This window comes from Indicator indicator, chromosome 11 (assembly GCF_027791375.1).
Source record: "Indicator indicator isolate 239-I01 chromosome 11, UM_Iind_1.1, whole genome shotgun sequence".
NCBI classification, from domain to species: Eukaryota; Metazoa; Chordata; class Aves; order Piciformes; family Indicatoridae; genus Indicator; species Indicator indicator.
Window position 1 is genome coordinate 30,088,878 of NC_072020.1, and position 288,358 is coordinate 30,377,235.

The window sequence follows — 288,358 nt, forward strand, 5'->3', positions numbered from 1 at the left end:
GGTTGATTAGATAGGGTTGGGTGACTGGTTGGACTTGATGATCTTGGAGGTCTCTTCCAACCTGGCTGATTCTGTGATTCTGTGTGATTAGGGATGTTACTACCTAAGATACTCAGACATGGAGGAATGGGTATCTGTTGTTAACACAGCAACAGGCAGGTGAAGATAATTGTAAAAGACCATTTTTGCCAGGGTCAACCATCTGACAGCAAGCTCTTTCCATCCTAAAAACTTAACTGTATCAAAGGCACACTGAGGGACTGGGGTTTTAAAAGCAGTTAGTAGCTAAAGGAAGTCTCTGTGATTCTGATGACTGTCAAATACCACCACGCTAATGCTTCATTTAAGTCCAGATAAACATTTCAAGCTGGTTATTTGTTGTTTCAGTGAGGCCTTTCATCACATGCAAAAGGAATAAATTAAAATATAGCAACTGCCAAAATGTTTCAGACCAACTGGGAATAGGCTGGAGTTTGATCTCTGACAGGTTGTCCTTGTCCAAAACCCCTTCATCCTTCTGTAAAGGCTTACTTATACTCCCCAAAGATACCAGGCCCTCTGGTAAAGTTTGAGTTTTTCAGCCTAAGGAAGACTATTTAAAGTCATCTCATGTGTAAGAGTTCATTGGTATTCTTTCTCAGAGTTTCTAAAAGGAGAAATCCAGATTCAAACACCTAAGCATCCCACATTGGTTCTGCATAGTCTTCTACAACTCTTTTTTTGTTTGTTTTTGGCAGGAAACTGCCTCTCCTGCAAAATAAATGAACTCATGAATTTCAATAAAGTTCAGCACTTTAATGGAAAAATAATAAACCCCCCAAAATAACAAACGATGCAATGCACACAGAACTGCTGCTTTCCTCTTGCAGAATAGGTTGAATTGATCAGAGGGCTGGAGCTCCTCTGCTATGGAGACAGACTGAGAGAGTTGGGGCTGTTCAGTCTGGAGAAGAGAAGGCTCCAAGGAGAACTTCTTGTGGCCTTCCAGTATCTGAAGGGGGCTACAAGAAAGCTGGGGAGGGACTTTTTAGGGTGTCAGGAAGTGATAGGACTGGGGGGAATGGAGCAAAACTAGAAATGGGTAGATTCAGATTGGATGTTAGGAAGAAATTCTTCCCCATGAGGATGGTGAGACGCTGGAACAGGTTGCCCAGGGAAGTGGTGGAAGCCTCATCCCTGGAGGTTTTTGCAGCCAGGCTGAATGTGGCTGTGGGCAACCTGATGTAGTGTGAGGTGTCCCTGCCTGTTGCAGGGGGCTTGGAATTGGCTGATCTTTGATGTCCCTTCCAACCCTGACAATTCTCTGATTCTATAATTGCAAAGACCTGGAGCTGTACTCTGTGAAAGGCTCAGCAAAGGAACCTGCTCTAAATGATTTTGTTCTCTCATGCTGCAGATGATAGATTGCACTACCTGATAGTGGCTAAATTGGCACATCACAGTGCAGAGGCTGACATAGGCAGCACTCCTTTGGATCTGTGCTGGATTTACTCCTTAATGGAAGCATAAAGCTAGCCCAGCTAGCTTTATTGCTAACTTTATTGTTAAAACCCACAAAAGTAACCCAGAGCCTGAATTCCTTTTCCAGTCACTGACAAAGGCACTGTCTGTAGTCTCCACATCAATACATGTAGGCAAGGGATAATTCAGAAGAAGTCATGCATCTATCAGCCAATATTTCCATGCAAATGCAGAATGATTTGGTGGGGCAGCAAGCATAGTCTCATCTGATTGCTTTTGTTGTGTGCACCTATATGATCCAGGCTGTTGTTGAATTCTGTGGAGAATCCAAGTGGAGAGCAGCAGGTATGCTCCCAGCACAGGAGCCACTGCAGCTCTTTGCAGAGTTTATGCACACAAGTGTGTGACACTGATGATGTATCTGTAGCACCTTTAAACTTGCCTCTGCAGCCAACTCATTTGCTTTCATTTCTAACTTTATAGCCCTCAGAAATGCCATCATCAATAAACCTGCTCCAACTATCAATCTGGAGTTAAGCAGGGCCTCCCCATTACCTAGGAGGCAGCATTCATTGTGCAGCATTAGGGAAGGGCTGCAACTATCCTCTCCAGAACTTGGACATCAGCATACAGAACAGCTAAGAGAAGCCTCCCAAAGCTGCTGGCAGTATTTGCAGCAGTAGCAAATCCCAATATCCACTTCAGTGGTATTTAGGCACCTAACCCACTCAGATGTTAACTCTGTCTGGGCTCATGTCAGCATCCCACCCACTAGCTCAGCATTACCTGTGAGGATCACATGGAATCAAGGCCAAACCAAAGAGCAGCCAGCTCCTGCTCTTACTTGGTGCAGCAGGGCAGACTTTTAGCTTGCTGCTGAGTTGTCACATTGGCCTTCTCCTCCAGCATAGCAGAAGTATTTGACCCTTTGATTCTCTCTATGGCACTTGGGTGTCTGATAGACCTTGAAGCAGCTAGGATGAGAGCAGAGCATGTTCTGCATTTCCACAATGACCACAGAGATTATAGCAGAGATGTCAGTATTTATCCTTGGATAATCTCAGACTTCCTAGTCACTGATCACCTCAGGAAGACAAACAGTGTGGGCAAGTGTGCAAAGTGGGGCAGAAAAGCCAGTGCTTTGCCTTGCATTGATTAAATGCTAAGTGCTTGGCAGTTTTCATTTGCTATGGTCTGAATCCCTCTGTTAGCAAGTATTGTGTCCAGTTTGGGGCATCTCTATACAAGAGAGATGTGGAGGTGCTGGAGCCAGTGCAAAGGAGGGCAAGGAAGCTGGGGAAGAGTCTGGAGAATAAATCTGATGAAGAGCTACTGAAGGAGCAGGGGGTAGTTAGTGTGAAAAAGAGAAGGCTGAGGGGAGACCTCATTGCTCTCTACAACTACCTGACAGGACATTGTGGAGAGGTTGCTGCTGGTCTCTCCTCACAGGTAATTAGTGATAGAACAAGAGGGAATGACCTCAAGCTGCCACTGAGTAGGTTTAGACTGGACATTAGGAAACATTTGCTCATGGCAAGAGTGATCAGGGATTGGAATGTGCTGCTCAGGGAGGTGGCTGAGTCCCCAAGCCTGGATGTGTTTAAGGTGGTTTGGATGTGGAGCCTGGGGTTGTGGTTTAGGGGTGAGCCTTGCAGAGTAGGGTTCTGGGTTGGACTTGCTGATCCTGAGGGTCTTTTCCAGCCTGAATGTTTCTGTGATTCTCATATTGCTCCCACAATGAGCTGTGTGAAAATCCAAAGCTTGGTGTAGGCTCTACTGTTGATTTAAAGGGCCTCTGAATTTACTGCAGGCAAAGTAGGATATGGCAAAGCAGCATATGGCAAAGCACAGACACTACAGGGAGAATGTCTAACTTTCTCCAATTGATTGTTAATTCTGAAGCAGTGATGGGTATCCTATCTCTTCTCCCTTCCTAAGTGGCCTATACAGTGGACAAAGAATAACAAGAATAAGCTATTAGATTCATCCTAGTGAATTACTCCTCAAGGGACAGTGCAGCAAAGCTGCTATTTCATAAAACACTTCATTAAATCCTAATGTCACTAATGCATTTGTTACTCATCTGTATGTAAATTTAATTCTTTGAGCTGTTTGGAGGCAGCTAGACTCAGCAGTCTTCACACTGCTCTCACCTTCTCTCTCTCTCATGCTACAGTTACCCTCTTTTTCCCTTCCACATCTTTGGGAAAAAAAAAAATTAATCTTCATCTAAGAAGGCAGGCCACAAAATCACAAGACACTATACAACATTAAAAATAAATAAATAAATTTATGGAACAGAAAATGTGTTCTAGTTAGTAAATGTCCCTGAAATCATCCTCCTCATCATTTGCCAAGGGTTAGAACTTGGCTGGCCACTAAACACTTTCTGTTAAAAATCTCTCCCTTCCAGGAAAGAAGAGAAAGGGAGGGTGTGAGAGAGACTTCTGGATTGGAAAAGAAATCTAGAACTATTTTAATGAAAAATTACAACCACAAAATGAGATATATACAAACCCAATATTGAGCCCAGACCCCCTTGATGGCAATTGTATTACCATCACCAATTGATGCTCTGGGCAGGCACTGGGGCAGTTCCAGACTGGACTCAGTGGCAGACAGGAGCTGGATTCAGGAACTAATGGATCAAGATGGAAGGCAGAATGGACAGAGCCCTCCATGGCCACTGAAGCAGACAGCTTGACCTTTTTGATCCCTCAGCTCTCTCACTGTGATGAATACCCAGCTGAGCAGTTTCTGCTTCTGCCTGCAGGTGTGGCCTTTAACTCTGCCTCCCCAACATGGGACACAAAGCTTAGCAGTGACCTTGGTCTCCACAGCACTCCTTGGCACTAACTAACTAACTACAGACATTGAACATCATCACTTCTAGAAGCAGACACAGCCTTTGACAACCTGCTGTTAATGTCAGGAAATGCAAGTAAAATCACTGAGCAAAACTCAGTTCTGTTCTAACTCAAACCAGGACTTCAATGTTGCCCAACCATTTTCAGTGAAAATTTAGCAATGTGAAGTGTAAACCAAGGAAATTCAAGAAAATTCTGAGCGCAACAGTAATTATGGTGCCAAAACATAGACCCAGGTTTAAGATTATCTCATGAGACATTAGCTTCTTGTTTACTGTTTAATAAAACCTCACCTGTTCAAATGCCAAAGTCAGCAATGGCTATGAGCTGCTGCTCAGCCTTTCCCCTTGTCCTGAAGGGACAAACCCCCAACCATGCCCCAGCCCAGACAATGGCTAAGCACCTGGGAATGTGCTAACCTGGACACTTCCTGTGGGCCAGATGGCCAAGGGAAATGTCTAGCAGATGTGATTAGCATTGTAAGCACCCTGAGTGTGCAAGCCTGGCCACTCCCTGGGCTCCAGATAAACATGTACCAGGTGTGATCAACTTTGTGACACAGCTGGGAGCTGTGTGTGCCCCTGGCCATGTTTGGCTATGCCCCATCCCACAGCTCCAGTCATCAGGCTCCTGTGTTACCAAAGGGCATTAATTGTCTTGGGACCGTGTTGAAACCAGGAACTTGCCTTGTGCTCACCCAGACAGCAACAAGAGCCAAGTGCTGCCCAAGAGCAGCAGCTGAAGGACCTGCTCTGGCACACCAACAACTTCACCCAGGCCTTGCACCTGGACCAAGGCAGAAAAGGGAAAAGCTCCAGGGGAATTGAATCCCAGAAGAGGCTGCAGCCCAGTGAGGGAGCCCACAAGAGAGAGGCTCCCCCCTAGCCCTCTCTGAGCCAAGGGCAAGCTCCAGACTGTGAACTGGGCACGACAAGAGAGAGGCTCTTAGCCCTCTCTGAGCCAAGCACTGCTCCAATCATAGCCACAGCACCTGGGAAGGTACCAGCCATAGGAGCCAAGTGGTGAGTCCCTGGCACATCTGCCATGGAATCCCTTTGGTGGGAAACCCACAGCTCACAGCACCTCTGTGTCCAGTTTGAATTGCTGTGTTGGGAAGGTTAGATCTGTGCTGAAATCATTGAACTGTCTTTAGATGTGCAGTGTCAAACCCACAGCCAAATAATTGAACCTGAGAATACATTTTGTAAAGAAGTTACGGTGGGGTCTGAAAATACCACCACCGGGAAATAGGAATTATAAAATATATAAAAATACACATTTTTATTACACCCCTCTCCCAGTCTCCTATCCCAAGCTCTATTTTTAATGCTGATTCAGGTCAGCACAGATTCATTCTGCTGTTGGGCATTTGCAGGCAGAGCTTGGCTCCTGCCTCACTCTGCAGAGGACCTTTGATGATGAGGTTCTTCATGCTCTGCTTACCAAAAAGCCTAGCTCAGGGAGAGATTTGGAGGCTGTGCTCCCCAGCTCATCTGTGGCTGTGCCCCAACACAGTCTGGAGCAAAGGCTGGGTTTTGGGGTGTGCATGGGATGGGTGAGGGCTGCTGCTCTACTTGCTCAGATGCAGACCTCCCCCCCCATCACTGTCCCCACTGCAGCATGGCTTGGTGGCATTTTGGTGAACTGTGAGCAGCACCTGTGGCACAGAGCAGAAATGGGTAGATTCAGATTGGATGTTAGGAAGAAATTTTTCACCATGAGGGTGATGAGACACTGGCACAGGTTGCCCAGGGAGGTGGTGGAAGCCTCATGCCTGGAGGTTTTTGCAGCCAGGCTGGATGTGGCTGTGAGCAACCTGATGTAGTGTGAGGTGTCTCTGCCCATGGCAGGGGGGTTGGAACTGGCTGATCCTTGAGGTCCCTTCCAATCCTAACAATTCTATGATTCTATGATTTTAGAGGTGGTGTGCCCAACATCAGAAGGGTCCCTACATATTTAAAAGAAAGAAAATACCCAACTCCTCCCTTACTTTGAAAGAGAGAACACCAAACCCACCCTTTAAAAGGTGCAAAGGTCCTTCTGAATTCAAGTCCCAAGAACAACTCTGTGAAGCTTGTCATCAAGAAGCTGACTAGAACCAAACCAGAAACTTTCCCTCGGATGTAGCCTAACTGGAGGACAGGTGAATGCATGAAAATCAAAATACATCAGCCTGCATGAGCCTTGGTCCCCATTTACAACAAAAGCCTTTGCAAACTTGCCACTAGTGCCACAGCAGCCCTGAAATAGTGGTTGATAATGCTGAGGGGCCAGAGAGGAGGCCTGGCAGGACCATGCTGTGGGGTGGGTGCCAAGTGCACTATGGATCCCTCAGAAGCGATGTACTTGCTGGAAAGCAGGCAGGGATCAAGTGCACTCTGTCTGTATGCTGTGAGTGGTCCTGGTGAGGCCATATCTAAGGACATGGCACTGGCCTGCTGGCTTGTGAGTCCTCTTCTAGAGTTTTCCTGAACCCAGAAGTGTCTGTCACTGCTGCTGCCACTCTTGCTGGGGTTTGCTGTGTGACTTAGTTAGCATCTGTGGCAGGAGCCAAAGGGGAAGGTCTGTGGTATCCTGCTCGCAGCAGAGGCACAAAACCACTTTTAACACAGATGTTCTATACCCAACTGTCTGGCCCCACTACCTGAAAGCTTGGCCAGTGCATGGTACCTTTGAAGACCAAGGGGTGCTTAGGGGCTGAGTCTGCAGGGAGCATTTCCAGTGACACTGGACAGGATAAGGACCCATTTCCAGATGGGTATCCTAAATCAGGACACATTCACCAGCAGCAGAGATAAAGAGGTGTTAGCACAGAGCTACTTCAATGGAGAAGGAGGGGAGAGGAGGCTCTTCCCCAGCATCTAGGTTACCAAAGTCACCAGTGCAGCAATGTAGCAAAATACTCTTGATAAGCTTAATCCTCTGTCAGTCTTTCTAAAACTCTCAAATGGGAACAGAATCTCTTATCAAAAAACAAACAAATAAAATCCCCTTGGTGGCTTCTGTGCAGAATTGTTTCTGGAGACCATTTGCACTACCTTGACTTGCTGGCTTGCACTGCCACCCCAAGTCCAGCAATGAACTGTTGATGCATGATGATCCAGGCCAGCAGATGTTGGATGCATGCCTTGATCTGAACAAGCTGCTGTGGCTGTGGAGGTGAGTTCACACACAGGAGTCAGAGCAGAACATAGAATCTATGCACAGGTCACACAGAAACACATCCAGATGGGGCTGGAAAGTCTCCAGAGAAAGAGACTCCACAACTTCTGTGGGCAGCCTGTGCCAGTGCTCTGGGACCCTCACAGTGAAGAAGTTCCTCCTCATGTTGAGGTGGAACCTTCTGTGCTGCAGTTTCTATCCATTGCCCCTTGCCCTATCCCAGGGTGCAAGTGAGCAGAGCCTGTCCCCTCCCTCTTGACCCCCAGCCCTCAGATATTTAGAAACATTTCTTAAATCCCCTCTCAGTCTTCTCTTCTCCAGACCAAAAAGCCCCAGGGCTCTCAGCCTCTCCTCCTAGGGCAGTGCTCCATTCCATTCATCATCCTGGTAGCCCTCTCTTGGATTCTCTACAACAGATCCCTGTCCCTCCTCAATTGGGGAGCCCAAAACTGGATGCAGTATTCCAGGTGAGGTCTCACCAGGGCAGAATAAAGCGGGAGAACCTCCCTGGATCTGCTGGACACACTCCTCTTAATGCACCCCAGGATCCCATTGGCCTTCTTGGCCACCAGGGCACATTGCTGCCCCATGCAGAACTTGTTCTCCACCAGCACTCCCAGGTCCTTCTCCACAGGACTGCTCTCCAGCAGATCACCTCCCAGCCTGTACTGCTGCAGTTTATTCTTCCTTCCCAGATGCAGGACTCTGCACTTGTCCTTGTTGACCCTCATGAGGTTCCTCTCTGCCCAGCTGCCTGTCCAAGTCTCACTGAAAGTCTGCTTCTGGTTGCATCCACGACAGAGCTGATCCAAGCAGGCTGGATCCATGTTAAATTGACAGGTGTGTCCTGTAGGCTCTGAAAATGGGGATTTACCTCTCCCCACTGTTGCTCTGCATGTGTGATAAAGTCAGAGGAGAAAGTGCCCAGCACCCTGCTAAAAACCTCAGGTTCTTTCATGCAAAATATGGTGAATGCCAGTCACACAGCTTATACTTTGATATTGATGCAGCATCCTCTGCCCACAGACAGATGTCTGAGCACGTACACAAAGGACAATCAACAGGCAGACACCTTCATTTGCCTCCATGGACTGTCCCTGACCATGCTGCTCCTTGGCTCTCCCAGAGGAGGGAAGTTTTCAGGCCTGACACCTCCTGCATCCACCCAGCACCAGAAAATGCCAGCCTTGGCTGTGAGTGTGCAAGCTGCAAAGCCCCACTCTCAGATTTTTGTTTTAAACTGTCCTCAAGGAGCATCCCACAGCACAGCCCCCCCCTCCTGATGCAGATTTTTCTTTCTTACAGAAAGCTCCCCTCCAGACATGTCAGTGACTGGATAAAGGGAGTTTTAAATGTCATGAAGAGAGACACACTGGGGGATTTGAAATGCATTGTATATATTTAGCTGCTTTCACTTTCTGTGAAGGATTATTTCTGAATGAAATCATTTTGAACCAGAAGGGAAATGTCCCTTTTAAAAAAATAGCACAATAGTGCATTTGAAAGTTTTAAAGTCTCTTTCTGAAGGAAGGGAGTGGTATTTCACAATTTGTTGGACTCACCTCTTTCCTACCTGATATTTCTCTTTGATCCTCTCAGCATTTTGCAGTAGCAGATGGAGTTTGGAGTTTCCTCACCAGCCCCCAGCGCCAGTATTGACCTTGATCATTTCAGCATCCACAGTGTGCATCGATGACAGGGGCTTATGAAATGAGGATCTGGGGATGCTTCTCTGTGCTTTTATGAGGTCTTTGCTGTGCCTTTGACAAACTTGCTGGAAGTGAGCCTCCTGTTTCCTGCTTTTGCCAGCAAAGGACGCAGTGCCACGGTTTTGAAACTAAAATGTAGTAGTAAAGGGAATTTTCCCGAGGTTTCAGACAGTTCCAGAGAGGTGGACTCCTCAGAGTTTACACTATAGTAATGATAAGTCCATCTAATTCAATTGGTCTGAAGAATGATAACAACAGATACTCCATTGGAGTATCTATCTTGCAGCAGAGCTTGTTTGCTTTCTTCTTTTTGCCTGCTTGCTCTGGGCTGCTCATTCTGCTTTGGCTTTCAGGCTGTGCTGTACTCCCTCTCACCTTGGGCTTCTCTGTGGTACTTCTCTAAAGGTACAGGGAGGACAGGGGGCTGAGAAGGAGTGTGTGGTTTGTGCAGCTGTCTAGGGGTCTGGGGCAGTTTCAGGCTGATGCCTAGGAAATTTTCCACAGATTGAGTAGGAAGTGGTAGAATGTAAATAAATTACCATTGGATGTAAAGGGAAAATAACAATAAGGTCTAAATAATTGGGCTGATAACTAACATAGAGTTAGGTGTATAAACTCTTCTCAGCTCTTTGCTCCAGCAGATACCAGCTGGTAGCTTTTGCTCGGCTGTTGCTGACCTTGGCTGTGTTCTTTCTTGTGGCTAAGTACTAACAAGCTCCTCTCTGCTCTTCTCCTCTTTCTCTTTCCCTTGTCTGGGGCAGGGAAGGGAGTCGAGGAGGGGAAGCTATTGGCAACCCCCTGCTTTGTCCAGGGGGGGTTCTTGTGTTGTTTATAAATATTGTATATTTTTTACATATTCATTGCATTTCATATTTCTAGAGTTTTAGTTTGCTTGTAAATAGAGCTTCATTTGCTTTCCAACTGAACTGCTCTGGCAATTTTATTTTGGAGGAGGTAATTTCAAACCACCACAGGGCCTGCTCTCCCTAAGAGGGGACAAAGAGCTGAGTCAAAGGTACAGGGGGGTCCTGTGCTGTTGGTAAACTGTATATATCTATATCTACATCTATATCTATACCTATATCATCTATATCTATATCTATATCTATATCTATCTATCTCTATCTCTATCTCTATCTCTATCTCTATCTCTATCTCTATCTCTATCTCTATATCTCTATATCTGTATCTATATCTGTATCTATATCATCTATATCTGTATCTATATCTGTATCTCTATATCTGTATCTATATCTATATCTATATCTCTATCTCTATCTCTATATCTATATCTATATCTATATCTATATCTATATCTATATCTATATCTATATCTATATCTATATCATCTATATCTGTATCTATATATCTATATCTATATCTATATCTATATCATCTATATCATCTATATCTATATATCTATATCTGTATCTATATCTATATATCTATATCTATATCTATATCATCTATATCTACATCTATATCTATATCTTTATCTATATTTATATCTATATCTATATTTATATCATCTATATCTATATCTATATCTATATATCTATATATCTATATCATCTATATCTATATCATCTATATCTATATCTATATCCATCTATCTATCTATCTATATCTATCTATCTATATGAATAAAAACTCATTTTTATTACTGATAAATTAATATCCTTTTACTTTTATAATAAAATACAAAAAATACAACCACCACCCAAAAACAACCACAACAATAAATTATTATTATTATACACACATTTTCTTAAAACCAAATAACAATTTAATTTTTATTCCAATCAAATTATATCCCACACCACCCTCCCACATCACACCTCCCCATAATAATTACAATCAATTTAATTACTTACATATCCCCCATCCAATAAATTACTTATAATTAAATCCTAAATTAAATATAAATAAAATTTCCACCACAAACCAAAAAATATTTAAAACAATCCAATCAAATCCCTTCCCAACAAAACATACATCTCCTTCTATTAAATCTTCATATCCATCCTTTATCATTCTCCTCATCCCTTCCCACCCACCACAACCCACAACCTCACCCCCCCTCAAAAATCACTCCCCCCGCTCCTCTCCTACGCACACACTCACTCTCATCTCTCTCTCGACTCCCCTCCATATCTAAATAAAAACCCCCCCCCCCCCCCTCACAAACTTACACAACTTCCACTTCTCATTCCCCAACCCCTCCTTCCCCCCCATCACTCAACTCCCCTACCATCTATCCACCCCAACCCATTCTTCACACCCCACATCCCCCCCACACCAACATCCCTCCTACCCTAATATCTTTATCCTCCCCTACTCCTCACCTAACCCATCCCCCCACCACACAATCAACACATACCATCCCCATACCATATACCCCCCCACAACCCCAACCTCTCTCACACATAACCCAACCCCCTCCCCACCATCCATCCCCCCCCATTAATTTACCATTTTCAACATTGAGTAATTGAGATAGATAAGATATTAACACACCTCTCCCACCTACATCCCCCACCATAACCTACCCACCACTTCACTACACAAAAACCTATCACCCCCATTCCCACTTCCATTACTCCATCTCGTTTGCACACCCAGCCCCCCCACGCAAGCACGACAAGCCCGGCCCTCCCACGATCAGCCCCTGCCCCACACGCAATCTCCACCCACCCCACTGTGTCCCTCCTCCCCCCTATGCAATCTCCTGCCCATCCCTCCCCAATCTCCCACCCAATCCCACTTCAGAGCAACCAGCCCCCAATCATCTCGCGAACAATTATATAGACCTTAGCATCATTTTTTCTTTTGTTTCCAAAGGTAATTTATTTTACTTTCAGTCTTTGCAGGCTAAAGTTCCCCCTTCAAACTGCAATGCATAGGCAAAGAGTTTCAGAGGTTTTGCTTCTCTCCAACATGTCTTATTAGACACTGCTTTTCTGCTCAGTGCAAGCTAACAGGTCTATTAATCCTGTCATGTTAAAGCCCCAACACTTAGATTACAAGAATGCTAAAAGTGGCTATTTCTGTCTCTCTTTTCTTCTGAATGCTTCAAAATGCCTGATGAGTGGGGGACAGAGAGAAGTTGTTGCAATTTCTCTGTGGAGAGGCAGCAGTAACGAAATTTAATAAAACCTTTAAAATACTCACATGCAGCAAGAATGACAAAATATGAAATAGAAAATTTTTCTTTCTTTTTTTTTATAAGCCACTTTACAATGTAAAATTTGCATCCCACGAAAAGAAACCACTGAGGAAAGCACACTGCAATGACTGCAGTGCCAGCACAGTTAATGATGCTTGGTAATTGCTTCCCATTTTTATTTACACTTGTGGTGGGTTGAAATTACCCCTCAACTAATTTGAGAGAATTACCCCCCAAATAAAATTGCCAGAATTAACTCAGCTTGGGATGGAAGCAAATGAAGCTCTAAGTTACAAGCAAACTACAATCTAGAAATATGAAATGCAATGAGTATGTGCAAAATATACAACACGTACAATAGAGAGATATTAAACAACACAGAAACTCCTCAGACCCCCCGTGGGTGGATCCAGGGGGATCTATTCACCTCCTCCCCCACTCCCTCCCTCCTTCCCATTACCTCACACAGTGTTCAAAACAGAGACACCCCTGGCAAAGCCACAAAAGGGAGAGAGAGGAAAGTTGCAAGCAGAAGCAACAGGAGAAGAAAAGAGCCAGAACTGTTCATGCCTCTGCTCTATATGCCATTAGCAATCCAATGAATTATATAGACCTTAGCATTATTTTCCTTTTGCAGCCAATGGTGATTTATTTTCAGTCTTTGCAGTCAGGGCCAAGGCTAAAGTTCCCCCTTCAAACTCTAACAACACTGAAGCTTAAAGATCCACACAAGGCAGCAAACATTAATTTTCATCTTTTGATCCTCCACCCTTCTAGCAACACTGCAGCCCATGGCCCTTGCAGAAGGATAAGCCCTGCACAGTGGGGATGCACACTGGTGTGGTGTGACTGAAGGTCCTGTGTTTCCTCCAAGGGCAGGCACTGGCCACCTTCTCCAGTGCCCAGGGGCACCCTGCTCCAAACACAGCCCTGGCCTCTCCTGAGGAAGATGGGAAGTTCTTGCACCAGCCTCCTGGGGCTGATGCTGTTCCACCTCTTCATGGTCTCACCACAGAATCACAGAATTAACCAGGTTGGAAAAGACCTTTGAGATCATCAAGTCCAACCTATCACCCAACACCATCTGATCAACTAAACCATGGCACCAAGTGCCACATCCAGGCTTATTTTAAACACTTCCAGGGACAGTGAGTCCACCACCTCCCTGGGAAGCACATTCCAATGGTCAATCCCTCTTTCTGGGAAGAATTTCTTCCTAACATCCAGCCTAAGCTTCCCCTGGCACAGCTTGAGACTGTGTCCTCTTGTTCTGCTGCTGGTTGCCTGGGAGAAGAGACCAACCCCCACCTGGCTCCCACCTCCCTTCAGGTAGTTGTAGACAGCAATGAGGTCTCCCTTGAGCCTCCTCTTCTCCAGACTAAACACCCCCAGCTCCCTCAGCCTCTCCTCACAGGGCTGTGCTCCAGACCCCTCCCCAGCTTTTTTGCCCTTCTCTGGACACATTCCAACATCTCAACATCTTTCTTGAATTGAGGAGCCCAGAACTGGACACAGCACTCAAGGTGTGGCCCGACCAGTGCTGAGCACAGGGCAGAATGACTTCCCTGCTCCTGCTGGCCACACTATTCCTGACACAGGCCAGGTGGAAAACCGAATTTTTTCTATCTTAAAAAAATAAAAACCAACAGCACATCTTGGTAAATCTATTATTTGCCCAGTTGTGGCCCAGTGCTTGATAAAATGTGCTGCTTTTTAGGAATTTAAATTGTACACTATCCCCCATTTATATATTTGTAAAGTTATTTCTTAACTCAAGTCCTGTATGGGACAGTAAAAATTTCAGAGAAATCAATGTTTTGTTTCAGCATTTTCAAGCCACAACGTCAGAACTCTACCTCATAACCATGCACATAGACAAAAGTCCTCAGCAAAGATACTTTACTAGGAGAGGGAAGGAGAAGAAAAAAAACAAGGAAAGCATATTTGAGCCAAGACTGTATTTTTCTTCTATTTTTTTTTTCCTGATTGTAAGGATGCCAAAGAGTGTGAATAGATAAAATATTAGGCAATAAAACTTACAACAAAGCTTACCACAGGGAAGTTAATGAGAACTGAATATGGATGCCACCTGCTGTATAACTATTGTGAGATTTTCCTAAGGCTTCAGATTTTGCAGGAGAAGAAGTTGCACATTGGTTGGGCTGGTGGCCAGGCTGCAGGCATTGGGTATTGGAGTCCTCAGATGATGAACAGCTACCTTTGATCACAGTGACTGACTGAGAATTCATTTATTCAAGAAGATTAAACAGCTGAAGTTTTTATGGGTGTCACAAAACTGCCAGATGTGCTTGACTGTGGGAAATGAGAACAAAAGGAGTTTGGAAAGGGTCTGCAGGAGAGTTTGCCCCTCACAACACACTCCTAACTTAGCAAACATTGCTCATATGCTGGAATCAATTTCACCCAGACTTTGAAAGTTATTGGCCTGAATGAGAATTCTGAAATACAAAAAGTTCATCATGGTCCCAAACTCCTACCTTTATGGTTCACACTGTGCTGTCACCTGGAGGCTGGAGTTTTCTTGCTGCATGTGCAGTGCACGTGTCAAGACCTGCAGACTTTACAATCAAAGATCAGTAAGGACAGACACACGTGGATAAAGCGTGAGGAAGGACTGGGAGGCATCAAAGTAAGCACAGAAGGCAGTAATTGGAGAAAGTAACATTCAGTGTGCTCACAACAAAATCTACCCTAATATAGGAAGGACATGGAGCTGATGGAGAGGGTCCAGAGGAGGGCCACAGAAATGGTCAGGGGGTTGGAGCAGCTCTGCTATGAGAGCAGGCTGAGGGAGCTGGGGGTGTTCAGCCTGGAGAAGAGGAGGCTCTGGAGAGATCTAATAGCAGCCTGGCAGTACCTGAAGGGGGCTACAGGAAGGCTGGAGAGAAACTGTTTGCAAAGGCTTGCAGGGACAGGACAAGAAGCTTCAAACTAGAGAAGGGCAGATTTAGATTGGATGTTAGGAACAAGTTCTTCACTATGAGGGTGGTGGAACACTGGAACAGGTTTCCCAGGGAGGTGGTTGAGGCTCCTTCCCTGGAGATGTTCAAGGTGAGGCTGGAGGAGGCCCTGGGCAGCCTGATCTAGTTGGGGATGTCCCTGCTGAGTGCAGGGAGGTCAGACTGGATGAGCTTTGGAGGTCCCTTCCAGCCCAGACCATTCTCTGATTCTAATACTTGTTCAAGCCCCAGGTTGCTGGCAGAGTATTATCTTCACTGTGCAACCCAGACAGCAGTGTAAATGGGAGCAATAAAGTAAATGATCAGATTTGAAGCAGAAAATTTAACACTTTTTTAAGCCATGTGAAACCTTTGTGTGTATTTAAACATTTTTCTTTAAAACATTTTGATGTCTTTTAATACTCGGAGCTTTAAAAATGGTTTTAAAACCAGGCTCATATTCATGTACATTTTCTTCCATGTGTGGCAGGCTGTTCCAAGTCCCCCTGCTTACGAAAAAAAGTAATGCCTGTTTCTGAGGTGTGTATCATCCAGCCAGCTATACCACAGCTCTGACAATCTGCCTTTTAATAGCTGTTTGCTTGGTATTTTCTCCTATTTTAAGGGAGAATTTAATGATGATCTGAAAATGTTACAATATTCCCCATACCCTGGATTCAACTAACACAGCAGGTGGGAAATCAAGATATTGTGATATTCTTCCATCTCAAAACTATGTAGCAATCAGTCAAATCCTGACATGGTAATTCCTAGCATCTTTGAAGGCTGCTTTGTACCAGTTAAAGACTCAGACAAATGTCCCTGAAGCTCGCAGTGAAAGGCAAAGCTGTGAAAAGGTTCTCAGCTCAAGGCTCTGTGACCGCAGGTGGTAAATGAAGCAGCAGAGTTGTCATCGGGTCTCTGGAACGGCTTACAGTGTTTCATGCTGTCACCATGGAAGACAGGGAAAGTGCTACATCAGTGGGATTTGAAGGATCACATTCTTACCCTGCACAGGAAATGGAATTACAGTGTCTTCCCACGGCAGCTCGTATGTTGCAGCGCTTCCTGCATCTCAGCTAGGCTTTGGCAAGTTCAAAAACAAGGCTAGGCTTGCACCAACCCACCTGGCATGATCAAACATGGTACACAAATGCCACCTGAAGCACATTTTTTAAAAGCCCTTCTAATATTTCATATATTTCTGGAGAAAAATGCAGGTCTTTGTATTTGGCAAGATGGTTGCCCTGTTTCTGGTGTGGCATTTTTTGGGTTGCAATTTATTTATTTAAACTATTGTTCTTCACACAGAATCACAGAATGTTAAGGACCTTGAAAGCTCATCCAGTCCAATCCTCCTTCCAGGGCAGGATCACCTAGGGCAGGTCACACAGGAAGGCATCCAGGTGGGTTTTGAATGTCTCCATACAGTTGCACTTATTTCAGCAGTGTGGGCCCCAATTCCTCTAATGCAATACTACTGCTATCAGCTGAGTTATTATAACTGGATTATACCTAACTGTTTGAAAGAACAAAACATAGTGAAGTAATGACTATATTAGTTAGCTTAATTTTGACAGCATCTGTGATCATAGCAAACCATAGCAGAAGCTCTGTACAAACTCAGAGAAAAAGATTTTTCATAGAATCATAGAATCAGTCAGGGTTGGAAGGGACCTCAAGGATTATCCAGTTCCAACCCCCCTGCCATGGGCAGGGACACCTCACACTACAGCAGGCTGGCCAGAGCCTCATCCAGCCTGACCTTAAACACCTCCAGGGATGGGGCCCCAACCACCTCCCTGCACAACCCATTCCAGGCTCTCACCACTCTCATAGGGAAGAACTTCTTCCTCACATCCAGTCTGAATCTCCCCACTTCCAGCTGTATTCCATTCCCCCTAGTCCTGTCCCTACCTGACACCCTAAAAAGTCCCTCCCCAGCTTTCTTGTAGCCCCCTTCAGATACTGGAAGGCCACAAGAAGGTCACCTCGGAGCCTTCTCTTCTCCAGACTGAACAGCCCCAACTCTCTCAGTCTGTCCTCATAGGAGAGGTGCTCCAGCCCTCTGATCATCCTCATGGCCCTAAGGAGTCTGTAGCCTAAGAGTCTCAACGCTGCATCCCTCCTGGCTCGTAGCCTGTTACCAGAGTTACACACTTTGCCTCCTGCAGGATCCTCCCACAAATCTAAAACTCTCCACATTACTGGAGCAGTGAAATGCATCACAAGCAGCAGGCAAACTAGTTGCCTATGTGCATGTTTCCAGTTGCTGTTTCTCTGATGACCTTCTTTCAGGCTCTTTCATCTCTAAGTTTAGCCAGCTACGAAAGTGTGAGTCTAGCAGATTTGGTGACACAAGGAACACTACTGCAGAGACTGTGTATTATCAGACAGTGTAATTACTATTCTATAGCCAAATGAAGTTTATTTCACACAATGGCACCTTTGGAACTCTAATAAACCATTACAGACATTCACTCAAGGCCAGCACATGAAGCACAAAATCAAAACTATTATTTAAGGGCTTGTCCTAGTTCAGAGCGGGACAGTTCCAAAAGGGGCAAAAGAATAATGCTCACACAAATGGATTGGACAGTCAGGGAAAGTTTAAATGGAAAAGCAATTCCTATACCACAAAAACTCCAAGGCATAGTGGTGAGCATAGCAAAGCACATAGAGTTCAAAGAAATCCCCCGTCTAATCTTAACACACAACCCAACACTCCCCTTCTCCCTACTCTCCAGGGCTCTTTCTTCCCTGTCCCCTCCCATCTCTCTCCCCTTCCCCCCAATTGCTAGGATGGTTTCAGGTTGGGCAGGCTTTTTTTTTTCCTGCTCCCCACTTTTTACCCTGGCATTAGGCCTGAACAGCCCAAGATTGTGCAGGGGTAGAAAAAAAAGAGTTACCCAAGCCAAAGAGGCCTCTGATACTCCCCCACCATTACTGGATAAGAGAGTCTCTCTCCCATGGGAGCAGAGAGGGAAGCAAAAGAGACACAATAACTTTGCAGCCAGATTGATAAGGGTGCAGGATTTCTGGGTAGCAGTACACTATTGCCTGTGTCCACCCACTGGGCTGGGCACTGGACACTGCAGGTCTCGACTCTGTGGCTTCCTTTTTGGAGGCACCAGGGCTGATACCCAGAAGTTGGAAATCTGTTCACGTTTTAGGATTGCTGTGTCCGTGTTCAAACAGAGGACATTGTAGCTGTCAGGCACAAGTACACCCTAAATCTGAAATTTAATCTTTTAAATAGCTGCCTCAATGACATCTAATGAGAAGAACATACTGGAGAAGAGCAGAAGACATTTAAGAATGTGAAATGAAGTGGTGAGATTCAAAGAAGTACCCTGCAGATACTGGTGCTGTGACTGGGACACAGCTACACGGAGTTTCATGAAACCACAGAGAAGTCATACCCTGTTCAGTTCTGGTTTGGGACTTGCAGATACACAAACATGGTAAAATTGGGAGTGTTCTATGGTGTTTGGGTAAGACAAACAACAAGGAGTTTTATTCCCTGGATCATATATATATATACAAAATATGATCAAAATATGAATAAACTTTGTGCTTATATGGATAATGAGTTAATTTGTTGCAGCCACTGTTCTGAGGGCAGCTGCTGGACACGTGCAGTGTGCATGAGATTGCGAAATGCTTTCTAGCTGACCAACTGCAAAAAGCAAAACAACAACATTCCATGTGTGCCAAGAACAACATCTTTACATGTTGGCACCTTTGGATTGGAACATGCTGCAGAAGCCACCTCCTTCGACATGCTGGCACCTCTTACTGGGAGAAGATTTTAGCTTAGGTATGTGGTTGGGTTTTACTGGTTAAGTGATCAGTAACAAAGTATAGAAACAGCCACTCTGAGGAATAGAAGAGTTTGGGGGGGTTAGTGCTGCTTGGGACTTCTGTTAGTTACCTACTTCTTCTGGCTAAGGTTTTGGTTTAGGGATGCTGCTAGGGATATACTCAGAACTTCTGTTAGCTGCTTCGTCTGTTAAGGGCTTTGGTGTAGGGATGCTGCTAGGGATTTACTCAGGACTTCTGTTAGCTGCTTCACCTGTTAAGGGCTTCTGGGATTTCTGCTGTTAAGGACACCCTGAGACTCTGCAATGCTGGGGGTTCTACAATGCAGCAATAAAGGACTCTGGGAGGACTTCCGAGATTCTCTGCTCTCTGCATTTCTGGAATCTCGTTGCTATACAGCCACAGGGTTCATGACTTCATTCGTCACCCAGTGGCCCCTGAACTGGGATGAACAACAACAAGTTAAAAATTTTAAATCATCCTTGTTCAGAAATCAGACTCCCACTATTCCAGTCACAAAGCTTTCCCTCCTTTCTGAGAAAACAGCACAAGCACACCCCAGGAAACTTGATAATTCTTTCTTTAATAAAGCGGGCTAGATGTTCTTCCAGAGTCAAGATACAAAGTTGCACAACTAAATGAACACCCAGTCAAAATCTGATCCTGCTTTTCTGCAGTACATACAACTGACATGACATGCAAAGAGACTTCAACTCGTCAGCCGTTACAGACGTGAGATACACTACAACAGTCTCAGATACATATCTCAGTCCTCTATTAGTTTCCATCAGCAAGTTGCAATGCATACAATTTTTCTATCTGATTATTGTTACCCATGAACATTATGAGCAGGTCATCTTCAGAGAAAAAGAATAATATTATATATAAATGACAATTTCTGTCTCAGGATACTCTTAACATAACACCAGACAGGGTGATAGTTTGACCTTTTTTCTAACTTACAAGTTTCTAACTTAATGAATATACAAAATTCTAACTCTCCCTGCACTATGATGAAGTATTGGAGACAACATAATTGAGATATGGAAGGACATGGTATAACCAAAGCAGATTCATGCACTGGAATTTGCTCTGATCTTCTTTGTATAATCATTTTTCTGCTTCTGAGAATTTTTATCATAGCCCACGGTATGATAGGTATTCAGCTCACCAGTGTCCACTGATTAGAAGTGAAAACTTGTTAGAAACTCCCAAGATTTCTTATATACTTTTAGTGGTTTTAAAATAAGTAATATTAAAGATACCAGTAACTTACAAAAATAAAAGAACTGTACAAATCACTCCCTTGCATTGGCAATGAGACTGCTCAGGAAAATAGCAATGTGATCCCTGAAACAACCAACCAGAACAGAAATCAAAAGATTCATGATTAAAAAAATTTTAAAATTAAAAAAAAAAAAAGAAGGAAAAATATTTTCCCCTGCCAAAGTACTGGAATCTTTGAAGGTTTATATAGCACAGAATATAAAACTTTTCTCTCTGTCCCCAGAATACTTCTTCCCTCTTCCCGAAGGTACTTCTTGAACAGATTCTCCTTTGTTGGTGGTGTGGCACAAGCCTTGTTGAACGGGTTAAGGCTTAGAAAAGCTTGAAAGACTTGAGTAAATCAACATCCACCTAATCCCCCTGGCATTCATGCAAACCCAGGGAAATAAAATAAACCTTAAGGCAGGCACGCATGCTGAATTCCAAAACTAAACCCAAATAAACACCTCTCCAAAAATGTTCTGCATTGAAGAGATCTTTCATTTAAGCACTCATTTAACTGCTCATATCACTCTGTCACAGAGAGGTATGATGATGCTATGCCTGCCCATAGCATTCTGGCATCTTTTTACCCTACAAGGCACAAATGATCTCAGAAGAACAGCATGGTGGCTTCTGAACACGTAAGAATATGGCAGCTACCACGTGACAATGATCTCTTGGGTTCAGCCACTGACACAGACCTTGTCAAACCTAAACCCAGCAGAATACGTGCCACCTCACCTCTGGAATACAGAACTGAAGTCCACTTACAACTACAGAGTAAGCAGCAAATAACTACCATTTCTTAACTCCAAACACACACAAGCCTTGCCATGCAGTTAGGAGGTTGTTGCATGGTATGATGTATATGTATGTGACAAGTAAACAATGCAGTTCTTTTTGCTGCTCTTACAGGGTGACTTCCGAGCAGTCATTCCTCAGGCTACCTCTTGTGGAGGTTCTGCAGGAAGTATCCACTCACCACAGGTTTCTTTTTGTGAATTCCAATGCAGTTTAAAGGGGTCAGAGATCACAAAACTCTGCTCCTTATCTCCTTGAAAAATCTGTTATTAGATGTACTCCGGACTTGAAGGGAAAGAAATACACCTTCCCATAGCAGAACAAGTCCCAGAGTCGATTGGAAACTTTCTGTTGGTTCATGCTGCTGCACCATTCAGTTTTTCTTGACTAGAAAATGTGGAAATCATACAGGAATATATGTAAACAGAGTCTATAGAATATAATAGTAATGAGACATAAAGTGCTTGTTCACAATGAACATCTCATTTTGCTTTGCACCTTTCCCTGGTAAGTTAGCATACTCAGGCTAGTTTTAGCTCAGCTGGCTCAGGTCTACACTATGAAACACTGTAATTTCCCTTGTACCTACTGTTTTAACAATGGTAGTCTCAGTAAAATAAAAAGAGAATTCATGGCAGGGAGAGCACAATTAGACAGAAGTAAGGAGGGAAAGGGAATTCTCAAGGGGAAAAAAAAAGTAAGGAAAAGGAAATAAGGCTCTGCCATATAGGTCCCTGTTCTCCAGGAATTTGTTGCACGTTCTTCTGTAAGACAGCACTGAAGAACAAGTGCACTAATCTCTGCCTTGAATGCACCTCAGGCTACTGAGGCCTGATGAAAATGAAGAAACTAGGATTCCTCAACTGAGAACAAGCTTACTGCCAGGATGATGCTTTTAATCTTTCTGATATACATTCCTTACTTCTCTTATCACAGTCTCTGAAGAAACTTTTTCTACTTGGAAGCAGGGTACTCTGAAGTACCCTTTTCTACTTAGAAAACCCAGTCAAGCATATTGTTGTAAAAAGATGGTGTTAAATCTAGCTTGCCTTTGCTGCTTCAGGTCTGATGCCAACTATCTACCTATTTCCTAATCCATAATAGTACCTAGCACATACTATTCTATGTTTTGGGAAAGCAACAGTTCTATGGCAACAAAGCTCCTAAGTAAAATAGTATCTGTATATTAGAACTGGGTTTTACTGGATCTTTATTTAAGGCAGTTTTCAAAAGGTGTCTGTTCTTTTGGAAAAGTTGCAAATTGCCCTTTTTTTTTTTTAATTTTCCTTTTCAATTTAGGCTTTTGGCAGATGAAATGAGTTACCTTTAACTATTTTCTGACATTCAAATCCAAAGAACTATCCAGCCTGTGGAATCATAGGAATCTGAGCCGAGTTGTAATGATTGACATCCCAAACTCTGCCAACCTGCTTCTTTAGATGTCCAGAGGGCTGACAATAGCAAAGTCAGAATCCTTGCTGTTGTTACTACTGTCATCATCAGGGCTGGAGCTCAGGTTGCTGGAGGAGGCTGAAATGGAGCCCATCAGTGGGTCAGAGAACACCAAAGAAGAGCGAGATGGAGCTTCTGGCTTCGCTGCTGCCTCCTTGTGTGCCTGAAGGGACTGCACCGGCTCAGGGACACCACTTCTACTTCCTTCCTCTTCTTTAGAAACCATAATATAGTCATCAGCACTCTTGCTCTCACCTGTGCTTGAATCAGTTGTAGTCTGTGAGACAATGGCAGAGGAAGGACTCAAGTTAGTACCAGTTTTACCACTTAACAAGGTTTATGATGCAAGGCAGTGACATGACAATTGGACAAAGGAATAACCATCAGCCAGAAGCAGCAATGCCCAAATCAAGAAGTAAAACAATAAAATGAGTATTAACTTCTGATGAAATTAATATTTTTTTTTTTTTAACAAAAGTGTAAAACCTAGCACTCTAAAAAAGCATTATTTGGTACAGTAGTCTTACACAGTTCATCATCACAGTGCAGCTCGGCAGTGATTGCAGCAGTTAGGCAGCATCTAACACCTACATCATAGTCACAGAGGTTTGCAGTGATTTTATTCTCATTGCTGCTAGTTTTCTGTAATAATTAATGAAGTTGTACTGAGGGATACTTTTGCCAGTTTGCATGTACAATGAATCAATGAATCATAGAATGGTCCAGCCTGGAAGGGACCTCCAAAGCTCACCCAGTCCAACCTCCCCGCAGTCAGCAGGGACATCCCCAACTAGATCAGGCTGCCCAGGACCTCCTCCAGCCTCACCTTGAATATCTCCAGGGAAAGAGCCTCAACCATCTCCCTGGGAAACCTGTTCTAGTGTTCCACCACCCTCATAGTAAAGAACTTGTTGGAGATTGCCAGAATGGTTTGATATAAAATTACCCATAGTAAAACCCTGGTCTGTGGAATTGGAGACATACATAGAATCATAGAATCAGCAAGGTCAGAAAGGACTTCAGAGATCATCAAGTCCAACCTATCACCCAGCACCTCATGACTAACTAAACCATGGCTCCAAGTGCCACGTCCAATCCTTTTTTGAACACCTCCAAGGACGGTGACTCCACCACCTCCCTGGGCAGCACATCCCAATGGCCAATCTCTCTTTCTGGGAAGAACTTTCTCCTCACCTTGAGCCTAAATTTCCCCTGGCACAGCTTGAGACTGTGTCTTCTTGTTCTATTGCTGGTTGCCTGGGAGAAGAGACCAACCCCCACCTGGCTACAACCTCCCTTCAGGTAGTTGTAGACAGCAATGAGGTCTCCCCTGAGCCTCCTCTTCTCCAGGCTAAACACCCCCAGCTCCCTCAGCCTCTCCTCATAGGGCTTGTGCTCGAGACCTCTCACCAGTCTCATTGCCCTTCTCTGGACAGGTTCAAGTGTCCCAAGACACACAGATCTGGTCTAGTGTGTACCAGTTTGGATTTGACAGATCAGGGCTCCCAGGGCTTCTAGGCTTAGTGTCATTGAGTATTTCCTAACTCTATCAGAGAATGAGGGATTGGACGCGGCACTTGGTGCCATGGTTTAGATAGGCATGAGGTGTAGGGTGACAGGTTGGACTCGATGATCCCTGAGGTCTCTTCCAACCTTCTTGATTCTTGATTCTTGATTCTTGATTCAGGAAACCCTCTTCCATCTGCTTATGCCTTGGAAAATGTGTCCCTTAGCACTCAGGTAGTGGATCAAGATTACATTTCAGTGTACCAGAATACTCTGTGAGCTCACAATCTTGTATTCCAAATAGCCACATTCAGGAGAATCCCAGCTTCTTTACAGTCAGAGCTGTATGTAGCCAGAAGGGAGGACTGCCATATACAGCAGAGTGGGATTTCTGACTTGTTGACAACTGCCAGCCTACTAGCTTGGTTGCAACCCAAATGGACAACACTTTTCTTCTGCAAGAGATGCATTTGACTCCTGTCCTGGGTAGTGATATGTGCCTTTAACAAGACTATGACTGCTTTCTTAGTTGCTCTCACACAATTTTTTTCCAGAGGAATAATGCAACCTGGCAAGCAGCCTGTGGGGACAAGCATCTTGAAGTTGTATGATACTGAAACCAATCTATTTGATCACAGTAATGCAAGACTGAGCAAAAGAAGTAAAGGGGCAGCTGGGGAAATGTGTTATGTCAATGTGTGTCAATTACAAGCCCTTCATCTGTGACTCTTCCACCAAATAAAAAAAAAATGTAAATTCACTTTGGGGTAAAAGAGAGAATGTAAGTGTTTGAGGAAAAATGAAAGGAGTTATAAAAAAGAATAACAGGAATAACCTGGATGAGATAAAGTTAGACAAATTTAGCACAGTGCATAGTATACTGGAGTATGGAGGTCATCACAAGTACCAGCAAGACACAGCTTGGGAGCTACAGCATCCATGGCCCCCAGAAAAACTTATTTAGCCAAATTCATTACTGCAAACAGAAAACAACTCTCTATTGCTCTGATTACTGATTATAGATCAGAATGTTCTTGAAAGCAGAGCAGCTCAGGGAGCAAAAGTCAGTGGTGATTAAGAGTGACTGTAATATGGAACGAGGGAGCTGGAAGTCTTTGTTATTGACAAAGTTGTTAAAAGCCACAAACAAGATACATGTCAGTTGAGTGTGAAAATATGGCCAAGTACAGAATTGTGACCTGTTCCCTTACACAATTCATATGAACAAGGACTGCACTGAATTTTTAAAACAGCCTGTATTTATAATTTATAGTCTTTGGGTGTTACCTACATAATATCTAGGTAAATAATATTATGATCTAGGTATAATAATCCATAATATTCTGTTTTGTAATTAACCCACTTCAATACTTCATCAACAACTTCAAGCAGTTTCCATTAAGTTAAAACAAAACAGATCTGTCCTACATGGAGAGATCCTTCAGTATTTAAGCACTTTTGAGCTGAGAAATCATTTGTTATTAATTAGACTTTTGCTTTCATCTAGTCTGTTTGAAATGCTGTCACCATGAGCTGTCACTCAACTGGCTGCCATCTCCAGGGAGCTGAGGACACAGGCAGCACACAGCTGTGGCTCTGCTCCAGCACAGAATCATGGAATCATGTAATAGTTTGGGTTGGAAGAGACCTTTAAAGGTCACCTGCTCCAAACCCCCATGCAGTAAGAGGGATAACTCAGAGTCCTGTCCAGCCTGACCTCGAATATCTCCAGGGATGGGACATCTCTTACTTGTCTAGGTAACATGTTCAAGTGTTCCACTGCTATCATTGGAAAAACAGTCTTCCTTAGATGTAGTCTAGATCTCCATTCTTTTAGTTTAAAATGACTATCCCTTGTCCTGTTGCAATAGACCTTAATAAAAAAATTGACCCCCATCTTCCTTATAGGGATGACTGAAAACCCATAGTAAGGCCTCCCCTGGAGCTTTCTCCAGGCTGAATAATCCCAACTCTCTCAACCTGTCCTCACAGAGGAGGTCCTTTTATCATTTTTGTGTCCCTGTTCTGGACTTGCTCCAACAGGTCCATGCTCTTCCTGTGCTGCAGGCACCAGAGCTGGACACAGCACTCCAGGTGAGGTCTCCCAGAGCAGATGAGGGGCAGAACTACCTTCTTCTACTTGCTGGCCACACGTCTTTTGATACAGCTCAGGATGCAGTTGGCTTTCTGAGCTGCAACCACACACTTCCAGTTCATGTCCAGTTACCCCCACACCAAGCCTCTCTCAATCTCTTCATCCCCCAACATGTTCTGGTGCCGGTGTTTCCCCTGCTGGACCTTGCCCTTGGCCTTGTTGACCCTCCTGAGGTTCATGTTAGTAGTTTGCTGGCTTTGTAGGCACCCAGTACAGCCACAAGAGAGGGCCAGGCAAAGGATTTTTGGAAGCTCTAAACGCCATATTCCAAATTTCAGCACTTTGTTTCCCCCTACAATAGAAATCCACATTCCTTTAAACAACCACTGCTGTGCAATTCACGTGCCTACTTTCTACACTTCTCCTGAAAAGCTCTCAGGAAGTGTAGCAGAATCTCATTTTGCAAAGTTATGCACTATAGCAAGCTATCAAGATCATGCTGCTTCAGTCCTCACAGACCTCACATCTGAGATGGCTGGGGAAGAGAAGACTGAGAGGGGATTTAATCAATGTTTCTAAATATCTGAGGGCTGGGGGTCAAGAAGGAGGAGACAGGCTCTGCTCTGCTGCACCTTGTGATAGGACAAGGGGTAATGGATATAAATTCCAGCCCAGGAGGTTCCAACTCAACATGAGGAGGAACTTCTTCACTGTGAGGGTCACAGAGCACTGGAACAGGCTGCCCAGAAAGGTTGTGGAGTCTCCTTCTCTGGTGACTTTCCAGACCCATCTGGATGCATTCCTGTGTGACCTGTGCTAGAATCTATGGTCCTGCTCTGGCAGGAGGATTGGACTCAATGATCTCTGAAGGTCCCTTCCAACTCCTGTGATCCACCTTGTGCAGGGCAACACAGATCAGTATTTTCCCTGAGGGATGCATCCCCAAGGATGCTAACAGGGTGTCTTCCTTTCGACAATGAGCCCCAGCAAGCTCCTCCATCATAAACACTTTGCACTGGTGTTGCAACTTCCTAAATTCTGCTTCCAAATATGTGCTCTTATGTGATTAAAAAAACACACTACTCATCTGAATATCTTGTCACTAGTGCTGTGTTTTGCAACACTACTCCTTCTAGCCACAGTCCTTGGTTCAGTTAAAGAGACCTCTAGCTTACTGAAGTATCAGAGAAGCTGCAGAGTATAGATACTGACTCCAAAATGCTCTGAAAGGGCCTTCCCTAAATGTTTGTCTACCCCTGGCACACACCAGTATTTTGCTACTGATATTTCCAGAGGTAAAATACCTCCTCCCTTCTTCTCCTGCCTGTTTCTGCTTCAGGAAACTCAGGCTGACATGAACCATGTTTTCTTCCATCTGCTGCCACCACAGAATAAATGAAAAATGACAGAATTATACTTCCAGTAGCTTTGAAAGTTAACAACCTGACCCCCGTTGCCATATGGCTTCTCCAAACATTTTTTTCCTGATGAATATCAGCTACTAGGACCAGGCTTATTTCAACTGCCTTCCTACTGTGAAGGAGTTAAACCTAACTGTAAGGATATAAATCAAGAAAGCTTAGAAGAACAGCAGCTCATTTTGCCTCCTTCTTGGAGCAGACATAAAGGCAAGATAATGTGTTAATTACCCTTCATTATTTTGCAACAGAAGTCTTCTGTTTGTCAACTGAAGGCTGCTACCAAAGGCAAACATTAAAAAAAATATGCTCTGTTTCTTTGAGCCTTTATCTTCATCTGTTTTTTCACTTTTAATTTTACAGCTTTCCTATGCAGAGAAGGGCTGTATCCTTATCCTCACTTTCCAGAAAGGGATTTGGAGGCAAGAAAAGAGAAGACCACTTAAAAAAAAAAAAAAAAAAAAGTAAGGATGATAAATAACAGACAAAAGGCCAGATTTTAATCTCAATTACACAATAGCTAGCCCTATAACTTTTCCAGCTGTCCTAGAAAATATCACTTATAATTCCACTACAGTACAAGTCACATCAAACAGAATTATATGCATTACCAAAGTCACTGAAATTGTAAATACAGTAAAATTTATGTAGTAAGAAATGCATTAAATGGTCTAGAATGGTTGGAATTTTGAATCCCCTTGCAGTTCTCAGTAAGCACTCCTGGCTTGACCCAGGGCATCAGTACAGTCCATTTTCTTCAGCAGAACTAAAAGCCTGGGCCATGGCCTGGTTTGGGGCAAGAAATGACCCAATCAATTAACAGCTGCATGTCACAGCCCACTGAATTCAGCAATTTTAGTCCTCTGTGTTTTATTCAAATGGGACCAAAGACCCTATCTTTTTGTTTCATTTTCGACACAGCAGTTAAAGCCTGCTCACAAACAGGAACAGAATGTTGGGATACTAACAGTCCTCCTGGACTGCCATTTCTAACCTTAATATTTTTGTTTCTGTTAAAGGGGCTGTTGCTCATTATTATAATTAGAACTTCCAGAAGATAAGAGGAGTAGAGGCTAATCCCCAGGCATGTACTGCACTTCCAAAGGTAGACCAAGCAGTGCTGAAGCCTCAACAATGCTCTGCAGGAGCTCACTTTGGGCAACCTCTACTCACATTGCCCATAGTTGGCTTATCAGTAGCCTCCAAAATCTTGGGACCCCTCAGTTCCTGGGGCTAGATATATACACCCTGACTACACCCTGGGGCAAGATCGGACCTCATCACACATTGCCTCAAAAGTTTCCAGTGAAAGAAACCTACACAGATCAGGATTCATAGAATCATAGAATAGTCCAGGCTAGAAGGCACCTCCAAAGCTCATCCAGTCTGACCTCCCCATTTGCACTCAGCAGGGACATCCCCAACTAGATCAGGCTGCTCAGGACCTCCTCCAGCTTCACCTTGAATATCTCCAGGGAAGGAGCCTCAACCACCTCCCTGGGCAACCTGTGCCAGTGTTCCACCACCCTCAGAGAAAAGAACTTCCTGATATCCAATCTAAATCTGCTCTTCTCTAGCTTGAAGTCATTGATTCTTTGTCTGTCACCACAGTCTCTCTCCATCCTTCCTGTAGCCCCCTTCAGGTACTGCCAGGCTGCTATTAGGTCTCCCTGGAGCCTCCTCTTCTCCAGGCTGAACACCCCCAGCTCCCTCAGCCTGTCCTCATAGCAGAGCTGCTCCAACCTCCTGATCATTCTTGTGGCCCTCCTCTGGACCTTCTCCATCAGCTCCATTCCTTCCTCTATTGAGGGCTCCAGAGCTGTACACAGCACTCCAGGTGAGGTCTCCCCAGAGCAGAGCAAAGTGGCAGAATCACCTCTCTGGCTCTGCTGGCAATGCTGCTTTGGATGCAGCCCAGGCTGGGATTTGCCTTCTGTGCTGCAAGCTCACACTGCCTGCTCCTGGCCAGCTTCTCATCCAGCAGCACCCCGAAGTCCTTTTCCTCAGGGCTGCTTTCTCTCACCTCCTCCCCCAGTCTGTGTTGACAGTGAGGATTGCTCTGGCCCAGATGCAGAACCCTGCACTTGCTCTTGTTGAACCTCATGAGGTTCACCTGGGCCATCTCTCCAGCTTGTCCAGGTCCCTCTGGATGCTATCCTGTCCTGGTGTATTGACAACACCACACAGCTTGGTGTCTTCTGCAAACCTGCTGATGGTGCATTCCATCTCACTCTCTAAGTCATTGATAAAATATTAAACATATTCACCAGCTCCATGCTCAGTACTCCAGGAGCAAAGCCCCTCAGCCTCTGCTTAGTGACATATGATTTAGAGCAGCATCTGAGTAAAGGTTTCTCCAGCACAAGTAGGGGCTGCAGACACTCATACAGCACATTCTCATTTTATATGGCATTCTACTTTCCAGCAAATGAAGTAAAAGTCCAAAAATCCCAGTGAAAGTCATCAAAAACTACTATTTGTCATTTTGGCAAGAAAGCTAAAGGTACTTTGTATAAAATGCTAGGAGATAAAGGGCAGATAACAGGAGGTCATCAGATGAACACTCCAATATGTGCTATCAGTTTAACCTATGCCTTTATTATTGTAGAAAGCAATAAAAGGTTTTTAGCAAAGCTTTGCTCTTTGAACCTACCATAAATAAGTGGAAAAAGGGAAAGTTTGGTATTGCTTCTGATACAATACAATCAAATGTATTTGGTATTGCTTCTAATACAACACAATAAAAATAAATACAATTAAAATAGAGCACTTGACAAAGAGTGCTCTAACTTAGGGGGATTGTATGCAACAAGGCAAAACAGTCCTGTGTTCATTATTTGAAAATTAATAAATATTTCCAGTAGTTCTGAAGTACTGCTTGTCAAAAGTAAACTGGTTGCAGACTCAGTTAGACTCTGCCACTGATTTACAAGTGTTAGTATCAGGGGTGGTAGACTTAACAGAACTCTAGTACAGAAATGTGCATATATAAAAATACTTTTTTTTAAGTTCACTTTTGAGTCAGGCTGAGTCTTGGACAGAGAAAGGCCTTCTACCATGAAAGTAAAACACCTCTCTCTGTGTATCATCCTGTCCTGTGACTGCATGCTCCGTATGTAAAAGCTCTGTTTACTGTTCAAGGAGAAAGTCAAAACAAGGGAGTAGAAGGTAAAAGCAACTTCTTTGCTCTTTCCTTTTTGGCATGAGCCATGAATACACTGCAATGCAGATAATCAGCTCTTACATAAGGGGGTTCTGGAGGACATGGACAATGAGAATAATCATATCAGAACATTTGATGTGGGAACATTTACCTCCAGTTTGTACATCTTATTGTAGGATCTGTGACTCTGTAATTCAACAATGTGAAAAAAGAACCAGCCTCCCCCCAAACACTGCAGAACACCTAAACTTCAATATCTGTGTGTAGAGTATAAGACTATATTAAAAACAATTGATGGGGGTGGGACAGGAGCTGGAGAGACAGTTTAAGCCATGGCTCCCTATGTACCAGGACTGCTGGTGTGCTCCCATGTAATGTCTGGACATGCTAATGGAAGTCTTCAGAAGGTGTAAGACTAACTCCACCAGTGGTCTGTGTGAAATGTTCTCATCTTACCTGTTGCTCTGAGACAAACTGTTGCTTTGTCATAACAGGTCCCTTTAGGACATCCCCTGTCCCCTTGTTCTGACTGTTGGAACAGTAATGATCATCAGCTATAGTGATCTGCTCGTTTTCCTCAGCTTCCAGCTGGCTCTGGTTGAAACGCAAGGACCCTTTCAGGATATCCTTGATCTGAATGGCAGGAGAAAGGATGCAAGTTAGAGATTTGTAGGAACTTTAAACTTCCCAAAGCTCTGTGCAGCATGCTCTCATACAACAGTTCCCCAGAATATTTGCTTTGAAGAGACAGAGAGCAAGTCATAGAATCACAGAATCAGAGAATTGTCAGGGTTGGAAGGGACCTCAAGGATCAGCCAGTTCCAAGCCCCTGCCGTGGGCAGGACACCTCACACTACATCAGATTGCTCACAGCCACATCCAGCCTGGCTGCAAAAACCTCCAGGGATGAGGCTTCCACCACCTCCCTGGGCAACCTGTTCCAGTGTCTTACCACCCTCATGGGCAAGAATTTCTTCCTAACATCCAATCTGAATCTACCCATTTCTACTTTAGCTCCACTCCCCCCAGTCCTATCACTCCCTACCACCCTAAAAAGTCCCTCCCCAGCTTTCTTGTAGCCCCCTTCAGATACTGGAAGGCCACAAGAAGGTCTCCTCAGAGCCTTCTCTTCTCCAGACTGAACAGCCCCAACTCTCTCAGTCTGTCTCTGTAGGAGAGCAGCTCCAGCCCTCTGATCATCCTCTTGGCCCTTCTCTGGACACATTCCAGCATCTCCAGATCCTTCTTGTAATAGAGGCTCCAGAACTGGATGCAGTACTCCAGGTGGGGTCTCACCAGAGCAGAGCAGAGGGGGAGAATCACCTCCCTTGCCCTGCTGGCCACACTTCTCTTGCTGCAGCCCAGGCTCTGCTTGGCTTTCTGGGCTGCAAGTGCACATTGACAGCTCATGTTGAGCTCCTCATCCACCAGCACTCCCAAGTCCTTTTTTTCAGGGCTGCTCTCAAGCCAGTCCCTGCCCAGCCTATATCAGTGCTTGGGATTGCCCCAACCTCTCTTTACAGGTTAAAGATAAAAATATCAGTGAAATTAGGTTGCATTGGAGGCTGGAGAACAAGAAACCTACAGAGGATGAACCTCTTAAGGTTATTACCTACCTTGTTACAGGTTTAACATATGCTGCATAAAATGTATTTTGAGGGAGCTGAGGGCAGTATAATCAGAACTACAGATGGTCTGCAGCATTCTCTTTTGTGACCACAGTATTTTTAATTTTAATTCAAGGACATTCAAGTGTTGTCACATTTAAATAATGGGGACACAGGCATGATTATTGCCTAGTAGGTACCTTTTGCATCAAGAAACATGACAGTGGTGCACTGCCTCAGTTCTTGTTGATGCATTAGTATTAGTAAAACAGTCACTTCAAGACAGCAGTATACATAAAGAACAAAAAAGAGAGAGGCTTAATAACACTGAAGGGTACCAGAAAGCTAAGCTAAGCAAAAGTTATACCTGCTTCAAACCAGCCAAGGAAACTAGAATTTCATCTTCTTTTTCCAAATGTTCTTGTAATATGACTTCCTGAATATTTCCTGCAACATTAAAAGATAAAAAAAGTAAATAGAGAGAACTCTAAATACTGTCTAGAATGATGCCAATCTACCACTGACTTATGTTCTCAAAATAGAATCCTGGGAGCTGCAAACATAATTTCAGCCACAGACCTACAGGGTGACAATCTTATTAGTTGTGGAAGTGAGGCCAACCCACTGTGGCCAGAAGGTCTCCAGCACTGCTGTGCTGCACCAGGATTTCTGCTGCCACAGTGCACCAATGGATCTAGGCTACTACTGGCCCCTAGAAGAAAACACCAGCCTCTGTGGCTACTGGAGTTGTGTACATCTTTGAACCTGCAAATGCTTTGGAAACCACTCAAGAACAATCACCAGAACCTGTTGCAGCTCACAGGAAGACTTAGGGTAGAAGTGCAGCAATCTTCATCATGATCCTAGGACTGCTGCAGATGCTAGAATGCTCTTCTTTAGAAAAAGACTGAGTTTCATTCCCTTTCCAATTCCTTCTTTTAGGTGAAAGACCTAGGGCTGAGCAAAACTTATTCAACAGGAAGAACAGTGCAGCACAGTTGCTTTAGAAGGTTCCTGCCTTCTACAGCTATTGTGCTGTCCTCCAAAGATGCATTTCAATACTCTGGTGTGTGGTGTTTGCAGGAGTCAGGGCTGGAGGCTGGCTAACTCATCTGAGCTGGAGCTGTGGTGGTCTTCCCCGTGTCAGGGAAATCCAAAGCAATGCTGTAGTACACACCAGCCCAGAGCAACTACAGCTCTAGTAGCTCTGCAGACAATTTAAACTGTGTCAGGTCCTTCTCAGGCCTTCTAGCTCCCACCTTCTTCCTCTTAAAGAAAACAACCAAGGTTCCCAGTGACAGATTTACAGAATGAGATGATATCTGTCAGCTGAGAATGACAGGATCCTCTTTGGGGCCACTCCTGTCCTGCATACACAGAGCTGTGCCCAAATCCCTCAGTGCCACTTGTCTGGGAACAATGCTTGTGAACATCTGCATCCCAGGTGCTCACAACTACAGCTTTGTGCCAATCCAGGTGCTCACAACTAGAGCTCTGTACCATCAATCCACACCTGCAGTGCATATGTTTGTTTTTAAAAACACTTGACATGTTCAGGGCCTGAACCAGGAAAAATCCAGAACTGTTGCTACAGATTAGGCTGACAAGGACACATAGGATGACACTGCCAGCTTTGACACAAGAAGAAGTTTCAAGTAAAAGCAATTTGGTGGAATGGGGCTGGGCTCTTTTCAGTGGTGCCCAGTGCCAGGAAGGAAAAAGGGGCAACCAGTACAAACCAGAACACAGGAGGTTTCACTTGAACTTAAGGAGTGTGGCAGTTTATAGAATCATAGAATCATAGAATCAGTCAGGGTTGGAAGGGACCACAAGGATCATCTGGTTCCAACCCCCCTGCCATGGGCAGGGACACCTCACACTACATCAGGCTGGCCAGAGCCTGGTACAAGTGGACAGTGTCTAGTTCAATTTTAACATCAGATAGACACTGCATTATGAAGGCTAGAAATAATGCAACACTAAATCTTACTGAAAGTAGGTAGCATCATGAATTGAGAGAAAGAATATTTAATCTAACATCTGACTTGCCTTTTTTCCCCCACACTTATGTCTAAATTGTCTAGCCTTGTAATTTGTGAAATAAAAATATATTAAGATTTTTTATATATATATGTATTTATATATAATACTCACAAAATAATACTTTAGATCCTGATTTCTGCTGTTTAACAAACAAGGCATGATTTCCTGTTTTTTCCCTACTTTTAAAAGGTTCAGAACATAAAATGCTGGAAGTCCAGAGCCTTCATAGGCAGGAAAGTAATCCTTCATCACAGCCTGAATCACTGAATACAATTGTCTTTTCCATTTGTCAGCATTAGAAAGAAAAGCATTTCTGTAGTGTTTGGTCCCCACATAAATTGAAATAATATATTAAAAAAGCTATGGTATGCACACTGAGTACCAAGAAAACAATTCAAAACAAGCCTCCAACCTGATTAAGACTAAATGAGGGAAAGCTAAAGAATCAAGAAAAGAAGTGCTTCTCCCTCCTAATGCTTCTATTTTGAGCTGGTCTCAGTGGGGCCTTTCCGGGAAGATGACTCCTGCTGAGAGGAGCTAACTCAAAATAGCTGCAAGCTTTATTATGAATGCTGCTTTTCTACTACTAGCTCCTGATCAATGACTTGTGAACAATCAACAGTGCCAGAGTCACATTAAGTTGACTTTTTTTTCCCCACCCTTGCTTTCCACTACTGAGAAGACAGCTCCAACTCACAAAGCCTAAGTACCTTCTCATTGCCAAGGCAGGCAGCAGTAAGGAGAGAACTGAGTGTGTTATTTCACCTCCACTTTCCAAAAATGGAGAGCAAAATAATCCCAAGGTTCCCATAGATGCCAAGGCACAGTCAGCTCTCTAGACTCATATTCCAGTCCTTTTGTATGACAGTTTTCATGAAACTGGGGGTTGCAGAGAAGGCTTCCAATGTTCCCTGCACAGTGTATTGGTGAACAGCAAGACTGCTTCTTCCCTAACATTAGAGGGCTGGAAAGAAGGTCTTTTTTTTTTATCTTTCTGCAACAAATACCTCTTTCCTACCTGAACTTGATCTGACTGAGCAGGAAAATGTACTCTCACTTGAAAACTGGACATAATGATACTGCTGTTTAATAATGCAGCTCAGGCTACTTCCAAACGCTGCATTTTCTTTCCAGCATTAGAAATGCAAAGAAGAGGAGTTAAACTTCCTCCTTGAGCAATAATTTGTGATCTAAGTGGTTATGAGGACAATAGCACTAAGTAGTCCAATTTTCATTTAGCTATCTCAACTCTTATTCTAGCAATTATGCATTATATTAAAAATCACTTGGAAGGAAGCAAGAGGCCAATGGAAGTCAACACTGTGACAGGAATTCACTGAAATGTGCACAAGCTTCACTATTTTAATCTTCTCCTTTGCATCCAGCCTACTGAAATCAAAGTGTCTGTAGGTGTCTACCAAATCAAAGTGTCTGTAGGTGTCTACCACAGCTGGACTTTCAGGATTGGCACAGTTGTAGAAAGAAAGGAGCTCTTTATCAGCTGAACTCTGTGGTTTTGACCTTAAGAGTTACCCTTGAGGGACAAAAAGGTGCTTAAAATTCATGGGGCATGAAGAATTACACTTTTGTTCTTTCTACCTGTATATACAGCATGACAATAGGGGAGCCTGAAAGTCAAGCTACACCACAAATATTTCTCAGTAGCCATTCCTATATTCATGTTAATTAATTTGTTAATGCTCTTTATTTATAAGTTGGTTCCTTAACATAATTATTCTTAACTAAAGAAGTATTTGTCTTAGATCCATGGGGCTGTGTTTGATGTGGCCTTTCTTACTTACACCATCTCTAATCTCACTGGGTTTATAAACTATAGATTATTTTATTTATGGCCCAAGCATATGGAAACTCATGTAATGCACTTACTTCCTCAACAAATGCTGAAGCACTTCATTTCAACCCAGGGCAGCAGAATAATTTCCATTTCATTTGATCCTTATAAAAATGTCATAACCTTTCATCTCATCACATGCTACATAAAATAAGAATTCAGTACTATCTTCCATACATTTAACAAGTACTGCACCCAGATCTCCACTGGGCAATATATCAGCCCCTAAATAATAAGCAATTAAGTCAACTCTGTCCCCTCCCTCCCCCACTGCAAATGAACCTTATAATGTAATGTATCCTTGTAACAAATGCATTGATTGTTAAGAAGGATGGTTGAAGCCTGTCTAATGAGGCCTCTAAAGGTGCTATTTCATGCAATAACTAGAAATTATAACAGCAACTGTATCCTGGAAGTTTTAGTTCCTCTCTATTTTCCTTCCTTGCTCATGGGGTTTGCAATGATCACAGTGAAAATGTGGCTTTGAACCGTGTTTAATAGGTTTCCCAAATAATATTTGTCAGGGGGATGTCAGGATGGCAGTGGTAAGTGTAGATAAATCATGGAATCATAAAAGCATAGAATAGTTTGGGTTGGAAGAGACCTTTAAAAACTTATCTAGTCCAACCTCACTGCCATGAGGAGGGAATCTTACAGCTGTCTGCACTGCCTGATGGCTGTGAGAGGGACATTTCCTGTGATCCCCCCCAAAGAGCTCTCAAAAGACTAGCTTTTTTTTTGTTACTGTGATGCCATAATTTCTGGGCATTCTGTACATTTATGTACAGGCTACCTGTGAAAGCCAAGAGCTGATGTGTTATTCCAGTCGGGAGAATGCTGGTGGTGGTTAGAAGAAAGAGGTATGAAAACTTTACTTTTCCACACCCTTTCTACAAAGCACTGTGGATGGGCAGAGATGTAGAAGAATACTGGTGAAGGGCATGGCACCATATTACAGACAGCAGAAGTCACATGAGAAAATGCACCATAAGGAGAACTCAACCAGCTCTGTGTAGGGAGCTCAGAGAAGGATTTATTTCCTTGGTCTTGACAGAGACAGTATGCTTAAGCATAAACTTACTAGATGAGGGTCAGACCCAAGAGGTTTTTGTGATGCTGCCTCCAAGATGAAGTGATTTAAAAACCTGGATTTTGAGCAATGCACTCCTGAGATCCACCTGAGTATGTCCCTAGGAGCTGGCTCAAGTCTAGCAGTAGCAGTACAAAGATGAAATTAATAAAACCAGGCAGACTGATGTTTCTTCTGTATAACTGGGTACCTCTGCACATATTTCTAGGGTGCTGTGCAGAACCTTGTGAGCTGACTCTTTGCAAAGCTGAGCCTGCAGGGCTTATCAGCTATGGTGCTACGGTGTGAGAAAGCAGCTAAACTCCTTCTGAATCTCAGCTGGCTGGAGAAGCAACCTTCTACATTTACATAGTGCTGCCCTTGAGCAAAAGCAAGGGTGGAATGACCTTAGATTCTCTACTTTCATAACCTGATAAATTGCCTATCAAAAAAGAATAGTTTCTATATAAAGATCCCCACATCCAAGTTAATACTGAACCAATGTTCCCTTAAACTGCCTCTCATGAAAAGGACTTCCTGTACCACAAGTGTAATTATTTGGTAAACTTTCACACACTTGGAGGTCTGAATCTATGTTGGAAGCAAATGGTAGGTTCTTCTGCCTTAGAGAACAGTGATGGATAGGGTCCTGCCTCTTCTAAACAGACAACATTTTAAAATTCAGCACTTTTCTCTCTGGAGCAAAACTGACAAGCTCATAAACATCCTCCCCAATCTCTCATGCCAGTACTTGCCTATGGAGGACTGGTACTCCTCCAGGGTTTACATTTACTTCTTGTTTAGAGCCTGTGCCTTAATCCTGAGCCAGTGGTGACAAGATCCAAACCCTGAAGATACTGGAACAGCAGATGGTGTCAGATTTAAATGTCATTAACTGGGGTCACTTGAACAGCCATTTAAGAGCACTGTCCTGACTTGAGACGGGGATGTAATGAAGCTTTGCTCTTTGAGACCCTCCAGATGGACTTTAAGTTGAGCTAACACCTCAGACTCAGTTCTATGTCCAATGTGAAGGACAAGCTTGGAGCAGATACTGTGGGGCCTTTTGGGTGTTTTTTGGGTGCACATATCTTTGGCAAATTTCATGATCTGCTCTAAGACATTAAAGAGAAGTCAAATTTACCTGGAGAAATATTCTTCTGAATGCACTTGCCACCTTTCCACATAGTGAAAGACGGCAGGAAACAAACTTCTTCACAAAGTAAATAACATTATGACAGGTTATAATGTTGTAATGCTCAACTGGTATGTTATGGCTTTCTAAATTATTAAGCCTTGAGGTATTCATTTTCACTAACAGAAAAGTACCTCACAGAAAGAAAAAATGCTGAAAAATGTTATTACATTACTGAACACATCAGAGACAATATGATTTCCTGCAAAAGGCCAATGTATGTGAAAAAAATAACATCATGGAACAGTATTTATGTTGAGGCTGGAGTGCTAACAGCTATGGCAACTGTACTTCTGTAGCCACTGAGGAATCACAGAATCACAGAATGCTAGGGGCTGGAAGGGACCTCAAAAGCTCATCCAGTCCAACCCCCCTGCCAGAGCAGGATCACCTAGAGCAGATCACACAGGAACACATCCAGGCAGGGCTTGAATATCTCCAGAGAGGGAGACTTCACAACACCCGTGGGCAGCCTCTTCCAGTGTTCTGGCACCCTCACAGGGAAAAAATTCTTCCTCATGTTCACATGGAACTTCCTCTGCCTCAACTTCCACCAGTGCCCCTTGTGCTGTCAATGGGCATCGCCCAGCAGAGCCTGGCTCCAGCCTCTTGGCACTCACCCTGCACATCTTTATAGCCACGAGTGAGGTCACCTCTCAGGCTCCTCCTCTCCAAGCTAAAGAGCCCTCAGCTCCCTCAGGCTCTCCTCATAAGGAAGATGTTCCACTCCTTTGACCATCTTTGTGAACTCTTTCAAGCAGTTCCCTGAGGTCCTTCCTGAACTGAGGGGCCCAGAACTGGACACAATATTCCAGATGCAGCCTCACCAGGGCAGAGTAGAGGGGGAGGAGAACCTCTCTCAACCTACTAAGCACAGCCCTTCTAATCCACCCCAGAATGGCATTGGCCTTCTTGGCCACTTCATTTATACTGTGGACAAAGCCACAGGACAGGCTGACAAGATTGGATGCATCTTCATTTCATTAATTGAAAAACTGAACACAGGATCTTTTTTTTTTTTTTTTTTTTTTTTGAAAGCTATGACAGGCTTGTGAAAAAGGGTGGAAAAAGAAGTAAAATTTGCTTCCCTGTCTGGCCATTTTACACATACAAATTTCAACATTGTCTGCGGAGGCATTAAAGGGAACTGTGCTTTGGAAGTTCTTCAGTTGTTAAGGGAAAGGGGGCAAAAAAGTAAAGCTTGTTCTGATGCACAGCCCTGTGAAGGAGACAAAGATCACAGAACCACTTCCCCCTGTTTTTCATCACCAACCCCTTATTTCTCATTTCTACTCTTAGTGCTAAGTGGTAATATTTTGGAGCCATCATTCATTCCCATGGTAACATCTCCTGATATTACAAGCAGGCAATTAAGTTGTTGCCGTGTGGTATGCTATGTGGTTTGCTTACAGAAGGAGATAAACTAATGAAAGCAGCTTTGAATGTATGAAGAAAATTAAAAACTCCTCTTCTGTCCCTTTGGTCTTTCCTCATGGTCTGTGCAAAGAAAATGTGGTATTAGCAGGTACCTGTTGAAACTTACAGACACACAATGCTCTCAATAAAGAAGTGTACTATCATTACAGGACAAATAGGAGAATTTTTTCACAGAATCACAGTCAGGGGCTGAGAGGGACCTTGAAATCTCATCCAGTCCAACCCCCCTCCCAGAGCAGGATCACCTAGATCAGATCACACAGGAACTCATCAAGGCAGGTTTTGAATATCTCCAGAGAGGGAGACTCCACAACCCCCCTGGGCAGCCTGTGCCAGGGTTCTGTCAACCTCACAGGGAAATAATTCTTCCTCCTCATGGAACTTCCTATGCCTCAACTTCCATCATTGCCCCTTGTGCTGCCATTGGGCATCATTGAGCAGAGCCTGACTCCATCCTCTGGACACTCACCCTACTTTATAAACATGAATGAGGTCAATGAAACAAAATTATTTTCTAAAAAGATATAGTATAAAACTATGCTTAGTATAGCTGCATTTGATATAAATAAAAGATAAACTATTAGGGATTGAAACCAGAATAGATGACTTTGTTGTCATTTTGATGCTTTCTCTGCTACAACAAATGCCAGATACAGGGATCTACTTGAGAGAGTCCCAGGGAGGGCTACGAGGGTGATGAAAGGACTGGAGCACTGCCCTGTGAGGAGAGGCTGAGGGACCTGGGGCTGTTCAGTCTGGAGAAGTCTGAGAGGGGATTTAATCAATGTTTCTAAATATCTGAGGGCTGGGGGTCAAGAGGGAGGGGACAGGCTCTGCTCACTTGCACCCTGTGACAGGACAAGGGGCAATGGATAGAAACTCCAGCACAGGAGGTTCCACCTCAACATGAGGAGGAACTTCTTCACTGTGAGGGTCACAGAGCACTGGAACAGGCTCCTCAGAGAGGTTGTGGAGTCTCCTTCTCTGGAGACTTTCCAGACCCATCTGGATGTGTTCCTGTGTGACCTGTGCTGGATTCTCTGGTCCTGCTCTGGCAGGGGGGTTGGACTTGATGATCTCTGGAGGTCCCTTCCAACACCTAACATCCTGTGATGCTGTGATCTCTGTCATGCAGCTACTGCCCTTCACTGTCAGCAGTGTCCCCTTTCTAAGGGAAAGAACTTGAGAAAAGACAGCCAAAAAATTGCCTCACTGGAAAGCACAAAAAGACCATTTTACAACTGTCTGAGACTCTGATTTATAGTGCCAATTAAATAATTCTGGTGTGAATGCTCACTGGATATGCATTTTTATAAGCTTGAATTAATCCTGCTTTGTTAAAAAGTGGCCTGCAAATATAATGCATGCAATACAGGATAAAGAATATTAGTTGAATAACAAAGCCTGAAAAAAAAAAGTTTAAAATGTCAGTCCAAGAAATTGTGGGGTTTTTAAGACTAAGAATGTAAACATTATGTAATTTAAAAGGCAAGCTTGAGACTAAAAACAACTAAGTTATTGATGAGTTGTGCCTTGAGTTCTTAACAACAGTTCCTTTACAAATGCTAATTTTTTGCTAAAGGAATTAGTTCTGCAAGGCTCCTCAAATTTTATACACCCCTATGTTTTTATCAATAGTTTAGGCAACCATTAAATGTATGATGGTTAACTACAGTTAAAATGGTTACAGAAAACAAAGTATGTTGCAGTTACCTGAATTATTTAGCTAAAAAGCCAAATTACAAGGAGTGAATTTTTTACATAATCAAATGCAAGGAACATATACAGAAATAAACATTTCCTGCTTTTACCTACAGGATAAAATCCTCTGTTTAGAAAGCTGTATCAAGGAGCACTAATGTGAGGCTGCATCAAAAATGTCTCAGAAAAGGAATGCTACCTAAGAGCAGAGAGATGTCCTTCCCTTTGCTGAGTAACCACTTTGCTGAGCATAGTCCTGGTACACTGTATCCTGATCTGATGAACCCACTTCAGAAAGTGTATGAGAACTCTGAAGAATTCAAAGGAAGACCACAGAAATAATGGGGTGTAAAAATCAACTCATATAAAATGAATCTTAAAGTGTCCTACCTAGCAAAGAGAGCATTGAGAGATTACTTCATCAATGTGTATAGGTAAATTAAATGAGGATTTTCAACCATGATCTCAAGAATGCTACAAGAGCCAAAAGCTGAGTGATGAAGTCAGAAAAATTCAGCCTCACAGGATGAAGTAATATCCTTGAAGTTAAGTGTCCTGACAGATTATAAGCAGTGGTATCACTCATCTCTGCTCTGTGGTTTCTGAAATGAAGCAATTTTCATGAGTAACATACCTGAGGAAGAATCAGAGCAGGAGCAGTAGCAGCCTCTGCTCACTTTTCCCTTAACTCAGAAATGAGCAGATATGCTCTGAATTTTATATTGCTGCCATTTCCTGAAGCCTCTAGCAGTGGATGGACACTGGAGATCATCCTCAGGGGGTGTTCTGTGGTGCTACAGGAAATCCCTTTCCTTGGACAGCCTGATAGCACATGCTGCTCAGATCAGCAGGACGAAAGTGACGGACAGGCTTCAGGTCAGAGGGATTTTGCACAGGTCAGACCAGCAAGAAACCTGGTGTTTCTTTCTTGCCTTCCCATGAATCACCTGCTGGCTTCTTTGGGGATACCTAACCTCTTCAGTTTGCTACAATCACAGGAGCTGTGAAAGTTGGTGGTATCACAGTCTCTCTTGTGCTGTTTATTGTGTGGAACTGTGAATCTCTAGGGGATTTAAACACATCACTGAAAACCAAGTTGACAAATGCTGAAAGGATATGCAGGAATATTGTGAAGAGACAGAGTGGGTGGAGTGGGACTTAGAAGAATCTAAGCTGGAAGGCTCTAAGAGCGCTGCAGGGCTGCCACAATGCACCCAGCACAGCCCTGCAGCCAATGCCGTACAGGGGATGGCTTTCCCTGTCCTGTGAGAGTGATGAAGGAAAGAAGCCTCAGCTTTTCCTCTTGACACAGTCATCTGTGCCTAGCATTTCAGTAGCTAATGATTTATCAATTTTGCCTGCTTCTAATCTCATTATTACTCACATAGCCTCACAGAAGCAATACATTGAATGAAAGCTGTTTGGGTGAGAGGTTTGCACTTCACCTTTCACACAAAATCACAGAATGTTAGGGGCTGAGAGGGACCTCAAAAGCTCAGCCACTCCAACCCCCCTGCCAGAGCAGGAACACCTAGACCAGATCACACAGGAACTCATCCAGGCAGGTTTTGAATATCTCCAGAGAGGGACACTCCACAACTCCCCTGGGCAGCCTGTTCCAGCGTTCTGGCATCCTCACAGGGAAAAAAATCCTTCCTCATGTTTCCATGGAACTTCCTCTGCCTCAACTTGCACCCATTGCCCCTTATCCTGTCATTGGGCATCACCCAGCAGAGCCTGGCTCCAGCCTCTGGGCACTCACCCTGCACATCTTTAGCAACATGAATGAGGTCACCTCTCAGGCTCCTCCTCTCCAAGCTAAAGAGCCCTCAGCTCCCTCAGGCTCTCCTCAGAAGGAAGATGTTCCACTCCCTTCATCATTTTTGTGGCTCTGTGCTGGACTCTTTCAAGCAGTTCCCTGAGGTCCTTCCTGAAGTGAGGGACCCAGAACTGGACACAGTATTCCAGATTTGGGCTTACCAGGGCAGAGTAGAGGGGGAGGAGAACCTCTCTTGACCTTCTAGCCACAGCCCTTCTAACCCACCCCAGAATGGCATTGGCTTTGTTGGCCACAAGAGCACATTGCTGGCTCATGGTCAACCTCCCATCCACTAGGACCCCCAGGCCCTTTTCCCCTTCACTGCTCTCCAACACCTCAGTCCCCAGCCTACAATGACACAGGCTGTGGTCCCAAACTTTCAAATCACACAGTATTTATAGCTTTGTCTCAGCTCATAACAGTAGCTACTAAAACATTCACATAAAAGAAAACGAAAATACAAGTATAATATGGCTTTTATGTCTCATCCTTTTGACCTTAGGTACCATATACCTTGTTCTACCCACCAAACATATTCAATTCTAATTTATTTTGCGTTGATGTTGCAGGATGTAAGGTGTTGCAGTTGTGCCCTGATGTCTTAACAACAGTGTTTTTCTCATTTAACTGAATACACTCACTTTGGGAGTTCAGTTTTGCACAGTTTAAAAATTTTTGTTTATTTTAAAAAACTTGATTTTACCAAAGCAGCTAACAGAAGTCCCAAGCATATCCCTAGCAGCATCCCTAAACCAAAGCCCTTGTCAGAAGAATTAGATAACAGAAGCAGAAGTCCCTAGTAGCCCTAAACCCCCAGTCTGTTCCTAAGTCCCTAACCCCAGTAACTCTTGCTCAGAGTGGCTGTATCTATACTCTTTGCTATCAATCACTTAACCAGTAAAACCCAACCACATATATAAGGTAAAATCTTCTCCCAGTAAGAGGTGCCAGCGTGTCAAGGAGGTGGCTTCTGCAGCATGTTCCAATCCAAGGGTGCCAAGGTGAGGTTGTTCTTGGCACACATGGAATGTGATTGTTTTGCTCTAGGCAGCTAAGGAATTGATTGGTCAGCTAAGGAATTCTGCACTCTGTAGGCATCCAGCAGCTGCCCTCACAACAGTGGCTGCAACACTGTACTACATAAATATTCTCCTAATACAAAATATTTTAAGGCAAGTTCTAGCACAAACTAGAAATGAGCCTTTGCAAAGATTTCCAGATTAATAGAGGGTCCTGCACTCACCAAGATGTGTGTTCATCATCTTTGCACAATATTTGCACATGGCTTCCAAGTCGTTTAGTTGTCCCTGGAGAAACGAAATCTGGGCCTCCAATTCCTCCTCCTGCAATGAAGAAGTTATTAGGATAAAACTCCACCTTTTTATGATACACAAATTGGTAACCCTTGACGTGCTCAGACATCTTCTGTTTTGTTCTTGAGACAATATTGCAAATGAAGTGGATCCCCTCCCAGCTGTGTTTATCAAAAGACTTTCAAGTTCTTTTAATTCATTGGATGGAAATAGGGTTTGGTGTTAAGGTTTCAGTATTTATTAATGCTACCCTTTTACCTTCTAAAGAGTGTAAGAGAAATCTGCCTAGGTTGATCTAAGGAGGATTAATTAACAATCCATATTTCTCTACATGTTAGTTACCAGGTTTTGCAGGTTCAAAGACAGTACTGCACGGGTGCCCGAAAAAACTCATGACATGAGAAAAAAAAAACACCTCGTTTTTGGTGGAGTCACTTCCACAGCAATTCCTTTGAAATCTCAGAAAAAGATTTGATGAGGCACTGGGCAGCCTGGTCTAGTTGGGGATGTCCCTGCTGACTGCAGGGAGGTCGGACTGCATGTCCTTTGAGGGTCCCCTTCCAGTCTGGACCATTCTATGATTTCTTTTTTTAATTTTTTTTTTCTTTAATTCTAAGGCATACATTTCATGAGACTTAATACTATACCTCAAGGAGGAATTACTGCCATATATTCTAGCATATTCATTTGTGTAACATACCATGCTCCATCTGAATAAAAACCATGCCGAGGCAATAGCAATTCTACACAATGCCTTACATAATAATTAGGTGAAAACTGTTTTCAAATTGCATACTATAAAGGGGTTACTCTAAATTACTAAGTTGTGCTTAATAAACAAGCACTAAGGGTTCTGCACTTTGGCCACAACAACCCCATGCAGCACTACATGCTGGGGTCAGAGTGGCTGGAGAGCGGCCAGGCAGAGATGGACCTGGGGGTGCTGGTTGACAGCAGCTGAACATGAGCCAGCAGTGTGCCCAGGTGGCCAAGAAGGCCAATGGCATCCTGGCCTGCATCAGGAATAGTGTGGCCAGCAGGAGCAGGGAAGTCATTCTGCCCTGTGCTCAGCTCTGGTTAGACCACACCTTGAGTGCTGTGTCCAGTTCTGGGCTCCTCAGTTTAAGAAGGACATTGAGATGATGGAATGTGTCCAGAGAAGGGCAACGAAGCTAAGGAGGGGTCTGGAGCACAGCCCTGTGAGGAGAGGCTGAGGGAGCTGGGGGTGTTTAGCCTGGAGAAGAGGAGGCTCAGGGGAGACCTCATTGCTCTCTAGAACTACCTGAAGGGAGGTTGTAGCCAGGTGGGGTTTGGTCTCTTCTCCCAGGCAACCAGCACCAGAACAAGAGGACACAGTCTCAAGCTGTGCCAGGGGAAATTTAGGCTCAAGGTGAGGAGAAAGTTCTTCATAGAGAGAGTAATTGGCCATTGGAATGTGCTTCCCAGGGAGGTGGGGGAGTCACCATCCCTGGAGGTGTTCAGAAATAGATTGGCTGTGGCACTTGGTGCCACGGTTTAGTTGTCAGGAGGTGTTAGGGATTAGGTAATAGGTTGGACTTGATATCTGACGTCTTTTCCAACCTGGTTGATTCTGTGTGATTCTGTGAGGTATAATTGGATTGGATATTAGGAAGAAGGTGGTGTGAGACACTGGAACAGGTTGCCCAGGGAGGTCATAGAATTCTCATCCCTGGAGGTTAAGGCCAGAATGGATGTGGCTGTGAGCAACCTGATGTAGTGTGAGGTGTCCCTGCCCATGGCAGGGGGCTTGGAACTGGATGATCCTTAAGGTCCTTTCCAGCCCTGACAATTCTATGATTCTATGATTCTAATTTAAAATATGAAGTAAAAGAAAAAAAATCATGATTTTAAAGGCCTAGAAGCATTATTACTTGGTCCCATGTCCTGTACAAGCAATGGGAACTAACTCAGCTAAGAATTTCTCTTTGAACTCCTTTCGTTGCCAGTTTACAAATGCATCCAGTCCTGACTTTGAAGACAATACTGCAGAGAAAGTTCATCACCCCTTTAGAAAAATTTCTTCAAAGCTTAGTCATATGCAGTATTAAACATTTTTTTTTTTTTATTTAAGTATTAATTTGAATTCAAGCAGATGAAGGCAAAGTAACTTCTTAGCCTCCTGTTTTTCTTAGGAGTGTTGCAGTTCTGTCACACTCTTGCTTGATGGAGATTGCTGAACATTACAGTATGGATTACATTTGAAATGAAAAAATTCCCCAAACCCATTAGCAAGAATAAGGAGAATGAATGGTTTAAAGGTACAAGTGGTCTTAATCTCCATCAGAAATGGAAAGGAAATTTTGCACTAATATAGCACATACCCAATATCAGCTGATAAATAAGAAGAAATGAGGAGTATTTTGCAAGATCTACCAATATTTCTTTTTTCCCTACATGCTTTTCCCTCACACTTATGATCTACAGGCATTAAACATTTTCTATGCTATTTCCTTAAGTTAATACACACTCACCTTCATTTTACTCTAGTGAGACATCTAGTGTGAGGTGTCCCTGCCCATGGCAGGGGGGTTGGAACTAGATGATCCTTGTGGTCCCTTCCAACCCTGCCTGATTCTATGATTCTATTCTATGATTCTACTCAACCTTATACATCGACTACTTAAGCCTCACAGGGATTGAGTCTATATTGCCAGCTTACAGTTGCTGAATGATTAACATCTTGCAAAGTCTGCAGTTCTGTCACAGCCTGTACAAGTCTATCTACATTGCTATTTCTAGTCAAGCAATGTCCCTGCTGAACTTTTCCTGGGACACAGAGCTAGCAAGTGCAAGAAATAATCTACCATAAATTTTGAATTGCTGGAGCACTGCAAGAGCAGAAAATAGATTGGGAAAGGCAACAATATTTGAGTATTTTTCTATAAAATAACATAATAAAAGTCTAAAATCATTAGTTAGTACTGAAACCCAGTTTATCTCCTATAGGTGACTGAGCAAATTTTACTAACAATAAATTTTTCCATGTTCCCAAGACTAATTTTTTTTTCTTATTAATGGATCAGAACTGCAGCAAATAGATTTTAAGATGCCTTGGACAGCTCTGGTCACTTGGGGAGATTCTGAAACCAGCCTTTTCAACTGTGCAACAGCATCTCTTCATTTAGCAAGTGAGACTACTGCTGAAAAAAACTACACCCACCATTTCTTTCAGGTCATAAGAATCCAGCATGGGAAACAGAATTGTTCTGCAGTCCAGAAGGTACCACGGCTGGGAACTCACAGACAGTGCAAGAAGTTTCCTGCCAAGTGGGAGATCTTGCACAAGGCTGAGTGAATGCACTTTAAGTTCCTGACTTACTTGGCATCCTCAGGAACAGCACAAAGGAGCACTGCCAGTGGGATGTGCAAAGAAGCAAGTTAACTTGGCACTTGACACACAGGAGACCCAGGTGTGCTGTCTGCATTACAAGGAAGCACCCAAATGGTGATGACTTGATACAAGACCTAACCCTTGCCCCTGCTGTCACTTGTAGTGGTGTGGACACCTCTGTACAGATGAACCTCTGAGGGTGACTTTCCTGCAGGGAGGTTTGCTCTATTGTAGTGTCTACAGCAGCAAGTGAGGAGCTGCAAGAAGAGCTAAGTGTGGCTTAAGGCATCAGGGATGACAAACAAGTGATTGACAAGGTGTAAAACAGATAGAGAAGGCACAACCAAGGCAAAAAGGCAGTGGGAAGAAGACATGAACTTCTAAGAGAGTGGAAGCTTTAAGCTTGTGTCTTCTGTCAGCAGGAGGGCTGCCCAGCAATGCAGGGCCCAGGCAGGACAGGGGTAGAACAAGCCCCACTCAGAAGAATAATCCAGGTTAGACACTATACCAGAGTGCACAAGAGAAAGTGAGGAGTGACAGTGAGTAGTTGGTGACTCTCTTTCAGCCAGACTCATCAGCTAGGGAGGTTTCTTGCTTGCATGGAATCTCAATTTGTGGTGTTGCCAAAAGACTGCTTAGGGGCACCTAATGTTCTGACTTTCTTTCTGCTTATGCATGCATACACCAATGACATGGTGGTGTGAAATAATTTCAGTTCAGAAGTGACTGTAGGGCTCCCAAGTAAAAGTGAAGAGAAAAGGTCTCCTGGTGATGTTTCTCTTCAATCCTATGACGTAAGGGAAAAGCCTGGACAGAAGCAGATGTATCCAGAACACCACACATGGCTACATATTTGGTGGCACCAGCTGGAATTCAACTGTCTTGCTTGTGGACCCAATGTCATGAGGAAAATCAGCTTAAGTGTCAAGTGGAGGGGGCCAGGCTCTTTTGGGTGGTTCACAGTGATAAGCCAAGGAACAATGGGTTCAAACTTGAACAGAGAAGATTTCACCTCAACAGGAGCAGAAACTTCTTTACAGTGAGGGTGACAGAGCCCTGGAACAGACTGCCCAAGGGGGTTGTGGAGTATCCTTCTCTGAGACTTTCAAACCCCACCTGGATGCATTCCTGTGCAGACTCCCCTAAGTGATGCTGCTCTGGCAGAGGGTTGGACCTGATGAACTCTTGAGGTCCCTTCCAACCTCTGATATACTCTGATGCTGTGATAAGAGAATAGGACTATCTGTCAAAGAGAGGGAGGAACACATTTGTGAACAGATTTGCTCATCTAACCCAGAAATACATGAGGAAGCAGCACATATGGGCAAGGCATGCAGAAGGTCCACTTGGCTGAGTAAGGAGCTTCTTAATGAATCAAAATGGGAAAAGCACATACGGAGCTGGAAATGGTGGAAATGGAGAGCACATATGTAGAAACACAATGGCAGGAAACAAAGGACAAGCACACAGTCGTTGTTTGGACACAAGAACAAAACTAGGAAGGACAAGACCCAGCTGGAGCTAAAATTAATGGAGGACATTAAAGGCTAACAAGAAGGAATTTTGCAAGTATGAAAGCAGCAAAAAGGAGGTTCAAAGCAATCGTAGGTCTATTGCTTATTAGGGGAGATAAGATACTGACAAATGACACTAAAAAGTCTTCACCACTCAATACCATTTTTAACTCTCCCTTTTTAGGCCAAGTCCGCCCCTAGGCCTCTGCATGTACAGTTTGGGAAGGAGAGGGATGGCTGAGAGTTGGGGGTGGCCAATAATAACTGAAGAAGCAGGATGTGTTCTAATACAAGAGGCCACAGGTGATACACCCATGGGTTCTGGAAAGCTGATGCAATGCACTGGTGATCATCTGTGAAAAATCACTGCTATCACAGGACATCACTGATGACTGGAGAAAGGTTCATTTTCCACCCCTATTAAAGAAAAGTGAGAAGAATCATCTATGGAGCTGTAAAATGGTTGGCCTCACATGAATGCTTGGAAAAATAATGGAGCATGTCTTGTAGAAATCGGTTTCCAACATGGAAAGGAAAAGACCATACTCAAGGAAAGTCAGCAAAGATTTACTACGACAAAAGTCATGCTTGAGCACTCTGCTTGCCTGGTATGCTGAAATGACTGGCCATGCAGAAGAAGAAAGAGGAGTGAATGCAATAAAGGTTTAGATGTGGTGCTTGGTGATGTGGTTTAGGGGTGAACTATGTACAGCAGAGTTATCTGCTGGTCTTGATGATCCTGAGGGTCTTGTCCAACCTGAATGTTTCAGTGATTATGTGAATATACTTTTACTTAGGATTTTGACACTTATTTCCAAAAGCATCATCATTTATAATAGGACAAGATATGGGCTGAACAAAAAGATTGCAGGTAGGCTAAAAATTGGTTCAGACCTCCAAGCTCAAAGGTATAGTGAATAGTCTGATGTCCAGTTGGTGGTTGGAGATGAGCACAGTAATCAATGGACCGCTATGAAGATACTGCTCAGCATCTTTATCACCAGCCCGTATGAGGAGACAGAACATACACTCAGTAAATGTGAATTTGTGCAGCAGGGTGGTTCCTGTGCTGATTGGTAGAACTTCCATTCAGAAACCCTGTAAGCCTAGGTAAAAGAAGCCTTTTTGAGGCTTTGTGTTTTAGAAACTTCCCCAAGTCCAAAATTCTGCACCTGAGGAGAAAAAAAAACCCAATGCACCAGTGCAGACAGGGAAGAAGTTTGCCTTGTTTCAGGCCTGCTGAAAAGGATCTGGAGGCTACAATAGCTGATGAGCTGTTTATAAGGTAATAAAGCTCTCTTATCACAAATAATACAAACAGTGCACTGGGCTACATTAGGGGGATGTGGCCAGCAGATCAAGGAAAGTAATTACCTGCCTCTACTCAGTGCTTCTTTGACCCAGTCTTGAAAGATGGGGAGAATCTAGAGTGGTCCAGTGCAGGGCTACCATAATGGTTATAGATTTAGAGGACAGGCTGAAGGAGCTGGGCTTTCTGTTTTCATGAAGAGGAAGCCTAAGGGGGATGGGCTGGGAGCCTGCAACTACATGGAGCTACAAATATGATGTAATCAAACTCTTCCCAGAAGTGGCAGATGATATAGAAGGGGCCATGGCCCAAAATTGCCCTCCAGAAGGTTCAAAGATTTAGACCAGAAGTGCAGCACTGGAAGATCTTGAAGCAGCAGTAGAGTTTCTATTCAAAGTCACTCACCTAATCCAATCTTAGTGACTGTTCTGCTCCAAGTATCAGCTTGAGCAGAGGTCTCTTCTAATCAACATTTCTAGGACTAATCACAGAATCACTAAGGTTGGAAAGGACCTTTAAGAACATCAAATCCAACCATTACCCAGCTATTATGACCACTAAACCATGTCCTGAAGTGCCACGTCTACAGCTTCTTGAACACCTCCAGGGATGGCAACTCCACCACCTCCTGGGCAGCCTGTTCCAATGCCTCACCACTCAGTAAAGAAATTTTTCCTATTATGCAATCTAAATGTCCCCTGGCACAACTTAAACCCACTTCCTCTTGTTCTATCACTAGTTACTTTCCACAATATCTTTCTAAAACTGTTCTGCAAGTTATCAATGTTTTGATGTTTTGCAAAGGCAAGCAGCAAAATCACAAAGCCCCTCAGAAAAAAAAAAAAAAGGACAAATTTTTGCAGTATTCTAAAGTCAAATTGTTCAGCAGTAGCAGATTTAGCAGTTGATTTACAGGCAGCATTTTGTGCAGATGCTCTTGATTCCTGTCCAGAGAGTATTCACTGTACCTTTCTCCAAGTGTCAACCAAATTGTTTGACTGTGCTGAGAAAGTGAGTACCCTGGATACCATACCTCACAGATAATTAGTGATAGAACAAGAGGGAATGGCCTCAAGCTGCACCTGAGTAGGTTTAGACTGGTCATTAGGAAAATTTTTTTCACAGCAAGAGTGGTCAGGGATTGGAATGTGCTGCCCAGGGAGGTGGTGGAGTCCCCAAGCCTGGATGTGTTTAAAGGTGGTTTGGATGTGGTGCTTGGGGCTATGGTTTAGGGGTGACCCTTGTAGAGTAGGGTTCTGGGTTGGACTTGGTGACCCTGAGGGTCTTTTCCAGCCTGAATGTTTCTGTGATTCTGTGACTTTTATTTTGTGTACAAACAGTGGTGGTGGTTTGATCTCCCTTATGCATGAACTTGTACCTTTTTAAACAGGCCAAATGTAAGTCAAGAGAAAAACCTTATGGTCTATTCTTCCTTAAGAAACTGACCTTTCACCTGATTTGACACACAAAGAGTCCCCAAAACATGTCAACAGTGATTCAAACTCATTTAGCTACAGCACTCAAAGGTTAACCAGTTGACCACAAAATAAAAATCAATAATTTAAATAGCTAACCAAAAGAAAAAAAAATCAATACCAGCTTACCAAACAACATGTTCTATAAAGCACATAAGCTGAACATTTTCTAATATTGGAAACTGCATGATGTGGTAGAAAAGCAAATCAAGCAGCAAATCAAAAGTGTCACTGCAGCAGACATGTGAGACCAAGATGTGCAAATTTAATGATGTGGCCTTGCAGAAAATCAACTCAACAATACTCTCTGCAAATTTATTCCAGGGCTCTCAAAAAACTTTCCCTACCTCCAGCATTCCAGATGATGTACAGCCTTACAGATAATCAGTAACATCTTGAAATGAACACAAGAATGAAAAGGAGGCAGATTATTTGTGATGCCACAGTGATTTACATTTCACTAACAATGTAAGGCAGGCTAACATTTTTGACTCCAGCCAACACACGACTCTATTTGAGTGCCTCCATACACACATCTCCCAACTACTTTCCTTGTTGTGGGAAGACTCAATCTGCAAAACACTTGACTTATATTTGTGCTTCTCATATTTGCCTTTCTTCTTATCCACATCCAGAACTTCTGCTTACTTTGTTAAATTTCCTTTTGTCTTTTGCCACGAAAACCAATTCCTTTATGATTAATTATTTGCTGTTCCTATGCTGTTTTTCCCTCCTCTCCCCAATCTATACACTTGTGGTGCTCTCCTTTTGTCCAAAGCTTGCCCTTCCCCTTTTATTACCTTTCCTTTCATCTGTCTTTTCACCTTTACAGAGACAGCTATGGGAATAAATTTTTTATATCCTTCTTTCTCTCCTGAGATCCCAATGAGATCAGTGATACCTCTACCATACTCTGTTTTTCATCAAATTTTACTGTTTCAGAAAAAACAGCTGTGGCTAAGTGAAAGTGGTCAGCACCTGCAAGAACAGATTAGAGCAAGTTTCACAGTTTTGACATTATAATCACATCCTTTCACAGCTCCTCTCTTTACAAGCTGCAATGAGGTTTGTGGATATGGGTAAGTGCACTGGAATTTAGCATCCTACACAAGCCAGGGGCTGTCAAAATATAGTTTTGGCAGAGGCCACTGTTTCTCAACCTTGTTTTTATCAGCTTAAACTAGTTTGCTCCCAAATACATTACATGTGGCTTGACAAGAAGTATAAAGGCTGGAAAACAGGGAATATGAGCTCACCAAATCAGGACTGTAACATCTTTCTTTCATAATATCAATTAGTTTTCAGTCTTACTGTTCAGGAAATGAAAGGAAAAGTGTATTTTTGTCTGTTTTACTCATGTAGAAAGTCAAGGAAAAGCAAACTGTTGTCAAAGACTTACAGCAATGCATGTCCAAGCACTTCACTTATGAATACTCAGAATGGCAAAACTCCATTCATCTTAAAGCTGAATCCCTCAGAATATCACAGAATCACAGAATGTTAGGGGCTGGAAGGGATGTCCAAAGCTCACCCAGTCCAACCCCCCTCCCAGAGCAGGATCACCTAGACCAGGTCACACAGGAACTCATCCAGGCAGGTCTTGAATATCTCCAGGGAGGGAGACTCCACAACCCCCATGGGCAGCCTGTTCCAGTGTTCTGTCACCCTCACAGGGAAATAATTCTTCCTTCTGTTTCCATGGAACTTCCTATGCCTCAATTTCCACCAGTGCCCCTTGTGCTGTCATTGGGCATCACCCAGCAGAGCCTGGCTCCAGCCTCTTGGCACTCACCCTGCACATCTTTATCAACATGAATGAGGTCACCTCTCAGGCTCCTCCTCTCCAAGCTAAAGAGCCCTCAGCTCCCTCAGGCTCTCCTCATAAGGAAGATGTTCCACTCCCGTAATCATTTTTGTGGCTCTGTGCTGGACTCTTTCAAGCAGTTCCCTGAGGTCCTTCCTGAATTGAGGGACCCAGAACTGGACACAATACTCCAGATTTGGGCTTACCAGGGCAGAGTAGAGGGGGAGGAGAACCTCTCTCAACCTACTAAGCACAGCACTTCTAATGCACCCCAGAATGGCATTGGCCTTGTTGGCCACCAGAGCACATTGCTGGCTCATGGTCAACCTCCCATCCACTAGGACCCCCAGGTCCTTTTCCCCTTCACTGCTCTCCAACAGCTCAGTCCCCAGCCTATACTGATCCCCGCGGTTGTTCTTTCCCAGGTACAAGACTCCACACTTGCCCTCGTTGAATTTCATTCAATTTCTCCCTGCCCAGCTCTCAGCCTGCCTAAGTCTCACTGAATGGCAGCACAACCCTCCTGTCTCAGCCACTCCACCCAGCTTGGTTTCATCTGTAAACCTGCTGACAGTGCTCTCTGTGCCCTCATCCAGGTCATTGATGAATACATTGAAGAGTCCTGGTCCCAGTACTGACCCCTGAGGGACTCCACTAGATACAGGTCTCCACCTGGACTCTATCCCATTGACCACAACTCTCTGACTTTTTTCCTTCAACCAGTTCCCATCCGTCTCACTCCCTGATCATCCAGACCACACTGCCTCAGTTTAGCTGTGAGGATTCTGTGGAGATGGTGTCAAATGCTTTACTGAAATCAAGATAAGCAACATCCACCATCATCTATCCACCTGGTTATGTCCTCAATGAATTAACCTAGCAGCACTACCAAGTGTTAAATGGAGTAGAAAAGAAACTACTTTCAAGGCAAAGAGTATTTTAAAGGCATTTCAGGTGTTTGTAAGCAATAATGCCTCAATTAGAATAAATAATATCAGAAAAAGTGACTGAGTTGTATGAGAGGAAGGGCCCAGTCTTCCTGGTGTCTTGTTTGATGCTGGTCTATGATGGGTAAAGTGCAGAGGAAAAAAGATGTCATGGTATAAACATGTAATGGCACTGCCTGGAATAGTCTCCCAGACTACAAGGATTTGAGGATCAAGGATTTCTTGGATTTTTTTTTTTTGGTAGTTAATAGTTTTCCTGTATTAATTTTCCAGGTCACATTCTCAAATTCTTCAGTATTCATAGCAAGAGCACTAAGGAAACACTGCCTGAACTCTTAGCAAATTGGCAAGGCACACCAGAAAATAATTCTGATAAGATATTGAATCCTTTAGAGGAAAATAATGGGGAAAATGAGATTGATACAAGGCAATCCTGAAGCCAGAGAATTGCAGAGTCTTACCAGTACTTAAATGTACACAGAGAATACCTTTTGGATATTGCTAGCATTTCACACGTGTCAAACAAGATTCAGATACATGGCATAAACTGCTTTCTCAGGAAAGTTTATGCAAATTTCCCTGGAGTAAAAAAAGTAGTGGCTACTGTTTCCCTCCTGTGAGAATTTACTTAGTTTTCATTTCTGAATCTATCAAATAAACACACCATTCAATCTTTTAACCTTGAACCCCTGACAGCTGAATATTGGTTGAAACTCCCAACATTTTTTTTTTTTACAATCTATGCCAGCCACAGAACAGTCTACAGAGTATGCTGACATTTAAACTAGAAACCACTGCTTTTTGAACAATGAATTACACACAGTGGAAACTAAAGCAAAATTTTCCTTTATTCAGTTTGCTAATTTACCTTCTCTCTTATGGGCCCTCCTCAGGACCAAGGCCTCTCTCTGCTGGGTGCTGTAGAAACATAAATTAAAAGAGCCTGCTTCTCTAGGGGACTTAGCAGTGTAAGCCAAGAGACACCAGATGGCTGCAGACACACATATGGGGTGGACATGGAAACGATATGGCTGTATTAGTCCACCTTACAGACATGCCTTCAGCATGTTAGCAACCAAAGTGTTGTCAAGGGAAAGGTGGAATTTTTAGGAGAGTTTTCACAAGGCATTTGCTTTGCGGATTTCAGAGCATGTTTCTTCTCAGTGGAGGGGGCTATGAAATGATTAGATGCAAGTTAACCAAGCACGTCAGAGTCAGGGATGGAAGATATTTGGTCATTTCCATATTGAGAAATTTGTTACTTGTGAAATGTTTGCACAAGTTGGAATAACTCCAGGTATTCATGTTACCCTGAAAGGAAACAAAGGTCAGACACTGCCTTTGTGTATTAATGCCTGCATAAGTAAAGGTTATGTCCTGATTTCCTGTGCTGAACAGGCAGTGTCCTGTCAATATTTCTGTGTCCTTGTGCAATTAGTTGGACTGGGTGATCTTGGAGGTCTTTTCCAACCTGATTGATTCTGTGATCCCCATACTTGATACATTCCTAAACACACCTCCCTCCTGTCTTGTATTCTTCTTACATTCAGAGTTGTCACTTTTAAAAAATTTTGAATATATTCTCATCAATGTTAAACATTTTAAAAACAGTATTTGCAGATAAATCCTATAAAACAAATATGCTGTTCCTTTGGACTGCATCCACAGGGAACTTGAGTCAAGCCTGACACCATTTTAACTCAGACTGCTTCTACAATCCCAGGATGGTTTGAGGTAGCTTAATCAGGAACATCTTTCTTTCCTTTTTACTTTCTTTTTAACTCTGTGTAGAGCTAGTAGGCATAGCTGCTGAGAGCAGAAAATTGGACTTTATACTTACTGATAGTTACATACTTCTTTCAGTGCTTTGCTAGATCAGAAGCCTTGAAGCACAAACGGGTTGTCTTTTAGATTAAGAAAGTTATGCAGTTATGCACAGTAAAGAAAGAAAACAAGAAAGCTGGTGAGGGATTTTTTAAGGTGTAATGCTAGGACTAGGTGATGATAGGACTAGGGGGAATGGAGCAAAACTAGAAATGGGTAGATTCAGATTGGATATTAGGAAGAAGTTCTTCCCCATGAGGGTGGTGAGACACTGGCACAGGTTGCTCAGGGAGGTGGTAGAAGCCTCATCCCTGGAGGTTTTTGCAGCCAGGCTGGATGTGGCTGTGAGCAACCTGATGTAGTGTGAGGTGTCCCTGCCCATGGCAGGGGGGTTGGAACTGGATGATCCTTGAGGTCCCTTCCAACCCTAACAATTCTATGATTCTATGAAAACCTATGGAGACATTCCTTTTTGTCTCTTTTCTCCTCTGCCTTATCATTACCTTGACTTGTTGCTTTTTAACACAGAAATTCTGCTCTGTGGTAGTACTATATGCCTCAAAACACATGAGGGGCTATCAGAATAAGCAGGAATGAATTAGGTGAGAAGCAATCCTAGAATTCTAGGTCCAAACTGCAGTGCTGTCAGAGTTAAAACATGCCAGGGCACAATGCATCCTCTTCTGCTCGAAGAAGTGACTTCAGAAGAGTAATTGCCTATTTTAAAACCTGAAACAGAACTGCCACTGTGAAAGCTTTAGTGAACAAATGCCTGTGACAACACTCTGAACCAAGTATGGAAGTGGAACTGAGGAAAATAAGAAAACAAAATGAAGGCTGAAAGAAAGGTCAACAAAATATCCATTGTGACTCCTAGAAGCCCAGCTATATCAGGTTATGTACTGACACTGCAGAAAAACAAACTAAAGTATTTGGTTCAGAGGGCTCTGATTGAAAACAAGTATCAGAAACATGAAAGGAATTTTATGATAGAGATAAAAATGTTCAACTAGGATGAGACCAAGACAAATTTGCCAATAAATTAAAATGCTAGAAGGCAGTCACCTACCAAGACTCCTATTTTTGGACACTAATACAATCCTGACTCACTCTGTGTGCTTTCAGCAATAACTGAGAGGAATGGCACCATGTTTTCCCAGGCTATACACATGTAAACAGAACCAACAGATTCTTGGTAAAGGATTAAATGAAGAAATAAAAATTTCAGCTTTTCTCTACTTAACTTTCCCCTCCACTCCAAACCAGCAAACAAACCCTAACAAAACTGAAGGAGTTGCAGTTGTGATTCAGAATAGCCAATGATCCAGGAACTCTCCTCCAACATTCAAATGTTTAACACTCCACAGTTAGCATTGCTCAAGGAGACCCACACTCTTTAAGTCATGAAAAACTATGCTTTTCTTACTCTTTCAATTTCAAGGTGGGCTATATCTCTATCTCTATCTCTATCTCTATCTCTATCTCTATCTCTATCTCTATCTCTATCTCTATCTCTATCTCTATCTCTATCTCTATCTCTATCTCTATCTCTATCTCTATCTCTATCTCTATCTCTATCTCTCTATCTCTATCTCTATCTCTATCTCTATCTCTATCTCTATCTCTATCTCTCTATCTCTATCTCTATCTCTATCTCTATCTCTATCTCTATCTATCTCTATCTCTGTCTCTATCTCTATCTCTCTCTATCATCTCTATCTCTCTTCTCTCTCTCTCTATATATATATGTGTGTGTCTCTGTGTGTATTTTCATGCATTTTGTATCTGTAGCTTTTCTGAAATATAAGAATTACAAATTCATGTTCAGCTGTTTCCCCTCTTTTTCCAAACTAAGTGAACTCTCTGCTCCTCTTCCTTGCCTGCTGGATTTATGGAGAGAGTAAGGTAAAAAATACTTATTTATGATCAGTATTTATTTATAATCTCTACTAAGATTACTGATCTTGAGACAAAATATCTGTTTCATTATTTTGATGTAGGACTATCTATTTATTTGATTAGATATAGTTACATTTGGAAGAAAATGAAAGATGGAGCCTCAAAGGATCACCCAAGCCCCCTGACAGATCCACTTAATTTCAATTAAAATCCAGAAAATAGCTGAAACTCCAGCTCATAGCTTCTAAACAACAGGTCCTGCTGCTGAATTTCCCTCTTAAAACAGTTCAAAGTCAATTTTCCAGTGTTGCACAGTTGGAGCCAGCTTAGTTTGCCATGTCCCCATCTTGCCTGGAGACATTAGTGGCAAAGGACCATGGGCTTGGACATTTTCCAAAGCAGCTCCTACTGTTGAACCTATTATTGGAACAGCTTCCAGGTGCACCAGCCTCACTGTCACAGAGCTAGAAACCAGCAACTGTGCCAGTGGAGCACAAGCAGAACTTGTTTTTATCTAGCCTGGGTGTTTTTCCCTCTTAACAATACTTCATTCCTATGCTCAGATAGTCTCTCCTGAGCAGGAAGATGGAGAAAGGTAAACATGAATAATGGAGAAAACACTTCCCTAGAGACAAAGAAATAAGTGATGGAAAGAAGCCTCTTTTTCCAGCAGATGTGATGCACAGGACTGATCTGCTTGCTGCCTGCATGGGTCCACCTGCTGGCACTGCACTAAGGAACTGCTGACAGTTCAAAACCAAAATCCATAAAAAGCTGGAACACCTATGGAATGCAAAATATTTTGCATAATTGATTGTGGGTAATCGACAGTGAACAACTGCAAATCAGTAGTATTTTGCTTGGTAAGGGAATAGATAAGAACAGAAAGAGATGTAAGGTAATAGAAATTATCTCTTTGAACAGAAACACTGATAGAAGGTTTCTTTCAGTGCTGCTTCTGACAATTTTGATTGAATTAGATTGGAACATTTCTTTGTCAATAGTAAAACTGTGATATTAATCTAGATGGCATGCCTCTGAGTATTTTGGCAATAGCTAGAAACAAACACATAGGTGAACAAGAATCCCATTTCGGTATCACACCTGACAGACTTTCTGCCTATTTGGCACACAGACTGCATAAGCCTCCTCCCTGGGACAAATGTAAGAGAGAGAAATAGGAGCAGGGGAAAAACTTCCCCCATTTTATGATTTTTGAGCTCTCTGAAACAACAGGGGTGAGTATTTTTGAATGCCTATGAACATGGAGATGGCATGATTAATACATGGATATTCTGCAATGAATAAAGTTCATGTTCATTATTATGCCACTGAGGTATTTGGGTGAATGTTATTGAAATGGTTGATTGGGTGGGATGTACTTAGGTGACTATGTTTCTTTTATTGCTGAGTAAACAATTTAAGATACAGGTGTTTAAGGCCAGGCTGGATGAGGCTCTGGCCAGCCTGATGTAGTGTGAGGTGTCCCTGGGGGTTGGAACTGGATGATCCTTGTGGTCCCTTCCAACCCTGACTGATTCTATGATTCTAAGATACACACACTTCAAAATCTACACAGCCCTTTCTGAAGGACTCTCAAAGTATAGCCTTTGTTAAATTCATACCCAGATAGCTTTTTTAAGTATCAGTTGCAAAAAAGCCTCACCAACCCTGTCTCTGTTCAGGCTGGATGTATTTGACCTTTGATATGATTCTTAACATGACTGAGGATACAGAGCAGTGCAGGATCTTATTATTTAGGGCTTTTACAATCACTGATTACATTGTTCAGAGTCTAAGGAGGTTGAAACTTAAGTACAGTAATTATGATGGGACTGTAAACATACACCACTTATACCGCATTGTTAAAAGAACTGAAGTTTTGTTGTTTTTACAGAGAATCATTTGATTTAACCAAGCACAGACCAAAAAATCCCCCAAGCTAGTAAGCACATACCTACAATTTTTTTCAGTGGGAAGAAAATCTTTCAAACACAGAAGTCTTTTCCGCTCAAAAAACCAAACCAAACCAAACCAAACCCCAGCAACAACAAAACCCCAAAAGACAAAAAAAACCCCAAAACCTAACCCAACCCCAACCCAAAACCACAACAAAAATGATGGTCTGATTTAGAGACATGATTTCTATCCATGTCCATGGTTTTGTTGAGAGTTCAGTGCAGGTCTCTCAGCTCTACACAGAAATGGACAGTAATTTCATGGTGCTATTTTTCAAGAGCAGGAAAAAGGGACGAGATTTCTACTGAAAAGCAAAAAAGACCTGCTCAAACCACCAACACAGACCCTCAGAAGCATTTTCCTTTGCCACTGGTATGCTTAAACATTAACTTACTGATTAATATACAGAAAGACAATGCACAGCAGTCTTGTACCTGCTGCTGCCAACACGGTTGCTGAGGAGTGAAAGATCACAAATCTTGTCTCCTATGTCACTTTGACCATTTTGTAAACATTGCTGATAGTCTCATTCATTCATTCATTCATTCTGGTATTTTTAAAATTCTCCCTGACATTTTTAGAGGCCTGCCCAATAACTTTCCTACTGCTGTCATTCAAATGATATCATTCTAATAATTCTAATCATTACTGGCAAGTATAATTCACCTGCACATATCTGAATCTCTTGAACCAGAGAAAGACAACAGTTTACAGTGATATTTTTTGAGCCAGCAGTGTGCCCAGGTGGCCAAGAAGGCCAATGGCATCCCTGGATCAGGAACAGTGTGGCCAGCAGGAGCAGGGAAGTCATTCTGCCCTGGACTCAGCACTGGTTAGACCCTTGAGTACTATGTCCAATTCTGGGCTCCTCAATTCAAGAAAGATGTTGAGATGCTGGAACATGTCCAGAGAAGGGCAACAAAGCTGGGGAGGGGTCTGGAGCACAGCCCTATGAGGAGAGGCTGAGGGAGCTGGGGGTGTTTAGCCTGGAGAAGAGGAGGCTCAGGGGAGACCTCATTGCTCTCTACAACTACCTGAAGGGAGGCTGTAGCCAGGTGGGGGTTGGTCTCTTCCCCGAGGCAACCAGTGACAGAAGGAGAGGACACAGTCTCAAGCTGCACCAGGAGAGGTTTAGGCTGGATGTTAGGAAGAAATTCTTCCCAGAAAGAGAGATTGGCCATTGGAATGTGCTGCCCAGGGAGGTGTGGAGTCACTGTCCCTGGAAGTGCTTAAAAACAGATTTGATGAGGCACTTAGTGCCATGGTTTAGTTGGTTAGAAGGTGTTGGGTGATAGGTTGGATTTGATCTTGAAAGTCTTTTCCAACCTGGTTAATTCTATGTGTGATTTTTAAAATCTTCCAAATGGCCCCACAGATCAATTCTCTGTACATGTTTATTACTCATAATATGACAGCAAAAGCACTGCAGAGCCACTTGGGTATTTATTCATCTTTTATTCTAAGCAATTAACTTCCTGTTTTTATCACAGTATAGCTTCTTTGCCCTGAAATGAATCACTCCAAAAATGCTAAGAAGCATTAGGATTCAAAGCTGCCACACATACACACAGCTGTTGTTTTACTAAATGATATGAAACTTGCAAGTATTTCTAATTAAAAAAATGTCTAAAGGCAGCTTATTTTCCTTGTACTGTTGTCAGCTCTTTTATTTGAATTGCAGAATCACAGAATGCTAGGGGCTGGAAGGGACCTCAAAAGTTCATCCATCCAACCCCCCTGCCAGAAGAGGATCACCTAGACCAGATCACACAGGAACTCATCCAGGCAGATCTTGAATATCTCCAGAGAGGGAGACTCCACAACCCCCCCGGGCAGCCTGTGCCAGTGTTCTGTCACCCTCACAGGGAAAAAGTTTTTCCTCATGTTTCCATGGAACTTCCTATGCCTCAGCTTCCACCAGTGCCCCTTGTGCTGTCATTGGACATCACCCAGCAGAGCCTGGCTCCAGCCTCTTGGCACTCACCCTGCACATCTTTATCAACATGAATGAGGTCACCTCTCAGTCTCCTCCTCTCCAAGCTAAAGAGCCCTCAGCTCCCTCAGCCTCTCTTCATAAGGGAGGTCTTCCAAATTCTTAGGAAGTGTGAGAATTTTCCCTCTTCTTAAGCCAAAAGCAGGGAATATGGAGAATTGAATGTCACCCCTTAGTCTTCTCTTCGTCAAACTAAAGAAGCCTGGCATGTTACGGGAGCCTAAGGAAGGCAATAGAGGAAAGAATCACACTTCCAAAATATCAGAGGTTTTTCTACGAACTCTGTTCACACGACCTGGCAGCGTCTCAGATTTAATATTCTTTTCATCTCTCCCTAAAATCTGACAAGCACTGAAATACTACAGAAATTGCATTTTGCAGGTTTCTGAATTGGCCTGTCACATCAGCACGAGGAAGTCAAATATCTCCTAGTATCAACTGCAGCTAAACATTAAAGCATTGAAGCTCATTACACTGAATGGCACTGAGAACAACCATCATGTCTTAAGGCCTAACAAATCCAACATCCTGATCAAGGAATTGGCTCTTGCACAAAGATGCTAACTTATTCTGGGCTCATTTTTTTGATACTTAACTAAAAAAAGGCCACTGCATCACAGCATTTACATTAAAAAAAAAAAAAAAGTCTGGCATTGGCAAATATAGAATCATAGAATCACAGAATCAACCAGGTTGGAAGAGACCTCCAAGATCATCCAGTCCAACTTATCACCCAGCCCTATCCAATCAACCAGACCATGTCACTAAGTGCCTCATCCAGGCTTCTCTTGAACATCTCCAGGGATGGTGACTCCACCACGTCCCTGGGCAGCCCTTTCCAATGGCAAATCTCTCTCTCTGTGAAGAACTTCCTCCTAACATCCAGCCTGTACCTCCCCTGGCACAACTTGAGGCTGTGTCCTCTTGTTCTGCTGCTGGTTGCCTGGGAGAAGAGACCAACCCCCTCCTGGCTACAACCTCCCTTCAGGTAGTTGTAGACAGCAATGAGGTCTCCCCTGAGCCTCCTCTTCTCCAGGCTAAACACCCCCAGCTCCCTCAGCCTCTCCTCACAGGGCTGTGCTCCAGACCCCTCATCAGCTTTGTCACCCTTCTCTGGACATGTTCCAGTACCTCAACATCTCTCTTGAATTGAGGGGCCCAGAACTGGACACAGGACTCAAGGTGTGGTCTAACCAGTGCTGAGCACAGGGCAGAATGACTTCCCTGCTCCTGCTGGCCACACTATTCCTGATGCAGGCCAGGATGCCATTGGCCTTCTTGGCCACCTGGGCACACTGCTGGCTCATGTTCAGCTGCTGTCAACCAGCACCCCCAGGTCCCTTTCTGCCTGGCTGCTCTCCAGCCACTCTGTCCCCAGCCTGTAGTGCTGCTTGTGGTTGTTGTGGCCAAAGTGCAGAACTCTGCACTTAGCCTTGTTCAATCTCATCCCATTGGCCTCTGCCCACCATCCAGCCTGGCAAGGTCCCTCTGCAGAGCCCTCCTACCCTCCCCAACAGATCAGCTCCTGCTCCTAACTTGGTGTCATCTGCAAACTTACTGATGATGGACTCAATGCTCTTGTCCAGATCATCAATAAAGATATTGAACAGGATGGGGCCCAGTACTGATCCCTGGGGAACACCACTAGTGACAGGCTGCCAGCTGGATGTGGCACCATTCACCACCACTCTCTGGGCTCAGCCCTCCAGCCAGTTCTTGACCCATTTCAGAGCGAATCTGTCCAAGCCATGAGCTGCCAGCTTTGCCAGGAGCTTCTTGTGGCAGACAGTGTCAAAGGCTTTGCTGAAGTCCAGGCAGACTACACTGAACTGAACTGAAAAGTATTTTGCTTAAAGTCTTTTATAGAGAGATTTAAAAAATAATAGTCAGGGGAAACATATGTGGGAATAAAAAAAGTCCCCAAGATGTGCACTGTGCACAACAGGCCTGCTCTTCTCCAAAGGAATTTCTGCAAGCACGATTTTTGTGTGTGCTTCTCCAATACTTATTTCATGATCTCTTTTGACTTTTGTATACCACTCCTACTTGAGCAAAACTGTCCAGTTTCTATGCTTAAGATCAGGTTCCTGTATCAGCAGAGCAGATGCCTAGTTAGTTGAAAATAATGACATCCATTGATTTCCTAACCTGCAGGGGTACTCATAACTAACTCCAAATCAGTCAGAATGTATATATGTAAATCACTGACAGTAACAGTTGTTGTTACCTGCTTGTGGGGACAATAGCATATGCTGTCACACCTGATTTAATTAAAAAGTCTGTGCAATCAAACCTGGCATGATGCACAACACCTTTGCTCAGGGCTTTTTTTTTTTTTTTTTTTGCTAAGAAATAAGGATTCTGATTGACCACATTTGTAAATTATTTTAGTAAAGAAAATAAACTGCTCTGGGTTTTCCTTAGAAATCACAGAATCACAGAATCAACCAGGTTGGAAGAGACCTCCAAGATCATCAAGTCTAACCAATCACCCAACCTTAACTAATCAACCAGACCATGGCACTAAGTGCTTCATCCAGTCTTTTCTTAAACACCTCCAGGGATGCTGACCCCCACCACCTCCCTGGGCAGCCCTTTCCAATGGGCAATCACTCTTCTGATACTGGAAGGCCACAAGAAGGTCTCCTTGGAGCCTTCCCTTCTCCAGACTGAACAACCCCAACTCTGTCTGTCTCCATAGGAGAGGAGCTCCAGCCCTCTGCTCATCCTCTTGGTCCTTCCCTGGACACGTTCCAGCACCTCCATATCTTTCCTATGACAGGGGCTCCAGAACTGGATGCAGTACTCCAGGTGGGGTCTCTCCATTTTCATTAAGGAGGGAAACAGGAAAATGTTTCCTTCTGGGGAATTGTTAAGCTAACATACTTTCCAAATGGATAATTAAGATTTTTTCTTAACTTGAAACCTTTTATGTAGAAATTTACTTATTAAGATACAGAGTTTCTCTGAATCAAAACTTTCTTTTCAGTCAAACCTATCTCTCTCCTGTGTTTGCTTTATTTTTTTTTTAAGGATTTTTTTTTAATATACTTTGTGTCAACTTAAAGTTCCACCTCTGGCACATCTCTATGGTGGAAAACAACGTACAGAATATTCCATGAGAAACTGAGAGTAGCCAACAATATTTGTCAGAGTCAATGGTCAAAACAGCTTTGCTATTTACCAAAAGGAGGGGTAGACTGCCTTTAACAGTTGCTGGGATGTAAATTAAGCATAATGAGGAATAAATGGACCACAAATGCACCCAATTTCCCCACTGCAGAATTAGACAGGGCAAGAGGCAGGCTTGAGTGGAAATTTTCTTGGACTTTATTCCAGCAAGAGTGACCCAACAATGGGTACTGGAGTTCATGATACACTGAAAGTTCCTGTTCTTGTTCATGGGAAGACAGCTCCAGAAACTGCAACATAAGTTATTCCTCCCAGAAAGCTGGAAAGTATATGAAGAGATATGGAAACACCTCACTGCTGCACACAAAACAGACTTTCAAGCACATCTGGCAGGCCTCATGTTTATATACAGCTAAGTATCACTAAATAGTAACGTGATAAACATCAGGCTGCCATGGATTGCCAAAAGAGGGTCTAATATTGTGCATTCAACCCCGAGGCTGTAGATTCACTTCCTTAACTAAATAAAACAGAGGACACCTGTTTCTGACAACAGCAGTGAAAACAGTCATTCCATTGGTCTTTGCATTTGAGAGATCTAGAAGACTAAATCTTAAGCAAACGTTATTACTTCAAGAAGTCCATTATATGAGAAATGGAAACACCCTGTTCCTGGAGAAAGTTAATCAAGGTAAATAGCATTTTTGGTCACAATTCTCCTAGAGAAAGTCCAACTTGTTGCCCCATCCTTGGAAACAGTTAAGATCAGGTTTCACAGGGCTCTGGGTGACCTGAGCTGATGGAGGATGCCCCTGCTCACTGCAGGGAGGTTGGACCATTGGAGGTTCCTTCCAACCCAACCCATTCTGTGAATCTATGATTCTATGACTGGCATTAGGAAAGAAAGAACACACAGAAGTCTCATTCCAGTTTATGCTGTCACAAAAGCCTAGAATGATATAGGTTGGAAGTAACCTCTGAAGCTCATCCTATCCAATCCCATGATCAAGCAGAGCCACCTAGAGTAGGCTGCCCAGGGTCATGTCCAGGTGGCTTCTGAGTATCTCCAAGGATGGAATTGTCATAACCTCCTTGGGCAAACTGTGCTGGTGCTCAGTTACTCCCACAGTGAATAAATGTTTCCTGTTGTTCAAAGCCTCCACTGTTCCCACTGGCTCTAGTGCTGTCAGTGGGCATCCCTGAAAAGATCCTAGCTCTGTCCTCTTTGCACTCTCCCTTCAGGTATTTACACCCACTGGCAAGATCCCCCTGAACAGGCTGAACAGTACCAACTCTCTCAGCTTTTCCTCACATGTGAGGTGCCACAGTCCCTTCATTGCCTTTGTGGCCCATTGCTGGACCCCCTCCAGTATGACCATGCATCTCTTGTGCTGGGGAGCCCAGCAGCACTGGACTCAGCACTCCAAGTGCAACCTGTGGTTATGACATCCCTGTTCATGCTATGACAATGTTACACTAATGTCCTCTGGTCTGTGAAATCAGTTTTTTAAACTCCAGCTTGAAGGATGTATTTTTATGCATGCATTCCATTTCTGTTTTACTGGGGAAGGGCATTAATTAGAAGTACAGAGATGAAGGGGAAATGGATTCTCTTTCATCTCAGCAAGAATAACTGATTTTAAAAACATCTTTTTAGAAAGCCATTGATGCATGGCTGTGTTCCAACTAAGGTAATTTCCCCAATACTTAACAAAATAATCTGTATAATTATCAGAGAAAAATTGAAAACCAGTTCAGTTTTATAATTAAAACAGGGATGTGAACCCAATTCTATTTTTAAGCCTTCTTTTCCCTCCAGAAAACAGACTTAAATGAAGCAACTGTAAGACTGGAAAATTCTGAAGTGACTAATTTGGGACCTCAGGAGGAACTTTTTGGGGTCCTCTTCTCTACATGGAAGACAAAGTATCATGAAATATACAGGAAAACAAAACCCAAACACTGTCTTGAGCAGCAGAGAAGAGATTTAAACAAACGTTTTCCTCTTGGAGCTGCTACAAATTCCTTTTTCCTCTATTAAAGGTCAACCAAAAACTGAACATGAGGAAATAGATTTTCTAGCTGCTCAATCACAAAATGCTAGATGTATAAATTATATAACACAGTTCAAAGAATTACTTTCACAGCTTATGCTCTGCTTAGTCTGCCATGATTACCAACCTACTGAAAACTACCATTAGGACTATAAATCTGTTCCAATGAATAGTTTTGTCCAAAATCCTTGAACAAAATTTTAATAACCTATCACAAATTTGGACAATTAAAAAAACACATTAATCATTAATCATTAATGCCAAATTCTTCTATGTCTCCTGTTACAGAACTAAAGAGGAATTATTCTATGCAACATAGTGCAAAAAATCCAATCTCTGGTCTGGACAGAAGTTGCAAATAAAAGCTGGATTTAGATCTTTAATATTAGACTACATAAAAAGAAAATCTGAGTATTGGTGCACTTGTTTTTCTTCAACTCATGAGGACAAGCACAGAGATATTAGGTGGTTGTTTTAGCTTTAAATTCAATTTAATCTGTCTTGACACAAACCAAAACTATAGCTTCTTTTTGACTAGCCACAGAACATAGCTTCTCTTTACACAGCACCAAAGCATTTGGAACAAGAATTAAAGCTTCTCTTTGAGTGAATGAAAACTGAGCCAAGTTGTGCAAAGTTGTGCGTTTCATTGGAACATTTTAATATAAAGCTGAAAATAGGATGTAACTCAATAAACATTATGATGCTTCAAGAGAAAACTGGGGAGATGTTCAGATTAAATTTCTGCACAATATTTAGCTCCAAACACCTGAAGAATGTTGTAATATAGAAATAATCACAGTATCAGAGTATATCAGAGGTTGGAAGGGACCTCAAGAGATCATCAGGTCCAACCCCCTGCCAGAGCAGCATCACTTAGGGTAGTCTACACAGGAATGCATCCAGGTAGGGTTTGAAAGTCTCCAGAGGAGACTCCACAACCCCCCTGGGCAGCCTGTTCCAGGGCTCTGTCACCCTCACTGTAAAGAAGTTTCTCCTCCTGTTGAGGTGAAATCTTCCCTGTTCAAGTTTGAACCCATTGTTCCTTGGCTTATCACTGTGAACCACCCAAAAGAGCCTGGCCCCCTCCCCTTGACACCCACCCCTCAGCTATTGATAGACATTGATCAGATCCCCTCTCAGCCTTCTCCTCTCCAGACTAAACAGCCCCAGGGCTCTCAGTCTCTCTTCATAGGGGAGATGCTCAAGTCCCCTAAGCATCCTCGTGGCTCTCTCTTGGATTGATAATGGTATTGCAATTCCTATTTAGTGGAATCAGTGAGGAGTTACATGAACATATACTTGTGAAAACGGGATTGAAGGAAACCAGGATGCCTTTACCTTACAAAAATTACAACTTTCCCCATCTGCTATGGTTTCTAATCAGCAGAAAGACAACAGGAAACGTGTGTGTAAACCAAACAAGAATCCTCCTGCTCCAAAGCATATAAGGTTTATCAGTCTAGTGCTCCTAGAATATCTCTGATGGAATGAGAATTTCTTTGGAACACACCCATGATAAGAGCTGGTTTTCTTGGATGAGAACAATCTGTTTAAATAACAGTTTCTTGCAGCCAAATGGAAGGTCAGAACTGTGCAAGAAATAGAACTGTGACTGCAGACTACAGATGCTACAGACACTGGGAAACCTCTGAGGTATTAAGGAATTTCAGGGACAACAGATGGACATGCTTGGATCTGCTGAGCGTTCATGCTTCCCACCAAACTGTTTACTAAGCTTCAGGGCTACACCAACAGTCTAACACAGCAAATAAACTCAGAGGACTTCTCTTTCTCAGAGGCAACAGGCCCTTTCACAGTTTCACTTCAGGTAGGATTATAGGATGGAAGCAATAATAAGAGATGCCACTCAACAGAAACGGTTGAAATTGCTTATTTCTGCTTTTTGCCATTAGTGTGTGCTTAGGGAAACATTTCCAAGTGCAAGTGCTTAATGAATGGAAGCAATGATTGGCTCTAACAAGTAATGCAGTGTGACACAAAAATAACTTTAAAGAACTCACCGACTCTTTCCTGCTCATGGTTTTGCTTTGGGAACGAGAGCGTGAGATGGTGCTGAAAAAGGAGTCCTTTTTTGATGCAGACAAAGGTGGAGATCCTGTAAATTCACGTCCTCCAGACAAGCTCTCAATGCTTGGTGATGAACTGATGTTTTTTGAACTCTGCCCTGTGAAGCAAGTATAAAGTAACAGAAGAATTAGTCAACATAGTTTCTTTTCCCTGTAAACTCTTCCTTGCCTTAATTAGCATTCACTGAGATTCACAGTCACAGGATGAAATGTTGTCAGCATGCATGGTGAAGGACTGTTCTGACATACACAGAACTTCATTTTTCTATGAGAGAAAAATACACAATGTTAGTGTATGTATAGACATATACACAAACACAATCTGGTGTGGTGGGTGTCAAGTGGAGGGGGCCAGGCTCTTTTGGGTGGTTCACAGTGATAAGACAAGGAACAATGGGTTCAGACTTGAACAGGGAAGATTTCACCTCAACATGAGGAGAAACTTCTTTACAGTGAGGGTGACGGAGCCCTGGAACAGGCTGCCCAGGGGGATTGTGGAGTCTCCTTCTCTGGAGACTTTCAAACCCCACCTGGATGCATTCCTGTGCAGACTACCCTAAGTGATGCTGCTCTGGCAGGGGGGTTGGACCTGATGATCTCTTGAGGTCCCTTCCAACCTCTGATATACTCTGACACTGTGATTGATTGATATCTATCTATCTATCTATCTATCTATCTATCTATCTATCTATCTATCTATCTATCTACCTACCTATCTACCTACCTACCTATATGCTAAACTGCATGTGTGTGTGTGTATATATATATATCTATACACATGAGTGCAATCTCAGTATATATATCGTATTACATCCACATCTGAGGACCTTCTCTTCCCTGTGTGACATAATAAGCAAAAGCACCATCTCATAATGAACTAGATAATCTGATGGCATCAACACTGTGAAGTAAATCCTTTTTCTCTCAGAAAAAACAAGCAAACCAAACCAAACAGTAAAGCTTGGTAAAGATAGGTAAGAACAAGAATGTCAAATTCCAAGACTGTGTTGGACACTGAACATCTAGATGATGATGTCTAGACTTACAACAGGAGAAAGTAAGTTAAGTTTGGGAAAGAATGTAAATTCTCATGCTTTCAAATTTTAAGGCCATCCCCATCTAACACATTTTGGTGTAGTCTACTGAAATGATCTTTTTGTCATTTCATGTGGCTTTTCAAAAGAATCTAGTGTTGTCCACTGCCATAGTGAAGACATCTGGGTAGATGCCTGGAACTGTTGCACCATGACATTGTATGCAGTCAGGCAGTCTTTGGTAAGGACTATTTTTTCCATTTGAGGCTCACAAAGTGTTCTGAAATAGTTAACTTAAAATTTATTTCCATTAGCTCTAGAAGCAAAAAAAAAACCCAATTAATATGTCAGTTTGCATTAACTTCATTAAGGAAATGTTGCCTTAGGTCAGAGAGATGCTAGTTTTAAAAACCTTTCTATTACATGTATGAGGAAGTCAATCCAGAGTGACCCAATGAAATTCTAGAATGTTCTTTTTTTCCCCATTCCTTTGTTTCTGATGTGCATTTTATTGCTACCATCTATAGCACAAAGAATGATCCTCTGAACCTAAATCACTCAGATGTCACAGGTGCAGCTTCATCTCCTTTGCAAGGCTGTGATCAAACATGAAGCCACCTGCCTTGCAGATGCCAGTGTTTCACCCTTCTTTGCTTTGAGCTGCTCCTACACTATGCACCAATTTTACTGACAGATATGCCACATACTATTGCATGGATCTTACAATGGATTCAAAGTTTTGTCTTTTTGGATGCACTACTAATTCTGAAAATACAAAACGGACTCCTTTTCTGGAATCTTCATCATGCATTGTGGTCTTCCCCCATGATGCAGGTTTCTAGAGAAACAAAAGAAAACTAAAAGACAAAAAAAATTGAAAGAAAATAAGGCAGAAAAGGCTGCAGAAAGCACAGAAAGAAATACAGATTTAGATACAAAAGGAGACTAGATCTGTTGAGATCCAATATGAAAGGAAGCAAAACCTACTTGTACAGAAACAACTTAATTCAGTCATTTAAGATCTAGAATGGTCTGCAAAGTGGTGTGGAAGTCAAAGGTGCCATGCTTGGCCACCTGCTGGGTGAAGAGAAAGCTCAACTCAAGTTCCCAGTGAACTGACAAAAAGACAAGATCCAAGAAAGCATCTGGGTTAATTTATGTTCTTAATGTTTTCTGGAAGAAGATCAGCATATAAATTGCTTCCCAGCTTCTCCTTCATTATCTGCTGTCTTATTTTGTTCATCTCTCCCACAACCCTCTCATGATTTTGTCCTTCTTCCCCTAGTCCTGTGGACCTTCCTCTGTCTGCCTCTTCGTCTTCTTCAGAATTCTCTCTTCTGCAGCTTCCTTATTCCAACTTGTTCCTTTACATATTTTCCTTCACACCATCTTCATTCAGCTGTACTTTTCTGCTTCTTCCCAGCTCTCCTCTAATCACTTATTACCTACCGCTTAGCCTGAACAGCTTCCTTAAAGGGCAGGAGATGAAAGCGGTAGATCTCCCTTAACTTTTGCCTCCATCTTGTTTAAAGAAATGGGATATGCATTAATCAGGTGAACATGAAATCTCCAATGTTGTAAATAATTTCAGAGGTGGAAAAGGAGAAATTGCTGCATGGCAAACAGCAGGAATAATTCTGTCATAATAAAGTTTTTAGAAGGTATCTAATTTTAGGATAAAATCATGTCACTTGGCAACACCATTATCCTTAGAGTTGCCTTTATGTAAGAAGGACACTTTCAATGTATATCATAGTGGCAAATTTACAATGGAAATGTGGTTCTACAGGAGGTAAAAATTAAAAATAGTTTTGGAACATATGAAATTACATATTTTAGCAAATAAAGCATTTATAAAAATATTCACACAGCTAAGCCAGAGCAGAGCAGCCAGTATAAATGCAGTGTAAAAGAATCTATTTGGTGGGCAGAGTACAATGAAAAGATATTTTATTATTTATAAACCAGACTAAATGCCCTCTCTTTCCCATCTTAGTAATAAGAAGATATCTTCCAGATAGGGTCAAGATTAAAAAAAACACAAGAACAAGAAAAGTTAAACAGTAAGCAGCCTGTATTTGTCACATACTCCTCCTCTGCATGGCTGGCTCTTAGTCTACTTCACCTGCAAATAAGCAGATTATGTGGTAATACTTTATAGGTAGTATTGAGAGAAGGACACTTCAAATATACTTGAGGAACTCATGTAAATGAAATAACAAAGCTTGGAAAAATGATGGAAAAGAAATTGTTTTGGAAAGGATTTTTGTTTTCCTTCCTATATTCTTGTCATTCAGCTCCAAGACAAAAAAAGTCCAAAAATATAAGAAAATGAGAAGACAGAGAAATATCCTTATGGCTACCAAACAGACACACTTCAAAAGATGGATCACAATTTAGAGGAATGGCATATGAAGCTAATTGTGTAACTAAACAAGAGAAGAAATTCTTATAGCTGAGATCTTGTAGACAAAACAGTAAGACTGTCCTAAAAGGGAATTTGCTCACACCAAGAACATTAACTAATCTGGTTCTTGTGGACTATAAAATATAATGAAGGTGAAAAATAAAAGCAATATGCTATTTACTGAAAGTAAGATTGAGAAGTAGTAAAGTGCGTAGAAGTGATCAGAATACTATTTCTGTATGCTTTATACCCAGGTAATAAGAAAGCTTAGCATGCACCTGATCCTTCTGCATCAACAAGCAAACCCTGTGAACAGCACTGTGACACAGACCAGCTGGGGATGTGATCAAGAATTGAGCAAGACAGAGAGGATATCACTTATTACAGTATGTTGCAAATCATAAAGCAGAGTTCTTGGATTGCAATAGGCTTTTCCGGTGTCCAGAGGAGCCATCAGTTTTACAACTGTAAATAAGAAAGCTGAAAGCCAAGGCATGCCAATCATAGGTGTTTTCCTAAGGCAATAGAAGAGCCACCAATTTTCCCAGTGTAGAAGTTTAATGGAGCTGCTATAAGTGCAATTGAAGTCACCATGAAGCTTTGGAAGTCTTTCAGATGTATTATGTCAGCATCAATTGCTGAGGCATTAAAAACCCTCATGTAACTTTGGAAATATTACTGTAGCACCAATGCAGAGATGTCAGGATCCAGGGAGAATTACACAAAATTCCATTTGTGTCCTCTCTGTTGTGCGTCTTACTGATTCTGCATCCTTTTTAATAGGCAGCATGGTACATTCATCTTAACAAGAAGATAATTTGGGAGAGTTTCTAATTTTGGATCATTTCTCGGGAAAAAAAGACCAAAAAACCCACCATAAAATATCAGAACTCTGACCTTCCATATAGAATCAAAATGTATAAACTGATAAACTAATCTCTTTCTTCCATAGCAGCTTCATTAGCAGTTTGAGAATATCAGTGAACTCAAAACTGACACTTTGCTTTGCTTGCTCTAACAACTTCAGATAAACACACTATGCCTCCTTAAAGGAAGGTTAGAGAGATTTAATCTCTGACCATCTAATGATATAAGAGAAGGTCCTGAAGCCTATATGAAACAGGCTGAAGAAACCCCAAGTATGGAAATCAAATAAATGCTTACGAGACACACAGGACAAATAGTTAAGGATCCCTACTGTAAGCAGGAGTCAGAACACAGTATTACTGCATAGGATGTATCAAAAAATATATACATGCACACTAAAATACATAAATAGTTCACAGCATGCACTAAAAATGCACCCAATTCTGAAGCAAAAAGGAGCAGCATTATCTCCATATGCTGGTTTCTAACTGCCTCATTACTTGCCTGTTGCTAACGACATTGGGGCTGACTTCAGGGTTACAAACGGGCTGAGTGAAAACCATTTGGAAAATACAGGGATGTGTTAGTGGGAAAAGGGATCAAACTGTTGGGATTGATGGCAGGGCAGAGGGTGGAGGCACACAGTGTCTTGAAGAAAAGGAAATTTAAATGTAATGTGATCTATAATAGGAAATTAAAGATGATGAGAGGAGTGGAGAAGACTTACAATGAAAGAAAAGCAAGCTTCAGGTCTTACTAATTTAGAGTTGAAGCTATAGGGAAGATAATGAATTTTGGAGGTCTCTACTGAAAAATCTGAGGAAGGCACACAAAAGGCATACAAAACTGATGGCTCATTCTCTTTGGCCCCTATAGAGGGAAAGAATAGTTTTTGTACTTAAAAGGAGAGCAAGGACAAAGATACCAAGAAGAACAGAAGGCACAATATATAATTCAAAACCATTCAGATATGCTCATCTATTACTCTGTATTTGCCACAGTCAGGAGGTAGAGTATTAAAATTTGCAAAAAGAATGATAGGATTTTTACAAAACTTCTCAGATTAATTAGTTTCCCTTTTTCTTCTACACTGAAACTGGAACAAAGGCTTCCAGCTCTTTAAAAATGTATCCAAACCACCTTATCCTACAAACCCACATGCTTACTATTTCAGGCCAAGGCAGGGAAGCTCCTCTTTAATCAAGTGCATTAAAGCAGATATTTAGCTCAAAATACCTGCTTCGCATATGACAACGGGGAAGTAAGCGACTGAAAGAGACATTGGCAGTCGAATTGCCCCATACGACAAAGTGCGAAATGGACCACGAAGCACAAGGCAGACATACATCCGTGACAAAGAAGGATGCTGGCGTACAGCGAATGTAACAGACGGGCCGCAGGCAGCACGGTCGGGGAGCGGGGAAGCGAAGCCGCTTCCCTCTCTCTACCCAACAGCGCCACACGGCGGATGGACAATGGCACTGAATGGTGACGGAAACCTGCAGGGTGGCCAATGCAGCAGGAGGGCAGTGTCGCAGGAGCAGCAAGTGCGCTGCCCCCGCAGCAGCCGTACCTGGGAGGGCAGGGGGATGCTGCTGCTGCTGCCCAGCATCGCTGCCCGTGCCTGCCTCGCCTGGGAAACAAACACAGCGTTAGAAAAGCTTCCCCAACAAATGCGATTCACTGAAGAGCCTGCGACTTTGGGGTTGTTAGCTGGAAGACCTTGCTTTGAACTCAAGCAACGTTGTGAGAAAGCAGTGTAAGAGCATGTAAAAAGAAACAGGCAGTTTTAATAATCAGTGCACTATATGCTGCATTCAGACACAAGTGGTGTTTTAAGAGCCTAATTTATCAAAATTAAACCCAAAACAATCAAACCCATTTTGCTTCTGGTATTCTACACTGACAATGCTATTCTGCAAGTTTAGAAGCATCATATTGGAGACTTTCAAGACCCATATGGATCCATTCCTGTGTGACCTGTGCTAGATTCTATGGTCCTGCTCTGGCAGAGGGGTTGGACTCAATGCAGAGGTCCCTTCCAACCCCTAACATCCTGTGAGCCTGTGATAGTCTTACTGTCAATAACAATTTTATTAATTGCCTAAGAATACTTCTATTTATATATTTTTTCGATAGGAAAAAAAGAAAAGCATTTGTTAATCAGTGTTTGATTAATTTGTATTCAGTTCTGCTATCAGTAAGGACAACTTTTTTTCTTCTTCTGAAAAAAGCATCCTAATTTTCTAGATGTAGTTCATAAATTATTCTAAGTACGAAGATAATTCCTTTAGGGTATATTTGGTGACTGGAAATTCTGTTTGTGTTACAACAAATACCACAGAAGTATCAACTCGTAAAAACAAACAGTAGTCTGGAAACTCTTTTAAAATAATGATAACAGTTTTGGCAGAGCTTCCTCTTCAAACCATTCCTCTAATGTGTCCTTGTGATAAAGGCATTCAAATAAAAAAGACTTTTGGGTTTCAGTGTGGAAGGACCTAGAAGGAAAACTGTATCTGGCACTATCGTGGAAGAAGTGAAAAAGAAATACCTTTTTTTTCCTGCCAACATACTGCTGCTTGGTAATCAAAGAGCTCCTGAACACTCAAGAATTCAGAGGAACACAAAGGGTAACAATTTGGTATTTTTTCATTATCAACATTTTTGCCTTTCAAGCCAACAAACTCAACTGACAACCCAATGAAGTCAAGATTTGAATCCAACCTTCATTCCAATGAGTGCCTTCATCGTGTAGGTTCAACAGAATATTCAAATCCTTGTCCTATTAGCAGGCTACCTTGCATAAGTAACCAGTAATGGTACTGAACCTTCTTTTGTGCTGAGCACAGGCTGAATGAGATTGATATATTATTAGGAGGAACTGAATTTCCAATTATGTCTCTGGATAGTTCGTTAAACTGTGATTTGTAATGCTGAAGATGGCTCTGGAATTACAGGCTTGCACTTAGGCTGTTGTTATTATTACTTCCATTATCTAAATTATGTGCTTTTCCTTAAGAAACTCAGCAAGTGCCACAACTTTGGAGTGAGAAATAATTGCTATCAATTACCAATCATCCCTCATCGAGAGTACAGCACAAGCTACCCCTTGAGGTGGCAGCATGAATGGGTACCTGTCACTGCTGCTAGTTTGTGAGTGGTTAACTCAGTCTATACAGACTGAGTTAAAGCTGTGACAGGATTATTTTTCCAGTCCTGCAAGTTCTTTTCTCAGCAAGAACTCCTTCACGCTTAATAAAAACAGTAGATCAGGCAATTAATTTCATTTCATCAAACTTATAACCCTCTACATAGTAATTTAAATTATCAGCACTACTTGAGCATTCAAAACTTGAAAGAACTAATACAATATGAGAAAAACAGATGACTTTTATAACTGGATGCCTGTAAGACTTACAGCACTTCAGTCTGTTGTACTATCCAACTGAGCATCTGTGAGTGTGCCATCACCTGGAAGTGCAAAACTCCTATCCATTTAAATTCTGAATTCATGCCAGCTAGTCAGTAACTTGAGAACCTTATAATTAAAGCCCATGCCAAACAGCTTTTAGATTCTCAAAGGCTAGAGTGGAATCCAAAGCCTGAAAACAACCCACAAGGTAAAAAGGCATATAAAAAGTTCAGCACGAACAGGAATGGAATGAGAGCTTCTCAGGGTATAGATATATTCTAAACCCTAAATCTTAATGCCTGGAATAAAAGTACCTGCAATTTCTCAGAGCTGTGGAGAATGCCCTCCCTCAGGGAGATAAGGTACAGCACTTTTTTGAGGTGGTGATTCTATCTGCACAGAATTGAAAAGAAGGGAAGTGTACTCAGCCCTGGTGAGTTTGTCATTTTCTTGTTTGGATGAACTGTCCTCAAGAAATACAAAATCATAGAATCATAGAATAGTTTGCATTGGAAGGGACCTTAGAGATCATCCACTCTAACCTTTGGCTCAAGGAAGAGATGCAGCATTTGCTAAACAGAGAAAGTGCATACAGCCATTGAAAATTATTAAAAGGCAAATCCATGTTATTGTTCAAATAACTTTTCAAATAAACTCCACACAAAGTACTCTGTAAATATCTGAGGGGTGGGTGTCAAGTGGAGGGGGCCAAACTCTTTTTGGTGGTACGCACTAATAAGCCAAGGAACAATAGGTACAAGCTGGAACATAGAAGATTTCACCTCAATATGAAGAGAAATTTCTTCACAGTGAGGGTGACAGAGCACTGGAACAGGCTGTCCAGAGAAGTTGTGGAGTCTCCTTCTCTGGACACATTCAGAACCTGCCTGGATGCATTCCTGTGTGGACCACCCTGGGTGATCCTGCTCTGGCAGGGGGGTTGGACTCAATGATTTCTGGAGGTCCCTTCCAACCTCTACTGTTCTGTGATTCTGTGATCTAACTTCCTTCTCTTGCATTCAGCTAGTATTGTTATGTATGGGGTATTTCTGGAGATACTCAAGACCTGCCTGGATGAGTTCCTGTGTGACCTGGTCTAGGTGATTCTGCCTGCTTTGGCAGGGGGATTGGGCTGGACGATATCTCGAGGTCCCTTCCAGCCCCAAACATTTTGTGATTTGGGCCAATAACCGAAAAAAAAAACCCTATGTGAAATTCACCTTGCATTCAAAAATATGTCACATTTAAAAGACTGAAAAAATTAATTGGCTAATATTTATGGTAATTGTGTGGTTTGTTGGTATGCCTGATGTAATTTCTGGTAAATATGATTTTTAAAGGTTCAAAGCCTCTTGTTGCATTTTTACGTTCTTCAGGTAACATCAAATTCTGTACTACATTGCAAACGTGCTGTTATACTTAGCACACATGTCCCTCTCAACAAACCCCTGCTTCTTCTGTTTCTTTCAAATAGGTACCCATCAATACAAGCTCTTTCTTCAGTCCTTAAGAGATATGACAGAGCTTCCTTCCCTCTGCCATGGCACTGCCACACTTTTCACCTTTACCTTTGCCCAGCTGAACTGGCATGCTTTCAGACTTCATCATTCTCTGCTGTTGTGCCTGGTGCTGGTGGTGATGGTGCTGGTGGTGGTGGTGCTGCTGGGGGGCTTCCACTGTGCTTCTGATGGGCATTGCAGGGGGAAGTAAGCTGCTCCCGCCGGCAGGAGCACCCACAGCCCCACCTGAAGCCATAGCTGGAGCAATGAGCTTTCGGCCAAAATTCAGTAAGCTGTTGGAGACTTTGTTAATGTTCAGTGGGGCAGTCTTAGCACTGGCACTGAAAAAAGAAGAGAAGGAATATCACCTTGTAACAGTGTGAGAGCTGAAATCCCCATTCCACACCGACAATAACCAGGCTAGCTCAGTCTGGAAGCAGTTTGGACAGACACAGCAATGAATGTATTGTTCTCCAAAAATGGGGGGGTGGGGGGGTGGAATATCTAACATTTGAACATTACAAAGAGAGCACTTTCCTGCAGTTGCAATGGAATATGCACAGGATTTACAGGGCCTGCATATGGTGTGAGCTTTTCCAAACCCTTCCCAAAAAATGCAGACTAACAGAATACAAACCAGGTGTTTTTAACTTGTCTTTTCAAACAAAGCAAATGAAAGAGTGACAAAAGCCAATAAAAGCTCCAAGGCATCAAAGAATTTTGTAACACTGAGTTTACTGCACTTCTTTTTTAATGACTGCTTTAATATTTAATTCCACTAGATTAAATTCTCTTAAACGTTTACAGTAACTCAAACATGCCTTTCAACATGCAAAACTAGCACTTGACTGTATTTTTAGGTTGGGAGAGCTAGATGTCTCTTGCTCTCACTTAACCTTCTGCCCAGCCCAGTCGTTTAAAGCCAAGCACTGTTTAACAGGAAGCCTGATTTCTAAAGCAATGCTGGCTGAAGAATGACTTCAGGATATAACACATATCATGATCCTTATCATTATTAATTCACTTCAGTTACATGCAACTGGATGGACATTTAATTCACTCCAGCTACATGCAACATTAAGAATGAGGAAACTGTCATTTAATCTGTCTAAAATAAAGAGGCAAAGGAGCTTCACATTCCCAGTAGAAGTGTTCATATAAACCAAGGATCAGCAAAGCCAGTCCTATTTGTTCATGCAATATTTTCCTGGTTTATATGCTTAAAGCTTGAAATATTAGTCATAGAAATACATCACAATTGCAGAGGCCTTTCCACTGCTGAGGTTTCATTTTACTGAGCTGTACTTCAGCAACAGAAATAGTTGTATTTAACTATTTTGAAGAAATACATGTAATTAAAACCAATGCAATCACTGTACTGAGGGGGGGTCAGGGGGAAACACTTTTGCAATGTTTTGGGGAAGTTTAACCTAAACCAAATTACAAATTAATTAATACGAGTGACTTGTTACTTGCACAGACACCTGGAAAAGTAATTTTGATTTTGCATTTCATATAATTTCCTTGTGTCTAGATATGTGTTTTTTTTGAGCACACAAGATAAATGCATACACACACATAGAACAGATCCAGAAAACAAAACCAGCAGAACTCTTTATTCAGGATAGATATGGTTAAAATGAGAGCATAAAAAAGCATCTGAAGCTTGCACACTCATGAGATAGAGCCCCAAAGTGTATGGGGCCTTTCTGCCATATCATACAATCATAGAATGGTCCAGGCTGGATGGGACCTCCAAAGCTCATCCAGTCCAACCCCATCTGCAGTCAGCAGGGACATCCCCAACTAGACCAGGATGCCCAGGGCATCGTCCAGCCTCACCTTGAATATCTCCAGGGAAGGAGCCTCAACCACCTCCTTGGGCAACCTGGTCCACCACCCTCACAGTAAAGAATTTCCTGATATCCAATCCAAATCTGCTCTTCTCTAGCTTGAAGTCATTGACCATTGTCCTGTCACCACAATCGCTCCCCATTCTTCCTGTAGCCCCCTTCAGGTACTGGCAGGCTGCTCTTAGGATGTTCCCTGGAGCCTCCTCTTCTCCAGGCTGAACATCCCCAGCTCCCTCAGCCTGTCCATGTAGCAGAGGTGCTCCAGCCCTCCCCCCACCCCTTTTTCATGGCCCTCCTCCAGACCCTCTCCATCAGGTCCATGTCCTTCCTATACTGAGGGCTCCAGACCTGTACACAGTACTCCAGGTGAGGTCTCCCCAGAGCAGAGCAAAGTGGCAGAATCACCTCTCTGGCTCTGCTGGCAACACATCTTATGATGCAGCCCAGGCTGTGATTTGCCTTCTGTGCTGCAAGCTCACACTGCCTGCTCCTGGCCAGCTTCTCATCCTGCAGCACCCCCAAGTCCTTTTCCTCAGGACTGCTTTCTAATGCCTCATCCCCCAGTCTGTATTGACAGTGAGGATTGTTCCAGCCCAGATGCAGAACCCTGCACTTGCTCTTGTTGAACCTCATGAGGTTCACCTGGGTCACCTCTCCAGCCTGTCCAGGTCCCTCTGGATGCTATCCTGTCCTTCTGGTGTATTAACACCACTCAACTTGGTGTTGTCTGCAAACCTGCTGATGGTGCATTCAATCTCTCTAAGTCATTGATAAAATATTAAACATATTCACCAGCTCCATGCTCAGTACTCCAGGAGCAAAGCCCCTCAGTCTCTGCTTAGGATTTTTTTTCTATTCCACCACATACATGTGGCACCAGAAGAGTCAGCACAGGGGCTTTTGTTTAATGTCTTCTCCACTCCAGAAAGAAAAAGAAGCTTGTAGCTTTGAAGGTGGAAGAAGTAATGTCAAACGCTAGCTTAGCAGATGTCAATCAGTTATTAAGAGTTTGCAATGAATCTAATTGCATCACTGATTTCAGGGCTCATGCAAGTAATAACTTGGTTGAGATTCAGATTCCAGACCTTAGTAAATCTGGCATTTTCCCCTCAGTCTACTGAAACTAATCACCACTCACTCATATGAAACATCACCTTAGAAAAGGTAATGGCTTGCACGTTGAGTCCTGGGCTTGAATTTTCTCTAGGTCTAGAGCCTTGACAATCAGTAAAAAAACTTTCACCTTGTATGACAAAATAAAAAGTAAATATTTTTTTCCTGACAGGCTACCCCAGCAACAAAGCCATTGGATGCTTTGAGCTAACTGCATCATTGGAATCATGATGATTCAAAGATGTAGAAGACAAAGCTTACCTAGAGAAGCTCGTGTATTTGTGTCCATCAGCTTGTTTCTTGTTTCTTTTGTTATCAGCTATATCTTGCTTAATAAAAAGGATCAGTTTTCTTTCTACACTGTTTAATTTGCTGATTTGAAACTAGGAGAAGTTAGTTTATTTGCATTTTTCATATGGTTGGAAAAAGACTTTTTGAGAAACTTCACTTTACAGGAACAACAAACAACAAAAAATGTTCTCTAAGCCATTATGTCCAAACCATGATTTAAAAAATGCTTTCAAAAAGAATGTGCAGTAATGCTTTATAATTATTTGAGAACAAGGAATTATAATTACTGCAGCTTCTAAATACCTCTGCGTGACTTGGCTCTGCTATGAACTGCTAACAATCACCTCAGAACACATACACATAGGCATACGTGAAAAATAAATGATGGTGCTACCTGAATTTCTTGTCAACAAGTGGTCAATAAAACTATTCTGAAGCAAAATTTATTGTGCAATTTCTCTGAATCACAGCTTCATAAAACAAACAACAGTGAGGTGCTAGATCTCTGGAGGAGGTGAGTTAAAACTGAGCTGAATTTCAGGAGGATAAGAACAATGTATCTGTTTCTTACCATTTAAATGTCTGATATATTAATGCAAAGGATGATTATAACCATTAAATACGGATCAATGTTTACAGTTTAGTCAGCTACATGTACCAGATATGCACAATAACAAGAAAAATGCTGATTGATTATGTTGTAGTTATCAGAGGATGCATTTAAAAGTAAGGCATCAGTTTAAAAATATGAGTATCAAAGAGACATGAATGCCATCTAAGCAGCAAACAATATTGTTTCACCACAATAGGCATCATTGACCTTGACTCTGAATGGTGTATTTTTAAACTAGCAGTAGGAAGATGATTCAATCTCTGCAGTTTTCTGCTAAGCTGGAAATGTTTTGTTTTAAGGAAGTCTTATTCAAAGACGTTTCTCTCTTCAGTGAGAGGCCATTACGAGAGACAAATATGAGTATGATGGATTAAAAAGTTGTATATGTGACAAAATAAGCAACATATATTAGAGATTTGCCAAGACATTTTAAATATATCACTTTGAGTCTGTGGAATGAAAAGATGAAAAAGACCTGGCAGTTGATCTAACCCATCTCTCTGTATTCACTGCAGAAACATTTCCTAATGTTGCATCTTCCAGTTCTCTCTTCAGTCAAATCTTAAACTGATTTACCACATCTGACCTACTCTAAATCTTCCTGTGTTGAGACAAATTTATTCCAGGTATTCCTCTATCTGAAGTTTTCTAAACAATTCCTTCTCTCATTTGGTGTGTAGCCTGTATATCTATCTATCTATCTATCTATCTATCTATCTATCTATCTATCTATCTATCTATCTATCTATCTATCTATCTATATCTATCTATCTATCTATCTATCTATCTATCTATCTATGCAACGACTTTATATTCCTACATAGATTTAATGCATGTTTGTTGTCTTAGAATTTAGGTTTCCAACAGGTGTCATTCTTGCCTGGACTTTATTATTTATTTGGTTTGGGTTTTGGTTTTTTTTTTTTTCCAAAATCCTTGGAGTCTTTCATTTGGAATTTTCAAATCACTCATTTCTCAAGTTTAGGCAACTTTTGAGACCATTTTAAAGAAGAACAAACAAAACTATTAAGCAACTGCAATAGAATGTTGTCATTTCTGACACCCTTTTCTCTTTAAAGCCTGTTTTAAAAAAAATAAAAAAAAAAGAAAAAAGATGCATTTGCAGTCACTCCATTTTAATTTTAGCCAGGTTTTAATCTCACTGATTTAAACAGAACTTTGGAGGGGTGCAGAAGTCTAAAAGCCAGCAAGGTCCTGTGACTCAGTAGGCACAGTTACATGGCTACAGCCACGTGGAATTCAAGAAACTACCTGTGACAGGACAAAATCAGGTGAGACATTGGACTTGTGCTGCTGTGCCCTGCAGCCACCAGCCAGTCACCACCCACCAGCAATCAGCACTCACGTTGTGGCCACCCAGTTGCAGCATGGGTGCCTTGTGACTACCATATGGCATGGCCTTGGCAAGGAATTTAAGCAGCTTTGATAGAAAGAGTTTCTAAAACAAGGGAGGAATGCGGCGAAGAGGTTCGTTCAAAATTACTTCAGTCTGAATTTATATGAATTCAACCTAACTTCCACAGTTTCTGGTACATAGATACTGCAGACTGTGATTAGATTCAGTATCAGCTACAGAACATTAGCAATTTTTACATCCTGCTTTTAGTACACATGTCACTGCATGCAGAGGGTGGTGCTCGATGGCTTGAGGTTCAGATGGAGAGCAGCGACAAGTGGTGTCCCTCAGGGGTCTGTGCTGGGACCTGTGCTCTTCAGTATTTTTATAGACAGTGGGATTGATTACACCATCAGCAAGTCTGCAGAAGACACCAAACTGTGGTGTTGTCAACACGCCAGAGGGACAGGATAGCATCCAGAGGGACCTAGACAGGCTGGAGAGGTGACCCAGGTGAACCTCATGAGGTTCAACAAGAGCAAGTGCAGGGTTCTGCATCTGGGCTGGAACAATCCTCACTATCCACACAGACTGGGGGATGAGGTGAGAGAAAGCAGTCCTGAGGAAAAGGACTTGGGGGTGCTGATGGATGAGAAGCTGGCCAGGAGCAGGCAGTGTGAGCTTGCAGCACAGAAGGCAAATCCCAGCCTGGGCTGCATCCAAAGCAGCATTGCCAGCAGAGCCAGAGAGGTGATTCTGCCACTTTGCTCTGCTCTGGTGAGACCTCACCTGGAGTACTGTGTACAGGTCTGGAGACCTCAGTATAGGAAGGACATGGAGCTGATGGAGAGGGGCCAGAGGAGGGCCATGAAAATGGCCAGGGGATTGGAGCACCTCTGCTACAAGGACAGACTGAAGGAGCTGGGGGTGTTCAGCCTGCAGAAGAGGAGTCTCCAGGGAGACCTAATAGCAGCCTGACAGTGCCTAAAGAGGGCCTGCAGGAAGGCTGGAAAGAGACTGTTTGCAAAGGCCTGCAGGGACAGGACAAGAGGCAATGGCTTCAAACTAGAGAAGAGCAGATTTAGATTGGATGTCAGGAAGAAGTTCTTTACTATGAGGCTGGTGGCACTGGCACAGTTTGCCCAGGGAGGTGGTGGAGGCTCCTTCCCTGGAGATATTTGAGGTGAGGCTGGAGGAGGCCCTGGGCAAGGGAATGTCCCTGCTGAGTGCAGAGAGGTCGGACTGGATGAGCTTTGGTGGTCCCTTCTGGCCTGGGCCATTCTATGATTCTAAATGTCCTTAGCCTTAAAATAATGCCAGGAAGGTAACCGGAATGCTATCTGGAAAAGTTTCATCTTTCACGGAATAACAGGCAAGGTAAACACTCAAAATAAATAGCATCAAATGAGCTTCTATGCAATTCCTCTTTGGGCTAGAAGTGACTACTGAAACATTTTGTTTATGTGAGGTTTTAGTTCAGCAAACACAGAAATAGCTTACCGAGTTTTGTTCATCAAGTCTGCTCCACGTGCTTTGTAATAATCTAAATTTTGTTGGAATTGGTGAGTCACTGGTCTTGGATTTCTCTAAAAAAAAGAAAAACAATTAAAAATGAATACTGTATAGGAATTTTCTCAGCTATCTAAAGCAGAGACAAAATATATGCACATTAATGAAGTTTAGCAAGATGCAAATTTAAAGAATAAATTATTTTCCCAGGATCTTGTCTTCTCAAGGCAATAATGCCAGTTATATAAAAGTGAAGTCTTAAAATAATACCAAGTGTTAAGCAGTCAGTCCACCTTGTGCTCACAGGAACCAGTGCTCTTCCACACAGCAATGAGGCTGTCAGCTGCAGCAGTAACATCGCTAACAGAATCAGCAATACTCGGACAAGTTCAGATACTGCTCTGATCTCTTGCTTTAGCCCAGGTACAGAATATTACCACCTCCAAACTAAAGAAAATGGTAACAGTAAGGAGAAGCCACAGCAAATGTTTTAAACCAAGCAGGGAGGCTTGGCTGAGACATCTGAAAGCTGTGTGGTGAGACTTGGACAGACTGAGAGCTGGCCAGAGAGGAACCTAATGAAGTTCAACAAGGGTAAGTGCAGAGTCCTCCAGATGGGAAGGAAGAATAAACTGCACCAGCACAAGTTGGGAGGTGATCTGCTGGAGAGCAGTCCTGTGGAGAAGGACCTGGGAGTGCTGATGGATAACAAGTTCTGCATGGGACAGCAATGTGCCCTGGTGGCCAAGAGGGACAATGGTATCCTGGGGTGCGTAAGAAATGTCCAGCAGATCCAGGGAGGTTCTGCTCCCCCTCTACTATGCCCTGGTGAGAACTCACCTGGAATATTGCATCCAGTTTTGAGCTCCCCAGTTCAGGAGGGACAGGGATCTGCTGGACAGAGTCCAATGGAGAGCTATGAAGATGCTGAAGGGACTGGAGCACTGCCCTAGAAGGAGAGGCTAAGAGCCCTGGGGCTGTTCAGTCTGGAGAAGACTAAGAGGGGATTTAATAAATGTTTCTAAATATCTGAGGGCTGGGTGTCAAGAGGGAGGGGACAGGCTCTGCTCACTTGCACCCTGTGACAGGACAAGGGGCAATGGATAGAAACTACAGCACAAGAGGTTCCACTTCAACTTGAGGAGGAAATTCTTCACTGTGAGGCTCCCAGAGCACTGGCACAGGCTGCCCAGAGAGGTTGTGGAGTCTCCTTCTCTGGAGACTTTCAAGCCCCATCTGGATGCATTCCAGGGTGACCTGCACTAGATTCTCTGGTCCTGCTGTGGCAGAGGGGTTGGACTCAATGATCTCCGGAGGTCCTTTCCAACCCCTAACACCCTGTGATCCTGTGAACCGAATGCATCACTAGCAGCGCCTCCGGGAAGAACTCAACGTAGCCACAGCTTGAACACTGCCACTAGATGGCACTTGGAGCCTTTTTTATCTCTCCGGATTTCATCCTGCTCAAACAGAGGCCACGAATAAAGACCTGTCCCTTTACAATAAAATGTAGATCATTCATACTGAAACCAGAAGCCACTTGTTGGTCTCCACTTCTGCCACAGTGAAGCTATTTCGCTGAAGCACACTGCCTTCAGTGTCCTGAAGTCGTCCTTTTTGGATTTAATGATTCACTGAGCATTGGTTAAGTGTAGATCATGGTACATGCACAAAGTGACTGGATGAAACAAATGCATCGTTAAGGGCATTCTTTAGAGCAATTTGAAGGTAAAGAGGTGTCTTTAAAAAATAAAATCTATAAATTAGAAGAGCAATGGATTGAAGTAAATAATTTCCTTATATTCTGATCTGCCTTCTTAAATCCTGTTAGTAGTAAATATAGTTCTAATGAACTACACAATGACCTTTCCAAAAGAGTAAGTCACAGATAAAGGAGCATATGATATTTTCAATGGAGTCAGTCTTCAGCTGTTTCAGTGTCATGCTGTATTTTTGCCCTCCAGATGTTACCATAGACTGGAGTAGCTACAGTCTTAGCCTCTCACGTAAGTGCAGATAATTCTCCTTCCTTGGAAACTTTCTCTTTGGAGGAAGTTGTAGGAGTTCATTTTAAGGACCCAAATATTGTATGTGCAAAAAGGAGAGAAGCAGATTTAAAGAGGTGGTAGACATGAAAAGCTGTTCTACATCTGAAGATTAGTGGACAGGGGAAGGGCAATGAATGTCTTCTATCTGGACTTCTGCAAGGCTTTGACACAGTCTCGAACAACATTCTTCTCTCCAAACTGGAGAGATACAGATTTGATGGGTAGACTGTCTCATGGATAAGGAACTGGCTGGATGGTTGCATCCAAAGGGTTGTGGTCAATGGCACGATGTCCAGATGGAGATGGGTGACAAGTGGTGTCCCTCAGGGATCTGTACTGGGACCAGTGCTGTTTAATATCTTCATCAATGACACAGACAGTGAGATTGAAAGCACTCTCAGCAAGTTTGCAGACGACACCAAGCTGAGTGGTGCTGTCAATATGCCATAGGGATGGGATATAATCCAGAGGGACCTGAACAAGCTGGAGAAGTGAGCCCAGGTAAACCTCATGAGGATCATCAAGGCCAAGTGCAAGGCCCTGCACCTGGGTTGGGACAATCTGTGTTATCAATACAGGCTAGGGGGATGATGTGATACGATAGAGTGCAGCACTGTGGGAAAGGACTTGGGTGCTGGCAGACCAAAAGGTGAACATGAGCCAACAATCCACACTTGCAGCCCACAAGGCCAGGTGCATCCTGGGCTGCATCAAAAGAAGCGTGGCCAGCAGATCAAGAGAGGTGATTCTGCCTCTCTACCCTGCTCTGGGAGACCTCACTTGGAGTATTGCGTCAGCTCTGGGAGCCTCGATATGACAAGGACATGGACCTGATGGAGTAGGTCCAGATGAGCACCACTAAAATTATGAGAGGTCTGAAACACCTCTCCTAAAAGGACAGGCTGAGACAATTGGAGTTGTTCAGCTGGGAGAAGAGAAGACTCTGGGGAGACCATATAGCAGCCTTCCAGTACCTGAAGGAGGCCTGCAAGAAAGCTGGGGAGGGACTATTTACAAAGGCCTGCAGTGATAGGACAAGGGGCAATGGATTTAAATTAGAGCAGGGTAGATTTAGATCAGACATTAGCAAAAAATTCTTTGCTATGAGTGTGGTGGAACACTGGCACAGGTTGCCCAAGGAGGTAGTGGAGGCCCCATCCCTGGAGATATTCAAGGTCAGGCTTGATGGGGCTCTGAGCAACCTGATCTAGTCGGGATGTCCCTGCTTACTGCAAGGGGGTTGGTCTAGACAACCTTTAAAGGTCTCTTCCAACCCAAAGCATTCTATGATTTCTGGGGTCAAAATTAAGGCTGGGAATTTCCAGATAATTTCCTGCAGTCAGACTTAATCATGTATGAAATGTCTCATTTTCTTTCCTTGGAACACATCAAACATTTAAAAAAATACATCCTGTTTGTGATGTTAATTAAAACCTGAAACAACTAAAAGCTATTAGACAGGCATTAAAACCCCCATATCCTCATCTAACCTACCAGCCACATTGTAATGGCCGCTCTACATTTTTCTTCTCCTGTTATAAAAACAATATTTGCATAACTCTACCCCATTCATATGGTATGTAAGTCAGTTCTCATCAACTGACAGCAATAACAATGAATCAGCTTTAGTTACTATTGCTCTAGTTGGGTAATTCAATGCATTTCTATGATAATCAAATCCAAACTGACGTGATGAGGATAACTGATGGTTCTGCAACGACTATGTGAGTAATCAAACACTGGAACTTTTCTCCCATAAATTAAATAACTTTTTTTTATTTACATGCCTTGGTGACCATTTCAACAAGGTGGAAGAGTAAGAGAAGGTTAAAATAAGAGGCACTTCTAAGTCATATGACAGACCTTTGAAAAATTCATGTTAGCAGATGCTAGTGAGATTTGCAACTTGTTTCCAGTAACTCAGTATATATTTTAAACTTAGCAAGAACTGTCACCACCCAAGAATTGTAAAACAAACAAAAAAAAATTACACAGTCCTTCTAAGATTAAAAAGAAAAAAAAAAAGGGAAGGAAAAGATCACACGGAACAGTATTTCTAAACATATTTATGCAGCAGTCACAGGATCACAGAATGTTAGGGGTTGGAAAGGACCTCCAGAGATCATTGAGTTCAACCCCCCTGCCAGAGCAGGACCAGAGAATCTAGTGCAGGTCACATAGGAGTGCATCCAGATGGGTCTGGAAAGACTCCAGAGGAGGAGACTCCACAACCTCTCTGGGCAGCCTGTTCCAGTGCTCTGGGACCCTCACAGTGAGGAAGTTCCTTCTCATGTTGAGGTGGAACCTCCTGTGCTGGAGTTTATAGCCATTGTCCCTTGTCCTGTCACAGGGTGCAAGTGAGCAGAGCCTGTCCCCTCCCTCTTGACATCCAGCCCTCAGATATTTAGAAACATTTATTAAATCCCCTCTCAGTCTTCTCTTATCCAGACTGAACAGCCCCAGGGCTCTCAGTCCCTCCTCCTAGGGCTGTGCTCCAGTCCCTTCAGCATTTTCACAGCCCTCTGTTGGACTCTCTCCAGCAGATTCCAGTCCTTCCTGAACTGGGGAGTCCAAAACTGGATGCAGTATTCCAGGTGAGGTCTCACCAGGGCAGAGTAGAGGGGGAGGAGAACATCCCTTGATGTGCTAGACACTTCTTAATGTACCCCAGGGACCCATTCACCTCCTCCCACACTCCCTCCCTCTTTCCTGTTACCTCATACAGTAGTCAAAACAGAGATGCCATGGCAAGGCCACAGAAGAGAGAGAGAGAGAAGTTGCAAGCAGAAGCAACAGGAGAAGAAAAGAGAGAGAACCATTTATGCCTCTGCTCTATATTCCCATTAGCAAGCCAATGAATTATATAGACCTTATAATTGTTTTACTTTTGCATCCAGTGCTAATTTATTTTGCTTTTCAGTCATTGCAGTCACGATCTAGGCTAAAGTTCCCCCTTCAAACTGTAACACCAGGTTATGGCTGCAACCTGATGTTTCACCATTTGAATGTACATTCTCTGTAAAAGTCTAGATGCAGGTGCAAGTGGAGGAATCTCTACAATATTGTTTTTTAATTCTTTGCTGAGGTATTTCCTTTCCCTCCTCTTTAGTATTATTAACAGAAAAAAAAATCAAAATAAAATTTTAACAAAATTTGAAGGTTCAGAATAAGACACAGCAATCAAAAAAAAAAATTTCAGTCAGTATGGTGAAAAATGAGACTTATTTTAGTGAACATGGTACTGCCTCAATACCAAGGGAAAAGAACTCGTCATCAGAGAAATGAATTGCTCAGCTGTTTATAAGCAAAAAAGCTCTGGGGGAATTTCTCAGGGCCCAAACCACAAAGCATTGCAGGGTTACACAAACATATGTTGCAGGTGTTTTAGGGTAGACAGGTGGGAAAACCTTAGCTTGTGAAAAATACTCTCTTGTAATAGATGGCATCTGAAACTAGATAAATGCAACGGAGGAAAACCAAACAGAACAGCAGCAGTAAATTGTCTGCACACAGAGCAACAGGCTCACCAAAATAATCTCCTCACTAGTGCCAAATGGGATTTTTTTAAAAACTATCCTTTTTTCAATACATTAAACAATATTTTTTCTGAAGCAGTAGTATTTTAATCCTAAACCAAAGAACAGACTGAATTAACCACATCTAAAAAAGAGGAGGTAGATAATGATGCAGTGGTGGGGTTTTTTTTGTTTATTTAAGGGAGTTGGGGCTGTTCAGTCTGGAGAAGAGAAGGCTCCAAGGAGACCTTCTTGTGGCCTTCCAGCATCTGAAGAGGGACTACAAGAAAGCTCGGAAGAGACATTTTAGGATGTCAAGTAGTGATAGGACTAGGGGGAGTGGGAAAAAAATAGAAATGGGTAGATTCAGATTGGTTAGGAAGCAGCTCTTCCCCATGAGGGTGGTGAGACACTGGCACAGGTTGCCCAGGGAGGTGGTGGAAGCCTCATCCCTGGAGGTTTTTGCAGCCAGGCTGGATGTGGCTGTGAGCAACCTGCTGTAGTGTGAGGTGTCCCTGCCCATGGCAGGGGAGATTGGAACTAGAAGATCCTTGAGGTCCCTTCCAACTCTATGATTCTGTGATTCTATGATTTTTAAGGAGTCAGTCTGCTCCTTTCCCCTCTCTTTAGCTGTCAGGGCAATATTGGATTTTTTCAAAATTCTTGTACACCCTAGAACATTTTTATATGAAAAAGCTATTTTTTCCCTGTTCATTTGTTTCTATTGGAAGCTGTAATGACTGGGAGGTCAGCAAAGGTTTACCTTTTCTTTCTAGATCCCCTACCCTTATTTCTTCAATAAATTTGACGCAAACATGACAAAAATTCAGAGTGGGAAAGAGATGACATGGAGCAGCTGAGATGTGGATATGGAATCCAGTTTGTTCAGTTCAGCAGTAGTTTTTCTATTAGGCACTAACAGTATGAAGTGCGTACTTACGATTAGGTAGCAGTCTAGCTGCACAGGAGATCTGTGCTACTGCTGTTGGCAAAGGGGGGACACCATAATCCTCAAAGTGGGGAAAAATGCTTTCTGTTCATGCATTTCAGAAGGATGCTATAGGTCTCAATCACAGAACTAACTATTTGCAATGCAATAATGAAAAATTGAAAAGCATGAAAAATTGTTCTATTTAATAATTCCTAAAGAAAATTAGGCAGTGCTTTTCCACCCTGACTGAACAAAAATTCTCAGAAAGAATTGAAAAGGAAAGAAATTCAGTTAACTGAAGCAAGTCAGGAAAAGACCTCTGAACAAGCTGAAATAAATGGTCTCAAAAATTTTTTTTTTTTTTTTTAATGTGAGGACCCTCCATTCCCCTGGCAACTGAAAATCTCAGATACCAGGAATATATTTTAAATATTCTGCATTATCACCTGATTGTAACTTCATGCACAGATACTTTCTCTCACACAGGCATTCCATGACAAGAGATGAACAAATGAAAAAGGACAAGTGAGGTTTAAAAATACTTTGGTGACTTGACTGAAAGAAATTTCTAGTTGTGTATTTTGGCTTCTTGTCCCAATTTATTGGAAAGTTTTTTTTTTTCTTTCTTTCTTAATAGTTTTACAGCATATTGTGTTTTAGCAGGTGCTCAAATCTTACCAAATTAGCTATTATCCAGACAAAAAAACACTCTGACCTGCCAACATTCAAGTTCATAACCTGAGTAAAATCCTCATCTTCCATCAACAGAATTGCTGAAGTACCTTTTACATCTGCCTGTTAATTTAGTCACCTATTTTTCAGCAGAACCCTTGGCTTTAAGAAGTAAATTAAGTAAATAGAGAGGTATAAATCTGACAGTGTTCAGCCCTACCCCATGACAGATTTATGCTCTGGCATCTTGCAGCCCTGCATGGTTAGGAACAGGAGTTTTACAACAATGTGGAGGAAAGATCCAGGATTTTGAAGGAAACACACAGCAAGTCTTGCTTGAAATCCCGGAATGCTCCAAATGATGAGATTTAAAATCTGACATCTTTATGTACAGAAAAGCTACCACATTATGGTTTTATTGGCACTCATTTTGGACAACCTGCATAACTCACTGATGGCTTTGTGAGTAATGCAGTTATCTGAAGCTTAGACTGATAAACCCCTTGTACGCAGGCCTCATATACTGGGGAAAACCAAGAACATTTTAAGGTGCTAGTTGATTATTTCTGTTATGTGGAATGAAACACTAATTCATATCTCATGTGCAATGTGTTAGTCAATAAAGGTTCTTAGGGGAGTGAAAAAGGCTCTTTCACAGAATCACAGAATTAACCAGGTTGGAAAAGACCTTCGAGATCATGAAGTCCAACCTATCACCCACCAACACCATCTGATCAACTAAACCTTGGCACTAAGCCAGGCTTTTTTAAAACATTTCCAGGGACAGTGACTCCACCACCTCCCTGGGCAGCACATTCCAATGGCCAATCTCTCTTTCTGGGAAGAATTTCTTCCTCACCTCCAGCCTAAACCTCCCCTGGCACAGCTTGAGACTGTGTCCTCTTGTTCTGCTGCTGGTTGCCTGGGAGAAGAGACCAACCCCCACCTGGCTACAACCTCCCTTCAGGTAGTTGTAGACAGCAATGAGGTCTCCCCTGAGCCTCCTCTCCTCCAGGCTCAACACCCCCAGCTCCCTCAGCCTCTCCTCACAGGGCTGTGCTCCAGACCCCTCCCCAGCCTTGTTGCCCTTCTCTGGACACATTCCAGCATCTCAACATCTTTCTTGAATTGAGTAGCACAGAACTGGACACAGGACTCAAGCTGTGGTCTAACCAACGCTGAGTACAGGGCCAGAATGACTTCCCTGCTCCTGCTGGCCATACCAGGAGCCCCATGCACAAACCACAACAAAAGGAATACGATATCCAAGTATTTTCCTCTGAAATACAGAGAGAAGCTAACATCCTAGTGCTGCAGGATGAGCAGCCACTTTCATTTTGGATTCCAATATTAAAGATACTGCAGAGACATTCTGATCACTGCTGTTCCTTAAAAAGATATCTCCAAACCTAGATTTCCATAACAGGTTACAGCAAAGGATAAAATGTACCATTCCCATGGCTAGCTTGAAGGTATTTTGCTGTTTGAGAGAAGTGTTCCCCAATACAAATGTACTCACATAACTTGGTATACAATAAGAACACATTAATATTTACTATAAAATATGTCAATATGCCAGCAGTACATCTACATTTATATCAGAAGATACAGAACTTCCATTCCATCATAAAAGACTGGATATGACTCAGTAGCTAATATTTCACACAGAATTGAAAAGTTATTAGTCTGTTTTTATATAACACAGTTTGTGTTTTGCAAATTTCAGTCAAATAAATAAATTATGATGCAGAGAACTTTTGATTAGGTAGACCCAAAGTGCTTTAAGTGTTTTAAGTGCTTCCTTTTGATAAACTACCTTGCAAACTAGAAATGATTAATTGAATTGTCAGGTTGCATATAAGAAGAACCATAATCACCTCACCCTAACACTGTTAAATACATTTTATTAGTGTAATTTTATAAATAACATCATTAATCTTTAGGAGAAGGTCAGTAGCTTTAGAAGAGTTTTTAAGTAGAAGTAAACCAATCATTTGAAAGAAACAGCCCCAAGAAATTCACAAGCAATGAGTTTTATTGGTAGCTAAGGTAATTAAGAGCTTAAAGTACTTCAGCTTCTTGCTTTATCATCAAGCACAATCAGAATTGCTTTACTTTGCTACTAAGGATATGAATTTGCTCAAAGAGAATAAACAGTTCTAAGTTTTGCCTTCCAAAGACAACTTCCTCTCTATAGTTCTTGTTCTTAACATGACAGAGTTTATAAATTCCCAGTGAATATTGGGAGCTCTGATCCCCACTCCTTCCCTATTTCCAAATTCTCCCTCTTTAGAGAAGACTAAAAATGTGAACACTTTTTTTCCCCCTTTTCCTTGTGTTTGTTCTCACTGCCAGGAGTGGACTGCAGCACCATCTCACTCGGTCCTACATAGAGCTGGGACAAGTCTTTGTATCTGCACCATGTTACCTCCACCATAGCTTTGTACTTCACTACGCACGAAGCTTTATTCTGTTCTCTTCTGTTTCCCACCATTTCCCTACTCATTTAAGTGCAATGACTGCTTGACTTTGATACAGTATTTGTGGGTTCTTTACCAAAAAACTGACCTGTGCATACAACACTGAAGAAACAGCAATACTGGAAACAGCATCATTGGCAAACTAAGAGAATCATTTTTCTCCTTCAATTGATGACTACAATGTTACATATGATACTGAGGAATGAGAAGGGCTTGGAAAGATTTCTCATTTGAAAATGATGACTAATCAACTTACTTTCCAAGATCTTTTCCTGAAAATATTACTGCTGAGGGGGGGATTTAATAAATGTGTGCTAAAGGTGTGTCTTAGTCTGGAGAAGAGAAGACTGAGAGGGGATTTAAGAAATGTTTATACATGTCTGAGGGCTGGGTGCCAAGAGGGAAGGGACAGGCTCTGCTCACTTGCACCCTGGGACAGGACAAGGGGCAATGGATAGAAACTCCAGCACAGGAGGTTCCACCTCAACATGAGGAGGAACTTCTTCACTGTAAGGGTCCCAGAGCACTGGAACAGGCTCCCCAGAGAGTTTGTGGAGTCTCCTTCTCTGGAGGCTTTCAAGCCCCATCTGGATGAATTCCTGTGCGACCTGTGCTGGATTCTCTGGTCTTGCTCTGGCAGAGAGGGGTTGGTCTCTTCTCCCAGGCAACCAGCACCAGAACAAGAGGACACAGTCTCAAGCTGCACCAGGGGAGGTTTAGGCTGGAGGTGAGGAGAAAGTTCTTCACAGAGAGAGTGGTTGGCCATTGGAATGTGCTGCCCAGGGAGGTGGTGGAGTCACCATCCCTGGAGGTGTTCAAGAGGGGATTGGACGTGGCACTTGGTACCATGGTTTAGATAGTCATGAGGTGTAGGGTGACAGGTTGGACTCGATGATCTTTGAGGTCTCTTCCAGCCTTCTTGATTCTATGATTCTATCTCTGAGGGTCCCCTCCAATCCCTAACATCCTGTGATCCTATGTGATGTACAGGGATTCTTTGAAGAAGATGAAAATTTTTTGGCAGGTCAATTAAATGGTTAATGCATCAAAGAAAAATGCAATGAACTCTGAGAGAGATGAGAAAGTTACTGCACTATGACTATTGACCACATAGTTTTTTTTTTTTTTAATATATATATAGCTTAAAATGCATAGGTGCACTGGGAATGAAGGGTTTGAAACAAATGGAGAAAAACGAAGAGGATTTTTAATTCATGGTACACTTACTATTTTTATGTGGTACTATGGCAACATGGATATTCCAAGTAATTTATCATTAAACGCATATCTGCCTGTCACACCTTGTTCTATTAATGAAATGCAATAACTCAGTATTTAAAGCCATAATTCCTACAACAAAGCATTGCTTATCTCCTTGGAAAAACAGAAGTTTCTGATTTTAAGAACATGAACATAAACAAAGAACAAGTTAGTATCATGGCCTTCACATGTAAAACATATGCAAGTCTTGGTTGTATATGGCCACATGAAAAAGCTTAGCATGCAGTTAAGAAAAAACACTGATTTAGTGCATTTGCAAAGGGGGAACTTAGATTATCAGAATGCTTGGATTCAAGGAATTGAGTATGGTTATAAAACCAGAGTCAGTTTGAAGACTCTGACATGGCTTTGTTGATAAAAAGCTCTCTCCATTGTACTAAACTCCCAAATCTTAATCTCTCAGCAATTAGGACACATAGACATTCTCTGCGAGTCACTGGAAGTAAAGACATTGAAATTTGTTTCTAATAATTCCTTTCCTCCCAGATGAACAGACATGTAGTCAGCATTCCTAGAAAACCCTGCTTCCTTTCTCAGTCATGTCACCTGTCAAGGCACCTCTCCTCTAAAGTACAAGTGACCTTACTTGTACTGACCACCAGCTCATATTGCATTACCCCAGTTTCCCAATACTTGCTTTTTGTGCACTCCAAGCCCTTAATGCAGTACTGCAAATATTCTGAATTATTATTCACATTCTTCATGATCAAAAAAAAACCCAACCCCAAAATAACCAAGTGTTTGTTAGAGACCCTCTCTCCCCCTTGTTGGTATCCCTCTAACAAAATGGACTCTGCACCCCAGCAGTACCTCTGTGTGTAGGTACAAATTAATGAGTTGCTAATGCCCAAACACTGCCAAATCCCGACTTCGGATTGGCTGCAATCTGGTCATTAAAGAGAGGTAATTAATGCCAGATTGCACACAAAATGCTAACAAACAAACAAAACAACCCCAAACCTGCTTTTCTCCTGCCACAGACAGCAAAACAAACACTACTGACATAACGGCAGCTTTCAAAGGACAGTCGCAGCTCTGCAGCGGCACCTCAGTTAATGAGTGTAGCGAAAAGAATTTATCTGAAGGGGAAGAAAGTGAAACTCAACAGCCTTTCAGGCACATGAAGCTAGCTTGGAGAAAACTCTGAGAAGGTGGCAGCTACTTAAGAGGAAAATTCAGCTGAAAATAAAGGTACAAAGGGTTCGGTTGAAAATTTCAGTAACGTGTTTTCCCCTTGTCACTTACTGCTCGGATTGTGAAAAGCTGGAACGCAGATTTCTGTGACTAATCGTTGTATGAGTGATCATGACCATACATTATTGCTTAAGTTTGCTGGCAGTGCCTGCTATTTCAGTCATGATGAACTAATAATACTTCTTTGAAATGTCATGTATGCTTCATCATGGGTTTAGCTGGAATGTATTATTATTACACGGCTACTTTCAATGTCAGCAAATAGCTTAAAATACAACGCTGAGAAAATATCAACAGCAGTAACTAGAATATTATTAGCATAACTAAGAAATTAATTCCCCATCAAGCAAGCACAACTTCCTTTTTTCTTTCTTTGAATCAATGGCTTAAGATAAAAAGGTGTCTTCACTGAATGAAACTCCTAACTAGCTTGCTCAACAAACAAGAGTAACGCACCGAGCTAAAATATCTGAAATCAAATTTGTTTTACAAAAATATTAGGAATAAATATAGTTAGCTTGCAGACAAAGGATGCTTGCAAGGTTCTTAGCATGCAGTGCAAAACTGTAATATTGCATAGAGTGCTTCAGTTTTCTAATAAGTCACTGAGATAAGGTTAGCACTTCAACACGGAACAATATACAAATAAGAACACCCAAAGATGAAAATTACTCTGCTTATGTTGCTGTATTAGAATTTTATTTGCTAAAGGGTGAAAACAGATTTGCAAAATTCACAGTTAACTTAAAACAATAGTTTTAAACCTTTTATTCCTAGCCCTGGCTGCCTTCAGGAAGGAAGGAACATCTGGTTATTTAAGGAACACAATATGTTCACATTTTCTATGACTTTTGTTTCTAATTGGGTTTTTAAATTTTTTTTTATTTGAACAAGTCTAGTCAGAACTATGTTTTTTAATCACTTTATATTTTTTCCACTGCCCTGTATCTGTATCTCTGCTTCTTAATTTTGCAGCATTTGCTCTGAAAATGAACAGCACTCAATGGTTTTGATAAGGAAAAAAAAAAAAGAAGAAAGTGGCCACTTACAGGAAATTAAGTACCCAGAGACACAGGATCACAGGCTCACAGGATGTTAGGGGTTGGAAGGGACCTCTGAAGATCATCGAGTCCAACCCCCCTGCCAGAGCAGGACCATAGAGTCCAGCACAGGTCACACAGGAATGCATCCAGATGGGCCACAGAGTCATAGAATTGCTAGGGTTGGAAGGGACCTCAAGGATTATCTAGTTCCAACCCCTTGCCATTGGTCTTGAAGGTCTCCAGAGAAGGAGACTCCACAACCTCTCTGGGCAGCCTGTTCCAGTGCTCTGGGACCCTCACAGTGAAGAAGTTCCTCCTCATGTTGAGGTGGAACCTCCTGTGCTGGAGTTTATATCCATTGCCCCTTGTCCTATCCCAGGGTGCAAGTGAGCAGAGCCTGTCCCTTCCCTCTTGACACCCAGCCCTCAGACGTTTATAAACAGTTATTAAATCCCCTCTCAGTCTTCTCTTCTTCAGACTAAGACACACCTTTAGCAAACAGTTTTGGATATATACAGAAAGCCCTTTCCTTATTTTCTCCTTTCACATATACACACTTTAAACACCCCATTCTTCCCTGTGCTTATGTTCAGAAGGACATATAAACAACTGAGATAATTATCTGTTCAAAGATTAGAAACGTGAAACAAATATCTGCTAAGCAGGTTACCTTTATCATCCTGTGCAAAGACAACAACACAGGGTTGAGCTTTTCATTCTACATTCTCCTTAGAACTGGAGATAGCCATATACAGAAGAGGCTGAAATTCAATTATTCTGCACTGATCATACTCATGCCTGTCAAATTAGTATCTTTCAGGCCCCCCCTTCAGAGGTACTTTAACTTGTTTCCAGCTGTTATGGAGAAGTGTATTTCTCTTCTGTGGTACTGGACTACATCAGGAACATGGTATCTAAAATGTCCTCTCATCCCAGCTGCCAACTGGGGTTCATAAATTGAAATGAAGAGTTGCTGCACGCTTTAGATTAATAGAAAATACTGATTACTTTTCATATTATTAATCATAGAATCATAGAATCAACAAGTTGGAAGAGACCTCCAACATAATCCAGTCCAGCCCTATCCAATCAACCAGACCATGGCACTAAGTGCCTCATCCAGGCTTTTCTTGAACATCTCCAGGGATGGCAACTCCACCACCATCCTGGGCAGCACATTCCCATGGCAAATCTCTCTCTCTGTGAAGAACTTCCTCCTAACACCCAGCCTGTACCTCCCCTGGCACAGCTTGAGACTGTGTCCCCTTGTTCTGTTGCTGGTTGCCTGGGAGAAGAGACCAACCCCCACCTGGCTGTAGGTGTTACTACTGGATAATGCTAAGGCTTCTGCTCAAGTTTGATTACACAGTAGGATGGGAAATGGTATTTGTCCATCTATAAGAAAAAAATGCCATCCATCTTTTAAGTATAGCTTTCTTTTCACATTTCAGTTGCTTTCCTGGTGATGACTGAAATGACAGGGGCAAACAAAACATGACAGGTTCATGAAGCCAAAGTTTAGCACTCCTGATAGTCTACAAGACAAATAAGCAGGGAATAGATATTTCTTGTTAGATGAAGGGAACAGAAGAAATCATGAGTGTTATTAGACATGCACATTCAGATTATCTCCAGAATCAAAGGTTATGAATGCAAAGGCTGTATCAGGTCTATCTTGACTACTTCATCAATTATGACAGGATTGTTCCTTAAGAACTTTTCAGTTTTATGTACATACTACCAACCTTTCTTAGTCCAAATAACCCACAACTTCCCCTCAGTAGGTTACTTGGCATTTGCCTAAATGTAAAAATAAGCAGATCCCTGTTTATCCCTGCCCATGACTTCTAAACTGCATTTCTTGTTCAGTTTTGAGTTCAAGCTCCAAGGGGCAGAGAGCAAGCCTCTTTCAGATATTTGGGACAACACTGAACATTCTTGCCCTGTTCCACAAATAATGAAATAAGCCACTGGACCATGCAACAGTTTCCTATAGAAGAGAGTTCCTTCACACATTAAAACCCAAGTAAAATCTCAGAAGAGGCCACACAGAACAATTCAGGCCTGTCTCAGGAGATCTACACTGTACTGTGCCAAATGTAATTTCCTATGAGAAGCCAGAAGCTGGTGACAAAGAAATGCACAGGAAAACATCAAATGATGAAGAAAAATCATTAAACACTGAATGTGCTAATCATCACTTACAAGTTGCACTATTGACTAAAATCTCCTTGTCTTTTCTTCCAATCTCCATTTATCTGCTCAGGGAATAAAGGCAAACTGGATTATCTTTATGCAGATAAAAAGGTCTCATGATTTTCCCACTTAGATAGGTATATAATCTGTGTTCTAAAGCACCCATGATGTATTATTGAGTCTTCCCCTTTCACTTTGTGTAATGAAAAATGTTGATAGGCTTTGAAAATTTGTATGTGGAGGTCCTACAGAGTAACAAGACTTGGAATTCAAAAATATGTTAGATTGAAACAACATGTAAGTGAAGCTTAAAATCATGCCTGAGGAAAGATAAGAAACAGGTACACAAGTCTTAGCATTGAATATAAATTTCTTTTTCAGACCAGAAGCTTTTTTTTTTTTGCCTTCCCCCCCCCGATTGATCTTTTAGAACAGCTTAACTTCCTTGCTGTACAAAGACCAGATCTGTTTATGCAATCTTGACCCAAAGATATAATGCAAAATAAAGATGGCTGCAAGTCCTTTAGGGCTCTTCATTCTCTGGAAATCCCAGCTTCCTAACCTTCAGAGTATTTTCTAAGCAAGTAAGTACAGCTCAAAAATGAGGAACAATTGTAATGAATCATATCTGACCTGTTGGAGAGCACCGAAGGGGAAAAGGGCCTGGGGGTCCTAGTGGATGGGAGGTTGACCATGAGCCACCAATGTGCTCTTATGGCCAAGAAAGCCAATGCCATTCTGGGGTGGATTAGAAGGGCTGTGGTGAGTAGATCAAGAGAGGTTCTCTTCCCCTTCTACTCTGCCCTGGTGAGGCTGCATCTGGAATGTCCAGTTCTGGGCCCCTCAGTTCAGGTAGGACCTCAGGGAACTGCTTGAAAGAGTCCAGCACAGAGCCACAAAAATTATTAGGGGAGTGGAACATCTTCCTTAGGAGGAGAGACTGAGGGAGCTGAGGGCTCTTTAGCTTGGAGAGGAGGAGACTGAGAGGTGACCTCATTCATGTTGATAAAGATGTTCAGGGTGAGTGCCAGGAGGATGGAGCCAGGCTCTGATGGGTGATGCCCAATGACAGGACAAGGGGCAATGGTGGAAGTTGAGGCATAGGAAGTTCCATGGAAACATGAGGAAGAATTTTTTTCCCTGTGGGTGTGATGGAACACTGGAACAGGCTGCCCAGGGGTGTTGTGAAGTCTCCCTCTCTGGAGATATTCAAAACCTGCCTGGATGCATTCCTGTGTGACCTGCTCTAGGTGACCCTGCTCTGGCAGGTGGCTTGGACTGGATGAGCTTTTCAGGTCTCTTCCAGCCCTTGACATTCTGTGATTCTGTGATATTTAAATGGAAAAAAAACAACCCTAGTAGTATTTGCATGAAAGAGTTTTAAGTCTCCATTCACCTGCGTGAAGGCAGAACTACCTGAAAGACATGGTAGGAACCACATCCAGTATTTTTCTGAAGGGTGTTCAAGGCACATCTCAGAATGTTAAGTAATAGGACACTGAGGCTTTATGAGCCTGATGACTTCAATCTGTTTGAGACAAGAGCATAAGGAGTGGAATAGTGATCATACTTCTTTCAGCTGGTAGGGTCTCTTGTCTGTAGGATAATTCTGTGGACAGCTGAATTATAAGTAACGATTCTGTCTTTTAACACACACTTCCAATAATGACAGATTATATATTGGACTCATTTTGATGTCTTAGCATGATTTTTCTCTCCCTGTATCTCCCCTCTAAAAACTACTATTTTGCTAAGACAGTACATAAACAAATGCTGGGCAGTCTGATTTTATAGAGTGCTGCTGAAATCTTAAGAAATGTTCCTGAGATCTAACGTTACAAACTTTCTTACACACTGAAAAGATGATACACTTTACTTCTCATCATGAAAGAGATCTGTGTGCCCAAGAAGAATGAACAAAGCAGCCGTAAGGATGCAGATTGCTGCATAAAACTGATATAGAAACAAAGAGACAATTTTTTTCTTAATCCATAAAAGTGTAAACATTGGTAGTGAATGAAATTTTGCATGAGGCAGTCAGAGTGCAGAAGTGATGTATTTTTCACTTTCAAAGGTGATGTGCATCAAGATGAGGGAAATCAGACTTTACACTGGCAGCCTACTAATGGGACATGCACAAAGACAGTTCAAAACCAGTAGCACAAATTCAGCTATCTGCCAAAGATCTGAGTACTGCAAAGAGTGCTGTGTACAGCTTCATCTAAAACACTTTACCCACCACGCTGTGGATACCTGCTGTATATTACATCCCCACACGCAGATGTCATTCTAAAACAGCAAGAAATCTGATTTTTTTTTTTTAGTATAGAAGAGTGTATGCTAGTAATAAGTAACATACAATTTATGAATTTATGCATTTTATTCATGTGAATCTTTTCAGGCTGTAACAGCAGACTCTCTTGTTTTGAACTGAAACCCATCACATAACTACTATATACTGGGGGAGTGGGGGGAGCTCTTTAAGGATTAACAGTGATTAGTTAATCTGCAGAAATCCCCTGAAGAGGTTTTACAGATGAAATTGCACGACAGTTTGCATACAGCATACTCAGCATACTAGGTTACTATATAAAACATTACTTTCCCCCAAAAAAAGATTATGAAAGATGTATATGCAGAACACACAGCAACATTACTCTAAACATCTGGAGTTACCAGATCTGGATAACCAGTAAAGTAGCAGGATAACATCCCTTAATGAGTAAAGGAATTTGGTTCTACTCTTAGTAACCAACTCCTTCCATTAGCTTTTTTTTCCATTAAGAATAAACTTGAAATTACAGTTTAGTCCCTGAAATGTAGGTTGTTATTAGCTTCATAGTATTTTGAATATTTTGTTATAGAGAAGTCACCATCTCACCTTTGGATCTCGGAGAAAAAGCGCTCTTAGGATGAGGGAGTGAACATCTCCAATAGGTGGATAATGCATCAGAAGTCCCAAACAGGTCTGGTAATTACTTGAAATCACTACAATGGGGGAAAAAAACAAAAGGTGAAAAAAAAAAGAGTGAAATATTACTATCTTCATATTCTAAACTGTCAGTACCTTTTCCAGTATGTTCATTACACTTAAGATGGTAAGACTGAGGAGGTTCAATATCATTCAGGACCATCTTAAACCTACTACTGACTTTATGTCCCAGATGTTTGTATTAGCTACAGATTTAGATGCCTAAACTTTTATCTCTGTAGCTGTGCACATAAAGCCTGCCTGAGGTGATGGAGGTCAGGGCAATACAGTCAGTGGAGCCTGAAGAACTTGACCTGCACTCTGAAACAGACACTGACTTGTCACACACAGACATTTAAATGTAACTATGATGATTTGTGAGGCAAATTTTACCTTCAGTCTTGCTTTTATGGTATCTTTCTCTCACTCTGACGATTCTTTGCTGAAATGTCTGTCTTGTTGTTCTTATGTACATCTACACATACAGGCCCCCACACATACACGCCTATGTACACACACATAAACGATGCCAGCAACTCCTTGTTTGCTTGGAAATCCAAAAAGATTTGTGGAATGGTCAGGAAAAGGCTAGATTTCAATTCCATAATTAATTAAAAATATAATATACAGTTAAATTTATTAGAATTTCTTAACCTATTCAGGAAATTTTCAGCATGCTTTGCAGCAGTCTGTAATTTGGTTATAATTGTGCTTGATTTTATCTGAGTCTATGCAAATATACTCTATGGATATTTGCTTGTTGTCATCTTCTGGGGTTTTTTTGTTGTTGGCTGGTTTCTTTTGTGTGTGTGTGTGTGTGTGTCTCCCCAAATCAATCTAATTATGAGTGCAATTATTAAAGACATCTTTTCAGGCAGGTCTATGTAAACTACTTCATTTCTTTTGTACCATCTAAATCCAGGCAATCCATCTGCCACAGCTGTCAAAGCAATGCCTGTTAATGATGCTTGCACTCTGCAACATAAAAGACAGCTTCCAACAATACCAATTGCAAATAGATTTTAAACAAACTTTACTACTTTGAGAACTTTAGCTGTGGTGAAAAATGTTTTTTCATTAGTCAGGCCTCTACACCATTAAGGAGCATTGCAAATAAAAAAAAATACTTTGAGTCAACAGAAGGCAAAATCAAGGATTGTTTTGCAGACAGAAAGATTGGAATGTTTTACTTTTTTCTTTCATGTGAATAAGCCTCACACCCTCCTGTACCTTCTCTCCCTGAACAAGAGGATTATGGGGAAAAGATGCAGGACTGGGAAAAATGAATAATTATAATCTGTGTAGGGAACCACTTTATCATCTTCATTTCCGTTGCTGATCCGACAGCTTGTAATTTCATACATCTGCTTTCATTTGTAAAGCACTCACTTATCCTACTCATTCTTTATCTGTTCTGCCTGTTCTTTTTCCTCCCCTTTGTTTTCTTGTTCATATTCAGGTACCTGTTTTTCCTTCTTGAAGTCACAAAGCTGGCACAGTGAACGCAATACAATGGTCTCCATCAGAGTGTTTTCAGAGGAGTACAATATGAGCACCACATCGTACATGGGCAATGAAAACCTCCTATGTAAATTAAATTTAAGATACTTTCTGATCACCATGCCTTTTGTACCAAAGCAAATAAAAGTATTGGAAATTCACAGCCAACTCTAAGTACTTTTTAAACAGTAGGCAGGAAGACCAACACATTTCTCTTTTGAACAGATCACTATATGTATGCTCTCTTCTGCACTGTAAAATGAGTTAATATCCTTTCTTTATTTTTCCTGGAAGAGTTCTTCACTGTTTCAGGAAAGTAAATATTAAAAAAGCTACTTTATTTTAATGGTGTAGGCTTGATCCCTGGGGAAAAAAAAAAAAAAGACATTTACTCTAATTATTAAAAAGGTAAAAGAGTAAATTAATTGAATATTGGGGTGGGGGGTGGGGGTGGGGGGGGATGAATAAAACTATTGGGCAATGACTTGTATCCCTTATGATCCCTAAAAACTAATTTTTCAAATGAAATCTTACCATCCAAATAAATAAATAAATAAATAATAATTTAAAAAAGTTCAACACTTTAATGAGGAAAGACTGATAACTTTAATATTTGCTTTCTGTTTCTGATTTTTCTCACATATTCACCCTTCGCCATTATACGCAGACACTGTTGCCAGTGGTCTGTTTTCTGGGGAACCTTGGGTTAAAGGGATTATTTTGCTGAGACATCTCTTGGTATCCTTTGTTTCAGAGTGATCTGTATGCTGCCCATGAGTCGGCAATGTGTGCTCACAGCCCAGAAGGACAGCTCTGTCCTGGGCTGCATCCATCAGCTTGAGGGAGCTGATTCTGCCTCACTACTTTGTTCTGGAGTACTGTGTCCAGCTCTGACATCCTCGGCACAAGAAGGACTTAGATACAGAAGAGGCCCACAGAAATGATCACAGTGTTTTTAGATAAGCAAAAGCATATCCTAAACAATGGCCATAGCTGGTCTTCAAGTGGAAACATGGTAAACATAAATTTATTCTAACACTGATCAGGCAAAATCAGCTCCTGATGCAATAATCACATTTGTCTACTATGTAAAATGTAGTCAGGTCTTCCAGGTTTGCTCATTTTTGTCCTTCTTGAAGGGAAGTCTACAAAGTAGATATATTTTTGCACTGCACCCTCCCTTCTATTTTGATTTCATCAACAATTACATATACATCTGTAATGGTGAAAAATAAGTAATATATTCAAGCTTCTGCTTTTAGTTAATTAAAAAAGAAAGAAAGAGAGAGAGAAAGAGAGAGAGAAAGAGAGAGAGAAAGAGAGAGAGAAAGAGAGAAAGAGAGAGAGAGAAAGAAAGAAGAAAGAGAGAAAGAGAAAGAGAGAGAGAAAGAAAGAGAGAAAGAGAGAAAGAAGAAGAAAGAAGAAAGAGAAGAAAGAAAGAAGAAAGAAAGAGAGAAAGAGAAAGAAAGAAAGAAAGAAGAAAGAAAGAAGAAAGAAAGAAAGAAAGAAAGAAAGAAAGAAAAGAAAGAAAGAAAGAAAGAAAGAAAGAAAAGAAAGAAAGAAAGAAAGAAAGAAAGAAAGAAAGAAAGAAAGAAAGAAAGAAAGAAAGAAAGAAAGAAAGAAAGAAAGAAAGAAAGAAAGAAGAAAGAAAGAAAGAAAGAAAGAAAGAAAGAAAGAAAGAAAGAAAGAAAGAAAGAAAGAAAGAAAGAAAGAAAGAAAGAAAGAAAGAAAGAAAGAAAGAAAGAAAGAAAGAAAGAAAGAAAGAAAGAAAGAAGGAAAGATTGTCTTGCATTATTTTTTCCAAAGGAATACAAAAAAATGATTTATTAAAACTAAGGGATACTTTGGTACACAACCCTACACTTGGCCTGTGGAGATTATCACTTTATGGATAAAGCTCTTGTTGGATACAGATATAAAAGAGTACTTTACAGAATAGCTGTGCACATCATTATCTACCTGTAATCTCTAACACGTATAAATAATAATATAATAATCTAAATTCTCCTTTCTCCTTGAATAGTTTGAGTAAGAGAGGATTAAAAAAACTACAGTAAAAATAAAATTAAAAACATAGCTGAAACAATGCTTTCTAAAAACCTTGTCTTTGAGAACATCATAATAAAAAAGACAAAAAAAATCAATCAATTCCCAAACTAGCAACTTTTCCCCCCTTCCCTATTGTGTTGATAAAAAAAGAATATGGATAAATTTTAAACTTTCAATTGCTTTCAGTAATGTATTATTATCATCATTGCTTGCATTAGACATTTTTATAACACAATATCTCAAGAGCTGTATTACTATTCCTACTGTTTCAAAGTTTTTAAACTGAAAATTTCCAAGCAATTTATTTATAGACGATTATCACCATCAGATATTTTGAGCTATCATTTCCTTTCACCAAACAAATAGCTTTTAGAGACTTATTTAATTTGAAAATATTTTTAAAAATATTACAACAGAACTTTGAACTCCATTCAGAGCTCTATTATCAGCACTTAAAAATGAGGAAGATTGGAAAACTTTTCTATTAACTATCTAGAAGAAAAGCTTATTTTAGCAAAGGGAGGAATGTGGAAATCACAACAGTTTGAGGCTGGTTTTGAAAAGAAATATATTTTCAATCAGCTTCAGTTAATCTATAATTGGGTATTTTGTTTCACTCTTCTGTTATGCTTAGAGTAACTATGTTTCAGTATTCTGTTATGCTTAAAGTAACAATGTTTCACTATTCTATTATGCTTAGAGTAACTATGTTTCACTTTTCTATTATGCTTAGAGTAACTATGTCTCACTGTTCTATTATGCTTAGAGTAACTATGTCTCACTGTTCTATTATGCTTAGAGTAGCTGTTTCACTATTCTGTTATGCTTAGAGTAACTAACTACTATAAATCAGAAAGTTACTGATTACAGAAGCAGAATGTCTATGAAATATTAGCTGTCCTGCTGAGATGGCTGCATCATAATTGGGAAATGTACTCAGCTTTAAAGCCATTTCCCAGTCTATTTACTAAAGCTGAGGATTTCAGAGAAAAGAGGGAGATTGATTTCATGCAGGTACTTAGAACACAGTTTTAGCTCACATTTTTAGTTACTTTATACCAATACTTGTACACGAGCACCACAAAAAAGAAAGAAAACAAACCCATAACAACCTTTCTTCTCCAAGAAGGGAGAGAGTGCTTACAAACACAGTTCTAAAGGTGGTTTTTTATTAAAAAAAGAAAATGACACAAAATAAAAATACTGATGTTAAGAGAGATTTTTACATACATCTGCACTGCCTATCTGTGCAAAAAAAACGTTAAGATTGTTTCAGTTTACTGCACATACACAAGGCAGATTTAGACCACAGCATATAATGACCTGGAATCAGATCATCCTGAAACTCCAGCATTAATTGTGAATTAAACTTCCACATGTTTGAGAGGAATATAAGATAGCTCTATATGCTGCATGTTCATCAAAAAATAATTACACACCCCCCCCCCCCCCCCCCCCCCCCCCAGCCCCAAAGACAAGCAGTGGAATGACAGTACATGGAAAGTACATGCACGTTATATTTTCAAGACTGGAACCTAAAATAGGAACCACAGATGTTGAAAACTTCACATGTCCTAGAATACAAAATTGTGTCAAATATGTGACCTTGTTATAACCTAAAGCTTAGAGACCGTATATAATTAACTCTGAACAGCATGCTATGGAATTCATATATTTAATGACAGGCAAGTATCTTGCTGCAAGACTCATACTTTGTTGCAGCAAAGTTGTATACAGGTTTTTTTTTTTTTTGTTCAAAATGTGATGGGACAGAAATAAATGCCTCAATTAACCATGATGCATTTCCCTCCTCCTATTCACAAGCACATAAGCTAACAACATTTCTGTGGTATCTTACTTGTCCCACCTTAATGCATTTATTGGTCATCACTGAGCAGGAAGAATTCCCCTTGGCTCACATTTGAAGCATAATAAAAGTAAAATGAACCGTCAGCTCTTGTGAAAAATAAATGGATTTTGTAGTTCTCACTCAGCTCTGCATTTACCTTTCTTTCAAGATCTATCTTCAACAATTGTGAGTCACTGTACTGTGCATTTCTTACAGCAGAACGGCACAAAAGTATTTCCAGTGTCAAAGGGAGGCTTTACTCAATTCACCAGCTTGGTCAGAAGGTGGAGCTCTGTACATACCTGTACCACTTACTGCACACAAAATCTGCAACTCCATCTAAAGCTCCAGAACTACTCAGAAAACAAACCTGCATTTAACTACAAGATACAATTTGTATTATAAATATAGCAGACCACTTCTGATAATAAATGGCTTCTCTCCTAAGCACTTGGAGCAATTTGCAGGATGTTAAAAAAGCCACAATGAAGTTTAACTTCAATGTAAGTCCTCTTTTCCTGTTTAAAAGTAGGCTTGCATTCTTTTAAAAAATAAATTGTAAGGTAGTTGGTACTTACAGGCATCTCTAATATATAACAACATGGCTACAAAAATGTAGTCAACTAAATTCAGGGTGATACTGTCAGCAAATAGAGCATCCCAGACAACCAGAAGGTCCTGAAGCGGGAATTCACGTCCAAACAGGAGCCTTATCCATCGGCTGAAAAAAAAAAAAACAAAACAAGGAAAAGATGTCACTTGTATTTCTGGTTTGCCAAGTCCAGTAAAATCAGGAACAACTACAATTCAAAACATTTGACCAGAACATTTTGCACAGTGTGAAGATCTGTGGTAGCCACTTAACTAACTGCATTTGAGGGAATGTTTACTGCAGCTACGTTAAAGAAGTGATACGTTGCACAATGTAGAAGCTTAGCTGAGTAATATTATTACCTGGGTGACCCTCAAAGGACAAAACATATCTATCCTGTATGCCATATTTTTGAGCATTTACTGAGATAGTGAGTTAAGGTGAAAAGAGGAAAATGTTATGTAAGAACACTCTGGTATAGGAAAACACCAGGGTGAAGCTAGTGGTTTATGAGGAGCACTGAAGAGCCCAGTCATGCGAAAGCCAGTTCAGAGGCAGATGTCAAAGAGCACTTAAGACAGACTGGGTCACACTTACTTTTGAAGAGGCTTTCTCCCTGTTACTGATGGCAATGTTTGCAGCTCCATGTAAATATGCTACAGATGCTACTGTGATTAAACCTGATTTAAATCTTTACCGGATTCGCTATACTGCTAATTCCTGTTCAACTCTCTGCTGTTTTCATACCCAGGAAAATGTGGGAATCTGTCTTATTTGCTTGAGGCTGGAAGCTTAACATGCAGTAGAAGAAAATAATTTCTCAAGATGTCTTAGTTCCAATCTGGCCCTTACAGTGACTTGCTGACCTCAGGAAAGGCACTTCCCTTTCCTAGTCCAGAACAGATCTGCCAGTTTTGTACCTTTTTTGATAGGACTATCTAAGGTTACATTTAAAAGAGATAAAAAATAGTTAATAACATTAATCCTGAAGTAGTTGTTATGAAATGGACTTTAAAATAATGAATTACATTTTTAGCTGGGACATGCAAATTACTATGCACGTGGAATCTGTTTATTCAGTGGCTAGAAAAGATTGATTGCAAATTTCTGCTAAGCAAATTAAGTCATTCTTTAAAACTCACAAAAATTTCTAAAAAGGAAACCAGAAATTTAATCAAGATTAGTTTCACTCATAAGAATTCATGTTTAACCACTTTTGTTCCAGAACTCATTGTTGGTTTAAGGCATCTGTGGGTTTTTTTCCCTGTGATTCCAGTAATAAAAGTTCATTTCCAGAGAAATTATTTCAAACATGTCAATTGAGTGCAAACTTTTAAGACAGCAACAATCTGTATAAAACGACCCTTACATGTAAAAAGAAATTCAAAGGGACTGTTTTGTAAGGCAAGCTTTTGTTCACTGAGCTTTTACTCACTGGAACTCTATGTTTAATCCACAAGAACATCCATGCTACAGATTCAGGATCATCACAAAAGTTTTTTTCATTGCAAGACAAATTCCCTTTTGGAAATCAAAATATGTGATTTGAAAAGACAGCATCATCCCTTTCTTATATTAAGCATTTATGTTCTAAGCATTTATGTTCTAAGGTCTTGTAACTTTTTATGTATGTGTAGTAATAATGAAAGTCACAATATTAGCTATGACAAAACAGAAAGCCTGCATTTCCCTCTCTGATCAACACCCCCTTTCTATAAGGACTTATTTTCAGGCCTTGGAAAGAGAAGTCAGAAGAACTGAAAACACAAAAGCAAGGCTTAGCAAGTGCATTTAACACTGTGTCTGTTCTATCTAAGGGACTCTACTCTATAGTGACACATTACCCTATAGTGCCTAGCCTACAGGAGACTATTATCTTGTGGTGACACAAACATTACCCAAACTCTGTGTGAAGCCTATTGCTCGAATTAACAACTCCTCCCACCTGGAAAACCACAACTTTCAAGTCACACAAACTGATAGGCAAGAAATTTCAGCTGAGCTTGAAGTATTCAAGCTGATGTCGCTTGCAACTACTCATATCTCATTCAGGAGCCTTGCTAAAAGTCTAATGCACTTCACGGGAAAAAATACTCCACGGTGTAATGGGATTTGTTATTAGTCTTTTATTAGAAATCTCTTTTGCTTCTTTACTACTTCATTATGCAGTGTTAATCGTTTGTAGATGCAGGTTTATTCTGCTCAAGCAGAAGTCATTCCTTTTTTCCTCCTGCTTTTGCATTTTCTCCTGGGAAAATTAAATCTCAGTCCCCAGAGGTATCATGTTTCACAGATGTAGGCAGCTGAAGAACAACTGGACTTCCTTTTGCAGCCATAATATTACTGTTAATTATTTGAACCTTCCTGCCTTAAAGGGAGTAAGCAATTCATCCTGCTGTAAATGCATATATACTAACTGCTCCCTTATTTTCTTCAGCAGCATTTAGCTCATAGCATCTATAAACCAAGGACCCTACTGCCTATGAACCATGCTGCCATATGGCAGGACTTCACTCAGCTTTTATATTCATAAAAAGGGATCTTAATTCCTTAAGTGTCCACACTGAAAAGCTGTCTTTCAAACTAGCACATTTTTATTGCTTTTACAAATATTTGCACAGAATTTAAGGCATACTTAATAATTGCATTGGACATGATAAACCTTTTTTTCCTCTCTCTTTCTCTCTTTTTTTTTTTTTTCAGATGGCTGTCTGTGGTTTAATTATTGTTCTGTCCTGTTAATCTTGCCTTACATCTGTTACACCTGCAGTCTGCAAGGCTCACAATAGTATACCTTTTATCACATGCAGTAATACAATAATTCATATTTTACCAGGCACACTTAGCAATTAAAATCTACAAAAAAATCCCAAACAGATTTTTTAAAGCCATAATACACCAAGGTACTACTACATTGTAGAATATGTAACTGTATCTTCCATTTATGATTCCTATATAATTAAACCAGTATTCTCAAGAGATCTGTAATTACTAGCAATAGATAATGATTCATTAATGACCTTACAATATAGGGAAAGCAGGAGAAAACTGTGCTCTAGTAAAGCCATTAAATAAGGCAATGATCTAGCCTTACCAGTTTTAACTAAAACCACAACCCTTTTGACTGAGATTTGCAGGGCAATTCTCCAAGCATCAATAAAATCATCTTATGCTATGCTACATATATTTAGCTGCTTACCTTCTCTGGCTTCTTGGAACACAGAAAATTCTTTAAAAAAAATTAAGTAAGTCTAAGAAAAGGGTACAGATGAGGTGATACAAACAGTTGAGGAATATTTATGAGGAGACAACAACAAAATGAAATCAGAAGGAGTAAGAAAAACATAATGCCAGGGAATGCTACTTCTAAATGACTACATCTAGGCCATATAGCTTGTTGACAAGATGCCTCAAAATTCTCCTCTATGATCCTGTTTTCAGCCATTAATAGTTTTGCTAACCTCAGTCTTCAGTACAATTTCTACTCCAAGTGTCTGCTCAAGGCTTGACTTTTATTTTTAATTCATTGATACTATTCATTAGAACAAGGTTAGAAAAAATATGTCCACGCATAACTTTTTTTTTTTTTCCCAAGTAGTTAATCGAGGAGATCTAGAACCAAAACCAAAAAGGTCTCTGGTATTTCCTTTTTGTGTATAATTTAAAGAAAACGCCCAAATTTGACAATTTCTTGGTTGACCTAAATACAGCAGAGTACACATGCAGTGGAGCACCTGCCACTTTGCCCTGTACCCTCCTTCTCACATGGGAAATAGCAAAGATGTTTATCATCCACCTGCAGTGCCTTGTGACTCTTAGTTGGTGTGAGGGTAGAGGGTACTGTTAATCTAGTTTCTAAGGATCACAGTATCACAGGATGTTAGGGGTTGGAAAGGACCTCCAAAGATCATTGAATCCAACTCCCCTGCCAGAACAGGACCAGAGAATCTAGCACAGGTCACACAGGAATGCATCCAGATGGGGCTTGAAAGTCTCCAGAGAAAGAGACTCCACAAGCTCTCTGGGGAGCCTGTTCCAGTGCTCTGGGAGCCTCACAGTGAAGAAGTTCCTCCTCATGTTGAGGTGGAACCTCCTGTGCTGGAGTTTCTATCTATTGCCCCTTGTCCTACCACAGGGTGCAACTGAGCAGGGCCTGTCCCCTCCCTCTTGACCCCCAGCCCTCAGATATTGATAAGCATGTGTTAAATCCCCTCTCAGTCTTCTCTACTCCAGACTAAATAGCCCCAGGGCTCTCAGCCTCTCATCATGAGGTAGTGTTTCAGTCCCTTCATCATCCTGGTAGCCCTCCCTTAGACTCTCTCCAGCAGATCCCTGTCTCTCTTGAACAGGTGAGCCCATAACTGGATGCAATATTCCAGGTGAGGTCTCACCAGGGCAGAGTAGAGGGGGAGAGGAACCTCCCTGGATCTGCTGGACACACTCCTCTGAATGCACCCCAGGATCCCATTGGCCTTCTTGGCCCCCAGGGCACATTGCTGACCCATGCAGAACTTGTTGTCCACCAGCACTCCCAGGTCCTTCTCCTTGGGGCTGCTCTCTAGCAGATCGCCTCCTAACCTGTACTGCTGCAGTTTATTCTCACTACTGTGAGTCTTCCAGAGGGTCAGCAGGATTTTGCAGGATGTCATTCCATTTTCAGTGCAAGTTTTGCTGCTTTTATTAAAATAGGGAAATTTAAATGGACTGCAATTACTGAAAGGAACATCATCTTATCAAAACTAAGCACTCGGAAGTTGAGAAATGCCAAAATTAACATCAGTTGTTTACTGACTGAGAAAATTATATGTAAGCTCTGTCTCTTTAAACTCTGTCATGAATTATGTTCAAGCAAACATTTGTAGCCAGTGCAATTTACTATGTAAAGTCTTGGTCAATAATTTAGGAGAAAGAGTAGACAGACTTGAGCTGTGATCTGCGTGTTCAAAAACAAGATATGGAAAAAGGACGAGGAGTGAGATTTGGGCAACAACTTCAAAGAATTTAAAGGTATATGGAAAATATGAAATAGTTCAGTGCAGGCCAGTAAGCACTACTGTGAGCAAACTTGATGCCTGCACTATGATTTCATGTCTATGTTTCTAACCTATGGACACTGGGTGGGCACCAGTCGACGAAGGCTGCGTATCTCTGGGGCTGTCCTGCTGCAGAGGTGCCCAGCAGCAGGCAGGGCTAACACTGGGCCTTCCACTCCCTTGCTCACTGCAGCACTCACCAACACTCACATGGATGAGAAGAGCAAAGGGAGCTGCAAAGATATAGCAAAAGCACTGTCAAGAGAAGACATTTGATAGCAGTTGCCAGAGAGAGTGAGAAGATTCAGGCAAGTTCAATCGGATGTGATCAAGATCAATCAAAAGGATGTGTAGAGTAGTTTACTTTCTTTTAATGACATGAAGAAGACCAATCAAGACATACTTGATCATGTTTAGCAACATTCCAGCTTAGACCTGCTACCCAGTCCATTTCTCCCATGTTCTGCTTCCTTTCTTAATAAATCTCGTTTTTATTAAGACTCCTGTGGGTTTATACAGCTTCAGGATTTCGTACAGAATGTCCTAAAGAGATTAATAAAACCTCTGAAGGACGTAAGACAGCAATGGATAGAGGCCCAAAGTAAAAGCATGACCTGTTCTCTCAGCTACTCTTCTACAAAGGTCTTGTTGAAGGGCAGTGCTGCTCGTGGTGCATAAGAAACTCGTAACGATCACAGATGAGAAGAAAGCCAGCAAAGCCAAGTGTTACAATTAACAAAATGACATTTCTATAATAAACAAAACCTTATTAAAATCCAATATTTAGTCAAAACAGAGAGAAGCATGTGAAATGCCAACGCAGCCAAAAAACCACTATAACAAGTTTCATGGGAAGCTCTCCAGACTTCCAGGGACTTACAGAAACTTCGGATGTGTTCCATCTAAGTGGTGAGAATTTTATACACAGCACACCCTCCGAAGCACAGCACGCATCAGGGATGTACAGCGAGATATTCCTACAGCATATGTTTCATTTCCCCCCTTAAACTACTTAACTTGTGAAAGGCAATGAAAACAGACATCTTGCTAGAAGATGTCTTTCCTTCAACCATAAATTCAAATGTTAATCCTGGCTTTATTAGATAAAACTGTATGGCCTTTGTCATTTGAGAAGGCAGGCAATACCATCAGATTTTCCTTAGGCTGTAAAACATTTAAATATTACAGATTTTTACCACATTGTCTCTGGCAGTGTATGCTGATCGTACAAATTGTGGGTGATGAAGGAGGGGAAAGTGTGTGCCAGGACCTACCAAACTATTCAGCTTCTATGTAGACTTAGAGATAACACAAAGTATATACAAAAGACTCTTATGTGTGTGCATACACCTGCCTTATCTGTTTCAGTCATTTCAGGTTGGTATGTGCACTGCTGTTCTACCAGAGAGCGACACACATTGGTTTGGTGTGACTGGGATCCAGGTGGGGTTCTCCCATCCTGCACTCCCCCGCAGGCTGTTCGTTTCATCCAGCCTCTCTGGTACAGGGTGCACAAAGATTTGGTGGATCATTGGTCCAGAAGTATGAACCACAGCTCTACTGCTGGCTGGATACAAGGTAGGCTATTTTTTTTTGTTTTCTCCTAGTTCAAATTCTGTTTGGTTTGTGGTCACATCCATTCATTTTTTAAAGTTACATTAAAAACTCCTCACTTTCAAGATCTATGATAAGATCCAGAGTCCCCCTCTTTTACAGCTTAGATGCTGGGGAGCCTTATGCAAAGACAAAAATGATGGTGTTTGTAAACAATTCAAATAATTAAAAAAAAGAAACTACACACTTACATTATGGATTACATGGGTTTCAAACCATACCAGAGGGTTTCACAGAATCACAGAATGCCAGAGGCTGGAAGGGACCCTGAAAGCTCACCTAGTCCAACCCCTCTGCCAGAGCAGGATCACTTAGAGCAGGTCACACAGGAACCAGGCAGGTTTTGAATATCTCCAGAGAGGGAGACTCCACAACCCCCCTGGGCAGCCTGTTCCAGTGTTCTGTCACCCTCACAGTGTAAAAATTTTTCCTCTTGTTTCCTGTTAGAAAATATATATTTCAAATTTAATAATAGTGATAAGAAACAGACATTTATTAATACAAATCTATTCTAAGCTAAGTGACAAACGAGAACACTGTACAAAGGTTTAGTTTGTTGCTTTCTTTCCATTGGGGAAAAAGGTTTTGATTTGTCCTACTGAAACTTCCTGCTGCTTTACACACCCTGAAATTTTTTTATAGTAATTACCTTATCAAACACAGACTAGCAAATCTCTTTAAAATTAATACCTTTCATTTTATTTTTACCAATAAGTGACACGAGCATCTAATTGTTATGTGGATTACTTCCTTTTCCATTAAGTTTCTTGAAGGTTACTGGCAAAGATCACTCAGTTTTGCATTTCAGAGAAATTCTTTCCATTTTTGGAAGACTATGTGTTTCCTTATTAAAGAAAGTTTTTCTTTCTAAAAATGAATTCCTAATAATAATCTCCTTCTCCTCATTGTAACTGAGGACTTACTACTGTCTTAAACCAGGCCAGTTGTAACATACTCACTTGCAGATAGGCACTTAATAAAGAAGGTGCTGCTGCATCTTCATGGCAGTAATATTTTAATATTTTTAGAAATGTTCTAAAATAAAACTGTTGAAAGAGTTAGCTTGCTTTGGGTATGTTTCTCTTCCAGTTTTCAACTAACTTGAGGAACCTGGTTTTGGCATTTGTGTGCCCTTGGCTTCATATCTTCCATGGCTGCCACTACCCCCTACTGCTGCTCCTTACCATTTCTTGGGTGGTACCAGCAACTACTGCTGCATGCTTTGGACATGTTCATCTGAAGTGGTGACCACGCTGCTAGAGGGGCTGTTCTGATTTTGTTTTGGAAGTTCTTTCATGTGAGTTTATGAGAATCCACTTAATGCTGACAAGAATGTTGTATTCTGCTCCTTCATACAGCCACTGTAAAGTGTACATTTCTCCTGCCACTTCACCCAGCTGTAGAATACACACCAGTGACAGGGACATGTCTTAAAAAGGAACACTTTTACAAAGATTACTGGCAACCACTTTCATTAAAATCTGTCCCTGATTTAAAACCTCTGCTCACCACTGTTACTCTACTCTATAACTAGGACACAAAGGACATGGGAAAGGCTGAATAACCTCTTCAGGTGGAAGTTGAGGCATAGGAAGTTCCATGGAAACATGAGGAATTTTTTTTTTCCCTGTGAGGGTGACAAAACACTGGAACAGGCTGCCCAGGTGGGTTGTGGAGTCTCCCTCTTTGGAGATATTAAAACCCCACCTGTATGGGTTCCTGTGTGATTCTGCTCTGGCAGGGGGCTTGGACTAGATGATCTTTGGAGGTCCCTTCCAGCCCCTAATATTCTGTGATTCTGTGTTTCACTAGTAAGACTAACTTTCTTTACAGAGACAGAGGAAATGGCTAGAGCAAGAAAGATGTACCCTTGGTGGAAGAGGATCAGACCAAGGAATACTTAAGCAAACTGGACATGGACCTTCAATAGAATGCATTCATGAAGGCTAAGGGAGCTGGCAGATGCCATCGTGAGGCCACTCACAATAGTCTTTGGTCAATCATGGTAACTAGGAGAATGTCCAAAGGCTGAAGGAAAGAAAATGTCACTCCTATCTTCAAGAAGGTTAAGAAGCAGGATCCAGGGAACTACAGGCCAGACAGCCTCACCTTGATCCCTGGGAAGATGATGGAACAGATAATCATGGAAACCATTTCCAGGCAAATGAACAGGAAAATCATCAGGAGTGGTCAGCATGGCTTCACCAAGGAGAAGACAAACGATACACGAATTCATACCAGCAAAAAGGTGCTTCAAGTTGACAAGAAATATCACAGATGAAAGCTGAGGCACACATTTTTTACACGTTGGCCAAAATACGAAAGCAACAACATGAACAGTCCAGCTGCTACACCATGACTCATTTAGAAATTATCTCAGCTAAACTGTGCTTCTATTCAAAGGAAAAAGACTGAAGAACACTGCTGTGTTTCTGCAAAACAACTAATTTTAAACAGCTCAGGCAATATTCTGATTTAAAAAGCAAGATTCAGTAGGATAAAATTATGGTGAGAAACTGGAAAGACCAGAGGGGGCTGTGATACTGCAGTGGACAAAACTCTTTAGTGCAAGAGGGATGGGATTTATCTCTGTTACATGTCCCAGCCCCTAATTTAATGATGAATATCTGCACTTACAAGAGAAAAATGCCAGAACTAGTAGGAGTGCCTACTGAATTCTTCCTGCTCTTTGCCTCGATTCAATTAAAACCTAGAGTCCTAAATACTGATGATGCATGTGCATTCTGTTTGGAAAATCGCTGCAGAGTAGCAAAAACATTTTCTTTTTTAACAAAAATAATTACAGGTGAATGATTTTAAACACTGTTTGCTGCAATAAACCTATTGAACAAAAGAGGCACTTCTAAATTAGTGAAGTTCCTACTGATCTCATCTATTAGCAATTAGGAACTCCACTCCCTCAACTTTGCCATCTTTAAACAGCAATGATTAAATTTGGTTTTAAAGTGGGGAAATTATATTAGAAAAACAACTCTCAGTGTTGCAATTAAAGCACAGTTCTTAAGATGATAAAATAAATTTGCTAATGGCTTTATCCATTGATTCAAGATGCATGCAGTAGGTTTAAATGACACATGATACTTTTGTACCATCTCTCTTTAACAGAGGACACTATAACATTATGGCTAATATTTTACTGTCTCAGGTTGTTAAATCTATAGGGTTGCTACATTTCTCTGTAGAATTCACTTAGAGAAAACTTAAAAAGATGTGTATTTTAAAATAAAAGGAACAGAGATCATTTTCTGAATAGATCTAAAGTAACTGTAAACAAATAAGCACTGATAGAATATTATGAAGTTTATGTGCTATCTTGGAGACTTCCCTATCTCAATTAAATAAAAGAGAATGTAACTTGAAGCTAATTTAATTATGTATCAGATTGCCTCTTTTATGTCATAAAATATATGTCAAACATACTGAAGGAATAGGACATGGCCTTTACAAAAGTGATAGTATTTCAGCTGGGCTTAAAGCATAAGAAATTAAAACTGTGATACTTTGATATGAAGAACACACACACGCAAACTTATTAAGCTATTTGGCAGCTGTGCTCAGAATAAAACAGGCATCAGTAATGAAGACATTATTAACACCAGCCAAAACTTACAAGACATACCTTCTGCAGAAACCTTACTTTAGTATTTGGAAAAACTCTCACTGATTATGCTGAAGATGAACACAGGTAAAACTACACCACCACAGAGAGAAATCCTTGGCCAACGAACAGGTAAGAAAAATGCATAGGCAGAAGAGGACACCAAAACACATTCAAATACTCACTCGCCAGGTATTTTATATAAAGCATCATTTTCTGTGTATCCAGGATTTTGTCTGGGCATCATCCCTGAATGATCAGAGCACCCAACTTTTCAGCAAGTTTGCTGAGGAAAGAACACTACTGGAAGTTCCTTTCTTAGAGCTGTCACCCACAGGGGCCAGACCACCTCCACAGTGGTTTGAAATGAGCATCCTGGCTTTCTACACTCCTTCTCTTCACAGTATAATGGACTTATTTTACAGATATTTCCTCTTCAGAATCAAAACTAAACAGCAATAAATCTAAACTGGACAGAATTCCTACCCACCACTTCAAATGGAGGCTTTACCTCTGCAAACCTCTTTATAATTCAGTATCTAATATTTCAAAATCTGTTTGTGGTAAATAATATTTCAAAATCTGTTACATATTTTTTCAAATGAGGAGAGAAGATTTATGTCATCACTGAGTTCAACATTACATCTATTGTACACTCTAAAACTAAATTAAGAAGCTGTTCACAGGCCATACATGCAGCAGTCCATTTCAATCTATTAGTCTGGCTAAATGCCTTCATACATCCAGTGAAGGGAGTCATCATCATCAATCTGCCACTTTAAGTGACCAGTCAACTCCATGTTGATGTATGCACTGAGGAAACACAAACACTTCCTCTGTGCTGCATTCCAAGACATAAGAATTAAGTGAGGCTGTTCCAAAAGGTAGTACCAAAAATGGTGATTTAGCTGCTTAGTGTAAACAGCAGTGTTATAAACACCAGTTTATTTGTAACCCTCGTTCCAAGGCAGAGTATAAGCTTGGAGCCCAATTCCATTATGACAAGGGCAAGACAAATAAGAGCTCTTTTGCCTGGTAAGTTGAATGCACCATTGTTACCCAGAGACTTGCTTTCATTTAACTTGTTAAGCAAAAATATGCACACTATGAAGTTGTTTTATTCTTTCTGTATATACTTAAAAAAAATAAAATTTGTTTTACACATTAGTTGCCAGAAGAGGAACATTTAACTTTTGTGAAATCAAGTCCCTGTGACTGGCGAAGTTTTGTGTTGTGCAGTGGCAGCCTTATGGGAATAACGCATCTTCCTGGAGATGTGCAAGGGCTTAGCAGTCTCATTTAGCTACCTATGTGCCTCTGCAGAGGCCCTGCTAGCAATAAAATCCTCCAGTGGCAAACAGCTAATTCATTAATTAACCACAGTATTTGCTGGAAAGGAAAGCACTAAACAACGCTGCACAGAAAGTGCAGTTGCGGTTGTTCCAGGTCCCTGTCTGCAGTGTGTGCGGCAGAGGCAAAGCAATGCCTACGCTGTTTCTAATTATTCCAATTATCATGGCACACTATGAAAACTTGATTAATAACACTGAAGATATTGTTGTGGCAATTAGCCATATGGTTGTGGGACTTTATTCTGTCACGATTTAGCCATTAGCATCTACTTATGTTTGTCAGAACAGAGCATCCGTGACAAGTTGGAGTTCCGCTCACCTTGCCGAGTCCCCGGTGAGCAACACCAGAGAAATGTTTATTCCTGGGAGCCCCGCGCCAGAGTAAATTTTTCATGCAGCATTCGGCCTGACTGGGGACAAATGTCAAGTAGCTTATGTGACGACCCATCAAGCCAGGCTCTCCCTGCACAAGGAGCCTTGTGAACAGCTTCTCAAGGCAGACTTCTTTCAGGGGAGGGTTTGACCAGTGCAATTAGTGTCAAACGTCTCGCACCCAATGTTTTCAGCGGTTAACCGTTCCGACAGCATGCACCTACCCTTATTTAGATGTGATGAAATGCTCCATTATGATTTTATACACCTATGAGTTACATGTTACCGTGTGCTTGAAATGTATACCTCCAAGCAGAGGGACCATGGGGCAGCACCACTGTCAGGTTGGTCAGCTTGAGTGACAGCTCCGTAAGCTGGAAATTTTCATAAACCATCTTTTTAAAGGTACGTGTTAAAACCCATTGTGGTAGTTTTAGGCTGATGCCTAGGAAAATTTTCCACAGATCTTGAGTAGGAAGTAGTAGAATGTAAATGAATTAAAGTGTAAAAGGGAAAATAATGATAAGGTCTAAATAACCCTACTGGTCTGGTAACTAACATAAAGTTAGTTGTATAAACTACCTCCTCCACTTTTTGGCTTCTTCGCTCTGGTGGTGGCTTGTGCTTAGCTGTTGCTGACCTTGGCTGCGTTCTCTTTCTGGCTAAGTACTAACAAGCTACTCTCTGCTCTTCTCTTTCTCTTTTCCCTTGTATAGGGTGGGGGAAGGGAGCAAGGAGGGGGAAGCTGTTGGTAACCCCCTGGTTTTATCCAGGGGGGCTCTTGTGTTGTTTATAAACTGTAAATATAGGCAAATATTGTATATTTTGTACATATTCATTGCATTTCATATTTCTAGATTGTAGTTTTGCTTGTAAATAGAGCTTCATTTGCTTTCCAACTGAGCTGGTCTGGCAAATTTTATTTTGGGGGTATTTTCTCCAAAGCAGTAAGGGGGTAATTTTCAACCCACCACACCCATCTATTTTAGTTGTTCCTTTTTTATCCTTTTGTGGTCAGAACAGTGGCACATCTCTAAAAGTTTGACTCCAAGACACAAGTAAAAGCTTCAAAAAATTAATCAATAATAGAAGGCTGCTTTTTTTTCCTTTTCCCTCCTGAAAGCATAGTGGTAGTCTTCTCACTTCCCTTAACATTTCTTGCATATTAGCTAACACAAATGTGTTTATATTGGCATATCACTCAAAATCAAAATGTTTGCAATCCAAAGCAAGTCCAAACGTGACTAGTTGTCCACAGTTAGGAATCAGCAATGTGGGAACCCAAAGGGGGAGTGATAATGAAATGTTTAGATGGCCTTCATGTCTGTGAGGCCCTGGAGGGGATAAGAGATGTTGTACCTCTGAACCCTGTGAGAAAAGGATGGGAGTAAAAAAACTAACAAGGTGCTGCATCTTTGAAATGGATGGGAAGGCAACTGGGGAGAAGAACACCTGTTAAAATAAAGATAAAACAGTGGGCTTAGTGGGGATAGGCTGTGGGACAGTGGAACTGTAACATTCACATACGTCTCAATAAACAGACACAGGCTGTGTAGGTCTGGGCCATTTCCTCACTGTGTGGCTAGTGGTCACGTCCTTGCAGCTGGTCTGTCAGTTGTAACTCTGCTCACTGTGTTGAGACTAGCAGGGACCAACATATCACTAAATTCAACTCAGGTAAAGCCACTCAGGTAAAGCCACAAACAAGTTAGTCCTTATTAGAAGGAGTAGGAAGCACTAAAGAATCAGCATCTTGCTGCACAGTGATACCATATAGACAACAGATGAAAGCGTGCCTACCTAGTCTGGCCATGGAAGGAGGTAGATTCAGATTGGAGGTTAGGAAGAAATTCTTCAGCATGAGGGTGGTGAGACACTGGAAGAGGTTGCCCAGGGAGGTGGTAGAAGCCTCATCCCTGAAGGTTTTTAAGACCTGGCTGGATGGGCCTCTGAGCAACCTGCTGTAGTGTGAGGTGTCCCAGCCCGTGGCAGGGGGGTTGGAACTGGATGATCCTTGAGGTCCCTTCCACCCTAATAATTCTATGATTCTATGAGTGACACTATTCAAGAAGCTTTTAAGAAGCACAGAACTTAAAGAAAATGAACAGTGTTGTAGAGATTCCCTGGCTACTATTAGAAAGAACAATAAAAATGGCTATATTTCACCTATTTTCCCAATACCTTTCTCTGCCCTAATGGTAGGTTTCTTTTTATAGTCACTGTCTCCCATCTGCATAGATCTTTCACACACTGTGAGGAGACCGATACATCATTTTAAACCATAAAAGTAATTGTAAAGAAATAAAAATAGACAAAGGACTCTGAGCAGGTGTAGTATTTGAAACTAAATTTAACTTGTTATTTAATGACAAGAATTTCAGTTGACAAGACATCTGGGCATAAAACTTGCTGACAAATGTCCATGTAAAGAAACAAGAATGAAGTGCACACCTGACACAGCTCACTACTAATAGGGATGCAAAGTTATTGGCAAAAGGGAGGGACTGGAAGTGCTTCTCATCAGATGTATTAACTTTTAATGGAGAGAGAGTTCTAAGGCTGAAAATTAAATCAGTAACATCCCTCCCCCCCCCCCCCCCTTTTTTTTTTTCCCCAGTTATGCCCTTTTGATTGAGATGCTAAAGTTTGGTTTCAAATAACAGTGTTTGAGGAAAATTATATACTGACTGTCCTAGAGATTCCACCTGTGCACACAGACATTCATGTGTGGAGGAGGGTTGGGTGTCAAGGAGGGGAATAATTCAAAGAGGGAAACAATGAAAGGAATAAACACTATGTTGGAAAGAAGGAAGACATGAAGGACAGACAAGAGAGAACAAGAAGGATGACCTAAGGGTTAACTGGTGTACAGTGTGGGCACTGGGCTCAGTAGGCAATGTAATTCAGTTTTCTCCTTATCCATAGTGAGTGCTGTTAGGAAGTCAAAGAAGCAGCATATGGCCTTGCTCAAACCTGAACTGACTTTCACCCAGCGGAGTCTGCAGGTCTGTCCCCCTCTCCACCAGGTTTCTGACATAAAGACCCTGCAGCTTCAGAGGAGACTCCACAACCCCCCTGGGCAGCCTGTTCCAGTGCTCCATCACCCTCACTATAAAGAAGTTTTTCCTCATGTTGAGGTGAAATCTTCTATGTTCAAGCTTGAACCCAGTGTTTCTAATCTTATTACTGTGCACCACTGAAAAGTCCACTCCACTTGACACCCTCCACTTGACACCCACTTGACACTGAGTTGAATACATCCTGCATTTTCAGCTAGTACTGATACTCATTATTTAGAGCAAACTAGGAGGATGGAGGAGGAGTTAAAAACTATGCTACTCACATGCAAGGACAAATCACACCCATGCCTGAACTATGGACAGATCTTATGAGACCATAAGCCCATGAGGCCAGTTTTCTTGGCCAAAGCAATTGTCTGCCAAATCTCTATGCTGGGAAGAAGCACTGTCCTAGAAAATGTGACAGTTTGGGTTGTCCTGAGAGTTGGAGCACACAGTCATTGACAGGCATTTGGGACTGGCCATATGAACACCAGAAGTACAGATCTTACAGCAAGCCATGCTTTGAACAATTCTTATGTCCCAACTCCAGCCAATGGTGTAGAGAGGCTGTGGGGGGGCTGCATCTTCTCCACTTCTACATTTATTTACACAAGATCAAATATTTTCAGGAACATTCTACTATGTATACGTGGGTTTCTGATTTTGCTTGGCGCTGCAAACTTGGCTGGAACTTCTAGACCCTATTTCTGTCTGTTAAATCACTATTTCAGAATAGCTTACACTTATATATGGACCAAGCCCAGGCACAATGACAAAATATGCCAAGTTTTACAGAGTTCCCTGCCTCAAACAGGTACTGCATTTCAGAAACAAACAAACAAAAAAATTACTTTTGATTATTTGTTTCTTACTGTGGCGGGTTGAAAATTACTCCCCAACATAAAAAATTGCCAGACCAGCTCAGTGGAAGTGCATGAAGCTGTATTTACAAGCAAAACTACAATCTAAATATGAAATGCAATGAATATGTACAAAATATACAATATTTACATATAAGTATAATTTATAAACAGCACAAGAACCCCCCCTGGACAAACCAGAGGGCTACTAATAGTTTCCCCACTCCCTGCTCCCTTCCCTTCCCCCTACACACGGGCCAAGAGAAAGAGCAGAGAGTTGCTGTTAGTACTTAACCACAACAAGAACACATTCAAGGTCAGCAAAGCCAGCAGAATCCAGAAGTTAGTATCTGCCAGACTGAGGAAGCTGAAAAGAGAGAAATTTAGTTTATACAACCCAGCTTTATAAGTAGTCTGTCTAATGGGATTATTCAGAATTTACCATTACTTTCCTTTTTACATCCAATGGTGGAAAATTTTCCAGGCACATCCTAAAACTATCACACTTACCAACCAGAAGTACTCCTCCAGCAAAGAATTCAAGTTCCAATTTTCTATAGGGTTCTTAGAAATTTCAGGGTAGCAATCAGACACTGAAAACCCCTCTCTGCCTCTCTGGCAGAAAATCTGCTGCACTCTTATACACTTGAAATAACAGGTATCTCAAAATGAAAGAATTTGAATACTATTGCCCCCTTTATACTTTGATTTGTTTCCTTAAAACTATATTTTAACTTACTTCCAAAGTGATTCGTCTTTTGCTGAACCTACCACTTTCAAGTGTTAACATGAGATGATGTGCACAAGGGACATTTCAGGCAGCTTGAAAGCAGACCTGACATCCTAATTCTCTGGCATTCCCTATGACTGGCAAATGCAGTTGGAGAAAGCGTCAGTCTTGATGGGGTAGGGGTGAATGCCTGCTTCACTGGAGGCATTTCCATGAATGCAGGTAGGCTTTTCTGCAGGCTGCTCCCTAGGTTTAGAGAAACACAGATATGGGAACAGATGTGATCAGATACAGGACAAACAATCTCTAAGGGCAGGTATGAAAAGGATGGGCTGGAGGCTAGTCCAGTCTAAAGACCATACTCTTCCATGCTCCACTACCATACCACAACACACCTAAAGGGTAAGAAGCCAGAAACATGTTGCAGCTGGGGCTGAACACATGGATCTATTAAACCAAGAGATCATCCCAGGCAGCACAGCACCTAGCACTGAAACCCACCTGCCAGATGGACTGAAATATACCCTTCAGTTTGGGGAACAGACTAGTACTCTAAAACACAGCATGCCAGTTTTGTGATCACCTCAACAATTACTCAAGGCACATGTTCTCGACTCAGTTCTTGCTCAAGGTTGTTTGGGATAGAGGTGGTATTTTATTTGGAGGAAATGATGCTATTGAGCATTTAGTTGGCTGTGACAGGTAGAATGCATACTTTGAGGAGGTGGCATCTATCTCTGTCAGTTGAACCATACTGTGAAAACACTTGCCAACAATTACTACACAATTTCTTACTGCCTGGGATGTTATTCCACAATCTGAAATGTGATCCCATACCTGTTTTTAAACCTCACTGTTCAACATACTGATCATGTATGGATTTTGTTTTCATACTGAAATTACATGGTCTCCAAACAGTCTGTTAACAGACAGTGTAGCAAGTTTTTGATGCTCAAAACAGGTCAACTCAGCAACAGCTCTGATTTGGATGAGAGAACTGGAAAATATGGTCTAGCCTTGCAGCATTATCTAATTAGGCTGAGAGACCTGGGGCTCTTTAGCCTGGAGAAGAATGAGAGGGAATCTTGTCAATGCTTGTAAATATCTAAAGGGTGGGAGTCTCTTTTCAGTGGTGCCCAGTGATAGGACAAGAGGCAGCAGGTACAAACCAGAACACAGGAGGTTTCACTTAAATATAAGGAAAAGCTTCTTTACATGTGACAGAGCACTGGAACAGGCTGCCCAGAGAGGTTGTGGAATCTCCTTCTCTGGAGACTTTCAAAACCTGCCTGGTCATGTTCCTGTGCAACCTGATTTAGGCAAACCTGCTTTAAAAGCAGGGGGAATGGACTACATGATCTCCAGAGCTCCCTTCCAAGCCCTACCTGTGACCTGTGATTAATTTATGTTTTTCTCTGTTAGAAACTCCAAGTCTGAGGTATATGCCCAAAGGTTCAAAGAGGTTTATACCCTAAGACTTCACCTAGCTTGAGGGAAACAACTTGTACCACAAAAATGACTGGAGCAATCACATTCCAATTTCCTATTTGTTCACTGAAAAATATCTTCAGAAAATGCATATCACCTCACACTTCCATCTTTGCTTTGGGTGAATTCATGGACTCTTGGGAACTGGTTCTGATTCTATCCAATCATTAGTAACAAATATGACTTTTTAAATCCAGCATCAACTTAAGGAAAGCACTTGGTGAAGGCAGCAGGAAAGTAAAAGTTGCTTTGGAAAGCAACTGTAACCCACAGATGAGGCACCAATTTAGGAATCTGGAGATGTAGCCATAGGCAAATTATTGTCCCATATGATGTTCTTCCCTTCATATAAGATAAGCATAATAACTTTCCAAGTACTATGTTTAAAAATCTTTACCAGAGAAATCCTTGAATTAAAAGCAGTATTTTAAAACTGTGATAAAACAATTAGGAATAATCTTTTCATTAATACCACCCCATGTAAGTATGATGGGTTTTGCACAGATCAAACCCAGGGGCTGTGATTCATATACATAAAAGACAGCCTTAGCATTGCCTAAGGTGAGGGGAGCATTAATGACAGTTAACTTCTCATTATTAGAAAATTACAGAAGGTCACAATTGCTGATTCTGAATGTGTCCTTCAGAAATACAAATTTTACGTACATCAAGAAAATAAGAAAATGCATAGCTACAGTGAGGATGGTGCATAGTATAAGACATAATCCTTTTACTGGCAAAGAGGCCCTTTGAAGGCTGATTGGTCCAAAGTAGAGATGTTATTTCAGAAACATTAATAAATTTGGAAATAATAAACAAATTTTAAAACACCTAAAAGACACTGGCTTTATGGCACACTACTTTCTCTCAGCCTTATATTTAAAAATCTACAAATTACTTCTACCTCTCATCAAAAACCATCTTAGCACTTAGCACTTGATTGTGGTAAGCTCCAGGGGGTTGGAGCACCTCTGCTACAAGGACAGGCTGAGGGAGCTGGGGGTGCTCAGCCTGAAAAAGGGGAGGCTCTGGAGAGATCTAATAGCAGCCTGCCAGTACCTAAAGGGGGCTACAGGAAGGATAGAGAGAGAGTTTACAAACGCCTGCAGTGACAGGACAAGGGGCAATGGCTTCAAACTAGAGAAGAGCAGATTTAGATTGGATATTAGGAACAAGTTCTTCACTATGAGGTTGGTGGAACACTGGAAGAGGTTTCCCAGGGAGGTGGTTGAGGCTCCTCCCCTGGAGATAGTCAATGTGAGGCTCAAGGAGGCCCTGGGCAGCCTGATCTAGTTGGGGATGTCCCTGCTGACTGCAGGGAGGTCAGACTGGATGAGCTTTGGAGGTCCCTTCTGGCCCAGACTATTCTATGATTCTATGATTCCTCTATGAACAAATTTCTGCTCTACAGGTATGAGATACTTTTTAGATGCACTGGCTGATAATTCACTAATCAAATTCACAGCAATAACCTCACTTCAAACTCAGGTTTTCAGTTTGGTAGATCAGAGTTGAAGAAAAGCTTGTCTGTGTGAAAGCTTTTGTAGTTTTTTCAACCATAATGGTTGCTTTAATGAAAGATTTTATTACTACTTATATACCTTGTCTTGCTATGTTATTAGCCAACCATGTCACTATGAACTGTCTAATTACTGGCATGAGTAAATGAAGATTATACCTTCATGTACATCTTTCTTGCATTTGGCCAGCAGTGCTAGCCAAGAGATGAAGACCTCTGTAGTAGAGAAGCAATCTTCCCCCATAGTCTCAGAAAACTTCCTGAAGAGCTGATGGTGAATCTTATTAGTATCTTAATGCTTTTCTATTTGCTCAGCCAGAAGCAGACTCTAATAATGCTAAACTTGCACTGTAACTACTGATTTACCACCACTGCCTTACAACTAGACACCTCGCTATACTAGAGACTCAGATTTACCAAGATAGTAAAGCCTTAGTGGCAAGGCCATAGGTGACTTGGGTGCAAATAAACTTAGGCACCCCAGATGACTAAAAACTGGAGTGAAAGGAGAGTGACAACAGTGTGTTCTACCACTATTAGCAGTTTTGTACTTATTGATGATGATGCAAGTGAGAATGATGTAGCTATGAGCATGACATGTGTTTCCAGGAACTGAGGCCAGAGGCATTGTTTTAACCAAGTACCAGGCAAATAAGTCTCAGTCTGCACTACAAATATGACATAGCATCAATCAGCTAGTGGCTTTAACTGACATAGATGCCAACTTTGTGGAGCTTAAGAAATTTTCCATTGTACAATTATAGCCCTGAGTTTCATTACAGTGCCAAACTGCTCCATTAAATCTCATCCAAGGCAAAGAAGAAGGATGATGCTTTAAAGTGAAAATTTCAAGTCACACAGTTAAAAGTCAGGAAATGCAGGCTCCTCATTCCTGTCACATTGTGAAATCCCTTGGTCTGCATGTACAGCTCCCTTAGTTCCTATTTTTATCAAAATATGCATAATGTTAATACTAATTTCTATTAAAATATGCATCATAAAACATAGCAGATGCATGCAGGTAATTAACATACTGTAGTAACTTCTGCACTTTTTACTCTTTATTAAATCCTCTGTATTGTATTAACTTTATTTTGTGTTTTCTTTGTTTTCCTTCCTCAACCATAAAAATGATTTGGTTTTACTAATGTTACTCTAAATGGCTTCAACTGGATCAATTCACTCATCACTGGAGTGAAGAATTGAGGTGGGGTCAGCATGTACCTTAGCTGTTGAAGTCAATTTTCTGCTAGACTGAGTCAAGAGAGCAAGACTGCATCTGTTTGTATTGTTCTGTATTGGTAAATGAAATGATCCCTTTTTTTTTTTTTTTCCAGACAAAAGCTTGGTATTTGCAAAAGCTTTAAGACTGTGGAGACCATAATCTAAAATCATGAGAGCCACAATTTTTATGACTACAATCTTCTTTTCCTGGTGTTCAGGCAGTGGTTTTGGGGTGGATTGCACTGCATGTGTTCTGATGAGACATTTACAATCTCCTTTATGCAAATTACCCCAGCAGCTGTTTAAGAGCTGTGGTTGTCAGACCAGGCAAGGAGAATGTGATTTGGTGTGTCACAAATGGGGCAGTGCTTTATTAGGCTCTGCTAGAAAGTTTTAGCAGATGCCTCAGCACCGATTCAATGTGATCCTGTAACCCCATTACAACTTTACTGCTTATGGAAAGGAAAACACAAAAAGCTCCCAAATACTGCCAAATTCTTGAAAAGAAGCACTTCACACAATGCCTATTTCTGAATTAACATAAATACTAAATGCAATATTACCGTGTGGAGTGTGAAAGCATAGGAAGTCGAAGGAGTTTTCCTGGGGAAAACCCCAGCAATAACACCTAAGAGCAAATATTATGAGTAACTGATGAAGACTGTTTTTCATCTTTAAGGATGACTCATCATTAAGCAAATGCTACCATTTACAGGTATAAACATTAACATCCTTTGACTAGACAGACTGTTGAAAATGCTGCATCCGGATTAACACGAGACACCCTCTGCTCAGGAGATGGTTTAAAAGACTCACAAAGGGTTCTTTTAGGGCTGAAAGAGAAGCACATGTCATTTAGCTCACTTCTCTGTGATTGTGAATTAATGTATTACAAGTTCACTGTTTATTAAGATTTGTTTTGCACTGAGAGCCCTGGGGCTGTTTAGTTTGGAGAAGAGAAGCCTGAGAGGGGATCTGATCAATGTCTATCAATATCTGAGGGATGGGTGTCAAGTGGAGGGGGCCAGGCTCTTTTCAGTGGTGCACAGTGATATGTCAAGAAGCAACAGCTACAAGCTGTAACATAGAAGGTTTCATCTCAACATGAAGAGAAACTGCTTTACAGTGAGGGTGACAGAGCACTGGAACAGGCTGCCCAGAGAGGTTGTGGAGTCTCCTTCTCTGGACACATTCAAAACCTGCATTCCTGTGTGGACTACCCTGTGTGGTCCTGCTTTGGCAGGGGGGTTGGACTGGATGATCTCTGGAGGTCCCTTCCAACCTCTAATGTTCTATGATTAGGTCTCTTGTTCTTACTCTTCCATCACATAGCTCCAAAACCTCCTTCCTATAACAGGTAGCAAGAATTACACACCCCACCCACCCCTTACAACCTACTGATATTCAATATATAAATCTGCAGTAATTTTGCTCTTGACAACACTGTCCAACTTTAGCTCACTTTTTTAACCAGTATTTATTACCTGACACATTTCTATAGACCAATCATATCCTCTCACCTTCTGTTTGCTTTGGCTATGTAAGTTAAACTCTTTTAGCCTTCTCTTCAAAAGTTATGTTGATACAGCAACGAGAAAGCTAGATGCTAGCAACTCCATTTTAGTAGTTTGGATCATTCTTTTTTTTTTGCATACAGTTAACCAGAAATGTACATGGCTCTTCAAATGAGGTACTACTACCACGTATTCAATGGCATAGACACCTTACTCTGTACTGGTGAGGCTTCATCTGGAATATTGTGTCCAGTTCTGGGCTCCTCAGTTCAGGAAGAACCTCAGGGAACTGCTTGAAGGAGTACAGCACAGAGCCACAAAAATATTTAGGGGAGTGGAATATCTCCCTTGTGAGGAGAGATTGAGGGAGCTGAGGGCTCTTTAGCCTGGAGAAAAGGAGCCTGAGAGGTGACCTCATTCATGTTTATAAAGATGTGCAGGGTGAGTGCCAAGAGGCTGGAGCCAGGCTCTGCTGGGTGATGCCCAATGACAGCACAAGGGGCAATGGGTGGAAGTTGAGGCAGAGGAAGTTCCAGGGAAACATGAGGAAGATTTTTTTCCCGGTGACGGTGACAGAACACTGGAAGAGGCTGCCCAGGGAGGTTGTGAAGTCTCCCTCTCTGGAGACATTCAAGACCTGCCTGGATGAGTTCCTGTGTGATCTGGTCTAGGTGATCCTGCTCTGGCAGGGGGGTTGGATGGATGAGCTCTCAAGGTCCCTTCTGGCCCCTAACATTCTGTGATTCTGCGATTCTTCCAGAAACACATGTAGCCTGGTAGCATTTGTCTTTCCCACAACTCATCAGTTAGATGCCTCCTAGATGTTGTGAACTCTCTTTTGTCCTGTTATCAAACTTCTTAGGGAAGCAAAAAAACACAGTCCCCCTTTCTTCTGCTCTATCAGCCTGCATTTTACTGGTTATACCTCATCTGGATGGACAGCTCTCACCAGTATTGCCCCCTAGTGAGTGACAAGTTACAACATAAAACTTCATGTAGAGGGAAAACTATTTTTGTTAAGCCTCTGTAAAAATGTCTCACAATACTCCAGACTTAGTTTTTTAAATGTCAATAAGCTGTGAACTCTAAGTCCTTGGAAGACTAATGTGACCGGTCTTTATTTGAGTCCATTCAAAGACTGAGAGTTGACAGAATCTGATTTTTACACAAATATAAAAATAAAATACTTCTGGAAGATAAATACATTTCACAATTCAGTTTAGTCTGTAAATAGGACTACAGTTGTCTGCTATTCATCTAATGCCAGTTTCAGCTTTCATTAAAGTTTGGGTTAAGAACAAAAGAGTACAAAGGCAATAACCTGGAGTGAAGGGACTATGGAATCAGTTGTTTGTAACAGAGGTTGAATTTTGAGGTCACATTAGGCCATAGACTGATGAACCTTAGGACACTGACAACTCTAAAGAATCACTAACACATAGGGACTGGAACTGAAGTAATTTTTTCAGAATGTGGGGTTTTCCACAAGGGAACTAGAAGTAACTGCCCCAAAGGTTTTCAAGTCAGTATGACTAAACCCAGCAACTAAGTATAAGGAATTACCATCCTGAATTGACCATCATAACTAAATGCTGTATCTACCCTTGAAACCTGCTGAATGGGTTTCCCTAATAGGTTTTCTGGATGCTCAAGCTTAGTTGCTTTCTCTGTGCCAGACATCTTGAGCTGGACCAAAACAACTCACTGGGCACTCATCTAAGCATATAATTTAACCTGCCAAAAAAAACCCCATCAGGCTGTCTTCAAGCCTGCTTCAGTGAAGGTAGCCCTGTCTCCATTCATGCTGATACTCCCTCCTCACTCTCTCCTCATAGATCCACTTACCAGCACCTATCACTCACATCCCTCTACCCTTGCCTCTAGTAAGAGTTGTCTCTTCTGTGGCTTCTGCCATTTGGAATACTCTCTTCCTCTCTGAGACCTGGTATCTCTGTTCTGTCTACACACCATGCTCCCATCCTGTCCACTTCTTTCAGTCTTTTTTTCCAAAATACCAAGTTACTGACAGCTTTAAAACCAGAAAGACATCACAAAACTGAATCAGAGGCAAATTCAAACTTCTGTTAAAATGTTGAGTAAGGAAGAACTCAGGTAGTCTGAAATATTTTCAGCAGTTTATGTTATAAAGAGTCTACTTGAGTGGGGAAAGAAAGCAGAATAACCCTGCTCTGGGTAATAAAATGCTCTGCTGACAGCCTGCCCTACGTCTCTCAGACCAGATGTCTGATGGCTTCCCCTGCCCACCTCTGGCAAGGTCTGCCCGAGGCAGCGCTGGGGAATACCACAGACTGGTCACAAGTGCCTGGCTGAGGAGCTTCTGTCAGCTCAGCTGCGCTGGCTCCACCTCTGTCAACACCAACTGTGGCACCCAAACAGTAATCACCACTGTGGTGTTATTTGTGAAAAGGTGGCTGCACCACTGACAACGCCAGAGGGGTCAAGGAAAGAAGCAGAGCAAGGATGTGTTCCCAACCACACTGTCCTTCCCTGACATTGGCAGTGCTTTTGCCTGCAGACTGCCAATCCCTGGCGTTTCTCAGGGTCCTCTCTGAGGTTCGTTTTGGCTTTATGAGTTAATCACATCAGGAGAAGTCATTTTAACTCACATGCCTTTAGGAGTAATTATACATTTAAATGATTAAACAAATCAGGAAGAAAACATCGGCTGCAGAACGAAAGCAGTTAACACTGAAATCCTTTTTTTATATTAGTATCACCAGTCGTTTGTAAATAACATGCTCATTTCAGATATGTAAGGAGTTCTGCCATGCCCTGCAAAATAAATTATATTTTATTGGTGCCCGGGTGTTTCATAACTTCTATTTATTTGCTGCAAGAGTGGAGAATTAAGATAGAGTAGTTTATTTCACCAAAAGACTGACAAATGGCTCATTAGACACTTATGGAGCTGAAGCTAATTGTATGATTTTTTTGTTGTATTAATTGTCACTGCCTGCTTAACTGGCTAACACTGGTCATCAATACAGAGCTTTTTCCTTCCAATCTCCAAGAGAGGTGGGGGGAAAAAAAAAAAGAAAAGGAAAAGAAAAAAAAAAGGTATTTTAAAATAAACAGAGCAGTATTTATTTCCTAATATAAACAAAAATACTATTTGGATTGGAGGAGCATGAGGGAGGAGTAAGAGAGGATTAATGTGCTGGCTTGTTCCCCACTGGGGCCACCAATAACAATCAATCCCAAACAGCAGTCACCTCACATCATCTAACAGCTTGAATTGCAGATATTCAAAGATTCTCTCCTGGTTTTTTTTTTTTTATATTCCCTTTCCAGATTAAATATCATTTACATTGCATCCTTTTTTTTTTTTTTTTTTTATTTCATCAGAGACATAAGGTCAGAATTGATTGAATATGTACTACCTGCATATAATGATTTCCAGTTTTTTACAATCATGTGCTAATGCTGCACAGTAATGGCCTATGGATGAAGAGACAGATGTACTACCAGTCATTCGCTACACATTTGCATTAACAAATCATCATTTAATTGAAGCCCATCCAACAAGTTTATGCTACTTAAATAAAGTTCCTTTCAATAAAAGATGCCACCATGACACATGGTTGTTAACTGCAAGGTAAATAAAAAGTAGTATTTATTTTCTTGTCGCCGATTGAGGTGAGTATTAAAACGCACGCTTATTAATTTGTATTTTGCTCGGAAATAAACCACCTGACACCTACCATAGCAATCCAAGCTCGTACTGCGGTGAGACAAGATAATTCACTTTTAGAAATAATCGTTTTGTAACACCACAATTTCATGCCTTACAGATTTTTATTCCCCCCTCCCCCCCCCTCATCCTCAAATATATAATAGGACATAGCTTATATAAAAGGCTATACATGAGTTGTGTCTTAATACTTTCAGGCAAGCTCTAATAACGCAAAACCTCAAACCCTGCTGTTATCAACATGGGCTACAATTTTTTTATGTCTCATTGTTGACTACAAACATTGGCACCACACTTAGAAATCTAGTTGCCTCCCCCCCACAATTTAGATATTACTGCTTTCTTTTTAATACTGTCTAGGGAACAATTCAGGTAGGTTGTGATGCCCCTACGTGTTTCAGATATAGAAAACCACTACCTATTCATTTCTTCTTTCGGAACGTGCTGCAAAATATTAAAGCCTGAGAAGAAAGCGTGCCATAAAATGAGGAACCTATAAAACCAATTTTCTCTTCTAAAGATGGTTTAACAGTACTTTCAGCATATTCATTTCATGGTACATTTTTGCATCTGCAAAGCAGAAGAAAGATATTTTGGTACTGTCTGTTAAGCTGACAAACAATACTTCGAAGCTAACATGCAGGGGACAAGGAGATATATTTTTAATTGTGTTTTTTGGCTTAATCTACATTTTCTAGAAACCAGAATCTTTTAGGATGAAAGCACTATATAAATGAAAGATGGTATTAATAATAATAGTTGACACCCTTTACTGTGATGGCATTGGCTTACATCTGAACACATCATTGCAATCTTTTATTTACCTAAATACAAAAATAATCTATTTCCCTTTTCTTGAGGATACACTGAAAAGAAAATATTTATTAAAAAACCCAAAACAATACACCAGAAAAAAAAAAAGAAAAAAAAAACACACAGAAAGACCTTGGGAAACTAGAGAATTAATTCTGAGAGTGGAAGAAGGAAGTGTTTTTCTAACCAGAAAAAGCAGACTTTCTAGATGAACCAGTATCTTTTCTTTCCCTTTTGGACTGCGTAGGGATGTGAGGAGACATAGGAGTCTCCAGGTTGACTGTTTGTTTACTTGTTATTGATGGCTGAAAACATAGAAAAAAAAGTGGTCCATAGCAAGACTGAAACTAAAATGTGAAAGTCAGAAATATATCTTAAAGCACATTGCAGTGTTCAGGAAGAAATAAAACCTAACATTGATTTCCTCAGACACGAAGATGTGTATAAAAGCTCCAAAATGCAGTCCCATAGAAAACAAACACATAACCCCCCCAAATAAAAATCCTACTGTGATTTGCCTGCATGTTCTCCAAGCTTTGATTTTAATATGCTCAGAACAATAATTACAGATCTTGCAAGTTGACTTCTGTTTTCCAGAACTATGAGTTGTAGGGAAAACATGCCTTTTCATCAAAACAATTACCATTAATCAAAATAGTGAAAGCTAATACCACTCAAGTCCAACCTACTGCTGTGCCCAGCAATATATCAAACTGTCTGTTGTCAAACATACTAAACAAACTTCAACAGACTGTTTTCACTACAAATAAGAGAAAACATGCTTGCTAAGTATTTTTCAGTCAAATTGCAACCTCAGTGATCCATTCTGTCACTGGATTTTAATTTGAAGTAGTCAATCACAGTCTCAGACAGATCTGTATTTGACTACGGAGAGGTAACTTGCTGGGACTTACAAATGAGTATCTGCAAATGACTGCTATAGCCCCAAATTTGTTCAAGGATTTTTATCTATGTACTCAGGTTTGTTCCTTTATGCCAGCAACTTCTTCCAACTATGAGATTTTGCATTTAAAAGAAAAGATAAATGAAAATTATTAGCCATTACTGTCCTAGAAGCAGCCCTCTGAGATGTTTAATAACACTGTTATTTTCTTTCACTTTCAGAAGGATTTAAACTATTACTAGCAATGTTTATTACAAAGAAGCTGCCACCTTAGAATTTGTTCATACTTAAACAAAAACCTGTCTCTAGCAAGTCAAATTCATATTAAGCACAGATCTCATCCACGATGACATGTTATAGTCAACGAAAATAGATATACTAGTGCTTCTTACAGCACCTCCCCTGCCCTACCTAAGAGTCATAACTATTTTCTTTATAAAGAAATATGGCATTTGGTATCTGACAGAAAAAAAAAAACAACCTGTTTACCACTGATGTCAGTTGTTTTTGCAAACGGTAATCAATGCGGAAACTGAAGTTTTATATAAAAGAAGAGATCCAGAAGGACAGGAATATTGGAGTTTAACAAACAGATCAGGCCTTTATTACCAGCAACCTCCTTTATGGATTTGTGAGCTTTGTAAGCCAAGCTCCCCCAAGTGTAATTAAATTTTTATTTATAATGTGTTTGTGACTTCTAACTTCGTGTTGCCTCTGCTTGTTCCCCCCTCTAACCCCCCTGCCTCCCCTGCCAACCTCAATGCGAAATAGTATTCCACATTTACTGCTGCAGAGAGTGGTGCTTTATTCAGTTGCTGTACTCATCTCTAGCCTTATAAGAGATGAGTAGTACAAATAAACATATTGTGTATTATTTATACACAAACACACGTGTCTTTAACCATAGATATATACATGCACACTCCTGCATGCAGACGCCCTGAGCCAAAACTGAGGACAAAAGAAGTTTATGTCAATTGAAACTGAGCACATGTGAGCAAGCATCACTTTTTTTTTTTTTTCCTATGAAGAACGCTATTTATCACATATTTATACTGTGGAGAGACAGGAAAGCTTCCATAAGACAGGGCGATGCAGCACTGCAGAGTACATTTTATGCTGCAAGCCATGCCTGAGATTAGTCTAAATGTACCAGGCAAAGGTTCTAAACTCCAACAAAGCCAGCATCTACGCTTTATTTTTCTCTTCATTATGAAGAGGACTTCACGAAAAAAGCCCTCTGACTCCAGTAATTTTTATTTTTCGTATTGACTGTATTTCCTTTTTCATTCAGGTATTACCCTCCCGTACGGATACTTACATTAAAAAAAAAAAGAAAGAAAGAAAGAAAGAAAAAGCTTAATATAACTAACCACAGGAGGATCTCTTCTCCCCTTGAAAAACTGCAAATAAAGATGTCAGCTATTGAGTATATTTGTGGCGTCTCCAGCAGCTGCTGTTAAATACCAGCTGGTCTAGCTGATTAAAATTACCTCCGAGTTGGTATTATAAAGATGCCTGGGCAGCGTTGCTGTATTAATGGATTATTGAGTGAGCGATGAAAACCTTGGCCAGCTGATGCGTTTTATTACAGATAGGCTTTATGATGTGTAATCACTGTAATTTTTATAACTGGAGGAAACAGGGAAAAAAGAACCTCCTTTTCTCCAGTACTCACACCAAAATCAGTTAGACCAGATCTTTTTTTTTTCCCCCCTACCAGCCTGTTACTTGGGAGTTAGCTAAACAGTTTGGGTTTTAATGGTTTCTGCATATGTAAGATTTTACCCACACCTACACACACACAAAGAGTAAGAAGCTCTTACGTTTCAGGCTACATTGTATTTACCAATTTTATATGTAAACATGTAGATATACACACTGAGTGTTTATTTCATAGAACCACAGAATTCTTTTGATCAGAAAAGATCTCTAAGATCACTGAGTCCAACCATCAACCTGACACCACCAGGGCCATGACACCACATCCCAGACTGCCATGTCTACATGTTTTCTGAACACCTCCAGGGACAGTGATTCCACCACATCCCTGGGGCAGCCTACTCCAATGCCTGACAACTCTTTTAGTAAAGAAATTTTTCCTAATATCCAATTTAACCCTCCCCTGGTGCAACTTGAGGCCATTTCCTCTTGTTCTATCACTTGATACTAGGGAGAAGAGACATATTCCCATCTCACTACAATGTCCTCTTCATCCTTTGACTACCAGGTGAGAGCTGCATCTGGCCATGGGAGATAAACCCTTGTGCATTACTTAATGACTGAACTACACTGCAAGCACACATCTTCTCCAGGCTCAAGCAGTGAGGTCTTTTGCCTGGTCTCCCTATCTCAAATCTCCTACATTCTCTTCTCCTTCCTGCCCCAAACCTTCACAAAGTGTGTCCTTTAATAAGAGTATCTCAAACATTTTTCCCACAGGTATTTACCACACTGTCTTTTTTTCTGATGGTAGTTTGTTTAGCTACCAAACTTACTGTGATAATTATGAGAATCATATAATTGTTAACAGGTTTTGAGATTTAAGAAAAAATAAATGACTGGGCACACAGTGACATTTGTTACAGATGGATTGTCTCGTGAGGTGATCCAGGAACAAACGAAGTCAAAGTTACCTCTGCCCAGCTGACATCTACTGAAAGCATCTCAAGCAAAAATGCTGCACTTTTTTTCAGGAATGGACACATCCTAAAGCAAATCAATGACATCTAAGATTTTTCATTGAAATACAATCTGCTGACATGTAAAAATAAAGTAAAAACCAAACCAAACCAAAAAAGCTGTAAGTAACCTTAATCTGTTAAATCTCTCTTACGAATCTTATCTTTTCTTCCAGACCAGATAACTAATATTAACTCCTTCACAACACTTAGAAAACAAATCTCTATAATGTTCAACAATTCTCTATAATGTTCAAAAGTGAAACTAAGTTACAGAATTTTATAGGACCCTAACAAATGAAACATGGCTTGGTATTATTCCAGCCCATAAAGAACAGAGCTGAATTTCTGGGAGATGCTACTACTACATCACATACATTCACCTGCAGCCTCTAGAGAGAAATGTTTGTTCAGGCTGCTGGAGTTATGTCAAGTCCTGTAGACAAATTATTTAAACCATCCATTAGACGAAAAAGCTGATTTAAGTTTGGAATTTACTAGATCAAAGGATAATTTAGATCAAAAATGCATAAAAAATAGATCTAACAATTTAATCAACAAGGTTGTTAAAGGTAAGGATTTCAGAATAGACAAACTGTTTTGATTAAAGGTGAGTCTTAGGAATAAGTTTTGGTACATTCAAGAGTAAAGTCACCCAGGCACTCTCCTCCTTTCTTTGTGCCAGGAGAATCTAAACTGTCTTACACTACAAATGTGAGTTTCCAAATCTAATTCCTGATAACCTCAATATGTGATATTAACTCTGATGAGTCACAAGGCTGTTCTGGAACACTTCCGCCCTGCCATTTCTAGCCATTGAAATGATGCTAGCTGTCTGCAAAAGAAAGGAGAAGAGTTTGTTTCACCAGGCAGGGATGTTGTGGATAAACAAGGGCCATGCTAGTGAATAATTTCCTTTCTGCAGAACATCTGAGCAGGGGTAAACGAAACAGGCAAAGCCATTAGGGCAGGTCAAGGAGTAATGTATAAGTTGAAACGACACCAATCAGTGAAGCTGCACAGCTCCCTGCAGTACACAATAATAGTTGTGGTAGTCTGAAATATCTTAGCTCATGGCCGTGCCAAGTGCAGAAGGCAGAAGCCACAGTCAGCTGCTCACAGGAGCACGGCCATCCGGCACCTGTTATGTCTCCATTTTATACTTGGAACCCAAGTGGATCCTGCAGTCACAAAGCTCTTTTGGGGATTTCATTTTCATATTTGTTCAAATAAAAACTGAAACAAACAAACAAACAACAACAGTGTTTTTGACTTGGTAAAAACCCCCCAGTTCCTGTTTTCTCAAACCAGGTAACTTTGATCCTTCTGTCCCGAGTCAAACAAGAGACAGAGTAAAAAATAATCAATGAGATATAGGCTCTCTGTCCCAATTGTTTTCTACTGTTCTTATGGCAAGGACATTCACCCTTCGGGAAGGGCAGGCTGCAGCCATCACCATTTGGGTTGGTTTCCTCTGAGGCTGGTGCCAGTGCCACCATTTCCTAGGAAACCACTGGGGACAGGGCTGCCCAGCCCTAGCCCTGTGGCTGGGCTTCAGGTAGCGGCTGCAGAGGTGCAGAGATTTGGGTTCAAATCCCCCAACCGGACAGGAAAAAGGAGGCCTCTCCAGCCTCTCTGGCAGCATATTTTTCATGTGTTTACTGAATTTCCATTTGATAAGCAATAAACCTACCCTGTGGTGAGGCATGGTTACCTAAGTACAGCATCAAAAGGCGTCTGTCTTAGATCTAACTACAGATCGGCCAAGCAGCCCCAAAGAATAAAACACTGCCACAGCTGGAAAAAAAAAGTCTTACTGAAGATGAAGACCTAAGTCATAGCTGAGATATAGTGCAAACATGAAATACTCTAAGCCTCTCCCAGAAGGACTACTTGAATTAAGATTTAAATCAATGCCACCCGTGGGGATTCACACAAAGATAGCCCACTGGAAGCACTGAAGAAGGAAATTATTTTATCTGAGTTGGAAAAAATTAAAGCAAGGCAAATCTCTAAATGCTAAAATTATTACAATATGCTAAACAAATATCTTTGCATTTGTGGCAGATACATATACATTGCTATGCTCTGAATTAATGGTCAATTTAACATGCATGCTAAATTTTTACGCAAAACAAGATTCTTAATTCACTTGGGTTAATAAACATAAAATTCTGATAATTACAGATACAATAATGTCATATGAGCACTTTAAACATATGCTGTGGGAATTCAATCCTGGCTATTCCTGCCCACTGAGGACCAGTTTTTAATCTTCGATGCATGATATGTAGTAATGGATTTTACGAGTTGACTTTTTTAAATTTGATGATCAGGTTAATGAAATTTATAATGATATTTTTCACACCAAGTTCAAAATAGTACTTAACTCCTTGGCAGAGGAATTCAGATTGGACATGTAATGGATGTACCAGCAGCGGCTGGTGTGAAAGGATTAATCATCATTTTAGACTTTTATTAAATTAGATAAAATGGGATAGGCATGAATCAGAATATATAACAATTAATCACTGGACTTTACTGAGTCTTTTAAAAATCTTATTTGCTCCTGAGTCGATGTCTAATCTGGGCCATTCTGACAAACTCTCCAGCTAATGACTGTGACTAGGACATTAATCACATCATCATTTAACAACAAAATATTTATTCTCTACATGAATTAAGGTTTTGTTTGGTTTTTTTTTTTCCAACATTTGCAAATGCTAAAGCAAATACCCCAAATCTTGCAATTCAGCTCATTCTTTGCTATTGAAAACTTTTGGTTTTAGATATTTGCTTGCTTTTTTGAGATGTAGGTGATGGATACACTAGTGTGCACACTTGACCAAAGTGTTTGGTATATCCAACTAGCATTTAATGTAAATTGTTACAGCTATACACACTGGAACTGCTAGGAAATAAAAATTACTAAACTTTTTGAAGTTTATTTATTGATCACTGAGAACCACCCCAGTTAAATTACCATAAACCTCAACATCACAACAGCTACTAATCCAGCTAATAGGAATTAAGGGAGATGGAAGATACATAACAAGCATCTGGGGGATATGGAATTTATCCCATGAGTGTCATAAAGAGCTCATAATTTAAAAGTGCCAAAACCCAAGTGCATCATGAAAGTCTTTCCTCACAAGTGACATTAATTGCATATCCCACAGATGCTTATTACATATTCTATTTATACCTCCAAGAAGAAAAATATTCGTTTAAAGTTTAAAGGTTTAGTACTGCTTAAACGCAATGTAACACAGCTGTCTCATGATGTCACAGGGAATATCAAAGGCTGCAGCACAGAGTCATAAAGTAGGAAATAGTTTAGACAGGAGATAAATCAGGGGATGTGTTTCTGCAGGAAAGTCCCAGAGCTCAGATGTACAGTAAAGCAGGATGTATAACTAAGTAGCTTGGTTGGGTATGGGATTACACCATTAAAAAGGGTTTTCTGACTCCAGTTATTGAACTAAGAAAAAAGGCAAATTAAAGCTATTTAAGTTCTCTTAAACAACTTTCCAAATAATGTAACAGGCCAAACCATTAATACTAATATATGAACTGCTGAAGATGCCATTATCTTTTCTGTTGCTCAGACTACACTAAGATAAACGAGTCACCATTAACGTTCCTAGATATTAAGCACACTGGCATGCTGTAAACTTTGGGAGAATTATTTCTTTTTTTCTATTGCCTGATTACTCTTCTGTGATTTCTCTCAGATTAAAAAAGGCAATGAGAATTCTTTGATTCAAGGTGTCCTATGTACTTCTATTTATTTGTATGTGCATTACTGAAAATCCCCAAACCTGACACTGCCCATTTGGTATGCTGTTGCCACATATACTTTCTGGGAGAAATGGAATAACCCACAAACCCCAAGCCTATGCTCTAACTGCCCACACAGCATTTAGCGATGTAAGTTGGCAACAACTGTTGCAGTTTGAAGGGGAAACTTTAGCCTAGTTCTGACTGCAAAGACTGAAAGTAATTACCATTGGATACAAAAGAAAAATAATCATAAAGTCTACTTAATTCATTGGCTTGCTAATGGGGATAGAGAGTAGTGGCGGAAACTGTTCTTGGTCTCTCTTCTTCTTCTGTTGCTATGCTTGCAACTTCTCCTTCTCTTCCATGGCCTTGCCAGGGGTATCTCTGTTTTGACTACTTTGTGAAGTAGCAGGAAAGAGGGAGGGAGTGGGGGAGGAGGTGAACTTTCCCCCTGGATCCATCCAGGGGGGTCTGAGGAGTTTCTGTGTTGTTTATATATATATATATAGTAAAATATATCTACATTGTACATCTATTGGATATTTTGTACATTTTCATTGCAGTTCATATTTCTAGATTGTAGTTTGCTTGTAACTAGAGCTTCATTTGATTCCATCCCAAACTGAGCTGGTCTGGCAATTTATTTTGGGGAGTAGCTTCTCCAAATTAGTTGGGGGGGAATTTCAACCTATCACAACAACTAAGGACTGTGTTTAGATGTTTGGAATTTTGATTTGAGCACTGGAACAATATCTAATAACATAAAACATATTACACAGCAGCTCTGCTGCTGCATCATACACATGGGTATGTGTATAGATTTATCCAATGTATCAAAATTATTTGTTGCAAACTTATCCACCTCTGCTAATAAAAATAATGCTCTGGTAGCATTATTGGTAGGAGTAACCACAATCAGAAGCAGAAGGAGTTTCATTGCATTTTTTACATTGCATTCTATATAAAGTTAAAGAACAAAAAATGTGGCCATTTCTTTTCTCTTGCTGTTCAATACAAAGAGTAAAGTAAAATATATTCCTTCTGCAGCATTCAGAGATCATTGTATTGGACACTTTTTAAGATTTCAAGGACTAATAAAAATATATATAAGTAATCAAGGAAAGGATGCTAATATGGTCCTAATTTCCAAAAAAGTGACAAGAGATAAAGAAATTACTTGGAACATATCATCTGACTAGGTTATCTGCAGAAATCCCCACTTTCTCCCACCCTCTCCCCCTGTACCATTTAGTTAGACTGAAGGGGAGAAGAGCGCTGTCCATAGGGTCAGAAACCTTGCTTAGTATCTGAAGTGGAAGCAAGCAGCGGACTGACTTGACTACCTGGTCAACTCCTGCTTTTGTGGGGAGAAAAAGCTAAAAAAAAAAAAAAAACATTCTTCCCAATGCTGACACTACATTGCCTTTCATTTTCTGGATGAACCACATTTCACTGGCCAACCACATGCCTCTAGAGAAAATGCAGACTGGTCATATTCCTACAGAATTAGTATTTCACTAATTTTCAACATCATTTTCATTAGGGATTAATTGTAGTTTCAGGATACGATTTGTTCCTACAACTAAGGATGCAGATAAAAATAACGTTGGAGAGCTAGATGATGAACATGTCCCAGGCCAAGAGAGACTCAGACTGAAGACTGTGCTACCCCTGAAGCTGACATCCCACCTTTTAAGGCAGTTCACTAACTATTGCTTTTTTCCCTTGAAAGCAATTCTCTGTCATTCTTCTCCCCACACAAAGATCCAAAAAAAGGCCTAGTTTGTTCTGACATGGAATAATAGCAAAATATTAAAAGGTGTGAATTTTTTATCAAATCTAACCCCTGTGCTTCCAACATACCTACACTGTTCATTTAATTATTTCATGCTCATCTGTTTAAAGATACCAAACAAAACTCCTATTTGCACTACCCACTTGATACTAGCTGTTTTTAAAGTACAACCTTAAAATGTTACAATTTATTTACTAAGTTGTGCCTACTATCTCTTGCCATTGCTCTTTTTGATGCTCCTCTTTTGTATTCTTTGTGATGCCCAATGACAGGACAAGGGGCACTGGGTGGAAGTTGAGGCATAGGAAGTTCCATGGAAACATGAGGAAAAATTTTTCCCTGTGAGGGTGACAGAACACTGGACCAGGTTGTCCAGGGGGGCTCTGGAGATATTCAAGATATCTCTTTCTGGAGATATTCAAGACTCACCTGGATGTGTTCCTGTGTGATCTGGTCTAGATGATCCTGCTCTGGCAGGGAGGTTGGACTGAATGAGTTTTGAGGTCCCTTCCAGCCCCCAGCATTTTGTGATTCCAGCTACAGTTTCTTTTTGGGCAGCTCTTTTTTTTTTTAATGTGAATTGGGATGGTAGAAAAGAACTAACAGATTGTCAGGGTGACCTGTTCTCAGACTATCTTTGAGTGTTGGTTTTTATTTTAAAGACTCTTCCCAGAGTCAAGAGGACATCTTTCCCTGCTGAATGGTGCACATGATTCTCTTCATTATTATTGTCCCTAAAGCGATGACTTCCCAGGAAAATAAAGGGTGAGCTAGAAACATGTTTTCATGCCCACAATAACTTGATTGAAATAGAGAGGCAGGAATAAGCAGTGAGGATGAAGCATGGGTTAACCCAAAACCCAAATTATCCATGGATCTGGATTCTATGGGAAATGCTTTGATTGCCAGCAAGTGCTTAAATCCAAAGTGCTGTATTTTGCCTACTAACATCATGTTAACATGGGCGTGTTAGCAGAGTTTTATTTTTCAGGCATATGCTGAGATAATTGCCTTCTGCAACAGTTACTCAAGATACCTATTGCCTTTTTTGCACCAATTTCCAACATGAGTTTTTTAGTCTTAAGTTCTGTATTGTTGAAAGAAACAAAATGATGCACTAAATGAAAAAGCACTGGTTAAGCTGAACAGCTAATTTAGGGAAGCTCTGGGCAGTACTAGACTGATGAGTTTGGACATATCCTTGCAGCAAGATTCATCTTTCACAATATAATCTATCTAAAAGTTAAGCCCAAGTATTTTTGATTTTCTCAGTGGAGAGATATGCATACTTCTAGGTCAAATCATGGCACCTGGATTACTGTGTCTCACCTCATCTGGAGTACTGCATCCAGCTCTGGAACCCTCAACACAGGAAGGACATGAACCTGATGGAGCAGGTCCAGAGGAGGGCATGAAAATGATCAGGGGGTTGGAGCAGCTCTGCTATGAGGACAGGCTGAGGGAGCTGGGGGTGTTCAGCCTGGAGAAGAGGAGGCTCCAGGGAGACCTAATAGCAGCCTGGCAGTACCTGAAGAGGTCTGCAGGAAGGATGGAGAGAGACTGTTTACAAAGGCCTGCAGGGACAGGACAAGGGACAGTGGCTTCAAACTAGAGAAGAACGGATTTAGACTGGATGTTAGGAACAGGTTCTTTACTACGAGGGTAGTGGAACACTGGAACAGGTTGCCCAGGTAGATAGCTGAGGCCCCATCCCTGGAGATATTCAAGATCAGGCTTTACAAGGCTCTAAGCAACCTGATCAAGTGGAGGATGTCCTTGCTCATTGCATGGGGCTTGGACCACATGACCTTCAGAGGTCCCTTCCAACCCAAACCATTCTATGATTCTATGATTCAGGTATAAAGAAAAGGAGCAATAAATGCTTGATTTATAGCACTATTAATTGTTACTACAGTAGAACTTCCCCATTCATTGTTCAGCTTCTGTAGTCAATAGATATTGACTACAAATGTAAAAAAAAGAAAAGAACTTAAAAAAAAGACAGTCTTTCAAACACCTGCATATATTCCTACAAAGTTCCTCACAGGCTTCAGAATATATTCATTCTATTCAAATCCACTGGTCTCTAAGCCTGCTAATGTTTAATGCCACCAGATGTGTCTTGTTTTTTTCTTTTTTTAAAGGGTATGTGACAAAAGTCAAAATAGAAGGTTTCTTGCTTGTTTCTTTGCCAGATAGAGATAATTCCTTGTACTTCATATGGGAAGCACATCACCTGCATCAAATCTGCATTCCATCCTCACAGCCATCATTATCATCTCAGCACATAATTATGCAGCAGGAGAGTAGAACTCAGATGAACACTTTTGACACCTCAACCAATCCTTCATTCCCTTTATAGACTGGGCTTTTCTATTACATATATATGTCAAAAATCTTAAGTCTAAGGTAAGCCTGAAATACTATTTTTGACAGGAAAATGAATAAAAATGAAAGTTCATAATACTGTAAATTTCAAGCTAATATACAATAAGAAGTAGCATAAAATGAAATGTACTCTTTTTTTTTTTCCAAAGCAGTGAACCAGAAAGCTTTTTGAGGAAACTCAGCAATGAGCAACAGCTATCTATCATTTCAGAACATGAAAGGCTGAGTAGCCTCACTTCAAAACAGAAGAAAAGCAGCTTTTAGAGGTAAGTGGGATTTGCTTGCTCTCTGGTGCTTCAAGAATTTCCCACATTTATTTGCACTAAGCAAATCCTTTGAGTTACTAAACCACTGCAAAACAATTGGTATGTCAACAGCAGGTGAGGCAATCCCTCTCTCCACCAAAATACATTGTAGCTTTCTGAATTAGCTTCAGATGTGTTTTATTCTTCTGTCACCTAACTTTGAACTTCCAGATTTCTCCTGACAATACTTTTTTTTTTTTTTTTTTTTACCATGCAAGACAGAATTCCCAGCAAAGTTTTCAGATGTCTGTGTCAGCCCCCAAAAGCTTTATCTAAAAATACCATGGGGGTACTGGTTGACAGCAGCTGAACATGAGCCAGGAGTGTGCCCAGGTGGCCAAGAAGGCCAATGGCATCCTGGCCTGCATCAGAAATAGTGTGGCCAGCAGGAGCAGGGAAGTCATTCTGCCCTGTGCTCAGCACTGGTTAGACCACACCTTGAGTGCTGTGTCCAGTTCTGGGCTTCTCAATTCAAGAAAGATGTTGAGATGCTGGAATGTGTCCAGAGAAGGGCAACAAAGCTGGGGAGGGGTCTGGAGCACAGCCCTGTGAGGAGAGGCTGAGGGAGCTGGGGGTGTTTAGCCTGGAGAAGAGGAGGCTCAGGGGAGACCTCATTGCTGTCTACAACTACCTGAAGGGAGGTTGTAGCTGGGGATGGGGGGTGTTGGTCTTTTCTCCTGGGCCAGCAACAGAACAAGAGGACACAGTCTCAAGCTATGCAAGAGGAAGTTTAGGCTCGATCTTAGAAACAAGTTCTTCACACAAAGGGAGATTGGCCATTGGAATGTGCTGCCCAGGGAGGTGGTGGGGTTGACATCCCTGGAGGTGTTTAAGAGACTGGATGAGACACTCAGTGCCATGGTCTGGTTGATTAGATAGGGTTGGGTGACTGGTTGGACTTGATGACCTTGGAGGTCTCTTCCAACCTGATTGATTCTGTGCTTCTGTCACTTCCTACTTTGTGCAGCAACAGTGGATGGTAACCTTACTTAGAAAGGCCTGCTCATCTGGCATTCTGATGACTACTGGGATTCTACAATTTTTAGAAATTTTTCTGGATTTATGTTCCTTTACTGTACAGGTAAAAATCTTTTAAATTCTCCTTTCAGGGACCAATATGGTTACAGAAAAGAATATTGCCTGGTACCATAATGGCATGGAAGAGAAACTAAAACAGGTGGATGCCCCAAAGCAGTGCTCATAGCAAAGCAACTAAGAATAGTTATAGTAGAACAGCACATCTGCTGTTGACTTTGCTGTAGCATAACCTTTCTAATGCTTGTCTTCAAATCTACACTTGTGCCTAGTTACTCTGTATCTTTGCTTGCATCCTTTTTCTTTTTTCCTTCCATCTTTCCTTCTTCAAATCTACACTTGTGCCTAGTTACTCTGTAACTTAGCTTGCATCCTTTTCCTTTTTCCTCCTCTCCTTCCTTCCTTCTTTTTCCTCCTCTCCTTCCTTCCTTCTTTTTCCTCCTCTCCTTCCTTCCTTCTTTTTCCTCCTCTCCTTCCTTCCTTCTTTTTCCTCCTCTCCTTCCTTCCTTCTTTTTCCTCCTCTCCTTCCTTCCTTCTTTTTCCTCCTCTCCTTCCTTCCTTCTTTTTCCTCCTCTCCTTCCTTCCTTCTTTTTCCTCCTCTCCTTCCTTCCTTCTTTTTCCTCCTCTCCTTCCTTCCTTCTTTTTCCTCCTCTCCTTCCTTCCTTCTTTTTCCTCCTCTCCTTCCTTCCTTCTTTTTCCTCCTCTCCTTCCTTCCTTCTTTTTCCTCCTCTCCTTCCTTCCTTCTTTTCCCTCCCCTTCCCTCCCCTCCCTTGCCCTGCCTTGCCTTTCTTCATGAGATAGGCTTCTTCCTGAAGCACAACTGGGGTTTAACCCTAACGGGCTGAATCTGCATCTCAGACTGCAGAAGGCAGTATGTCTACCTGACTGATCATCATAAAGCAGAGTGGCAGCAGGAGGAAAAGTCATTGGCACTGAATGTTCTAAGAAGGCCTTTTCTGTACTGAGATGAAGCTATCATGAAATATTTACACTTGCCTCTGCATGTGCTTTATTGTCTGTCGGGTACGTGCTCAGAAAGAGTTTGCTTACCCAGTGCAATGCTGCCATCCCTGTTACGGTGCAGAACCCAGCGAGTTTGTGCCAACAGTTCAATCTGTTCTCAAATAAAGCCTTTCACACTTACACCTCCTCATGACCTTTGTGTGCATTATTTCTATACTACAGTACCATATATATTTACATGACCTAGCTCTACTTACTGCATGCAGTTCTATCAGAGTTTCATTTGATGCTATGTAATTAACCCTCAGTACATAAAGTAGCAATAATGTTATTATGTGGGACTTTTCCAACTGACTCAGCAGTTCCATGAAATGTAACTGAAGTCCTTCACTACAAATTACTACCAATAGAAGAAAAATATCCTAAACAGACAGATGAAGACTTTTCCTCAAACCTTGTCCTTTCTCAGGCTGAGTGCACAGCCTGCTTCATTTTCCACTGCAAACAATGAGCACTGCAGAAACTGTAAAATGGCTTTTCAATAATTATTTTGTACTTTAACAGGAATTAGATGTCAAAGAAATTAACACTAGAATACCATTTAATCTAGGACATTAATAATTTTTAATTTTACAGTTAAACTGAATATTCAATCTGTCAGCCCTTCAGCCCAACCCAACCTTTTTGTTCAATCTTAGCCTTTTTTTCCCTTTTATTTGGAGAAAAGTATATTATCAGGAAGTATGTGTCACTTGAACTGTTGATGTAATGCATTCCATCTTATTTTCAAACCATTCTTGTGCTTTACAAACTACAAAATTAGATATGATGAAGTCATTACTATAGTTTGGTGAGACTCTATGCAATTTGCAGTGCTACCAGGAACGTGAAACAACGTAATTCTGCAAAACATTATCTCAGGTCTAATAACAAACTCGAGACATAGCTAATAAAGACGACTATGGAAAGATAAGGCACAGAGCCCTTATCTCTCTATTGCTGGTTCCATTTCAGCTGATATTAATAGCTGTTGAATAATCATCACAGGGATATGCAGCAGCTGTCTGCCAGTGAATGAAAGTGTGGTCTCATAAGACTTCCAGCCACAGAAAGTTCCTCTGCTAAGGCTGCTCCTGTCCATGACACCAACTTGAATAACCAGAGCACTCAAGTGTGGCACAGCCAGGACCCAGGCATACCCTGCTGTTCCTAGGAGGGTTCTCTTTCTAACCAGCAGTGAAATGAGAAAGCCAAGTAATGCAAACCCTGTTCACTGATGCCCTCCAGAAGATAAAGAAAAGCACTCCCTTGATCTAAAATTTTACAAAACTACCCAGAGAAAAGTTTTCTTCTAAACTGCCTGGCAGTCCAGCCTGAGGCTGATGACATCATGGCTTGCAGCTGACTGACTCATGAATTAAAAAAGATTTTTCACATTGTTATACTAAACACTGGAACGAGTAGACTTTCCCACAAACCCAGCATACAACATTTGCACTACTGGACAACAGCTGAAAGTAAATGAGTCATACCACACACACCAAATGCCTGCTAAAGTTGGTCTTCTAAGGAGGAAAGCATAATTTCAAGAAGTGTGTAATGACATCATTTTAAAGGACAGTTTCTGAACATGGAAATGTAGAACAGACTATAGGGTACCTGACCTCCCAGCAGAAAGAGTCTCCCTAGTGTCTGAAAAAAATAAAAGGACTATTTGTCAACGTGAAAGGTTGAAATAACTGTATGAAAATGCAAAGAGTAAGAATTGTGTCTACCTTGCCCCTTATGGTTATAGAAGAATGTAAAGTATAAATTACTATCTATTTAAGTAAGTAAACTGTATAATTTACCCAGGCTAGGGAGACTGCTACTAAATAAAAACCTCTCATGTTGCTACTTTTTCACTAGCAATGCCACAGGATCTTTTGAGGGAAGTTCCCACTCTTCCTTCTACCATTTGCCTATCTTTTGAGTGATATTAAGGCTGACATGAATACTTACTGTTGGCGAATCCAACAAACTTGAGCAAACCCTAAACTTAACAAAAAGCTCACATGAATTCTGCACTTGGGTTAGGTTTAGCAATTATTAATAGCATATTGTTTAAGAAATGCTCTTTATAGTTCAAGACACGTTAAATACAGTAAAAGATCCAGCATCTGAGACTGTCAGCTGGCTTACTACTGGAAATTACTATTCTGAAGAGTTCAGACATCATTAAAGGTGAGAATAATACAACACAGTCATGTTCCTTTCTCTTTCTTTTTCTCCTGTCCTCTACATTAAATCAGAAATCAGAGAAGCATATGACCTCACAGGCAACCTACTTTCCTCTTCTGCCAGTGCAGACTCAATCTCTATAACACTATCCATTTCTGAGAGATGTTCAAAGCCTGTCTTCAAAATATTCTGATGGCTTTTCCTTTGTTAATTTTGATATATTATTTTACAGTTTAACAGCTCACTGTTTGCAAGGTTTCCTTGATAGTCAGCCTGAAGCTCTCTCTCATAATTCATTCTCTTAACTGTAAATTTCTCTATTCAGATTCAGTTCTATTTATGCCATGCCAGACTGCACTGTTCTTCTGTTATTATAATGTTACGTTCTGAGCTAAAGTCTAATTTTTTCTTTCAATTATTTTCCTCACTGAATGGCAAAATCTTATACTGAAGTGAGTATCTACAGTACAAATTATTTTTGCCCCAGAATATGTTTGCAAATTTCTGAGGTTTATCTTATTTTATTTTCTCTGTGTTCCCATAAGCCCTCATAAAAAAGGGAAACACTGTCTTTTTCTTTTCCTTGAAATTTATACTGCCTACTTGTTCATTATTACCCCTGAAGTTTATGAAGGATGATTGCTTCCTCTTCCAGACTATTGAACATATTAAAAAAAAATACACAAACCTACAGTATGCAAAAATACTGTAATGGGACAATCTGCTCTCTTCATATTTTTAATAACTTGAGTTTACTTGGCTTATTCTTCCTCTTCCTGTAACCCATTCCTACCAAAACTATCCTGTCAAAAGCTTTGTAGAATTACATGAACTTCCTAATATGTTATTTAGAAGTATGGGACTACTACTTAGACTCAGCTCAACTCTTCTCCTGAGGGTCTTCTATGTCTCAGCATCCTTCCGTTTTACTATAACACCAAATCAGACTTTAATGATAGGTATTGCAGTTATGGCCTGACATTTACACAATCACCTTCTACCTCCTTTTACTATTGAGTTACTAAATGTAATTCACAATTACACTTGGAAATTCCCACCCCTAAATGAAACTTTAAAAAAAATTATTATTGTTATTTAAGCCAAAGCCAACTTTACTTTAAATCGTTGCAAAAAGTAGGAAAATGAATTAAAAGTGTCATTTTTCTGCCACTGCAACTGCACATATAGCTTGCCAGCTCTTTACAGAATAGTCAAAAATCAAGCAAACATCTAGAATTCCAGACAATGATGGCAAAATTTTTCCTCAGGACCATAGTAAAATCACACTTATAGATGGTTCATCCACCTTGCATGCTCTGTACTGGCCCAGACTGACTATATAGCAGTCATAACAGCTTTGGATTCAGTGCTGTGCAAACACTTGGGCAAGGTCACATCTCCTATGGAGACAGACTGAGAGAGTTGGAGTTGTTTAGTTTGGAGAAGGAAAGGCTCTGAGGAGAGCTTATTGTGCTCTTCCAGTATCTGAAGGGGGCCTACAAGAAAGCTTTTTAGGGTGTTGGGTAGTGATAGGACCAGGGAAAATGGACGAAAACTAGAAAGGGATAGATTTAGACTAGATATTAGGAAGAATTTCTTCACCATGAGGGTGGTGAGACACTGGAACAGGTTGCCCAGGGAGGTGATGGAAGCCCCATCCCTGGAATTTTTTAAGGCTCTGGGCAACCTGATCTAGTGTGAGATGTCCCTGCCCATGGCAGGGGGGTTGGAACTCTCTGGTCCTTGAGGTCCCTTCCAGCCCTGACAATTCCGTGACTCAGTGAAAATTAACCTGACCCAATGAGCCCCCCCTTGAACATGGGCACACAATAGACAGCTACCTGAATGCATCTGGGAGTACCTGGCTTGACTCCACATAGGGACACTTTATTACCCTCCTGCTTTAACTTTTAACATGCCCCACCACACCTGTATTACCACTATCCAAATTCCCATTATTGCAATAGGGGAAAGTTCACTGATACTGAATTGGTGATAAAATTAAATAACGAAACCACCATTCAATACTAATAACTTTTGCCTTCTCTGTGTCCTGTCATCTCATTTCTTATAGGAAAACCACAGGTAGCATATGCACTGGATTCAGTACTTCATCACTGCACTAGCAGTCTTCATCAAGTTCTCTATCATGTAGCTGAACACACTTTGCCTGCATTGGCAATGCCACTGTGACAACAGTGAGGGTGTCATTTACTCTAATAATGTCAAATGAGTTAGTTCTAAGAGATAAGAAGAAGCATTTCTTTTTAGCCTCATTACTCTAATCCTAAATGTAAGGGAAAAAAAAAGTCCTAATATAACAAAATAAAAATAGAAGGAATTCAATTAAGTAATTAGTTTGCAAACACTTACAGTCCATAAATCTGTGGAGCAATTTCCAGTCGGTTCAGATGCATGTACAGCTCAATGTCATGTTTCTTCAGCAGATGGTCCTGAATTTGGTTTACCTTTGCTACAATAGCAATAGATGGGCCTAAGTCCTGTGGCCTTGCAAATGGTGTTGGTGTAATCATCACATCTTTCTCCTGCAGGAAGAGAAAACAGGGGTTAAAAAAAAAAAGACCACCCCAAGAAGCCTTATTGTCAAAAGGAACTGTCTACAAGAGATTTGTTTTATTGCAATCACTGGCTTCCAAAGAAACATAAGAAGTTGCTTTTCCAGCAAGGGAAGAATCTCAAGTATCCACTTCTGTGGTAGGTATTGTGGGATTCTCCTTCCCAGGTGTGCCACAGTTCATCCCCTCATTCTGCACATCAGTTTTTACGTCTATGCTTTACTTTTCATGTTCTGACAAAGTGTTGACAGCTCTAATATCAGCAGTCTGAGTCAGTCCAAAGCAAAGCAGATGAATGGTAACTTAGTAAAGAATATGTGTCCTCAGAGGACAATAAACTGGATACCAAAGAGCAAATAACTTATTTTGGAACAATCCTTTCAAAACAGTCTTCCCTTGCTCAGAAACTCTGGTGGCTGTACCTCAAAATCTATGTAACTTTGATAAAACATCACAAAACTCTTAAACCAAGAAGAAATAGAACAATGAGATGAACCTGACAGTTAGAAGGTAGTTGGTTTGACCTAGAGGTTGTGTAATCTATGTCATGATCTAGACCATAACACACACACACACACACAAAGTGAAAACAGGAAGAGAACTACTGGAACATTAGCATCCTTGAACCTGATCCTGCTTTGAATGTATTCTTCTTGCCATAGGGTGAAGTATTATTGAAAAAGACACAGAATGCACAAAAGAAATGCAGTAAGTAATGAGCCACACTGAATGGGAAACAAGTAAAAAGGAGGACAAGAAATAAAAAAAGAACAAATCAAACCTATCAAACGAAAGACTGGGGAAAGGGAAATGGAGAATCAAGCTGCCAGGGCCAATGTTAATGTTCTAAAAGAGGTAAAACTGAAACAGTTGCAATCTGTCATCATGGCTCTCAGATCTGAAAGCTTCACTCTGAAAAATAGTTATTGTCTTTCTACCCTTTTGCTCAATGTATTGACAGAGAAACATCAAGGTGAAAAGGTTAATCATTTCAGAAGACTTAATTACAGCTTAAACTGCTGAAAGACAAATTCACTTCGTTCAATAGAGTGAAGAGCACTTTATTTTTAACTTTCAATATTAGACAAAGATTTGGGTTTGTGTCTGTTTTCTTTTTTTTAATATAAACTATCCCCAAGGCTGTTTGCTATGGTTATATTCCCTCTTCCCTCCATTCTCTCAGCACCAGCTTTTTAAGAGGGAGGAAGAGAAGAACACCTAATTCAAAATAATTTACAACATGGTTTAACATTCAAGCAGGCAGAAAACATTTAGTAATTTGTATCAAAAAGCCTTTTTTATATATCTATATATATATATATATCTATCTCCTTTGCTTGAAATACTTTTTTCTGAAGTTTTCCATTTCTGTACTGCGGAAAACATGTCATGATGCTGACCAGTGATTTCAGGTAAAATGTTTCTATTTACTGATTTGATTGATTATAAATTGTATTCTTAAATCTGCTTAATTGTTGTCCAGCTATGGCAATTGCAGCAAAAGGACTGATCTAGGTAGTTTTGCTGGTTTTACCATGCTGTTGTGGTACCAAGACATACTCAGTTAAGTTGCCCTAGCAAATGGTTTGACAAAAGCTCCCTCAGACTGTCAAATAAGGCTCACTGAAACAGCATCCTTTCATTCAAAATCTTTTCTGTTCTACCAAAAGAAATGTAAACACTTTAGTGGCTAAGAAACGTTGCTACTAAAATACCAAAGAGAAAGGATATCTCCCTTACCTTCTTTTAAAATTATTTGTATTGGGTTTGTATTGGCTGAGCTGGAATTAATTCTCCTCAAAGCATCCTTCTAGTGCTGTGTTTTGCAGCAGTAGTTGATAGCACAGCAGTGTTTTGGCTACTGCTGAACAAGCATCCAGGCTGCGCCTTTCCAACATTTCCCTGCCCCAAGAGTACACTGAGGGGTGGGGCAAGATCTTGGGAGGGACACAGCTGAGCCAGCTGACCCAGGCTGGCCAAAGGGATATTCCATGCCATATGAAGTCAGCTCAGATATAAGAATGAAGTGAAAGAAGGAAGTGTGGGGGGGATTTGTCCATGGTGTCTGTCCTCCTAAGGAACCACCAAGCATAGAGAGCCCTGCTGCCTGAGACCGACCCTCGTCCTGCTGATGGGCAGTAGAGGCTAACAGCTCTCTCTCTCTGCTTTTATTTCCACATAGTCTGTTGATTTTGCTTATTATTGTTAATAAATTGCTTCTATTTTATTATTGGCTCTTGTTATATCTTTCCCCTCTCCCCTGTCCATTTAAGACGGGGAGTGAGGGAGTGGCTTTGGTGGGCATTTGGCCCCTAGGCCAGGGCCAAACCACCACATTATTCTATTAACTTCTTCATTACCAAATCAGGCAGACTTTTTTTTATCCTGGTTTTTGTTTCGCTGTTGTATGGCTATTTCCTATTGTTGTTTCACACCCATTTAATTATTTTCTTGGTCACGTGCTAGAAATCAAAATACTGAAAAAGGGTATCACAGAATCACATAATCTTGGGGGCTGGAAGAGACCTCAAGAGATCATCCAGTCTAAGCCCCCTGCCAGAGCAGGTTCACCTAGACCATGTCACAGAGGAACACCTCCAGGCAGGTCTTGAGTATCTCCAGAGACAGAGACTCTACAACCCCCCTGGGCAGCCAGTACCCACTAATCTCCTTCTAAACTAGAAGAAAAACACTCTTAAAGTATGATTTAACATTATTTTAACATCATCTTAACATTAAATGCTAGCACATAGTAATTTTTTGCATAAACACAGAAAATTATTGGTGAAACTAATAACAAAAGTCTGTAACTCTACATATTCATAGTCTGACTGATATTTAATCAGCTGGCATACATCTCAAGTATGCACTTTATGCTGGCTTATTCCAGTTGAGTTTAAGTTCATCTTGACCACTGGATGCACTCAAATCTGAATTTTTAAGCTTTTCTTGATTATAGGCATAGATTCTTGTACAGAAATCTCAACATTAGAATCTTTCTGCTCATTTGAACTTGTAACCTGAGAAGACTAGCTGGTTAATTGGGTTAGCCTTTACATCATTAGCTCTCTGTGGGTGTAAAGTTATGCTTACAAAATCAGAAGACAGACTCTGAAACACTGGCTCAAGTGTAAAAAGATTCTGAACATTAAAACTAAGGCAAGCTTCCTTTTACAAAGGAGTGCCAAAACAGAGCTTCCTTGTCGCCTGCTGCATTTGTACATCTTGGTATAATGCAACACTGACACTTACGGCCAAGATTGCCAATGGTATCCTGGAGTGCACTAAGAGGAATGTGTCCAGCAGACCGAGGGAGGTTCTCCTACCCCTCTACTCTGCCCTGGTGAGATCTCACCTGGAATATCGCATCCAGTTTTGAGCTCCCCAGTTCAAGAGGGACAGGGATCTACTCGAGAGTTCAATAGAGTGCTACGAGGATGATGAAGGGAATGGAGCACTGCCCTGTGAGGAGAGGCTGAGAGCCCTGCAGCTGTTTGGTCTGGAAAGGAGAAGACTGAGAGGGAATTTAATCAGTGTTTCTAAATATCTGAGGGCTGAGGGTCAAGAGGGAGGGGACAGGCTCTGCTCAGTTGCACCCTGGGATAGGACAAGGGACAATGGATAGAAACTACAGCACAGGAGGTTCCACCTCAACATGAGGAGGAACTTCTTCACTGTGAGGGTCACAGAGCACTGGAACAGGCTGCCCACAGAAGTTGTGGAATCTCCTTCTCTGGAGACTTTCAAGCCCCATCTGGATGCATTCCTGTGTGACCTGTGCTAGATTCTCTGGTCCTGCTCTGGCAGGGGGATTGGACTTGATGATCTCTGGAGGTCCCTTCCAACCCCTAACATCCTGTGATCCTGTGACACACTGCAGGCTGTCAGACTGACTATCAACATGGCTAAGTGCATCAAATAATATATGCTGTCCTGCCATTTTAAAAAGCATAAGTAAATGATAACCATCAAAATTAGAATCACAGAAATAACCATCAAAATAGAAATAGAAATAACCATCCTAGAACTATATAGGCTGAGAGAGATCTTTAAGATCATTGAATCCAACCATTCAGCCAGCACTGACAAGTCTGCCATTAAAACATGTCCTAAGCAGCACATCTCTATGTCTTGGTCACACGAAACATTAACAGAAATCTTCAAAAAAAGACTCTCTGGGGACAGCAGTTGCTATCAATGACTTGACTGTCCCTGCCCCCTGATTTGGTACGCTCCATCAAGAAGCTTGGTGGATGACTACAGCACATGTGATATGTCTGCTGTCTCCTCTCATGCAATTTTGTTGAGAAATGACAGTCACTTGAAATTGCTCCAGAAAAATCACATCAGCTGGTGTGAAAGAAATAAAAAGATGCTCAAATAAACTAACACAAACAAGCTGCCAAAATGTTAAATTATAAATGACTCACAGTGCCTGTACCTAAAGTACGGAAGCCAAGTGGACAATATGATAGTGGGACCCTGCCCATGCACACTGTTGCCATATGAGACAAAACACTTACTTGCTTTCTTTTTGTGAGCTTCTAAGTCTTGGAAAAAAATTGAGTGTGTGGGTTTAGTCATCTCTTGCTGAGGCAAAATCTGAAGGATCAACCCTAAAGGAATGCAGTTCATCATAGGAAGACCAAAAGAGGGATGGTATAAAGATGTGCTACACTTTACAGGAGAGCATCAGGCACACTTCTAAGGACAACTGAAATATGAATGCCAATGAAACCCAGCTGAAAGATTTAGATCAAGTATTAGGAAGAGAGTTGCCAAATCCTGCCACAAAACCCACCACAAATGAACTGGAATGGCTGGCAGTTGATACTAATACAATTTATATATTCAAGCATTTAGGAAACAAATGCTACAGTAATAAAGAGAGGCTAGAACATAGTACAAGCATAAACTGTGGACAGATTTCTCTCATTAACCACCAGGGAATGGAGTAGCTGGAGAAGCTCCTCTAATGGCAGTTGGGAGTAATGGAACCAACTGTTAGAGGCTATAAAACATAACAGGTCTCTTGGAGCACATGCATTCATTGCATCCTTCCTGAAGATTCAGACTTCATTATGTATCTAACCCTCAAAGTCATGATTGTAAAAGGCATATGTACAAGAAAGGATTATTAAAGATTATACATGTTTGCAAAGAACCAAAACAAACAACTAGATATTAATCCATGCGCTCTGCATTGTTAATTTTTTATGTCATGAAAGGACTGGAAAGGGCAATGTAAACTTTCACCTTCTACCCAAGCACTGCTAATCTGTAAGCAGACCTAGTTATTTCCTGGAATAAAACTCAGCCTCAGACTTTACCACCTCTTGTCAGAGAAAAATGGAACAAATACATTTGAATACACTGAATTCTGAAAAGCTGCACTCAGAGAAACATGTCTCACAGCTTTGTTGTTGGAATAAAAGTGACTCTGTAATAAGTTCATAAAATTTGTATCCCATATGCTTTACCCTGTGTTACTAAGAATTATGTGGAAACTCAAATCCAAATAGCAATTTATAGCTGTAGGTGGCTTGGGCTGAGATGCCAATGCTCCGTGCCTAGTACAATATATACAATGATACATTGAAATATTAAAAGAAAATAGAGGCTTTCAAGTGAGTCTCAAGGGAACATCTTTTTCTCCAACAGACAGGCAAAAAGCACCTCTCAGACTAGCACTGCCTAAATGCAGCTCACAAATACAGAATTTGGTGCACACGTGGATACCCAAACCCAACAAAATTCTTCTTTTTTTTTTTTTTTTTCTAGCTCTAGATACTCAACCCATGGTCTATGTGAAAAATGCTGAAGTGAATCAACTTGGAACCAAGTTTGGAGGACAATTGAGGATATAAATACACTGAAAGTCTTGGCAATACCTGTAATAGGACTGTTTTGCTAAAGTCTTCTACAAAGGCTTCATCACAAAGATTTTTTTTTTCAGAATTAAAAGAGAGAAAAGTAAACAGGGAAAGAGACAGGCAAAAAATATTCAGAGGAAAACTTGAGGGTATTGATTGAGGGAATTGTGCCTCATGCCATGCATGAAAAGCAGTTACAAGCAAGAACTAGAGGGTCCCTAGATGGTCTCTGCAAAGAGGAGTTCTGTAGAACTAAACACAGAACACAGAAAAAGCTTTTCTATGAAATGAAGCAACATACTAAATACAGAGCTGTCTGTGCAGCTAGCTGCACAGGAGATCAGTGGGCATAGACATTCCCTCTGGTTGAACACCCTGAGATCAAGAAGAAAACAAGTAAGAAAACAGAAGGAGGAAGCCAGGGCAAGATGCATCCTGACCTTTGACAGATAGTTTACAATCAAGGCTTTGGTTTCACAGCAGATTGTTTATAGTGTAAACAACTGAAAACAATTCAAAGCCTCAATATGTTAAACACTGCCTATCTGCATTTATTTAACACAGCATTTGCACAGGCTTTGGTCATACAGAAGTGCCCATGACAGCCATTCTTTCAAATGCTACACAAGACCACACATACATAGCAAAATCTGTGTTTGCATATTTGACTTTTGATTACCAAGTCAGTAACTGTTGGAAGATTACCAATATTTCAACAGTTAGGAACTCTCAACTGGAAGACTTTCCACAAGTGTGTATGACCAGATGCTGAAGAACATCTCAAGAATGTAAACTTAGCTGAGCCTGCTTTAACCAAGCTGTTTAACAGAAGATGCCTTATTAGCTCCAAATTACTTAAATCATTAACTAAAATCACATTTGCTTAACAACACAATAAGTACATTTGAGAGTAATATTTACCTTCTGACTGTCATGTTCAAAAGTTGAAAACCAATGTTCTGCAGTTTTCATAAGATGTGTGAACATTGCGCTGAAGGGGGGGAAAAAAAAAGACAACAAACCAGAAACTTGGTGTTAAATAATGTATTAGATATAAGAGCAAACTGAATGTAAAGGAAGTGTTGAAACTTACTAGGCATCATGTTCCAGATATTCAGGATTCAAAAGAACTTTCATTTCATCGCTGAAAAAGGCAACAGTGAACAATCCAAATGTGAGTGTTTATTTTTGGTCCATGTTCTGCATGTACTATTATGTATTTATAAGCCAACTTTCACATAAAGTGCAAATGAGAAAACTAGCCTTTTTAATTAAAAAAGAGCAACTCCATTGAACAAATGAAGTCTTTCCTTTTTAGAAAGATCAAAAACAAATTAGCTGCCTTGTCTGCACTACAATGAAGTAACCATCTAATTATTCCAAATAACAAATTACTGAATGTCACAATGTATTATCTGAATATGCTTGATCTAGAATAATTGATTGCTGCACAATCTATCACTGTTTGTCCCAAACAACAACAACAAAAAAAACCCCCCACAGTTACTGGTCAAATATGCAGTATCAAAACATTAATTTATTTTGTTTTAATAGACTGTATTTTTATTGTACTTTAACAGTAATTAATCAGTGACAGCACCTCTTTTCCATCCACTTTGCTGCTTAGCTCTGCTTCCTCAGTGGGGATGGAACAGGATGCAGTGCATCACACAGTGTTATTTTAAGTTACATTGCACTGAAGAGCTATACAACTTTGGGATATCTAAGGACAGACATTGAATAAAAACACACACTTGCAAAGAAGCTCCATCCTTATATTTAACTGCCTTTGGACAATGATGTTGAGGGGTGCTAACAGAGGTAATTAAATTGGCTTTTATTCATTGCTAGGCTCTAAAAGTGCAAAAAGACAAATGAAATTATCTAAGTACCAGAAGTGATACAAGAAGGCAACTAGTTTCAATTTTTAATTTTTTTTTTAAAGAAAAAAACCCTTTTTTTTTTTTTAAGAAAAAAAACCCTTTACATATAGGGCAAGAAAAGAAAAGCATCTTAATTTGGTTGGCAATGATATGTGATGTCATATTTTCTGTATCTGTGTATGATTACATGCACACACACAGTTTGAGCAAAACAGAGAATCAATAGCTAAACTTAATGGTACTACCAAGTCAAAGGATAGCCACATATTGCAGCTACAACGTTGCTGGTGATGAAGGAAACACCAGTCACAACAATTTGGCTACATTGATTTTTCTCTCTTTTATGGTAAGACAAAAGAGACTTAGTAACGTCTGATCTATGACTGTAGTTCTCTGCTCTGTCTCCTCTCTGCAGTGACAAAATCAAAACCATTTCTGGCAAGAAGACTGAGGTGAAATGGTAGACAGGTATGTAAGCTTTTGATGAAGATCTTCCGTGGGTTTCTTGTCCCTCCTTTTTTGCCAGCTAATATCTATAAAGGGGAAGATACCTGAAGGGGGCCTACAGGAAGGATGGGGAGAGAATGTTTATAAGGGCCTGACAGGACAAGGGGCAATGGCTTCAAACTAGAGAAGGGCAGATTTAAACTGGATGTCAGGAAGCAGTTCTTCACTGAGGGTGGTGGAACACTGGAACAGGTTTCCCGTGGAGGTGGTTGAGGCTCCTTCCCTGGAGATACTCAAGGTGAGGCTCGAGGAAGCCCTGGGCAGCCTGATCTAGTTGGGGATGCCCCTGCTGACTGTGGGGAGGTCAGACTGGATCACCTTTGGAGGTCCCTTCTGGCCTGGACCATTCTATGATTCTAAGATGTCTACATTTTGAATCCCCCTTTCAGAGGCTGTAATAGGGAAGATGAAAATAAGGACTTTATCATTGAAGATGCACTAATTTCTGATATAAATTTATCAAAGAAATCATTACAAAGAAAGAACAAAGGAATACAGAATCACAGAATCAACCAGGTTGGAAAAGACCTCAGAGATCATCAAGTCCAACCTATTACCTAATACCTAACACTTCCTCACAACTAAACCATGGCTCCAAGTGCCACATCCAAGCTTTTTTCGAACACCTCCAGGGATGGTGACTCCACCACCTCCCTGGGCAGCACATTCCAATGGCCAATTACTCTTTCTGGGAAGAACTTTCTCCTCACCTCAAGCCTAAACTTCCCTTGGTGCAGCTTGAGACTGTGTCCTCTTGTTCTGGTGCTGGTTGCCTGGGAGAAGAGACCAACCCCCTCCTGGCTACAGCCTCCCTTCAGGTAGTTGTAGAGAGCAATGAGGTCTGCCCTGAGCCTCCTCTTCTCCAGGCTAAACACCCCCAGCTCCCTCAACCTCTCCTCACAGGGCTGTGCTCCAGACCTCTTCCCCAGCCTCGTTGCCCTTCTCTGGACACGTTCACTTCTACTTCAGTCAATTGTTAATTTTTTTGTTTGTTTGTTTTAAACATAGATATTTAATACTAGAGAAAAAAACTATAATGCTTGCCTTGGTTGTGCAGCTTCACTGGCATGTGAAAAAGCTTGGTGGTCACAATGCAGGATAAATACAATGGGAGCTAGAAGTTCATGCATACCCTAAACAGAAAAAGAAGTAAAAGTACAGTAAGATTTTTCCAGTCATATAATAGCTCCTAAGGCACAGCACATCAAGCACCCAGCAATATTAAGTGCAGACTAACTAAAAGCAGGAACATTTACATTCTTAACAGAATGGCTTAATAATCAATGGCTTTTATCTTAAATTCTGATTAAACCCAAGTGTTTATTCTTTTATAATATATGGAAGCAAGTTATTCTCCGTTTTTCTAACACAACAGACAACAAATTGGCAATGGCAGTCAACTCTGCACCTGGCAGTTTACTCCAAGATCTATGTTCATAAATATGGATTTTATTTATGGTAATTACAATCATCATACAAAAGAACTGCAATAGGGAAAAATTACAAATTTTAAAAATATATATATTTTTTTTAAATTTTATATGAAACATTCCAAAACCAGCACAGCAGTAGCCCTTAGAGGAGCCAAGGGCAGCTATTTGGGAAATCAGAAAATGAAACATACATGTTTCAAATGGACATCCTTATGTCACTACTAGAAATAAACTCATTATAACACAATGCATAGGAGACCTGCTACTCACAGAATCACAGAACGTTTGGAGTTGGAAGGGACCTCAAAAGATCATCTTTAGTCCAACCCCCCCTGCCAGAGCAGGATCACCAAGGCCTTCCCAGAGCCTTCTATTTCTCCAGGCTGAATAACTGGATAACTCCCTCAGCCTCTCCTCACAGCAGATGGGTTACAGCCCTCTGGGCCACCCATGACCTACTGTTCCATTACAACCTGCTACTTGTATGAGCAATATTAAGGGAATGAAAAAATATAGAAACTGAAAAATTGGTGGACAGTTGAGGATTTGAGCCAGCTTTGGAAGAATGGTTGAACTACCCAGGTAAGCCATTGGTGCTTTTACCTGGAGCTCACCAGGAACACAAGAAGAGTCTTGACTTGCATTTGATTCACCTGGGCTTGTCAATTTATCAGGAGCAGAAGCAACTGCTTCAAGAAAGAAGCAATCCAGCTGGCAAGCAGCAACGCACTGGCAGGTAAAACTACAGACTGCATAATGAAACCTTGTCTTCAGCAGATAATCAGTCCCTTCCCTCAGATTACATCAGGGAAAATGAGGACTGGGGGGTACCACAGCTGAAGAAGTTGGTTATGTCAGGGCAGTTGGGCTCCCAGAGGTGAACTAGGGTAGCAGGTAGGAATTATGCAAGCTACAGGCTGGGGTGGAAGTCAGCCATACAAAAGAGGCAGGGAGAGACTTTTGGGGATGGAAAGGATGTGGGAAGATGGGTTGAGACCTGTTTGGTGGCCTCTGGACACAGTGATCTCTCCAAGGGAAGGGAACTTGGAATGTAGCCACTTGACTTCAGAAGCTGATGTAAATTTCTCCATCACAACAATATGGGTTAGATTACAAATTGGCAACTTTAGATTTTTGAAGGTCTTAGGGTCACACCAAGAGGGAAAGGAATAGGAGAAAAAGGGAGATGGGTACATGATTAGACAATAAGTAGGAAAAATATGTAAATAAACAGTAGATAACCTGGCTTGTACTTTCATACATACTCACAGCCCCCAGCTAATTAACAGCTCCGTGTCTAATCTTTTATTCGCCCTGATATGCTAACATGAAGTAAGAGAAATGGAAATGCCAGAATTTGAGTAATAAAACTACCACCTAAGCTGTAAACACATAAGCTGAAGAAAAAGAAAGAGGACATAAAATAAGAATTAGTTATAAAAGATAAAAGCACATCATGCATTCTTCCAACATAGTATCAACTTTATAATAAAAGTAGAATCATAATGTGGCTGCCCACATACAACAAAAACAGAACAAACAGATGATGAAATATCAGGGTTTCAAAAAGATACCTCTGATCTTTCAGTTACAAGAGTACTTCAAATGTTTAGAGATTTTTAGCTTGGCAAGAAAAGCCACCAGTGTAATATGCATACACATATTTTTTCAATGCTGCAGTTTACTGAAACTCTTTAGTGTTAATAAATAAGTTGACAGAACTTAGATAATTTTATGACACTTCCCAGCTACAACAAAATATTGATTTCATTATACAGTCTATAGTTCAGAAATAAACCCAGAAATACAGCATTTTTTACAATGAAAAATGAATCAATGCATTTCAAAATTATATTGACTTATCTAAGGGCAACCAAATGATGAGTGAACAATAGTCAGCCTAGTGATTTAGCTTAATTGTCACTACACTTCTTTCCAGTGTCACTAGGACCAGAATTTTGGCATCAGTCTTACAGAAGAATGCTAAGGAAAATTTTTCCATATTATTAAGTACAATACACTATTCTCTTTAGATTTGATATTTACAGTTGCTATTTAAAAATTCAGTAATTCCAGTGAGGGTTCTGTCTTTAAAATCTGTAATAACAGCTTCACAACATTCTACTCCATTTGACTAGGGACAAAAATATCTTTTTTTTTTTTTTTCCCCCCCTCAAATGAAACGTTACTTCATGCTGGTCAAAACCCCACAAACTCTACTACAAAGCCAACTTTCATGCATATATGCATATTAAGCAAACATTACTCATTGCTTCTTGTAGGACTCTGTGCTGATGCTATGGAGTAGTTTCAATAAAATGCAAACTTCAGATGCACTTTATTTACATTTATAAGCATGCAAACTTTCACAGAACTGTAACTTCTTCCAAATATTTTGAAAGAGAAACATTGAGTCATGAACAGATGCCAACAGACAGAAGTGTAACTTTTCATTTAGTGGCCAAGTGTTGCAATTCTAATAGCAAGTGCAGCACTTGCATGTGGTCATACAAATGCAACAGAGGAATCCTCAGAGAGAACAACAGGACCAATGCTATGATGGATACTGAATATGAAGACAAACTCCTTAATTTGGCCTTTATTTATTTTTTTTCCAGGTGTCTCTGGAGAGAGCAGCTTGGAGGTTATCTGTTAGTGAGTAACTAATGGTAACCATTATTTTCAAGAAAATATGTTGGGCTTTGCTGTAGTGGAAATTATTATGGGAAATGGGACTTGAGCAAATGGTAAAACCAGAATCAATAAAAATAGTAGGACAGGAACAGTGAATGCACTACAGGTATTTGTTAAAGGAGGGAAAACTCCATATCCTGTCACCACCACAAACTCTGTATTTCCTAGTAGCTAATCAGTGAAGGGTACACGGATGGACATGGAAGAAAAGTTATCTAAGAAGAGAGGGAGATGAAAGAAAAGCCATCTAAGAAGAGAGGGACACAGGGATAAACAATGTAGGATTGTTAGCAGCAAGCTGACAGAAGCATTAATTTAAAACAAAGAAACAAAACTATGCTTTAAAAATGAGGTGAGAAAACTGAAAAACTCCTAATGAAAGTGTCACATGTCCAGAACAAGAGAGGCAAACCACAACTGTTTGCTATTTTCTGGGCTTGGTGCAGCACCACAAGACTTGGTTCACAAACTGAACACACTTCAGAGGGATTAAATCAACAGTTTTTCACAATCCAAATGTCTTTAATTTTCTGCACTTCACCTCTCCCCTTAGTCCTGTGGCAACCCTTTCTTGGAATTACTGCACTACTGATGCACACCACTTGAAAAGAGGTGAAGTTGTTTTCTTTGTCAACAGCCCGTAGGCTCGCAAAATTGAACCTGTTCTTTTATCTGCCTATGTTCATTTAGCCCACCAAGCAGTCTTTATTAAAGCTGAGACATCAGGCAGTCAAAGTTCATTAATACCATTTATATAATCTCTGCAGTTTCAATTAACTCAGCAAGACATTCTACTACATGATAACAGTCTCATTAATTCAATAAAATCCCATAACTATTAACAATATGGTCTATGTTAAACGGGGTGTCACCTAGTAGAAAATAATAGCTTTAACAGCTTGTGATGAAACTCAGGGCTTTCTTTTTATTAAAAAAAAAAAAAATGATCTGGCTAAATATTCCATCCTTCCGTAGGAAAGGTATTACCTCTTGCTAAGGAATCATGATAATTTTAAATATGAGCAGAGGGTAATTAAGACCTTTAAAGCCATATCAAAGAGTAAAATAATACTTCTTGTTCAATAAAAGATAGACTAAATTAGCTGGAATGTGCTCTTCCTTTTTCCTATCATCAGTCCTCTGGCCTATATTCACTAGAAAGGGGAGGCTGAATACTGCTGAAGCATTTTCATTATCAGTTCCCTTCAAAATATAGCTCACAAAAGCTTCTTGTTCTTATGCAAGACTATTCCTTGCTCACTATCTGTCAAACATGAGAAATAACCAGATGCTAGAGATTTCATATTTCATACTTCATTCAGAATTAACTGCTCCTTCAACTCATATATGTTGGCTTTTTTCATGAGTTGCCATGAAATTTCTTGGCTTGAGGACGGGGTAGTCACACACTCCTAACTCTAGCCCTAGCCCTAACCCTGAAAGCACGTGGTGTCTTACAAAAATCTTTGCATTTACCCAACCTCTGTATTTCTGTCATGAAAAATTTTCTGTGTGCCTAAAGTTTGATGCTTTACACTTTATCCTTTTTCCATGCACACAAGGCATCCCTCAGTTTCTCAGTCTCTGCTCACCCTACAGGTACTATCCTAAAAAAAAAAAATACAAATACACTTACTTCAATACTCTGCATATTGCTCTTGCTGTATTAATTTGGTATTGAGCTTATACTCACTTCAAAAGCTGCAGAACAAATGTTAAATTAATTTAGCCTACATCTCCTATGGATGCATAGTTAGTGCAACCTTAAGGTTTTCCTTCACTATTTTATCAAAAAATGATTTGAGCAGGCTCTCCTAGAGGGTAGCACTGTAAAAGTGGTACTTGTAGCACCCTTATCCTTCAGCTGAAAGGCATCTGCCAGCTGTACTGTATTTGGATGCTACAGGGTTAGATAAAGGGTCTATTTGCTAACATACAACATAGCTTCAGCACTTTGGAGAAGAAATTAAAATGCTGAAAATAGTAACTTTGCCTAAATTTCAGAAGTTATTTATGGGGTTTGTTTATTCAGTATCATTTTTAATCCCGCTGTGTACTTTTCTTTCTTTACCAAAACACAGAAAACTTTTCTTTTTCTTTCTTAGCCAAGACTGAAGTTAAAGATGGTTATTAAGAAATCTGAGGTTATACAACTTTAGCAACTTTAAGGAAAACAATCTGAGGTACTGTCTTATGAGGAAAAAGCATAATCAATGAGCTTACTCTTCTTACAATCCACCTGACAAGCAGCTATTTGATTACTTTAGCATCATGATACAACTTTGGATAGAACATTAACTGCGTTACTGTCAAACCACATAGAAAATGTTGAGTCAATGAATGCCACCTGTACAGCATTTTCATTACCTGTTTATAAAGCAACTGCTCATTTTCCCTGGCGTAGCAGAACAGGACATCTGTAAGAATTTTCCTCACATTCTCTTGCTGGAAATACTGCATTTCAGGAAAGCTGAAAAGGAAGAAATACAGTGAAAGGAAGCACACACAATCTCAGTTGCTGGTCTTCTAGAAACACTTTAGGCAAGACAGCACCTCCCTGGCTTGCTTTCTGACAGCTCTGTGAATTGTGGGTGCTGCTAATATAAGAACGCTTCTAAAGACTTGTTTTATTTGTTTTGTGACTAGAATTGAGAACCATGTTGCCTAATATACACCAGCCTGCTACACAGATACAATGATATCATCAGTTATATTTAAATAATAATCCCTTTTTGCAGTATGAAAACAAGAGATCTGAAAGAAAGAGATGCAGTGGCAGATCAGTTTAACTGGCAGCTTCTTACACACAGCCAATTCACTGAAAATTAATGACTTGGGAGAATCTAATCCAGATAAAATGATGTACCACATGAGTATGTTCCCACCTGCCTAAAGGATCAAGTTCTTTTCCTCCTCCATGTCCCAAAACCAAGTTGAATTGAAGCAGAATGAGAGGAGACAGAACAAGAGGCAATGACTGGAGCAAAGACTTACCCTCTCCCTCTGGCACACAGATATACAACCAAACCTAGCAGTTCAGAAGACTGCTCTAGTCTCAGGTGGCACAGCATCCCAGTGGTAACTTTACCACCAGACTGTGCTCCACTGATTATCAGTCCTTCAATGAATCTAAAACTTGCTAGGAACACTTCGAAAAGGAGCGTGATCAAAACCACCAAGCAGACACTTGATGTCTAAAAAACATAGTTGGTTAATACGAAAACTGTTGTAAGCAATTATCTATTGATTAATTTGATTCAAATACTGGAAAGATAAGCATTGAAGATCAAATCTCCACAGGTAAAACCCATACTTGATATGAGACACTCCCATTTTTCAAATCTGTGCTAGGCTGCAGCTGTAGGTTGAATCATCTGCCCTGCAGTTTCACAAATGGGGCATAGTCCTGTTCTTAATTTTGCTCAAGACACAATTTGGCCAGAGGAAGAGGACAAGAGCTGCAATATGTTAAGAAAGTTGGCACAATTTCCAGTTTTAAACTGGAATAAAATAAAAGAAAGAGTATGTCAGAAGAAGCACATACACAAGAGTTCAGTATTTCATTACCATTTGAAAAATGATTAACATTTTAATGGCAAAATTATTAAAATACTTTGTAATTGACATAAAAGACAGTATCCTAAGCTCCAATATATTTCATGATGCAACATATCTAGGCTTTTCCCTGTCTTTTGTTGCTGTCTCAAATAAACTTTACAGGATGCTTTGAAATCCTTGGATGAAGGAGCTGAGTTGAGAGTCAAGGCAGAGAAGACACCATGGCCTGAATGCAGCAACTGCAGAAGTCCTGAGAAAGGCATTGGGATGAGGGGTGTAACATTTTCCTGGCACCTGGTGGGGGTATTGGTAGACTCAGCATTTGGAAACTTGTATGCACTTGTACTAATCATATTACTGTAAAGGAAGGACACAGCTGAGCCCAAAAGTGCTGCATTACAGCAGATGGCAATCACATAATTTAGAGGTTTGAGGAGATTATTTCTGAAGGACTGTTATTCAGGCCTGCCCTATCAAGTTTAGGAAGAGAAGACTAACAAAGAAAACTCAAAAATACACAGAGGTAGCTGTGAGGATCTAGTAATACCAGAGATTGTGACAGAAAGGATAATAACCAACTCAGAAATAAGCTGGGTGAAGTATTAATTATAGTAAATGTAAACACAAGAGATCATGAGGGAACTATCAGTTCAGGATGGATTTTTATGAGAGTGTCATTTTATGATTAAAGCACTGTTTTATAAATACAGCACCCTCAAATCAGGCAAGGTAAGAATACTCCTTCTCATGAACACTGAGAATATTACAGTTAATTACATTTCTGAGAAAGACTGCATAAGGACATGAGGATTTTCTACACTGTTTCACCACAACTGACAGCTGAACAATGGCACATTCAATCCCCTGTTTTCTGAAAGTCAAAACAAGTGTGAGGTAGCTATCATTTTTAAAGTACCCCTGTAGCTCACTTAGGAGCCTCTGCACCAGACTTTGGCACAGAAGAAACTTAAGCTGGCAATCAAATAAAAGGATGCACAAATACTTTCTGAATCAAACCTGATGGCAGACAGAAATGAGGGTCTTAACCACAGCCACCGAGTGACCATGTTTTCTTTCATGAACAGATTCCATCCCCTGACCCTAAAATTCAGCTGAAATGGGGAAAGTTACTAAACCAGAAAAAATGGAGGTTGCTCTTGCAACTGCAAAGGTCTGTAAAGAGTAACTGTCTTCTCACTTTGCTCCTTTTCTCCTCTTGAAAAGGAATAAATTGGTATCTCCTCCTTCCAGCAGTCCCTCCTCTTACATAGAAACTAGGTTTTGTCTCCTGTGTTCATACTCAATGGATTGTTATTTCTTCCCACCTCTTCTGTTTGCTTAGGAAGGATGTAGCTGCCTAATTGTTTCTCTACATTCTGTATGGGTGGGCTGTTCCTTTTTTCTTTTGTTTTGTTTTATTGTTATTTGGGATATGAAGAGTTGGAAACAGCAGCACCTATCACTACTCATCTTCACAGAGCTTCCATTGCCTAAACTGTGATTGCTACTCTGAAAGCAGAAACTAGGCAGAACAATATAAAAAAAATAATACTGGAAATGAAAAGAAATCCACTTGATAAGTCTACTGGAAATGCCCCCTAAGCATTTTGTTTTCTTGAAATACTGGAGAGAGAAAGAAGGCAATCAAATCCTGCCATTGACAACCCTAGATGTACCAGATGATGCCAGCAAGTAGAGTGGCATTTTGCCATGACTGGTAGCTGGATACTGTTTCATCTGCAAATCTGCTGATTTCCATTACTGCAGAGTAAGTTTTTTAAATTCTTCTTTATTACTTACTTTTTTTTTAATCATCACCAAATAAATCATCATTGTTCTTCAGTACATCTTTTGAATTACAGTAATTAGTCCTTGCAGTCTTAAGTCTGATTATGAATTATTATGGTGCTAGTTCATACACATCTTCCTTTCTTTAGCAGAATGCAGTCATGACTTGGGTGGTACTGCTATCTACCTTTAAATTGAGGCTTTTACTTGCATTATAGTAAAGCTCCCTTAACTTCCTTCCCACTTGTGACAGAAAGAGATGGTGTTTGGTTCCAGCTCAAAACATGTACATGTTTCTAGACAGCTGAAGGAAAAATCCATTCTGCATCTCCCAACTACCTTAAGTCAGGTGATTAATTAGAAATGTTGATCACAAGTTAGGACTAACTTAACAAAATTCTTCCCTACTTCCTTTGCAAACAGACAAAAAAGATATTTAGACATTATGGCTTGGATTACCCTCACCTCACAGTTTAGGTAGGCACAGGTGAGAGAGAAGCCTTTTATAATTACTTCTCTACAGGGTGATTCATCATATCTATAATAGACATTTACTTCAGGAAGAGATGATTTGTGTCCTTGAATTCTTCAGAACATGGATCCTAAATGATGAGTAGCCCAGTTGTGAACATCTATGTTCTACAAATCTAATTATTAAGTGACACTAGGATTCACGATACACTATGACCACACAAACAGATTTTAACACAGTTCTCCTTAGGAAACAGAATTCTGACATTTAGAGCAATTTAAACCTATACCACTTTCAAAACCAGCTTTCCACCCACTTTCCCTGTGTATTATTACTACACTTCAGAAAGTTCTAACAAAAACATTGCAAATTTTTTACTGCTTGGATAGATGGGACTCTGGTTTGCTACTCTCTGTGCTGTTAGCATCACTCTACAGCACCAATAACTTGATGTTGTTAGATGATGGAGTACTGAGCTTGATGACAAAGAATATAAAAATATTTGTTAAATAAGAAACAGAAGTTAAAAGACAATGATTATTGTGTGAGTGTCATTCTTTTGTCCCTTTCGGGGCAAGAGAGGATCTGTCTGGCCTCAAACCAGCACATAACTGAACTCAATTATTTCACCCTTTATTAAAAAGCAGTGTAAATTAATGACAATTTTTAAAATTCTAATTCTAGGGATTTATTTAAAGAATGGAAATAAAAAGGACAACATTAAAGTGAAGGTACTTAAATTACAAAGCCAGGGAACATAGAACTTACTGCTTCTTTCATTAAGGATAGTTTAAAGACAGATACATATGTACACATAAAACACACACTATATTTTATGATTAGGCAGACAACAAGTGTATCTTGTATGCATGGAGTTCATAAAAAAATAATCAGGCTACTTTGATAAATTTTGCTCCTTCATGATTCGGTTTATTTTGATATTGATGGCACATAATGGATGCTGCCATTGTTTCACATTCACATAGGTATTTCCATAAATGGAAATTTCTTTAGTTGTTATTAATGATATTAGTGAATATTACTCCATCTGTCATTTGCTGGAGTGAGAGGCTGGACTTTGTGTATATAAATATATAAAGTTAAGAGTCTTACATCCTACATAACCTTCATTCAACTTTTCATTCTCCAATTATAGTTTAGATAATGTATCTATATTTTAATCTTAGAACATCCTGAACTGTTTCCCTTTAACAAACAAAAAATACCATCTGTTGTGAGAATGCATCTGAAGGAATACTCAGATTTTAATTATACATCTCATGGCAGAATGCATTCAAGAATGGGTCTGGGGATGGACACATAAAATATCCTCAAACCAGACAGCAATGATTTCTTCTGCATGGCTTTGTTTCTGTAAATGAAAACGTGTGAGCTTGAGATTTGTAAAATGGATGACCACCATCACTTTTTCTCAAGTTAAAAGGAAAAAATATTTGCTATACAGTCAAATTTCACATGGCAGTAAACTGGTAATTGAATTTAATTTAACATTCCTTTCTGAAAAGAAGTATTTTCGGGAACTCCAACAAGTTCCTAAACAGGAATGACCTAAGGGCCAAGAAGATCCAAACACAATCACAGTAATATCGGGACAAATTTGAAAGGGTGTATGTGAGAAATAATACCTTAGAAGTGATAAATAAAAATATAAATGCTTAATGCCTTTTGATGAGTGACTTACTAATTAAATACTACTTTTAAAATTATTGATTAAGTGTTAAGAAGCAAAGAAAGTCAACTGTTCTCTTTTTTTTTTTTTTTTTACTGTCATAATGTAGTTAATGCAGTTAAAAGACCTTTTAGTTTCTCTTACCTTCTCTTTGCTTCATGTGGAAAACTCTACTTTATTTCACACAGTAATTCATTTCCTAATATCTTAATTTAGATGAGCTTTTCTTCAATGGTACCAAGAAATCTCCAGGGTTTAACGTTTAACTCGATTTTCTCATTTTTCACTCCAAGAAAGCTGTGTTTTCATACATTTAAAGTATGTTTCTCCACAGTCATTTTCAACAACCCTGACATTTACCCTAACTGAAGTTAAGAAGGCACAAGTTATTGTACACCACATAAAAACACAGAATCTAAATTTATCTATAGGAAATTCTTTACAGAGCTACATACGTTCTTGTCACATCTTGTTCAATCATTGCCCGAAGCTCTTTATCCTGGAAAAATTTATTCCAAAGACTCTGAAATAAGGAAAAATATCAGTATGAAACAGAGACTTCTACTAATGCTTAAGGATTATATACTACATCAGCAAAGTACTGTACAAATATTAACCAATTAATCCTCAGCCTTTCTGCTAGATAGGTATGTATCAATGTGCTATGGATGAAAAAGAATGTTGGTGACCAGTATCTGAGAAAGTCAGTTTAGATCAGAGATGAAAACGTTCAAGTTTCTGAATCTTTGTGGCTTCTGGATCCAAATGGCTTTCTCCATGTGTTCACTGGATGGCTGCAGGTCAGTGAGTTACTTCTAAGGAGTCTATGAAGGCTATTTAGAACAGCAGAGTAAATTCAAGCTTACCAGAACCAGCAGCTCAACTGAAACAATCCAGTAGTTCACTCATGGGAAAAATGCCTGTATCACTTAACTGTACTACACTGCTTTTACAAATGTATAGACTCTAACTGGAAGCTGGTCTGATTTCCATACAAAAAAACTGTTGGGAAGTAAGCTAATTTGTCCCAATGGAGACAAGACTCAATAAGGAACACAGGATGATCAAATACCTATAACAAAACTGACATCATTCTAATGCTCCATACACACAATGCAGAGCAAGACTGGCCATCCTGAAAAAGTTCTGAGAGGGGAAACAAGGGATTTTAAAGCTGTCAATATTAAAAGAGAAACAAAACAAAACAAAAAAAAAAGGAAAAAAAAAAAGGAAAATATTTTCAAGTAGGTTCATCTTCTGTATTGGTGCTTACGACCATTTCTATTCTTTTTCTTTGGTTTCCCATACCTGGTTCACCAATATTTTGCAAAAGCTAACCTGAAAGCAGTCAGCAAATGTTGTTGTTTGTACACTCCAGGAAAAAGGTATTGCAAAGCCTATAAAGGGATGGTAGGTTGGCCATATTGATCTCAAAAGAGAAGGAACAAAATATGTAGAAGTCTTTTCATGCAGGTTAGTTTTCAGATAGCAGCAACACCAGTGAGTGAAATACCAGACAAAGAGTGGCCACAACAGTTCCAGAATTTCTTGCTCTCCTGTAAACAATTCATTGTTATAGAGGCTTATGCTCCACAGAAAGAAAAATAAATAATGTTACCTAGCAAAAGGAAGGTAAAATAACAAAAACCCCTCAAATTGTTAATTAGCTTCTATATTTGTGTTATTATGAAAAAACCTGTATGTGTGTGTGTCTACATATGTGTTACTATGAAAAAAAAAAGAAAACAATAGGCTTTAAAAGTACTTACACCCTTGGCAATGTCTTGCCTAAACTTAGCATCTTTCTAACTCACAGCTATTTCCATGGAGCTAAAAGAAATTTTGAAACTCCCCTGCCCCTGCTCCCACCCTGTTCCATCAGAGGAAAGGCTGAAGGAAACACAACCTGCACTGCAAAGGGTAAACTGAAAGGGTAAAACAGTGCTCAAGGGGCTCAAAGGCACATTCCCATGCCTGATTTGGCCTGTGGCTTTGCTTTATGGATTAATCTCCTGCCATGTTGTCTGACATGTTGACCTTTGTCTTCTATCTCCTAAAGACATCATAGGCAGAAAGAAAGATGTGTCTCTGTGTAAAATCACAAACTATAACAGAAACGCTTTTAATCTTCTACATATAACAAAACTTTTTGTCCAGCTGGATGCAAGAATTGCTTAATGGCATGCAGTCCTACTGGCTGCAGAGCCTCAATGTGCCTGGCATTATTTCCATGACTCAGCAAGCAGCTCTCTCTCTCATTCTACATTAAATATGATGCCGAGTACCACACTAAATACAAAACAAATCTGGGCCACTGTTTGTGAGCAAAGTAGGAGTGCAAGTAATACCACCAAACATCTCTTTGACTTTCTAGGTACAAATCTCTTAAACGCAGCCAAAGAAATTATTTGCATGGCATTAAGCCATTTTAAAATTTTGATAAAAATTATTTTTCAAAAATGGCAACATAATTCACATGTGAAGCTTAAAGATATGTACCATAAACCACTTAGGAGCTTTTCAGGTATTACAAAACACAATAGAAAAACAGTGTTGAAACCAGAAAATGTCACCTAAAATGAAGCACTCAAATCTACATGGAAGCCCTCCTCCAAGCAACAGGACTTTGAAAATACCAAGCTATTAGGAAGTCCTATTAATTTCAGTGTATGACAGTCAAGCCAAATACTTTTACCATATTTTCAGTATTCATTTAAATTCTGGATCTCTCCAGGGAGACCTAATAGCAACCTTCCAGTACCTTAAGGGGGCCCATAAGAAGGATGGAGAGAGACTGTTTGCAAAGGACAGCAGGGACAGGATGAGAGGCAATGGCTTCAAACTGGAGCAGATTCAGTTTGGATGTTAGGAACAAGTTCTTCACTATGAGGGTGGTAGAACACTGGAACAGGTTGCCCAAGGATGTGGTTGAGGTCCCTTCCCTGGAGATATTCAAGGTGAGGCTGGACGAGACCTCGGGCAGCCTGATGTAGTTGGGGATGTCTGGATGACCTTTGGATTGGATGATCTTTGGAGGTCCCCTCTGGCCCAGACCATTCTATGATTCTATGCTTTTGCATCTGGCTGCTTTCTGATTAGAAAACTTTTGTTTCTTTTAATTATAAAGCAAAAGAATTAAAAACCTTGAAAGAAATGCCTGTGATGCAGCCTGGTACTTTGCACATTAACTCGGCATGTATACAACTCAGACATGCAACAATTCTATTTTTTGCTGAAGAAAAACTCTCAAGGTTGAATAGTCTTCTAAAGAAGGGTTCTTCAGTATTTGCTGATAACAGCATTCCCCTCATATTGGCTGTTTAAACACTCCTCAAATACAGCCATTTTCCTTATAAAGTGAAAACCCACAGTGAGGGGAAAAAAAAAAGCACATCAGTTAAAGAAAGGATAGGCTGTGGAACTGGACTCTGGACTTCTAGTCCAGCAGCAATTTTTTGTTCATCACAGCTTTCTCTGTGATAACCCTTGGAAACATCAGAATATTAACCTGAAAATGAGCATTTCTGGTTGTTCGGCAGAGCCTGTGAACCAATCAACACAAGTCAGTTTGGAAATTTAGGAGGGAGATTTTCACACATGTCATTTTGCCTTCTTCAGCAAGAACTCACTTGTGTCAGTATGAGGATGATGAGAATTTTAGTAGCACATACGTGGATAAAACCAAGGACCAACTTACCCCCTCGTCCTGGGAGAGTGGGTTGTTGATGATCAAATCTTGCTGTCCAGCTTTCCGAGGGTTTGTAATGTGCTGGGTAAAACCAGAAACAAAACATCAGATCCTCTTTTTGTCATATACTCTAAATATTAATACAGTAACACCTGACAGTGGCTTTCCATTACCTAAACAGGGCCTATAGGAGGATGAGGCAGGACTCTATCAGGGAGTGTAGTGATAGGATGAAGTGTAACAGTTTTAAATCAAAAAGGGTAGATTTAGATTACATGTAATGAAGAAATTGGATGGAACAGAGATGGAACAGGTTGCCCAGAGAAGTTGTAGATGCTTCCTACCTCGAAGTGTTCAAGGCACTGAGCATGGGGCTTTGATTTAGTGGAAAGTATCCCAGCCCATGGCAGGGGGTAGAACTTGATGACCTTCAAGATTCCTTCCAACCCAAACTGTTTGATCTATGTCAAAGTATGAGAGTAGAGAACCTATTTTGTACCAACTTACAATTTCTTTGATCTTATTGTAAGAAGTTCTTAAGTCTGAAGTTGTTTTAATCCATTGACTTCTGTCTTGGGGTAGAACCTCCAGAAACAACTACCAACGAAAAAAGTACATTAAGTTTCATCAGTTTAACATACACATCTTACCAGACAGCATAAATCATTTCAGAAAGGAGGAGCATTTACTCTACACTTTAAGAAAGCAGACATACAAAATACTCCTGGCTTTAGTACTTTCTAGTCAGTAAATAAGAAGCTACAAACAACAGCAGTTCTAGATACAAAATAAAGCAACTGCAGCCACAAACTCAAGCTTTGTAAAGTGTCACAACTTCAGTAAAGTTGTTTGAGACTTCCATGGGAGAAACAAAATGCAAAGAGATGAAAATAAATAGACAAAACTTGAAGATATTTAAAAACCACTGATGAGTTAATGCAATATGCTTAAAACCAAATACCAACACAGATTAGAAACTGAGCACACAGATGTGTAGTCTAGCTAAGAAATATGGAAATGGAAAATCTTAAATCTATGGACAAGAAACATGTTCTAGACAGTTAGAAGAGTTGATTTTGCAAAAAGCCTTTGAGAATGTTCTTTCACATTTCTGTTTCAAAAGGGTTAAGAAGGAACATCGATTAGAAAATATGACTTAATCATCTATAAAAGCAGGAAAAAAAACCCAGGGAATTTTCTGGGTTTCATATGCTTTATTCCCATGTTACTATTTCAGAATTTTAAAACATAGATAATATTTTTTCAAATGGGCAGTTTAAAACAGAGTTCTAACTCATACCGGGGCATACAAATAAACTCAGTCCTATTCCTAAAATAAAACCACTCCTTGATTTAATTCATGGACAGTGAGGGACTTGATGCTTTCATTAGTTTAGGGTTTTGACTTACAATGTGGAGACTCTAGAATACTTGCATATTCAAGTATTGAGACTCAAGAATACTCAAGAATACAAGTATATTGGTAAAACAATGTTGTGGCCTCCTGAAGAAAAGTATTTTCATTAACTTTAATCTTCTTCAATGCCACATACATTTCAAATTTCTTTTATTCATATAGAAAGAGCGCTTTCATTTTCTTCTTATAGGTCTTTGTGCCAAAATGAAGCTTGAGAAATTCCAAAGCTTAGTCATTTAAATGATTATTGCTAACATACAGCAACTCTACTAGGGCAATTGTTCTCTACTGTGAGAGTGCAGTACAGAAGACCTGGTGACAGTGTAATAACATTCTTTACATCTTTGAATAGCATCTCAGTATTTACTTTGCTTTCTTTCTCTGTTCCAACCCCTGCGACTTTAAAAAATATGGTAAGAGACTTCTGAGGGCCTGATGTGTTTCAAGACTGGAAGCCCTGGCTTCCCTCTCTATCCAGTCATTGCAAGGATTGGTCTTCATTTTCACATTTCACTGGGAAAATCTGAGAGCAGAAGCATCAGACAGATTTTAAAGGAATCCCAAGTTCCAAACCATAAACCGCGAGACAAACTTCCTTTTCGTAGGAAGGTACCAACCTTTGAACAACTTCTGAGAAAGCTATGTGTTGTCTTTGAGTTGGAAAGAATGTAAACACCTTGTAACTGAAGAGAAAGACTAGGCAGAAGTTGAGTGGATATGGTGAGAAGCTTCTTTGCCAGTATTAACCTATTGTATGCTTTGCTTGGACCCATGTCAGTGGAAGGATAGCCAGCTGGGATGGGACAGCTCTGTGTTAGAAAAGTAGATAAGCTGACTATGTGACAGAGTAGGAGGCTTTGGCTTGGCTTTGCTTTTGCTTGGCTTTGCTTTTGCTTGTGCTTGGTGCTTTTCTTAGCTGCTTAGGCAATAAATGCTTTGGCCTTTTGCAATAAGTCTTCTCATCTTGTCTTCACCTGGAAACATCTTGGCATGCAGCCTGTGGAGAATAGTGCTCGCTGCCGTTATACCTTTTTATTTCCAGTGTATGCCTTCATTGCACAGAGAGATGGCTGTGTGGCACCCAATCCTAAACACATCACATAGCACAGAGATGTTTTTTCATAGGAATCTTTTGCTATCACTTGCAAGTCATATTGAGGCAACTCAATACGATTAGCAAATGCCCTATGAATTCTAAAAATGAGTAAAAAAAAAAACCACCGGGATGAAGTCTCTCGGAAAATTCATGATTCTTTGCATCAATAATCTTCCAGCACATCAGGTAATGTGTTGATATATTGCAACCAGAAACTGTAAATAAATATTTTTTCTTCTTACCTTCCAGCAAACACTACGGAACCTGCTGCTTCTCAGCTGCCCATTAATCCCCTTCAGCCGTATTGTTGCCAAGTAATTGTTGTTTACAAATAGTTCTTCCCATTCTTTACTGTGTGAAAAAGCAAAAAGAATGAACATTTAAACAAAACAAAAGCAAAAAAAAAAAGGTTTAGCTGATTTAAGGACTATATGACACTACACAATTTTGGATAAACAGAGGAAAGGAACTTTTTTTTTTTAATGTATAAATTTAGTTGTGTAGCATTTCTAAACGCATGGCTGTCTTTTTGGACACATTTCTTCTTTGGATTTAATGAATATGTAGATCGCTATAATTATGCCAGCTACTGAAATTCATAATGTCTATGGAGGCTATTCCATTTCCTCTAAAATGTTGGTACTGCAGTTCAGTGAATAAACAAGAAAAATGAATATTAATATAAGCACATTCATGTTTCAGCTGTAGACAAAGAAGTACCTATTCCAAAAATATGCAACAGAAAAGTACACTGTTGACTACGAGCTCCTCACATGACGTATCTGCTTAAATGAACCTTCTTTTCTTCTTAATGTCAAGCTGGGCAGTTAAGCATAATAGAAGATGACTTTCTTTAACATTTAGTGCTATTTACTATTGAAATCACTCCTACTTCTTTCTACATGATCAGTTTTAAAATTTTAACAGGTGCTAGCAAATTTAAAAAAACATCAAAAAATTAAAAAGCCTCACTGTATAAACTGTTAAAGGCAAGCTTGAGTACCTTGCAGTACCTATGGCTGACTAGATAAACAACCTAAATATGCCTCCCAGGCATGCAGGCACCAGGGGCCTAACACCTGTGCCTCATTAATATACAAGTAAATCTGCTCTACTGGGAAACAATTGGAAATTAATTGTCCCAAACCATCTACTGAGTTTGAATAAAAGAATTAAATCTGTAATTCCTGCACCTTCTACTAAAATTAATCTCAAGAACAGCGTAAGGCATTTGATGGTCTTAGTAGCCCAAGACTAGCTCACAGACCTTCTGCAACTACTCTAAAACCCAAAGGGTAATTTCAGTGTAGAGATTTGGGTCATGTGCAAGGAAATGTGTTTCAGATTTATTTTCAATGTATGTCCTTAAGGTGAATGTCTCCTTCTCCCACTGTCACATGGGAGACCATTACTTCTCCCTGGGAGACCAAATGAAACCAGAAAGAGGGAAACTACTATTGTGACTCCAGGCTAAGATCTCACCAGATTTCCTTTACTGAGGAGGGTCACAGAGTGGATTATACTAAATGGCAACAGACTCTGTTTTAGCAAGCTGCCCTAAATATATGCAAGCTAAACTTAAGATATTTTTGGCCTTTTAAGCTGAGTTATGAGGATTTTAAAGCTACTTTTAGATAATACTTGTTTGGTTTCAGAACAGAATTACACAGTAGAGTTGTTGGGAATAGTTGGGGGATGGACTTGGCAAGCCAAGAAATTATGATCCTGTTTCTTTGAGATGGGAGCACTGTGTCCAGTATTGGGCTCTCCAGTTCAAGAGAGACAGGGATCTCTGGATCTCTCTGGAGACTGGAGAGACTCCAGTGGAGAGCTACGAGGATGATACTGGGACTTGAACATCTCCCCTATGAAGAAAGATTGAGAGACATGGGGCTGCTTGGAAGAGAAGGCTGAGAGGGGAATCTTATCAATGGCTACAAAGATCTGAGGGGTGGGTGTCAAGATGAAGGTGATAGTCTCTTATTGGTGGTGCCTAGTGATAGAACAAGGAACAACAGGTACAAGCTAGAACACCTCAACATGGGGACACATTTCTTTACATTTTGTGTTTGTGAATGCATCACCTTCGAGGTAGAATCGTTTCCTAAATAAATTGGGTATTTACTTCTGGGCCTTGATTCTTAATTACTTTGAAAAATGAAGGTACTCTGGATATAAACAAAGACAACTAAAGCAGCCTGAGCAGTAAGGGGTGCTTTAGCTTCTGCAGTATTCCCAAGTGAACCAAAATAGCAATGCGTAACTCCAATGGTGTGGGGCAGATTTCATCCTCCCCTCTTCCCTTCTGCCCTCCCTTCCTCCCTGTCTCCCATGTGCCTTCCCTTTCTGCATCAAGCACCCTATGATTGTTTGATTGTTTACCAGGATTCTGTCTCCTTGAAGTACAACGTATGGTATATAGCAGACACAGCTTGAGAAAAATCTGAGCTTTTTGTTCACAGTCACTTTTACTTCTGTAACCACAGCATATTATACCTAGCTAAACAACCCTCCTGTTTCTATCATGCATAATATTCATGTGCCATTGTAAATTTTGTAGCATCATTGGCCACTTGTAACTACTGCCAAGCTGCCTCCCTAAGGTAGTGATGCTTCAAGAGTGACACGTTCCCCTTGCACATCACGACTGGTCAGACTCTGAAGCTATTCACATTGTTCTGCAAGTGGATGACATTCCCACAGTATCCCTGAAAATGCCATATGTCAGTTGAGTTAGCAAAAGGTTTCAATGAGTGTAACAGCAAACACAAAGAACAGGGAGGAATGAAATTGTGTTATTTTCTCATCAGCTGCTGGGAGTGATTGCTATGGAGTGTTAGTACAGATACTACGCTTTGTCTTTCCCCCCCCCTCCCCTCTAATTTACAATGCAATTCCAAACACATTTTGAACAAAATCATATTTAAAACAGCCAAAAGAAAACTGGCAAGATCATATCTCCCCTGTATCTCCCCATGGCTGCTCAGATCACTAGAAAGAAAAGTTAAAAGCAACTGGAAAAAAAAAAGAAAAAAAATTACTTGGAAGCTGGTATCTGCTTCATTTTTAGTAGAGCTGAATGATATCTAGAATCTTTTCTGAACTGCATTCACTAATTCATTTCTCAAATATTTCCACTAAAAGCTAACGAATTAAGCCTTAAAATTCTAGAGACTATTTCAGTAACGGTGTAACATCAACAAGCAATCAGTTCTCAAAAGACAGCTTTTTAAATGAGATAGATATTGGTTTCCAGAGTAGGGCTATCAGCCCTGTTAACCCAGGCTTGCAGAAAACTCATCGGTCAAGGCGGAATGAGCAACGAGGAACGGAACTCGAGTCTACTGCATTCCATTTGCTTCACTGAAGTGAAAGACTTCAACAGCCAATTGGAACCACTTAAACTATGAATGAGCACATGCAATTATTTTGAATCCCTCTAGAGAAGCAAGTGCATAATCAAGTGTTAATGCTACCTTTGGACTGTACATTTAAACAAAGGTGAGCGTCAACATTTTCTGGATGCTTTGCACATATTTTTCATTTCATTTTCTTATTTGAGTACCTTGTCTAATGAACTATCAAACATACTGTGAAGTCTTCATAAGACCTGCAATGGATCAATGTTTCTTGAAGAAACTGAATTTCACATATTGTATCTATGCAGTAACTGTCCCAGGTGAACAGATATTGGTATGAGTTAGGGACAGGTGCAGTGGGAAAAGTGCTCAATAGATATGAATGAAAAAGCAAGCAAACCAATGGAAGCGATGAAGGTGGCAGATTTGTTCTGCCAGGTTTGCTCTTGTCTCTCATCTGTTCCTTTCCATCTTTTAAAACACCCATTTATGTCCTAACTACAAGAGCTTGAGTCTGAACTTTATACTGGGGTCTGTTCTAATAGGCCTATCTTCTTGCACATAAGAAACGAGGTTGATCTCCTAGCAAATCATATTACAAGCTTATTCATTATCCTCTTTCTTTTCAACACATGTTTTGTGGCTCTGATGCTTGTTAAGATAATCACAAACATCAGATCTTCAGAGAGAAAAATACAAAGGTCTGGATGAGAGATTTCTCTCTCTGTGGACACACTGTAAGGAAGGAAGAACAATAAGCAGGACTTTATCTCAGAAAGTCTAAGTAAAATTTTACATGCACTTAGATACCACTTTTGAAAAGGTATTTAAAATCCCTAAAGTTTAGCACCCTCATAAAAGACACTGGAATGCCCTATTGCCCAGCTCTTGAGAAGCAAGTAACTATACACTCTTTCAGAAAAAGTGACACAAATAAAGTAACAAGATGCTGTGGCACAACTGCTCAGCTTACCGTGACAGACACCTGAAAAATAATTTTGGAATTTTGGATTTACTGAGCTGTAGTAGTGCTGGGGAGATGTAACAAAGACTTTCTCTCACTGATAGCAAGTGGAGGAACATCAGCCTCTGGCTCTGCTGCTAAATTTTGATCTACAGCATAATGGCAAAATCAATGCATCGAGCAGAGCCATGCAGAAGAATGCAATGCCCACCTGAGCTCATTACAAAACAAACACTATGTTCAGAAGAGGAAGAAATACAATTGAGGAAGAGTGGTATAGCACAGATAGCAATCACTGCTAGTTAACTTCTGCATTTATTGATTTACAGGATAAAGATGCTGATCTGTACGAATGCAGAACCCAAGTTTAAAGCTAGTGGAAGAAGCATTTTTGTACTATGATGTTCAGACAAGAGAAAAGTCTGTGGAAGAAGATAAAACTCATGGTGAAGAACTTCTTCCTAACATCCAATCAGAATCTACCCACTTCCAGTTTTGCTCCATTCCCCCTAGTTCTGTCAGTCTCTGACACCCTAAAAAGTCCCTCCCCAGCTTTCTTGTAGCCCCCTTCAGATACTTGAAGGTCACAATAAGGTCTCCTGGGAGCCTTCTCTTCTCTAGACTGAACAGCCCCAACTCTCTCAGTCTGTCTCCATAGCAGAGGAGCTCCAGCCCTCTGATCATCCTTGTGGCCCTTCTCTGCACCATCCAGGTCCTTCTTGTAATAGAGGCTCCAGAACTGGATACAGTGCTCCAGGTGGGGTCTCACCAGAGTGGAGTAGAGAGGGAGAATATCCTCCCTTGACCTGCTGGCTACCATTCTCTTGATGCAGCCCAGGATCTGGTTGGCTTTCTGGGCTGCAAGTGCAAGCTGCTGGCTCATGTTGAGCTTCTCATCCACCAGCAACCCCAAGTCCTTTTCTTCAGGGCTGCTCTCAAGCCAGACCCTGCCCAGCCTGCACCAGTGCTTGGGATTGCGCCGACTGAGATGCGAGACCTTGCACTTGGTCTCGTTGAACTTAACGAGGTTGGCTTTGGCCCAGCCCTCCAGTCTGTCAAGATCCTTCTGGATATGGACAGTCTGATAGAAATCCTAAGAAAACTGTTGAGCAGTGCTGCCAGCATTGGCAAAATAATTTTTCAAAAGTGGTATGACTGCACTCCGAAAAATACATTTCGCTTTTTCTACCATTTCTGTTCATCTTCAGAACGCACTTTTTCAAATGTTGAAACCCAAACCTGGCTCCCCTGAGGTACTCCATGAAGCAACAGTCTACAGAACAGCCCAGCACGAAGAAGAAAAAAAAAATCTCAAACTGCTGTGTTGTGTGTTTTGCAATATAAGGTCTTCATTGATAGGAACACCAATAAATGAATGTACTACCTATGTTTAAATAGAGGCGAGAGTTCTTTTCAAACATATTCATGTAAATCCAAGAAACATGCATAGGTTGTATTATTTATTATGCTACAAAATCAACAGTTGAGAAAAAAAGGGAGGCAACAGCCAAGAAGGTAATAAAACCAGAGTTGATTCTGTAAAAAATGGGGGAAAAATAATGGAAAGGTAGTATTGAGTAATAAGCAGTAAGATTCTGAACCAAACCGCTTCTGAAACGCACAGACTTTTATTTGCTACCCTGAAAATTCACTTGACAGCCTTAATGTGAAGGCTTATCAAACTGCTTGGAAAATATATGTATTTTCCTGTTTCCTCAACTCCTGCCTCAGGATATGAGGCAGAGTTAAGAGCCATGTAAGTGTGAATACGCACGGCTGAGCTGCTGGGAGGCTCAACATTCAAAGGGCAGATTTCTCTAAGCAGTTCAGGTCTTTTGCCTGACACACAGTTAAAAAGGTTTGTGTGGAGAAAGGTAAAAATCACCTTCTGAAGTAAGCATCCTAGCAAAAACTTAAGGCTATTAGCTAGCAATGCTTTTGAAGTTACTGCTCTGTGTGTGGTCAGGGAACGGAAACAAGGCTGCTCTGGCAGCAGGATGCCAGCATGTCTCCTAGCATTGGATCTGGTGCGGAACCACAAAATACCTTTCTCCATTGAAAGGCTGAAAGACCTGGGGCTCTTTAGCCTGGAGGAGAATGAGAGGGGATCTTATCAATGTGTATAAATACCTAAAGAGCAGAAGTCAAGAGGATGGGGCCAGGCTTTTTTCAGTGGTGCCCAGTGATAGGACAAGGGGCAGTGGGTACATAGTAGAACATAGGAAATTTCACTTAAACATGAGGGTGATGTAGTACTGCAGCAGGCTGCCCAGAGAGACTGTGGAGTCTCCTTCTCTGGAGAATTTCAAAACCTGCCTGGATGCATTCCTTTGCTACCTGATCTAGGTGTACCTGTGTTAGCAGGGTGGTGGTTGGACTAGATGATCTCCAGAGATCCCTTCCAGCCCCTACCACTCTATGATTCTATGATATTCCAAACTGTGCACTTTGCCGTGGTGGTGCTCAGCCAAAGGACCAGGTTTGGCCCTGGGAAAGCAATTAACTTCCAAGCCTGAAACAGTAGAAGAATTCCTGTAAGAGACATTTCAAACTCTCTATTTCATCAGCTCGCTCTCCTCTACCCATTACTTTCTGCACAAATTTACAGAATGGTGTAACAAAACGTAGATACTATGTTCAATTACTTTTATTTTCATATTGTAACCAATTTACCAGTTGCAAAGTCAAAACTTCCTAGTTTAAATCCTCCCAGCACCTTTGGAATTTTAGCAGGTACATGCAGAACACTTACTTTCTCATTCTCCTGATTAGGATTCCCCTCTGCTCATTTTACCCTTTTGCTTTTTCATATCCACAGCTAACCAAAGGTCTGATTATATGAACAGCCTTATTATACGAACAGACTTGTAGGGGAGAAGGGTGAGTAGAGAAGCATGGTGGGGGGGGGCATTTGAGACCTGGGTTTTGGCCTGATTTGGAGGGAGGTTGTCTGGTGTCTAAGGAATTTGTAAGGCATGTCATAAGACAAGGAAGAAGTAGTTGTCATTAAGGACCTGAAACCCTATGTGCAGTACACTTTTGCTGAGATCCAAACATTTTGTCTTGGGTTTAAGGAGCGACACAGAGCCTGGAGAAGAGGAGACTTAGAGGGGACCTTATCACTCTCTACAACTACCTAAAAGGGAGTTGTAGTCAGGTGGGGGTCAGGCTCTTCTCCCAGGCAACTTGTGACAGGACAAGAGGGCATGGCCTGAAGCTGTGCCAGGGACATTTAGGTTGGATATTAGGAAGCACCTCCTGACAGAAAGGCTGATTAGGCACTGGGGTGGACTGCCCAGGGAGGTGGTGGAGTCACCATCACTGGAGGTGTTTAAGAAAAGCTTGGATGTGGCACTTGGTGGCATGGTTTAGCTGATGTGGTGGTGTTAGGTCATAGGCTGGACTTGATGATCTCAGAGGTCTTTTCCAGCCTCAGTAATTCTGTGATTCTATATGAAGCTTTGGCCTAAGCGGATTCTTTGGTAAGTGTGTCCGTGGTGGATTATGAAGCTTTTTGTATTTGATATGCTTTGCACTGTAGTATGTAGTCATGAATAGCATTTCCATTTAAACTTCCCACTCTATCCAATCCAGTGGTCCAGTGTGGAGTGTTTTCTTTAACTCATTTGAGAAGGGTTAAAGAGTTCTGTCTCACTCCTTAAACCCAAGACAAAATGTTTGGATCTCAGCAAAAGTGTACTGCACATAGGCTTTCAGGTCCTTAATGGCAACTTCGTCTTCCTTGTCTTATGACATGCCTTACAAATTCCTTAGGACACCAGACAAGGAATGCAGAGTACATCATCTGTGGAAGGAAGAAGTCAATAAAAGAAGTTTGACAAGATGGAGCTGGAAATTATATAATGGTCTTTGAGCAGAAAAAGAAAGTAATTTTGAAGGAACTCATGGAAAACCAGAAATCTTCTAAGCTCTCAGCACGTAAGACAGTGATCTTCTTGGATGTGGAGAAAAAAGGTGTTAAGATGAAAAATGTCATCAGTGTAATGAGTCTTTGGCTAAAAATATGAGCTCTACAAGATGGAATTGCTAATATCTTCAAAACCATGGACAAAATGAGAATACTGGCACAGACTACCATGTTCAGAGAAAGATTACAAGCACATTCACAATGTAATCTTTCAGAAGAATCACAAAATTCAAGGACAGAGTTTATAGGCTCTCAGGTAAAATTAACTTCTACTGAAAAGGCCTCTTTGCACATAAATGGCATCAACCAGAATGGGGTCCCACAAGCAGCTCTATGTAGGACAAACATGGATGCCATTTCTACTGCTTCCTTGTGGAAAGACAGAAAGGATGCAAGCACTGAATTCTCCTTACAGAGTGGAGGTGCAGTGCATTTCACTGCTTCACTCTCTGTTCTCAAAGGTATTTGAAAAATCCAACAGAAGCAAGCTTGTTCTTTATAGCTCTTGATTCTGTGTGGACACATAGTGGACAAAGTTAGGGAAAACAGGTGAAAATCACACAAGCATGGCTTAAAAGTGAAACAGTAAAGAAATATCACCTGTGTATGAATGAGATAAATAGCATTATGTAGATGAAAAGGGGCTCCTTCTTAGTAGACTAAGGCAAGACAGTGGAAGTTGTCTACATCTTCACAGAGTCACAGAATCAGAACTCACACTATGTTTAACACCTAAGAACAGAGGCTGTGTAGCCATTTCTAGCTCAGCTGCCAAGAAAAGCCATCGGTCAAAGAGGAATCAAAATAGTTTCACTGCCTGCTTTTCAAAGGGGGTAGAACACGGAGGAACAGCTTGCACCCCTTGCAGTCTTGCTTCTGTATGCTCTGTATCAGTCCTGTGGTTGCTGGCTGGCACACAAGAAACATGCCTTAGCCAGCAGGACCACATTGCCTTTTTGCAGTAAGAAAGAAAACATCTGGTAAGCAGAATCTGTAAGAAGTCAGGGGAAGAAAATGAAATACCAAAGTCTTTCTTACACTAGATCTGTCTATTTGAAATATCAGTTGAAGAAGGAATATATATTGTCTACACAACCCACAGCTTAGAGCAACCATCACTTGTCATAGGGTTTAAGCCACACAAGAAAGAACTTTACCTTGATTTGAGGGGTAGAAATTAAACTTACATACAAGTGCAGAGATGTATTAAGAAATTACCCAGCATAATAGTCATGAATCTCTGAATCACAAAGGAAGTTAACAATACAAGTATGAAAAGCGAGCTTTTTCTTAGGTTATATATTTATTAGAAGCAGTATTAATGTATGAATCCACCTTGGAAGAAAAGAAGTGTCCTTGAGATGTTAGATTCTATCAGCCAAATTGAATGTCTGCATCAATGGCTCTCCCTAAAAGTCATAATTAGGTCATTAAAATATATTTAGAAAAATAGCCTGTAAAATAAAGTTAAAAAATACTCACCTTCATTTTATTTCATAGGTCACTGTTATACCATCTAATAAGATAATTAAAAACATGCAAGCAGCTGGTACTGAGGCTAAACAGATTAATGTAATAGTCTGTAGTCATATGTGCTGGCAAGGGGTTCACCTCTTTGGCGAGGAGAAGGTCAGCTGCCCTTGGGAAGGCAGGAGAAAGACAGTATTTCTACTTTCCAGTGGCACTGCATTGCAGATACTGAAACTGAAGACCCACACCTATTTTTCTTTTCCTTTTGGTGAAGCTTGACTGATTTGCACATCCAGAAAAGGCTTTTAAAACCATAGCAATATAATAATACAATATAGCAGAATTTAAATGTCTTCCTCAAGCTCCTTTTGTTTTAAAGATGGAAGTTATTTTATGTCTACATCTTTGTTCAAATTTCTCTAATAGTGAACTTCTAATTTTGGTGACAGGGTCCTACAAAATAATTTTCATAATTTCTTCTTGGCAAAGCTTCTTCCCAAGCCCACAAAGAATACTCCCATGAGAGCCTGAAGACCAGACAGAAAATGCTCTATGAGCTGACAGATCACATTCACAAACTCACAGAATATTTAGAGATATATGTCAGTTACTTATGCTTTTCACTTCCAAACTTTATGACCTAAAAGGAAATGTTAACTATCTGAACATAAGCAGCATTAAATCCATGCCATGATCAACATAAGCAAGAATCACAAACTCTAGGGTGACACCATCATATTAAAAATAAAACTAGACAAAGAGTTCTACAGCATCATAAATATATCAAAGGATAATGATCTGACATCCTTTATTAATAAACACATCCACACTCAGAGTCTTGTACTGGATAGTGTAAAATTGTCTTTCAAAACCAAGTGCTGGAATCAAGTAACTACCCCTCCCATTACTGTAGTGAAAACAATATGCTCTTAGGAGCATTTTAGCAGCAAAACATATTAAAAAAAATTTATAAACATTTGGAGTTGCCTCTTCTCCTAGAGAAATTGTAAAGAGACTGCTACTGATAACACATGAAGCACTTTTTGTTTTAGTAAAACTTCCACTAGGATTTTGTATATAGCAGCCTTCCACAAGCATGACATTTACCATGATCCAAATATGCCTTTGTCTCTTTCAGGGCAAAAAGTCACCACCCAGACTTTTTTTAAATACATTGAAACCCACTGAATAAACAAGGCTATCACCAGTTTTATCAAATTACTAACACATTGAAACAATATTCACTGAAAATATCCTAAGACCAAACCTCTAATGAGTCCTTAAAGAAATAACAACCACTTAACATCATTCATTACCTTTCAAGGCACTTTAAGGTTCACTTTTTGTCTTTTGAAAGGTATTACCTGCTCATTTTCACCTAACATCCAGCCTAGAATGCTAACTGTCATGCAATATTCAACCTAACCAGTAAATGTACAACTAGGCTCATTATATGATGGGAGTTGCTTGTCACTGAACAGAATATATTAATTTCACACCTTAAACACTGTAATATTACTTAATAATGGTGCTAGCTTGACAACTGTTAGAAGTCAGAGGTTTCTTTCATATATATACACACACCCATATGATATACTCACATACATATATATGTATACTGTGATATCTTGCTTTATCATCTTGCCTCTAATTATTTAAACAACAATACTCTGGCAGTGGTATGGTATATGGAACTGCTTTAAAAATATTAATTTACTTCAGTTTTGTCAGATAGGGCTGTAGTCCTCTCTGACAGCATACAATTATTATTCAGGAGAGGTCATAGCCAACATTGCACTTTTTATATGCACTTTGGACTCAAAAATATGGATATACAAAGATCAGCTTTAACCTTCACCTATTTCTGAAGCATTAGAGATGGCTGAGGATTCTCTATGGTTTCGACTGATTTAAATCCAGTTTTGGGAGGTTCTCCTCCCCCTCTACTGTGCCCTGGTGAGACCTCACCTGGAATATTGCATCCAGTTTTGGGCTCCCTAGTTCAAGAGAGACAGGGATCTACTGGAAAGAGTCAAAGGGAGGGCTACTAGGATGATGAAGGGACTGGAGCACTGCCCTGCGAGGAGAGGCTGAGAGCCCTGGGGCTGTTTAGTCTGGAGAAGAGAAGACTGAGAGGGGATTTAATGCATGCTTACCAATATCTGAGGGCTGGGGGTCAAGAGGGAGGGGACAGGCTCTGCTCAGTTGCACCCTGGGATAGGACAAGGGACAATGGATAGAAACTCCAGCCCAGGAGGTTCCACCTCAACATGAGGAGGAACTTCTTCACTGTGAGGGTCACAGAGCACTGGAACAGGCTCCCCAGAGAGGTTGTGGAGTCTCCTCTGGAGACTTTCCAGACCTATCTGGATGCATTCCTGTGTGACCTGTGCTAGATTCTATGGTCCTGCTCTGGCAACAGGGTTGGACTTGATGATTTCTGGAGGTCCCTTCCAACCCCTAACACCCTGTGAAGTAAACAGCACCATGTCCTGTCCTCCACTTACTTCTAGCTGTCCATGCTAGCTACTTTCCTTGCACTGGCACCAATAACCATCTGAACTTTTGCAGGCAGACACTGTGAACCAAGCCATCAGAAAGCTCTCTCTACATAGAATGAATAGGTTGGACTAGATTAGGTCCCTGAACTAGCTCAGAGAGATGAGTACTCCTGCAGGAGTGAAGAAGGGGTAGGAAAAAAGGGTCAGACACCAGCCCCACAGCTTACACTCTCATGGAACCAGAGCCTAGCTGAAGCTGGCTTCTTATTCTTCAAGTGTCACACTTTGGCAGGTGTAACAGCTGGGGCTCTTGAATTAACAACTTTCAGGAATAAGTGTCCTGGAATTAGCAGCAGAGAGCTCTCAACTCCTCTCTTGCTGATCTTGCTAAATTCTATCTTGCCTATTTTGCACAGACTGCTTCAAGGTCTCTGTATCTACATGTGGCTCACCTACAAAACACGAAGATTACTCTGGGTGTTTTTTTTTAGCCCTTTTTGAAAGTTAGATAGTATGTTGCATGCATTAGAGAACACAAACATGACAAAAAATTGAGTCAGGCAGACCCCTGAAATGGATCTGCTAAGGTACCCTTCCCCAAGTGAACATGCTAGCTACCCTTGAAGGGTTTTGTATCACCACAAAGTAAGTTTCATTAGAACAGACTTTCTAGGATACAGAAAACTGGAAGGATTTGCAGACCAAACCTCCCCTGTCCCACCATGTCCCTGCTGGTATACCCTTTCTTTCCAACCTTGCTCTCAGTCTATGAAGCTTCCCCTGGGTGTTTGAATCACAACAAACCCTCTAGGTCTTTAGGAAAAGTCTTTGTTTTCAGTGTTCTCAAAACCAGGTCATTCACTCCTCCTCAGCAATCTCTCAGCCTCCAACAAGTTCTCAAGGTGCTGTGTCCCTCCCTGCCAACTCACACCTGAAGACTCCTCGTGTCCAGCACAGCTCACTGTCTGGAAGATGCTGCACATTTCCCACCCAGCTGGCTGCAACCAAGACAAGCCAAACAGGCAGGTTCCTCCTGCCTGCCTGCCTACACCTCTTTGAAGTACAGACTCCAGCAGACTACAAATAACAAATGAGAAAGATGCCATCCATCAATGTTCACTAAATGAATCCCAAACAATAATGTGGTAAGCTTGTTTTACTTAAGCATCAAAATCAGATGCAGTCATTCTGGTTAGCAAAAATGTTACTATTAATTTCCCAGTCACAAGGACAAAGATTTAGCATTTGTTGTAGCGACAGCATGTTTCTGGCTGGAAGATAAAACTGCATTATCTGCTGAATACCTTTCTGTGCTTTCAAGTGCAAGATACCCTCTGGTATGTACTCAAGCAATACTCAAGTTCAAAAGAGTTACTCAGCATCATGTCTCCTTAATTCAGCAGAACTGAGACATTATTTTCCTGTCAGAAAACCTCAGATTTAACAAATCCTGGCTTTGGTTTCTGACCTGAAATAATGAACAAATATTGTTCCATAGCTGCTGTTACTTTGGAGGCAACCAGCAAAGAGATCCCTTGCTGATCCCATACCTTAGCTGCTATGAGCCGAGGTGAGATTTTTCTACTTTATTGAATACTTCTGAGAAAACAAATAAAAATATTTAGGCTTACAAACATCCTGAACTTTCATTAATTAAACATTCTAAACAGTTTTCTCAAAAAAAAAAAAATCCAGAAAACTATTCACATAATTCCTTAATCAAACCCTTCACGTCCTTTAGCCTACTGACAGTTGCAATTTAGGATGTGAAATACTCTTAAACTACATGGACCTGTTCTTTTGCTTTAAATAAGTCATGCTGCTTATTATATTCAAATGTATTAAAATTAGAAAAGAATTGTAAAAAATTACCAACCTGTAAGAAATAAAAGTTCCATCAGAATCTGAAGTGAGGTGTGCACTTCCATTTCCATTTGATCTTCCTAAAACAAAAATAAAACACCTTTATTATGAGACAAACTCTGATAATAAGAAACACAATATATAGATGAGAACTGTGATTGACTTTATTATATGTGGTAACTTTAGTTTATGAGAAAACTTGCATAGGTAATTCTCAACCTTACAGCTTCAAATTCTTACAGCTATCAAGATTGACAACTAGCTCCAGGTTCACTTTAGAGTTTGAGTGTTCTGACAACTTTACTAGCATAAGATTAAAGAGGTATACCATATAAATAGATGATCTAATTCAACTTAAAGTTTGCTAACTGTCTCACAGCCCCACACTCCTGATATCCAGGAGGCACCCTTCTTTGCAGATCAGGCTGCTTTTCTGTTTATTTCAGGATCTTTGCTTACTTCAGACATTCCTTTCAAAATACTCACCCATTCCTTTTGGCATAGAACTTTCCTTCCAAATGTTTTTTTTTTTTTCCCATCTAACTTGGAATGCATTTTTACTGATTTTGATTTAATAACTCTTGCACCTTTGTCTAAAATAAATCCCCAAACTCTACTGCATTTCAGTCTAACATCGGTGAGTTTGGTTGATTTCATTTTGAAAACGGAAATCCTAACTTAATCAATCTTCTTTTTGTTTACTAAATTTAACGAAATTAACAACACCAGAAATTTCATCCAGGAGCTGACCCTCCTATTATTAATAACCATCTGTTCCTTTTTTTTCTTGTATCTTGAAAATAGTCTCCCCTGTTGGGATAGTCTTAAGTAACATGATTTTACATATATTATCCAGCTCCACATCTGATCCTGAGCATTCAGAGAAACAGCTGAACTGTGTTCAACCTCTTTTAAAGCCATATGGCTAGGTGCAATGACACTGGGCATTTTTTGATAGGGACACAGCACATCAAAATGGGTCCTGAATGCAGTACTGCATTTCTACTTAGAAAACTCCTAAGCATTCACCTCTCACACTAGTCAGGCTGAAAAAGAAAACTCATTCACAAAGCTAAGTTAACATGCTGAAAAATAGCTTTTTGGAAGTCTTTTCTAGAATGGTAACATGACCTTCTTCCTTTCTGAGGAATGAGGTTTAAGAATACCTCAAACATTTGAAGGCCTTTATCATCTTTCAACTACACCATTAGTCCTGCTTGAAGTGTTAACAGGACCACAAAGAAAACCAGAATCCTGGTGGTAGAAGTTGTTCTTTCATCATGATCCCACGACAAAGGGATCTTCAGCCTCCTAAGGATGTCCTTCACAAAGTACTCTCAGTGTAGCTTGCTTTATTCTGAAGCACTTTCTGAAAGGCTGGTGATTCCCTTTACTAAAATGACCACCACATTACTTTGTATACCTGCTGAGAATGATTCTCATGTTTACAGAAGTTATTGTTGGGAGATTTTTTTTGAGAGCTGTTTTCGCTGTTCCATCATACCATTAAGCAACAGGTACCAAAACTCAATAGCAGTAGGAACATTCATTCAGCTCTCAAAAAGAGGGTTTAGTGGAGTGGGAATTTCCATGGTTGTTTTCTTGTTCCATCCTTTTTCTGACAGATATGTCTGTTATGACATCTTGAAAGATGTGAAAAAGTTGAAAGTGATAAAAATGATAAAGCAAAATATTCACTGACTTAAAAGTAGATTCCCTCAACTTTGCCTCCTATTATCTCAAAGTTCTTTAAGCAAATCCTGGTACGTCTTCATAGTCAGTAATACTTAAGCACAAATGGGTTAATAACTAATTCACCAACTAATGAACTGTGGGAATCCAGAGACTGGACAACCTCTCTTCAGGTAAATTCCAGTTATTCCTCCTTTTAAAAGATACAGAGACCTCCCAGTAGAACTGCTAAGGTTACTTGTATATTCCTCAGTGACAATGACACACGGCTGGTAAAATTAGGTTGTATACCAAACAGTTATGAATATAAGATTCATGATGCTGGTGAAAGAATTTCTGGTCTCAATTAAAAATCCCGACTGATTCAGTGTTATCCTAATATTTAGAGATCCTTTTTGAGACTTGAAAATGGGAAGAAGGACTCTGTTGAAGAAACAGTGCATGCTCTACCAATTCTGTCCCACAACCCCTGCAAAGATTTCCACATTTAAACTGCAAAAGCAAGGGGGAAAAAAAAGTCTTATCACACTTTCAGAGGAAAGAGAAGGGAAAGAACCAGTACCATAACAAGCATCAGTATCAAAGTAAGTATGGTCAAGGTGCTCAGCTTTCAGCACTAGAGTAGTCAATAGAGTATACAATAATAAAATATGGCACTAACCTTCCAAAGGGCCTGAAAATCATAGAGACATAGAATGATTTGTGTTGGGAGGGACCTTTAAAGGGTCATAGAATGATTTGTGTTGGGAGGGACCTTTACAGGTCATATGAGAGCTGCTCCAGCCCTCTGATCATTGTTGTATCTCTCCTGTGGACCTGCTTGAGCAGGTGAATGTCTTTCCTGTGCTGAGGATTCTAGAGCTGATCAGAGTATTGCAGGTGGGATCTCACCAGAGCAGACTATGGGGGAGAACCACCTCCCTGGAGCTGCTGGCCACACCACAAGACCCATCTGAATGCATTCCTGTGTGACTTGTGCTAGATTCTATGGTCCTGCTCTGGCAGGGGGGTTGGACTCGATGATCTTTGGAGGTCCCTTCCAACCCCTAACATACTGTGACCTGAAAACCATATGTAGAGAGTGTAACAATGAGAAGCCTAACTTAAATATGCACACTATTTTTGTATTTTTATTTTTTTCACAGGCTCTTATACTGATAGTACAATACCTTCTTGAGAAGAGCTTTCTCAAGGTGTAGTGCACAGTTTCCACTTCGGACATATGAGAAGAAACTGGATAGCATTTCAGAGCCCCAGTTTAAGAGCAGGGAGATGCTCTGGGTACACAGCAGGCACAATGAACACTGATCTTAAGCATGTGCTCAAGGAAAATGAAAAGCATGTAAAAAATGTAAAGGGAAGAGACATATCCCACTCATCTCCTTCATTGTCCCTTTGAAAACAGCTGTTTTCTGTGAGATGCAAAAATTCAGTGTGGGACTTCTTAGGCAGAAGGAGTGGTACACTATCACAACCAGCTGCAAGTCTACAACTACGAGAAGCTTGAGGGATATCCCCTAGTACTCTATGGGAATACTCCTTCTTTTCCAAAGAATTGAACTTTTCTTTCCTCTGAAAACACGTTTTGCTACTGAAGCCTTTACCTACACACACATTTCTGTATGCATGCACACACATATGTGCATGCCTACGTGTGGGCACACGTGCATATTTATACGGTGCTAACCCATTTAGCAGTCTTGTGCTTGCTACAGAAGGATTTTACAGCTCGTAGTTTAGGAGTCACTGATAAAAGAGATCCTGCTCAAGAAACCAAACTGTGAATCCCCTCCGCTTCAAAGTGTCAAAACGGAGACAGATCTCTCTGCTGACAAGTTTGCACTCCCTTTAATAATTTGTTTGTATTCTAATCGAAGGTTAAGCGTTGTTAAACCCCCAAATTTATTGAGCAGTTGCGAAAATTTAAGTTCAGGTTGACATAAAACACTCGATCATTAACGCAGTGTTTTATGATAAGAGAGAAGGAAAATGTGAACACAAATAAATGCTTGCAGTCTAGGGTTGTCAATTCTTATAACATGACTTCCAAATTCCATGCCATATTCATTTCCAGTGTATTTAAAGCTTAATAATTTAATGATTTATCCAATTTTAATTTGTACTTTCAAACCCTCTTTGAACAATCCGAGGTGCCACTGGAGATCATAACAGTGGTCCTGGTTAAGTCAAATAATAATTACAGTGCTTTCACTTTAAAGATGAGATTATTTTTAATTATTGAGTGAAGTACTTGAGGTACCATACTTATATAATTACGCTACTCATTAAATGGTTATTGAAAGCTGAAATGTAATTTTAATGACAGCTACCTATTTTTCTTTGCACACTTTATAGATGACAGATCAGTCAGGAATTCTAGTTTGCTCAAAAAAAAAAAAAATCCTTGCAGCTGCACTAGTTCTTTCAGGTGTAAAACAATTAGGCTGTGATTTAAAAAAAAAAAACTTAAAACCTTTTTTTTTTTTCCCCTCCCCCTCAAGTGATATTTACATGAAATACAGGAACCAGTAAAAACACAACGATAAGGCATGGATTTTTTTTTTCTTCATAACAATAATACAAAAAAAATTCTGGCCCTAAGCTATAGATATGCTACAAACAATATCCCCCCAAAACTAGTAACAATACAAATATGCAAGAATGATTTTAGTCAAAATCTGCTCCTCATATAATGCAAAAAAAAAAAAAAAGAAAGAAAAAGCTTAACAGATTGCAGACCTTTATTGTGAGTATAAAGGGGTAATCAACATACAATAAGCATTTTACTATGTATTAAAACTATATATAATGCCACGAGACTCTTTTGCTTTTTTGTAACACCAAGGTTCACAACTACTCCAACATAAAATTCTTTCATACTGTTTACTCCACAGATAAGATATTCATCAACTGATCTGGATAAAATTTGTTCTAGTGCCTAGGATTCACCACAGAGTTGTTTTCTCAGAAAGGAACACCTAAAGACTTACACCCTGTATTTCAATCCTTTATACATAATGCTTGAAATTCACTGCATTTTGTCCATTGTTCCAAAGGCTGCTATCTTGTTCAAATTAAGCTTTCTTTTCTCACAATGAAACCCAAACAGAAGAGTAAATTTGTTTCATTAACAATATTAAAGCAAAGATTTCTGAGTTCACTGTATGGGGAAAAGGCAATAAAGTTTTGAAGAGGGAAAAACTGCTTTGTTCCTTCAATCCCCTAGTTGAAATTAATTATAGCAAATGTTTATGAAAACATCTGTTCCATACAGTTATAAATTCTTAATTTTAGCATGGGCGATTCCAGGCTCCTCTATTATTTTGAAAGAGAGCAGTCTGACAACTGAAAGGTTTACAAAAGAGCAGACAATTTGTATTTCTACAGCACCAAATATGCAGTTTGGAAAGTCTTCAGGATCTCAGTAGCAAAGAAAAAAAGAAAATACAATACAAAAAGACTAAGATGACTGAGGCTTTCTGATTTGAGTCTGCTGATAGACCAAAACGGCAGGGGGAGAAGGAAAAACAAACGAAAAAAAGAAAATAAAATTAATCCAAAAACATGCAGCAACAGGGATTTTTTACTACATAATGTAGATGTTTAAAAAGTAAAACGTAGTGAAGGTATGGATTTCTCTGTTCTGCGTTTTGCCGGATTCTGGAGGAGGGAGGGAGGGAAGCTGCCGGCATTGCTGCATCGTGTCAAGAGAGGGTGCTGCAGAGTTTCAGATGATGCCGGCGTTGCTCCCCTTCGGAAGCGCCAGCGCTGGTATCAGCATCCCCTACACTACAGACGTTATTTCGGACTTTTTTACATCACACCCTTGCAACTACAGTGTTAAATTCAATTTACACCAAATAAGCTTTTAAAATGATTAAATGGAGCAAACTCGAAGCAGTGTAGAGAAACTGAAAATAATGCCTTCAGCTAAAGAATTAAGTGCACCGCACTTCTGATATTTATAAAATAATTATTAGGCTGGAAAGTTGAAGAACATTTCACTCTGAGCAAGTTGTTTCAGTTTTCTGAAATAAATATGATGCAACTTTTTTGGTGAGCAATGTCTTAAGCACAAACCTGATTCTCCATCCCTTGCTTCAAGTCCATTTAGCATTAGATGCATAGTTTGAATGCATGCACTGCTCGGTACAGGTTTTTTTGGTAGCACTTTAGTTTCAACAACTATGCTCTAAAATACTAAGTTTTACCATTAATTGAATAAAAATAAATTAAATAAAAATTATATGCTACAATAATGAGCAATGTATGCAGATAGTTAATGGTGAGACTTGACCATTAGAAGTACAAAAGTCTTACAAAGGCTGAAATATTTGTTTATCCTCTACTATTAAAATGAGAAAAATACATTAAGCATTAACAGTGTTTCTTCTCCTTTAAGCCTGAGTTAAGAAAGGCACAGAGTTGCCAAACACAATAGAGTACCTGCAAATACTAATCTGAAAGCTGGTCACACAGGTAAGGAACATTGACACCAAGGAGCAAAATCAAAGCCTGTTTTAGCCCTGCAGAAAGCTGCTGAACAATATGATAGGCAGACAAAATGTTTCGCAGTTAAGAAAAGAAACTTCTGGAGATAATAGGAATGTCTTGTATCGTGTGTTACTCAAACCCAGCCCATACTGGTGTCCTTTGGATTGCTGATTTACAACAATCCAGTAGCATCTTAGAATCATAGAATCAGTCAGGGTTAGAAGGGACCACAAGGATCATCTAGTTCCAACCCCTCTGCCATGGGCAGGGACACCTCACACTAGATCAGGCTGCCCAGATCTTCTATGATCTCTTCATATAAAAATCACAATTGGGTATATGTAAAGCATACAAACATGTAAGTAAACTCTGCATGTTCTCCAGGGGGGAAAAAATATCTCTGTGAAATAATTTTGTCTATGCACTTCAGTTGAAATCAAGACCCATAAAAACAAGAGGATTTCTACTTTCAGTGAAACTGCTTATGAGTGCTCACAGATCCAAGCACACGGATCCCGCTGTTGGGTTAGCCTGTATATTAACCTATCGCATTTCCCCGTGTAAAATGTATGTATGGCAAAGCGTGGATGGGAAAAGATATACAAGAGTCTAGATGACTGATTTTGAAATCAGAATGTAGCATCAGTGTTTTAAGAAAGGTAGCCCCTTGCAGCTCAATTTAAAATAAACTCAACAACAAGTACATTCAAAAGTCTTGTTTGTAATATCTCTTTTCCTGGTGAAGTCTCTGCGTTTATGGAAATAGGCTGAGCTACACACTGTACTCTAAACTGAAGCCAATAAAATACACAGAATAAGGAATTTTACTCTAATACCATTGCACTAATTCATAGGAATGCTTGAGAGGAATTCTCTGGTGATTGCGAGGTACTGAAATCTTAAATAATTTACATCCAGAGGTGCTTTAATATAATCTCTTTGAGCATGATGGGAAGGGCAAGTTTAACTGTGATGCTAATAGAGAATTAAACACTTCAGAAAATGCACATACGTGGAAAAATAGCCTGACTTGCCTTTTAGTGGGAACCACAAAACACTAACTTACATAAGCAACTGTGACTTCCACAGAAGTCGATAAGTATTTAATCCAGTAATGCCTGAACATCTTGCTAGCAGCAATAAGATTGGCAAAAGAAAAAAAATCCACAGGATAAAGTAAAACGTGATTCTTACTTTTTCTTTCAGTTATCGATTCTCCTAGTGCACCTGCCTTTGGTCCATCTTGTTCATATGCTCTATTCACAAATGTTCAGTACTCCAGCCTGTATCTGATACTTAAGATCACTAATCATTTACCACGTATAACTTAAGCTCCTAGATCACCACCAAATGTGACTCAAAAGACTCACGACAAGATACAAACATTTTAATGTAGTCTGATTGGACTGGAAGCTGTATAAATCATGTCATCTCTAACTTCAGTGAATTCCCTAAGAGCACACACACTTAAGAAAACAACAAATTAGCAAAATTAGCAAAACAGGATAGAGTAATCCAGTAGAGCTAGGGACAAGTAGCACAATTCAACTTTGCACAGAAAGGAAAAAAAAAACCAAAACCAAAAACCTTAAAAACTGCTCAGTATCACTGCTATGAACTTACATCGCATGATACACAAATGGTGAGTGACTTATCGCTTGCATCCAGAAGAATTTAGCTAATTTTAACTTATAAACAGACTAAAAAGCCTTTGAGCTATAAATTGCAATAATCTAAAGATGGTAAGAGGCAATAAACATGAGTTAATGACTCAGCATCCTCCTGAGATAGCACTGGTCATGCAGCTTTGTTTAATCTTACACATGCACAATCACTGTAAAAAGGTGGTCTCCAGGGACCATTTACACTGACAACAAGAAAAACATACCATCCCTTTATATGTTTGAAGGCTACTATTGTCCTTTAATTTACTTCAATTACATCCTATTTTTAACCGTATTTCTACGTTACAGATAGATTCAATCCTTCAGTTTGGATTAATAAATTGTATGTAATTATAGTTTGATTGTCATATTCAAAAGTAGTAATGCATATTTCACTGAGTCTAAGGGGGGGAAAAAAGGGGAGCAGAAAAAGATTAAGCAGAAGTTTCCTAGCAATGTTGTTTTGCCAAGATTGAATGATAGTAGAAGCTAAACCAGAAAGGATTAAGTGCTCTTTTATTGAAACAGAATTTCCTTTCAACGAGAAACTAGCTGCTCTTCAACTCACAATAACAGGTTTCTGAGAAGAAAGGTCAGCCTGGCCAGGAAGCCACTTGGAAGTTATATACAGCCTTGCCTCCTAAAGCTGTGGAGGTAGTCTCATGATAAGCAGGACTAGAGGTTAAAAAAAGAGCAGGAGCAATTCTGCTTTGTTTCTTTGCTGTGTCTTATCAAAGGAAGCTACTATAACAGGCTGATGACTTACGGCACTAGAGATGGATGCCAGAGGCTTCTCCTGAAAGCAGAACTTTCTTGGACCTCCTTCCTTGAGTGTAAATATATTCAGGAACACTGAAAATCACACCACTTTCCTTTGCTCAGCACATACATGCAAAGAAGTACAGCCTGTAATCAGAGCATCCATGTGGCTACTGTGCTGACCTGTGTAATTAGCTATTTGCTTAACTAGCACTCATGGCTAGGAGGCAACCAGAAATACCAAAAGGAGCAACACAATCGCTGCAAATGGAAACAGAAATTCAGATACAGGAGAAACTAACAGGCAGTGAAGCATGCATCCCATAGAGGTGCTGGCACTACCCCTGGGAGCTAACAGCTGAACCATGGGGCTTGGCTCTGAGGAAGAGCAAACAAATGAGAAGCTTGAAGTTACAAAGTTGTCACAGAGGTGCAAGCCTGGGCAATGCCTGGGCTTTCCTCAAATGCATTTTTAAAAGGTGTGAAGAAAGTCCCATTTGAAGCAACATGGGAAGAAGCCAATTACTAAAATGCCCAGCGCCAGGGAGAGGCACCTGGGCACCCACAGCATCCCTGTGACCACAGGAAGCTCAGCTCCTCTGACACAGCCCAGCTGCAGCCACCTCCTCCTAACACAAGCTCTGTTAGAGCTGCTGGAAGCAGTCAGATCTGTACATCTGACAGGCTACTTGGGATTTTCATCAACATGAACTGCAGGATAATCTGCTAAATAAGTTAGAAATAGGATCCTGCTTGAATATATTGAAAATCCATGTTTTAAATAATGTAACTACGTAACACATTTTGGCAGCATCACATACGAAAGCACCCAAAAGCAGAGAGATAAGCAATGGTTTATTCAACTATGAATACAACATCTTAGAAGTGCATATGAGTTTACTTCCTTTATCCATCATTCATAACACAGCAGAAAGCACATTTTTGTCATTCCTTAGCAAGTATATTATGTGAATGAGTTTGACAAAAAGCAACTTAAGTCTCTGGGTAAATATGAAAGTTATTTGGGTAAAGCTTAAAGAGGTTCCATCAGTAATAGTTTTGAGGTAAGACAATCCTGAAGTGAACTGTTAAAAAAAAAATTAATAAAATCATTTTAGGATACCATTTGCTGTTGACAGCATCAGTACCTGGCAAACTTCAGGAAGATGGTCTGAAAAAAAAAACCCAACAACCTAAAAAATAAACACCAATGCCACACAGACTCAAATACTCAACACTGAAAGTGATGTTCTGCTGACAGTGGAACAGCCTTTATCCCTGTCAAAATAACTACACAGAAGGAACCTGGACCAGAAAGGGACACCTGATCTTAAAGCTGCCTGGCTTGGCTTTTATAAGATGAAGCCACAAAGCCCTAGAATCCTAATCTAAGGCTGTTAATTGAGGCTGCTAATTCTCAGAATGCATTGTGTATCCAGCAGACTCATACCTCAGAGAGCATGAAATGGAGCAGTAATCTACACTGTCTCTAAATTTCTCTGATAAAACTACATGCCACTGAACAGTATAAAAGAAGTACTGAGCTAGGTCATTTAAACTGCCAAATTAAAATATGACAAACCGTAAGGAAAACACTAGATTTGAAGAAAAATTATTTTTAAAGGACCTATATTTAATTTAAAATTAATATTAACCTTTATTTAGATTTAAAATTAAAATTAACCTTTATTTAATTTAAAGAGTACCAATTGCATACATTGATGGTAAAAAGTAGATGCACGTTGTTAATGATGGACCTGGAAGAATTTGAAAAGCAAAAGTTTATCTACATTAGCAGCAAATCCTAGATGTCATTAAGAGATGAAATTCCACAGCTACATCAGACTATAAAAATGGATCAAACTGACAGCCAAAATGACAAAACACTTCTGTTTACTACCATGCAAGGTAGCTTGTTGAACAACGGTCCTTTGTTGTAGATACTGATAAAGGAAATCCCCACAAGACATTCCTGTGAAGAAAGTATGTAGTATAATGTGTGTCCTGAAGGGACAAACCCCCAGCCATGCCCCAGCCCAGACAATAGGCTAAGCACCTGGGAATGTGCTAACCTGGACACTTCCTGTGGGCCAGATGGCCAAGGGAAATGTCTAGCAGGTGTGATTAGCATTGTAAGCACCCTGAGTGTGCAAGCCTGGCCACTCCCTGGGCTCCAGATAAACATGTACCAGGTGTGATCAACTTTGTGACACAGCTGGGAGCTGTGTGTGCCCCTGGCCATGTTTGGCTATGCCCCATCCCACAGCTCCAGTCATCAGGCTCCTGTGTTACCAAAGGGCATTAATTGTCTTGGGACAGTGTTGAAACCAGGAACTTGCCTTGTGCTCACCCAGACAGCAACAAGAGCCAAATGCTGCCCAAGAGCAGCAGCTGAAGGACCTGCTCTGGCACACCAACAACTTCACCCAGGCCTTGCACCTGGACCAAGGCAGAAAAGGGAAAAGCTCCAAGGGAATTGAATCCCAGAAGAGGCTGCAGCCCAGTGAGGGAGCACACAAGAGAGAGGCCCTTAGCCCTCTCTGAGCCAAGGGCAAGCTCCAGACTGTGAACTGGGCACAACAAGAGAGAGGCTCTTAGCCCTCTCTGAGCCAAGCACTGCTCCAATCATACCCACAGCATTTGGGAAGCTACCAGACATAGGAGCCAAGTGGTGAGTCCCCAGCCCATCTGCCACAGAATCCCATTGGTGGGAAACCCACAGATCACAGCACCTGTAAGTCCAATCTGAATTGCTGTGTTGGGAAGGTTAGATCTGTGCTGAAATCATTTAACTGTCATTAGATGTGCAGTGTCAAACCCAAAACCGAATAATTGAACCTGAGAATACATTTTGTAAAGAAGTTACGGTGGGGTCTGAAAATACCATCACCAGGAAATAGGAATTATAAAATATATAAAAATATACATTTTTATTACACTATGGAACAGATGTCTGTTCTTCACCTTTGCCCTCTTGTGAGGGGTAAGAGAAGTGTCAATCCCTGCTGGCACTTCAGAATGGAACTGAAGATGCAAATATGGAGCATGGGGAGATGTAAGAAGAGGCTTCAAAATGTGAATTAGACAAATACAACTAGATTTGGTGTTGCACACAATTTATACTGAACTTTTCCAAAACCTTGATGAATTAGTGTATACAATAATGGGGAAAATTTTCAGTAATAGTAATATTAGACAAGTTCTGCCAGTTCTCTAAGACAGAAAATGTGCAACATCTTTTATCCAAAAATAAAAACAGCCTGGATGCAAGACAAAAATGTCACCCAGCATCAGCGAGCATCAGCTTCTTTACTGTAGGGTTTTTGACCAAGTACCACTCAAGGAAAGTGTGAAAAGACATTTCACCTATGTAATTCATATTGAAACACAAAACGCCTGGAGAGCAACAGAACCGTCCTGAGGAGCTACAAATTCTAAAACATTTTCACATTTTGTTCATATTTCACCTTCCAAATTCAGGCCACAGCCAAGATTTGTTGTGCTGTGTGACAAGTATGTCCAGCTAGAGAGGAGTAAAGACCTCTGATCTAAAAACTGTCATTCCTCCATACTAGAGCTCTGCATTCTCAGCAGGCTTCATTCACATTGTTATCACCAATGCTCTATTCAGACAGCACAGAACTCAAGGGATGTGAAAGGAAAAGATCTCCACAAGGTAATTTAGGCATAGCTATAGCTATGAAGATAGGCTGAGGGAGCTGGGAGTGTTCAGCCTGGAGAAGAGGAGGCTCTGGGGAGACCTAATAGTAGCCTGGCAGTACCTGAAGGGGGCTCCAGGAAGAATGGAGAGAGACTGTTTGCAAAAGCCTGCAGTGACAGGACGAGGGACAATGGCTTCCAGCTGGAGAAGGGCAGATTTAGATCGGATGCGAGGAAGCAGTTCTTCACTATGAGGGTGGTGGAACACTGGCACAGGTTGCCCAGAGGGGTGGTTGAGGTTCCTTCCCTGGAGATATTCAAGGTGAGGCTGGAGGCGGCCCTGGGCAGCCTGATCTAGTTGGGGATGTCCCTGCTGACTGCGGGGAGGTCAGACTGGATGAGCTTTGGAGGTCCCTTCCAGCCTGGGCCATTCTATGATTACAGAATTTTACATATGGGTACAGAACTTGCACACGTACCGTGGGAGCCAAATTCAAGCCAGGAGCTATCTCAGGCACAGGCACTCTTTGAAAAAGTACTACATGCTGTGACTGTAGGTCATAGGAAAGAGCAAGGAAGAATACACACATCTGAACGAGTTTTCCATTTCCTCTCACTGGAACGACAGTAAATAAAGATGACGAAAATTACAGCATGTGAATACCAGTATAATTACTGAATAGTTCCCCACATAATTATGCAAAGCAGATCTATCCATAAGTTAATGTAGCCATCTCCTTTCTGAAACAGAATTGCCATGCCATCCATCAGTCACCCCAAAACACAAATCTTCGATGACTTAAGTACACAGAATTTCCTCATTTGCCCTGCAATCTAAGCAAGGCATGTGAGCAAAAATAAAGGTTTAATGAAACAAAACAACGCCCTCCACTAGGGAAAACACATTCTGCCCAAAGAAAAAAAAACCAATGTAAATAACTGGAGACTATTTGATAAATATAGCCCCAAAGGTTATATGTTTACTGAAAGAATATAAATATTGTACTTGCTGGAGATTTTTTTTTACTAGAAACATTAATTGCTTTCTAAATACAATAATACTCATTCCTTCTCAGACGGTGAGGTCTCACTTCTTTTACTGCAACACACAACCAATTACCTAACAAAAATGTTTACATTAATCACAATGACTCTGTATTTTAATTTTTATACCACCAATTTTATTTTTTGCTTATAACTGAACTCCCTCAGGTATTCTTTTGTGCCAACTGTTAATTTCTATCAGCGATAAAGTTGCCCTAAGCTTCTTTTAACATCTACTGGACATGACCTCATAAAATTTAATGCCATTCATTAACCCCAAGCACTTAACTTTACACAGTAATGTCAGGCATTTGACTTTTCAGTGCATAAGAAATCCAAGTGGGAACCATTTGACGGATACAAATTACAAATCATTTGAGTAGTAGAAAGAGCAGCAATGAACTATATTAAAGGGTGAATCAAGACCTGAGCAAAAATAGGGTTCTTGTGATGCCTTCTACCTAGAGTTATAAAACATCTATACAAACAAGGAAGAAGCTGCAGCATGATCACTTCGGCTTGAGAGGGGACTGAAATTCAGAGCAGATCTGTTTCTCACCTCTGTCTGAAGTAGATGCAATGAACAGTCATGTTTTCACGGGCATCCACCAGCACTTTGGAGGAGCACAGGTGCTCAAACCATCTTATTTTCTGCAAAGGCCATGCACCAGCAAGACTAGGGTAAGTCAAAACAAGCCGTTTCTTCAATGTGATCCTCCCTTTTCTTCCTGCATGAGCCTTGCCTAGGTTTAGCTTCAGAGTGTGGTTGCTCTTCTGATTTTGGTTATGTACCAAGAAAGCTTTCAGAGGGACAGCACTGTTTTTATTTTCCCTGAGATACACAGATGGGTGATGTCTGCTTAACTCATTTAACCATATTTCCCAGTGGCTTCACACATGTTGGAGAAAATGTGGAAAATTCTAGAGGTGAATGAAAAGAACACTTAGTAACAATTTTCTGGCTTCTCTTGAACCATTCAAGGACATTCCTTGTGGGGAGTGGAAACTGAGTGACAACCTGTCAGTGCCCTGACCGTAAAAGGGGCACATTGCTGGGAGCCAGTGGGGGGTGGGAATGCTTTTTTTTTTTTTTTTCTGTTGGCTCAAGAGCTATCTAGACATCCTCTGTGAAAAAGGACAGTGCTACACAGCTAGAAACATGGTCCATGAGAGTTCCTGATAGCAATCTGCTTGTTCAGCTCTGTTATGCAAAATCCCCTCTCCCAGTCTGTATACACGGCTTGCTTTTTCCTGGTGTCACAGGCTGTTACATTCTGGGTTAAGCAGTTGATGCTGTTAGAGCAGGGATCAGCTTAACATTTCTATACAAATTCTACAAGGTAGCTATAAATTACTTCACGAGAACCCACGTGAGATTTGACTCTGATGTCTCTAAGTGCTACAAGTTTATTTATTTATTTTTAAGCAGCAAAAAAAGAGAGATGGCTTTCAGAATGAAGCAGTAGCTCCTGAATTTACTGATCTTAACTGCAAAACATATTCTCTGCTACCCTATAAATCTAAACAGATGGAAGTAATTTTACTCAAGTGTTATTTCTACAGAAAGGGATCTCTAAGCAAAAGGGAAGTATTACAGAACTGAGGTTTTCATATGTGAACAACTGTGATCCCTGGTATCAGCTCCATCTCCAATTTCTCAGAAAGACTGTTTTAGCTATAAATCACATGTAAATTAAACCTACAGTCCATACACACTTTGTACTATTGAAAATGTGTTTGCATCTTGCTTGCCACTAGTCTAAGACCACTTTAGCATAATTACAGTGTGATGCAACTTCAGTGAGCATGCATCAGTTGGAAAAGTTTTTATTGCCTAATAGCAGGGAATGGTAATAAAGCAGATGTACACCAGGCCACATGACAATGGCAACCAATTGGTCTGTATTTGGCAAAGCCAAGTATTAATGTTTTATAAACACAAAGTATATTACATACTTTTCTAACAGTATGGATGTAAATCTCTCCACTGCATAAACACTTGTGCTGATGAACATGGAGATACTGCTGTGATAGGTACTTTGAAGTTGCAGATAAGAGCTCAAGCTGCAAGATGCCAATGAAAATGGAAGTTTATAAAGAATCACTGCCAGACTATTAAATGTAGCAGCACTTGTGGGACTTTCTGTAATATAAGTAGTAATTGCCTTCAATACAGAATGTATTTGTAAAAACAAACATACCAAAACTCACAACTCAGTGTTCTACTTGTGACAAACTCCAAAAGAATCTTTGGATATAAACTACAGCACAGGAGGTTCCACCTTAACATGAGGAGGAACTTCTTCACTATGAGGGTCACAGAGCACTGGAACAGGCTCCCCAGAGAGGTTGTGGAGTCTCCTTCTCTAGAGCCTTTCCAGCCCCATCTGGATGTGTTCCTGTGCTAGATTCTACGGTCCTGCTCTGGCAGGGGGTTGGACTTGAAGATCTTTGGAGGTCCCTTCCAACCACTAACATCCTGTGGTCCTGTGCCCACCTAATATGCAGTGCCCAGAGACGCAGCCATGCGCAGGCACGTACAGAACTGCGCCAGGCGTTAGCACTGCGGCTGCGGTGTGAGGGCATCTACGTGGCAGACCATTCAATCCCTTTCTCCAATGCCACCCACACGTGCCTGCACACACAAAAGCAGATGTGGCATGAAGATTTACAAAGTTATTGAAACTTTTAACAAGTAAAAGGCATCTTTACTTAGCTACACCAGAATGAGGAATAAAGGGGTTTACATATGTTCCAATTCTAAACCTATCAATCAAACCCATGTTATTCCTTTGGGAGCTTATTTACATGCATATTTATCAGCCTCACATGCTAATTCCCTGCTGTTTTATGCCTGGGAGGCATGTTTATGAGTCATAATTGTTGATCTCATTTGATGTATTTCACTGAAGTAAGACATTATTCAGTTATGTGGCCTAATGTCAATGAATTACGATGACCTGATCTTCCAAATGCAACTTGCTCTTTAATTTTTGTTACAGCATAACTTATTCAGAAGAAGAAATACACTAAAATGGATGATTACATGCTTTTGTAGTCATTTTACTTAAACATCTTATTTTTGAAACACTTCCCTGTACCTCTAGGCAAAGTTGAAAAAGTGCAATTTGTAAACACCAAATAAAAAGCATTTTTTGCCTGAAATTAGCACACATGTCTCAAAGTGTATCTTTTTTTAGGTGTTTCCATTTTGTTTTAACCAGCTACAGGACAACCCTTCAGAGCACTGATATATGGCTTGCAGAAGGGAAAAAAACCACACTCAGTCCAAAGCCCTTAAAATTGTGCTTTGCCTTAACTTCATCAAAATTGAAACCAGATATACACTTAGGAGCAACTGGTAAATGACAACTACTAAAGTAACTTAAAAGTCCCCAAACTGACTCATCACTCAATTTATAAACAGAAAATCACTTGATGATCTAAGTAAAGATGCAAACAGGGGAGTAATCATAGGGTGTGTAAGTCTCATTGTGGCAGCTTGGCTTGAGCCATCAAAGGCTATCTAGGTGGCAAGCCAGAAGGGGCACTAGCAGGCAGCTGAACATGGTAATTGTACAATCCTGCTGCTTTCATAAGGATCCATGCTGGTCTTCCAATGCCTCAAGGAATCTTTAGAGGTTTAAGTTACCTTAAAACCCATCTGATTACTAATATTTCTCAGCAATCATGCCTTTTGTCTTAATGTGATTACAGCATGAAGGGATCACAGAGTAATTGCTTACTTTTCTTCTCATGCAGCAAAGGCTTGGTATCATTATAGCAAGCACCCATGCTGTAGTATTCACAGAATAAGTTGCTCCTGATCCTAGGAGCAACTAGGATCAGGATTACCACTGTACACATAATTTACTGCATGACTTTCAGATATGATCAATTCCTATCTTAAAAAATCAGTGTTGTTTTAATGCAATTATGATTTTGCTACTTAGATAAAAAGTAAGTATCAATTGACAATTGATTTCAGCTTCACAAAAATCAGAACTATTTGACTTAAGAGATTATCATAGTTAATACAATGTTCAACTAAAATTCACCTCTCTGTATTAACAAAATAAAACCCCACTCAGGTTCAATAGTTTCAAAGTTGCCTGCCCTGAACTACAGCTTTAGCAAGAAACAGAGTAATATACAGAGAAATAAAAATGTCTTTGCTCAAGCAATGCAAATGCTAGGTACCAAATGCAGTCGCACTTTTCCATAGGAATCTAAAACTGAATCTGACAGATATGAGTGTCTTTGAAATCATGGAAAACCTGCAAGTATCTTCCTAAATTTAGAGGACTTGTAGAATCATAAATCATAGAATCATAGAATTGTTAGGTTTGGAAGGGACCTGACAGATCATTCAACCCCCCTGACATTAATTCCAAGATGTTATCTACAGCAGATTTTTCATGTGCAGAATTAAATCTGTGATTTTCATTTAGGGAACAAAAAAAAAACCCCAAACAAACAACAAACAACAAACCAACAACAAACCAACCAAGCAAACCTGAAATAATTAAACACATGAGAAAGAGCCCAAGACTAGTTAGTACAAGCTTTACACGTTCTTTTTGAAAAGCACAAGGAGCATTTAATACCAGGTTTACTTGGTATTTTTCCAAATCTGAAGTTTGCTTCTAATAGAAATATGCTACAAATGAGCTGCTTAAAAAAAAATTATACAAATCTTCCCCTTGGTCAGAGGGACCTTGATGGTACAGTACCATAATGGTACAGTCTCAAGGGTGTAACTTTAGTTGGTGCAAATGCCACAAGTAAAACTGTCATGTGCTCATACATACAAATTTGTAAAACACATTAAACCTAATCCTGTAGAAAACAATGTAAATTTTCATTCCAGAACTGTTCAAACAGGTTTTCACTGGTTATAGTTACAAGAACCACAACACAGAGCTAAAGTCTTCCACAGTACAAGCTCTGACTTACATCCCTTCTTTTTTCAAATTCAAGTAAGAAAGACACAAACTCAGGGTTGGTGTGTTTGAGCTCTTTTTTTGTTTCTTTGTTGTTGCTTTGTTTGGGATTTTTTAATTGTTGGGTTTTTTTTTTTTTTTTTTTTTGTTTTTTTGTTTTATGGGGTTTTTTTGTTTGTTGTTGGTTTGTGGTTTGGCTTTATTGCTGTTGTTTTGTTGTTTGTGGTTTTTTTTTTTCAGAATAGCAGCTATCAGTGCTATACTTTCTCTGGCAATAAAATATCTGAGAATCATAGAATCGTTTTGGTTGGAAAAGACCTTTAAGACCATCAGTCTTACTACAGCTGATAATACTGTGGCCACCTAGCTGTCATAACTGAGAATGGAGCTTTGTACACTTTTTCAAAGGAGCTGGTTTATCTTTTTGAAGTTCAATAAAGAACAAAGCAAGACTGGGTCACAGGAGTTTGGAGGTGGCCCTGTGGCTCAGTATGTCTCCCTGTTCCATTAAGATAACATCTGTTTTGGCCACCAGTCAGCAAATGAAGTCTGATGAGAATTCACCTGAGTGCAAAACAGAAAAGCCTGCTAACGGACAGATTTACATGCTGTTGCTCCACCCTTTAAATATGCCAAATGAGAATTAAACCAAATCATCAGTGGTATCTCCAACGTATCTCCTAACATATAGACAAGGTACCCCACTATAATCAAACTCAGTTTCTCAGCACTGAAACCACACTTCCAAGCACTTGACACAAGAACTGCATCTCTCCAGTTGCACTCAGTCCTGAAACACTATACAGTTCGTTTTTTTCCTAAGGTTAAATCATTGATTCTATTACAAATCCAATTTCTCAGAAGAAAAGAATTATCACTGCCATAAAAGCTTTATCTGGAAGAAGTTCGTGCCTTTTAACTTCTAGGAAGATCAAGAATAGTAATTTGTAATGGGATATCAACATTTTAGTGGAGAAATTCATCATACGGAGCTACTGCTAATATTTTGGTTATGTGGTCCCAGCTGCACTCAGCTGAATAGGATTTGTTAAAAAATTTCAGTGCAGTCTCCCAGCCCCAGAGTATCCAAGCAAAAGCATTTCACTGCCAGCTTTTTGTGCAGAATCAAGTTATTTAACAGAAAAAAATCAGAGCAGGTAGTTGGGTTGGGGGTGTTTTGTTTTGTTTTAAAGAGGGCATTGTGTTTACTTACATTAAATCTGACTTCTAAGCTTCCCAAATGAAATATCATAAAATAGCAAAGAGACAGGTACTCCATTTACCTCAACAGAACCTGCAGGGCAAATATGAAGGTACCACTGCACTCACTGATTTGTAAAGTACATCGAGCAATATGTCAAGCCAGCTAGTGCCCCCAGTACCTAATAACATCATCAAGCAATAAAAGCAGTAATCAGTGCTTACATTAAAAAAAAAAAAAAATCACAGAATCACAGAATGCCAGGGGCTGGAAGGGACCTCAAAAGTTCATCCAGTCCAACCCCCCTGCCAGAGCAGGATCACCTAGACCAGATCACACAGGAACGCATCCAGATAGGTCTTGAATATCTCCAGAGAGGGAGACTCCACAACCCACCCTCCCAGTGTTCTGGCACCCTCACAGGGAAAAAATTCTTACCCATGTTTCCATGGAACTTCCTATGCCTCAGCTTCCATCCAGTGCCCCTTGTGCTGTCATTGGGCATCACTGAGCAGAGCCTGGCTCCAGCCTCTGGGCACTCACTCTGCACATCTTTATCAACATGAATGAGGTCACCTCTCAGCCTCCTCCTCTCCAAGCTACAGAGCCCTCAGCTCCCTCAGTCTCTCCTCATAAGGGAGATGTTCCAAATTCTTAGGAAGTTTTAGAATTTTCCCTCTCCTTAAGCCAAAAGCAGGCAATACAGAGATTCAAAACAGTGAAAGAAACAAGCACAAACAAATCAACTTTGATAGCTGGAGCAGCATTCCTTAAACTTGTGCCCAAACCATGTTTTAATAATAACACTCATATATTCATATCTCTACTGAGCTACCATTAATGAAAATTTAGGGAATAGTTTAACATATTCAAAACATTTTCCCTCTATTTAATTACTCATCATATGAAAAGGTGACAACGATCCACATATTCTAAAATATTTTTTATTTCAATTACAAAAATAATTATTTTAATTGAAATTTGTAAGCTGACAAGTGCATATTTATGTTGAGTTTGTATATACAACTTGAAAAGGTTGCATGTGTGTGGGTGTGTCTGTCCCAACATGCACCAAAGTGATTTTTTTTTTTTTGTCTCAATTGGCTACCTGTCTGCCAAAAATTGTCTGAAAGAAAGCTTCAGCCTGATTCAGATACCTATTTTTATGACTACATATAGTCTTGATAGTCTTCCTATGGTGATATCCTTTTTGTCTTGCTATTCTTCCCAATAGCTATATCCTTTTGTGTCTTTTATGCTGCAGTTGAAATATTATAGTCTCATGATTACTGATGCAGTCATCTAAACATGGTATCCCAGGGTATGTCAGAAGGGCTGTGGTTAGCAGGTTGAGAGAGGTTCTCCTCCCCCTTTCCTCTACCCTGGTGTGGCTGCATCTGGAATATTGTGTCCAGTTCTGGGCCCTTCAGTTCAAGAAGGACCTCAGGGAACTGTTTGAAAGAGTCCAGTGCAGAGCCACAAAAATGATGAAGGGAGTGGAACATCTTCCTTATGGGGAGAGGCTGAGGGAGCTGAGGGCTCTTTAGCTTGGAGAGGAGGAGACTGAGAGGTGACCTCATTCATGTTGATAAAGATGTGATGGTCAAGTGTCAGGAGGAGGGATCCAGGTTCAGTGATAGGACAAGGGGCAATGGGTGCAAGCTGGAGCATAGGAGGTTCCATGTGAACATAAGGAAAAGCTTTTTCCCTGTGAGGGTGACAAAACACTAGAACAGGCTGTCCAAAGAGGTTGTGGAGTCTCCTTTTTTGGAGACATTCAAAACCCACCTGGACACGCTCCTGTGGGACCTGCTCTGGCAGGGGAGTTGGACTGGATGATCATTTGAGGTCCCTTCTAAGCCCTAGCAATCTGTGATTCTGTGATGTGACATGACAGAAAAGCTGAACCAGGAATACTTATGAATAAGTACAAGACATTGTAGATCTGAGAGAGGTGTTCAGTCTTTTCAGAGTGTGTGTGTTTAGGTACATCCACATAAATCTCAAGCTTAAGGTATTTAGAAGCAAACCCCAGCAACAAATCACTTACACAAAACAAGGTTTAAACATAAGCTTACATACATGCATTTGAAACATGCTATTCCTTATCCAGTATTGTTTAGACTTGGCTTGACTTGCTTTTTTGCTGACTGGGGAGAAAGACATTAAATCAGAAAGGGTATAAATATTTCTGTCACTCCCTCCATTTTAGCACTCAGTTTTCTTCAGAGAGAAAGGCATTCTGCCATTATCCTGTGTAGCTGGACTTTTTTTCAAATATTGAAGACCTAGGACTTTTAAAAGTCAGTTAGATGCAGGTTGCCCCTGCATGTCCAAATTCTGACACCAAAGTGACTGAAATCTGAATGCTCCCAAAACTGAGGAACTCCAAATAACTAACCATAATCCAGCACCTTGGGCTAAATTACTGCTTCCCTTAGACAATAAGGGCACTCAAGCTTGTTACCTTTACAGTCACCTGGAATCTAGCCATTAATTTTAACAGGATGAGGTCCCTGACTTTTTCGACATCAAAGAAACATCTTTCACAGGCATTTTGCTACAAATAATTAAAGCTGATTAGTAATAATAAGGTATCTTAACCAAAAAGGTAAACAGTGGAGACATTTATTATCAAAGTAAGAAAAGAAAATTAAAATAACCTGCAACATTTTGTTGTGTGCAATTCATCAGTAAAAGAACAAAAACAAATGTTGGCTCATTCCAGAGGTTCTTTGTCATCATTAATGTATTCTGGGTTTCACAGCTGAATTGCTGTACTTTGAAAAGATTTTCATGAAAGGAAACTCAAATTCAATGTTTAAACAAAGCTGTCAGGTTACCAAGATTCATACTTGCTTGTGTGTCCAGAAAATGGTTTCTTCTCTTTTTAAAAAAAACCCTCTAGGTTAGAAGTATTATTATTATTCCTTTGCTCTTGACTTGTAAACATCAGAAAAAAAGCTTTTGTTAAGCAGCACACATTTATTTATTTATTTGCTAATGAATTGCTGAAACCAGCAGTTACTAACCTCTGTTCCAAAGCAGAGGTGAAACTACCTGGTATGGATATTTTACTTCATTACTAGTTCTGTTTCTCAAATTGATACAAATGGCCTCCTTCTGTTTCTGTCTGTCTGCTTGCCTGATCAGTGCAGCTAATTGTCAGAGCTGGGGAGATCTCCTATACCTAAACAGAAGATACACAGTTTGTAACCTGCTTAATTTGCCTTATGTCCTGGATGGCCCTCAGTATGTTGTTCATTAAAGTATCAGCTGTTTCAGTTGTGGCAGTGGCAACATAAGCATAGACCTATTTTTCTTTGTTAAAAGGCCAGATTGTCAATAAATAACACACATTTTAACAGGTAATTTCTTCCTGCTTAAAATAAGTAGGAGGGTACTTTGTTTCTCCCACACCTCTTAGTTTTGCATCTCCAAAGAAGACAAAGACACAGGTATCCAGGAGGCTAAAGGAGAAGCCTTACTAGCCAAGCTGAAGCCTACAACTGAAGCTTTGCTGTGTCACTTGGCACTTTAGTGAAAGAAGCTTGAACCTTTCCCTTTTTTAAAATAAGGAGTTCCAGATCTTTACAAATGTCCACATATTTGACAGACAGGAGAGAACTCATCTCTGCTGACAGATTTCTGTTACATAAAGCAATCAGTTTCTAATACAATCACATCTGTGCCAGTTAAACTCTTTCAAGATATTTTAACACAGATCTAACCTCAGACAGAGAGATCTGTAACATCAGCTTGCTGCATACAATTCTTAGATTGCTTTGTGAGTTACAGTCTTTTTAGGGTGCCAGGTATTCATAGGACTAGGGGAAATGGAACAAAACTAGAAATGGTTAGATGCAGATTGGATGTTAGGAAGAAATTCTTCCCCATGAGGGAAGAATAGGTTGCCCAGGGAGGTGGTAGAAGCCTCATCCCTGGAGGTTTTTAAAGCCAAGCTGGATGTGGCTGTGAGTGACCTGATGTAGTGTGAGGTGTCCCTGCCCATGGCAGGGGGGTTGGAACTAGGTGATCCTTGAGGTCCCTTCCAACCCTGATAATTCTAGGATCCTATGATTCTGTATGCCAGGACAGAAGTAAACTCAAACATTAATTATTATCATGTACAAATTGAGACGAGTTAAGCTTTAACCTGGATTTAGGAAAAGCTAGGAAAAGACATGCTGCAATCAGCTTTTCCCAAAGTAGAGTCACCAACAGTTTTAAGAAGAACGACAGGGGGCTGACAAGTGATTTCTGTCAATATTCAGGCAGGGCTCTATCTGGAAAGAACTGGAAACTCCAGACTGAGCTGACTGAACTGAGGTAGCATGCCAATGTCATTAGTGAGAATGGTCTTGTTTTCATACACTGATTTAGAGCAGAACTTTCAAAAATTAATGTTTAGATTTCTTTTAGATCAACAGACATTGCTTCCCAGTCCAAAAGGCCTTCTCTCATACCTGTTTTATCAACCACTGGAGGCAATCTCCCTGCAGAATGTTTGTGATGGTTACCCATGCCTCAGTATAACCTCCAAACTGGAATTCATGTAATGGGCAACTCACATGAAGACACTAGAAAAGTGGAGCTGCCTTCTAAAGGAGAAAACTAACTCTGGAAGCTAGTACTGGCCTGAAGCCACAAGACTGTGTCAACTACTCACATCTGATCCCACAGCTGAAGCAATTTAAAATACTCCTGCACTTCCTAAATACAAATTTGCATCAAGGCACTGAAACCAGAGAGTCTGTTACTGGCAAATTTCTAAGGGCATGTCAACAATGTCATGCATATAAATACAGTCTTTAAAGGAAAAAATGTACTGTATGGTGGCTATTTTCAACTAAATTTATGTTAAATATATGTATTTTTAAACAGCATAGCTTCTCTGTTAACTGATCTCTTAATAACAATGTATTTCTAATACAGTGAAGAGAAGAGAAAACGATGAACTGTATGGAAGGAGCTAGTGACAGGCTGAGTCAGATCAAGACATGCTGTGTTGCTTCAACAGCCTTTGTCACTAGGATTCTCTTGCTGCTCAATTAAAAGCAGCCTAAACAGTAGTTATTATTAATAAATGAATATTAAAACGCTTGTTATGTTGCCATATGGTGCTTGAGGATCTAAAAACCATTACTGCTTTTATTTATCCAATACAAAGTGATCTAGACTGAAGACAGCTCTTTCTCCTCTACCATACCTGGAAAAGCCAAGGGAAAAGCTAGAGAAAAAGCAGGTTTCTGAATAAGGACCACTAAAAACAACAATGCTGGTGGAGCACACTGAAACTTCTTGCCTAGGGGGTTAAACTTGCCAAGGAAGGGCACAGGGCATCCTCAGGCTCTGGTGCAAACTGCAGCATGAAATCCCAAAGGCATTAAAAACAATCTCAACCCTCAGCATCTTCCCTGCCAATATAATGCAAAGAGATTCTCTGTTCCAATTTTGTCTTTTTAATGAAAGAAACAAAGTAGTGTGCATATTGAAAAGGATTCTTAAATTAAAGCACAATGCTATGCTTAATGTGTATGTCTCTCCCTGGATAGGATATGAAAATACAAGAAAGAAGGTCAGGAAGAAGTCCTTCACTATGAGGGTGGTGGAACACTGGAACAGGTTGCCCAGAGAGGTGGTTGAGGCTCCTTCCCTGGAGACATTCAAGGTGAGGCTGGAGGAGGCCCTGGGCAGCCTGATCTAGTTGGGGATGTCGTGCTGAGTTCAAATGGGGAGGTCAGACTGGATGAGCTTTGGAGGTCCTTTCCAGCCCGGACCATTCTGTGATTCTATGACTCTGATTCTATTATGTAACACACATGATGCCTTACAATACACTACTGACAAATACTTGATAAAGCAGTAAGGCTTCAAGAACTCACTATATTTGCATTCGCAAGTGCTTTTATCTAGGAAGGTACTTCTCACAGAGAGATATCTACAACTCTGTTGTTGTTTCTTTTAAATGCAATCACAGAAATGATCTCTAAAACCAGAGACAGAAAAAAGTCAGAGAGCTATCTGTATTAGCATTGTCTCCCTGACTGAAGGGAGGCGTAAGCAGCAAAAAATTGCCAATTTATAACACTGAATAGCTATTGACTGCTCAGGAAATAATTTTTGCTGTCAGCAAATTCTATTCAATTAACCCTGGAATGAACATGAAAGGATGTACCCCAACCCAAAACACTTCCATGTCAATTATACCTAAGGTTTGGGGAAATGGTATGATAGAGTGTGGGTACAGCTAGATCCAGAGAAGGTGGCATTTACTTCATTAGTTCATTCCCCCTCTGTTTTCTATGTGTCTTCTGCATAACACTAATATAAATCAAGTATCTCAGACTCCCCATCACTTACAGTTATACATGGTAATACTTTCTAGCGATCAGTTAGGAGGTTAACACCAGAACAGCAAAACTGACAAGCAATGGAAACACACAGAATATGGTAAAAAATGGAAATATGGATATTCCCTTACCAGCTCTTGTATTTTACCACAGCAGCCTTGAGAATTAGAAGGAATGGACTGGTAAGCATAAGGCGGGCAACCGATTTGTCTCAACTGGATTAATTTCAGTCACACGCTCCAGAAGTTAGCTTTGTCCTTCCAGCTACATCAGCCTTCTCTGTCCTCACCACCAACTCCAGCCTTTAGACATGAAATATATCCCCCAAACTCCAAATCCAGAACACCCAGACCCATAAAATGTTTCCCCTTTTCTTCTGTTAAGAACAAAGAACACATTACATTTTTCTGTGTGAAGTATGCTATTAAGTAATAGCTTGTACACTAATTAAAGCAAATGTAATTGTGAGAACACACTGACATTGTTAAAGTAAATTACCCCATTTGTTAATAGTTTCATTTCAAGTGACCTTAATTGTATTAATTGTGATATTGAGCAAATTAAATTAAAGAGTATTAAATGCATTGTTCAGGTCTGTCCTTAGAGGATCAACTTTCTCATTATATCAATGAAATGGGAATAGTAGCCACTGTGCTCTTCAAATCTTGTGGCAGAACTCAGAGTGAAAACTTACAGAAGCTTGGAAACAGTTAACCTTATTATCCCATTTCAATGTAATATAAACCTTAAGCATTTGAAAATGAACCAAATAGTTTGTCAGATACAACAGAAATAGAGAACCTAGAAGAACAAAGTTTCTGAAACTTCTCTTCGTGTATTCAGGGTTTATAAAGCCTCTGATGGTGACAAAAAAAAAAAAAAAAGATTCATCAGTTTCTCTGATAAAGTTCTCTGGTTTAGAGGGAATAATTAAAAAATATTGTTAACAATAAGACAAAAACTATCATGAAGGGGCTTAGAAAATGTTGCAGGATATCTGGACAAAGAGGAACCTAATTAGCTGGGCAGAGAGGAACCTAATGAGGTTCAGCAAGGGTAAGTGCAGAGTCCTGCATCTGGGAAGGAAGAATAAACTGCACCAGTACATGTTCAGAGGTGATCTGCTAGAGAGCAGCCCTGTGGAGAAGGACCTGGGAGTGCTGGTGGAGAACAAGTTCTGCATGGGACAGCAATGTGCCCTGGTGGCCAAGAAGGCCAATGGGATTCTGGGGTGCATTCAGAGGAGTGTGTCCAGCAGATCCAGGGAGGTTCTCCTCCACCTCTACTCTGCCCTGGTGAGACCTCACCTGGAATATTGCATCCAGTTTTGGGCTCCCCAGTTCAGGAGGGATAGGGATCTACTCAAGAGAGTCCAAGTGAGGGCTACAAGGATGATGAAGGGACTGGAGCACTGCCCTAGGAGGAGAGGCTGAGAGCCCTGGGGCTGTTCAGTCTGGAGAAGAGAAGACTGAGAGGGGATTTAATCAATGTTTCTAAATATCTGAGGGCTGGGGGTCAAGAGGGAGGGGACAGGCTCTTCTCCACTGCACCCTGGCATAGGACAAGGGGCAATGGATAGAAACTACAGCACAGGAGGTTGCACCTCAACATGAGGAGGAACTTCTTCACTGTGAGGGTCCTAGAGCACTGGAACAGGCTCCCCAGAGAGGTTGTGGAGCCTCCTTCCCTGGAGACTTTCAAGCCCCATTTGAATGTGCTCCTGTGTGACCTGCACTAGATGCTATGGTTATGTGGTCCTGTTCTGGCAAGGGGTTGGACTCGATAATCTCTGGAGGTCCCTTCCAACCCCTACCATCCTGTAATATCAGCTTACCACAGTCAGAAGCAAACATAATGCAGAGATACATACATGCATGTAAATTAAAATACCAAAACAAATTTCTTTAAAATTTCACCATTTGAAGTGTCACACTGCAAAAGTGAGAATCCTTGCCACAAATTCCTTACTATTAAAACTGATACATTATAAAACCATGAGTGCCTGCTTGCAATGCATATTTTTCTATCTTGAAGAAAAAAAAAATTAGACCCAAGAAAAATACCATAGGTCAAACTGACCATCAGAAAAAGACTTAAATACTGTCTTGTTTGTTTTATGGGTTGGTTGTTTGGGACTAGTTTGGTTTGGGGTTTTTTTAATTATTTTGAAAATTGTATTTTAAACAGTTAGAATAAACCCCAGAAAACAGCCAATCCTTGTTGGTTTACCTGAGTGAATCTAGCAGCATGTTGATCCCTGCTGGTCTCAACATGAAGAGCAGAACTACAGCCTGAAGGACCAGTTATGAGGAGGTGACCACTGGCCTCAGGGTGGGTGTCACAGCCCACACCTGACGAGCTGGTGGCTATTTATTGAGACCTATGTGAATGTTACAGCTCCCCTGTCCCACAGCCTGCCTCATTAAGCCCAATGATTTATCTTTATTTTAACAGGTGCTCTTCTCCCCAGCTGCCTTTCCCATCCACTTCAAAGGTCATAGAACTATTAGGATTGGAAGGGACCTCAAGGATCATCCAGTTCCAAGCCCCCTGCCATGGGCAGGGACACCTCACACTAGATCAGGTCGCTCACAGCCACATCCAGCCTAGCCTTAAAAAACCTCCAGGGAAGAGGCTTCCACCACCAACCTGGGCAACCTGTTCCAGTGTCTCACCACCCTCATGGTGAAGAACTTCTTCCTAACATGCAATCTGCATCTCCCCATTTCTAGTTTTGTTCCATTCCCCCTAGTTCTATCACCACCTGGTACCCTCAAAAGCCCCTCCCCAGCTTTCTTGTAGCCCCCTTCAGATACTGGAAGGCCACAAGAAGGTCTCTTCAGAGCCTTCTCTTCTCCAGACTGAACAGCCCCAACTCTCTCAGTCTGTCTCCATAGCAGAGCAGCTCCAGCCCTCTGATCATCCTCGTGGCCCTTCTCTGGACACATTCCAGCACCTCCAGATCCTTCTTGTAATAGAGGCTCCAGAACTGGACACAGTTCTCCAGGTGGGGTCTCAGCAGAGTGGATTAGAGGGTGAGAATCACCTCCCTTGACCTGCTGGCTATGCTTCTCTTAATGCAGCCTGGGATACAATTTGCTTTCTGGGCTGCAAGTGCTCACTGCTGGCTCATGTTGAGCTTCTCATCCACCAGCATCCCCAAGTCCTTTTCTTCAGGGCTGCTCTCAAGCCAGTCCCTGCCCAGCCTGTATTGGTGCTTGGGATTGCCCTAACCCAGCATTATATTATCTTTATATGCATCTTTATGTAGATGCAGCACTGTATTACCTTTAACTCCCATCCTTTCTCCTAAGTTTTGGGTACAACATCTCTTACCACCTCCAGGGCCTCACAGACATGAAGGCCATCTAAACATTCCATTAGCTACTCCCTTTTTGGGTTGCCACAAATCCTGAGTTTCTAAAGCTTACAAACAAGCACATTCTCATGACTCAAGATTCAGATTTCCTCAAAGTATTTGGAGTGCTACGAACATCCAGACCTTTCTCCAAATGACACTTAATCATCTGCAATGCTCTGCTTCTATTTGTTCTGCTAGGTCATTTTCTCCTGCCTAGCATTTGCAGCATTAATCCTCACAGCCTTTCCTAGTGAGCCTTGCCTTGCTCTTCTCAAAGCACTTCTCCAAAATTCCAAGAATACTGTGAATTGTATGTCTGCCCCCCATTGTGCTAGCAGCCCAGTTCCAAAGAAATCATGTTTTCTCTCTAAACCTTCACTGTGATTTTAATAAAAGCACTGAGTACTATTAGACTCAATCAATATATTGATGGAATCCTATCTTAAGACACCTTTTCAAGTGACAGCAAATGAACAAAAAGGAGTCTACGCATCTGATTTTCCAATCAGCCATACCTAACAGTCATGTATTTCTGAGACTTCTTTCATTTTATGAAAATGCCTTGTGAGAGAATTTCAAAGCTTCATGGGGACAGTACATCTCCTGGTTCTCTGTCAAGTTTTGGTATCAGTTGCCCACACTAAAAATACAGTACTTCATGTAGATTAACAAGTTTGACTGGCTCTATGATTAAATATTTATTTAAGCACCCTTATCACTGGCATGCTCTATTCTTATCACCTTATCTCAGTGAAGACTTCTATCACTTTTCCTCCAAGGCAATACTTTAAGCAATTCAGCACAGCTCAGACGTTCTGATATTCCACAATATTGCACAGAACACCTTTGACTGTTGAGCCACCTCTTCTCCATATCTCTGTGATACATGCTAGAAAAGACTTTCGAGATACAGATTTTCACTAAGTTGATCCTATATCAGGCCTGAAACTTGAGGCTGAAAAACCTTGTCTGGGAAATACTTTTGTGAAGTGGTCAGGCTTCACAGATCAGAACGTCTGTATACTTTGATGCCCAACAACCTAACACTTGTCTAAGCATCTGCTTTATTTAAAGTGCAATAAGACAACTTCCAAGACTTATTTTGGATAATATAAAAGTTTCAAATTAAAATGCAGTATGCAAAAAAAAAAAAAAAAAGATAAAAAGAAAAAAATATACGGAGATGAAATGGATGCTTTATATAAAATATTTACATAGATGGAACACAAAAAATGTACCAGAGTTGGTAACCTTTATGACTCGGGGAACCATGTATTTACATATCTTTATCTTCACATGTGCGTATGTGTGTGTTGTGTATATATTTTTAACAGTTGACAGCTGTTTTAGAGCATACAGAGATGCCAAGCTGAATGAGGGTCTTGATTACTTCAAGATTAGCTATCTAAAGTTTCTATTCATTTTAAGTGTTGTTAGTGCGAAGAGTCATTAGTCACTTCCTTGTCTCATAGAACATCAGCATACATTTACATTGTTAATGAACATTTGGGGTAAATGAATTAATGGCACTTTTAAACATCAATTCAATACTAATAACTTTGTATGTCATAGAAATGTTAAGGTTGAGATAAAATGAGAACCCTTTTCAGTCAAGGTAACTAATCACTTCTGGGCACAATAAAAGGTAAAATTAATTTGCGGTGTTTTTTATTTTAAGAGGGTAAAATTTTTTTTTTTTCTTGATACAGAGGTGAAAGAGTTACATCTGTAAGGAAAAAAAAAGAACAGGATAAAATGTTTATCTTTTTCTTGATTGGCACGACTAAAAATTGAGCTTGTATTTCTTCTGGATGTCGCTCTGAGCAACCTGATCTAGTGTGAGGTCTCCCTGCCCATGGCAGGGGGGTTGGAATTAGGTGATCCTTGAGGTCCCTTCCCACCCTAACAATTCTGTGATTCTAAATGGTTATTCTTTTAGGTTAATGTGAAAGATTGTGTTAATTTGAAGATGTGTTAATGTGAAAGTTTCTAAAAACACATAGAAAAGTGCATTTAGTTTACCCAACTAAAATGGCAGCATAATGTTAAAGATGTCAAATATAATGGAGGGGGAACACTGACCTAGAAAAGCTACTTCACTTAATCATCAGATTTTGAAATACTTCCCCCTAGATGTTCATTCTCATTTTCTAACACTGAAAAAGCTTTAGAAACCAATGAAGAAAAAATGAAAAAAAAAAAAATAGCTCAAAGGGACAATGAAGCTTCACCAATATATTTTAAAGCAAAACATCAGCTTCTTACAGCTTCTTATAAGCTGAAGTAATAAACCTGGCTAAGTAAAGCTTGACATAGCTTTTTTAATAAGCACTAGTAAATAGAAGATTTAGAGACAGATACAGCCACACAGAGCAGCTGATCTAGGTGAGGGACTTAGGAAATGTGACAAAGTTGTTTCAACTCTGTAATTTAAAATGAATTTTTTATTTTGCCCTCCTGGTACATGTGTTCAACGACTGGAAAATTACAGGTAGTTAAGGTGCCACTGTGTATAACCAAGTACTTGAGGAATGTTTCCATGACAAGGACGAGCTTTCTCCTTAAGCTTATCACTTTCTTCAAACCAACTATACTGTCACTACTAGCAAATAAGTAGAAAAGACAACCAACACAGACATGCACTGCACTGTGCAAGCAGTTTGTTCTCACTATTCATTAGAGTCTTCCAAACACTCTATTTAATTAGTTTACTTCAGGTTACATAGTCATTTCTACCTTTAGAGCCTGGCCATTCTATCTCAACTTCCAGGATTTTTTCCTCAAATGAAAAGACAGATTCATCAAATAAACAAAATAGGAAAGACAGCTTTTTTTTTCCCCCTTGCATTATTTCATCCAAAATAACACACTGAACTCTACTTCAAAATTTAGGAAAAAAAATAAAAAAGGCAAAGAAAATGGAAAAGAAAAATCCCTAAAACCAAAGCAGTGTAAGAGCTCATGTCTGAGAACATACGTAAAGCCATGCTGCATTTCAATATTCCAATGCTGAAGTCAGTGTTTGGTTTATGCTTAAAAAAGGATGACAGTGCATTAAACATTGGGCTAATGTGTCTGCCTGTAATTGAAAGTTGACTTTTCCTGGTTTTCATTAGCATCACAGAGTTCTACAGACACTCTGTGAAATGTTCTTTAAGTTGCCCTGTTCAGCTTCATTGAGAGAACTAAACAAATTAGGACAGGTACAGTTATTATGACACATTTAAAAAAGGTTTCTAGCCAGAAAGTCTAAAAAGTACAGGAATACAAAACTCACCTTCCCCTGGCTTGTTCATGTAACTGTGCAAGGGATCAATACCTATTTCTTGTTCCTCTGTTTGCAAAGGGTGACTGGTTTCAGACACAGAATGATACATATTAGCAGCAGTAAATTCCAACTGAAGAGTATTTATCTGGAGGGAAAAAAACAACAGAGAAACGCTTTAGTGTTTCTTTAGCTATTTTTCAGTCACAAAAGATGATAGCAAAAAAGCTTAAAATCTTTCCTTATTTTCCAGGCACCACATTAACATTAGATGTGCAAGAGCAGAACAACAGTGCTCCCATTCAAATGGTTATTTGAAGCTCAAAAGAATTTTCCCAGTAACTCAAACCATCACACTGCAAATAAAAGTTTAAGTGTGACAGACTAAAGTGGGGCAGAAGTCTCTTTCTTTCCTTTTTCTAGCTTTCCCAACTTCTCTTTTAGTCTGATTCCAGGGAGAACTTATGCTAGTCCATGTGGATGAGGAAGGCTGTAGAACAAAGCTGAGGTGAGACCCACCATCATCACTTTCCTGGCTCAGGATTTCTTAGCCTAGAAAAACTTCCTATGAACCAATTTCTTTAGAAATCATAGAATCACAGAATCATAGAATCAGTCAGGGTTGGAAGGGACAACAAGGATCATCTAGTTCCAACCCCCCTGCCATGGTATGATTCCCAAATCATACATTAAGTATAAGATACAGAGAGAGGGATGCAAACACATGTAGAAAGAAAGAATGCGATAGCACTGATTGGTATGATGGCTAACTTCAGTTTTATCAAGATCTATATTTGCTTTCTAGAAATAAGGTTTTACAGAAGCATTTCAAGAAACATAATCACCAAGCCAGTGAGTATTTACAAAGAAGGTCTTTCAAAAACGAAGGGCAAAAGGGAAGAAAACCCAAAACTGAAACCCCAGGAAGTAGGTGACAAGAGTTCATCATCAGAGGCTTCTGAATGCCATTCACATCACTATCCATTACGTGAGTAATAACTACACTAGAAGTTCATGCTGAGCAGTGTTGGAAGCCAGTATTTGTTGCAATGAGTAAGAGAATGCCAATACAAGAATGAAAAGCAGATGGTGTTCTGGTCTGAGCAGCAAGAAGGAAAAATGACCTTTACAGTGCATTAACAGCACAGGAGTACATTTGTCAAGGCTGTATTCTGGTGACTGTACAGCAAATTATTAACAGCACGAAAGAGATGTAGCTACCCTGCAACACAAGCACACTAAGTAGCTACTGATGACTGACACCTGAGTTTGCAGCATGTATCTTAACCTTTTAACTCCAAGAAAATTATATCCTAAAATAAATATACAAAGAGGAACAGAACACACCACACTTTCAGGATTGGTATATTATTTTTATGCTACCCATTTACTTAATTTTCCTACTTAGTTCTGTGAGAAAAACCCAAACTGACCCACCCTCCCTAAAAAAAAAAAAAAAAAAAAGGTATTAGGGGTGGTGTTAGGCATTTTCTTTCAAACTGAGGCAGCCAGACTGTTTCTAAAAGGATGCTCTCTCAGCTGTATTCCCTGAAGGGTTTGTCCTTCATTTCTCCAGTGTGATGCTGAAATAATCACACCATCATCTGACTACTTTTTAGCTTAAAGAAAACATCTGAAAAGCAGTCAAGACGTGAGGGAAGGTAGGACTGTCCCCTTTTGCAGTGGTACACCTTCATGTCAAATCACTACAATCTCATAATCATATGATAAAACACACCACTAAACCAGAATTGCCCTGAACAACTCCTTGTACTAGCTGAACAAAACCTGTTCTGAATGCAAGTACACTTCATGCGGTTCCTATGTAATTTTATAAACCATAACAATGAAAAATGCATGAATGGTAACTTGGAGAAAAACATTTATAAACTTGATAGCCACTTAAATAACATTTCAATGTTTACCTGCAGTCTTATGGCTAAATAATACAGGGGGTTGTTTGTAACGACCTGATCTCTTAAATAAGTAAATAAAGAAATCATGTGAAAGAATTTACTTAAAAAAATAACCAAAAAGCAAACCATAAAAAACAACTTTGCAGGAAGAGCTGTTTATGATCTTATGCTACTGGAATTTCAGTTGCTGCTCTTGTTCCCTTTGCTCTATCATTGTAATTACCTTTCTAGTGATTTCTTGATTTTGTCTACACAAAAATTACAAGCTTATTTCAAACGGTGGTCTTTCAGACTTTACTACACAATCTGACCAAGGCACAACCCCAAATACTTTTCAAACTGAAAACCAGGCATGATGTGACTTTTCAGGGCTTTGCAGTTTTGGCAGTCATCACTTAACTAAGATGCAACTAAGACTTGTATTGTCACACATCCACAGCACAGCATGAAATTGACTCTAGTAAGTCTGCTCTTCTATACTCTTCTGTTCAAAAGATGTGTTGCTAGCAGATCCAGAGAGGTGATTCTGCAACTCTACTCTGGTGAGACCTCACCTGGAGTACTGTGTACTGTCTGGAGCCCTCAATATAGGAAGGACAGGGACCTGATGGAGAGGGTCCAGAGGAGGGCCACAGAAATGGTCAGGGGGTTGGAGCAGCTCTGCTATGAGGACAGGCTGAGGGAGCTGGGGGTGTTCAGCCTGCAGAAGAGGAGGCTCTGGGGAGACCTAATAGCAGCCTGGCAGTACCTGAAGGGAGCCTAACAGGAAGGATGGAGAGAGACTGTTTACAAAGGCCTGCAGGGACAGGACAAGGGACAGTGGCTTCAAACTAGAGAAGGGCAGATTTAGGTTGGATGTTAGGAACAAGTTCTTTACTATGAGGGTGGTGGAACACTGGAACAGGTTGCCCAGGGAGGTGGTTGAGGCTCCTTCCCTGGAGACATTCAAGGTGAGGCTGGAGGAGGCCCTGGGCAGCCTGATCTAGTTGGGGATGTCCCTGCTGAGTGCAGGGAGGTTGGACTGGATGAGCTTTGGAGGTCCCTTCCAGCCCAGACCATTCTATGATTCTTTATCCACCTTCATTTTTTTTCCCTAAAAACTCCCCAAATACCATGCCTTTAGAACACAGAGGAGTTATAATTTACAGACACTTTGAGCAGTTTTAAACAGCTGAATAGATTCCCTTTTCATACATGCACAGTGATTTAATTGCTTATTTGTTTACAGATACATTTGATTAGTGTTAAAAACAATACCACTACCTATTAGTCTTGTCACTCCTTAGTCCAAATAATTTTCTTTACAGTTTTATATTTAAGTTCTTTTCAGCTGTTTTAGCAATGAGAACTATTAAACAATTATGATCAGACTTTGGATCTTACTCCAAGACAGATTAACTTTTTAGAGGTTTGTGCTTGATTTGTAATGGCCTATAACATATTGTTCATACTAAGTAAGATGCAATTTACAAGCACTCTCAATGTGAAACAATGAAAGTGTTAGAAAAATCTGAAATTCAATTGTTAAGATTAAAAGACTCAATATCAGCTATCTCTTTAAACTCTAACATCTCACTCAAAGCTTGAAGTGTCTCTGTTATCTATTCCTACTTTTTCTTTTGGTTTTCCCCCCCTCCAAAGATGAAGGTGTAAAAATCCCACAGATAAGGCACCCTTCCCAGCACTGGAAGTTCAACTATTCTTTAATATACATGGAAAAATAATTAAAGCTGCTTAGGACACATTTATCTAGTTAGGAGAATGAAAAGAGACAGTAATCCACATATGAGCCCAAGGAAAAGACAAGCCTATAAACTCCTTGCCTGGCAGCTCTCCTTAAGTACATGAGCAGGGGGAATCCTCATGTGCCACCAAGGACTGCATCATAGGTCTGCTCCTTGCTGACCAAAGCACATGGAATGAGTGCAGCCTGCTTTCCAGGGAAGCAGCTTGTCAGTACTTCTGTGAGTTTAACTTCCTAGTGGAGACCAAAAATCCCTCCAAAGATAGGTTTATGGACTCCAGCACAGAACCTCACTGGATATTAAAGGGAATCTACAGAGAGAGTTGCTTACAGCATACCAACCTTTCTCCCCACGACCTTCACCATACCCCACAGGCTATAAAATACCAACCAATTTCCATTAGGAAAAAACTTAATTGATGCTTGCTAACACCTAACTGACTAACAAGCTCTTTATACACAGCAGGTATCAACTACTTTTTGTATTTGTCTGAAAATCTTCCACTTACCTCTTCACTTGCAGCAGATACAAATAATCATCACATAAATATTCAATATTCAAAGGAACAGTTTCTGGATAACAAACACTGTTTAAAACATATTTACTGCCCTTTTTTTTTTTTTAGTTAAAAAAAAAATCTAAAACCACCTCATCTAAAAGCTTTTCCTAAATCATCAGTGTTTATATAGCCTTCTTAAAATGATTTATTATAGGCTTCTTAAAATGATTTCAAACTACAAAACACACCAAAACATATTGATGGGGCTCTGAACAACCTGATCTAGTTAAAGATGTCCCTGCTTATTGCATGCAGGTTGGACTGGTTGGCCTTTAAAGGTCCCTTCCAAGCCAATGCATTCTGTGATATCAAAATGAATGTTTAATATGTGAAGAACATTCATATTGTTTGGGCAAAAATTAAAAATGTAAGTCTCACAAAGGATATTTTGAAGGTGTAACTGAGTAGGTGAAAAATAATTAGGCCATTCTGAGTTTTTACAACATCCATTTCCCCACTCTTCTCTTACCCTGACAGTGAAACAAAAGGAGAGAAATTACAGGGTACTTGGGACCAGGGCAGAATGGTACAAACTGCCCCACTCTTGCTTCCTGACTTCCTCTTACCACCAGACAATTAAGCCAAAAAGCAAAATATTTTATCCTTAAAGAAAGGGAAAAGAGAACCCACTAAGTCAAACAAGAAGCTGAGTAACACTGTTTAATTCTATTAGACTCTATCAACCATCTTTTCCAAATTATCTCTGGGCCTTTATTTCCTACTATATAGCAAAGTTTACCATTTTAATTACTTAAATTGATGACAAGTAGAGGAAATACTTGTTTAGCTAAGTGATAAATTAGCTGCCCTGCAAAGTCAAATTGATTAAAATGACCTAAGTAAAAGCAAATGTCTGATGTGGTAATGGTCTTATGCATGTTTTGTTGAGAGAGTCATGTTATGAGGGTTCATGACTTTGCCCCTCAACTGCAGCTTATGAAGTCATCAAGCATGTTAAAACACACAATTGAGGACCCTCCAGCAGATATTGACTTAAGTATTAGGAGAATAAAAATGTATTGCCTTTGTTTAAAACATTGAAGTACAGATGACTTGTAAATAATCTGGAAACAGTTCCAGAGCCTGAGCATTCTTTCACTGGACAAATCTCCTGGGCTTTAAGTTATTCCTCTTAAATCAGGAAAAGAAAATAAAACAAACAAACAAAAAACAAGCAACAACAACAACAAAACCCCAACCAAACAAAAAAACCAACCAACCAACCAAAAAAAAAAAAAACAACCAACCCCACAACCAAACCACCCAACCAACCAAAAAAACCCCCCAAACAGCAAAACAAAACAGAACCAACCAATCAACCAACCAACTAAAGAAAACAAAAAAACCAAAGAAAACTAGAAGTCATGCTTTCTCTGAACAGAGGGCTGAACAGGAGACAGTGGTAGGCATGAACTTTGTAAAATGAGGGCCATTTGCTATGTTGCAAACTGGATGCTTTTCACTAAGCCACTCACTAATACATGTCTGAAAGCTTTGTTCCACAATGTAATATTCACTGCTTTATTCTTTGCTCTGGGAGTGATTTTTACTCATGCCATATGGACCACTCACCTCATAGCACTTGAGCTCTTACACTCTCCATCATCAGCGCTTTCCTACTACAATCTCTATTTAAATACAATAGATACTAGTTCAAGTGTCTCAACCTCCCCCTCCAAAACAAAACAAAACAAAAACCAGTGCCCTACCTCCACCTTCTCCCCACCCAAAACCCCAAACAAACAAAAAAAACCAGGTCAAAAATACTCCAACCTCAAACAATTCACCACCATTTTAAATCTAGCTAAGGTTTCTACTCTGCCTCTTCTGCAGGTTGCCACCATCCATGAAGAAACATGCCTCAGGAAGAACCACGTCTTCCTAATGCCAAGGCAAAGTGCACAATTTGACAAGCTTTGGATAGCACAAGGCAAGTCTGTTTTCTTTTATAAAATGTATCAGACTATGCATCATTAAAATAGAATGATGCAAACATGAAAAGGGACTGACAAGGTAGAGCAAATTAACATTAACATCAGCTGGGGTCCAGAGCAAAACAAACAAAATCATGCCCCTGATGGACAGGTTAACAGCCAGTGAGTTTGATGATCATGAAATGCAATTAATTTTGTCCCATTTAATAACATTTCCTGCATTTTAACTTCTGTCTGTCTGATTTTCAATACAAAAACAGAGTTGCATTGGACTTTAAATAAGTTAATTAAGTATTAAAATCAATCATGTGAAAGTCTTAATATTTAATACTGTTAGATTGTATATCAAAGTGGTTTTATTATTTATTTACTCTGAACCTTTCCAGAATACTTCATGTGGCAACAGGGGGTCTGTATCTCACAAGATAAATGCATTTACAATGCCAAATAAATTATATATAAAAGCATTTGTCTTAATACATGTCATTCAATATTAAATATCACCCATTGGTACCACCCTGAAACCCTAATCCATTTTTACCAGCCATACATTTGTATTATTCAAATGCTGTCTATTAAATAGTTGTCTCAAGAGCCACAGTAAAGGAATACATACCTAAGAACAATTATCATAGGAGCTTTAAAGCACTGTCTACAAATTTAACCCTACAACTTTCATGTCTTACCAGTGCTTAAACATGCAAAGTATAAATTCAGTGGTGAATTAAAATGTCAGGGATAAGAAACAACACAAATAGCCTGGGACCACGACAATGTATTCTCTTGGTAATTCACATGATAGGTAAAAACTTTTTTTATAGATGCTTAAAAAAAAGAAACAACAAAAACCCTATAAACCACAGAACTTTCTCATAACTGAACACTTCTTATTCTTATTATTAATTTTTAGACAGGAAATCTTCCACATATTTGTTACAGGCAGAGAACAAGATCAAGCAGTTTCTTGAGGTGCATGATTCTGTATGCTAGTTGGACTAAGGAAGAAAAACTTGAATAAAGCAGAGGAGGATCAAAATCCTCATGTAACTTTGACCACTATATTCAATACCCATAGCACTCTGCCAATGATTCCCAAGCTCCAATGCTATTATTAATAGTAACATCCGAGATTTATGGTGAAACATTGAAAATGGTGACAATCAAAGCATAAACAGCATCAACCATTTTAAATTCCCAGTACTAAGGTTACATGTGCAGTACAGTCTCATACATATATGTGCAGCATAGTCTCATACAACCCTATGAGGAGAGGCTGAGGGAGCTGGGGGTGTTTAGCCTGGAGAAGAGGAGGCTCAGGGGAGACCTCATTGCTGTCTACAACTACCTGAAGGGAGGTTGTAGCCAGGTGGGGGTTGATCTCTTCTCCCAGGCAACCAGCAGCAGAAGAAGGGGACACAGTCTCAAGTTGTGCCAGGGGAGGTTTAGGCTGGATGTTAGGAGGAAGCTCTTCACAGAGAGAGAGATTGCCCATTGGAATGTGCTGCCCAGGGAGGTGGTGGAGTCACCATCCCTGGAGATGTTCAAGAAAAGCCTGGATGAGGCACTTAGTGCCATGGTCTGGTTGATTGGATAGGGCTGGGTGATAGGTTGGACTGGATGAGCTTGGAGGTCTCTTCCAACCTGGCTGATTCAGTGATTCTATGATTATTTAAATAAATAATTCAAGGAATAAGAGAGGTAATATTCAAAATCAGTCCCAACTTGGCAGTATGAATTTGCTACAAAACCCAAACTCCACACCCTCAAAACAAAACTATATGAATTTTTAATGCAGGCTATAGGACAGCTCCACAACGAGGCAGTTAAGAGAGCACAACTTTGGTCTAATTTTTATTTCAAACAAGAAATACCAAAAAAAAAGAGACAAACTCAGTGGCTAAATGTAGCCCATGTCTTGGACAGTCCTCCCAACTGCCAAGATCTAGCTGTTAAGCAGCAGGTAGGAAAACGTTACATTGCTGTATTTTCACCCTATTTCCTTTCAACTAAAGACTCAAATAGAGAAAGGTTCCTTGTAGAGGTGAAGTGGAGGTAGTATGGCAAGGTTTGTTTTCTCTGGTTGGAGAACCATTATGATCTCACACATGAGCAGAATTCTAACTTAATTGGCATAATAAATACAATTCAATGCTGGTCTCTTCTCCCAGATAATTAGTGATAGAAACAAGAGGGAATGGCCTCAAGTGATTGGGTAGGTTTAGACTGGACATTAGGAATTTTTTTTTCATGGAAGCAGTGGTCAGGCATTGGAATGTGCTGCCCAGGGAGGTGGTTGAGTCACCAACCCTGGATGTGTTTAAAGGTGGTTTGGATGTGGTGCCTGGGGATATGGTTTAGGGGTGAACCTTGAAGAGTAGGGTTCTGGGTTGGACTTGATGATCCTGAGGGTCTCTTCCAACCTGAATGTTTCTGTGATTCTGTGACTGTCATTACTGAATATGTCAGCCAAAAGAGTGAGAGTGCTGCCTTGTAGACAGAGGTTATATGTACTTTGAAATTGAAAACATAGAAGGCTGAAAGTGGGGAAACAAAAGATAGCAAGGGAATATACTACAATGCTTGTAGAAGACATATGATGGAAAAGGAATTTAGTTGGACAAGGGCTGTACAGGAAGTTCTTGGAATATACTGGTGAAAATGAAGTTTCATTTAATTGTTTGCATTTTCTTTTAAGGTAGGAGGAGGAAAATGTCGACAGGTTGGTCACTGGATTAAACTGAGCTGGATTCTAAACCACAAATACAAATCAGCTCCAAACAGAAAGGTGAAAAGTTCAAATGGAAGTGGTCTTAACAAGATGAAGCTCATGATTTTTAGGAAAGCAGGGAGGGGAGAAAACTTAATAAAAGGAACAAGATTTCAGAAAAGCAATTTTCAACAAAACTAGGAACAGGAATTTAGGTAGGCTGGCCAACTCTTTTATAAAGACAGAAGAACTCTTAGGCTCTCCTGTTGCAGAGGAAGGACAGAAAAGGCAGTGATGTGAATTTTGGCTAATCAGCAAAGTTCCATGCAGCAAAGTGCTAAGGAGGAAGTACACAAAGTAAAAATCAGGTAACATAATCCAGGTTCAGCATAAATTAAGGACAAATTTATAGGGTCACATCAGAAAAATAAAGAACCATTATGGTGTAATTACCAAGGAACACCAGAATAAGACAGCATTACTGATAATGTAGGGATATACATATGCACACACTAACAGGTAGAACAATGGAAATATTGTGCCTTCTATTTAAAGGAGAGGGAGAGTTAAAGATGACAAGGCAGGTGAAGCATTTTCTACTTCATTCTGCTAAGATTCAGTTACAAAACAAATGGCTAACACATACAGCACTATTTAAACAATGTGAGCTAGCCAAGGGAAAGAAAAGATTACAGAACAGGTAAAGAAGTTCTTTTCAGAACGTCACATACTACTCACTTCAAGGTAATTGCATGCACAAGTTTTGACTTGATATTGTTGGCAAAGCAGGTAGTCCCTCCTCCTCCTCCTGACAACTGTTACCCTTCCGCCATGTTTCTACTACTGGCACATGCATCTACATGGAACCAGGTCAGCTGATTCATTTGGGCTGAAGCTATCCTGCCAAAGGAGTAAATTTTAACCAAGACCAGTTAAGACCTTGCAGCACTTGGTTAGAATAATCAACTACAAAACCATGAGATGAAGAGCAAATCAATTCTACTTCAAAATAACCAAATCAAGTTGATAAGAATGAGATGTGTGAGTCTCCTTCTATCAGCTGATGCTGGTAACGCCTGAGCCCCAATAATGTATCCATTTTTAGACAATCACCTTGAAGGACAGTACCTAGCTGCTGTGATCCTGAGAAGAGCAAAAAGGCTAATTTAAGAACTTCAAATCTATGATCTACAGCATAAGACTGAAACTGAATGTTCTACTTCAGTGAAAGGAAGATGAGAAGGAAAGAAAGGAAAAATGCAGTAGGATTCCAAATCGTTACATCATTTAACTATGATTTAACTCCTTTTTCTTACAGTAATCTAAAAATGCTGAAAACCCTATTCAGACTGAAACTATTCAAACCACTGGAAACTCATTAAATGAAAGAAATCCCTTGTTTATTTTATTTCAGAATGAATTTTATCTACCTGGTTATAGAACAATTCAACATAATTTAAATTAAAGCTTTCTCCTTCCAACAATGGTTTGCTGCTGTTTATGGTATGGAAATGACTGCTTTTAAGTATTTAAGAGTTTTACTTTCAAGAACACACAGGCACCATGCTATGCTACACACTTTATGTTTTAGTAATACATATGTAACTCAAAGGGCCAAAGAATGTCAAGACTGGAAGAGATCATCAAAACAGTGAACTGGAAAAAATGGCAGCTTAGCCTGCAGCCTTACCCAAAATGATAGTAACTAGCTTAGACACTAAAAGTGTATTCAATGAAACAAGTTTCCAGGATATCACAGCTTTAAAGTAGTAAGCAATTAATCCAGGATTCAGCCTTTATTCTTTCCCTATTTTTAGAACACTGTTTCCTACCAGGGTTGACAGAATCTTTACAGAAACTCTAGCCATGTTCATGCATGCACAAAAGCATTTGCATTAAATATTTCTCTTCCAGTTTCCTCTTCTAGTTATGCAGATGTAAAGCAGCATTGTCTCATGCTGAGGTACAAGGCAATTTTGTGTAAGACCTGTTTATTAAGGAAAAAGGACCATCTCATAGATACTTTCAAAAAGAGCAAGACAGAATTTGTTTCATATCTTACAATGAAGTTTCTACATAATACAAAGAACCACAGCCCATGTTCACCTCTGTGACCCACTCACAGAAAGACAGAAGCTGGAAGGGAACTTGAGATCATCTAGTCCAATCCCCCCCACCACAGCAGGTTCACCTACAGCAAGTTGCACAGGACAGCATCCAGATGAATGACTCCACAGACACAGACTGCACTACCTCTCTGGACTGCTTGCTCCAGCGCTCCACCACCCTCAAGGTAAAGAAGTTCCTCCTCATGTTTAGATGGAACTTCCTGTGTTCAAGTTTGTGCCCATTACCTCTTGTCCTGTCACTGGACACCACTTAAAAAAGACTGGCAGGCTCAGGTGCAAAGGAAAATGGAGTGTAAGAGGAAAGCAAAGAAATCTAATTCAGCTGCAGCTGAATGCAAACAGCAAGGATTTCCCATGACTTCTGTGAATGAGAGCAGCAGACTACTTGAGTATGTCTAACAACTATACTGAGGAAAAAATGCTTCAGAGTGGAGCTACCCCTGGTAAAACAATATGCTGAAGCTTCCCACAAGTGCTCCCTATCATACTCAAACGCTCAGTCTCAAGACAAACTCAGTGTCAGGCACAGTATTCAGTCATGTACTGTCTGCTCACATTGCTCCTCTTCAGCCTTACCATATGAGAAGTAACAAAAGAAGAGTGTTTAACATTCACTCTGGGGGTTTAGTATTTTTATAGAATCCTTATTCATACACAGGATATAACAAGTTTCAAACAGCAATATCTAAATAAAATATCTCAAAAGAAAGGAAACTGGTAAGACTTGGAAAGGTACAGATGCAGCCTGCTGACCTTGGTGGGTAGCTGACTGTATTAAAGCACTGTATACCAAGATATCACTACTGTTATGGGTAACATTTTATTCAGGTTTTGTCTTAGTAGGACAGTAGTACTACATTCCATGCTACTGAAGAGATGACAAGGCAAATTCTTCCTTTCTCAGACAGTAAACTCTGCTGCTCAGCACATCTTGCTGCATCTCTTTTGTTTCTGCTGCTCAGGACCTCTTAGTACTACGTCCTGCCAAGGTTATATTAAGTAATATTAAAAATAGGAGAAAATTACAGTGCAATACTCTACCTTCATTATTAACTTGATCTCTTGATACTGTATTATCTGTTACAACTTAATTTCCAATCCCTTCCCACTTTCATATTTTCCATTCAAATTCTGGAGCAGCTGGATGAAATGCTCTATGTTTTCCTACACATACACACCAAACTGTCAAGAGAACACAAGTGGTCTTGCTGTATACTTCAGGCAGAGAGAAGCTAGGCAGGCCAACACGATGATTTCTAAAATGCACTGTTGCTTAGAAGCATTTAACCTTCCTAAACTATTTCCTGGGTAGTCCATGCTCCTTGCCAGAGCACGTAGAAAATACAGAAGACATCAGCACAAACAGCATGGCATAAAAATACTCTGGCTGAATTGCCTCAAAGTCTGAAGTAGATGCAGATCTTACACAGCAAGCAGGAAAGCAGTACTTTACAAGGCTACAGAGGAACAGAAGTACAACTACTAAAACCCCAAATTTAATTCTGCAGAACTTTAGAAATGTACTCTAAAATTTACAGTAACAACAAGACTCCATTAAAAAATTAATTCAGAAATAAGGATAAAACACACTGGTTGCGGGGCTTGGGGGTGGGGGTGAATATTAATGGAAGTGAGTTGCAATATATTATTTTTAATGGGGTTTTTCTTGTTGTTTGGCAGTAAATTTGTTGTACTAGAAATACCTGTCACCAACAAGTTCAATTCTCTTTACTGTAAGTCCTGGCTTTATTTTCCTTTACAAGGGAGGCAGCACTGGGGCTGTTTAGCTTGAAAAAGAGGAGGCTGAGGGGAGACCTCATTGCTCTCTACAACTACCTCAAAGGACACTGTGGAGAGGTTGGTGCTGGTCTCTTCTCCCAGATAATTAGTGATAGAACAAGCGGGAATGGTCTCAAGCTGCAACTGGGGAGGTTTAGACTGGACATTAGGAAAGCTTTTTTTCCTGGCAAGAGTGGTCAGGCATTGGAATGTGCTGCCCAGGGAGGTAGTGGAGTCCCCAACCCTGGATGTGTTTAAAGGTGGTTTGGATGTGGTGCTTGGGGCTGTGGTTTAGGGGTGACCCTTGTAGAGTAGGGTTCTGGGTTGGACTTGGTGATCCTGAGGGTCTCTTCCAACCTGAATGTTTCTGTGATATTACACAGTAAGAAGCAAAAGCCTTTGTTTGCTTTACAGTCTTTGACAACACGTATGTGTAGCATGGCAGTATCTTAGGCAAGACCAGAAGTAGTAGGCAAAGGGGTAAGCTAACCTGAGAATTGTATATGCTCTTCTGCTCTGGGGAATGAGAACAGAACTCTAAAGATCTTTGATTTTTAATAGGTGACAATAGACTGAGGGCTTAGTTGAATTAGGGCTCTAATTAGAATCATAGAATTATAGAATCAGTCAGGGTTGGACCACAAGGATCATCCAGTTCCAACCCCCCTGCCATGGCCAGGGACACCTCACACTACATCAGGCTGGCCAGAGCCTCATCCAGCCTGGCCTTAAACACCTCCAGGGATGGGGCCTCAACCACCTCCTGCACAACCCATTCCAGGCTCTCACCACTCTCATGGTGAAGAACTTCTTCGTCACATCCAGCCTGAATCTCCCCACTTCCAGCTTTAATTCACCAACCCTATAACACAACTGAATCTCCCAGTCCTGTTTGAACACCAAGTTTTGTTGTCTGCAACCAACAAAAAGGAATTGAAATTCCCACAGAACAGTGAACAGATTTGAAAACTTGTGCTAGAACAACAGCTGTCATTATACTCTACAGAAAGCTTGCAACACCTTTGAGGCTAAGCTTTTAAGCCCATTTTATTAAAAAAATATTACAGATGTAAACAAGATATGGTTAGAAATCTCCTTGATTAAATTTTTCCTACTGTTTTTAGAAAGCCTTTGCTGACAGTTTTCTTGACTGTGTTACAGACCACTATGACTCTTCAAGTATATTTAACATAGAAATTGTGATAGCATTAGCACTCTGTATCTTCCTGGACAAAACAGCTGTTTTCACATAGTTCTTTTTGGTTTGTTTTTCTGTCCTTCTGACCAAATTTATCATTTTATTTCTCTCCAAGTTCTCAAAATACCAGTTTGTGAAAAGGTAGTTTTCAGATTTTTTTTTTCCCTGATGGAGACTTATTCTTAAACTGGTCATGTGCAAGAGCCTAGAAAAATGTTCTTCTTGCTGTGTTGCTGCATTTCTGGTGGTAGTTGAGGTAGAGAAGTGGCCTAGTTCAGGTAGAGAAGTGACTTAACAGCATCCAGGACCACTTAGCACATTAATAAGAATGAAGAAGAATTTTGAACTTGATCCAGAAGTAAATGGAAAGAAACCAAGCACACAGAATATAGGTGTTTACTTACTACTAAGGCTGCGCATCTTTGGGCAGCTAAAATTAGTAGTTACCTCTGAAATTTTGGTTTCTCATGTATTATTCATCTTTCTTTTTCTCCTAAAAGGAAGGCATAAGATGGCAGCAGCAGGTGTTCTTAGCTTCCTGATGAAAAAGGAGGAAAAATTTGACCAAGGGGACAGATCTTTATTCAGAGGAGAGGTGACAGACAGAGACTGCCTAGCTGAGATGACTACTCTCTGTCAAACACATATTGCAGTTCCACCTGTTGTCAGGAAGGCAAGAAGCTTAAGGATTTCTCAAGCAGGCAGCAGATCCTCTGCCTACTCATCCAAACTCCTGTGTTTGGGAAGTTCTTACTCTTTGCTGTGGAAGAAAAAGGGCAATTCTGTTCTGTTCTAGCAACCACATACATAAGCAAAATGCTGAGAACAGACTCAGATAACATTATTTGTCATTGTTGGTTTAGAAGTTTTGATATCATCTTTTTGAAATGATCACTCCTTAACTATGCTACTCCAACTCAGCTTTCTTCCTTCTGAAGAACCCCACATAAGGCTCCTCCCATCCATTCAAATAACCAAATGTGGCATTGTTAACATAGTTATAAAAATGCCATCTAGTATGTTTGTATATACAAAGTTAGCCTGCTAAAAAGAAGTATTTCCCCACCTCCTTTAAATTCTGCAGACTGCCTCTGCATGTAGTAGAGCTCTTTCACCCCGCTGTCAGAAACAGCAGATGAAGAAAGTGGTCTCACCTTCCAGAGACATACACACTGTTTGGATTTTAAAAGGTAACACAGAGAACTAAAGAATACTTTAACATTAAGCATGCATTTTTTTCCAATCCAGTAGGAATGACTGAGGGATGTGTGCAGGGAATAACAAAGTTTTGGGGTTTGTTGGGTTGTTTCTTTCATGATCAAAGTACCATGGGATGACCAAGCTCTTCAGTCCATGGATAAAAAGATTTAGACCTTATCCATACCCTAACACTACATGTTAATCTTTTATTTCCTGCAAATAGCTACTTTCATGGATATGTTCTTTACTATGAGGGTAGTGGAACACTGGAACAGGTTGCCCAGGGAGTTGGCTGTGGTCCCTTCCCTGGAGATATTCAATGTGAGGCTCAACAAGGCCGTGGGCAGCCTGACCTAGTTGGGGATGTCCCTGCTGAGTGTGGGGAGGTCAGACTGGATGACCTTTGGAGGTCCCTTCTGGCCTGGACCATTCTATGATTCTATGCTGCCAAAATTCCTCTGATTGCCACTGTCAATAGTCTTAAAGATACCATCTGAAACAACTACACCAGTTTTCATTCCCCTTAAGGAAAGCCTTGGTGCAAACCAACACGTGAATACTGTAGTTAAAAGAACCAGTTTTCTGAATTAAAGGCACACACAGTCCCAAGACTTACACCAGTATGGCAATTCTGTACAATTTAGTCATTTTGATTCTAGGTTATAATTAGATAGTCCATCATGAATGAGCCAAGAACTTTACCGTAACATAGGTCCTCTGCACACCATATGTATATGGAATCTACTACATCAATCGAAATGGCTAACAGTTCAGATGATGTACACACAAATAAAGGTACCACACCTAGAGGTCAAAATAACTTCTGTAAGAGCAAAGTCTATTCTCTTATTTCTAGCTACCTCCTAGAAACATGAAGCATAAAAATATAACAAGCTGCAAAATAACAAATTCAACACCACATATTGAGTTTCTTTTAGAGTCACACGAACAATGCTATAACTATAATCAGAAATACAGTAAAAGTGGAGTAAAAAGTGTATCTTTCTACTTTGTGGCTCATGGTGGCCTATGCCACAAAAATGGTCAGGGGGTGGGAGCACCTCTGCTATGAGGACAGGCTGAGGGAGCTGGGGGTGTTCAGCCTGGAGAAGAGGAGGCTCTGGGGAGACCTAATGGCAGCCTGGCAGTACCTGAAGGGGGCTCCAGGAAGGCTGCAGAGAGACTGTTTGCAAAGGCCTGCAGGGACAGGATGAGGGACAATGGCTTCAAACTAGAGAAGAGCAGATTGAGATTGGATGTGAGGAAGAAGTTCTTTGCTCTGAGGATGGTGGAACACTGGAAGATGTTTCCCAGGGAGATGGTTGAGGCTCCTTCCCTGGAGATCTTCAGGGTGAGGCTGGAGGAGGTCCTGGGCAGCCTGATCTAGTTGGGGATGTCCCTGCTGAGTGCAGGGAGATCAGACTGGATGAGCTTTGGAAGTCCTTTCTGGCCTGGACCGTTCTACGATTCTGTGATTCTATACTAAGAGTCTGCAAGGATCACCACGACAGTAGATGAATTAGGATTTCACTACCATCAAGTCTGAATTGTTTCTTAACAAGGCCACAAATCAGCATAGCTCTGATTTGACAGAGCTGAGACTTTCAAAACTGCACTGACAACACGTTAAGTACAGTAAGTAGGATTTTTCAGAAATGTTTTAGGAAATGCTGAGAAATAAGGTAGGATGAAATGTACACATAATCACTGCAATAGGCATATGAAGAAAAGCTGCACTGAAAAATGCAGGAATACTTGTCTACACATGGTAGGGAAAAAAAGATCTCTGAAATGTTGATGATTCACTTCTGCAATTATTTCTGTAACTGGACAGAAACTTTCTTCCTTTTCACAGACACTAGATGATATTAAGGCATATGGGCAGAGCAGTCTTTTGAAAGCTCTATAATTTATTCTTTCTTCAAATTTGACTGAGAAAAACATATACAGCAGAGCCCCTACTACAAGAGGGATCTGGACATGCTGGAAGGTGTCCAGAGAAGGGCCACCAGGATGATCAGAGGGCTGGAGCTCCTCTCCTATGAGGACAGACTGAAGGAGTTGGGGCTGTTCGGTCGGGAGAAGAGAAGGCTCCCAGGAGACCTTCTTGTGGCTTTTCAGTATCTGAAGGGGACTACAAGAAAGCTGGGGAGGGACTTTTTAGGCTATCAGGTAGTGATAGGACTAGGGGGAATGGAACAAAGCTGGAAGTGGGGAGACTCAGACTGGATGTGAGGAAGAAGTTCTTCATCATGAGAGTGGAGAGAGCCTGGAATGGGTTGTGCAGGGAGGTGGTTGAGGCCCCATCTCTGGAGGTGTTTAAGGCCAGGCTGGATGAGGCTCTGGCCAGCCTGCTGTAGTGTGAGGTGTCCCTGGGCATGGCAGGGGGGTTGGAACTGGATGATCCTTGTGGTCCCTTCCAACCCTGACTGATTCTATGATTCTATTCTATAGCAAAGGAATGGACACCTTATATACCTGACAAATGTATTAAACCACCGTGTCAGGCAAGTGTGTGAAAAATACTTTTTGAACTTGCCATGAGAGACTCCAGAAGACTGAATTCTGGCTTCTCTGAAACTCCCATTGATTTTATCAGCCTAGATGGCCAGCCTCAGTGCTTTGATGTACATGTGCAAGGGCCACTGCTTTAGATTCATTCAGAGTTCTGACCATGAGATTTTTCTGTTTGCTCATCTGAGTCCACTATGTAATTATCTTAGCAATGTTTCTATATTCCAGTATGCTGTGTATTTCTGGTAAAGACTGGGGAATGTAATTTAAATATGCTTCATGTGTCTGTGACTTGTAGGTATTCAATTAGTAAAGGAAATGTCTGCACTTGTCCACCTCACCTTTATCTCTGAAAAATACATACCAGATGCTATACAATGACTTATTGAAACATGCAAATAAAAATATTCAGAGGACTTTCACTAATTTTGATAACAAAGTCCCTAGCTGTGATACTCCAAAGAACTTTCATTCTTATTTTCTTAAGAACACACGTGTACACTGAAACACAGAAGCAAAATCTTAGCTGTCTTTACAGGAAAACAGGACTTGAGTTGCAAGTCTGAATGTCAGCCCTGAACATTATAAAATTGTACAGAGTAAGGAAGAAACAGGGCTGATAGTGCATAGAAATATGACAGTGTATTAGGCTGCATTTAATTACCAGTTCAAACAACAACCTGATCTAACCTTTGACAAGTAAAATAAATGTTCTGAATAATTTAACCAAAGCAAACATTTGCTGTTAAATGCTGGCTAATTACAGTAAGAGTTGCACTGAGAGGGGAAAAAAACCCAAAAGAGATGGTAATTTATACACTTCTCCTCCAACTGCTACAGCTATTCCTTGAAACCCTTGAATTTTTTTTTCCACGTGGGATATCAGGGAAAAAAAATGTCTGTCTTATGTTTAAAGGAAGAAGCACCATATCAGAGTTCCTAGCCTTGATTTACAAGCACTGAAGAAATAGTCCAAATACAGAAAGGTAGCATTTATTTTCAAGGATATTCACCTTTTCTATTGTTGGCTTTCTGATACAAAAGGTCTCTGTAATGCTGTGCATCACATGAGACGAACAGAAAGAACAGAGTGAAGATTTAAGTCTTTTCCAGTGCATGAGTGCAACACCTCACAAAAGTTCATGTCAGTAATGAATAAATTTCAATTCTTTATACAAATACTGGATCAACAGTTAATGACATAAACTAGAGAGATTCTTTTAATACAATCCCTCCAAATCATTTATTGATGAAATAATTCCACCACTCTTTTTCAGACATGTTAGCCAGAGATACTATCCATATGAAATATTAAGCTTGTTTTAAAAAGAAGCTAAAGATGTCAGAAAAATAAATACATGTGACAATGACAAATATTTAAAGTCACAGAATCACAGAATTAACCAGGTTGGAAAAGACCTTTGAGATCATCAAGTCCAACTTATCACCCAACACCATCTGATCAACTAAACTATAGCACTAAGTGCCACATCCAGGCCTTTTTTAACCACTTTCAGGGACAGTGACTCCACCACCTCCCCAGGCAGCCCATTCCATGCTTCCAATATCAGAACACCAATAACCATGAAATCAAAACAATTAGAAAACAGGTGGGTTCATTCCTGCAGCATGAATGCCTTCCAGTTGTAGGCTGTTGTTACAGAAATGAATGGCTTTTGCTCTCTTTGGGCCAAGAGCTTCACTCATTTATGTGATGACAAGTTAGCAGTAGGATCAGCTGTCTAGTTGCATGCACAAAACTACAGTTCAGAACAAAAAAATCAGATGATCACGAAAATTTCACGGACAAGCACGGTATGGTAAAAAAAAAGAAGCCTATAAATCTCTAATCTTGAATATATATTAATATTTGAAGGCTTTATATAATCTGCAAAGTAAAAAGTGAAAGCCATTAACAATATTAAAACTGACTGTAAGGATGCTTGTCTCTTTTCCCAAAAGTAATTTGTGTGCAGATACGTTCTGGCCACAAGTTTCCAAGACAAACATATTATTTTCAAGTTACCTTTTATATTTCATAAATATTTAAACTCTCTCTGAAATTTTAAATATGTTTATAGAGATACAAATGCTAACATTGTTAGCCTCTTATAATGAAAAAAATACGATTTAGACTATTTCTTGCGCACTGGAAGAGAAACTGTTTTAAAAGAAACAAATACTAAATTCACCCAAAAAAAATCACCAAGAATTGTTTACTTAATAATGTGTCAGGTGGGTTCAAGAAATTCAGGTGGATTTTCTAGCTTACAGTGTAAATTGAACACTGAAAAAAAATGAGTTTGAAGGTCATTACTATTTCTTGCTCCATAGCTCAGGATCAAGTCCTTAAGCAAACAAAACAGTAAAGAATTTGACAAGATTCATGCCTGACACCCTGGAGAACTTCAAGTACAGAATGAACTTTACACTGTACCAACTGTTTCATGCCAAACAGACAGTGAAATACACTGATTTTTCTTATGCTAAGGCATCCATAACAATAGCTGTCTTTCTTTGGATAGGATGGAGGGAAATCTCAAGTAGTCATTGGTAACTGCAGTGAATCAACTCTTCCCCACTACTATGCTGCACATAAAACTTTGTCATTTAAGCATAAAACTGGAACAGATCTTATTCTCTACGTGAAAGGTTATTAGGTTCAGTAAGGTGAATTTTGCTAATAGAAGATACCTTTGTGTTTCTGTGAATTAAAAGGTAGCAAGAAATAAAAACAGCCACTCAATTCTGAAAAATGATCTTCTCCAAGAGACTTATAATTTAGATCAACAATAAAATAAAACAGTTCTGTACAACAGGCTATGGAGAAATCAGAATTAGCAATGTAATAAAAAGCAGAATGGAGAAATCAACACAAATCATAACAGAACTATGATTTCAGGTTTCTTTTTTAACTAATCCAGCATTTCACTCTGGTCAGTCTGTTATAATAAGTAACCATTAAGTTAGTCTGTAGTGGAAGTTCCCTGCATATTTCAGTTTGCACATACTTGTAAGGTCTTTCTGCAAGAATTCACTTTTGTGTAGAATGGTTTTGTGATGTGGATTAGCCTCCACAAGGGATCTAAATTGGCAATAATGAATTCATTTTATATAGCAGACTAGACTTAAATGAGAAGTGAAAGGCTAGAGCCAGCAGAGTTCACTGATCAGCCACTGTTGTTCTCTATGTAATTCACTTGTTGAGTTTAATAATTACAGCATTGCCTTGATAATCTCTAGCTGCAGCATACTGGAAGGAGAGGAAGAGAAAATGCTTCTTGTGTTAATGGGAGAATTCAATTTTTTTTTATTTTATTTAAATGCAGACCCACATAAACTGTGAAGGGAGTATTTATAACGAACATCTAAGAACACTGACACTGCTTTAAACTGAAATTAATTTATATCACTCAAATCCGGAAAAACATAATTTCAAGCCTTGATCTTATTAGGATACTTAATGTAATCTTATTAGAATGTGAGCTTCGATATATCAAAGTGTTTTATATATTGCAAATATATTTTAAAGAGCTCCAATAAACATTACAGAACAATTCAGCACTCATCTCCAAACCTAGTTTCAAAGGGGCAGATTATTGGATCAGTAACTAATACAGCAGGAGAGGCAATGCTTTCACACAGGCAATATTCTTGCCGCTCTACAGAACCAGCTGTCATATGAGCGTAAGGAAGTTTCCAGGACTCTCTCATCTCTTAACTGCCTGAGATTTAGCACAGGCAGCACGCTTTCCAAAAGGACAGAGTACCTACAGCTCCAACGGAAGCAAATGGGGATCATAGATGCTTAAAATTTCAGAAAAATCAGGCCTGGTGCCATATACAAGGAAAACGCTGCCAGAAATGTCACTCACAGAATCCATGCCTGCCACTCCGCAGAGACTCATATATGCTTAATGATGGCTAGCAAGTACAGGGAGCAGAACTAGCTAAGGAAAAACAACAGAAAACCAGGCAGCAGGCAAGCAACGAGCACTCTGCACTCATATCCCCACTGGCAAAGGAAAAAGTGAAATGGTTAAGAAAGGGGTAATGCCGACGCCAAAAATGTAAATGTTTCTAAGGCCTATAGCAGACCTTAAGAGCGAGTTTCCATTCTCATTTGAAACAGTTTCAATACTTCGACATTAATGTATGCACATATATATATTAATGAAGCAGACATGTTAATCCCCCCGATGTCAATGTCTGTGAAGCTTCTTAGCTCCTGCTTCCTTCACCATCAGTGGCGTGTAAGTAACATACTGTGGCAACATATGAATAGTTCATAGCTCCAGCAATGAATGAATGAATGAACAGTGACCTAAACACAAGCAGCAATTAAGGTTTGTTTCCTTACCCATCAGCTACTGCACATACTCACAGCAAACAAGTGTGTTTTTCTGACATGCACACTTGTCTGTTAATAAGTTGAAGAACTATTTCAGTCAAGAGCCTTTATGCTTTCCCCTACACGCTTCACTTCTTGCTACATACATTGGAGTTTTACTCTCACAGAGATGTTGATGACAAGCCAAAGAAGTGGAGGTGGTGCTGCCAGGGATTAAGGTAAAAACTACTACAATACTTTGCAGAAGCACAAAGGGTCTGTCGCCACTTCCCTGTGCTTGGAAAGCTGAAGTGCAAGCTTTCTGAAACGTGCAAGGAGAGATTCCAGTTAGCACTTCTGTTTTATTTCAGTATGCAATTACACATGCTTTGCAAGACCATAATGTTCCAGGACAAAGCATCAAAAAAGAGAAGAATTCCAACATTTTAAAATGCAACACACATGAAATAATTACAATATGCTGTTTTGTTTTCTGTTTGTGGGTAGGTTTTTGGGGTTTTTTTGTGGGTTTGTTTTTTGTTTCCCCCCTTTTTTTTCAAGGGGTATGTGGTGTTCTTTAATTTGTTTAGACTTTTTTGTTGGTTTTGTTGTTGTTGTTGTTTGGTTTGGGTTTTTTATACTTTATGGGGAGAGAAGAGAAAAGCAAAGAAAACAACACACAAAGAGCCATGCCTGTTCCTTATCACAGGTTCAGTTCAAAATAACTCCACTAATAGTCTGTTGCACATTATCAATACAGTATGTGTATTAATTCAGAGATTAATTACAATAGAATTCACCCAAATGAAGCTAAATTCCAGATGGAGAATCTCATTACAGGAATCACCTGTAAGAGCAACCACTGGCCTTTAAAGCACCAGCAGGCAAAATTTTAAGTACTTCACAAACAATAATTTTTCAATGATAAACAGAATGACTGACAGAATCTAACCTCTCAAGGAAAACTCTATAGAAATTAATTTTTCAAATATTTTCTCTCAGTTTAAAAACTGAATATATTTTTTTTCTATTATCTACAATACATGGTTCAAAATTCTCAGCCCCTGCTAGTCCGGCAAAGATCTCTCCAAAAATAAGCTGAAGAAAATTAAAACAAACCAGACCAAAGAAAAGAAACAGATCCTAGGAGCTCTTAGTCCATTAAATGAGTATTGCACTAACGTATTTGTCCTTGTAGAAAGCAGAGAAAAACAGAAGGAAAGCTATCTGCTTGAGATAAGTACATATTTCTTTTCTCTTTTCTGGTGAGCTTTACAGATAAAACAGTGTAACTTTATTCTTTCTTAATCAAATAATCAATGTGGATAAATGGTTAAGGGAACTATGAGTCTACTGAAAGACAAATTGGGTGATTGGGTCCTTTATTTCTGAAGGTTGCATCATGCTGCCTTGTGATTTTTAAAGCATGTATTTAATAACTAACATTAAGCACTTTAATAAACTCTTACCATTCCACAAGCAGCATAGGTACAGAAATGAACAATTCTCATCATTTAATATTGCAACCCTGAGATTAGCTCTGCCCCTTCCAGCACCAATTATGAACCTATGGCATGTACCAGGTATGCATAAACAGTTTTATGCCCACTTCATTTCACATGATACTGGTTTTCTGCAAAAGCTCACAATGTTCTTAGAATAACTAGGTATGACTTTTCAAATCTTTGCTTCCTCCCAGCCTCTAAGTAGTCAGAAATGTGCAGGTATGGGAGTATGGGGGCATACTAATGTAATATATACACAGGTAAAATACTATCTTTGCAGAAAAAATGATGCTACAGAGAAAGGAGAGACAAGAGGTTGCAAGAAAGTAATAAAAAATAAATACTAGAAACCATTTGTTTTGAACAGTAACGTACTCTCCCTGAACTCAAACCCCACAACATTCAGCTAACAATGAAGAAACTCTCAAGCAAAATGTCTTATGAACTGCCAAAAAGCAAGACAGATGAAAAGAGATTTCATTTTCAGTGTCAGAGGCAAAAGTAACAAAGTGGAAAAATGCAAACTCAATTTTCTAATATATATATCATGGACAAAGAGCTGATCAGGACCAAATGTGGAATGAAATAGTTACATTGGGTGGACTTCTTCACTGGGTGTAAGCCAGCCCTCCTAGATATACAAAGGCTGCTCTGCAGCATCATTTCCAGGATGACAGGAATCAGATTATCAGTTCTGCTGCAGATTTACAAGGCATTAAGATAGCTGTAAGGCTACCTGCATCTCTCTTTTCTCTCCCTGTCCTCCCCAAACATTAATCTCACCTCTATTACTGAAAATTATTTCCATTAGGAATGAAAAATCATTAAACAGAAATTATAGGAAAGCCACTAATTCAAATTTTAACTTCCCTGAGTAATTATCTACTTTTATTTTTTCCTCATTTTAGGGCTCCCTTGGATGTAGCCAGATATTATTTTTCAACTTTGTTGGAGCTGAGAGGTTGAATGGACACTGACAGACCACTAAAGGAGAACAGGTTCTTTCATGATAAGCCAGTGTAGCTCTAGGCCAGTTTTGGACATTATTTGGCAAGCATCACTGTATTAAGGAAGCAATTTTTCAAGGTTCATATGCACCAAGTGCAGTGTGTATTATAATACAGCTATGAAAAAACAGCAGTATTAACATAAGACTGAATATATCTTTTTCATGTAATTATCTACTCAATTCAACATGCCCACAGAAGATTTACATACAACTAGAAATGTAAAAACTCACAGAAAGCAAAATCTTCAGTGTATGATGCACTCGGATAGCTTATGCTCCCCACTTCTTTCCCAAACCCACATCTCCTAATATTACTCAAAAGAGAAACTTGCCCACTAGGCTTATTCATATCTAAAAAAAAAAAAAAAGCAATCAGAAATTTCATGGACAATATACACACTTATTAATATGATCTGTTTTATTAGGTCCCAGCAAAAACATCTTATTAGTTCTACAATTAAATGATTCAGAAATCATCCACAGTATCTCTGCCTTTTAACAGTTCCAATCAGTAGCAGATCAGGTGTAATCAACAGCAGCAGGGGGCTTTAGGAAGCAAAACAAAACAAAAACAGTAGGGATCTTTACTAGTTTACAGTAATTGATAGAAGGAGATGTTATATGTTACTGCAAGTTAGCCCAGGATATGGGAAAGCTATGTGAAAATTCCCTATTACCTACACCTACCATTTCAATACAGCAAAGGCAATACAATAAGCTTTTAAAAAAAGGAGTATTTAAAGTTTACTGAACCCCTTGCTGACCTAGAAGATCCTCTTTAGCTCTTTTTTGCCCCCTTCATCTTGCAATTTCTGTAAGGAGATCAATATTTGGGTTACCATGTATTCAGAATTCAGGGATGTCACCCCTCAAATTTGTGAGTGGGCTGCAGGAGTGCTATAAAGTCCCTCTTCTGTAGGAGTTGAGCACATGGTCTAAGCAGCACTTTTAGCCCCTGCTATGCACGGTAGCGAAACTATGTTTCCCATATGTTAGTGCTGACAGGCTGACTGATAGAAATTCAACTCAAAGAAACTTACACACAAGTTATTTTTATGCTTTTTAATCCTTTTCCTCTATTAACAGTGTCCCAGATATAAGAAAGGAATACATTAAAGAGAAATTGATAAGTGGTGAATAATTTATGCACCCTTTGAGTGCTAGGACATCTGCATAAAACGAGGCCATCTCCTTTTTGATGTCAAGGATCTTGGGATGGTTCCAAATAGTAAGTATTTTAATCCTAAAATTTTAAATTCCCAGTCAATTTAACGCAAGTGCAAAGAGGTAAGCATCCAAGTATCTTTTTGGATCTACCCTAACTACCAGCTCTGGAAAGGGTTGTACCCAGCCACATCCAGGCAGCACCCACGGAGAACATCTTACAGTGAAAGTCGATGTTGTTACCTCTGTAACTTTCCTAACCTTGTTCATTTACAGCAAGTTTACATAAAAAGAGTAATCACACTTAGGGACTGAGGCACAGGCAGAGCCACATACTCCCACCATCTCATCTCCTCTGTAAAACCAGAGAAATCAGCAAGCTGCCTGTGGGTTGCTTTCTTGGTGTCCGGGTGAAGACACATGAAATGAAAAATTTGTTAGAGATGACTCAGTTGATGAACATCAAAGGAGTATCACAGAGTCATACTTGCTTGAGCTATCATAGTCTCTTAAAGAGCAGTAGTTCAAATGGCTAATTATATACTTTGTTAACACTAATAAGCCTCACAGCAAAGCCTAGTGCTTTAGATCAGAGCTGAACCAGAAATGCAAGAGTGGAACACACTGGGGCAAGCCACAATGGAATCACCACGATGCAGGGGTAGAGCAATTCACTCCCAGAAGCTTCCAACAGTGGATAAAATCCATCACTTATCCCACATCTGTCCTCAAAAGAGGATATTTTCCCAATAATGTAGTGGAAAAGTACCTGCTCGAGTTGTGCAAGGTTCAGTTACGTAAGTACCATAAATTCCAAAACCAAAACACAATTTGCTTATGCCCATGGGTGAAAAGAGAAGCAGTTGCACAGGTAAAGAAGTGGACATTTCACCAAATGCTAGAGAAGAACAGGAACTGCTGGCCTGGCATAGCATGCTACCTTTACAGCTCATGGGTAATGAGTTCAGGTGTCAGGGCACACATTAGGTAAATCCTCTCCTTTACTTGATCCTTATCCTGCTATATCCCAGACTATCCTGCTGTATCCCAGACCATCTGCTTGAAAAATTCTTACAGACATTTTAAAAGGATGGATTTCAGACACCACTCTTAAGAATAGTGAGCTTGACCATAACCAATAAATTAATTTCAGTCAAGAAATGTTTAAAACTACCTAAAAAATTCAGAGCTGGGGCAATAGATGCTCCATTGTAAATAGCTAACCATTTGCAAAATTAATTATCTTCCAAACACATTAAAAAAAATAAAAATGAATTGCTTTCCACCACCAAAAGTGTCTACCTCTCCATAAATCTCTACAGCTCAGCTGGCCACTCTGAATTAACAAAATGATAGAATTTTGCTATCAAAAAGCACCATGAAATTCAGAGTGTCTGCTCCACTAGCTCACCTGAACATTCTGGACTTCCATTTCCTGCTCTAACACAGACATAGGTGCACTGTTCAAAAATTATGATCTTTAAAACATACTTTGGAACCCAGAACACCAATGACAATAACTTTTCACCTTCTCTGTAACCTTCTGGCTCTTGGCTTTCCATACTCAGTGCTGGTCCTCACATTGCAATCATTTGGTGTGTATCAGTTCTGACTTAACAATATCTTTCCCTCAGCATTTTGTCAGATCTCCAAGTCAAAGTTAATTCCACGAATGAGTTGAGGCTATTCATTTCAAACCTTCAGTTTGAAAACTGCTGAAAGCAAGCACTAAGTCTGCAGTCAGTATCTCCTGTGGAAAAGCAAATAGTTGAGCAAAGTAAGGCTGAGTTTCTTGGTGGCATCCACTACCAGCGCTACCCTGGGGAATTTCTGTGGTGCCATGGAGCAGAAGTCAGAGGTTCAGGAAGGAGATGCAGGAAATGTTTTTCATCACCTATAAGCACATTCTAGGTGAGTACAATGAAGGAGAAAGTAATTACACGAGTGTGTACTTCTGAACAAAGAGATATATACACACATACGTAGCACACACTGCACCCCATCAAAATCACTCTCATCCTTCCAGAGTACAGTGCTATCATAGCTCTGCAGTAAGGGCTAGAAATCAATGCATATAGTGTACAGTAAAACATCACCATTTGCTGCGGGGTCACATCCACAGCACTGAATTGTGATTAATACCATAATCAACAGTTTCTACCACATGCAGTTTACAAATCACAGAAACAAGCAAACACAAAGTATGGCTCTGATTTTTACTCCAAATTTTCTCGTTTATGATATCTGTAAGCAAGACTAAATAAGCAACAAATTAAGATTTGGTTTATATGATTCTGGGTAGATGAGAGGTTTTGAAGTACTTTCTCCCTTCCACTCTTTCAAAAGTTTTGAAGGTGGAACAAAAAAAAACCAAACAAACCCCGAAACCGAAATAACTCGGCATGCACTTCAGCACATCTAACTGGATTTTCTGCATAAACAAATAAGGGTTAAAACCTCCAGAATATACAGGAAGAGGCATGCCTACACACACAGAGAAATGCACACTTACACATGAGCAATACCTACGAAAGACCTCCTCCCAGGGCTACACCATTGCTTTGCAAACAACAAGCTAATTTGGGTTCCTATCATGCATCTGATCGGTCATACAGCAATACAAAACAGAAATAAGTAAAGACGACCATCTGCTTGTTAGCTGAAACTATAAAAGTACATCTTTTTAATAAACAATAAAATTAGTTTGACAGGGCAGAGACCACCTGAATAGAAAATCAAATATTTCATGTTATTTAAGGTGTATGTCTGCTGGCTATTAAAATACTCCTCTTTAATTTATTACAGCAACACACACAATACTCATGTCATCCTCATTTTCTAAATCAATAATCAGCACAGCATGCTTCATTAACAGTGACCAATCACGAATGAGCTGGGGATCTCATTTTACAACATGAGCATTCCTAAGACATAAACCATCTGCTACTTGTAGTAACAGAAAAATCAAATTAATCCATTCTTATCATGCATTCAGATTTTAAAGCAATTAAAGATGCTCTTAGTGTAATCGCAGCCACAGAAGTAGTTCTGTAATGAGGAAAGCAAACTCTTCACTGAACTTTCTGTCATTCTCAATACATTTGAAAACTTTACAAGCTTTCTGCACTCCAGTGGGCCATTGTTCTCTGAACACAGATGTTGAAAACAACAAGCAATTTTTATTAAACATTTAATCTTTGCACATTTGAAGGAGTTTAAATACTGAACAGTGATCAAAAAAGGGCATAAAACAAACGGAAAAAAAAATAACCACACATGTAGAACAATGCACAGGGTCTAACCTAAATCAGTACATTCAGAAGAAAGATTCTTTTTATAGCCTTAACTCATGCCAGTAAGGCTATCTTTTGCAGCACATATGGTCTGTAAGATCACACAATGGTTTTATACACTTGCAGTATCAGACTACATTCGTGTAAGACACCTTTGCCAGATATAGAGGGGAAGGAGGGAACTGGTAAATCCATACCCCATAGTTTTGTGCCCTTTTAGCTTTTCCAGAGAGCATCAGGCTGACAATAAACTTAAAATTTGCTTTCCACCAGGAAGGACAGACAAAGCAGCATGAGGCACAACCTTCCTGTGCTGACTTACCAATGTCTGTTGATTTGACACAGGAAAAGAGATTTTACCTTCTCTGCAAAACAGAGCCACAAAACCAAGAGTGAGATGATGAGTGAGTTATGATGATGTATGTTATTCAGAGAAACTAAGATACCAAAACATACAGAGCATTGGTTCAGATTACTGTTGACTCCAACTTGTATCCAACCTGTGACTTTACCACCATGATTTGTACAGAGCCTTGGAAAAACCTTAAGTACTTATTCTTGTTAACAATGGACTTCAAATTTGGAAAAAGAAAAAAACACGTCTCAAGGGTCTTAAAATAAAAGTGTGTAGCCATCAAAGCAAACCTTACTAAATTAGAACAGTATGTTTCTCTTTTAGGGAGGATCACCCTTTATGACAGTTGTTCATGCTGCAGTTTTAGGTAGACTAAGAAGACATAAGCCACAATTACTATCAGAAACAACCAACCTCCTTCTCCTCTCTTATCATCACAATTCTTCTGAGTTAATTTTAACTCAAGAGATTTTTTTTTCCCTATTGTTGACAGTGTAAACCAGCAACTTTTCAATATTTCTATTCCCAAAAACCAACCTTGCAACTGGAGCCCTAACAGGAACAGGCCCTAACAGCCCTAAAGAACAGGTTCTTTAACTCAGTAGCCAGCCATGGGATGAACCACCCTTTATGCTGAAATAAAATGTATCATCTCAAAAATATAAAGAAAAGACAGAGAGAAAAAAGCTCCCATCACACTTCCATGTCAAGGGGAAAACACTCTGTGCTAATCATCTCTTATTTATTGCAGCTTTTTTTAACTGGACACCTATTCATAAATGATTGTTAATCGTTGCCACGCTCGTGCCTTGTAACCTACCCTATCATTCTGTGCATCTCTGATGAATTAAGAATTAAATCATGCTTATTACTTTCTGAGTGAAGGATCACTGTAAATCCAACTCAGAACTAAACTCAATGAGAGGGAAAAAAATAAATCACAGGAATGCATGCAAGAATTGTGTAGGCAGTTACAGAACAGCTCCTGATTAATCTTACTAATCATTTATATAGATGCTGACCTTAGCTCTAGCAGCAACAGCTAAATCTGAAAAAAAGGGGCCTAGGGATGAAGCCTTTTTCTTGTGTACTTGTCTCCTTATATGTTTCTTACTCTTTCAACACATGGGCCATCTTTGTAGACAATTTGACAGTATGTATTAAAGGTTTATCATATGCTGTTCACATTCCTTTAGAGAATTATGATAAAAGTACACTCATAGTCAGTGAAGACAAGTTTTCCTTCCAGAAGAATTGCAACCTGACTGTTCTGTAACAGAACAACTATCCTTTGGCAGCAGATTGTTTCTTAGTTTTGGTAACTGACTGCCTACCCTGCACATTTTTCCCCAATCCTTATCACACAATGATGTGGACAGCACCTTGACTGAGGAATAAGAAAGCAGTGCCTTGTATGAAATCAGATGTAATAGCATTAACATCTCCAACATGATGAGTTTAGGCTGAGCCATTTCTCCCACACAGTGCTATAAGCCAGCTTGGTCTGTTGTAGTACATGCACTGATAGAGGCTGCTTATTTGATGAATACCATTTTATAATTCTCTCTGAATCTTGCTTTTCTTCTTGCAGTCCTTTTTGTAAGAATCCCACTTCTCTTATCTGAAACCTCTATTTGCATAAACAATAAGCTTCACTCTAACGCTACATGAGGATCAGGCGTTCACATTTCCACTCCCAGGGTTATTCACATCATCTAATTCAAGGATGCTTTAAGACTTCTAAGTCAAATGAGACTTTCACAGAATCACAGAATGTTAGGGGCTGGAAGGGACCTCAAAAGCTCATCCAGTCCAACCCCCCTGCCAGAGCAGGATCACCTAGACCAGATCACACAGGAACTCATCCAGGAAGGTCTTCAATATCTTCAGAGAGGGAGACTTCATAACCACCCTGGGCAGCCTGTTCCAGTGTTCTGTCACCCTCACGGGAAAAAAAAAATCTTCCTCCTGTTTCCATGGAACTTCCTATGCCTCAGTTTCCACCATTGTCCCTTGTCCTCTCATTGGGCATCACCCAGCAGAGCCTGGCTCCAGCCTCTGGGCACTCACCCTGCACATCTTTAGCAACAGCAATGAGGTCACCTCTCAGGCTCCTCCTCTCCAAGCTCCAGAGCCCTCAGCTCCCTCAGGCTCTCCTTTTAAGGGAGACCTTTCACTCCCTTAATCATTTTCATGGCTCTGTGCTGGACTCTTTCAAGCAGTTCCCTGAGGTCCTTCCTGAACTGAGGGGCCCAGAACTGGACACAATATTCCAGATGAGGCCTCACCAGGGCAGAGTAGAGAGGGAAGAGAACCTCTCTCCACCTGCTGACCACAGCCCTTTACAGACTAATATTAGAGGCTGAAGTTACTTAGACAATCAAGGAAAGAAGCAGGTGATTTATGGAGGAGACTCAGTACTCCTCAGTCTGATACCTGAGGCAGATCTGATGAAACAGTCAAGGGCTGAGAAACAGCAGTAGGTCACTATTGGCTGCATTTGCTACCAAAGCATCCATACCACCATATTTCACTGGAGCTGTGGATGGTGCACCTTATCCTTCAAATCAGTTCAGAAAATCAAACATGAAAACAGAATTATTACCAAAGCTGTAAATGGCACTGACATTCCAAAGAAAGGTAGCAAGTAAAGTTGAAGCCCTGCTAGGCTGTGGCAGTTTAGGCTGGGTGCCCCCTGCCACTGCCGCATGAGATACACCTCTGGTGTCCTGGGTGCCCACCCACAGGGGTGGACACAGGAAACGACGTATTTCTACCCATAAATCCTGCACCCTATAAGGCCATCTGCAAAGTCATTCTCTTCCTCTTTCTTCCCTCTCTGCTCCCATGGGAGATGTCCTCTCTTATCGGGTAATGCCGGGGGAGTATCCTCAAGGCCTCTTAGGCCTGTCTAGGCCTAATACCAGGAGGAGAATGGAGGGGGGGGCAGGCTCAGACCTGGCCAGCCTGAGACTTGCCTAGCAGCGGGAGGGGGAAGAAAGAGCCCTGGGGGGTTTGGGTTTACCCTCAGGTGGGAAGAAGGGAAGGATTGGGAAGCCTCTGGGAATTCTGTGAGGGGTTCTGTACGCTTTGGGATACTCTTTGTCACTATGCTTTGTGGTTTGTAGTTCTCTGTAGCTTCACCAATTGCTTTTTTCCATTTAAACTTTCCATCACTCTCCAATCCATTTGTGTGAGTCTCATTCTTTTGTCCCTTTCGGGGCAAGAGACGATCTGTCTGGCCCCAAACCAGCACATAGGCACTCCAATAAATTGGAAGTGATGACTCAAAACTCTTTAATGGCTGTAAGAAAGCCTTAAGCAAACATACTGCTTTTATTATGTTCCAAGATAAACAAACAAAAATTCTCAATGAAGAATCAACTCCAGAGAGCATAAACTATTTTAGAAACAAAATTCATGCTACTTTATTTCAAAAATCCTGGTTTTGTTTTTGTTTTTGTTTTTTTTTTTAAGAAATGTTATGAAGCAGAGTATTTGAAAGTGGGGTAATTTTGTTGCGTAAGCAGCCCTTCTTAAAGAACATTTCAATGACCCAGTTATGTCTCTGTTTTATTTTTGTAATATTTTTATAGGAAGTAGGATAAGATTGCAGTTAAAAGTTCTTCAATTTATTTTTCCATCTGTTTTTAGCTGCAGGATAGCATATTTTATCACTTTCGATATACAGGGTCAAAGGAATAAAAAAATTAACCCTGTATTTTTGCATAAAATGTATAAATAAATTCTGATGGTGCAAGCTCAGCAAGTAGAACATTTTTACTAGTTCTATCTTGTGATAATGTTTTTGTAATCACTTATATTTCAGCTGAAAGAAAAACAAAACAAACAAAAAAAATGCAGTTTTCTGTACTATTAACATAGTTCTACAAATCACAGTGAAAAATCCAGTATCCAGAGCAAAAGAGGGTAAAAAAGTCACATTTTCAGAAGGTAATCTTTTCACACATAGCAGAGGCAATAGGCCAAGTCACTTAGCTTTTCCTAGCTAATCAAAGTACACAATTTCAGCATAGTGGTTCTTTTTTAGATGTAGGTGGTGATAAAATGATCCTCGGCTTGGGAACGCATCCAAGATAAATACGCACTCCCAAACACCTCCCCCTGCTCGTCCCCACCTCCAGCTGATTTGAACACACACACACACACACACATTTATCAATACTTTTTAAGATAGCAACCATGATGATGGTGACAATTAGGAAACAAGAGAGAGGTCACAGGAACTCCCAACTAGGACTACGTGACTGAAGTTATGTTGGGAAAAAACAAACCAGTGTCAGCATCAAGTATCTGTTGCTGCTGGTGCATGGACAAAGCAAGTGTCAGAACAAGGAGGCAGCTTTGTAGATCTACTGTTTGTCAAGTCGCCCACTGAAGCAAGCCTTGAAATCATTGTGTGTACTGCAGCCATCTGTTTACTTTTCACTAGCAAAACTCTGGCTCTTACCACTTCTTTGAAGTCATGGTCAATGTCAAAAATCAGGTACAATTCTGGTGATTGCATTTTTTAAACACAGGAAGAGGACAAAAGGAAGGAAGACAGAAGTATAGGATTAGCTTTAAAAAAAAGCCAAAGAAATTAGAGGGGGAAAAAAAATCTCAATTTATTCAGGTATATCATATCTCAAAGGGGCTACAGCTATCAAGGTCCCATGAAATCAACCAGTGAAAACAGAAAGACTAGCCTGCCACAAAATTGTGATTTAGTTACTTTGGTAACAGAGAGCTTGACTTAAGAAACCCGGCTCTGATCTCTTCTCTCCAGTGACCAAAAAGAGAACAGTTGAAATGATAAAGTAGATTTAAAAGCTCAAATACTCTCAAATCAGTCCTAAATCACCAACAAACACCACATTGCTAAGCTCCACTGATGATTAGTTTCACTGTGTAGAATCCCCCAGAAAGAATTGCACTGCACATTTCCAGCACTGGTCATGTAGGATCTCAAGCACACATCTACTGAATCCTCACCCACTTTAAGGCTGTTTTTTAGAACTAAGATATACATGCTTTAATCTGTACTACACAGACTTGTTTACTTAAGTACTTCCTTAACGTCTCCCCTCTTTCACTTGTGTTGGGTAAATACTTGAATTTCCTGTCCATTATGAGAACCCCTAACATTGCAATAGAGATTTATTTTTTTCCCAGGCTTTCTCTCTCTTTTTTTTAATCTTTCATAGCTCAGAAGATATTTCCCTTAATTTCACTTTTTTTTTTTTTAATTTTCCTCTGTCTCAGTTCTAAAAAGGGAATATTTAAATGAGAACCCCAAATTATCACAAATTAGGTGGGATATGATTTACATACGTGTGAGCATGGCTTACAATGTGGGCTGTCCTACACAGTAAGGATAATACTTGCATTGTGCCTTCAGGAGAAATGAAGCTAGATAAGGTATGGTTGTAGAATGAATGTAGAATGTCAGCAGTAGATACTGCCAAAGCATTGGAAAAAATATTCAAATACTGGGTGAAGGTATATGGAATAGTTTCTCCAGAACACTAAAAAAAAAAAAAAAAAAAAGACATCTCCATCAGCTTTTAGATTTAAATGCTTGGTAGCATTTAATGCGTTGGTATTTAATGCATTTAATTGCATTGGTAGCATTTAAATGCTTGGTAGCACAGTGGTAGGAGTGCATGTGTATGTATGCACACGTGTATTTTGCAAGTACCAGTCAACAAACAAGTATGCTGGGGTCTTTTCAGCCCCTTGAAACTTGAAAATGAACTGTAGATTTAGTGCAGTTCTACAGTTAATTCATGTCTTTCAGCCAGAACTCTTTGCAATGAAAAGAGATACTGCTGTTGAAAAGTCTTATGCACGATATTTATACAAAAAAATGCAGGTTTGCTGTCAATGTAGGTAGCATAAGAGGCTATAGCTTCAGAGAAATACAAGAAGTATGGCATTCTCCTCTAAAGAAAAAAGAAAAATAATGTACCTTTTGGAGATGTTAAGTTCAATATTTCCACAGAGCACACAAAGAGTAATCACCGAAATTAGTGAACTGTTTCAAACTTCTTATTCCACAGAATAACCTGACGAAAGCAGACCACTCACTAATAAAGTGCAACTTAATAAATCATGTGAAATCTTATTTTGTTCAAACCCTTACTAACTCCTAGCACCATCTGTTACCATCAAAACTATATGACAAGATATGATATATAATTAATAGGTAAACAACAATCTAATTAAAATGGACAAATACTCCATGTTCCTGCCATTTGGGAGCTCTAATTACAGACTAAATTTTAAGCTTGAATTAAATATTTAAGCTGGAAAATTAACTTTCCTTCTCGAGCCTTGAATACATTAATACAGATATGTGAAGCGACTTCCTGATGGGAACTTAAACATGTAATTTAGTTTCATCAAAGCAGTTACTAATTGTTAAGCAGCAGTACCTTACCATATGTACACAATAGCTATTTAGAGCCAAAAAGGTGGTTTTAAAGTACCCCTCTGCAACCCTTTTCTGACATAAATATAAAATGTATATACAGCACAGCAGTTTACACTACACACTGAAAATAAATTACATAGAGACTTCAGCTTTCAATGGGTCTTAGCATGCATAAGTCTGAACAGCTCTAGATAAACAAATGAGTATTTCTGCTGCTGAAGAAACTGAAGAATGTCTGCAGAACTTCTGCTATTTTTACATTCTTCTTACTTGTAGGATTTTGAACTCAAGAGGGAAAACAATTTGCCTGAGCCATCTAGCAACACAAAACTGTGAAAAACCCAGGCATTCCGTCCACCTCATCTGAAATACTAACATCAAAAGGTCAGAACCGCCAACAAAATGGAGAAAAGCATTAGACAAAACATTGTAAAAAAAGGTTCCAAGTATGGATGCGGCTAAAATTAATCAAAAATTACTGCAGTATATCTTGCTGGGAGATTTAGAGTGGAGATTAGGAAGAAATTCTTTCCGGTTAGGGTGGTGAGACACTGGAACAGGTTGCCCGGGGAGGCTGTGGATGCCCTCTCCCTGGAGGTGTTCAAGGCCGTGTTGGATGGGGTCTTGAGAAACCTGGGCTGGTGGGAGGAGTCCCTGCCCATGGCAAGGGGGTTGGAACTTGATGATCTTGAAGGTCCCTTCCAACCCAAACCATTCTCTGATTGTATTAGGAATCTAAACCACACAGTCACATAGGCACTTGGGATAGATACATTCTGACCAGTACTTTAACAGCATCCACCACACAACAACAGGCTTCTCTGTTTCAGCAAAGCAGTAAAATACTCTGGTCTTCATGCAAACCACAAGGCTTTCCAAATATTGTTGAGTCCTACCACCTCGCAAAGCATCTCCTTCATCTTATGGATACAGAAAGTGAGGCACAAGGATGCCAGGTGACACCCACAACCATATGCCAAGGCTTCAGCAGTGTAAAATACTCCACATATATGAACACGATGCTTTTCTGTGCTCACGTGGAACTTTTTACGGAGAGGGCACACAACGATTTCAGTATGGTTCTAATCGAGCTTTCTTACAGGCTCACATGATCTGAGCCACTGATATATGTGAAACAAGAATCTTGAGGTTCAACATGACCAAGTGCAGGGTCTTGCACCTGGGTCAGAACAATCCTCACTATCAGTAAAGGCTCAGGGATGAAGTGATAGGAAAGAGCCCTGCGGAAAAGGACTTGTGGGTGCTGACAGAAGAGAAGCTGGACATGAGCAGGCAGTGTGAGCTTGCAGCACAGAAGGCAAATCGCATCCTGGGCAGCATCCAAAGATGTGTTGCCAGCAGGTCCAGAGAGGTGATTCTGCTACTTTGCTCTGCTCTGGTCAGATCTCACCTGGAGTACTGTGTCCAGCTCTGGAGCCCTCAACACAGGAAGGACATCGACCTGATGGAGAGGGTCCAGAGGAGGGAAACCAAAACTGTCAGGGGGTTGGAGCACCTCTACTACAAGGACAGGCTGAGAGAGCTGGGGGTGTTCAGCCTAGAGAAGAGAAGGCTCTGGGAAGACCTAATAGCAGCCTTCCAGTACCTGAAGGGGGCTACAGGAAGGATGGAGAGAGACTGTTTGCAAAGGACTATTGTGATAGGACAAGGGGCAATAGCAGTGAAACACTGGAGCAGGTTGCCCAGGTAGCTGGTTGAGACCCCAGCCCTGGAGATATTCAAGAAGAGGCTCAACGAGGCCCTGGGCAATCTGATCTGGTTGAGGATTCTCAACAGCTAAAAAAATGAGAATCTCCGCACCTGAATAAAGCTGACTTGGAACTTAGGTACTATAGATATCTTTTACAGCCATACTTACATGAATTTCACTCATGTCTGTCTGTGCATCATTTTCTTTCTGATTTTTCATCAGCAGTCTTGAAGTACTTAGCTTTGAGGAGGCCCATAGCTTATGTTCCAGTTTTTCTCCCTATCAATCCCAAGCCAGGAACGAAATGTAGACACCAAATGAAGGTTTTTCTTGCGGCGGACACAAGACATGACAAAGATACACTCAGCTGCCTCACAGCCATTAAAATGCATCTTCTTTTAATTACAGTTGGCGAAATTTTGAATTACACTCAGATTACAGGGAAAGACAGCTGCTAGGCAAAACCAACTACCAAGTTCTGGGGAGTGCTACCATTCCCTCTGCAGTCCAAGATACAGCAGACTTCTTTCCAGGCCTATTTATAGACCATTTTGTACTGTACATGTGCCATGGAGCCTAATGTGAGGAAAATTATATAGATATTCAAAGCATGACATATTGATTTAACATATTGAACGGATTGTTTTTTTCCTCTATTTATTTAAATGATTATAATAGTTTATAGTGAGCTTAGCCCTTGAGACAGATGGTTGTAAACTCAAAATTTTAAGTTTTAAATAAGTATATTAAAATTAAGTAAATCATTTTGCCCACATTAGATGGAGAACAACTTTGTCTAAACACAGTCTTTAACCCTCTCCTGCGTTGTTTGTGACTATTTATCAAAGAAAGTGAACTTCCTAAATTGTTTCTGCTACTGAATTCACAACTCACTGACTGGAATTTTAAAACGTGTCTCATTAAAATGTGTCTGATATGCATTTTTACATTGTGTTGGGCAAAGGAAGCCTGGTTTTAGGGCAAAGAAGGGTATTCTACAATTATCCATTTTCAAAAGAGCCTTTAACTGTAAGTCTACAGTTTATATCTCATCTCATTCTTTCCAAGAGAAAATTTCTAAACTCACAGGCACAGAAGCATAAAGTAAATTACTCTGTCCATAACTCATGCAAGTGAACGCAACAGTTTTCCCTTAAAGGCTACAGCTCTACAAGAGTTTTGTGTGTGAGAAAATGCTGCATTGTCTTTATCCTATATGAACTTTATCCCTTTCCATCTCCCAATAATGGTCTGCTTAAATATTTCTGGGGAGCCTGTAAGTAGCAAGAAGGATCAACACCTGGTAAGTTAGATCAAAAGTTTCTCACGGTATAATACTGCTTGACAAAGACCAATGTCTTGTTTAAAATACCACTGGTCTCCTTCCTTACTTTCAGCAGGAGGCAGGGTGAGCACAAAGCACGAGGAGAGGTTAATGACCATTCAGCGAGATGTCAGACCAGGAAAGGTGTGAATGCTATTTTAAGCCCAGGTAGTGCCATTTACTAATCTGCAGCTCTAGACTTGGCAATGGTTGTGAAAATGTTGAGTCAGGAGTTTTATGTGCATGTGTTTTACATTGGGGTTTTTTGAGGGCAAACTGAAAAAAACCCATCAGATTGAGGAAATCAGAAGCATTGTACTTTGTACTTCAAGACACACTTCAGAGCAATTCTGAAGAATCTGTGATGTTAAACCAAATCTGAAATTTTCTAGTGCAATGACAGTTTCGCTACATCACATGACAAAAGAAACAGGAGAAAACTTACAGGGAGTAACCACTAAAAACTTTAAGGTACTGTTCTACCTTGTTACTTTTGAACTTCTTTCATTTTTGGACAAGTCATCCTAAGAACATCATGTCATTTAGTCTCAGTTTACCTCCTCAGAACTTTGGACAATTCTCAGTAGGGGCCAAATACTTGGACAAAACCAAATTTTCTATGAGCTTTCAAAGGCAGCATCTCTACAGTATGCACTTAGACTGATCCCTGAGCGAAGAAGATAGAGACCTCCACTATTAGGTTTAACAGGTGCTTCATAGCATGACTGCATTCTATATGCATTTACTTTTCTTCAGTACCACTGAGGCACAATCTGCCTTGACAGAGAATTAATAACTACTCACTTGGAATGGTCTCATTTTACATCCTGTTTACTTCTCCCAACTTCAAGAGATTGGTATTTAAATCGTATTCACCTGAGATAGAATAAAGGTGTTCTACACAAAGACAAGAGTCCTGACAGTTCAGAAATTAGTATACTCCAGTTCTATGCAATCATCTAGTTGCCCACTGGTTAGAGAAACTTGGTCACTAGCACTACTGAATTAGATTACTTGCTTAATTAATTATTTAAAAGTAACAATATCATAGTAACTAAAACTGTGAGCCACTGGCTGTAGATAAATAAATACATTCTTTCAAAGGGCTACTAAAATTATTCATAGCAATTATTATTATTAATAAACTATTTGGCTCAAGGAGTAATCATGGTCATGGATCACAAAATAAGTGACGCAAAATGAAGTGCAAAACACACATGTAAGAAGAGGAACTAGATACACAAAACTGACAGTGTGCACGAATCGCTTTTGGGTGCAATTATCTTCTTCACATGTTAATAAAATTTTGGCATCTTATTATCTGTGTTATCCCGTAGGGAATTTTAATTCAGAACCACAATTATCCATAAACTTCCTTCACAAAAACTACCAGTCTCACCTCCTAGTCTGACTTCATGCCATCCTGCAAACAGCAAATGGTTTTATATATCATGTGATAATTCCAGTGACAGATACTGTGCAGGAACAGAAGTTTAGAGCATACATATTCCCTGTAAGGACAAACATTTCCTTTCTCTTGTTTACTATGCCACACAATTTACAACAACCTTCTATTATATGGTGTCACTTGGAACATACAGGACCTATTTCAGATTGATTAAAAATGTATTTGAAAACATTTTATCACATTCTAAAATACAGCCTGCATATTTAGCTCCATGTTTCATACCAAAAAAATACAACAGATATTAAGTGTGGAAGGCATCATGAGTATATCACAAAACAAATACTTTGACCAAAACCACAGGGCATTCTACACCTTCAATCAAACCACAGCAATTAATATGAAATTCTAAATACAGAATATAATGCCACATAAATAGTACAACAGCCAAGTCCTGTCTCAGAAGCCATATGTTTTTTCCCATTGTTCAAAAAAAGGAGATGACTTCCCGTCACTTATGTTTCTGATTAGCAAGGTGATTTATGCCACAATCACTAAAAATGCCAGCAAGTGAATGAGAAAATGCATAGTGACTGCACCAGATGTGCACAATAAACAGGAATCCCATTGTAATCTCTGGTACTTAGTTTATATGAAGGTAATGTAAGAAACACTCTTGGATATGGCAAAGTCACTCTTTTTTTACATTTGACTATAAATGATATGAAATAAATTGTGTGTTTTATACTTTATGGCATGCATACATTGATAAATTAGGTACAGTTTTGTATCCTGACTTATCTACAAGACAAACCTGGCTAAGATCATGGGGATTAATTGCTTCAGAAGTGTGAAATGCAGCTTTTCCATTCTTTTCTGCACACTCAGTGAAGAAACAATGATTAATCACTGTTTAACTATTCTCTTGAGGATCTACAAGATTGCCAAAGCAGGACTTATCCTCATAAATCCAAAAAACACAGGTTTAAATTTGTTGCCAGCAACTGAGAGAACATGAACTTAAAGCCATCCGTTATCAGATTAAAACAATGTCAAGGCTTTAGAACCCCCTACCAGGGCAAAATTCTTTCTAATCTGCACCTAACAATTGGAATTGGATTATCAATTCAGCTTTGGAAAAAAAAAAGAGTGCATATTTGTGTATGTGAACTCACCCCCCATTGTCAGAAGTAAAACATCCTGATAATAGTAAAAGCCACTTGAATTACTCAGCATAAGGGAGCAGCATCTTTAAACAAGAATGTTGCCATTGATATTAATGTTTGGTAAATAACAAAACCCCTAACAACTCAACTTAAAATTGCATCCATTTCCATCTGTTTGCAACAAATCCCACTTCTGTGTATAAATAATTTGTTTAAATGTGTGAGAATTTGTTTAGACATCTTTACTTTTGGATACAGTCATGTACTGATAGCAGTGCTTTGCATTCGTCCAACACTACAATCAATATTTTATAATAAAAGTCCCTTTAATAAATAGCTCACTAAAGAAACAGATCACATGATCATTCAAGAAATGCAAAAACTACCTTCTAAAAACTTCCTCTATTTAAAGAAGATATTTATTTTAAAAGCAGAATTCTATCAGGGGACTTGCTGGAGAGAATCCAACAGAGAGCCACGAGGATGATTAGGGGACTTGAATACCTCCTCTACGAAGAGAGACTGAGAGCCCTGGGCCTGTTTAGTCTGGAGAAGAGAAGGCTGAGAGGGGATCTGATCAATGTCTATCAATATCTGAGGGGTGGGTGCCAAGTGGAGGGAGTCAAGCATCTCTCAGTGGTGCACAATAATAAGCCAAGGAACAACAGGTACAAGCTGGAACATAGATGATTTCACCTCAACATGAGGAGAAACTTCTTTACAGTGAGGGCGACAGAGCATTGGAACAGGCTGCCCAGAGAGGTTGTGGAGTCTCCTTTTCTGGACACATTCAAAACCTGTCTGGATGCATTCCTGTGCAGACTCCCCTGGGTGATCCTGCTCTGGCAGTGGGGTTGGACTCTATGATCTCTGGAGGCCCTTTCTAACCTCTAATGTAGTGCGATACACTGCTAAACAATGCTGTACACACCAGCATCACAGGATTGCTATGTCTTTTTCTAAAAAGATCCATTTAAAAAAAATTGAAACCTTTTTCTGTGCCTTTAAAGAGACACAAGAGTAACTAATGTGAAACATTTCCTAAGGATCACCCCCCGAAACCATCCTCCCCTACATTTAAAGGACTGTAAAACAAGGAAAAGAAATGAACATTTCATCCTTCAAACATGCCCTGACAGTAACACATGGACTGCTGTGGGAGAGGAAATGATGTTGGAGCTCCCAAATCCCAGGGAGCTGGAGGAAGCTGATAAAAAGCCTGTTGCTAACTGATGGTACTGGCCTGCAGCTGCACCCAGTGTCTGGGGGATGGCTGAGTCCCGATGGCCCCTCACACCTTCCCACATTCCCAGTTACTCCCATTCCTCCAATCCCATATCGCTTTGGGGGCTTTTTTTCTCCAAAAAACTTAATGCTGATAAATGTCTCCTACTCCTCCATAGGCAAAGTGCAAGAACAAGGAAGTAGATGTTAAAAATCTCTGTAACTTGAGGACTTCACCAAAGCAGCAAGCTTAGCTGCAGAAACTGGGATGCTGGAATTTTAATATTGTACTTTAAGAGCTATTTGCTGCAGAAAATCCACAATAGGTAAGGAATTAATTTCTTAACATTACTTCTAGAAATGTACTAGTCAGAAAGAAGTCACCAGGAAGGGACAATCCTTCTCTAGAGGAAGTTAGCTTCAATGCAAAGAAAACAACAAACATCAAAATTAAGTTTCATGCAGACACTGTAAGCACACACTCCGTGCTGGCTAAAGCACTGGCTAACTACATGAGAAATAAATGCCCATCTGGATGATTACCCTTTCACTTGCAGCATCATTTTGCTGACATTTCTCTTAGCTTTACAAACTGGAAGACCTTGATCCAATCCCAGGTCAGTGAAGGTGTTTATATGTTTGTATCTTGCTCAGAAATTTTGGAGAGTTCAGGCTTCAGGCACTAAAGGAAATGTTCAACTGGCATTTCAGCTCCATTTTCACATCAGTTCCTAGGGAGGACCAGAGTCCACAATCAAGTCCTACAGTACAATAGTCCTTCCTGTTCATAAGGCACTTCAAGATTTCCAACTACAAATATTAACAGGTCTATGTTCACTGCAGTTTTTACATTTAAGTAGGCCAAAATACACTGTTGCCTGTTTCAAGAAACATCTGACAAATACTATTCTATTGCTACCCAGGATTATCTACTTTCTAAGGTGAGAGACACTGCATGAAAGACAAAACCAACCATGCTACACATCCCTTGTGTACAGGAAGAATACTTCACTGCTAACTGCTCACCATCAGCTGCTACAACACTACATGGTCTCTTTAACCCCTAATTTTAAGAGTACTCTTGGCAATGTTGTTCCTGTGAGACATTAGGATTGCAGTAACAACACAATTGGTTTCTTTTCCCCTACCACTTTCATATGATTAACAAAAACTGCCCAGAGGAATGCACACAATCTCCAGTACTCCTCATTCCAGCTGGACTTCTAAAAGGCATTGTAGTTGGGCACAAAACCTTCAGTGCTTACAATACACTTAGTGAAAAAAACGCTCTATAACGTCTCCCTAATACTACTATCTGATGTCAAGGCAGTAACACCACTCAGTGCTTTCCTGCATTTATTTCCCTTAATTCAGTGAATTTCCCAGTCTCTTGTTTCTCAGCCCTGCATATACTTGGGCTAAGTCCCAGGAACCCTGCTGCTTACAACCCCTTTTCTTGGGACATGAAGGAGCTTTCCATAGAAGTGACAATGTTCTTTTATATTTCCCTTACTGGACGACTCCCAGACTACAGAATCAGCTTCCATAGGAAACGATCCTAAACAAACACTTTCATTGCTTTCCATATGACAACTTTGTGCCTCCTCCTGCCACACATAACTTGCATAGGTAACTGTTGCATACAGACGTACATGCACACACAAAAGACACCAAGATACTGCACCACAGATATTGCTGCTCCCCTGAAGAAAGGTGAGGAAAAAAATTTAAAATGTTAAATGGAAGTGTGGCAAAAAAAGCTTCTTTTAAGATACATCAGAAGCTCATATATCAGATTCTTAAGCAGCATTTCTGACCATCCCCACATATCATTGGAATTCAATCTCACACTGAGACCTCTTAGTGAGGTTGTATAGAATCACAGAATCATTCAGGCCAGAATGGACCTCCAATATCATCAAGACCAGCCATAGCACTCAGCAGCTTTTACATGGACCACTACCAAGCCATACCACCCCTTGGGAATTATCCCTAGCTCTTTACAAGTGCCAAATAATCCTGAATGTCTCAAAGCATCTTTTCACCAACACAGACTGCAGTACCACGTTTTTCAACAGGAAATAAAAGCAGCATTTATCTCCATTCAATACAACAGGTACTACAACCTAAAGCTGCTGAATTATACCTCTGCTCTCCCACACATCTTGTCAATGAAAGCAGAGTTTTCTATGACAAGATTTATTTTTTTGCCTTGTGGTACATCAGACAGAGATCTCTCAAAAGCCAATCAGAAATTATGAAACAAATTCACAACAAAAACCATACTATAGCCAAAAGCCTCACTGCCTTCTGTTTCAAACACAAGGAACATTCCTTCCATTCGTCCTGATCTAGCATTGACAGATGGAAGCACATACCTACAAAAATCCATCTTCTTCCCAGAAAAGTGAATGAGAGAAAAACTGCCCCATGTCAAAATGATAGCTGCATTAATAAAGGCCAATAAACAGAGATATATTATTAAAAGCAACCACAGAAATATTGCTGGGATGGAAAGCACTTGGAGATTTATTAATGGGGTATGATGAAAATCCACAGAAAAGCACTGCATGAAATAGAAATGCTTACTGTAACACACTGTAGTCTTTACTACAACTGCATGGGAAATTATGAGTACATGTGTGTGTGTGTATACATAAATGCTTTCTTCAAAAAATGAGATAAACCATTCATTTTTCCTCAGACTTTTCAAATGCTAGTGGTCATAATCTTACTGAAGAGGGAGAAAACTCTGAAATACACATTATTCCTTGGGCAAAGCTAGTCTGGATATAAGGATGTATGGATTATTTTTTTTTGCAATTTGTGGGAAATAGTCAAAGAAACAAAAGTGGGAATGATTGCCATATTTTCTAGCTTTTTAGCTAGCAAAGAATCATAAATTGAATTAATATAGATTTCACTGAGCACAGACTTCTATGTTTTGCTCATACCATATCTTAAAATAACACCATGATTACAGAAATGTTTGATAGCCAAAATATCTTAAGAGCATTACTTTTCATGTCTTTTGACTTAGAAGGCTTTATACTTTCCATCTACAGGTTTCACATTCAATCATTACCTTTACAGAATCACAGAATGTCAGGGGCTGGAAGGGACCTCCAAAGCTCATCCAGTCCAACCCCCCTGCCAGAGCAGAATCATCTAGACCAGATCACACAGGAACACATCCAGGTGGGTCTTGAATATCTCCAGAGAGGGAGACTCCACAACCCCCCTGGGCAGCCTGTTCCAGTGTTCTGTCACCCTCACAGGGAAAAAATTTTCCCTCCTGTTTCCATGGAACTTCCTATGCCTCAACTTCCACCATTGCCCCTTGTGCTGTCATTGGACATCACCCAGCAGAGCCTGGCTCCATTCTCTCGGCACCCACCCTGCACATCTTTATAAACACCTCTCAGGCTCCTCCTCTCCCAGCTAAAGAGCCCTCAGCACCTTCAGTCTCTCCTTATGAGGAAGATGTTCCACTCCCCTAATCATTTTTGTGGCTCTGTGCTGTACTCCTTCAAGCAGTTCCCTGAGGTCCTTCTTGAACTGAGGGGCCCAGAACTGGACACAATATTCCAGATGAGGCCTTGCCAAGGCAGAGAGATTTATCCTTATCCTTTATCTTACAGAAGTTCTCCAATTCTGTATTTCTAAACAGTGAAGAAATGATGCAGAGGAAGCTGAATGTGAACTTCTGCATCAGTAATTACTCATGTTTCACCACAGATCCAGAGAGCTAGATGGCCACTAGCTCAGTTCTAGCTATACTTGAACAATAACCAAGATAGACTGAAATCAATGGCACTTGTAGAGTCCACAGGGTTAATATAAGGTATTTAATTTATAAACAAAGTGACATGTCATCATTTCTATCAAACACTTTACCAGTTCTTTTTAAAAATAAATATCTATTTATGCCTAAATGGTAACAGAGATCCCTGGAAAGTTTAGTTCTGATAGTGCAAGGTTGTGGTTTCAAAAGCTAACCAGCTGCTCTCTCCAAATTTTTCAGACTTGTCCTTCTTGAATCTGGAAAGAAGGTCACCAGACTGAAGAATATCTGAGTGAACCACTGCTTTCTGACTGGAAAGGAATTTCACTATGATCTATAGGAAAATAAAATTTCAGTAGTCGTATCTTTTCCTGAAGCAAAACCTTAGGGGTTCATGATACGTGTGGAAATGCACTTGAATTGCATAGACCCACGCTTAAAAGGCTGGCCAAATGCAGATGTATTGCTCCCTCCCATCCTCACAAAATTAATGGATGGATACAGCCTTGTGCAGGAATTCCAGTTTTAGCATTATTATTAAAGTCAGCAACAGTAAAGAGCAACAAGGTACAATGACCATAAGTTTATACCAGTTTCAAGTGACCGTAGAGAAAAAATTCAGATGCTTCTACGACAGTCAGAACTGGTGTTAGTGTGCAGCTCAGTTACTTCCCTAAAATGACCAGGGCAGGAAAGGCCTGGAGGGATTGTGAAACAGGTTTGGGCTCAGAGGTTAAGATTGCTCTTATTCCACTAGAAAGCAACAGTAACAGAAACACCTTCTAGGAGAATGGAATCATCTGTGTGTGCTGCAATATGGAAATGACTTCTCAAGGAGGCGATAGGGAAATTAAAGACAGTCTGCTCACAAAAATACACAAAATTAGCAAGAGAAGGCAATGGTTTCTCAGAGAAAAACTGTGGCTCAAACCAGTCTTAGAAGTCATCACTACTATGGGTTTGATACTGAATATACAAGTTTCCAAAGTAGCTTTTTTCCCTGAAAATTTAAGATACACAGCTGGAACAATTTTTACTCCTTTTTTATACAATTTCCCCGTGCAATCTGACTCTTGCAATGTGAATGAATACATGTGCAATGAAGGATTAACACACCACTGATTTTTTTTTCCCCTGTTTAAATAATTCTGGGTAGGCAACACAATTTATTGGTATAAAGTGGGATTTATGGTAATATATTTCTTCCTCAAGACATAAATAAGATTTCTTAATAGTTTTCTGTAATTCATTTTCATATACTACCACACTCTCATACATTCACTAGCATAATGCATCTGCTAGAAGAGCAATTGCATGCTCTGAACACTATTTTAAAAAGTCTTCAGTACTAACAATCTGCTAGAAATGTTGTTATCCCTCTTATTCCACAATTCATTGTCTACTTCTTGTAGCCTTTTATCTTCCTACTGTATATGCTGTATCTTATGAAAATTAAAACAAACAAAAATCCCCAAACAAACCGAGATTTGAAAGACTATGAAAACTAACTAGCAAGCTAGAAAAGTAGAATGTTATACTGAAATAATTATCTGAAAATTTACAGAAGGCTACAGGTCTTTTATTTTTTCAACATTTCCCCTCACTGGCATGTTGCATTGCCTTCGTTTTCCGAGAAGTTAACTTTTCAGTCTGTGGTGGTGATAATTAGAATACGAACTGCACATATGTCTGTTTTTAACGTGGACAGAAATTATGTAATTATTCAAATGATATCAGAATTTATATTCAGCAAATTGGTTGTCAGTCAGAAGTGTCTTCTTTATCAAATGACAAAACAACTGCACTAAGAGCGGACAAATTCTAGAATGAATATCCACTTACAAAATTCTCTCTTTAGTGATGCTCTCAGGATTTTAGTTGTCTTTGTCAGACTACCTTCTACTAGCTAGCATCAGGAATTGCTTTTTTCTACCACAGAGGAGAAGGACAAAGAAATAGGAAGCAGAGAAGGAAAATAAAACACAGTAAAGAATAGAGTAGGTCATAGAATAGAGGACTTGACTGCTACTGTATTTTAATATTTCAGCTGCTTAGTATAAAATCAATATGCATAAAAAAATGTTTTCCACATATTTAATGCCAGTTACATGAAATACCTTCTGAGAGGTTTAAAATTTGACCTGTTCTGTTGGTAGTGCCTTTTTTTTTCATGAACCTCAATGGGTAGTGTAACACAAGAGAGAAACACCCAGAGGTACACAAAATCTGAGCACCTACCTAAGCTAGAAGTTATTTTTCTGCTTCTCTCCATGTAGAAGTTGCAGAAACGTTCCAAAACACAGAAACAGACATACACATACACATGCACGTATAAAAGTTATTGTCAATATCTAAGTTACTACTATCCTGAGACTGAAATAATTTATGTAACATCTGTTTTCATATTTTTCCTAATTTTTTCTAATTAACATGCATATTTAACGCTTAAATGCTCAGACCACCTATTTTTCTGCTGATTTTGTCCCCTTCCTAAGTCCTGTGTTCCTGTGGAGTGCTCAAAATAGATGAAGCATTACATTTGGTTCGAGGAATAGTGGGTGAATAGTAAATGAAATATTTCAGGCTATCACAAAAAAAAAAAAAAAAAAAAAAAAAAGGGGGGGGGGATAATATAAAGGAAAAAAAGGCTATAATGGGTTATAGTATACCAAAAAAAGGGACATCCCAGTGAAATGCAGTCTTTTGTTCATGCATCAAAAGAGGGAGAGAGGAAGTGACCATCCATCCCTGCCCAAGACATTGAGTTTAGCCTCTAAACTTTCACAGACTATACTTTCAATTTTTATATAAAAGCAGGAAGCAAAACTCTGAGTCAATGCAAATCAAATTTTACTGTAAGGTACTACAGTTGTGGGTTTTTTCATTTTTTATTGCCAATGCTTAAAGTACTCGATGCTAGATGTTACAAAACTTGATGTTAGACATTGCAGTGAAAGGCAACTATGGCAGAAACAAATCTAAAACCACAGTACATGTTGCTATTAAGTTGTGTTCACCCAATACCAAGTTGTTAATATTAAATCAAAAAACTAGAACGTTGAGGAGAATATAAACTCAATGGAATGGAAAGAATTTATCCCTTTATAATTACAAAGCTAGGGGTTAAATAGTGTATGTTTATAGCACCCAGTTCTTCCTTAGTAGGCCTTAGAACAACTGTGAATGTGTTTTAGTCCATCTTTTTCCTACCATCTTCTTGCTACAAATCTAACCCAAAGATCAATAAAAATGCCATCCTTTTCTGTACATACTCTACATAAACAGTAGGTTTGCTTTACATCATCTGCATGTGTGAATTTTAAATCCATAATGCAATTCAAAACAGAAGAGGTGGGGAGGAAAGCAGGATGCTGTTACAGTGCAGAAGGTATACAGAAAGGTATAAACCTTTCAGACCCTTTCCGTTTTGCTATTCATAGCAGAAATTTACTCCTTCTGACAGCCTGAACAGAACCATTCATGTCCTCCTGGGTCTGAAAGTCTGACATGCCTGAAGTTCAGATATTCTTGAATTCACCTTATTTTAGCCATTATAAAGAGAGAGACATATTCCTCCTTCACTAGCTCACTAGCATGCAGAAGACATGATTGATTCCTTTCACTGTTTGCTTTAACTATCTTCTCTCAGCACCTGCTCCCTAGAGTTAGATGCAGTTAGAAAGGCAACCCATACAGTCACCATGCACCATTGACTGGCAGGGGATCCTACAAGGAGCCCTGAATGGTGGTGCATCTCCCAACTCTAAGCAACTTATTCTTTAATTGACATACATGACACAGCAGTTAGATACAGAAAGCATTTACCTGTCTTCTCTTCAACCCCTTTGCAACCTCAGACACAGATATTGTAGAACCGTAATAGCAGTCGACGGGGTTAAAGGGAACAATCTGCTTTTATAGTCCCCAAATCAGAAGTTGGACATGTTAAATTTCTTTTGAACATTCCTAAAAAATATTCAGCCTCCAGGGGAAATGGGAATCCTCTCAGAGTATAATAAAAATTAGGAATATGGACTGAATAGCAAATTGCCACTCTTTAGTACCACAGGTAAAACAAAATGCACCTGATGAATATGTAAATACTGCAATCTCATGACTACAGTTGAGGTGGACTACAATGAAATTGAAACTTGGGCCTCTGACAGCTTGTTACCTGGAAGAGCTTAGCAGCACACATTCAGAGAGTAAAGTGGACATTTAATACAGTCAAAACCTCTGCAATAGACATATGTCTTCAGCATTCTGTTGATAGCCTCCAAACTGAAGCACTCAGAAGTCTTTTGGGCTTTGTCAACATCCATCTGTACCTTTGCATGTTTTTTTACACGGAGAATGTTACCAGCTTGAATCCTTAATAAATGTGGATTTGTAAGAAGTATAAACTGAAAAAAAATTAATGCATCAAACCCACACATTAATCCTTACACTTTTACCCCAGTTACAGAGCACACCCTTGTTACAAACTCTTCTTTTAGATCCTGTCCCTCTCACTTTGGTGAAAGACTTGACCAGCAAGCCCCTTTGATACAACACCTTTGATTGACTGAAATGGACACCAATTTGCAAGGCTGTATGAACTAGCACATTGCAGCACCACTGTGAACTCCACTGGTCTGTATTTGAACTGTAAGGTACAGGAAAAGGTTTTCAGTCAAGATTTTCTCAGGTGCCACACAAGCATCGTTGCATTACTGCAACTTATTTTACATCGTACCTCATTGCTTTTACTATCAGTTAAGGAGGCGTAATTATGGTCATTATCAATAACATTATCAACAAAAGTCTCAAGCACTGCAGGTTTTCCTCAATTACTAGAGAATAGAGGCAAACTTCTGTTATGCAGAATGGTTTCCCCTGTAGTGTAATTTTGCCAGGGAAAAACCAAGGGGAAGATGGCACTATATGGCATATATGATTATATGGCTTAAGTCAGAGAAATTTTTCTATCAGCTTCCATTTAAGCTATAATTGAGGTTCTATATTAAAAAAGTGTCTTTAGCACTTGTACTTAACATTTTACCCATAAACTGGTTACAAACTTCATTAAAAGTTCATTAACTTCCAAAATATTCAAATTATTCTACTGTTACCATGAAAGCATCTTAACTCTTGCAGGTGAGCTACTACTCAGAGTAGTACTACCATTAATACTAATCTGCATATTAAATAAAAAGGTATACTGAAGGTATATACTGAAGATGTACACTGAAGGTGTACTGAACACAGCTTCTGCTGCAACCAGCAGCAGAAAGAGGGGGGACAGTCTCAAGTTGTGCCAGGGGAGGTATAGGCTGGATATTAGGAGGAAGTTCTTCCTAGAGAGAGTGATTGGCCATTGGAATGAGGTGGTAGAGTTGCTGTCCCTGGAGATGTTAAAGAAAAGCCTGGATGAGGCACTTAGTGCCATGGTCTAGTTGATTGGATAGGGCTGGGTGATAGGTTGGACTGGATGATCTTGGAGGTCTCTTCCAACCTGGCTGATTCTATGATTATGAATATTCTACGATTATCTCTGACTTTTCCCTTTGGCAATTTTAGCAGCCCAGAGACACAAGCTCTGGAAATGCAAGTATTACAAAACAGTTTGGCTAATAAGAGAGGAGGGGTCAACATGAAGACCTTAAACATGTGGCTGCAGTATAACATCTCTTGTACATGATCTTGTTCAGAAGCACTTCTCACCTTTGTCTGGCAGAACAGTAATCTGACTACTACATCCCACAGGTAAATGCACTGTGATATCCCTTGTGTAAACTAATATAGCTACATCTCAGAAACACAATTTTCATCGACAAGGAATCAAGTCCAAGCTAACAATTTATATCTTATTATGAGATTTCTGTCTATGAATTTGACTCAATTTTCTCTGTCAGTTACATTTATAACTCTCAGATTAGAGATGTGAGGATAACTGTGCATTAACAAAGGGCTGAAAAACCTTCAGTTTTGGTAGTGGTAGCACTGCCTGCAAGCTCAACAAACTGCTGCATTCAATTACCTAGTAAAGAATGCCTTTGTGACCAGCTGGAAAAGATGGTCAAAACTCATAAAAGTGGCTCTCATGGAAATAAGCTTACATTGTATGTCCAATCCAGAGAACAGTTTGTGCACATGCACAAAGTACCCGTAAAGTGAAATTAAGTTTCCAAAGCCTATCAGTTCCATTTGTATCAAGATTAAAGAGATTAAAAGGCACCAAACTACCTCGACTCTATCAATTATATTAACAAAGAGCTATCATCCCATCTTTATACTAGCTCTTCATGCAAAGATTGAAACTGTGTATCATAGAGCACAGATGACAGAAGCAAGTATTGCATCTTTCAAACTATGTACTATGCTTCAGTGAGACTTGGCTCGACTTCGGGTCACACTGCAATCTGAAAGATGTGCATTTAATAACGAATGTATGACTGCTTGGTCAAGGAATCAAAGACATTCAGCAATGTAAAGATACCAGAACCTGCTTTGATAAGCTTGGTATGTTTCAAGCTCTTAAAAGCACACTTAGCATCTGTTTATCTTGTCAAGTGTTTGAAACAGTCATAGCTGTACAACTGAAAATGAGACTAGAACAAAACATTTACCCTCCAACTACAGATTTTGAAACCTCTGATGAAGGTGCTAAGATCAGCAGAGGAAAAATCACTTCTCTCTCCTTTAAAGAATGTCTTCATTCCTTTCTGCCTTCTCTTCAAGCACATTAAGGAAGTAATAAAATCTCTGAATGTCTATGAGAATGATCTCCGCTGCCAGTTTTGACATAAAAATGGATGTGGTCATCTTGATCACAATGCCAGGTAGAAAAGTTAGTTTGTCCTAAACCTCTGAAACATCTGTCAAAATGTGGTCACAAATCACAAGAGAATACAAGAGTACAAGTTACTGAAAAGCATGACAACAGCAGTAGTTGGAAAGACAAACACAAACACGTTCTATCAAGCTGTGTGCATCATCACCATTTTTAAGGGATACTGTTCAGAGCTTTGTTTGCTATCACGCCTGCCTTTGACCTCTACAACATGACAGACATACTTTTGCTCTTTTACTTTCTCCACCACTATCATTATATGAGATAGTAGCTCCTTTTTCGTGTTCTGTAGCATTCTGATAAATATCCCATATTGTAAGGGACTCACTAATCCAGCCCCGCCTCTTGGTGAGCTGACTTAAGAACGTTTATATTGAAAGCCTGGATTGGTAGGCTGCAGGTCCCCAAAAAGCATATACAAAACTAGCATCTTTACAATGATTTACTAAAAGCAGCAGCTGATTTTAATAAAACCATCCCAAACCATAAAATTGATTGAACCAACTGCTGTGCAGGGCATACACAACAGCTGATCAATATAATTCAAGATTTTTATTCCTATAGAATATCTCCAAAGCTCGTGGAGTTTTTCCTACTTTATTACTTCAGTTCTGGTGCACAACTCATTTAGGCAAATAGAAAAATTGAGGCTGGCTGGTATTTGTTCTGGTATTTTGAATGAGAAATTTAGATAAACTCAAAAGAATCACACAGGAAAAACTAAAATAAAAGCTAAACATACTTGATAATCACCAGGATTTTCCATAATGTAAAGACTATTATCTTCCCAATTATCACTCTTCAAATGACATAGCATGCCTTGACTAATTGTATCCCAGTGAAGCTCCACAGACACCATGCAGATTACTCCAAAGGGCACAACATCTCTTCCCTTTGAAAAAGTTTCAATGGCTAGATTTATAATAACATTTTAATATAAAAAACACCATTCTTTAAAAAGGCAGCAAAAGATGAGAACTTTTTCCAAACAGAAATCATTGCTAAATTCACTTTTCTTACACAAAATACCACCGATAAGACTTTATCTATTTTGTTGAGCATAACAAAAAGTTCACCTTTTCAGAGTGTTCTACATGAAGCTTTGCTTGCCTTTTATACAGTAAAGTAATTTTATGGTATTGTGTCACAATGAAGGACAAAGATAAGCCAACTGTTTAGATTCCTCTCCTTTATGTTGTGGCTTTGATCACTAACAATGCTGCATGAACAGCCAACAGAAGGCTGACATTTCATAAAATATGCAGTGATAAAAACTAATACTGTAGCATCTGGGAGTGATATATAAAATGCAGAAATACACCTAATAACTGTGATCTTAAATTACAAGTTACTAAAAGCTAAATAAGCGGCATACCTAAAAGAAAGAATAAGACAGGATTTTTGTGCTTCTACTCCTAAAAACAAATTAAAAAAAAATTAATCCAAGATATGGTGTCTATTATTCTTAACAATTTCTCTGGTTTCCTTGGATCTTAAAAGCAGCCCTGTACAAGGGTGGTTTCTTTGATATATCATTAGGTATCAGCAAAAGTTAAACACATTATAAGCCTCTTTGTGCTGTATTAATGCTCTAATGAAGTCCTCTTATTGTCTCTTCTACAATATCAATCAAACAAAATACATATAAAAAGTGGTGACTGACTCTTCACTATTGTGGGAAATGCTGAAGCTCTATGATGACCAAAATCATTTATGTAGCTTATTGGAGGAATTTTTACTTTAGTAAATCTCAGAGCAGAAAGTACATAATTTTCATTTATTTACCTTAAGAACATACTGGAGAAGCCACATGAAATGGAGGGTTACATCCTAGAAAGCAGTGAATCCCTAAAGAACTTGCAAGTTGAAGTAAATAGCCAACTGCCTTTTACCTTCTTACTGCGTGGCTGTAGCTAAGTAGCTAAAAACAATCCCTGGGTGCATTACTGGGAAATATATGGTAGTGCTAAGGATCTGAAATTATCTACACATGTGGCATCACTGGAATGCCATAACCTGGCCTAGTATCTTTAATTTAAAAGAAGCTGAAATTAAGAGGGCACGAAAAGGAGTCACAAGAATGACAATCAGTAAAAATCTTGTTAGGGGTGTGTGTGTGTGAGATAGAGGTATAGGGGATCAGTGTATATAGCTTAGTTATGATAGGAGGTGACTTGAAGGAGATCTACAATTTCCTAAATGTGGAAAAGATGTAATAATCAATAAATCTCTAATCAAGAATAGAAATAGTAAGACACAAGGCTGAAAAGAAAAATCACACAAATTCACTCAAGAAATACCACCTCTGAATTATTACATCAGGTTAGGTAGGGACATAATGTAGCTTCTCTTGTATCTTAAATATAAAGCTAAAGCCAAAGCAATGATTTTGAGTTTTAAAAAAATTTAAACCTTCACCTGGTATTATGTCAAAGATGGAAAGGTTAAATAATGATAATTATCTCTCCTGCACTGAAAGCAGTTTAAAATGAAAGACATTAACAATTAACAATTTTTACAGCCCAACTCCACTCTCATTTATGATTCCTCTTTAATTAACATGAAAAACTTAATTTTTCTAATGTAACCTAACCTGAATTTTAGCAAACAGTGCAAGTATAATAATGTATCTTCCCAAGAATACATCATCACGAAACAAAGAGTGACCTATGTGGTACTGATCATCCATGAGTCTACATAACATCAATACAAAGTTGTAACAGTTAAATAAAAGCAAAGCTAAAGTTACTGCCCCCCCCAAAATCTAATATTAGGCCTTCATTAGGCAGGGGAGAAGGAATCGTGTATCAGATTAAAAGGAATGCAGCAGAAGAGTCCGTATTTGGTGCCTGAAGTACCATGAGGCATATTTTCTCTCTGAAAAAACCCGTAACAGTTTAGGTACGTGGGAGGCGATTGTCCTTGTGCTTATAATTAGAGTCCGAATTTAGGGATGTCACTGCTTAAAGCACACCCACCCCCCTGTTATTCTTACCATAGGGGGTTTTTATATTACTTTATGCAGATGAATCCTCTTTACCCACCTCATAGTTACATCAAGGCTATTCAATTTTTTTAGGCTGCTATAATAGGTTAAATGGCAGTCTCAACATCACTCTTCTTCTCCCACTGGACAATGAATGTCATTACAAGACTGAGAATAGATAGAGGCATATTTACATTCATAATGTTCTTGACTGCAACAAGTAGTCAAATACTGCAAATACTGCACTTCTCAGTTTCAATGAATACTTTACTACTCTTTCATCATTAACTTCCTATATACATCATGTCTGGAGAAAACACCAACGAAAAATGAATAAACTAAGTGTTGTGATCACAGAGGTACAGATCTTCTGCAAAAGGAAAAATGCTTTGTTTCTAAATCAGTTGTAGTCCTGTATAGACAGAGTGCTGGACTTGGACATCTGGAGTGCATAAAACCTACAGAGGATTTGTAAGAAGGTTACCAAAACTGTATTTCACGTGGATGGCTTTTATTTTAACACCACCAAAATCAAATAATTGTATTGCTGATGAAAAATAATTTTCCACCTGTAAAAATATTTTTTTCTATTCACTGATGAAATGCCACGAAAACACTCTGTTAATTACAGAACTCTATATAGAGCTTTGGAACATGTCTACAGATGTGGCATGAGAAGGAAAAACTCCAGAATATCAATTTTCATTAACTAAGTTATTACTCTACCATATGGATAGAATGAGGTTTAAAGGTCCTCAGGGTGGAAAATGAACTCTTCAGTTAAGAAGAATACTCACCTCTCACATCTATCTTAAGATACTTCCATGTACATTTTGTAGGGTTGTGGGGGTTTTTTGTGAAAGTCAACTAAGAATTGCCTTCATTCTTTTAACATGTAATTTGACTCGAAAAATCTATGCCTTGAGAACAAAAACTGTCAAATCAAACTGGTCCAAACACTCTGACTTATTTTGATATGAGGAACGTTTTTTGGTGTGATTTGTTTTAAGAGCTTAGTATGACATTTTCAGACTGTAAATGCAAATACAAACACATATAATGTACCAGCTTTCAAACTACCACAGTTTCAGATACCCTTGTTTTTTTTTTTTTTTTTGAAGAGGACATTCCCTGATAATACCTGAAAACCACCATGAAGAAACATTACTCATCTTAAGGAAGGAAAATTGAACACGTAAAATGAGTCAGGTCAGCCTTGGATATCATGAAATTGCTGCTTATATGTATGTTTGTTCAAGTCACTCAATATGCAGTCTTTAGAAGCAACCTGAAATGCAAGGACTGTGAATACATTCAAAGGAAAACTCTTTGAAAGAATAGTGACTTTTCTGGTCACTCTTACCTTTGTGCCATGTAATAGAAATCGATCTAAAAGGACTTCAAGTTTACATTCTGATTTGGCAAATGGAGAATGTATGTACTTGAAAGTGACCCAAACTGAACTGTCTCTTCCATTAACTACCATTTTCCTTTCCACAATTACTTGAACCATTTTATTTTCTGCTTAAAGTAATAAATTTCCCAAGGTTCTGCTGAATGCCTGGCAAAAAGGAAGTCAGTAGGGGTATCACTGCTGCATTCTCCTAATTATGGCTACCACACAGGAACTCCTTTCTTTCAGCACCCTATGAATGAGGAGAGTTATTTTGTGGGACTTTTAACACCAAAACCTTCAGGGACATTGAGAAGACCATTCCAAACTCAGAGAGTTTGTACTACCACTCCTTAGTACATGCTGCAGGAAAAATACTAAAACTTTAAACTAACTCCCAAGAGTAATTACAAAAACTAAAACAGTCACAAGAAAAAAAGATGCTGAAGACTATTTGAATCTTGTTTAAGCCTTACAAGCTGCTTTTACCACAACTCTTGGAAGAAGCTTGCATATGAATTCTTCGTTCAGGTTCCTGCATTTTAATTTTGCCCACTAATGATACAGTCAACAATTACATCAGAAGAGTACTGTCAGAAAAGTTACAAAAGCATTAGCCAAATTTTCATTTCAAAGAATTTAGGAGTATAAGGCAGATCTCTGTGTAAAGGACAATTGCCATGAATGAAGAAATCTGCTGAATATTAGAGCTTTCATTTTTATATTAAATGGTTCATCCTTTACATGATGCATTATAATACTTTATCTTTTGCAATGAAAACAAATTTGACCAAGAATGTTTTTATATTTATGCTAGTCTATTACTTACCTTTGCTTAAAAACTAAATATTGAACAAAAACATTACTATTTCCTCCTAAAATGTTCCAAACTCATGCAGTTTTCATAACTATGGTTTTTATGCACAAATATAACTACAAATTCATTCAACATTTACACCTCATTCATCAACATGCATTTATTATGTGAAATGAATATGGATATACACTTAGTTGGTCACTTTTCAGCTGGAGCAAAGTTTCACACCATAAAATATTCTCAGCTGGAATACTAAATCCTGATTAGACATAACTCAATACTGATTCACAACTTAAAGCATTTAGCCATTGACTTTGCTTTTGTCAAAACAAAAGTAAATACCTTTTTTAAATTCTTAGACCTAAAAATCCAACTGAAGATACTGTATGACTTTTTTTTCTTTGTCAAAATAAAGAACAACAAAACCCCCAACACACTCCCTAAAATTCCTGTTTGTGTGATGTATTTATATTCACACTGAGAAAACTCAGTAGAAGTCTGAGTACTCTTATATTTGTTTTAAGTTAAATACTTTCAAAGCCTGAATTTAAATGACCAAAAGGAAACTAAGTACAATCTGTGCTTTCAAGAGCAATGTGTAATTAAGCTCTCTCTACCATTTACTAGATGAAGAAACACTGTTGCTCCTGGATTTTGTTTTCATTAAAATCACTTTCCTGTCAGATGGTATGACTGTCTCCAAGCAAGAGTATCTTGATTCACTTTTTGGTATTACAATTCATGGCAATAACACATTCAACTAAAAAGATGGGCATTTTCTTCCTTTCTTACCCTCTACTCCCCTTCAATAGATATCTTTATGTTACAATGACAATGACAATTTTTTTCTTGGCTTCAGCTTGGGTTCCACTACAGAACATATTCCTAGGATTTTAAAATAATTGAGATTAATATCCCAAGGCAAAGTGTGAGCATTTATAATATAGAGAAATTCTTGCAACTGATCTACAACTTCCTTGCAAAAGATGAGAAACAGGCAAGTTTCAAGATACAAATTACCTTCTGATTGTATTTTTTATATGACCTCAATATTGCAAGGCATGCATGTTCCTGAACAACAATAATAAAACAACATCCATCCATTTCTCTTCAGTCTAGCTCAACCATTTGTAACAGAAGCAATGCTTATGAAATTAACACTTATTAGGTCTTACAGGATCAGACACAGAGTATCAAGAAAACTACTGGCAAAGTTGGCAGAGAGATTTTAATCCTCTTTTAA

At 40.2% G+C, this 288,358-nt stretch overlaps 1 protein-coding gene across 2 annotated transcripts; it reads right to left on the reverse strand.

Annotated features, from left to right (window-relative positions):
- Positions 1–22,652: 22,652 nt before the first annotated feature.
- TBC1D5 (TBC1 domain family member 5) lies at positions 22,653–228,812 on the reverse strand. Of its 2 annotated transcripts, none has more exons than XM_054384865.1 (21): positions 228,713–228,812; positions 196,278–196,344; positions 182,422–182,530; positions 180,174–180,263; positions 179,676–179,747; positions 176,434–176,501; positions 170,838–170,940; positions 165,388–165,476; positions 163,047–163,097; positions 162,875–162,944; positions 155,878–156,050; positions 110,505–110,647; positions 104,439–104,545; positions 86,189–86,274; positions 79,531–79,802; positions 76,121–76,180; positions 70,174–70,337; positions 44,818–44,917; positions 32,826–32,905; positions 31,308–31,484; positions 22,653–22,946 (listed from the first exon to the last, which is right to left on the reverse strand). In XM_054384865.1, the coding sequence occupies exons 1-21, from the start codon at positions 228,810–228,812 to the stop codon at positions 22,653–22,655; spliced, it is 2,475 nt and encodes an 824-aa protein (XP_054240840.1). The 2 variants fall into 2 exon arrangements, with proteins under 2 accessions (XP_054240840.1, XP_054240841.1); XM_054384866.1 differs by lacking the exon at positions 76,121–76,180 and adding an exon at positions 28,942–28,964 and having other exon boundaries at positions 22,653–22,924; positions 31,327–31,484; positions 196,278–196,340; positions 228,709–228,812.
- Between the last annotated feature and the right edge of the window lie 59,546 nt (positions 228,813–288,358).

What these genes read in the sequence shown, in the direction of transcription:
- TBC1D5 (XM_054384865.1), bottom strand. Translation starts at nt 228,812, where the DNA reads ATGTATCATTCTGTGTCTGAAACCAGTCACCCTTTGCAAACAGAGGAA. An exon ending in CCATGAGCAGGAAAGAGTCG is followed by an intron (nt 44,918 to 70,173) that starts GTGAGTTCTTTA and finishes TCTTCATTGCAG; the next exon opens with GAGGAGGAATTGGAGGCCCA. An exon ending in AGTTTGTCTCAGAGCAACAG is followed by an intron (nt 22,947 to 31,307) that starts GTAAGATGAGAA and finishes ATTGTCTCACAG; the next exon opens with ACTACAACTGATTCAAGCAC.